The sequence below is a fragment of the Camelus bactrianus genome, chromosome 4, assembly GCF_048773025.1.
Source record: "Camelus bactrianus isolate YW-2024 breed Bactrian camel chromosome 4, ASM4877302v1, whole genome shotgun sequence".
Classification (NCBI taxonomy): Eukaryota; Metazoa; Chordata; class Mammalia; order Artiodactyla; family Camelidae; genus Camelus; species Camelus bactrianus.
In genome coordinates this window covers 63,925,181-64,213,538 of record NC_133542.1, presented here as the reverse complement: position 1 = coordinate 64,213,538, position 288,358 = coordinate 63,925,181, and the positions used below count along the sequence as shown (strand labels likewise).

Below are 288,358 nucleotides of genomic sequence, written 5' to 3'. Positions count from 1 at the left end.
GGTACCACCAAGGGTGGTAAAGCAGGCTGGGAATAGCCACAAAGGGAGGTTGTTACCACCCCAGCCCCAGGCCTGATGAAACCGGGAGTGGAGTGGGAACCAGATAAAGTCTTAGCTCTAGGAAAGGGCCACCTAACAGAGATGTGGCTTTAACAGAACAACGTAGCCTCTGCAGAAGCGCACAGGGAGTTTAAATACCTGGATTTCTCTCTCTTCCATTGCTGGTCTCCTGCCAGGCCTCACCGCTGGATGAACCTGTTAGAAGTTAAAAAAACAAGCGGGTTGTAGTAGGCAGAATACTACTCCTTCAAAATGTCTATGTCCCAATCCCCAAATTGGTGCATATGTTAGGTTGCATGGTGAAGATTGTGCATGGAATTCAGTCGCCCATCAGCTCACCTTATGGTAGGGAGATTATTCCTATCTTATTATCTGGGTGAGCCCAATGTAATCAGAAGTTTCCATAAAAATGGAAGAGGAGGCAGAGAAAGGAAACTAGAAAGATGGTACCAGGAAAAGGATTCCTCTAAAATTTAAGGCTTTGAAGGGAGCCAAGAAATGCAGAGAGAAGCTGGAGGAAACAAGGAAATGGGTTCTCCCTTAGAGCCTCCAGGAGGGTCAGAGCCCTGATTTTATTAGCCCAGTGAGACCCATTTCAGAATTCTGTCCTCCAGAACTTTAAGATAATACATTTTTGTTGACGTTAGCTACCAAGTTTGTGGTAATTGTTACAGCCAGCGTAGAAAACTCACACTAGAGCCTAGATGATGCATTACATGAAAGGACAGAGCAGGGTGAGAGAGGGTAGAAAGAGTGCCTGAGGGTATAGTGGAGAAGATTCTGCACACCTGGGTTCAAGTCTTGGCTCTACCTTCGCTCTATGGCTTTGGTCAAGACACTCCACTTGCCTGGAATCTAATTTCTTCACCTCTGAAGTAAAGGCCCACCTACCTACTTCACTGGGCAGCTGTGGAGTCAAGTGGCATAACGGATGTGAAAATGTTTGATAAACAAAGGTCACCTGGAAGTTAGCCATCTGAAATCTAATGACCACACCAAAAATGACTGAATGCAAAATCTCCACTTGAGACATTCCTGAGTTTAAAGCTTTCTACCTCTTGCTTACATGATTTTCCCATTATGCCTCTTTTCAATGTGAAAAATTAAGGCAAGTCTCTAAAGCATACTTCCCCATGGGGCCTGGAGCCATCCTGGCTGGGTTATAAATCTTTTCTTTCAATGTAAAGATTTATGGCTCTTTTTGGAAAAGATAGGTTACAACATGCATTCACATAATCATGCATCTAGACACACGTTGCAAATTCTAGAAAATGAGGCTGCCCAGGAGAGACATAAATAGGGAGCTCATAGCTTTTTAATCACACATCCCATAAGCAAACAGAACACCCCCTTATGCATACAGACATGACACGTGTTTGTATTAATTTATACTTTTACATAAAGTGTCCCCAAATAACTGAACTGGCCAACTCCCTCTGAAGCACACGGATGTCAAGACCATGAATGAATGAATCCCCTATACTTCCCTTGCCAACACTGGACCCACAATGAGTTTCAGGGCCAAATAAATGCTTAACACCAGCAGAAATGTGTCTCCTGTATGACAGTCATAAGGAAAAGTCAAATTACTTTTCATGGCTTTCAAAATGGCTTGAGGAAGACAAGTTGGTTTATGTATTAAATTTATCTGGAATTTACATTTTGATTGGCCAACAGTCTGGGCAAATTCCACAGTAACCTATCGATCTGACAGAGACTTTTGACAGCTCTGAACAATTGCTGAAATGGCTTTTAAAACCCAGACAGTGAGAGCTGGGTATATTTTCCTAGTGAGCCATCGCATTCATCTTCCATCAGCCCCCGCCCTCCACCAGCCTTGGGGTGGCTTTCAATAAAGCAAATGGAGACATATTTTCAGAGATGCAAGATGAAAATTCTCCCGGAGTCTCCCTCCACTGCTTCTCCTTCTCCTGGCTCCTCACTTGCTCCCTCGTGCCCTTGATCACACGTGCTGGCTCTCTTTCCCTCCTTGTGAAACCCACAGTCGGTCAGGGCCTGCTTGCTTGAGACTGATGGAGATAATGTGTGTCTCCAGGTTACCAGTCTGGCATCTTTCTAAAATATGCCCTCGTCTCTTGACCCCAGCTTCAGACGCTGAGCCAGGAATCATTCTGATTTCTCTCCTCCTGTCTGAAACCGAATCTCTCTCATCTAAGAATTTTTTTATCCTTCCAAATCCATGTGACTTGTTACAGGGTGTGTCTGTACCAATCATTTCTCACTTATCATATCTGTCTTGGATTGCTGAAGTCTAATTCAATGAAAAGTTAAGTACCTACTGTGTTCGGGTTATTGGCTAAAAGGAATGCCCAGGTAAAGATGAAGTTGAGACAAGCCTTCTAGGAGATTGTAATGTAAAAAAGCAGTGGATCTCAAATGTGGCACCCAAACCAGCAGCCATCGGCGTCACCTGGGAATCTGTTAGATATGCAGCTTCTCAAGCTATACCCCAGATCTGAATCAAAAATTCTACATTTGTGTTTTAGCGAGACTCCCATGTGGGTCTAATGCAAGCTAAAGTTTGAGAATATAAGTCATACATTAGCTGAGACATAAATACAAAAGCTGGTATTGATTTCTGTAAATATAATAAAAATAACATCATAACGCTAAATGGGGATTCAAGAAGGAAAGCTTGATAAACTCCATGAAGCAGGGTAGGGAGAATCTGGAGAACAGCAGGAGGGTTTCAAGAGGAGAGACCCCTATGTTGTGCTTTGAAGGAGAGTCTAGAGGACATTTCAGACCAAGGGCAGAGTAGGGAGCAAAGGAATGATACCAGCATGGCAAATGCCCAGCCCTGGAAATGTTCTTTTCCATTCCCTGCCCATAGCAGACATTACTAATAGATCACGGTACTTTGTCCTGTTGAGGGCTGTAATGGTCTCAAGATCTTTCTAAGCACATTTCTCCAGGTCGCCAATAGCAGTCAATTCGAGTTGGCAGAGATTAGTTTATTTCCTGTATCTGGAAAGAGTCAGCACATTAAAGGAAAGCTCAGCCAATAGACCTTCCCTTGGGGGCACCTCAGGGGATTCAAGTTCAATAAGAAACAGATTACATACAGCCTTGAATGCCAACTAAGGGTTTGAGCTTGTTACCCCGAGCAATACGGAAACCATTAAGGATTTGATCTAGAAAAATGACATGATCAGGACTATTTAATCATTAGGCATTTTGCCTTCTACTGCCTTTAGATAGTGGTTTCCCAATTTGGTTCCCCATTAGAATCACCTGGGGAGTTTTTAAAACTCTGCTCAGACTACACCCAGGACCAATTAAATTAGAATCTCTGGGGATGTGATCTGAGCATCAGCGTTTTTTAAATCTCCACTGGCAATTACAGTGGGCAGCCAAGTCAAGGACTTGTAAATGTATTGAAGTGAGGATCCTTTGTTATCCATCTATTTCCATATCTTGCATCAATCTACTTCAATGTCTAGTACAACAATAGGGAAGTGGCTTAGAACCCAGTTGCTAGAGCTGATGGGGTGCTCAGTTTCCTTCTGTGTACATCACCTTCCCTTCTCAGGTGGGAAGCTTTGGAAACAGGCACAAGCCAAACATCTTGAAATCATCCTAAACTTAAGCAGTTGCATACCCTGCGAAGAAAACCAATGGCCCCAGAATCTGCCAGAGTTGAATAGATCCGGCTCCTCTTTCTGTCCGTGCTGGAATGGCTCGTGGAGAGTGTGAAATACAGCAGAGTTGGATGCAGGGTCAGACAGGTGAGTGTATATTAATACGTGGAAAAGAGTAGGTTAGCAGACTGGGAGGGAGCTCTCAACTGGAAGCTCAGTGTTATTTACTCTGAGTTCAACTTTTTTGCTTTGTTTTTCCCAAACCCCAAATCTCATGGTTTACTATTGAATTACTCACATCTTCCTTATAGCTTCTTTTAATGCTCTTCTCCCCAAGCAGATTAATTCCACCTTTGCAACTCTCACAGTAACGTTTAACTCTAAATTCGTATTCCTCTTCGGGAAGTTGGCCCTGCACAGAATGCCCTTTCATGCCTTCTCCCAGCGCCTATTTCTGGAAGTCCCGACTGAAATGTTTCCTCCTTGACTCCCCAAGGCAGATTTGGGGCTTCCAAAACTTTGACCTTTATCAAAACACTTATTTATTGTAGTGAGATGATTTTCCGGTTTTTCTTTCCTTCTCTCACTCCTGATATCATGTGAAAGCAATATGTGTTCCTTTACATATATATATATATATATATATTTTTTTTTTTTTTAAGTAGGAAGTTTTAAAAGTTTGAAAATCTTTTGTAATTCTGTCTTCCAGACAAATTACTGACAATGGCTTAGTGTTCGAAGTGTTTTTGGTGTATATGTGTTAATTTCTTTGAGATCATAACTTTTGTAGAAAGTAGTAATAGAGATATCGTAATGACACTGTAAATGAGGCTTGCGTAGGATTTTTAATTTAAAATGACTCCATCAATTTCCATCACATGGATGTACCACTACTTTAATGAATCAGTCCTCTCTTCTGGAGTATATTTTTACTTCTGATTATGCTACTATTAAAATTAGGTGCACAGATACACACAGACAAGTCTCTGCTATACGTATTTTCGTCTATCTTATTGTCTGCACTACAAATTAATTTCTTTGGATCTTATAAATGGGAAATTGCTTCAAAATATTTGAGTATATTTGGCTCTTGATACAGTAGGCAAATTGCTTTCTCAAAAGACACACAAACTTATATTCCCAGCAGCAGAGAAGAGTGCTTATCTCATAGGTCCCTCTTTGGAAGAGAATTTTGTTTCCCAGTTTTGCTAATTTGAGAGGTGAGGATAATAGCTCATTGTTTTGATTTGCATTTATCGAATTGCCAGTGAGGTTGCTTTTTTAAAACATATGTTTATTTTATTTAGCATATTCATTTTCTCTTTTATGAATTGCCTCTTTCTGACATTTTATGGCCAGTTATCAATGGAAATCTGAATATTTTGTGTCTCATGTTAAGGATAAACCCTCATTGTGTTACATTAGTTTTGAATTTTTCCAGTTTTCCTCCCCAGTATTTCAATTTTGTCTGTGATGTTTAAGTAGAGATTATTTTATATTTTTATATAGCAGCATCTAGCTTTTCTTTTTGTAATTTCTTCCTTTTAAATAGAAATATCCTCTTTCTCCTTGTCCCTCAATTTGATCAATATCACTATTACTTTTTTTTGTTTTTAAAATTTTTAAAGCATTCAATTCAACTGTTTTATAATTCTGTAATCCATTAAAGTAAATGGTGTTGGTGAGTCCTGCCCTGCCCTCTGAAGCTTTTAACCTCCTGTAAAAAGGGCTCATGACCATGCATTAAAAGTAATATTTTCCTCACCAACACGTGATACCATTTTAACGATATATTAAATTTCTGTGCATGTGTGGGTGTAAAACCCAATCTTATTTTCCAGTACCTATTTTGTCCATTGACATGTCTATTTTTTTTTTTACCAGAAACATAATGCTTTTATGATTTTTGATGTATAATATTGGAAGGTAAATCTTTCCAATAATTCTTATTTTTCAAAAATGAGCTACTTTTTCCTATCATTATTGTAGATGAATTTCAGAATCATCTTGTCAAGTTTCCAGAGATCTTGTCAAGATTTTGATTGGGAAATATGATAAACCTGTAAGTTAATTTAGGAAAAGCTGACGTCTTTATATTATGAGTCTCCTGACTAGGAACACTGTTTATCATCCTGTTTGGTCAAGTAATTTTTGCATCTCACAGTAAAGTTTTGTGCTTTTCTTCATAAGCATCTTACATATTTCTTGTTAAAGCTATTTAAAGGCATTTTATATTTTATGTTGTTACTGTGAATAAGACATTTAAAAATCCTATTTCCCAACTAGTTACTACCAGTAAAGAAGAATGCTGTTATTTTGGCATATTTACCCTGTAACCAGTCTCTTTGCTAGGCATTCTTGTTAATTCTAATAGTTTTTTAGTTGATTCTCTTGAGCGTTATTTATACCAAAATTTATCTTTTGCAAATAATGATAATCTGCCCCTTCGTTTTAAGCCATTATTATTCTAGCAAAGCTATCTCTATTGCAAAAAAATAGAAACCTATCTAACACAGCATAAGAGAAGTGAGCGTGTCTGGTGGGGGTTGTGAAGGGGCTGTTATGATGGACACAACCAGCCAGTGCCAGGGAAACAGGAGCCTGGTACAGCCCAGTCTCATGGGAACCGGAGCCAGGGAACTTACAGGAAACGAAAAGTCATTCTGTCTGTCTCTTTGAAGCTACATTGATATTTCACTTCCCTCCACATCTTAAGCCTGTAATATCTCCCTGTCTCTACCCAAACATTCTCTGCTGGCACAGGCAGCTAAACGTATTCTTGTCCTCTTTGTGCTGACATCCAACGTGCCCTCTGACTCTGTGTCCAACACCCACCAGGGTCCGATTAGCCACTGGCCAGCTAATGGATTAGCTGATGATGGTTCAGAGGTCCACACCTGGTCCATGCAACACTGCCCAGGTTGGGACTAGGTCATATGCTAGAAACACAGCCTCTGAAATCTGAAATCTGTTTCTCCTCGGGGTCTGTGAACCCCTTTTTGGGCAAGTTTTGTTGGTTTCATACCATGAATGAAATAGCTGTACAATTTCTTTTCTGCTCTTGGAGCAGTTTATAAAGTATGAAAATTATCTGTTTCTTGAAAGTGTGAAAGAAATTACCCGGAAAAAAAAAAATCTGTTTGGGACCAGTACCTTTCAAGGAAGTAATTCTTGGGTAACTCTTTCCATTTCTGTCATAGCTATTGCTCCAGTGAGGTTATGAGTATTTCTGTTTGTTTCTTTACTAGACCATGACCTCCTGGACAGCCAGAACTGTGTTTCATTTATCTGTTTGAGCCCAGTTCCAGCCCAGGGGCTAGCCCTGAGCAGACCCTAGATTTGTACTGAGTTGGAGTAATTTGAATCAGAGGAGGCATAGATAATAAAAAGAGGGCTAGATGTGAGTCAGAGGACTAGAGTTTCCATGTTAACTGTTTTTTACTAATTGGGAAGATTCAGGTCATTTGCTTCACTCTGAGTCTCACTTCTCAAACGTGTACGTAATGAGATTTCCTCCAAAATCTCTACCCTGTTTTCACATTCTCACTTAAGCTTAGATGTAAAAACTAAATTTCTCCCAGGGAAATTAAAGAAAAAAAAAAATGACAGCTCAGAATTTTGTGTTAATCCTTGTGGAACCAGAGGGGTATTAATAAAAGTAAATAAAGTATACATGAATTTGGTCTTATTTACCCTCTTACAGTGGAAGATAATCATTTGTTAGCTCAAGCCCCAAGGCATTGCCTTCTTGACAGCTTAGAAGGTATGTGTATGAAATTTAAACTTTTTTTTGGTGAAAAAAAACCCCAACATAGTACCATTGTATGTGCCTACTGTTTTAATGTGGGTTAAAAATCCTTTCCTGACAACTTACCACATTTGAAAATGCAAGCTGGACTCTGAATTTGTGCATTTTCTGAAGATGCTGGCTTGGTGTCAACGTTTCCTGGTCCTCGTGTCCATATTGATAGGAGTGTGTGTGCACATTCATAATCTCTTCTAATTTCGATCAGTTAGAGGCCAGAAGGCCTGATTCACATTTATGAATCGTTCATGTGCCCTTTGTTTTCTTAATCACACATGGTATTTGGATTGATTGATTGCTGTCTGACTGTGGGAGAGGAGGACAATGACCTTCACACGCTGGGGCAATTGGGTGTCTTCCTTGCCCTCTGGTGATGATCAAGGGCAGCTCCCATCAAGAACACCTAAATTCAAAGAAGTCAGCATTCTGCTCAATGGAGTCCTCAGGTCAGGTCACACCAAACTCCAGTTTCTCATGTGCATTTCAAATATGAAACACAAGCACTGATTGCAAATCTGAAGACATTTTCATTTTGCCCAAGGCTCGGATTTTTAATTAAAAAAAAATAAATAAACCTGTCAAGGTCTAAAAGAAAGGGGCTTAGGTATTCCGGCCAATGGTTTATTCTAAAATCCAATAATTGCAATTTCTTCAGCAGCAGGAGGCAAGAGACCTTCTCTAAGGCTGAATGTCCCATAAATGGATGGTAGCCAGATTCCCAGCCTGTGAGACAGAAGGAACTTTACAAGAGGAATTCTACTTTGTGGGCCCAGGACAGGATACCCTGAATGCATCTTTGCACGAAATAACTATGTATATTAGGAGCAAGAAGACCTGGTTTTTCAGTTTCACTTACTATCCAGTGAACTTGGCCATTCAGATAAATAGTTTAAATACAAAATTTAAATTTTAAACACAATATTGAAATTTATAACAGACATGCCATTGTCCCCTCAACTCCCGATATTTCTAGCCCCAAAGCAGAGAAAAGGCCTGTCTGTGGATGATATGACCCCAGCCTGTTGGTTATAACTAATTGACCCAGAGAAGTACCACTGACACACTCAGCCATTTGAACTCCGTCTCTCTGGGATTTGAAGTCACTAGCTACAAAAGGGACTCGGTTAATTCTGGGTACTGGAGCTGTAAGAGCCAGTGATCTCCAGGGCTAAAACAATTGTCTTGACATATCCTTGATGAACTGTGGTTAATCCTGGTCCTTAGACAGGAAACTAGTGTGTGTGGGTAGATAGAAGGAGGGGGAGAAGGCCAAGTAGCCCTAAAGAGAGACAGAGACAGAGACGGAGACAGAGAGTCAGAATGAGAAAACAGACACCTGATAGTGGCCTGGAAGTTGGGTTCCAAGAGAGTTTCTCACTTCCTTTCTCTTGGATTTCTTTGAGCCAATTTTTACTACTAAAAAAAAACCCAAAAAACACAAGAGAATTCCATAACTTTGTATCTGAGGAGACTTTAGGAACCTCTTGTCTTACCAACTCATCCAATTAACAAACATTTATTGAATGCATTTTGTAAACAAGGATCTCTAATGGAAGCTGAGAAATCACAATGAGAAAGACAGGCATACCCTGTGACTTGGTGAAGCTTGCGTTTTAATGAGAAAAAAAGAACAAAAGCAAGATAGAGAAATAAAACTCATAAGTAAACACATAAATGGAAGCACATTAACGAATGTACCAGATGAAGGAAAGAAACAAATAGAATTCTGAGAAATAGAATAGGCCTCTTTTAAGAAGAGTGGCCAGAGAAAGTCTCATAAAAAGTGATGCAGAGTCTAAAACCCAAAGAATGAGAAGGTAATGACTCTAAGAAGAATTGGGGAAACTGAGTTTCAGACCTGATCCATGTTGGTGCATTTACTGGGAATGAACTCAGGTGTAATGGCCCAATTTCATGTTCTTTCTCTGTGTGAGGCAGAAACAGCACCAATTTTGAGCCACACAGAACTGGATATAATTATTCATTCTGCTATGTAGTCTTGGGCAATTCAATTTGTTCCTCTGAATCCCAATTTTCTTATTTGTAAAGTGAGGATAAGGGCGCTTGACCTGCAGATTTGTTGTGAAGTCTAGCAATAATGCATACACATGCCTAGCCCAGTATACACTCAACAAATAGTAGCTATTCCTATAATGGCTGTTTTTATCTCTGAGCGTACACTTCATCAAAGTGCATGGGCAAGAAATAACAGCTTCACACCTTAGGTCACTGGAAAAAGAAGAGCAAATTAAATCCAATTTGAGCACAAACTAGAAAATATGAAAGATTAGAGAGGAAAAAACAGTAACATAAACAATAGAAAATAGAAAAGTAAGCAAAAGCAAATTTTTGTTCTTTGAAAAGATTGACAAAATTGACAAATCTTTAGCTAGACAGGCCAAGAAAAAAGAGAGAAGACCCAAATTACTAAAATCAGAATGAAAGAAAGGGCGTGATTACTGAGATTACAGAAATTTTAAAAAGGATTATAAGGGAATGCTATAGAGAGCTGTATGCCACAAATTAGAAAACCTAGAATAAATGACCAAATTCTTAGAAAGACACAAACTACCACAACTGACTGAAAAAGAAACAGGAAATCTAATAACAAATAAAGAGATCAAATTAATAATAATTTTTAATCCCACAAAGTAAAGCTTGGGACCTGATTCACTGTTGAGTATTATCGAACTTTTAAGGAAGAATTGACATCAATTCTTTATGTAGTTTTCCAAAAAATATCAGGGGAGGAAATAGTTTCCAATTTATTCTATAAGGCCAGTATTATTCTGATACCAAAATCAGACAAAGACACTACAAGAAAAAAATAAATTAAATATCAATACTTCTTATGACTATAGATGAAAAAATACTTTAAAAAATACTAGCAAAGTCCAGCAAAATATATAAATGATTATTCATCATGACCAAGTGGGTTTCACCCCAGGAATGCAAGGTTAGTTCAACATAAGAAAATCAGTCAGTGTAATATACCATAGTAATAAAATAAAAGACAAAAACTACCTGATAACTTCAAAAGACACAGAAAAAGCATTTGACAAAAAAAAAAAAAAATCCAACATTCTTTCATGATAAAAGCAGTCAAAAACTAGAAATAATTCCTCATCTTGATAAGAGGCACCTACAGAAAACCCACAGCTAATAGCATTCTTAAAGTTGAAAGACTGAAAGCTTTCTCTCTGAGATCAGGAATAAGACAGGAATGTCTGCTTTTCCCTTTTCTATTCAATGTGTACTGGAAGTTGTACAGAGCATTTTGGCAAGAAAACAATATAAAAGTCATTCTAATTGGAGAGAAAGAAGTAAACTATCTCCATTTGCAGATGACATGGTCTTGTATATAGAAAATCCTAAGGAATGCATGAAAAACTGTTAGAGTTAATAAGGGACTTCAGCAAGTTTTTAGGACACAAGTTTGATATACAAAAATCAACTGTATTTCTGTTCACTGGTAATGAACGATCTGAAAATGAAATTAAGAAAATGATGCCATTTATATGAGCACTGAAAATAAAATATGAATAAATATAACAAAAGAAGGTCAAGACTTGTGTTCTGGAAAATATAAAATGTCATTGAAAAACATTAAATAACATACAGATAAGTGAAAATGGATCAGAAGACTTAATATTGTTAAGATTTATCTGTAGATTCAAGGCTAACCCTATCAAAATCCTATCTGACATTTTTTCAGAAACTGACAAACTGGTCCTAAAACTCATATGAAAATACAAGGAACTCAGCGTAGAAAAAAAGTCTTGGGGGGAGAAAAGATACATCCACATCTTGGGAATTCACAGTCCTGCTTTCAAAACTTACCATAAAACAACAGTTAACCAAGGTAGTATGGTACTGCCATAAAGATAAAAATATAGATACATAGAACAGAATTGAAAGCCCAGAAACCTCACATTTATGGTCAATATATTTTCAACAAAGATGCCAAGACAATTAATTCAGTAGGGGAAAATTGCTTTGTGTGTGTGTGTGTGTGTGTGTGTTTTTTTTTAATGATGCTGAGACAACTGAATATCTACATTGAAAAGAATAAAGTTGGGCCCCTTCTATACATCATACATAAAACTTAACCAAAATAGATCAGAGAATTAAACATGAGAATTAAAACTATAAAACTCTTAGCAAAAAATATAGGAGTAAATCTTTGTGACCTTGGGTCACATTGGTTTCTTAGCTATGATATCAAACTCACAAGTGACAGAAAAACAAAGAGATAAATGGGACTTCATTTAAAAATAAACTTTTTATCCTTCAAAGCACACCATGGAGAATATGAAAAGACAACTCACAGAATGGAGAAAATTCTTGCTGATAATGTATTTGTTAAGAGATTTGTATCCAGAATATAGAAAGAACCCTTACAACTCAATAGTGAAAAGACAACCCAATTACAAACAGGTAAATAATCTGAATAGATATTTCTCTTAAGAAGATACACAGATGGCCAATGAGCATAAGAAAAAATGCTCCACATCATTAGTTCTTAAATAAATGTGAATCAAAACCACAATGAGATACCACTTCATATACTATATATATATAGTGGAATATTACTCACCTATAAAAAGGAATCTTGTCATTTGTGACAATATGGATGGACCTTGAGTGTATTATGCTAAGCAAAATAAATCAGACAAAGGAAGACAAATACCATATAATTTCACTTATATGTGGAATCTGAAAAGCAAACAAACAAAACAAAACCAAAATTCATAGATTCAGAGAACAGATTGGTGGTTGCCAGAGGGAAAGGGGTTTGGGGGAGTGGTGCAAAATGGGTGTAGGGAATCAAGGGGCACAAACTTTCAGTTATAAAATAAATTTCATGAGGATGTAATGTACAGCATGGGGAATACAGCCAATAATACTGTATTAACTTTGTATGGTGGCAGATAGTAAGTAAACTTGCTATGGTGATTATTTTGCATTGTACAGATATACCTCAGAGATATTGCAGATTTGTTTCCAGACCACTGCAGTAAAGCGAATATCACAATAAATCAGGTCACATGAATTTTTTGGTTTCCCAAAACATATAGAAGTTATGTTTACACTCTATGCCCTGTAGTCTCTTAAGTGTGCAATGGCATTATGTCTAAAAAATATACAAAAATATACATACCTTAACTAATAAATACTCTATTGTTAAAAGATCATCGGAGCCTTCAATAAATCATAATCTTTTTGCTGGTGGAGGCTCTTGCTTTCATGCTGATGGCTGCTGGCTGACTGATCAGGGTGGTAGTTGCTGAAGGTTGGGATGGTAATTTCTTGAAATAAGACAACAATAAAGTTTGCTGCATTGATTGACTCTTCCTTTCATAAATGATTTCTCTGTAGCATGTAGTGCTGTTTAGTAGCATTTTACCCAGAGAAGAACTTCTTTCAAAACTGGAGTCAGTCCTCTTAAAATCTGCCACTGCTTTATCAAGCAAGCTTATGTAATAGGCTTTGGTGTCATTTCAACAGTCTTCACAGCATCTTCACCAGATGTAGATTCCATCTCAAGAGACCACTTTCTCTGCTCATCCATAAGAAGCAACTCCTCTCCACTGAAGTTTTATCATGAGATTGCAGCAATTCAGTCACATCTTCAGGCTCCACTTTGAATTCTAGTTCTCTTGCTATTTCCACCATGTTCTACAGTTACTTCATCCACTAAAGACTTGAACCTCTCAAAAACATCCATGAGGGTTGGAATCAGTTTCTTCCAAACTCCTGTTAATGTTGATATTTTGACCTCCTTTCATGAATTATGAATGTTCTTAATGGCATCTAGAATGGTGAATCCTTTTCAGAAGGTTTTCAATTGACTTTGCTCAGATCCATCAAAGGAGTCATTACTACAGCCTTGAGAAATGTAATTCTTAAATAACAATGCTTGAAAGCCAAAATTAGTCCTTGATCCATGGGTTTCAGGATGGATGTGTGTTAGCAAGCATGAAAACATTAATCTCACTCTACGTCTCCAGCAGATCTCTTGGGTGACCAGGTGTCTTGTCAATGAGTAGTAATATTTTGAAAGGAATCTTTTTTTCTGAGCAGTAATTCTCAACAGTGAGCTTAAAGTATTCAGTAAACCATGTTGTAAACAGATGTGCTATCATCCAGGCTTTGTTGTTCCATCTCTAGAGCACAGGCAGAGTAGATTTCACACAATTCTTAGGGGCCCTAGGATTTTTGAAATGGTAAATAAGCATTGGTTTCAATTTCAAGTCACCAGCTGCATTAACGCCTTACAAGAGAGTCAGCCTGTCGTTTGAAGCTTTGAAGCCAGGCATTGACTTCTCCTCTCTAGCTACGAAAGTCCTAGATGGCATCTTCTTCCAATGCAAGGTTGCTTTGTCAGCACTAAAAATCTGCTCCACAGTGTAGCGTCCTTCACTAATTATCTTAGCTAGAGCTTTTGAATAACTTGCTGCAGGTTCTTCATTAGCACTTGGGGCCTCATCTTGCACTTTGATGCCATAGAGACGGCGTGTTTCCTTAAGCCTCATGAACCAGCCTCTGCTAGCTTCGGACTTTTCTACTGCAGCTTCCTCATCTTTCTCAGCCTTTACAGATTTGAAGAGAGTTAGGACCTTGCTCTGGATTAGTCTTTGGCTTAATGGAATGTTGTGGCTGGTCTGACCTTCTATCCAGACCACTAAAACTTTCTCCACATCAGCAGTAAGGCTGTTTTGCTTTCTAATCACCTGTGTGTTCACTGGAGGAGCACTTTTAATTTCTTTCAAGAACTTTTCCTTTGCATTCGCATGTTGGCTAACTGGTGCACGAGGCCTCGCTTTCAGCCCATCTTGGCTTTCAACAGGCCTTCCTCACTTTAAAACTTAACCATTTCTAGCTCTTGATTTAAACTGAGAGATGTCCTCCTCATCCTTCCACTTGAGCACTTAAAGGCCATTGTAAGGTTATTAATTGGTCTAATTTGAATATTGTTGTGTTTCAGGGAACAGGGAGGCCTGAGGGGAGGGAGAGAGATGGGGGAATGGCCAGTTGGTAGAGCAATCAGAACACACGCAACGTATATCAAGTTTGCTGTCTTATATGGGTGCAATCTGTGAAGCCCCAACACAATTCCAATAGTAACATCAAAGATCACCATAGCAAACAGAATTATAATGAAAAGTTTGAGATACTGTGAGAATTATCAAAACACGACACAGACGCACCAAGCGAGCAAAAGCTGTTGGAAAAATGGTGCCAACAGACTTGCTTGATACAGGGTTGCAACAAACTTACAATTTGTTAAAAAAAATTTTTTTTAATGTAGTACTTATCTGAGAAGTACAATAAAATGAGGTATGCCTGTATACACATGTCAAATCACTATGTTGTACACATGAAACCAGTATAATACTGTATGCTGAATATACCTTAATTAAAATAAAAGAAAATGGGATATTCCCACAGATGACCTCCAAAATGGAGGAGGGTGTAGCTCAGGGGTAGAGTAGTTGACTACAAATTGTAGGAGCATTCTTGGGTATTGATATGTGGAAGTGCTGAATATAAAGTGGAATTTTTCTCATTTTTTTCCACGTTGACATATATTTTTTTTAAAATCAGATAAAGCATTGATGATGATATTGAATGATGATAATTACCATTTGCGAGCTATTTATTGTATGCCAAATCTACGCAACGCTCTTCACAGACATTGGTTTCTTTAATTCTTGCAACAACCCTATATGATTTGTTTCATGTCCCCCATTTTTAGTTGGAATACATAGTTCCAACTATTGATTTTAGTTGAAGCTCAGATATGTTAAGTAACTTACCCAAAGTCACACAGTTCATGGAGACAGATCCAAAATTTGAAAGCCAGGTATGTTTGATTCCAAAATCCACACTGTTAAGCTCTAATTATAATGCTTTGATTGCATTTTTTTTCTATTTTTCACATTTTTAAGTCCATAATTAAAGCATGCTCATTGTAGAAAACCTGAAAAATGTACAAGTGTGTCTTAGTTAGCAGTTGAGGGCAACTGAGTATTTGAAATGTAGAAATAAAATTGCTAACAAAATTATGATATGGATTAATATTTACTGCTGTTAATGGATGCTTATGACATATTAATAAGTGAAATATGGGTTATTAATTGAATCATGTGATCTCTTTACATATATATCTTTATTATTTACATATCTTATATATGTAAATTACATGTTGAAAATATTTGTGATGAGAAAGATCTAGAAGTGCTTATATCAAAATGCTAACTGTTTCTGAGTGGATCTGGACAATTATCTTTCTTTTTGCTTTTCTATATTTTCTAATTGTTTTAATATGATCATCCTTGACTTCTGAACTAATCAAGCCTTTGGATTAACCACTGTTTTCCATTTCCTTTGAGAATGATGTCTAATGCCCACTGCAAGTTAGACCCTTCTAGCCAGCAGATTGCTCTTTGATACTTCAGCACACTTCTGCTTTCACTGACTTTCCATTAACCTATAATTACAGGTCCTGATCTCAGCAGATAAGAGTAACTTTACTGTTACAAGAGCAGGAGGCGTACCCAACATCAGACAATTAGTAAATGGTCTCTAGTCACACAGTTGAGTTTCTTTTTGAAGTGAAAGTACCTCACAATGAACTTCAGAATGACTGTTCTACACATTCCCAGGCGTTGTTTTTTGTTGTTGTTAATCTTTGAGATGCTCCTCTTTCCTTGTCATTGTCTTCATATGTTTCACTGTCAGTCTCTATCAGAGAATGACAGCAGCAACAGCCAACAGATCAACCTTTGGTCGTTTAAATCAATTCAGTTAAAAAAGAAGGGGGTGGGTGCATTAGCTATTTTGAGGGCAAATCCTACAAAGTATTTATCTCAATAGAAGACATTGGTGATTTGGGGCTATTTTTGTCTCATTTTAATTATTCAGAATAACTTGGGGAAAAGCAAAAAGACTGGTGGCAGATTCATCAGCTTTTATTAATGATTACAAATTACATTTCTTAGAAAAGACAACAAACACAGCCACCCCTCTCCAGGGAGTTCAGAGAAAGACATTGCTTTTCCAAAGAAGGTCATTTGAGTGAATTTCTGTTCATGATAATAGATCTCAGAACACTAGTACAGAAAAAACCCTTAGATACTAAGTCCAGTACCCTGTATCTCACAGATACTAAGACACTGAAGCTGAGACAGGGGACGTTGGTGGCCAAAGGGAACAAGAGCAAATCACTGGCAGATAAACGAGCAGAATGAGTCTCTTGCCTTGGTCCAGGGTTCTTCCCACACAGCATCAAGTTGTTAAAGTATATGGGTAAAATTTACAGGGAAGGCAATAGGGAATGGTGTAGACTGTGGAGAACTAGATGAACACATCTACAGAATGGATTTGGCTTCTGACTCTTGGTATACATACCCTACTATATCAGATATCTCATTTAGAAACTCCAACACGTTTATAAGTGGCTTGCTTCATTTACATGGAGTGGATGACTTCCTGGTTTCAAAGAAAGGGCCCTAGAGCTGATTAAACTCAGTCTCCAGTTAAAATATCTTCTGCTGCCATTAATCTCAAATCAAATCCTTTCAGTGATGGGGAGCTTGCTGCTATACAATTTAGCACATTTGATCAGCAACCAGCCTCGGTCATTGGAATTCTCTTTATCAAAACAAAATAAACTTCTTCTTAATTTCCACTTCCTGGTGAAACTTTTACCTTTGAAGCCGAACAAGAATACATCTTATCCATTTTGAAACTGATAACTTTTGAAACACACGAGGATGGGTTGCATGTCCTTCCAGACTTTCTCATCTCCCTTAACCATTCTTCATATGATATATGGTATTCAGCTGGGTGGTGTGTTCAGAAAGGTGAGGGGAAGTCCCTCCAAACCAAAATAGCTCTTCTGATAGTCCATCATCATGCCTAAAAATTAATCCAAGGTACTAAAGTATTCAAAGAGATGTCAAAAGAAGTGGAAGAAAGGTTCAGAAAGGAAACATGGGGAGGGTATTTGAAGTTAATATTAATAACAATGACATCTAACATTTATCAAGCTCTTACAATACGCTAAGAGTCTGATGAAATCCTTATGTATATTATTACATTCAATTCTCACTGTTACCCCAATAGATAGGCATTTTAACCCCATTCTGTAGATAAAGAAATTGAACCTCAGGAAGGTAAATTGACGCGTTCAGTTTCACTTAGCCCCGAAGTGCAGGGTCAGCATTTAAACCCCATCTACATAATTCCAAAATCAGTGCTTGTACCTGCCACCCTGGTAGGAAGTATTGGAAAGTGGACTGGAATTTGAGATAAAACTCTTGGGTATAAGATCTACCGTTGCCTGCTGACCCGAGCCATTTACTTTATCTCTTTGAGCCTCTGTCTTTATCTCATTCGTTGTGCATAATCCCTTCACTTCTGTCTCATCTTTCCTACTTACAGTGATGCAATTTCCAGATGAGAGCTGAACATTCTCTTATTAAGAACATTTTATGGTTCCCATTGGCTAAGGGATGGAAAAAGAAAATGTGTAAATTTCTTTGCATAAATGAGGTCCTTTCTTCTTTAAACTCCAGCTCACCTGTCCAGCCTTTTTTTGGTAATTCTTCATTGGAGCCCCTGAAAGCCAAGGCACTCTAGAATGCTTGCACCCAGCAACCTGAGGTACACTCTCTTACCTTTGTGCTTTTCTCTCTGTCTTGAATGGCTTTTTCTACCTGGAGAAACTGTGTCTAATTTTCACATTGGAACCAAAATTACCCTCCATTCCCTTCACTCCCTGGGCCCACTAGAACTAACCCATCTTTCCTCTGGCTCCTTAAGCCCTTGGTTCATATCTTCATCACCCAGAATCCCCTGTGCTGTGGTCTGAATGTTTGTGTCCCCCCTAAATTCCACATGTTGGAGTCCTAACACTCAATGTGCTGGTGTTAGAATACGGAGCCTTTGGGAAATCATGAGGATGGACCCCCGCCCTCCATGAGTGGGATTAGTGCTCTTATAAAAAACAATTCAATGATGCCATTTGTAGCAACGTGGATGGACCTGGAGATCGTCATTCTAAGCAAAGTAAGCCAGAAAGAGAAAGAAAAATGCCATATAGTATCACTTATATGTGGAATCTAAAGACAGACGAACTTATTTCCAAAACAGAAACAGACTCATAGACAGAAAACAAATTTGTGATTACCAGGGTGGGAAAAGGATGGGAAGGGATAAGCTGGGAGTTTGAGATTTGCAGATAATAACTGCTATACCTAAAATAGATAAACAACAAGTTTCTGCTGTATTGACAGGGAACTATATTCAATATCTTGTAGTAACCTATAATGAAAAAGAATATGAAAACGAATATGTGTATGTATATGTATGACAACAATGTTATACACCAGAAATTGACACAACACTGTAAACTGACTATATTTCAACTTAAAAAAAAGAAGGGGGAAGAAAAAAAAGAGGCCCCACAGAGCCCCCTAGCCCCTGCCACCTTGTAAGGGCACAAAAAGTCTGCAACTTGAAAGAGGACCCTCACCCGACCTTGCTAGCACCCTGATTACAGACTTCCTGTCTCCAGAACTGTGAGAAATAAATCAGTTTTGGTTGTTTGTAAACTGCCCAGTCTCTGGTATTTTGAAACATCAGCCCAAATGGACTAACTCACTCTGTTTACATGCTACTTTTAGAATGTGGATTCTCTGAAAGCAACTGGCATAATTTATTCATTGAATTTTATTCACAATATATAACACAGTGCCATGTCTGTTAAAAAAAATGAAGTTAGCACCTACTATGTACACGATGCAACGCATGCTGGGTGCTACATCATCCTAGCGCTTGACAATTTCTTTAATAAAGGGACAAATGTATAAAACCAGAAAGACTAGGCTTCCTTCCGCCACAACAATTAACATTTTATTAAATGTGATGAATTCCATTTGCCACAAAACAACGACCCACAAATGACTTTCATTTGGGTATAGAGATGTGTTTCTGCGTTCAGACAGCAGAAGATAAAATCAGGTGCCCTGTCATTATCACCGCCACTGTCATTATGGTTATGATGATGAATATGAGATTATTATTATTTTTATTATCTTTAGCAAATGAGTTTTCTTTCTTTCCCCCAGAGCTTCCAGGAACGTTTCTCATGTGTTTGCAGCTGTTCCATCTTGTTTTGACACTTCTTGCCGGGGGGCGGGGGGGGGGGGTGGGGGAAGAGGATCCAGAGGCTGACCTCGCACTTGGGCTGGCCTGCTGGCTGCAGACTGCCCTGCGGCTGCCGCCACCGCTTTGTCTCTCCCTCCGCTGCTCTCAAGGCCACCACCGATCAGCTCGCTGAGGGCTTTACAGCTGCAGCCTTGGACAGGCCTTGGAGAAATTGATTGCAGTCAATTCCCAGCAGACTGAGCCCCATCGGCTTGTCTTCTGGTCCCACCAATGAACACCTTGGCCCCTCTTTTTAGTTACTCCGGTAAGCCTTCTGCATGTCCTCCAGGGCACAGGTTGGAGAAGAAGACAGAGAAGCGGGGGGCTGACGTAAAACAGAGTGGGGTGATTTCTTCACTCATGCCGGGAAACTGGGTCACAAGTGCTCGTTGTGAGTTTAGAATGTGGATTTGATATCGGAGAGTTTGATTAGAGACTCAAGGATCAAGTTGAGTTCAAGACCCAGCACAGCCAACTAATTTGGTAAACTTGCCAAGTTAGTTCACATAGCTGGCACTCATTCCTAAAATAGAAAAAATTAAAAAATAGTAAGACAACCTTAATAACTATAAACACAGGCAGATATAGATAAAAACCATCACCTGTACTACAAATATGATGAAGACAAAGATGGTGAGGACTACTGGTGTTTACTGAGCACTTACAGGAGATAAGCACCGTGGCAAACACTTTCTGTAGGTGATTTCTTTCTTAATAGATTTTTTTAATCACCCTATGATATGATATAGGAAGTATTTTTTTTCCTCATTTCATATAAGTGGACACTGAAGCTAAAAAGTTTAGTTTATTGTCCACATTTATAAATTGGGGCTCAATCCCAGGTTTCTCTGAACAGAGAGCTCTTCTATGTTGTCTTCGTAAGACACCAGGTAGCTTACAAACCACGTTCACATAAATTCCCCTGATTTTATGTTCAGCCTTGCAGCTCTATGTATGTGTAGTAAGAGATACATTTGATACAGGCATCTTGGCTTGATACGCAGGTAATTAAAAAGTCTCAATTCTATTTCTTTCTCAGAGCAAAGGAAGCTCTATGCCCCCAGTATTTACATATTCGCATCTGAGCTTTTAAGACAAACCAGAAGTGTGGAATGACAGTGGTCTCTACCTCGTCTGACCACCACTCTCTTTACGGCTTCAAAATCACGTAGGGATTGATTGTCATGGTGTGCACAGCAGACAACCTGCATCAAAATCTCCCAGGGGACTTGTTCAAAAACAAATTCCCCGTCCCCTTCCAGCACTATATAATCAGAATCCCTAGGGCAGGGACCCAGGACATCGCATCTTAACAGGGACCCCTGCTGATTCTTGTTCTCAAACTAAAGTTTGAGAACCACTGTGACTGAACACTGTTCAGCCAGAACTTGAATTCAAGACAGTACATCACCCTCACTGTACCCCCGCAGGTCCCGCGTCCTGCCACCTTCACAGAGGGTCTAGTACCTCTCTATATTCTTTGTGAACTGAAGTCTTGCTTGTCTGCCCATCAGCCATCTGCACATCCCCTCCTCCCTCCAACCCCCGCTTTCTTTCACACAATTGTCAGTTTCATTGAGGGGATGTACTTGGACATAGAGGATGAACCATGAACTTATTAATGGCAGTCCCCATTCCTCTATGCTGGTGATCGACGATGGATGAGAATGTGATCTAATTCTGGTTAATTTGAGGCAAAATCTTTTGGGGAGACTCCTGGGAAACATTTTCATTTCCTATAAAAGAAATCTCTGTAAGGCGAAGGTCCTTTGCACAATCTCCTTCATACTTTGGACGCAGATCTGTGAGGACATGATGTCTGGGGATACCACCTTCCTCTTGCCGTTCTGAGCTGACCACCATAAGAATGAGAAGCCTGTGTGGTGAGGGTGACAGGACAGAAAAACACAAAGGGTCTGCATGCTTGAAGACAAGCTTAGAGCCACTCAGTCAACCCTGAGATCAATTGATCTGGTCTAACTCTATGAATCATGAACGTCCTTTGGGCTAAGCCATCATTAGTCCATGGTTAAGTCTTTGTTAGATTCTTCATGGCAGCCACCAACATCTTAACTTTCTCCTTGCAAAGCCTCGAACTTTAGCACTTTTTCCCTTCAAAATCTATGGAGAAAAATTGTTTTGAGGCTTTATCAACCCAGTATGCTACTTTTCCAGTGAGAGAGTTAGAGGAAGAGAAGTTAACATGGTCATTTAACTCTGCTGTCAAATATTGGATGTCATAACTTGTCTTTGGCAGATTCTAGATGGCAGCCAGAGCTGGTTCTATAGATCTGGGGTCAGCGAACGATGGCCCACGGGTCACGTCAGGCCCGCTGCCTGTTTTGTAAATTAAGTTTTATTGGAATACAGCCACACGCTGTTATTTACCTATTGTATATAGTTGCCTTTTATGCTACAATGGCAGGGCTGAGTAGTTGCCACAAACACCCATAGCTTAAGAGCTGGAAATACTCTCTAGCCCTTTCCAAAATCATTGGCTGGTCCCTGATAGAGATAAACAAGTTGCTGGTCAAAGAAGCTGTCCCGTGTTTTAGATACCAGATGGGAAGGGGACCATTGGAAAACTTTAAGCATCAGACTTTTACTCCCATCCAAACAGAAGGGCAACCCACTTCACCACAGGTGTAGACAGGAGGGGCGTCTCTGTAAGCAGAACCAGTATGTCCTCACCTAAAAGAACCTCAAATCTTCCCCAGCCTTGGGACAGGCAGAGGGTAGAGAGTAGCAAGACTCAAACCTGGTTGCATGTCAGGCAAGTGGCAAAACCCAAAGGAGCCGTGAACACAACCAAAAGTCAAGCTGGGTCAGTCACTGAGATTCAAAAGAGGCTAATGTCTTAAGCTGAGCTGTGTGCTTTCTGGAACTAAAAACCAGAAGTAATAGGCTTGGGGAATCAGGGATGGAGGGTCAGGTGGTCCAGCCTAACTCTGCTGGACTACAGTTTATAGGTTTGGAGCTGGCTCTTAACTTGCTATTGAAGGGCTTCCTAGCACCATCCAGCTATTTAGCTGCTGAGAGTTCATTGAATAGCTGATGGAGAACCCACATTTCTGTGTACTGTGAGAGAGCCTACTTGAGCCCCAGATTTTTTTACTTTAAGGTATGAATTACCAGATAAGCTCCTTCCCTATGGAGGAATTCTGTAGGCACCCAAACAAACATCACATTTTAGGCACAAAGGCAGGATGCCTTTAAGAGGGCATTTAAGAGCCACACGTGGGGCCTGGCTCACCTGTGCCAGCTTGGATGCCAGCGCACCTCTGGTCCTGTTCTCCTATCGTTAAAATACAGCAGAAGGGGTAGCAGTAAAAATACACATGGGGGGTGCGCGTGACATTCAGAAGCATGTGAAAAAGAGCCTTCTAAATTATAAAATGCTGCAGCAATGTGAATATTATCGAATATGGCTACGCCTCACGGGCACTGTGACTGCCTGCAGAGTGACTTGGCCATGGAAGTGCAGCTAAAATAGCTGTCTAAATCAACCTACTGAATGGCGAGAATTCAGGACTCTCTTTTAAGACGCTGGAGAAATCCTGCCAAGTGGGTTCTTTCTACCGAGTGTAATTGACACAGAGGAGATCCTTGTGACAGTAACTAGCCACCAGATTCAGTCTCTTCCAAATACCGCTCCTTGTCAGAGATAATAAAGCAGTAGTACCTGCATGAGTGTGAATGCCCATTTTTCTGCTCGTTAGCAGGGAAATACTCACGCAGCCTGGTTACCTAAGAGCTCCAGCATACAAGTCTAATTAACTGGGATACAGGGATCTAAAACAGGATCAGGCCAGGTACTAGGATGTGCATGGCAGCACGATCTGGGAAACCGAAAACTGGGTTAATACCCCAAACAGTTGAAGGGATGAGTAACTTGTAGGGCAGCTGAACAGGACGTCCCAGACAGAGGCTACAAGTTCAGGCAGATCATGGTATCGTGTCCAGGGAGGTCAGCTCAGCTCGAGGGAAAAAGACAGCGTTCAGACATGGAGGTCGGAGAAGAGTGAACAGGATTGGGGCTGTTTGACCCTCGAGCAGAAAGAATTCACTCTCTTCTCTGTTTGGTGTTTATCTCTTTCTAAAGAAACTCTGAACTAGTTCCAAATTCTTAATCATGGGTGTAAGACAGTGTGCTCTGAATTAGACACAATCTTTAAAATAATACACGAATCCGGCATTGAACTTGAAGGGTGACTGCTCATCCTGTCTCCTGGACTTTCCAACACACGTACAGCCCGCTTACATGCATAGAATCAATCCTGTCTTTCCAGTTTGTTAAGTGCCGTGATGTTTACCCAGATTCATAGACTTCCCTCTGTTGAAGCTTTGGACATGGCCCGGCCCATCCAGCACTGAATTTGTAGGTAATTTTATATGAAATACTTACAGCAATGAGAATGAATGATCTACAACTGTAGGCAACAGTCAGGATGAATCTCACACATATATTTTGAGCTAAAGAATATAGGCACAAATGATTCCATTTTTATGAAGTACAGAAATGGCAAAATAACTCATGTTGTTGAACACATGATTCATGTGTCTTCAAACACATTGAATCAGAATAGTGGTTACTCTCAGGGGGGTAGTGAGACAGGAGGGAAGGGGGCAGGACACAACCACTAAAAGAATGACACAGTAACTAACACCAAGATGGTGGAAGATTCAGCTCCCAGGAGACCTTGAGCTTCATTATACGCTCATTATAATACATTAGCATGCTAAATGGCACTCCCACAGGTGTCACGACAGTTTCAAGGCTGACCTTAAAAGATTAAAAAGTGGGTGATGGCCCAGTTCCTGGGAATCCCAGCCCCTTCCCCAAAGTAGTTGGAATCATCCTCCCACTTGTTAGCATAGGAAGTTACTGAGCCCATAAAAACCAGCCTCCCTGCACGTTGTGGTCGCTCTCTCGCGCCCTCTGAGACAGCCCACGCTCTGGCTATGGAGAGTGCACCCACTTCTACTCTAATCACCCACACACCTCCTGGCTGATCTCATTTTTCTAGACGACCCCATGCCCCTCCCGAATTCTGCCTATAGAACGTGTTTCTCCTAAGCCTCTCTTGCTCTCTCCCGCCTTCGGAGACGGCCCACACTCTTCTGCGGAGCGTGTACCTACTTTAAACTAAACACCCCCCACGCCTTGTGTCCTCTCTGGCCTTCTGAGACAGCCTCCACTCTGTCTGTGGAATGTGCATCTCTCTGAATAACTCGACTTTTACTCAACTGTGACTCTCTCTTGAACTCTGTCCTGGGCAAAGCCAAGGACCCTCACTTGGTGGAGTGCGTCCCAGGGACCCGCCCGAGACCTGGGGCACAACCATCGTCTTGCGCCCCATTTTCCTGTATCAGTATTACTAGGAGGGAACATCAGAGGGGTCTGGTGGACACTGATTATGTTCTCCTTCTTAATTTTATTTCATGGGTGCATTCAGTTCATAAAAAATCATCAAGCCACGCATTTATGATATTTTTACTTTTCTATGCATGTCATACTGACATAAAAGTTTTTTTTTAATGAATAAAGAGCCAGGGATGTAAGACAATGAAGCCCATGAGCGACTCAGCCAAGAACTAACTGTGGCACGTTGACAAGTCATTTTACCTGGCTGAGCCTCCGATGTCCCATTTCTCAAAGGGAAGTAGTGATTCCTGCCTCACAAGGTGGCTGTGAATATGAAATTGAAAGGAAAGACTGCATGTCAAGTAGTTCACACAGTGCCTGGCCCGCGGCAGGGCATCCAATGTCTGGCTGCTTTTATGATCGTGTGGTCTTTACATCGTCTAGGCTGACACCCCTTCAGACTGAATGTTAAGTTAATGTTAGTCATCGTCTTGGCTTCATCGAGTGACAAACTTACTGTGTGCTGAGGGGGCACCCAGGCTGTGCAATGAATGCAGGGGAGAGAGGAGGAATGGTGTGAGACAAGGAAATACAGCAGATTCCCCCTTATCTGCGGTTTCACTTTCCGTGGTCTCAGGTACCCCCGGTCCCAAAATAGTAAATGGAAAATTCCAGAAATAAACAATTCACAGACGTTGAACTGTGTGCCATTCTGAGCCATGTGATAAAATCTTGCACAGTCCTGCTTCTCCTGGGATGTGACTCGTCCCTGTGTGCAACATTTCCACACTGTATATATACGCTACCTGCCTCTTAGTTTAGAAATAAATGTAGCTTCTATGGGATTCTGTACCATCTCAGTTTCAGGCATCCACTGAGGATCTTGAAACGTACGCTCACGGACAAAGGGGTGCGGCTACAAAGCTGGAAAGCTCGTTAAGGGGACAGATCATGGAGGCAAAAGAAGTCCAGAGGTTGGATTTTATTCTGCAAGGAAAAGTTACTGAAGTTACCCCTTTAAGAGAGACATCATATGGAGCTGAGCTTCAGCCAGATTCACTGTCTAGCAAATTTAACAGGATTAAAACAATGGAGACCTGAAGACAAGCGTTCCCTTATAGAAAGTGTATCAGGTCTCCAGAAGTCAGACTGTGATGAAGCGATTCATGTTACTATTATTAATACCATGAGCAATAACGGCGACCACAGTCCCTGGTATTTTATTGTGCACCTGCTAGGTACCAGATATTTTAAAAGCATTATCTCATTTAATCCTTACTCGGAGCACGATGAGAATTGGCGTCATTTATCAGGTTCTCACTAAGTCCTAGGCACTGTTCCAAGCCCCTGATACATATTAATACATTCAATCCCGACAAGAGCCTTTGGGAGACAGGTACCGTTGTTGTTTTCAGTTTATAAATGAGGAGACTGCAGCAAAGAGAGATTAAATAACTTGTCTAAGGCCACCCTGCTGTCAAGCGACAGAGCTGGGACTCGAACCCTGGCAGCCGGACTCTGTGACCCAGCCTCAGACCCACGACATCATGTCGCCCTCCTGGGTGCGATTGTGCCCAGATTCATAAGAGCTGAGACAGCAGTCAGACCACTTGCTCAGAGTCACAGAGAAAGAGGGAGAGACCCTGGTTTGCATGATGATGCGGTTTACGAGCTTTGTCACCATCCGGTCTGCTAAGGGCAGTAGTTTCCAGTCATGCTTGAAAACAAAGGACACCTCCATCACGTGTTTTAGGGAAGAAAAGCTTAGCAGTAACAATAGCGAAGTTTACTGAGTCCTTACAGGGCTGGGGCAATGGTAGGTGATACAGTGTTACAGGTGCTAATTAACCCTTATAGGGACTCTTTACGGAAGTACTGTTTTCATACCTGATTTACAGATGAGGAAACTGAGTCCCAGAGAAGTCACAAACTAGTAAGTGGGAAATCCAAAATTAGGCATTCAGCAGCTCAACCCAGAAGCATGCTCTTATCATTTAATCCAACTGTCTCTCAGCCCTAAGGATGTTGATCCGAGCAGCCGAACCCCCCTCCCTAACCCCATCCTCAGCTAATTCTGTGCTCAGCGTTGTCCTGGGGCAGTTTTAAAAGCATTCCAAGTCTTAACCACTGCACGGAGTTCTCAGCTAACCTTCCCAGAGTGAGCTACAGCAGCAAATTCCTTCCCAGGTTAGTAGAAAGCCTCAGGCCTCAGAAGAGCAGGTGCTTGCCTAACCCAGGTGTCACCTGCATCTGATGTATCTCATTAGCCTCCGGGAGAAACACGGTCTGGTCTGCTCCTTCTCCCAGATGCAGCCTGTGCCGCAGAAGGAAGAGCCAAGGGCCTGCTTGTGAAGGAGCCAGAGTCAGCGCCTCTTGTGAGCGCACAGGAAAGGCGGCTCCCCCTCCCCACCACCCCTCAGGAGTGGACAGGGCTCTGTGATGATCTAGGGAGGCCATCGGCCCAGAAATGTGGCCACAGCCAGCGCTCAACTTCCAGAGCATCCGGTGAGAGGAGTTCAGAGGCTTCCTTCCCATAAATGTCCCCACTGTCTAATCTTGTCTTGGGGGTCCAGCATCCTCCCCCATATAATCAAGTCTTGGAGTAAATCTCCTTGTATCCACCAGGGTTCAAGCAGAGAAGTAAAAGCAGAAACTCACCAGAAGCAGAGCCAGTGGGACATGCACACACATACGCACACATACATACATGTGTATGTAATATACATGCGTGTGTGTGTGTGTGTGTCTGTCTGTCTGTCTGTGGAGCGGGCCGGAAATCCTAGGGCAGGAGCTACATACAGTATGTTGGCAGAATTTCTAATTCCTCAGGAAAATCTCAGTCTTGATCTAAAAACCTTTCAACTGATATGAGGTGCATCCAGATTATTGAGGATAATCTCCCTTGAAATTAATGAATTACGGATGTTAACCACATCTACGAAATATCTTCCTAGAAACACCTACATTCGGGTTTAATCGCCTAACTGAGTACTGGCCTCGTACCCGGTTATACGCATAACTTAGTCCAGCCAAGTTGGCACGTGAAGCGCACCATCACGCTTCTCGTGGGACAATGGAAAACGCCCCAGGATAGTGGTTATGGCTCTTCCTGTTATCTTGGCCAAGCCCTTTTTTTTTGTCTGAAACTCAGTGCTAAATTTGGCAAAATGGATGGGGTGAAGAAAGTGGAAAATGTGGAAAACGGTAGTTTGTATCTGTTAATCCCACACTCCTAGTTTATTCCTCCTCCTTCCCCCACCCTTTCCCCTTTGGTAACCAGAAGTTTGTTTTCTACATCTGTGAGTCTGTTCCTCTTTTATATATAGATTTATTTGTTATTATTTTTTAGATTCCACATATAGGTGATATATAGTATTTGTCAAACTACTCTGCATAAAACAGATAAGCAACAAGGATTTACTACATAGAACAGGACTATTCAATATCTTGGAATAACCTATAATGGAAATTAACTTGAAATATATATATACGTATTTATAACTGGATCACTTTGCTGTACAGCTGAAACTAGCACAATATTGTAAATCAACTATACTTCAATTTAAAAAAATGAGGAAGGCGTGAAAGTTGTCTAGAGATATTTGAAAGTGTGTGTCATGGAAGGAACAGGAAAGGAGCACGACCCTTGAAAGTCATGAACACATCAGCTAGTGGCAGAGAAGTAACGAGAGGGCTTCTTGCTGCTATTACCGCTAAATAAATAAATAAGAAAATTCCTAAAAATGAAGACTTGGAACGCCCTTTTACTAAACTTGACAAAGATTCAGTAAATTCTTACCATCAAACCGATGGGTTATTGTTTATAAATCAAGTTTGATGAAGTAATCACTGTCTGTAGTGGTTTAACGATGAAGTTAAGGGAAAAACTTCTACTTTGCAGATAATATAAAATAAAAACTTTTAAAAAATTAAAGAATTTTAAAAAGTTTTACAAACAAGCAAACAAACAAAAAAAAGGTTTGTATTACAGAGTGCCAGGGGGCAGGGCCAGGGCCATTGCCTAGAGGAAGTAATGCAAATTTCAGCTTGACCAAGGAAGTTTGTCTCACAGTGAGATTGTGCCTTGTAAGACAATGACCTGCTTGCGTCAGGAGGAGTTCAAACAATGGAAGGAGCATTTATTTTGGGGAGAACGATATAGGAGACATTAAATTTGACCTTTCAGCGTGATCCTTCTTTGCTGCTAGTGAGGCTTGACTTCTCTCCTTTCCTCTTCCTGGACCCTCCCCTGCTTCCAAAATTGGTCAACTGACTATGCTAGGCAACATAAGATGTAAACCATTCCCAGAAGAACTATTACTCATTATCACCCATCAAAGGCATTCTCTAGGTTTATTCATGAGATTAACTCTCTATCACCGGGGTAATCTCCTAAACCCATTTAGATAACTCTCACCCAGCCTGGCACCGTGAGATAAAGCACAGGAACAGTTTTTGATTTGGTGGATGAAATGGATTTACCAAAGCATACATTATGAATGTTGTACCCCAAACGTTGCTTTGCATAAAGATCCAATGAGACATAGGCGTGGTCCCCGGCCTCAGGCAGCAGGATGACCGAGGGAAAGACTCAACAGCCTATTCCAGATGTATTGTGAGAACTCCATGTGGACGGGACCATGGCGGACAGGCAGGTTAATTCTGTTGAGGACGAGGAACGACAGTGTTATACATGGGGAATTTTGGCCAACTTTGAAGACCAAAAAGATATGGACAGACAGGTGTTCCGGAGAAAAGCCTGTTGGATGAAGAGCAGCGCCTGGTAGAGTTAGGGCAGAAGGAAGGTAGGTACTGAGCTGAACCTGGAGATAGTTTAAGAGAAAGATTTTACAAGGGCTATGGGAATAATGATGATATGCTTCTTAATTGGAAGAGAAGATGGGGTCTAGAATAAAGGAGGAGATTGAAAAAGGGGGGAAATGTGACGATTTCCACTTAAAATAAACTACCAAAGGACAGGCTTTTATGAGGTTTTTCCTTGCTACCTCTTATCTGAAGGTGTGGTGGGGAGTTGCCCTGTGGCTAAAAGGCAGCTGTCTTGGTGGAGAATGTGCCAAGCTCATTGGGTGGCCTCGGATACCAATCAGAGCCCTGGCTTTCCAACCTGCAAGATGTGTCTAATATCCCCCGCTCTGCAGGCTTACACCAGTGCTGCTCTGTAAGCTGTAAACCTCTGTGCAAACACTCATGTACTCAGGGACAGATCCTGTTGGTCCTGGGGGATTTCACAGTAGCTTGAGACCAAGTCCAAAATCAGTTAAATGGTGCCATCCAAACGAAGGTGGTGGAGTTGACAGGGAGGCCGGTGACAGAGACGTTCACCTTGTGGCCATCAAAGCCACGCGCTGGGTGTCGGTGGAGTATGTGAGCTGCTCGGATTGTTCGGTGTGAAATTTAATTTAGGCTCCTGGGTGAGCAGGGAGGAGGGCGTGAAAGCTATGACACTGGTTAATTTTATGTTCTACAGGCCCAGCAACCCCAAAAGTATATTTCTCGGCAAAAACTGAGAACCTGCAGGCCACTGCCTGCTAAGATATGCAGTCCAGAGGGAAAATAAAGATAGTGAGAGGAAAAAAAAATAAAGAATGTATCATTTCCTGAAATCAAATAAACTTACAAGCTTCCATCTCATTGGGTTGGATTGACAGGCAGAGAGAGAAAGGCAAAAGAGTTTCTTTTAACTCTTGCCAATACATTTTCACGTCACTGCAAACACACCTTAGGGGGTGGCATTCGAAGCCCTTAGCCTCTGCCCTGATCCATCTTTCCGTGGGCAGATCTGGTCATATTTTGCTCTGGCTCAAAATCTTTCTTGCCTCCTGGTGCGCTACAGCATAAAACGTCAACTTCAGTTGTAGCAGGAACGGACTCATGACCGTACCTCCCCTCACCTCCTGCGTCGTGTCCTTCAGCTCACATCCCCACCCAGTGCTGGCTCCACCAGCAGCGTGGACGGATGGGTTCCCACGTCGGCTGCCTCTTCCACATCTGTCTGCCTTCGTACGTGCAGGTTCCGTCTCCCTGGAATTTCTCCTGCTTTGGATCTTTCCCAGGTTTCAGGAAAACTCAGGCTGTACAGGGAACAGCTATGAGCCGAGGCCTGGGTACCCAGTAGGCCTGATGCTGGCTATTTGCTCTGCTGAATCCTGGCTTCCACCACACCTGCCCTTTCCTGATTGTTACGGAGATTCAGTTGGTTAACGTATATATGAGGTACGGAGCACAACGCTTGGCACATGGAAAATCATTGGTAAGTGGCTTATTTTCATTATTAATTTGGCTCCAGTTTTATTTCCTCTGTGAAACTTTCTTTGATCCTCACATGCAGATGTAGGCGCTGTTCCCACCACTCTGTGAATGATTCCATTGTGCCTTGAATGTGCATCAATTACTGCAAACATTGTGCTTAATATTGTACTTAATAGTCATTTGCGTGTCCCCCCACCCCCATTACACTGTGTGTGTGGGTGCGTGAATCAAAACTGGCCCTTTTTATATGCCCAGGGCTTAGCCAAATGCCCAACCAGCACCAAGTAGATTCTTGATAGACGTTGGCGGAATTTGTGAAACACAGAATGGGTGAATGATTACCTGCATGGATCACCCTGCAAGGGCTGAGTCGAGTGCCCGTTCTCCAGTAAGGTCTTCTCTGTCCCAATCAATAGAAGAAAAGGTCCGTTTCTGTGACATATCTCTTGGCCAGAATCCTCACCCCTGCCACCATCATGTTGTGAGTGCCACACAGGAGGGTCTGTGTCTTATTCAACCCCATCGAGCCATTCGCACAGGACCTGGCACATGGTAAGAACTCAGGATATGCTTTTTCACCATCATTCTCTTCCTCTCGTGCATCGTCACTATTCCCAGGGCAGACAACATTTGTGCTTTCATCGGGGTTAGCGTGGGGGAAGGGTATGCAAGAGGCAGAGATAGCCATGGGGCTGGGTTTGGTGCTCAAACCACATGTATAAATGCAACCTGTGGCAGAAGCCTCTGGAAAACTGTCCATAATAGCTGCGGAAAATCAATATTCAGGAGAAGCTGTGAAAAAAAAAGATAAGAAAACACGAAGTGCCTTACCTAGATGGATACTTGTTGTAGGCAAGAGGGTCTGTGTCAGCTCGTGAGAACAGTATCACGGGCCATTTTGGGTCTGTTTAGGAAGCTATCAATGGAGAGTTTCTGAACAAGGAAAAGCTTTGAAACCATTCCAGATAAACACAGCAGGAGGTAAAAATAATTATTGGATTAGTGCATGTATATTTGGAACTATTTGTAGAGTGTGCTTGTATGTGAAGGCAAATCATCATAATGCAATTTAGGAAGGGTGTATTATGAGTCAGTCACTGTTCTAAACCCTTTACACATATTAACTAACTCATTTAAAACACACAACAACCCTATAAGGCAGGTATTGTTATTCTCATTGTGAAAAGAGATGCAGGTACAGTGAGACACTTGCCCAACGTCTAATGGCTGGTAAGTGTGAACCTGGATGGGTACCTGAGCAACTGACTTCCGAACTGATGCTCTCAGTGTGTGTAGAAAGGGTCTGTGGGTATTGGGAGTAACTGAGGGGCACGTGAATGCAGTGTGATTTTTTAAAAAAACATATTCAACAGGTGTTTACTGAGCACCTACTTTTTGTCAGGTCCTCTGCCAAGTTCACTGGATGATACCAGAATGAAGAGGATGACACAGTCCTGCTTTCAAGGAGCTTACAAGCTGGAGGGAGAACAGTGGACTTAAGTAGATATTAAGGAGTTCAGTTCAGTTGAATAAATCCCTTTTACCATTGATTCTGTGTTAGATACTATGCCCAGCCCAGAGAAATAGAAATGAGTAGGGTGTGATCCAGAGATAGTCAGACCACGGCGGGTTTTGCAATTAACACAGCAAACGTCACAGGCGCGTTCGACACCAACTTCCTCGCAGTATAAACCCCAAACCATTGGACCACAAGCACATAGACCGGCTTGTAGGTGATGCTCGTGAAGTATCTGTGGATTGTTTTACACACACGCACACGCACACACACCCTTGGCTCAAATCTTGTGAACAAACTGATGCTCATCCACGCCTCCCTGCCGATGGCCACTCCTATTCTTCCCTAGACAGGATCCCCACGCCCTTAGATTGTGATTCTTAGGTAAAGCTACACCTTGTATGGACACGCCTCGTTCCACCTGATGTGTAATTCACCCCTTCCTTAGCACATAAGTCCTCTTGGCAGCTTCTCCCCAGCCCCACGTGCATCCAGCACCCACACCCACATGGGTACACGTGTGTGCGCACCTGCTCAGAGACCTGGCACGCTCCCCCCTGCCCACCTGCACCTGGTCTCATGAGACACGTCAGCTCCGCAGAAGAGGATTTATCTTTTCTTCCCCGCAACGTAAAACAGGCTCAAGCCAACGGCCCGCACAGACACACATGAACACACACTAGCACTGCAGACCAGAAGACAGGATGGAGCGGGGTGGGAAGGGGGTACCCAGTGCTTTAACAAAACCTCCTCATGGCCCCATCCAAGCCATGGGACTGCGAAATGCATGCTGTTAAAATTAGATCTGAAACCAGACTTCAAGCAGAGGTATCAAATCCAACTCCCATTAAGGCCTCTGTCTCTCTGTCCTTGTCTCTCGGTCTCTCTGTGTGTCTCTCTAACCCATGTACCCACAGACACAGACACACATACATATACCCCTTCACACATTTTCTTTGGAAAAAAAAAAACAGTTGACTGCAGAAAATAATTTTAATCAACGTCATGCCAGTGTGGGCTGAGGGTGAAATAGGATATTAATGCTTTTATCTCTGCTGGGGACATGCCTGAATTCACCATTGATTCCGTTCCAAGTCGCACCCCAGGTGTGTTCCCATAGCATTTCTGCATTAAGCAGCTGCGAGACCAGATCTAACATCTTTTATTATCTCGGCAAAGCTGCACACACTGAGTGGTGGGGCCGTAATAAAAAGATCCAATACCCCATTAGCACAGCTAAATATTTGACTTCGAAACTCAAGTGGAAAATGAAACGCAGTGCCTGGAGAGGAGCAGGGAAGGGGCCGCGACGCCAGGGAACTGAACCACAGTTCCCTCCTGTTCTGTGGCACTTTACAGTTTGCGATGCCTCGCTGGTGCATCTTGTCACCAAATTGTCACCACGGCCCCCTGGAGTGGGCATTATCAGCCTCAAAAGTGAGGGAGCTGAGGCTTGGGGAGGCGAAGCCCCGTATGGCCCGACTCTGGGCATCTGTGGTCTGGAAAGTTCAAGCCACAGTAGCATTTACTCCAGGTTTTTTTCTTTTTTTATTTTTCTTCTCCACCCTCTGAGAATTTTCTAAACAGAAGATATGATTTCAGCGTCACATGAGGGAGAACTGACCCTCCTGCCTTCCTTCTTTCTCTCCCAACAGACATGTCTTAAGTCCCCACTATGTGCCTACTACGTGCCAATCCTGTGCTGGATACCTGGGACGGAGAATCCAAGTTGGGGACTGATGTGGTCCCTAGCATCGTGAAACTTCCCATGTGTCTAGGACGAGGGATAGAATGATGCTTCTATGGAGGAACAGAGAAATGCCAGGAGTTAGAAGAATTAAGGGGATGGGATAGGGAAGTCTTCCCAACGAAAGGACATCAAAGCTGAAATTAAAGTGGGGACCAGGGGAGGAGATGGAGCGTTTCCTAGAAGAAATATCACGTACAGATGCTCAGAAGCGTAAGAGGACATGCTAACTTGAGTCTCTGAGAGCAGTTCATTGCAGCCAGGAGGGGAAACTGGTAGTAAATTGACCAGCAAAGTAGGCAATGACTAGACCACAGAGGGGTTAAGGGACTGAGTTAAGAGGCCTTTGTGCCGACACAGGTGAGAACAGCTGGTGGTCATGGGAAAGGAGAGGACTTTCTCTAGCTTTAATGGGTAAGTACATCACGTGAGGAATGCAGATTCTGATTGAGTAGATCTGAGATCGAGGCTGCAGTTCTGCCTTTCTAACAAGCTCTCAGGTGAGGCTTAAGGTGTGGTCCACAGACCACGCTTGAAGAAGAAGGCTTAGACCTCTGCTTATTGAACTTGGTGGCTACTAGCCACACGTGGCCACAGAGCCACTGAAACGTGGCTGGTTCAAACAAAGGTGTAACCAGAGGGTAAATTATGCCCTGAATCTGAAGACTTCAGTTTAAATAAAACAATGACTAAATTTGATCCTGTCTTTCTTTTTACTTCTCTAAATGTGGCACTAGGAGAGGTTAGGTTACCTGTGTGGCTCACAGTGTGTTTCTACTGGACTGCACTGCTCTGAACCATCCCTCTGCCATGGTTAATTTTCTTACAGTTTCTTTTCTGTGCAGGGCAACTTCCTTCCCTGAGACTTACGTCCACTGTTCCTCCTCCGTAGAAGGACCTTCTAGCTATTAATATCTGCCAACTCGTTCATCAGATAGTGTTGGCTCACATCAAGCAGAGGGTCCTAATTCTAGAATCACCAGAGGAATTGATAACCTAACACTGACTGGTTCTGATTTAAGTTCTTCTCCCCAGGTGAGTCTCATGTGTTTCAAAGGTTGAATGCACTAAGGGAATATTAACACTCGAAGGAAATCTAGACTTAATCCAACTCTTACTTTACATATGGCTAGACCAAAGCTCAGAGATAGGTATTTAGCTAAGGTCACACCCACTGGTAACCTAAATTTCTTGGTTCCCATCGCTTATCCATCTCTCCTTTGTAGCCTAGTGTGAGTATTATTCACACTGGCCCATTCTTGGCTTCTTTTTTCAATGGTAATTATATTTGAATTCCTTTATCACACCTAGAAGGAAACTGCAGAGGATCGGGGGCCTGGAGAGACAGAAAAAGACCCCCTTCTAGGACCACCACCTCTGAGGGCTAGTGAGGGGCCGAGGCCAGACACCAAGTGGATAAATGCCCAAGGTTCAAACAAAACGGTGGCCTAGTTTAGTGCATAGAAACACTGGCAAAGGTAAAGGTTCACCCACACACACACACACACACACAGGGATGGCTTTATGTATGACTTCATTGTAGGTTATGTCAGAAGCCCAGGGCCCTTCATAAACAGGCTGCTGTGCGGGTGGCCCTTTGGGGTCCCAGGGGTAGCCCCACCCAGGGCTCCTGACCCTACCGTGCCTCACGCCTGGTTTGCCAAAGCCCAGTTTTGGTGACGGTTCCCATACAAAGAATCCTCCTCTGCTCCCTTCTGTGGCCTCTGACCGATGACCCTAATTGTAGTGTCCTGAGGGGTTTCGGTAGGTCTCCAGACAGTTTCAGGGGCAGCTTGGCAACTCAGGCCTTCTCTTGGAGGATGTCCCTTTCCCCTTCTCTGGGCTCATATTTTACAGTTTGACACAGAATATTTAGAAGATTCTCCATTCGTTCTAATTTCCCCTAAACACGCACTCTGGGCAGGAGAACGGGTTTGTAGAAACATTGCCTAGTGACTCCTACTGAACAGGGAGGTAGTTCAAGGCTGGCGTTTGTGCCTGGACACCATCAGTCCGGTTTCACACACTTTCAGACCCGGGAAGGGCCCTAGAGGCCACCGTGTTTAATCGCCTTCTCGTATGGCCATTGGCCCCGAGGTGGGGAGACCTAGTCGAGGCTGCAACAGCAGAAGGTGGCAGAGCAGGAAGGAGATCTCAGGGTCTAGACTCCCAGCTGTCTTCATGGCCCTCAGTGCGACGGTGTTGCCCTAAGGCCCAGCCAAAGTCAACTTCAGTGTTTCTCAACTGACCAGCAAGACCAAAATGAGCAAAGCTCTATTCTTGCCCTCAACAGGCTTTAAATTCAGTATGAATTTATACGTGCAATTGGGGCTGTGATTCCCAGCGCTTTGGTTTCTCATCTGGTTATATGGGCTTTCGTCCTTGGAAAGTTTTTGTCTTTTAATAATTTATATATTTTTTTAATTTTTGGAGGCGAGAGGGAGGTTATTAGTTTTATTTATTTTTACTTATATTTTATGTTTTTAATGGAGGTACTGGGGATTGAACCCAGGACCCTGTGCATGCTAAGCACGCATTCTACCACTGAGCTACACCCTCCCCCTTGATTTTTGTCTTTTACTGCTGTATCTCTATAGCACCTCCATCCAATAGAAAGATAATGCTAGCCACATTTGTATTTTAAAATTTCCTAGTAGTCATGTTAGAGTAAAAAGAAAGTGGCGAATACGGTTTTAATGTCTTCGATGTGAACAAATATATCTAAAATGTTATCTTTTCAACATGCAACAACATTAATGAGATATCTTATATTCTTTTTTTCATACTAAGTTTTGAAAAAAAAACTAGAAAGAAGGGTCAAAAGAAGTAAAATTAATTTTAAGAACTAGTTCAGTGTGTATTTTCTACTTGCAGCACAATTCTGTAGCCCCATTTTGGTGCACCAGAGCCACGTGGGGCCAGCGGCTGCCATATTGGATAGCTCAGCTCTAGGGCTTAGAAAAGTGCTTGGCACATAGTAGGGACTCAAAAATATATATATTTATGAATGAATGAATGGACTGGAAAAGCCCACCTCATAGATCACTTAGTATTGGCCAAGTAGTACCAGAGAAGGCGAAACCAGGCAAGAGGATGGCAGTGACTCATTCTGTAGTAGTTCACTTAATTGCCTTCCTCCAGGACTAAAATTAAGTGTGGCACCCAGCCAGGGAGCAGCCCCGGCTTACCCTTGGCCACGGTTCCCCCAGTGCTCAGCACAGCCCCTGACATATAACAGGTGGCCAGTAAACGTGTGTTGAGGGAAAGGTCACCTCACTAATTGGTAAGAGAGCAGAGCAAAGCAGAGGCTTCTGCCTCCTGCCCAGGGCTCTTTTCATTCTACCCTGCTGTCATGGAAATTGATTTATGTTCAGGACCTGGGAGAGCGCATAACAATTGCATCAAGAACGTGCTGGTGGGGTGCAGATGCCGAGGCACAGATTACTGTTCAAATTTCTTCGTGAATAGGTGTCCAGTGGGCACAGTTGGAACACGTTGTGTCGGGACCTGAAACCGCCTGCAGTCGGGATGCTGGATGTCATTTATATGGAAGACGGGAGCCTGCTTCCTCCCGTTCCTTTCAAACAAACATATGCTTTTGGGATGTGCCTGGGGCTCACAGGACGCCAAGCCACAGAGTGTCAGAGCTGGGAGAGCCTACCTCAGATGTCCCCTGTCCTTTCGTCATCATGTATCTCCATCTCCCCATCCTTCAGGGACCAGATGAGGGTAACACCTGTGACCCCTTCTCAGATCTGTCCTGTGCAGGGAGGAACATCTTTCTTCTCTGGCAGAGACAGATCAGAGTTCCTGTCCCTCTGACTGCACTTACTGGTTTCCACTGTGTCTCCCAGCGAGACCGCATTCCAAGGAAGCTGTGTCTTAGAATCAAATCATTCATCACTATAAAATGTCAGGGTTCAAGGGGGCCTTGCCTGTCTTCTAAAGCCGTTTCCCAAACTTCAGGTATTTGCATATCACCTCATGATCTTTGTTGTTGCCATCCTCACATTCCTAGTGATTCATTTCCTTTAAAGCGCTTTGCTTTCTAACGTTAAATAAATTTATTTTTGAAGGAAAACAATAATAGCTTTGAAAACACAAGCATGCACATTACAGATATACTCCATCTAAACATAAATATATAGCTATTTTACTATAATCAAAATGTATTTAATATTTATACATGGCTGTAGAGTCTCTCCGCATCTCCTAAAACCAACCATGCCTCTACCAGTGACACACATCTCACTCTTAGAACATTTTTCTCTAAGGCATCACCCTCATCAGACAGAAGATTGAGGCTCAGGGAGAGGCAGGCTCGGTCCCCCGGCGGGCCTTAACAGAGATTTGGTAGCAAAGCTGGCTTGGCACTCAGACTCCTTGGTTCTAAGACCAAAACTCTTATCAGCACATCCTCCTGCAGGCTGAGCAGCCAGTGGTGAATTCTATGCCTCAGTCTGAGGTTCTAAGGAAACAGAGGCTTTCAAGTTATAGATTCGAATCCCAGCTGCACATCTGTGGCTGCACGAGTTCATGCCAAGGGCTTACTCCTCCCTCATCTGTGCCTTTCAGGAAATGGAGATGATGCACAACTTGGAGTTGTAGAAACAATTGCATTTTTAACCTGGCTCACGAAAACCTCTGCCCCTCACATTATCCAATAAAAATATAAAGCAAGGTCCTCTTAAATTTTATAGTAGTCACATTAAAAAAAAAGTAAAAAGAAACAGGTGAAGTTAATTTTAATCATATAGGTCATTTAACTCATCATCTCCAAAATATTCTCATTTCAATATGTAATCAATTTAAAAATTTTAATGAAATAGTTCCCTTTGTTATAGTACATTTTCGAAAATCCAGTGTGTATTTTCTATTTTAAAGCGTATCTCAGTACAAGCTACAGATTTGCCTCGAAAAACATGATCCAAATTCAGATTTCCTCAAATCTATGCATTGAAAAAGTAAACTCACATGGCTGAGCTTCTCAAACGCACTTAAAATTGTTCCAGGAACTCAACTGAATCAGCCTTTAAATTTAAATTGAAACGATATAAAATTAAAAATTTTAATTCCTCACCACACTAGCCGTATTTCTCAATAACCAGATGGGGTTACCGTAGTGGACAGCACAGCTAACGTTTTATGTTGTTTGTATATTTCTTTCCTTGTAAAAGAGTCATTGCACGTATGCTGAACTTGAACATCCTCAGGATACTGGCACCTGCAGTGGTTTATTGGCTCATACATCACAGACGCTGATGAGGCCGACTGGAGAGATACGGACACCCCCATTGTAAAGACGGCAGAACTAACACTCAGGAAGGTGAAATGACTAATTTAGTGCCACACGAGTAGTAAATGGCAGAGCAAGATCTAGAATTCGGGGCTGCCAATTTCCCAAACAGGACCTTGCTCAGAATCCTTTGGGAAAATTCCAAGTTCACCTACTATTTGAAAAATCTGATTTGAAGACCAGCCTACCAAGCTCATTCCTTTAAAATACCTGTTTTATCACATAGTTGGTGTTATGTGTTAACAGTTTGAGCCCATCTTTCCTCCTTTCTTTTCTTTTTAAGCGGAAGGGGAGATGAGATTATTGTCAAGATGCTGAACTAATTAGCTCTGCTGTAGGTTTACTTAGAAGGCTCATTTTAGCAGGTGTATTATTTAAGCATCAGATAACTGATTTGTTAATAACTCCTTTTCTTCCTCTGGTGAGTATAATTTTCTTCTCTGGGGTTCAAAGAGGTAAAACTTTCCCCACCCAGAGACCTGATTGTAATGTTCAATCTTTGATAAGGTTTATTCTTACACCAGGTTTTCTGGTTTTCTTTTTCTTTTTCTTTTTCTTTTTTTCCCTCCCCCTAGGTTGCAAGGTGTGTGGGAGTGCTAATCTGCATAGAATCTTTTTTCCTTCTCCTCTGTTTGTCTTCCTTTGACCGTTTTCCCTTGCAAAGGCAAATACAATAATGACATCCTACTTTCTAAAACCCTTTTCATCCTGATCGAGTTCCGAGCGCCACAGAACACATCGCATTTCAAACCTTATGGAAATGCAGTCTTACAGGTTACAAATTTAGACAACATGAAAAGTCAGACACGCAGGGCCCTTGAAACACATTAATTCATTCAACGTCCCCCGTCCTCTGAGCAGCTACAATTAATCGTCTCTGAGCTAAGCTGAGACTTTTGCTAAAGGTAGCACAGACCTTGTTAAGAGAAAGGGGATGATGTTTATTTATGCGTCTGCATTTCCATGTGATTATTGGGAGCCCACGCCAATCTTCTGGGTTCAAACCAGCAATGTTGGAAGAGAAGCTTGTAATCTCACTGCCATTTTGAGGACAAACCAAGCATTTGTGTCTTTTTTTTTTTTTTTTTTAATAGCTCACTTCTCCTGTTCCTTCTCCCCAGGGCTGAGGAGTCCGTGTTTCTTGTATAAACTGTGCAAAGGCTGCCTGTAATAATTTAGAAGAATACATCCCGAATGCCTACCATCTTGCGTGAGTCCTCCTTTAACAATAGCCTGCCTCATCTCAAACGATGGGTGTCCCTCACCCGCACTGCCCAACCTCAGTTTCCCGGGCTCTCTGCCCTCAGCCATGTTGGGATTCTTGTCTGGACCAAGTTCCTTCCTGCCTCCAGACCTTCTTATTATAATGTTCTTCTATCAGCACTTCTGCTGCTGGCTCTTTGTAATGTCTCAGGTCTTGGCTCAAACAGCATTGTCTCCAACTGACCTGGTCTGTTAACCTGCCAATTTGTATCATGTTTTCCTAGATTATTGTTTCTCTTGCAACTCATCTCAGTGTGTTGTCTATTGTTAATTTGTGTAATTGTTGTCTAGTCCTCCCCATAAGTAGCCATAAAATTGAGTGTAGTAGAACTCCCAGGAGACTGTTCTCCTTAGATACATCGCTCTTGCTAAAGAGAGAGTTTGGGGTTACCCAGAGTGGTTTTACTGCAAATGTCAGCGTTTAAGGTCCAAGAGTAATTTCTAAGTCTATCATCCATGCTGGAAAGTCCTTTAAAAAGTAGCAGCTGTTTCTGCAGTTCCCCCATTTTGTGGCTGGAGAAAATCATTGCTCAGTTGGTCAGACTGATAAACAATATGGCAGGAAGATTTCGAATCCCTAACTTCTCCATCCAACTACTTGACATTGTTTTTGCCATTGGTACTCTCTCTGGGGCCTTCTTACTCAGCTCTGATATTTGTAGTTAATTTCTTTTAGCTGTCTATAAAGCAAAGGGAACCCTAAAAAAAAAGAATCAACAGAAATCCTTTTCACCGTAACTTCAGCCTAAATCAAGATGCAAGTAGATTTTCGGGTGAAGAAATAAGCTTGTTTTACACTCCAGCCACATAAACTAGACTTTGTGGGAGAGAGGGAGATGGCGGTCAGGGAATAGAGATTGTACCATTGTTGAACGTCAGAACTTCCAAGTCTTCTCACATATATTGTCTCATCTAATCTTCCAATCAAACTAGAATAGTGGTTACCATTTGCATTTTCCAGATGAAGACTTTGGGACACAAAAAGGAAAGTAAAGACTTTTTGGGGAAGACTCTTGGATTGCCATATGTACCATAAGGAATATGTGTGTGTATTTCAAATGGATTTCAACTCAAGTGTTTACTTAATCTATTGGTAGTTAACAATGGAGAGAACAGAACTGTGAGGAAGGATTCTGAGGTTGTATGAGTTTAGCCAGAATAGGGGATGATTGATTAACAGTGTCTGTCAGGGACATGGCTGTGTTGGCGGTAAAAAGGCAGATAGAACACATGTCATATAATTTAAAAACTTTGGGAAATCCCAAGTTCCAAAGTACTAGACATCTGTGTAATCTGGAGTTTGAGTCATGGAGACACCAGGATTCTATTTCTGACTCCCCCAGTAATGAGCAGTGTGGTCTTCAAAAGGTCATTTCCTTCTCAAAGGTCATTATAAGTCTGTAAAATTTGAATATTGTAATAGATAATTGATAAGCTTTTATCCAGCTAAAATCGTCTTTGATTTTACAGGAAGTTTATAAAGACTGTGTTCTTAGAACATGCATGCTCGTATTTAATAGCATAGTCCATCCTGACACACCAGTGTATTTTTTCTCCTCTTTTTCACTCATACAGGTTACTTGAATAGAATATTTACTTTTATAAACAATGTAACTATTTAAAACGCCAATACTGACTCATTTTGTGTAAGATTTGAAATACGTCATGTGCTTTCTCTAACTTGTATTGAGAAGCAGTCAGATTCTCATCTCTTCTTATTTTTCATGGTGACTGTAGTTGACCTGCACAATTCATTCTGTAGACTGAACATATGCTCATGAAAGCAACACAGTAGAAAATCGTAGAAGCAAAGATGTGAAAAGAGGATCAAAAGACTCTAATTCTTAACATTATAAGGAATTTATCGCCTTCCTATGACAAAAATAATACATGTTCAACACAGAAAGATTAAGGCAGAGGAGAAAGAAGAAACAGTGGGCTTGCATGCATCGTCCCTGCTAGCAGAAATTATGTCTAGCTTGCCAACCGTTGTCTCTCCAGTGATTTGTAGAATGTCTGGGACTAATTAATAAACAGATTCTGAATATATGAATAAGTAAATGAATGCCAGAAAGAAGAAAAAATAAATAAACGCACCTAATCCTGAACCACAGAGATAAACACTGTTGAGATGACTTGTACCTCCAGCTGGACTTCTCGCTGACAAATATAAACATATTCTTTTGTGAAAATCAGCTCTGCGGAGGTATAATTTACATACAGTAATGGGCATCAAGTTTAGGAACACAGTTCAATGAGTTTTGACAAATGTATACAGTCATGCAACCATTACCGCAGTCAAGATTAGAATATTTTCTTCATCCCCAGTAAATCTCGTAATATTATGTAGTCAGTCTTTTCTCCCTCCTCCTGGCCCCTGACAGCCACTGATCGGATCGCAAAACGAAACAGAATCTGGAGTCAAACAGTTATGTAGTCTTCCTTGTCTGGCTTCTTTCGCACAGCAGAAAGCTTTCGAGATTCATCCACATTGTTGTGTATCATTAATTTGGTCCCGATCCCCTTTCTGCTTATACAAATTTATTTATCCCATCACCAGTTGATGGACATAGAGCTGTCCAGTTCTGTCTGTTGTTACGAAGTGCTTAGCATTTCCTGAACAATCCTTCGTATGGACACGTGTTTGCCTTTCTGTTGGGCAAATAGCTAGGAATGGAAATGCAGAGTCAAATTTTAACTTGATAAGAAATTGCTGATTGTCTTCCAAAGTGTTTGTGTTATTTTGCATTCCCACCAGCAATGTGCGAGAGCAAAGCTTGCTGTTGTCTTTCTTAATTTTAGTCATTCTAAATGGGCACGTAGGAGCACTTCATTGTGGTTTTGATTTGTATTCACCTTATGACTCGGATGCTAAGTATCTCTTCCTGTGCATCTTTTGCCATCTGTATATTATTTCTTAGTGAGGTGTCTGCTCAGATGCTTTTTTTCCTTTCTTTTTTAATCTAGTTGTTTATCTTTTGGTAATGGAGTTGAATGGGTTATTTATATATACTGGTTACAAGTCCTTTATCGGATATACACTTGTCACATATTTTTCCCAGAGAGAAATTTGCCTGCCTTTTCATTTTCATTACAGTGTCTCTGGAGGAGCAAAGAATTTTTAATTTTGGTGAAGCCCTATTTGAAAATTCTTTATGGTTTCTCTTTTGGATATCTTACGGATGAAATCTTTTCCTCATCCAAGGTCACACGGATTTCCTTCTATGTTATCGTCCAGAATTATTTTTTAGCTCTTACATTTAATTTTATGATCCATTTTGAGTTAATTTTTGTAACTGGTATGCAGTAAGGGTTGAGGTTCATTTTTTAATACTTACATATCCAATTGTGCCAGCACCATTTGTTCGAAAGGATAATACCTTTCCCCATTGAGTTACCTTGGCTCCTTTGTCAAAAATCAATTAACCAATTATGCCTAAATCCATTTCTGATGTTCTGTTCTGTTCCATCGATTTATATGTTATCCTTACGCCAAAACATCCCCATCTTAAGAGTGCATTTTTATAAGTCTTCCAAACAAGTAGTTTAAGTCTTTCAATGTTTCTCTTTTTCAAAATTGTTTTGTTTATTCTAGATTGTCTGCATTCATTTTGATTTCCACCAAAAAAAAAAAAATGCTTATTGGGATTTAGATGAATCTATTTACTAATGTGGGGAGAACTGACGCTTAAAAATACTGTCTTTTGATTCATGAACATGATACACATTTCCACTTATTCACATCTTTTAAAAATTTTCTTTCAGTAATATTTTCTAATATTCAGTGTATAGACATTTTTCATAGTTTGTTAAATTTACCTCTGAGCACTCATGCTTTTTGATGTAATTATAAATTATACTTGTACATACACATATATGTTTTTAAAATTTCACTTTCTAATTGTACATTATTGGTTCATAGGGAAACTATGAAAAACTATTTTGGACATTTATCTGATCTTTTGCAATCTGCTAAACTCACTGATTTCTAGTAGCTTTGAGATAGCTTTTGGGGGCTCTTGTACATAAATAATAATCATGTTATCTGCAAATAAATAAATAAAGACATTTTTACTTACTATTTTCTGATCTGTATTTCCTTTTGTTTGTCTTGTGTTATTGCACACTCTAAGACCTCCAATACAGGAATGATTAGAAGGAATGTGAACAAACATTCTTGCCTTATTTTTGGCCTTATGGGGAATATGTTGTCTTTCACTATTACGTAAACTGAGAGCCATAGGATTTTTGTAATCCCTCTACCAGATTGAGAAATTTATTTTTCTTTCCTAGTTTGCTGAAAGATTTTTTTTAGCACTAATAAATATTGGATTTTTTCAAGTACTTGTTCTACATTGATCGAGATAATCACAAAGATCCTTTGGTTATTCTATTGCTATATTAGATAACATTGATAGGTTTTGGAAAGTTGTTACACTAAAAAGAATTTGTCTGATCTTTGTCACGTCTACACCTTTGCAATTTCCTGATTGATAGAAATGTCCTGTTATTCATGGTTGGTCCCTGGGAATGTGCCTGAATGTTTGCTAATGAGGCAATTCATGATGAATTCTTAGTTTCAAGATGGAAGAGGGCCTTGCAGGAAAGACCAGCCACGTTGTTAAGAGGCTTGAGGTTTTGAGCCAGATGATAGCAGCCTGATTTCTGGGGAGAGAACAGGAGCTGGAGATTGAGTTCAGTCCCACGCCTAATGCTTCTATCAGCCACGCCTACTTAATGAAACCCCAGTACTAATTCTGGACACCAAAGTTCAGTTGAGTTTCCTGCTTAATTAACACAGCAGTGTGCCGGGAGGGTGACATGCCCTGATTCAACTGAAAGAGGACACGAAACCTCCACGTTCAGCATCCTTCCAGTCTTCATCCTCTAAGTCTCTTCTTTCGATTGGTCTGGATTTGTATCCTTTATGATAAAACTGATACGATAAAAAAAAAAAAAAAAGCACTTTCCAAAGCGAGTCATTCTACTGAACTACTGAACCCAAGGGGATGGTGAAAACTCTTGAATTTGCAGCCAGCTGGTGAAACGAATGAGCGGCCTGAGGTCCCTGCAATTTATAACCATTGTCTGAGTCATGGCAGTCTTCTTAGGGACTGTGCCCTTAGCCTGTGGAGCATGTGCCAACCCTGGGTAGTTAGTGTCAGAACAGCATTGCAACATCGCAAACGTTAAACCAACGTTTTATTCTTGAAAAAACATGCCACCTACTCTGAAAGATTTATCCGTCCAAAATATCACTGAATTCATTTTGTTAATATTTTGTTAAGGAAATTGTTGCCTACATTCGTGAAAAATATTGTTCTATATTTTTCTTTTCCTTTCGTGTCTTTTAATGGTTCTGATGTCAGAGTCAGGCTGTATTCATAAAACACATTAGGAAGTGTTTTATTTTTATCCGAAATGTTGGCGTAGGATCGGTAATATTACTTCCTTAAAGACTCGGGTGAATTCATCATCGAAGTGACATGGGCCTGGACTTTTATTTGTGGGAAAGTTTCTAAGTGTGGACTCAATCACTTTAATAGATGCCATGTTCTAGTTATATTTAATTTTTCTTCCGTGAGCCTGTAATTACAGTCATTCTGGTACGTACTACATTTCATCTGAGTGGTCAACATTTTTGTCGCAAAATTTGTGGTGTGGTGTTTGTGATGTGATAGTCTCTTCCTGTTCATTTGATGCCTGTGGGTCTATAATAATGTTCCCTTTTGCATTGCTGATATTGCTCATTTGTGTCCTTCATTCCTATTAAATCCGGCTAGAGTTCTGTCAAATTTTGCTCTTTTCCCAAAATCGGAGTTTTGGTTTATTAATTTTCTCAACTATTTGCTTGCTTTCTATTTCTTTGATCTTCATTCTTATCCTGAGTGTTTCCTGGTTTTTTTCTACTTACATTAGATTTCCTTTGATCTTCCTTTTCTGGTTTTTATGTATTGTTTTTTGTGTATTTTCTAGTTTTTATGTATTATGCATTAACTTGAGACTTTTCTTCTTTTCTGAAATAAGTGTATAATGCTGCAAATTTCTGTCTCAGCACTGGCTTACCTGCATCCCACAATTCTGTCATGTCATTTATTTATTTTTTTTTATCTTCACTCAGTTCAGAATGTTTTTTAACCTCCTCTGTGATTTCTTCTTGGACTCATGGATTATTCAGATGTGTGTTGTTTAAATTCAAATATTTGAGGATTTTTTTTTTATAAAAGCACTTCTGTTTTCTGGTCTCTAGTTTAATTCTATTTTGGTCAGAGAATGTACTCCGTAAATTTTTGATCATTTTAAGTTTATTTAGATTTTTGGGGTGCCTAGAATGTTATGTAGCGCGGCATTTTCTCTTGAAAGAATAGGGGTCCTGTTCTCATCCTGTGCTGGTGTTCCTTTGAAGCCTACTTTATTTGATGTTTAATATAGACACTCCAGATTTCTTCTGTTTAGTGTGAGCATGGCATTTTTCCATCCTTTTGTTTTAACCTTATCTTTGGCTTTCTAGTTAAGTGGTTGTAAGCCCCATACTCTTCAGTCTTGCTGTTTGTTACACAGTTGGTTATGCCTTTTATTTGGAGTTTGACTGTGTATATTTAATTATTGATATGGGTCGGTTTATAGCTAGGGTGATGCTATTTGCTTTGCATTTGTACCACCTGTTCTTTGCTCTCTTTTTTGGTTTACTTTTCCACCTTCTTAAATTAAGCATTTTCTATGATTTTTACTTAATCTCTGCTATTTGTTTACCCGTTAATCCTCTTTTCCTATTTTTTTAGTGATTAGTTGCTCTAGGGTTTGTGGTATACATTCAACTTATTACAGTCTATCTTCAAGTCTTATTATATCAGATTACATATTATATAAGAGCTCTGCAGCAGCATGCTTCCACTTCCCTTATTCTGGCCTCCATGCTGTTGTTTTCATAAATTTCCACTTTCACATATGTTATAAACGCCACAGAAAACTGCTAACATGTTTGTTCTAAACAGACAACTATCCTTGAACGATATTTAACATTATGAGAAAAAAGAGACACACGTGAAAACTATATGAACTGTTAATTTTAAAATTTATCTCCTAAAGCATGACCTTGCATTACAGTGAACGTGGTTCATTCAGTGACCTTCACCTTCCTCATCTTCAACTTTGATGACTTAGAAAAATGTCAAGGGGCCCTTTGAAAACAGTGGTCTCAATATTACTTTTCATGGTGCATCTCTAGCAGGAAAAATGTCATAGATAGATATTTCTATATGTAATATATTTATTCATGATTGTTACACATTGCCGTACCTCTACAGTATATTTGTCACAGGACATGCATAAGAAAAACACCTTAACACCAAAGGGTAAAAAATACAGAGAAACAGAATTCTAACATCTTCTCAAAACTTACAATGGACTGTCTTCCCATCTCTAAGATGTATGTTTACGCACGTTGGAGAACACTCCTCTCAAATGTAAAGCAGTATAAAATACGGCATGGACAGGCAAGGTAATGGACCTGCCGAGCTGACACATGGCAACTCAAAAAGGCACAGAGTTGTTATTCACATGTTGTAGGTAGGGAAACTGAGGCTTAGCTAGGTAAGAGACTCACCTAAGTTCACACAGTAGGTAAAGAGAGGAGTCCAGTCTAAATGCAAGTTTCCTCGTTCTGAATCTAACTAACTTTTCTTTCCACCTTTGCAAAATGATATTTCGTGCTTTATACATATGGACATCATCAAACAGCCTAACAACTGTCATTAAATCAAAGATCCTTCATAACGTAATTAAAGCGTTAGATTCCAAAACAAATCGCGTAAGATGTTTTTTTTAAATGAAGACAATTTAATAATGAAATAGTAACCATGTTAGCATGTGTCGATGACATTTAGTTCTATGTTTCCATATCATTTGCTCTTAATTCTTTCATTTCAGGTATGACAGGAGGTGTGGTCAGTGGGAATTAACTTTACTTTTCCAATTAATAAGGGGGGGTTTTTGGAGAAAAGTAGGCCTAAAAGAATGGCATGGAATTGGGCTAGAAGGAGGGAGGGGGAGCATTTGGAGACTGGAAGCATCTTTGAGGGAAGTCCCAAGTCCCAGCTTCTTTCCACCAAGTATCACATGGAGCAGACAGTGAAAGACTGGACCAGATTCAGTCACCGACCTGGCGATGAAATTCTCCATTTTCCATTATCAACTCAGCCAGAAATCCACTCCCCCTGGAGCCATACTTAGCCAACTTGCTCTGTCCCTCTACCCTGCTTGGTTCATAAACACAGATAGAGGCTTGGGGGTGCATGGACCCACCCTCTCTTCCCCAAAGGGCAGACTGGTTTTGTACAGCATCAAGCAGAGTGCAGGGACCAGAAATGGTTGTAGTAAATAAAATAACAATATTAAATCCTGTTCGAAATTCTGTGAGTGGTGGGTGAAAGGAGATAAGAAGAGAAGATGCAGGATCACAACAGAAAATCTTCCGCCCACCGGCAGTAGTAAAGTAAATACATTTGAGAGAGCTGCAGTTTGGTATGGGAGACGGAGCGTAGGCTCGACAGTGGGGAGACCTGTGTTCATGCATTCAGTTCCGCCACTCCCTGTGGCTAGATTTTGAGCATACCTCAACCTTATTTTCCTCCGTCATGAGATATTTCAAATGAGCATATGATCATTGATGTCGGAGGGGAGGGTATAGCTCAGTGGTAGAGAGTGTGCTTAGCACGCATGAGGTCCTGGGTTCAATTCCCAGTGCCTCTGTTAAATAAACAAACAAACCTAATTACCTCGTCCCCAATTAAAAAAAAATTTAAAAAACCAATTATTGATGTCACTATAGTGTTATTCTGGATATAAATGTGAGAATAAATATGAGAGTGTTTAGTTAGCATTTATTGTTTACCTTCTACGCGTTCTCCAGAGTCATGATGAAGTCACTCTTCCCTCCCAAGTTCTGATCATTATATGACCTTCATCTAATGTGACCACTTCCTCTTCCTAAATCCTTTGGAGCCATTAGTTGCCACATTACAAAGAGTAGGATGAAATGGATGGAATTCATTATGACATTCCATTAAACGCCACATATCAAAAATATCAGCACTTCAACATGTAACTAATAGAAACAATATTGTGGATATTTCACATTCCTTTTCCATACTGTCTCAGTATACAGTGGGTGCTCTACACTTACAGCAGATATGCGTTCACACTAGCCATATTTCAGTTTCACACGTGGCTAGCTGCTGCCCCATCCAAGAACAAAACAACTTTCCTTCTTTCTGTGGACTGCACATTTCTTCAGGGGCACCCTTGAGTAGCACCAAGCACCCAGGAACCTGGAGAGCCGTCCATTGTACCAACTTGGTTTTGGAGTTTTAATCGTTTGAACTCTCTTTCCTAATAACTGAGATTTAAACATCAGATTGAAAATGGGAGTTGATCTTTCAAGGTCATTTTAGCCCAATTCAGTGCCACATGGATACTTCTAAAGGTCTCCCCCCAGTCGTTCAGGCAGGCAAAGCTGGGAAGAGAGATGAGAACCCCAGGGATCTCCTTTAACTATCCAACAATATTTGAGAGCTGCAACGTTATTGGATTCCAAGGGTTCTGTTTGTACAGCCTGAATGCAGATGTGCCCAAGTGTATAAGACCCTTGCTCAGTCTACCATATCCTAAATTTGGCAGGCTCACCAAGGCATGAAGGCTTATGCAGCTTACATTGGATGAGAATGGTGATGGTTGTTAAAAAATATCATCATCAACAACAACAAAAATTAAAAACACAAAGATAAAATAAAGATTCCCACATCCACCAACGTAATGTTTTATCTCAAGTCTCTAGACCCAAGATCTAGGGCCAGACAAACGCAATGGAATCTGTTAGTCCTGAAATTTCATAGCTACTAATGTGTGGGGAAAGCAGCCATGGATTTCTAAAAGGGCAGAAACCCTGGGAGGGGTCTGAATTCCTCTATGTTTCTGCAGAAGCCTGTGGGAAGCATCCAGATACGATGATTTAGAAGGCAGTGGACGCACACTGATCCTATCTAAGGTAGATGGCAACTTCCCAGGAGACAGATGTTTGTGCGATGAATTCTGGGCACAGTCAAATAGGAGCAGCACTTGGAGGGGTATCTGTTTGCAGAGGAGGAATGCAGTTCGCATTTCACTAGAGACCTGGAGAGCCGCGGAATATCAACGCAGCTCTCCAGGAGCGCATGCAACCTTGTTTGAGCTTGTGATGAACAGGCGTAACTATTCCGACTTGAAAAATAACACATGCTGCAAGCGCTTGAAAATGGCTTGGAAAAACACCTCCCTGCTTTCCTCCCAGCTCACAAGCTGCGTTTTGTGAAAATAGGAAGAGGAACAGGGAACGGGGTCTGATTCTAGCTTATTGATTGAAGGACTTTGCAGCAGTCTTGTCTGTGAAATATCAAAGGGAAACCAAGGGGCCCCTGCTCAGGGAACCCCTTGGCTGCCATCAAAGGAGATTTGCAGGGCAGACGGGACATATCGTGGCCCACCCGGGGTGGCCTGTCAGGGATTTGCGGAACCTGCCAGAGCTGGCGTACTTACTGGGTCTTTTTCCAGGTCCCAGGTTCATTTCAACCTACAGATAATTTTTTTTTTTAATAGTAGAGTGAATGTAAAAAAAAAAAATTGCCTCCTCTCACTCACATGCTTTACCTTTGCTATTGTACATGGTGGGAAATGGTAACATTGTACACACTAGGGGAATATTTTCCATTGTTTATTTAGCCCATAATCTAGGTTAATGCACCAAGCAGAAAACATTCTGCTTGCTCGTTATGTGTTAGAACTTTTCATTCTTATATATGGAAAAAAAAAAAAGAGAGAGAGAAAAACTGATGATTGGATTGGATTAGGTATTGGTGAATCTGGCATATTGATTATTAATTTATTCATTCATTCAACAGCCATTTGCTGAAGGCATGTTCTGTGCCAGATGACACTCTAGGTTCTGGGTTTTAATCCTGAAACTACCATGAGGTCTAGGCCACTTTCTGAACCTTAATTCCCTTGACAATGAGATAATTCACAATCTGAATTCATCATACACTGAATTGAGAATTACGTAATATTTTTATTACTAAATTCTCGGAGTTAAAAAAAATCATTTGGCCTAATTTTACCTATGAGTAAAGTGAGACTCAGATGGGAGAAACAACCTGGCCAATTGAACAAAGAGCAGAGGTGGGATTTGAACCCAAGTTTGCCTGGCTCCAAAGACTCTGCTTCTTACCACCATGTGAAAGTCTTGGCCACCCAGAACTCTTCTTCTCTAACGTTTTACTATGATATAGCCAATTTCACATATTAACCCTTATTGTTTCCATGGGAGAGTAGGAGCTTTGTGACTGTTTTTACCAGCCAGCTTTTGGAGACAGAGATGATCTCTTGGTTGGAGATGATCTGGTCAGATAGAAAGTGGATCATTGTCATCCTCAGGCCCAGTTCCTTAGAGTAATGTGTCAGCTGAGATTCTGTTGCCATAGAGCTAAGTCCTGGGCAGCAGAGTTTGTGCTGCACCTGGTCCTGGATGTATAGCTCCTGGATGTAATACAGCAGGCTGCCACATAGCAGTTAGGTTCCAAGTACACCCCAGAGCTCATGGCAGGCAGAGATGGAAGGTGCTTTTGAGATGCTTTCATGCAGTCTTCTCAGAACTGAGGACCACAGGGGTTAAATCATTTCCTTAGGGTCTTGTATTAGTAGGAGTCTCCATGGTAACAGAACTTATGATCTATATCTACCTATCTATCTAACTTAAATAGAATTTACAAATATAATCTTATATTTTAAACATACAGTAACACATATAATACATATAATAATATATAATATGTAAATTATATCAGCAAGCAAAAGCTGATGTCCCAGTCAGAAAGCAGTAAGGCAGGAGAAGTGTTCTCTTATTTAGAAGGTGTGGGGTTCAGCTGTTTTGTTCTATTCATGTCTTCAACTGATTGGCTGTGGCCCACCCACATTAGGGAGGGCAATCTGCTTTACTAAGTCCATTCATCTAAATGTTAATCTCATCCCAAAGCACCTTCGCAGAAACACTCTGAATAATATTGGACCAAATATCTGGGCACCCTGTGGCCCAGTCAAGATGACACATCAAATTAACCATCACAGGGTCACACAAGGAGAACCTGGTTCTTGGGTTCTTTCTTTTCACATGCTGATTTTGCAGATCTCTCAATAGATTGATCAGACATGGCCATTCCATGTACTTCAAAGAAACCAATATATGAAAGCTACTGATACAGATCCAGGAGTGGGAAAATGCCCTATGCAGGTTATTACTAATTGTTTTATTGGTATTTTCAATACATAGATATCTGAATTATGCTCTGTAGTCTACTTAAGTCAGGAAAAAGAGGCAGTTAAAACAAAACATTTCTAGCTTCCACCTCCTAATCACATGTGCTTTCTCCTGTTCTTTGTGATGCTTGTGCGTTTGGGCATATAAAGTTAAAAAAAAAATGAAATCAATTTTTACTATCTTTGGTGATGTTAAATAACATCATGAAAATATTTCCAAATTATCTGTGATCACTGAATTGTAAAATGTGTAAGGTTCAGCAGTATTTAAGACTGTCTCTGATGAAGTATTCTGGGATTCTGAAATAAACCTGAGAAATTTGGATGAAAAATACCATCTCCGTGTTGAAGATGAAGATCAGGTTTTGAGAGGTTGTTGAGAGAGATACAACAAATTATGAAGGTGAACATCCTGAGTGTTACCCATTGCTTTTTGGGTGAAAGTTTTTTAAAAAATTATTTAAAATTTAGAATTATTTGTGTCTTTTCCTAGAAGAGACTAATGGCTAGATTTGATTAGGGTGAAGTGGGTTGGTGATGTGCACATTTGTTGGACCACTTATCTCTTTTTCACATTTTTGGTAATAACACCCCAGCTTTCTTTGGAGGAGTCACCATTTTCTCTGAATCCATATGAAGAGGTGATATTGGGTCATTCTCTGAATTTGGAGCTTAAAAGGACCATGATGGAGAGTCAGCAATGAGAACACACCATATCACAGCCAACTGGACAGAGTCTTAGGACTTTGATTGGGACGTTGGGGAGCATTAAACATTTGTCTTCCAGCTATGTATAGAGAAATCTGTCTGAGCACTTAGCCAACCCAGAGAAAGAACTGAGAGAGGCAGGATGGATCCTGATGACATAGAGCCAAACCCGAAGCAAGTTCTATGTCTGTTTCTTTCAGTTACATGATCCAACAGATTTCTTTTTTTTGCTTCAACTAGTTTCATATGAGTCTCTTGTCATTTATAAGCAAGAAAGTGCTAATTGATACAGCAACTTTGATTAACTACTCCCATTCAAAGCCTGTCTGAAGTTGTTCTTGCCCCCTGGAGTGTGTAGCAATCCTGCAAAATGATTAGCATAGAAAAGTATACGGCTTGGTTGTATGATGGTCTGATTATTCAAGAGTGTTATTATGAGCAAGATCTAACACAGGCAAATGTCCTAGCAGTGAAGAACAACGACGAAATTCATTAACCATGGCTTTGTTTACCCTCTGATTGTTTAATCAAACAGACATTAATTTGTTTCTTGGGATCCCTGTCCCTAGTAAAGCCTGCAGTGCCCACCTATCGATGACAGAGAGTTTGATATCTACAAGTGTGTCTGGATTTTAATAAATTATGCATTTCGCACAAGCAGCAACTCAGCAACTCAGGGACTCAGGCTCCGTAAACAATTTTCTGTGCTGACATTTGTAATGAAACATAGAGAATGAGAAAAGCTGTGCAGTGTTTGACCTTCAGAGTAGAAAGGTAAAGACATCCTTAACTCACATTTAGATAATTCTTTCCATTTGATCTTGCCGTCAGAGAGGCATGCTTTTGTCTCACACGTTCACAGAGGAACGTCACCTGTCTCCGGGAGAGAACACACAGGGCTGACACTTAGGTTTCATCTGCAGTGACAAATCTAATTGACTGGTAGTTGTTGCCTGGAGCGTTGTGCTAAGAAGAGTTTTGGCGTATTGTGGGAGAGGGCTCCATGATCAATTAGCAACAGCTGCCCCAGGCAAGCGACGGACAAGAGGTAACACCGAGGAGACACCAAGACATATTGAAAATCTAAGAATATCTGGTGGTTTGAAACCAAATAAAGATTAGCCAGCTAAACTCAAGCTAATTGCGGTAGAGGTCAATGATAAACAGTGACCAAAGGATACTTTTGTTATAAAATAACAAGCTAACCATACCTTCTCAAGGACAGTAACCCTGAACCAAGAAAGAAAGTGTTTATGTGTCAGTTTAATATCACCGTGGACTCAAGTAGATGAGGCTTGCGGTCTTGTGTCACAGTTTGCGAAAGCGCGACGCAGGCTGGCTGAGCATAGCAATTAAAAACACAGACTTACAGGACTGGGTTTCAAGCCAAACTTCAGCTCTTCCTAGCTGTGTGTTTGTAAGAAAAATCATTCTACCTCTCAGAGCCTCAGTTTCTTCGTCTATGAGAATAGAGATCACCTGTGACTCGTGGCTCTTTGGGGAAGAATTTTAAGTTAATTTATTCAATAAAATAATATTTGTGAAGCTCTTAGCAAACTTTCTGGCACATTATAAGCATGGGACAAGTGGCAAAGAGAACAGCAGTGCTGGTGATATTACATCAGTGATGGCAATGTGGTCAGAATTTGTCATGAATGGGGTACTTACAGTATGGAAGTAGCATATACAATTGGGGTGTAAGGAAGTTTTCGCCATTCAAAAAACAAACATACAAACAAAACCTCTCTGCCCTGTGTCATCCGTTTTGCTCTAATGGCATCTAATTAGAGGTGGCAGGAAATCATGGCTAAGTGCACTGAATTGTCAGCTCAACTGTATGCTTTTAATTTTAATTTGATACTTACTAATTCTTTTTTCGTGGGGGATGATAATCATAGCATCTACCTATTGGGATTTTTGAGAAGATTACATGAGTTAATACACAGAAAATAGTTGGAGGCATGCCTGGCCCAGAGTAAGTGCTAAATAAAGGCTGTTATTAATAATTACTAATCCCTAATCAGAGGTGTAACACCTCTAAGCATGCCTCCAATTGATTGAGGCTCACTGCATGTCTGGCTTCATGCTAAACTCTTGTCTCCTTTAATCATTACAGTGACCTTATGGGGATAAATGACACTTCCTAAGATGACTATATGTTCCCAAGGACTGCTATAGACTAGATGACTGACTCAGAGAAATAGGTACTGGATTAATTATTGGATCCCCATTTGCCGAATGAGGACATTGAGACCTGAAAGGGTTAATGTGTGTACAAGGTTTCCGATAAGGTTTATTTTGTGCCTTCCTGGCATGTGGTAATGCCAGGTGCGGCCCCAAATCTGTTTGACTCCAAAGTCTGTTTCTCATATCCACTATGCTCACTGAGTTGAAAATAACTAGTGTTTATTTACACCTCAGAAAAAATGATGTCACCCAAATGGAAGACCATCTTACTGGGAGCAAGCTGGTGGGCAAATACGAATTCATCTTCACACACCCCCAGCCCCAGTGATCATGCTTATCCGGATGGAATTAACTTCAAAATTATACATCAACAGGGCAAGGCTTTGTATAGAAAATAAGTCACTGGATGACGTAGCTTTTCAAGCTGAGTGAGAGGGATTTCTCATTCTCTAGCTTTGGAGGCATTTATGGGTGGACATGAGGAAGGCCATCAAGGATTGAGATGTAGTATAGGAACCCCCAGATATTTAGCACAAGCAGCTATTGCCACCTGGTCATGCGATGTCAGAGATGAAAGAGAAAACCGTAGAGATGGCTCCATCCAAAGACCTAATTTATAGACTATTAACTTTCCATTGCTGGGCAATAAATTTAGTGTCTTAAAAAACACATATTTCTTCTCTTACTGTTTCTGTAGGTCACAGTTCCAGTCATAGAGAGAGTGACTTGAATCTTTACTCGGGGTCTCATCAGAGTGAAATCAAGGGGTCAGCAGAAGCTGTGACTGTCATGTGGGGCTCGTGTCCTCTTCTAAGTTCGGAGGGTACAGGCAGAATCCATCTTCCTGTGGTTGTAGGACTGAGGTTCCCGTTTTCCTGATAGCTGTCAATCAGGGACTTCTTTCAGCTCCTAGACACCACCTCTGCTGTTTGCTTTATAATATAATTTAATCATAGGAGTGATATTCCATTGTATTCACGGGTTATAGCCACACTCAAAGGAGACAGGATTATACAAGGGCCAGCGTCCCTGGGGGTCAACTATAGAATTCTGCCCATCAAATAAGGTGAAAACAGAGGACAAACAGACTCAATTTGTCTGAGGAACAGGGCTTACTAGAGACAGACCTGGATTAATGGCCATTCACCTTGCTCCAAGTTCACCTCACTACTCCTATTTCTGCTCTCTGTAAATCAAATGCTTCAAAGTTGTGTATCTACAAGTCAATCATTCTGATTTATAATGCTGTATTATTCAGGATACATTTGGTAGCAAGTGACACAAAACCCACGTCAAACTGGCTTAAGTAGAAAGGAAAGCTGTTGGCTCGGGGGTTAAGTGCCTGTCCGGGACTTCAGGCACCTCTGGATCTATTTTGTAGGTTAGAGTTCCTCCAGGTTGCCTTCATTCTCAGCCAGGCCTCCTCACTGGGGTGGCAAAAATAATTTCCAGATCTCCAGATCTTAGCTTGGATTCTGCCAGCTAAGCATATCCATTATTATTATTTTGGCTTTAGGAGCACTTTTTAATAATGGTTCCAGTAAATGTTCTGGGACTGACTCTAATGGTACCTATCTGTGTCAGTACCCATCTCTAAACCAAGCACAGTGACCGTGGGAATAGAACACCTTGACTGGCCAGCCTTGGTTATGTACCCTAGAGCCAGAGGGTAGAGTCAGCACCTGTAGAATCAAATGAACGGAGAAAGGCTGGTTTCCCAAAAGAAAATAAAGGCCCTTTAGCCGAAGAGGAAAATGGACACTAGGCAGTTGAATGCTACCAATAGCCTATGTAGGGCTCCCCCTAGTGGAATGTGGCAGAGAGTGAAAGCTGGGGTAGAGCAGAGCAGGTGAGAACAGAGAATAGAGGGAAACAGATTGAACCAAAACAGTGTTTCACAGACAGCTAAAGAGAGAAGTGGTACACCAGCCTTGATGAGTTTGAATGTCTGGGTTCAAGTTGTGGGCCCATCATTACGAAATATTATCTTTATGCGAGTCATACTAAGTCCTTGAGTCTGTTTCCTTTTCTGCAAAGTGGGGCCATCTGCTATGCCTACGTCATCCCTCAGTCATTGCAAAATATAAGGTTCCGAAAAAACAAAGCAAAACAAGGGAGAGACTTTCTGAGATTCCAAAAGGGCTTACATGTGCTGAATTATTAATTCAAGGAGAATATTGAAATTTGCAATAAGGTTATCCTTTGAGCCTGAGCCAACAGGATAGTATGTTTCTGAATAACTTTTCCAAAACCCATTTTAGTAATCATATTTCACCAGGGCAATGGCCTGGGAAAGCTCAGACCTAAGGGAGCTGAAACTTTGGCAACACGGAAGAAATAGAGAGGAGAGAGAGAGAGAGAGAGAAAGCTGAGCATGTCTACCAAAAGCAATCTGCATGTGCTCATGTCCAAAGACGTCCACTCTCATGGCTGGGGGAGCCAGGTGGTAGATCAGGAAGGGTGCAACTCCTGGTCAAGGTGTTTGTAGGTGATGGTATGTTTCCAGAATTTCAGTATGTTTGCTGAAAGGACGCAGCCATAGCTGAGGATACCAAGGGCAAGAATCACGTATGCAAATAAGCTTCATAAAAGGTAGAAAGGGGAGAGTACCAGTAGCCTTAAAGACTGAAGGGCTTAGTCGGGGAGGATGGAGCTCAGTGGTACAGCGCGTGCTTGCATGCTTGCGCGGGTTCAATCCCCAGTACCTCTGTATAAACAAACAAACAAACAAACAAACAAACTCCTAATTATCTACCCCCTCCCCCGCCAAAAAAAAAAAAAAAAAAAGGTTGAAGGGCTTAGGAAGAACCCCTGTTTTTTCAGTAAATGTATACTGGACATCTCCCATGCAGAGGGCTAGGTAGCAAGGTGACTATGGGCTTGGTTGGCTTCTGTAGCAGGGAGACTGGGTTTGAATCTGGCACTGGTAGGCAATATTGAGCAATTTGTTTAACCTCCTCCATTTTCCTCATCTTAAAACAGGGGTTATAATCATAATAATAGTACTGATGGCACAGGACTGTTTGAAGGATTAAATGAAATATTATTAGTGAAGCACACAGAGTAGCTCCTAGGACATAGGGTGTGGCTAATACACATTCACTGCACTTGCGTGTACCAAGGTCTTATGCAAAGGTATCTTTTGTGCCTTTGGGTCTTAGTTCTAGCTTAGGAAACGTAAATTAAACAAATAATATCACCAATAATTGTTTAATTACAATGATGATACATATCATGAAGGTGACATAAAGGGTTGTGAGAGAATTGATATCAGGGGACCGGCCTTGGTCTGGATGTCAGAGAAGTGACATTTACCCTGATACCTACGGGGTGAGCAGAGCTTTGACTAGTAATGGAAAGTGGCTTCTGACAGAGGGAACAGCTAAACACAAAGACCTAGGGGCATAAAGGAACTTTGTAAACTCTAGTAACTGGGAGGGGGTCAGAGTGGTTGGAGTGAAGGGGGACACATGATAAGGGGAGAGAGATCATGGGAAGCCTTGCACATTTCGTGTTAAAGTGCTTTATGCAGATTGAAGTGGCAGAGGCTATAGCATGTGAACTAAATATTTAAGGAGGGATCAGACCTGGTTATGAAGAAGTTAAGGGCTGCTGGGAGAAAAAGACATTGCAGTGGAGGAACAAGTCTAATTTAAGGGCACAGAGAGGGGGTACACTGGGAACCAGGATCCAGTGAGCAGTTAATTGTTGCTAACAGAGAAGGTAGAGGGGTGGTAATTAGGTATAAATAAGATAATAAAGAATATGGGACCCAGATGATGGAGGGCACTGAATTCTGGGCAGAAAGTTTCTGACTCTGATATTTTGGTATGTAATTAAACATCCTCCAGGCTCTGGGTAAGTAGAATGGTAGATAAGTTTTGTGCTTGAAGTGTCCTGGCCCAACAGGTTTGGGAGAGAGAAAGTGGGGGGGGGGGGTGTGGTGTGTGAATTTTTATTTTTATTCAATTAGAAGATGCTCATAAAAACCTAAATGGAAGACATGGAAGGTTTGAATGTTGCTCGTATATAGTAATCACTCACTAAATATCAGTTCTTATTAATTCAACTGCTTTTAAAACAAAATGGAAATGACCCTTAACAGGTGCAAAGTGTTATACCTCATATAGAGGCAAAATTTTCCTTCTCTTAGCTCTTGTAGCATCTCCTATAAACCCTGTACATGCCAACTACATTCTATAGGGCATTGCGATTGTTTAGGGGTAAGTATGGCTCTGCAATGGATTTTCAGACTCCCAGAAGACAGAGACCAGGGAAGATATTTATTTTGGAATCTTTCACATCATCTCACGTTCAGTAGGCACTTAACAAGTGTAGACTTTTTTCTGCCTTTGTTCAGTCTATTCTGAACCCAAAGCATTCTAGATTAAGGGATTTTTTAACTCCTTTGAGATTTGACAGGAGTAGTAAACTTAAGCTTCTGATGCAGCAGCAGGTCGTTCAGACCCTGACAAATAGGACCAAATCGTATCTTTATTTAAGGTGGGGAAAGTGAAACTTCCATTTCAACCCTGAACATTTATCTATATTTCTTATGTATTTCTAAGGGAAAAAAAGCTGTTACCTGTTTTTCATTTTCCCTCTTGGCTTCCCTTTTCCAATTTCTTAAACTCAAATCTAAATGAAGCAATCTGTAAAATCCAAGATCAGGCTGGAGACCATAAAAGTCATCTACTGTATAGGTCCTGAAGCTGGAGTCTGGGTATAGACATCCATGAATGAGATTGGCAAAGAGGAATTCAATGAAATCCATGCAAAATTTTGTGGGCGTTTTTGTAAATATATTTTTCACAAGAGATAGGTTCCATAGAAATTGTGGGATTCTCAAATATGTATGTATGTGACTCTAAAAATACAACCCAAGGCTTATCAAATCATCACGTTGTGAAGACTAAAAAGAACTGTCCCATTGTCTCATTAAATGTCCTTGGAAAAAGGTCCCATTCTAGTATCACCCAAGCTCTAGCGACAGGAAGTTCTTTCTTAAGTCTACCCTAAATCCCTTGGCACCTCCTCCCCATGCAAGCCCTTGGTAAAATTCAGTGGAAATAGCAAACAGCTGCTCACCAACACCCACCCCAAAGAAAGAACAAGACATTTCTCACATATCTCAAGCTGCCTTAAATGTTCTTTCTTTGGCAAAGAAGAAAAAAAAGAAATATATTTTTGGCCTCTAAACCTTTTCCCACCCGTGTGTATTTCTGCAGAAATGTTATCCATATGGTTCTGATTGCTTCCTCCATAAGTCATTAGGAATGCTTTGCACTGAGAACTTTCCTGATGACCGAAGAGTCTTGGGAGACTTTCAAAAATGGCCCTCTTAGCCTTTCTTCATAGAAACAGGGAAGCTAAACAGAGACAAATGCAAATGAACTAAGACCTGGAAAGGATGAAGTTTTATTCAAAACCCAAAAACCATAAGGCTTGGGTGAGTCTTAAATCTGCCCATGAGAAGCTTTCATATCCTCTTCATGGATAAGAGCTGAAAAATTCTCTGTTGGCGCAGAGGGTGTCATGGTTTCAGCCATTTCAGTTGATATTTAGAGTTTGGTGTGGTGACCCCATTAAATCCTAAGCTCTTTCAATCACCCCAAAGCTTCCCCATTATTCCCAGAGAACACAGTAAAGATTTTGGACTTAGACTTGGGTGTCGAATTCCTGACTCCATCACTGCTAAGTGTACCGTTGCATGCTACTACCAATCTCATACCTCACAGCATTAAACATTATAAAACATAACATAGGGAAACCCCAAATGAAATGCCTGATGCATGGTAACAGTTCAAAATTCTCTCTCTCCTTTTCCTCTTTCCCTCTGTCAGAGTAATTGGAACTGGAAAATGTTCTATGTTTCCTGAGGGAAATACTGACTGTGTGAGGTGCAGGAGAGGAAAATAGGAAAATGTTCCATAGTGTTAAAAGTCCCCTCTTTCTAAGGTATCAGGACCACAGCCCATCTTGGGAGACTGATCAGGAGAGAAGAGCTAAGAGGAGTCAGTCTGTACGTTGGTCCTCTTCTGAAGCTGCCTAACTAGGTGTTTCAGACGGATTTCAGAACTGCATTCCCGGCAGGACTGCTGTAGCCTAATATCACTCGAAGAGGAGTATTTGAGCTGGAAGATGATGGAGAAACAGAGAAGGAGAGAGGGAAAAATAAAAGGAAGAGATGGGGTAGAAAGAGACAGAGAAAAAGGCAGAAGAAAGAAAGAAAGAAAGAAAGAAAGAAAGAAAGAAAGAAAGAAAGAAAGAAAGAAAGAAAGAAAGAAAGAAAGAAAGAAAGAAAGAAAGGAAGGAAGGAAGGAAGGAAGGAAGGAAGGAAGGAAGGAAGGAAGGAAGGAAGGAAGGAAGGAAGGAAGAATAGGAGATAGAGACCTGGAGTTGCGTGCTGAGATGGATGGGAGAAGCAATGTGTGTTGTGAGTGCCTTTCTTCGTGGTTGGAATCAAAGACAATGGTTCCTGCCCAGAATCTGAGCCTGGGCCAGAAGCCCAGGGAAGGAGAAATTTGTCCACGCTAAAATGGAGAAGTTTCTACCAGGCGGAGAGAAAGCCCTCCGTTGGTCAGTGGCTGGAGAGCTGTCCGTGGTGCTGACTACCCGTCCTTAGGAGCAGAGTTGAGGACAGCAGAGAGCGGCTTTGAAATGGCTCCTGCTCCCCTCTTTTCCACCCTCCCCTCCTCAGCCATGCGCTGCTCCGACCAGGCTCATTTGGTTATCTTCTCTCTCCTCCTCTCTTTTCCCTTCCCTCCTTGTCAACTAAATAATTTTTCTCAAGTTTTCAATTCTTCACTCAAGAATGTCTCTTCCATTTTGTTTCAAGACTCATCTTCCTCTAACTCACTAGCCCCTAGATCCTTCTGGGTCTCCATAGTTATCACATCTCTCTCCTATCACCCTTCGGATAATAATAACATTAATAACAATACCAATCATAATTACACATAACATGATTTGAGCATTCAGCAGGTGCCTGGGAGTATTCTAAATTACTTTACATACAATGCTTATTTAAATATTACACCAACTATGTTAGACAAGTGTATTGTCCTATTACACATGTTAGATAGTTACATTATCCTATTATACCAGTGAAGAATTGAGGCTTAAGAGGTAAGCTATTCCGCCAAGATTACATAGTTACAGGATTCTTAACAGTGTGGAGTCTGCGCTTTTACAGAATCTGGGCTCCTTTAAATTTATCATCACTTTTTTCTTGTTTTGTTCCCTGCCCCTTTATCTGCCACCTTCACTGATGCTACCTACCCTTGCCTAAGCTTCCAGGAACTAAGAACCTTCGTTGCTGATTTGGCTTTAATTAAAAAAAGAAAGAAAACAAAGTAAGCAAACATAGAGAAAATGCACTGTGAGACTTCAGACTGTGTTCTGGCCTTCTTTTCTGCTTTAGGGAGAGGCCCCGTGTCAGCAACCCCAGCCTGCATCTGAGTCTAAATTCAGTGTATTCGGTTCTCTGTGTTAATGCCTTAGCCCCCGTACCCTCGCCCCTTTCCTGCCTCTGGCGGTACCGAGAGAACTTTGCGTCCCCTCAGCTTCTCACTCCTACATCCTGCCCACGTAGAGAAGCTGTTGCTTAATTCTGGGAGATTACGTGGGCTCATGCCTACACATACAGAGAAACAAACAGTGTTAAGTACTCACGGGGAGACAAGCAGATACAAACGGACCGACAGGGGCACCTCCCCAGACAAAACCGTACTCGGATAGACACGCAGAGACATACAAGCACCCTCATACCCAGAAACACTGATACTCGCGACGCACACAGCTACAGACACGCTTAAGAGCATCACGATGCAGGGGTCCGCGCACACAAGCCACACTCAGTCCCTTTGGGCGCTCGGACTCGGAGACACGCCACCCTATTCCCAGACCCACAAGACTCCCCTGTGGCTCAGCCTCGGGCCACCCAGGCCGCCCCTCCCTCGGAGGAGGCCTCCCTTCTCTCTCTGGTCCTCTCTTCTCTCCTCCTCCGCCTAAAGATGTACAAAACACTCCTCAGAATAGACCCCGGCTCCTGGCTCCTCCCTGCCCGCCCCCCGGCAGCCGCTCCCCCATTCATTTTCGCCCGTCTCCGGGTAAGTCCCTCCCCCCGCGTAGCCCGGCCTCCGCTGCTCCCCGCCCGGAGACCGCGGCGCACTTGGACTTCCCTCTCCATTCGCCAGCCGCCTCGCTCCCGGGCCCCACGGCTGCGAACTGATCTGGCGCGGGGGGAGGAGGAAAGCGCAGGCGAGCGGACGAGCGAGAGGGGGAGAGAGCGAGCGAGCCAGAGCGAGAGAGCCGGGAGGCAGAGGGAGTAGTGACCGCCTTCCGGAGCCGGGATTCATGCCTGTCCTCGGGACCAGCGAAGGGGACTTTACGGCTGAGTATGAGCCAGGCTGCTAGGAGCCAGGTACCCCCACGCCTGCAGTCCCCGCGCCGTTCCCGGTATGCGAGCTGGACGCAGGGCTCTCCCAAGTTCCCTCCGAGCCGAATAAAAAGCGTCCGCCCTCAGCTCTCCGCCAAAGACGGACATTGACTCCAGGTAAGGCGGCGCCGGGCGCAGCGCCGGCAGCCCCTCTGCCCTTGGAGACCGCCCCGGACCGCATTCGGGGCGCCCCCGCCCGCGCCGCCCCTCCCCCTCCCGGCTCCCTTCCGCGCTTCCTTCGGCCGCCCCGCCGCCAGCGAGTCCTCCCAGGTTCCCGGGAGGAAGGGTCGGGGGGGGGGGTGTCTCTCTGTTCTGGGGCGCAAAGGGTTAAGTGAGGGTCTTAGTAAGTGGCGTGTGCGCTCCCCGCGCGCTCCCGACGTGTGTACCATGGTGGGAACTTGATGTGGTGGTGTGTGTGTTTGCGTGTGCGGCGTCGTTTGCGTTCGATGCGTGTGTTTGTGGTGTGTGTGTGGGTGTGTGGGTGTGTGTGTAGGCAAGGGGGTGAAGAGAGGTCCTATAACCTACTTAAGGCACGGTTTGTGTGTGTGTGCGTGTGTGTGCGCGTGCATGTTTGTACGTATGTGTTTGTATGTGTGCGCTTGTGTGTCTTTTTAATTAGATCTCTCCAGCTTCCACAGAATGGGATCCTTATTATAGGATCACGTAGCCATCGGGAAACCCGCTGTGGGCTCCTCTTGGGGCTCTGGGCTTGGGATTTGGGGAGGATTATGGGGCTCGGGATGGTACCTTATTTAGCCCAATACTGGAACCCTTGAAGGAAAATTTTTCCAAATGATGGAGATCTGCTACACTTGGACTCATCGTTTAATATGAAGGAGAAATGGCCAAACCCTGAGGCAATGAGACACTGTCACTTTAAATCCCACACTGGGCAGACTCCAGGATTCTGATGGGAATTTGGAGTCACTGGGTAGTGGGTGACAAAAAGAGAGAAGTCAGCAGTGGACTCATCTGGGGCTTGGCAAGTCTAGGATAGAGTCTACCCTGCCTCTCTCGGCTCGTAATCACAACAGCATAACAGTACCTCCTGCTTCTGGAGCTCTTGGGGTGGATCTGGGCAAGTTTGCACGCAACCCCCTCAAGGGAGGGGAGAAAGAGTCCTCGGGGACTTGCTCATCCATCATAGTTACACAGAATTGCAGAGGAAATTTCATTTGGGGGCAGCTCGGGGTAACATGGAAGGAGATGGATGGGGTACTTTCCTAAGGCAGATTCCTCCTTCCCTTCCCCATTTCAGGCAGGCTTGGGGGGCCCCAAGAGAATGTCCTCCTAAACTGTGCCTCCTCATGGCTCCACTGGACTTAGGAGGATACTGGGAGAAGGCGGAGCGGCGGGATGTGTGTGTATGTGTGTGTATGTGTGTGTGTGTGTGTGTGTGTGTGTGTGTGTGTGTTTCAATGCCGAGGGAGACCTACAATTTGGGAACCGATTGTGGGTGGGGAACTCATGGTAGAATGTGGCAGTAACTGACTTAAACTGCTGTTAATTTGCACCTCACATCTCTTGCTTGGTTCTAATATACTGCCAAGGGCACGGGGGTGGAGGGAAGAATCCCCATAAGGAAGACAGTTCGGGTCATGTCCCTCTTTCCTCTTTCCTCCACCCCTTCAGAGGTTCTTGAGGTAAGTCCCCTTGGCCACCCTGGCTAGGTCCTGCTAGGCTTGGACTCTGGGGTCAGCCATTGATTTGATTCCCGGATGCCTCTTAGAGGCTTGCCCTACTCAGCAAAAATGCTGAGTTTTACTGCTGTTAGCATGGCTTCCAGACTCGGCAGCTGTTACTTTCCCAAGGTAGGAGGCAGCCGTTCTGCTCTTAGGCAGCGAGGCTCGGGAGGACAAGGGCTGAGACACTGGGATACAGACGCTTGTCTACCTTGGCAGGAAGGGGCCACTGAAAAAGCCTTTTAGGGAAAAAAAGTAGAAAAATACTTGTCTTAAAAAAATACATATATGTATATATATATATGTATATATTTATCTTCTGGGAGAGATAAAAGCAAACATGTGTTTGCAGGAATCTGCCCTGGCTGGTGGGTGACGGTGCTACCTGCAAGCACTTGCAGACACACCATTCTCTGGCCAGAGGCTGATACCTCACAGACTGAAGCTGTCACAGGGCCACAAGGAATCTGCTTCGGGAAACTCATGTCAGAGCAGAGGTCCCTAGTTCATCTTGGGTGGGGTGTGTGAAGGCAGAGGATGAGACCCCATGTTAGGAACTGCTCTCGTTTTCTCTCTTTTTCAATTCATAGACAGTCGAAGCTGGAAGGCGTATTAAAGAGCAGACAGGCAGGGCTCTGTAGCCCAAGAGGACATGAGAACTCCCCAACGTTCTCTAGTGAGGCGGTGGGATGCCCGGGGCTAGAACTGTGATGCCTGACACCCAGAGCAGTGTCCTTTCTGCTCTGCCACACTGCCCAGGGGGCTACAGATTGCTCTCCACCCCTGCCCTACCACCGTTCCCATCCAAGATCATCGTTTGTCTCCCCTCCACAAACTTCTCATTTCAGAGATGCATTTCAAAGCTTCTCCATTTGGAAAAGTGACCTGGAGAGAAAGGGTCCAATGTCTTAATCATGCCCCCCATTAGACAGACAGAGACAGACAGACACACACACACACACATAGAACACACATTCTTTCTCCAGTGCCTTCAGAGAATTACATACGGGCAGGGACCCAATACTGACCGTGACTGGCAGACAGAAGCCAGCAGAGCATCTGGACTGTACCTGAGCTCTTTATTAAAAAACACTTTGCTTTCCAGAGAGCCAAGTGTACACCCATCTATCCATGTAAATACTTCAGGCAAACTCATTTCTTTCTATTCATGAGACTCTTACCCCTATCCAGCCATATGTATTCCCGTCACAGGAGCTCGCACGTGCACACACGCAGACTTGCACTTATGTATGCACATGCAGATTCAGAACTCCTGTCTACTTGCTATAGTCCCCCAGAAGGGAATTGCCCTCTCTGCACCACATCGCGTTGCCCTTTAGAAAAGCATCACCCACACGAAGACTGGGCCTCATAGCTCCAAGGAGGGGGAAACATAATGCCTTGAAAGATGCGCTCTTGAGAAGTCAGAACCAGGCCCACGCGAAAGTCTGCTCCCGGACTCCTAGATGCTCGTTTAGGGGTGCGGGCGAGCATGGAGAAAAAACGTGGGAGTTTCAGGCCCATGTGCAATAGAGCCTTTCCACGCAGGCTTTTCTGGGGCTGGTTGGCCCTTTAGCTCCCAGAAGGGGGAGCTGTGACTCCACTCCAACCAAGGAGAAACAGCTCAGAGATTCCAGATCAGCTGTTGGGCCCCTGTTGAGTTTAGACAGTCCAGCTCAGGCTGCAAGGGATGTATTTGAAATTGTACAGGCGGGGACCGTAAAAACAGTCCCCCCGACCCTGGTCAGTCCAAATGAAACATCTCCTTCGTAGTGCTTACAAGAGTTTATGCTTCTGACCCCAAAGCCTCTATTTCCCTAGAAAGGTCTCTGCCCAAGGGGCCTTCAGTTGTGTGAGGAGACGTCTTCTGATTTGTGTCCTGTAGCTTGTCCCCTCCCACTTCCTTAGAAGAAACCCCAGGTACCTGAACAGGTCACTGGGTAGGCATCTCCTACCCTTCTTCCTCTCCCCGCTCTCCCCTTGCTGAAATCCAAAGGTTAACAGACTGGCCTCCGAACTCCTGGTAATTACACGAGAGCCAAGGCGGGGGTCATGTGAAGGGGACAGGCCTTCACACGTCACTCTCCAAATAATTCCCCTCACTGTTTTCCCATTCGAGCCCTTTCTGCAAGGAACCCCTGTAGGACTTTCTCTCCTCCCTCTCCCAATGTCCGCCTCACCTTTTGAAAATTCTAAAAATTCTATCTCAGCATCCAGCTCAAAGGACCCTTCCAAGAAGCTATCTCCAAATCTTATTTTGTAATTAATCTCCTTCTACCCTTTCCTTTCGTATAATTTTGTCTGAAACTCGATTTTAGCTTGTGTCTCTCTTCGCCCTGTTTTATAACTCTGCAGGCATACGTCTCGCTTGCCCTGTTCAATGCCCTGTTCAATTGCCTAAGATCTTAAGAGTATCCCTTTATCCCCAGGGACTGGCACAAAGTAGTTGCTCTAGAAACCTTTGCTGTTACGACTGAATTTGAGTCTCATCAGCAACCGCAATTTCTCTCTCTCTTTCACTCTTTCTCCTTCTGGCAATTATTTCATATTCACTGAAAGCAATGAAATCATGGCTTCAAAATTACACCACCTATACCAACAATGTCGGGGTACCAGTGATGATACAGCCAGGTCAACTTATACCCTGCTTGGAAGGAACGTTACCCTACTGTGTTCCAGGATCTTTAAGTTTGTACCCATTTCATCTTCCTTCCAACCAGTGAAGCAGATACAGACTCCTTTATGGAAGAGGAAAGTGCAGCTCAGGATGGCTAGATCCCTTGCCCAAGGTCACATAACCAACAGAGCTAGAATTTGAACCTCAGTCCTCCTTGCTTCAGCATCTCTACTCTTTCCATTGAACCACTGATGGTTAATGATAACCATTGTGGATGGCCAACAGGATTGGGTTTTTCAGGAGATGCTAGAAATAGCTGTGGGCATATTATTAACTCTTTGAAATTCATGTTTCCTAACATTCATCAAAGAATCTCAGTGTTTTAAGGTTTCACTATAACCAACCCTTTCTCCTTATTCAAGAATCAAGAATCCTTTTTGGAATATCCATAAAACATGGCCATTCAGTCTCATTTTTGGTACTTTTAGCAACAGTCAACTCTTGGCCACAAAAACCAGCCTATGTTGCCGAGGGAGCATTTTGTTGAAATGTTTTCTTACCTTGATGCTAAATCTGCCTTCTGTCCATAAGTCTCTAAAATCATACAACATTGTAATTCTTTTCCAGTCTTGCAACCACAAGTATTGTCTTCCAGACTCAATAGGCCTGTTTTCACAGCCCTATCTCCTGTAACATCCGTTCACACCCTTCACCAAGTTCAGCATTGCCCTTTGGGCATTGTCCAGTTCATCTCGCTTATGGAGTAAGCCACAAAAGGGAGAGGGTGTCCTGAAGCTGAGTGAGGATTAAAAGCGCCATTCATTCCTTTCTTGATTCAACAAATATTTATTGGCTGCCTACTGTTTTTCGAGCATTGCTATGGACCAGTGCTGCCACGAAGAACATTCTGTGACGCTGGATGTGGTAGCCTCTAACCACAGGTGGTGGCTGAACACTTGAAACATGGCTAGGGTTACTGATAAATGGGCTTTTCATCATATTTAATTTTTATTTTAAATTAAATAGTGTATGTGGATAGCGTCTCCTGTATTGAACAGCACAGATCTGGATGTTAGAAAATTAGCCTGAACATGGTCCTGTTTCTCATGCAGCTCATTGTCTAGTAGGGGGAGATTGCTGATAAGTGAGTGAACAAATAGATATGCCAAATAATTTCATGGAATAGTAAATGTCAGGCAAATAATAATTGGGGGTAATAGGCTAGAAAGGAATGCAGGCCACGTTACTTTGCATAGAGTCATCAGGGAAAGACATGTCTAAGGGGGTGGCATTAGTGCTAGGATTTAAGTGAGAAGGGGCCAGCCATGTGGTTCTGTGGGGAAGGAGTATTGGAGGCAGAGAGAAAAACAATGAGGAGGTCAGTAAGCAGAATCAGACTTAGGAATCTAAGGGAGAGCGTGGCTGAAGCTTTTGAATGAGAAGGAGCATGTCACGGGGTGAAAATAAGAAAAGGAAGCAGAGGCCAGATCACAGAGGCTTTGCGCAAGATGAGGGATGAAAAGTCTAGACAGCTCTCCTTGGAAATCTCCCTGCTTAGGAAGTAGGATTCCGAGCAGCGAGCAGAGGAGAATCTGGAGATTGATGGAAGCTCATCATCAAGGACTCCTGCTAGGTTTTCATCGTGTCCGCTTTTAATCAGTCATGTCAAGGAATTTTTCTAATCTTAATTTCTAGTCCTGCTCTGAGGGCTACACACTCTGGGAATACCCCAAGTTAAAGAGAAGGAGAGAAACCTGGAGGGTGGAAGTGGAGAGAAAGGGAGGAGAAGAATGAATGAATACCTGGGGAGAAGGTAATTGAAATGAATTCTGGGGAAATAGGATGAAAGCTCAAATTCATCACTTTGGATCAGCACATATTTATTGCATATCTTGTCTGGGAAAGGCCTTGAAGAAACTGACTTAAGGGGTGTGGTGATGAATCCTAACAGGAGGAGAGGAGGTCTACAAATCCATAAATAATTCTCATTTGTGGTGGACGGCTAATTGCCCTCTCAGAAGTTCTGTGAGAGTTTGGGGAGGGGGAAGATTAGAGGAAGACACAGAGATGGAGATAGTGGGCGCTGAGGGGGTGGGGGGGTGGCCATGATTCTAAGGTGTTGGAGATCAGAGACCACATCTTTTCACTTCATATCCTCATTAATTCCAAGTTTCATGTACTAAGAGCACAGGGACTCAGGGCACCTGGCTCTAGTCCTGGCTCCTACCACTGTATATCTGGACCACCTTAAGAACATACCTGCCCCTCTCTGGGCTTGCTTTCTGCAAATTGAGAAGGGCCCAACAGTGGCCTGCCTTCCTGAAGGGATGTGCCCGGCTCTATGGAAATGACGCATGACCATGATGAAGTTTTTGTAAAAGCAGAGAGAGACCCACGCATTATGGCCACGCGTCATCATAAGGTTTAGACGTCTTCTCGAAAATGAGCACATCAAAAAGATGTCGGACCGCAGGGCACAGACTGTGACTCAAGACAGGGTAGTTGCGTGGGACAGGTGTGCCATTCTTGTAACTCTTATTATCGATGTGATTATGGGGTTATGTCAAACCCACTGTCCTCCTGGAGCGTAGAAGCCTAAAAAGGCTGCTTAGAAATCCATAGACAGTCCTTGCTACTGAGGGGGCAGAGAAGACAATTAAGAAGATAATGAGGCTGAGGGAAAGTGAAATTAATTTCTTTTTTGCCTATGAAGGTGAGGGGGATCTAAGTCTCTCAAAGGAACGATCTTTTGGAGATTGCAGGTGGCCTTCAGGAGAACAGACTGAACAAGACTGGGTGTGAGAAAATTAAAAGCGATAAATTACCAGTCCTGCCTGCTATCCCCTGGAGGACACTCATAGGAATAGAAAGCCTGGTGCAGACTCTGAATATATCTTTCTGAACAAATCTTGATTTCCATTTGTGAGATTTTCGCACAGGAGGCAGAGCTGCCTACAACAAAGTCAGGGCCATCTTGGGAACAGCTAAGAGACTGTATTCCCCCCCACAAGGGTGAGGAGGTATATTCAAAAGGCAATTTAAAAAAGTAAGATGCAATCGTTTTTATGTAAACTGCAAAGGTCAGAGCAGCAGGGCTCCAAGTAAATGGCCCATCTGAACAGCTAGAACCCTTTGTAAGGGTTAACCCAATACTGGCCCCGAGGGGTTTCTGAGATGTAATTTATCTAGCCTTTCAACGGTCCTGCAAATGAACTAGTGGGAACCTCTCTGAGAAATAATGGACCCTGGGGGTAATGTGGAGCAGCTAAGTTATGGATTACAAGTGGATTCGGATGGAGGAAGGGCAAACATCTAGGATACAGTTGCTTTTTAGAGGACCCAGACTTCCAAGGGGTTAGTTCATACATGGATGAATTACTAGTGGGCTCTGGTATCCCTTGGGACTCCAGAAACCCCAAGATCGATCTGGAAGAGCTTTCTGAGAATTGTGGCAGAGACATCTGCTTTAAGTAGGTACATTTTGGTTTCCATGGTGGTGGATAAGCTAAATTCCTCATGGAATTTGATGGGCTCTGAGTTTACAGACACACGATGCGGGAAGGATCTCCAAGGAGGCTTAGCTGGAACTATAAAAGTGTGTGCAAAGCATAGGAGTCATTAAGAAAAGAAAATCAGCACTTCGGGTATGTTTGGGAGTGTAGGGAAAGACTGGAATGTGGATTACCTGGAGGGGGTGGTAATATGGTTTCCCTGTTGGGATAAATTCTGGAGGCACGATTCTTTGAGATGAAGTGGTCCTCGTCCAAGCCAACACCAGAGATGGCCAAGGGAAGGGAGAATTGAGAGGGGTCATAAAGAATTTTATTCTGAATGCATATCAACAGGACAGCGTCATTTAAATTCCAATGAAGCCTCACAAGTGATACTGGAAAATATTCCTAGATCAGCCACGGTTTTACCTGCCCTCTCCTCTCATTCCTGACAGTGGGAATCACACATTTAGGCAGAGCATAGGATAGAACTTGAGATCTGGAAGGGTCTTCACCCACAATATTTGGAAATGGCTGAAGTATCACAGTTATAAAACAATTCTTGAAGCGGGGCAGTATCTGTGCCAAGCATGTGACATATTCTTTGTGTGGTCGTGGGTATGTGATGTGGATATCTTGTCCAGTGTTCTCAGCAAGCTCATGCAGAGGTGGTATCATCCCCCATTCTAGAGATGAGGAGACCAGGATGCAGTGCCGTGGTGACGCTTGTCCAAGGTCACACACTGAGTCTATAATGTGTTGAGGATTTGTACTATCTCTGTCCCACTTGAAAGTGTGGTGGTTGGAAGTGTGAACACCGGAGTTTGAACAGCTCTGCCACTGGCTAGCTCTGAGACCTTGGCTGGATTACCTAATGCCCCTGTGCCGGTTTCCTCATCTGTAAAATGAGGATAACTGTGGTCCCTCCTCATGGAGATATTGTGGGGTTTTAATGGGTTTATATGATAGGTGCTTTGAACCATGCCCAGCAGATCATCCACATTATATAAATTTAACCATTACTAATTTTTTTTATTACTACTCTATCCTGTTGCATTTGATGAAATATTGCCCACGCCCCAGGTACGTTCCCCAACTGAGAATGTCTGTTAGGAAAGAGATTATTACTAGTTCATGGCACTGCTTTGCAAACGAGCTTTCTCAGTCATTTTTACCAATCCCCTGTCGCCTAATGTGGCAATGTGATACCAGCCACGAGGGAAGACACTGAGAGAATGGGAAAGGCATTGAAAGATGCAAAATGATTGAGGCAGTTTTTTTTTTTTTTTTTTTTTTTTTTATTCTTTATATTACCATGTGTCACGATCATCGACCATCAGAGCTGAAAGTCATCTTCAGTATAGTCCGGGTCGCTTTCTCATTTTTTTACATAGACACTTTTTTCGCTTTAGGATCAAACTGTGTCCGAGTTGGTTGTGGTCCCCCCTGCCCGCTGCAGCCCATGTCATTGTACCTCTTGACTTGATTTTCTAATCTAGAAGACCAGGGTGTTCGGCAGGTGCCTATGGGAGAGCGACTGATTGACAGCAGACTGCATGCTCTCGTGTGAACCGTGTTTATCATCCTCTTCCTCACGACTCCCGTCTTCCTCACTTTATTTCATTTATCTTACCATCTGCTTGCACATCTTAACATATTTTTATCTTATTCAACATAGTCGTACTCTGAAGTTGGAATTTGTCTCTCCGTTTTCCAGATGAGGACCTTGTGGCTTGGAGGTGAATGGATTTCCCACAGATTTACAATAACATAGGTCTCAAACCCGCGTTAGCAGACACTAAACATAACATCCTTCCACTGAACTGCCCTCCCTCCGTCCACCTTCTAAGGCATCGTCCAGCCCTTAGCAGCTTGGTGGCTTCCTAAAATCAAAGTAGATTATCGCCGCTTGGTCTCCATTGTCTTAGGCCAGGTCCATTGCTGCAAATCTCTAAGCCTTCTGTCACACAGGCCCTGCCCTCAATCCAGTCCTGTAGACGCCTAAATGAGAAAGGCATCTATCTTACGTGTGTTCCGGGAGATGTTATAAATGGTGCCACTGTTTGGGAGCTTCTTAAATCTCCTTAATAACCTGCATTTTGCTTTCGCTCCTTCTTTATCTGTCAGCATCATGAATATCTTCCACACTTCCAGTGCTTTCTGGCTGCCAACTTCACAGCCTCTTAAAATAGTAATTTAACTTCACAATGCCTCGGCAGGAAACCTTAGCTTAGCATTGTTTATTTCCACCCTTAAGTAGTGGAAGCTCAAATGTTGCTGAGATCAGGGCCAGGAGTCTTAGAATAAGCTACTTTCTAACTCTGGGCTGGAGCCAAGAGCCAAGATCTTACTTTCCTTGGGAATAGAATCACCAATGGCACCTCTGGTAACAGTAGCACTTTTAAAAGTAGCTCAGGAAATAGGGTGGAGGTGGCATGAATTGTGACAGCCAGATGTTGTAAGAGAAAAAAAAAATACATGATATATATAGATAGATAGATATAGATATAGATAAAGAGAGAGAGAGAGATCTGTATTTAGTCCCTCCCTCTACACACACATACACGCAAACACACAATATATATATAAATGAAAAGAATGTTGAATGTACTTGAGAAGAGATAGCAAGGAAAAGAGCAGTGGATAAAGGGGAAGATGACCACTTCCATCTCTATTAATGGGACACAAGCACAGATATAGTCATAAGATCATGTGATCAGAATGTGATCTGGGGATGGGACTTCCAGCCAAAAATGGGATGGGGAACACACTCGGTCAATAAATCTATACAAAAGCCCCCACATATTCAGCTTCACCAGTAATCAAATAGATGGAAATAGCAATGTGATACCACAGAGCATCATCAAATTGTGTATGTGTGTGTGTGTGTGTGTGTGTGTGTGTGTGTGTGTGTGTTTAATGTGAGCATCTAGTCTTGGCAAGAATGAAGAGAAAAAGACACTCTCCTGTGGCTTCGGCGGAAATCTTTATGGAATGCAACCTTTTATGAAATGCGACTTTCATTCTTTCCTGTAAAACATTGTTTATGGAGCACCGGTTCGGTGGAAGGCGTCGTTCTAGGAGCTATAACTACAGCAGGGAACCAAACTGAATCAGCCCTCACCTGCTTGGAGATGATGTGCTAGTGCGGGAGAAGATAAGTCAGTAAACAAGGGAACATCTAGTGTGTCAGATGGAGATGAGTGCAATTGACAGGCGGGGGGCACGGCGGGAGAGGGCGTGCTGTTCTGTAGAGACAAGCGATGGAGAACCTCCCTGAGATGCTAACGTTGGGCAGAGACCTGTAGGTAGCCTGGGGAGAGCCTCCCAGCAAGAAGAAAGTCGTGGCGGTGGGACTGTGCGTGGTGTGTTAGGGCCAGGGAGGGGACTCGGGTGGCTGCAGGGTTGTTGCAGTGAGGGGATCAAAGGGAGGGAGGGGAGAAGCCGGGGTTGCCTTGGAGCAGGGTCAGCTCTTATTTCAGTCACTCTCTCTCTCGTTATCTCTGTCCCCGTTTTTTAAAGAAGGTGCAAATCTTTCTATTTTTAGAAATTCCCCATTCTAAGAAGTAAATTAATTATGTATGTGAGAAGAAGGAACTTTATTAGAGCGTTTGGGGGGGAAAAACACAACAGAACGAAGCATATAATGGAATATCTAGAGTCATTCAGGATGATAGCGGAGGGCTACCTTTATAGGTTAGAAGCTGGGATGAAGATATGGAGCATCATCTGTAAAATGGGGCTAATGACAGCCCTGAGCGTTCTGCTGTGAGAATGAAGACGATCATATGTATAAAGCACTTAGCAATGTGCCTTGTATACAGTAAGTGCTCAATCAGTGGCATTCATGATGACATTTATCGACACGGATGTATTTTTTGGTAAACTATTGCATTAAAAAAGACAACATAAAGTGCCGAATGTTGTATATTTTAAAAGACGGACCCAATAGCTGAGTGGTTATCTTCAGTGAGAGGCTGTGAGTGGGTTTCAGTCTCTCTTTTACACTTAACCTGTATTACCTAATATTTCTTGAATGAACATGCATTACTTGGATAATGAGCATTTTGAGTAGTTGGATGTGGTGGATCAGTTAACAACTGTGGGTAGAAAAAAAGACCCAAAGCAGAGACTCGTGCTTTAATGCAGAGTTTCCTAAATTTCTGAGTCACCTGTCTTAAATCAAATTTAAATGGACTCATATTTTTTTCTTTTTTTCCTTTGACCTTGGCCTGAGCAATAATAGTCATAAAAAAACTAATATTTGATAAGTCGTTTAGACGTTGCAGTACACACTAAAACAGCTATCACACCCTCAGAAGACGAGCTGTCTCACATGTGCATCATCTGGAATCATTTTACCTGCTGGTCGTATTTTGTGTGCCACGATTTGGAAAACACAGATTTAGTGGTGACCGCCCGAGAATTAGAGGACTTTAGCTTTGAATTTTAGGTAAATCACATCTGTTCTCTGAACCTCTGGTTTCCTGGATTGTGAAGTGAGGGCTTGAGACTTAACCAAAGTTGTAAGAAACCCTCAGAGGGGCCCCTGCAGGAGGAGGAGGGGAGTCCATCCTCACCTCGTCATCCGTATCAGAGCATCTCTAATTTATCTGCTTCGCTTTATTACTCTTGGATAAGGGTTGAATAAGGGGTTCCAAGGCTTTAAAAACTGACTTGAGATCATGGGTTTAAACATTAAATGATCACTATAGGGGACTCCCTAATGACAGATTTTCGCCCTAGATTAAGTCATTATCTTGGGTTCTTTGGGAGGCTATATACGACCATGACATATTCCCAAGGGTTTAGTGGGAAGAGGAGGCGTATGTAAGACGATGCCCTAGCCACCCTTGTCATCACAATGCGTGGCGTATCATTGCCATCGACCAATTAAATGAATTCAAGAAGGCGGGAGCCATATTCAGGGCAGCCTCCTATGGAAATGAAGTATTTCTGCAGTAAACCTCAGAAGTGGAAGCGTACTAATCCAAGTTGCCCAGGGGAAGCTCGGGACAGGCAACGGCATTGGAGAGACGGATCTGTCCTCCTGGAAGTGGAAAGGGGGCTTTCCATGTAGAGGAAATAGGGGGCACAAAGACGCAGCTCCAAGCTTGTGTGTGTTTCTCATCATAGAACCACAGAGTGTTAGAACCGAGCCTTCTAGCTCAGTCCTTTCTAGGACTTTAGGATCCATCATATCCGACCCTCCTTCCCCCCACCCCCACCAGATAAAGAAATTAAAGCTCTGGCAGAGGGAATGTCATGGCAAAGGCCACAGTCTATTACTGGAATTGTTCAACCTAAAACCCCAGACTCCTGACTCCCAGACAACAATTATGCTTCTGGCAGAACATTGTCATGTCGTTTTGCAGGGCACACTGGTTCTTTTGAAGCTCTGAGAAAATGGCGTTGTGTAGTCAGATACATTTGGGAGCTGTTTCAATGAACTACCCTCTTCCTGGAATTCAGGTTGTGTACAAGCACATTTAACGTTCTGACAAAGTCCTGTAAGAGAGATTTTTAAATCTTATTTAAGCTTTCCCAAAATTTGACCACATAATTTCAACTTTCTATATTTTTCATTTAATTTTTAACAATGTTCTACATAACTTATTTTCGAAAACTGCGCTAGACATAGCTATCTTCCACAGAAAAATAAAAAATATTATGCCTGTAGAAAAGTTTTATATAAGAAGATCTGATGGTCTGGATTATTTCTGAAATGATGGTCATATTAAGAAAATTATTATCAAAGAAGAGTGAGAAGGGAAGTTTCCCAAATTTAATGTAAGTTTCCCCTTCCTTCCTCCCTCGCTTCCTCTCTGTTTCCTTTCCATCTGCCTTTACCATTCACTTTCCTGCCTTTTTTCTCTCCTTCCTTATTCCTTTCCTCTGTCCCTCTTTCAGTTCATTTCTGCTTCCCGCCCCCTCCTCCCCTTTTGTTGGGGAGTTACTGTGTTCCGGATTCTGGACAGGCTTCAAAGAATAGGACATTTTCCTGATCTGAAGCTCTGCTGGTCTGATAAGGAGACCGATGTGTAACCTGGGGTAACACAGAGTAGCTGGTGCTGAAACTGGAGCATGCACAGCATGTTAGGGAGAAGAGAGGTCTGTCTGTGTGAGCCTTAAAGTTTGACTAGCCAGTTGGGTAGATGGAGGAAGGGCATTCCAAGTGGAGAGTGGAAGATGACATAGTTCAGTCTGACTGGGGAGCGTGCTCAGGGGTCAAGTAAAGACATAATTGAAGGATGGGACGTATAAAACCTTAGAACTCATGTTAAGTAATCTGTGTTTAGAAAATTAGAAGACAATTGACTTGATCAGATCTGGGATTAAAAATGACAAGGAGGAGGGTGGGAGGAGGGGAGGGAGGATCTGATGGCCTTGGAGCAGGTAGTCAAAACCGTTCTGATGACCAACGGAAGATGTCCTTCTAGGCTAGAGCAGTGGCCAAAGAGTGGATAGATTGGAGAAACAGTGACGATGAGACAAGGGACAGGGAGGGGTTAAGGATGACTTCCGCCAAGGTTGTGCCAGATCTAGGCCTGCTCTCTCTAAATAGTGCTTCCAGAAACAGCAGGGTCTCAATTATCTCACCGTGGGCTGTGAAATTCTAAAAAAAAAAAAAGTTCTCAAAACAAGATTAAGTTTAATTTGCTTTAATTGAAAAATAAACACATGCCATGTACAGCCCTCTCAAGAGGAGAAGGAAAAGCTAGAAAATGAAATGAACAGTTGGGTGCGGTAGGCCGTCGTCAATTATCAGAAATTCTGAAACGGGAATTGGTATTAGTTGAGGATGTTAATTTGGGGTTAAATTCAAGGGGATGGAAAGTTTAGGTCTTCTCTCTAGGCATCGGTTTTCTTCATCTCTCACCAGGTTGTTATTTTTATTACTATTAAGGACATTATCATGGAATAGAATCTGCAAAAATACTGAATCACTGTGCTGTACACCTGAAACTAACATATATTGTAAATCAACTATACTTCAATTAAAAAAAAAAAGAACGTTATAAGGCAGTTGTGGAATAAAGGAAGGAGTGTTGAACATGGAATCAGACAATTTGGATTTGATTCTTTCTCTGTCATGTTCATTATGTGACCTTCGGTGAGCTGCTTCATTTCTTAGACTCAGTCTCCTCATCTGTAAAATGGGGATACTGATCCCTACATTGTTGGATTCCTATGAGGATTCTGTAATTAACATACATGGAAGGTCTAACATACTGTTAAGAGATGATGGAGAAAGGAGGAAGAAGTTTAGAAGGAGCAACCTGAAAAGAAGGAAGTGGAATAATACTGCAGTAAGTCCAATTGACTCATTCAATCACACAAGATTTATTGAGAGCCTTCTGTGTTCTGATGCTGGAGGATACAATGGCGGGAGACAGCTGAGCCCTGTCTCTATGCCACCTCTCTTCTGTTAATCAGTACTCCCAATCTTTTGGCGGTAGCATGGGGTCAAGGAGGAAGATTAGGCTAAGGGAGGTGTCTGGAAACCCTTTGGATGTGTTTTAGGGGCCCTTACATCAACTGGGCATCCTTCTCTCTTTTCACAACCACCTCTCCTTCCCCGGTCAAATACAGGTGCTTTGACCCTGACGTAGGTTCCATTAGTCTCATGGGGAACACAGTCTAACAACCACATTCATACCCAGGTGATGGTGGCTTGGAATGGTAAACTATGTGTCTGATTCTTGTAATATTGGCATCTTGGAATCATAGTTGTAGAATCTGAGGATAATAAAAACTGAGAGTCAGCATCTCATGGACACACAGAATGTAATATTTATGGAATGTAAAAATGACTCCTAGTACCACCAAATCTTACAAATCCATAGAATCATGAAATTAGAGTCTCTTATAAGGGAATGACATTTTATGATTATCTGGGCCACCTTCCTTCCTAGTTCGTGGAAAATACTAATATAGCATTAAAAATGCAAACATTCTTGAGAATCATTATACAAGAAAAAGGTGGCCATGAAGGAAATACAATGCTTAATAACACTAGTGGTAAATATATTGGCCAAGTGCACTCATGATGCACTGATGGTGGTTTCTGAACATGACAAAATTTCTTGGTGGTGATGGTGGGAAAGTGTCAATGATTGTTGACCTCACTGATACCTGGACAAGCACTTAAATCACAGAAAGCTTGAAGCAAAATAGGATTCAATGACTTTGCTCACTGACCAGCCCTGCTGTAATTATTCATGTCGTCTTTTTATAAAACAGTCCCCTAAGTATTGGTCTCCTTTCTTAGGACTGTGAGCTCCACAAGGTTGAAACAATATATGGTTCAAGGTTTCTAAAAAATGGCTTCACATAGCTGGACCCTTCAGGCCTCCAGTCTTACTATCTTCTCCCTCCTAACTTCCTCTGGTATACATGCGGTCAGCTCCTGTTGATCTGAGTCCTTACTTATGTTTCCTCTGAAGTACTGGCTTGTATGGCCAAGATTTTTCTTTTTAAAAAACACCTGGCATCCGTCTCGCGTGTGGTGGTTTCCTCCACATCCTCTCACAGGACCTCAGATCCATGGCTTATTTTGACTCGTACAGAAAGAACCTGGCTTAAGGAAGTGTGTAGAGTGTGTAGACCTCTTTGCTGTATACCATGGAAGCTCTGTGTGTGTGTGTGTGTGTGTGTGTGTGTGTGTGTGTGTGTGTACTGCTTACATAAAATGTGAATTTGGATGTTTTTCACATGACCGTGCAATTCGAATGTGCTCATGGATTCCTACGCGCATCACTATGTGGGTGAACTTGTGTGGGAACGGATGTGCTTATGAATCGCTAAGATGCGTACATGATTATGTGATTCTTGACACCCATTTGTTGAGTGCTGCATAACTGATAATGAAGTCAGTGCTTTCATAGACGCTAATATATTGGATTTTACAACTACGAAGTAGGTTTTACAGTTTCTGTTTTGGAGACATGTCAACTAAGGCTCTTAGAACTGAAGTGATCAGGGCTGGTACTTGAGATAGAATCTCTACATTGAAGACTTTTGTTTATATGTTTTTTGTGTCCGAGTGTGCTTGGTGTGTGAGGACAGGAGTGTGTGTGCTGTGTGTATGTGCACACTTGCTCACGGGTGTATGGGTACGCTAACATTCCTTTTTTTTTAACATGCATTTCTTAACACCTGTGGATGTCTATATATGTATGAATGTATTTGTAGTAAATACGTATGCACCAGCTGAAACCATAACCATCCAACAAAGCAAATCTGTGACTTTGGTTTTGGGGGTCCGGGGAGTGGACTGTGTGAGCTGTAGGGGAAAAACAACCAAGAGACAAAGGATGGACAGCTTGGTGTCAATTCATCCGCAGTGCCGACTTGACTATGTGCTTTGCAGGGATTTTTTTTACTACAAGTTATTAATCCTTGAGATCTTTTTTCAAAATAAGTATATCCAGGCCAACCCTGACCCACTGAATCAGATTTTTCTTGGTAGTACTCTGATTTCAGTGATTTGAAAAACATCCCCCAGCGGTTCTGAAGAGCATCCTTGACTACCAGCCTTGCTCTCCGGCAGCCTTCATTCAACAGCAGTTCCCGAAGGCTCATGTGTGCCCCATCTTTGGGAGCGGGGGAGGGTTGATTGACAGGCGGGATTCCAGCCTCCACCGTTCTGGAGCCTCACCCAGAAGTCTGTGATCTGGACCCAAGATCTTTTGAAAAGCATCAGGTGTGTCCATTTCAGGTGAACCCAAGACCTCAGTGAGTGAAATATTAACTTTAAAGATAGAAGAAGAAGAGGGAACCAAAGGAAGCAAATATCGGAGGGCATTCATGATACAGAAGCTTAAGGAGGGGAAAGAGAGAAAGAAATGGAAGGAAGGGGATGAAGAAGTTGAGGAAGCTGTCAGGATGCCCTGGTGTGGTCACTCTGGAAGGAGCAGGAAAAGTAGAAACCTAGAGTACAGAGATTTTTTTTCCTCTGTGCTTCACTTCTGTCATTTCACCAAGCGCCTACAGGAACTCTCTGAGGCAGGCCCTGGTTTTCTGCTTTGCAGATGATGTGACTGAGATTCAGGCTTCAATGATTTTTTTTTGAAGTCACACAGGAACAGAGCTGGGACTCGAACCCAGGTTTTCCTGCCATGTGCTGCCTCCCTCCATTCCCACACCTCCCTGCGCTGTTCCTATGGGGAGGGTTTCTCAGAGTCTGACCTGAACCCACATAAATCTCAAGAAATCTGACACCCCGCCAAGCCACATAAACATTCCAAATTCACAGCACTGATGCTCCGAGGGGCTGAAATAGAACTTTGAAATTCTCCTTCACTTTTAATTAAAAAAAGATTTAGGCCAACCCTGGGTTCCCAGTTCTGTTTAACTGCGACTGCTTTTAACCGTTGCTGTATTTTTATTGTTGCAAACGCGACGCACCGATCCATCTTCCTCGTAATGCTTCTCGGTTTCTGCTCCATCTGTTGAAGAGAAAACATTTGCAGAAATCTCTCGGCTTCTCTCCAAGGGCTGCAACTTTGGTTGTAGCAAGGAATGCAGTGCAGGAAATGGAGCTGGCAGTCGGTGAAATCAGGAAATTGGCAAAATCTATTTGCAGCATCTTTTCGATCATTATTTCCCCAAATGAACAGTTCTCCCAGGTGTCCAGTCGGTGCCATTACATTCCCCTGTGCGCACTGCATCAAGGGTTGTGCTGGGCACCCCTCATTTAGGTTTTTCCACTCGTGTTTATAATGGAACCATTAATTCTGTTCTCATTTTTGTCTGTCCCCTATTCCAAGCTAGATCCTCCATTGGGGTTTTTCTAATTAAACTATCATTAGTTCCTAATAACAAGGACTGTATGTGGTGTAGAAAAGCTTTTGGACTTGCGTTGGAAGACTGAGTTCAAGTCCCTACTTTGCCGTGTTTTAACCTGGCAAATCACTCAAACTCTCTGACCCTGGATTTCCTGAGAAAGCCTGGGGATGCGGTAAGGCTCAAATGGCTGAATTAAAGCCCGAATGCTCTGCAGGTTTGTGAAGTGCCACACTCACGCTATATATACCCAGTCATGCTATTAATCTGTCAGTTCATTCTGTTTGTTCATTCCTTCATTTACTTGTTTATTTATGGGATGTTTGCTGAGTGAATGCTGTGCACCAGGTGCTTCTTCGGTGTGGGTGATGCTGACCTGAATAAGGCGAAATCCACACCCTCCGAAAGCCCACATGTGTGGAAACAGAGTGAATAGGCTGTGGTTTTTCTCTTCCTGAGGGATCAGGGGATTCTTCAAAGAGGGGATGACCTTGAACTGAATATTAAAGAATAAGAGAGCATTTTTGGCAGAGGGATTGGATTGGGGAAAAAGTAACAGAGGGGTGAAACAGGTTGGGATGTGCCGGAAGTACCGGCAGGGAATCTAGAAAGTCAAGGCAGAGATTCCGGGAAGAGACGTGGAGGGTAAGGCGTGGGAAATTTTGAGGTAAAGTGACCGTGACCGTAGCTGCTAGTTGACATGTAGAGGTGGGAGGGAGCCACTGATAGACGTAATCAAGGAAGTAGCCCCATGTGATATTGTGACTTATAATAAAAAAACATCTGTTTGGTCTTCATTTCCCCTTTCTGGCACAGAGCTTTGAAAACGCTTGGAATTTCCTAAGTGAGCAGAGCTATAAAGGTGTCTTTTGTTATGTTAATGAGGTCGCTTTTGAAAAGCACCCAAGCGCTGGAGCTGGATGCCAGTGGAGCCAATCAAGTGATTAGAAGGTTGGAACTTTGAGTCCTACCCTCCATCCTCTGGGGAAGGGAGAGAGGGTAGAGGTCGCATCAGTCACCAATGGCCAGTGATTTCATCAGTAATATCTCTGTAATGAAGCCTCTCTAAAAACCCTGAAAAGAGGGTTTGGTGAGATTTGGGGTTGGTGAACACGTGGAAATTTGGGGAAATTTCCTCTTCCTTGTCCTTTGATTCTCTTCCACCTGGCGGTTCCTGAGTTATATTTTCTTATAATAAACTGATGATCTAGTGAGTAAACAGACTTCCTGAGTTCTGTGAGCCGCTCTAAGCAGATTCATCAGGAGGGGGTTGTGGGGACCTCTGATCTGTAGCCAGTCAATCAGAAGTATAGGTAAGAACTTAGACTTGTGATTGGCAACCTGAGTTAGACAGGTCATTGAAACCTTTAATCTATAGCCAGTTGGTCAGAAGCACAAGTAACAACCCGGGCTTTTGATTGGCATCTGAATTGTGGGGTGGGGGACGGTCTCTGGGTAGATAGTGACAGAATTGAGTTGAACTGTGGGACACACCAGCTGGTGTCTGAGCATTGCTTCATGTTGGCGTGGGATCCACTCACCCCTCTACCCCAGTCACAGTGAAAATGGTTCTCAGAATACCAGAAGACCCAGCATTCATGAGAGATGCCTTTTACTGAACACCTGTTATGCATATGCCAGACGCTGTGTTCATGGTTTGCATTCATCATTTCATCGAATGCCGTGGAAGAGGTACAATTCGACTGGTGTAGGAACTGAGGTTAAAAGAGATGACATGATGTGCCCACATAGACGGTGGGCCCCACGCTTGAGGCAAAGCCAGATCTGTCTGCCTGTCGTCTCTGCTCTTAGTCGTCTCACTAGCCTGATGGGCATTTTAGAGCTATCTGGTTGGCTCTGAGAAGGAGCTGGTAAAGAGGAAGACGCTGAACAAGTAACAATTGTGGTTACTCCTGAGGATAAGACAATCCCTTAGAACTCTAAAAAGACATGCTGGTGGTGGAATTCCCGACTTTTCAAGGAGGCGTTTTGGAGCAAGGAGGACAGTAGATGTGGGCAACTTCCTGGTGCACGGAGGGGTGGGGATGGGAGTGGGAACATGAGAGGAAGCCGGGCCCTCTGGCTTCTGTTAATTAACATCCTTGACATCGACTCCAGTGGGTTCTTAGGAAATACCTAACATTTCTGGATAATGTCATGGAAGCTGCCTTTGTTGGCAGTCTACCAGGGACAGAACCCCAAAGTGAAAAGGCCATAAAACAACTCATAAACTTTATTTTTTTTCTCCTTCTATAATTATATTTTTATAGCATTTTAAAATTCCTTGGAGGAAGAGCCATAGAATCAGACGCTCTGTGGTCTGAAATGTCTCTGAGGTTTTTAGCCTCTTTCGCAGTCTGTGAGTGCCAATGCCCACACTTACCTGGCCCCCCTCATTCTGTTGCTGGAATTTCTGTGGGGCTTTTCTTTCATGTATGTGACTTTCTGTGCCATTCTTCTTTGGTCAAGACTTACAGATTGACGGCTTTCAAATGCTGGTCTAAAGTTTGGTGTCTAAATATGAAGAGCCATCTTTTCTTTTGAGTCTATACCCTCCCTATTTCGTTGCTGGTTAAAATGTACTTTCTTTTATAAAATGTGGGTAATAGTACCTGCAATTTCTGTTTAGCTGAATGTTCTTTCCGAGAACAAGAACATGCTGGTAACTTTGTGTTGGTCCCCAAAAGTGGTTTTATAGACTGGACTTGGCCATGGAATCTGAAAGGTTGCTGCTATAGGTCACACAGAATAAGGCTGTTTCTCATTCCACCTTTGAATAGTGGTCCCATCTTCATATATTTCATCATCTCCTGTAATACCTTGGTAATGTCTTGCCCATAGTAGGTCATCATTACATGTGTGATGAGTGAGTCTCCATGTAATCAAAAATGGATTGAGTATCTTTTCTATGTCAGGGCTGCTTAATGTAGTGAAGGCTGCACAATAGAATAGATAAATTTCAGTCTCATGAAAGCTTACCATTAAGGCTTCAGAGCTGAGTAAGCTTAGTGGTTAAGGGTTCAAGTTCTGGAACCAGACTGCCTGGATGTGAGCCCATTAACCAGCTATACAACCTCAGGCAGTGTACTTAACGAGGTACTGCCTCACTTACCCTATCTGTGAAGTGGGTATAATAAAAGCCTGATAGAGTTGTTGTGAAGATAACATGGGTTTACCCAGGTGAAGCTTTTAGAGCAGTGTCTGATACATAAGAAACGCTCAGTAGATATTAACTCCCATCATTAAGGCGTACATTGTCAGAAACGGAGTAGGAAGCCCAGGTTGACTTGATACTGAAGACTGGGGTTGCAGGTATAGCTCAGTGGTAGAATGCGTGCTTAGCATGAAGAAGGTCCCGGGTTTAATCCCCAGTAACTGCATTAAAAAATAATCAAAATTAAAACAATTAAGTTAAAAAATTCAATATTAAAAAAAAAAAAGAAAAGGCCAGGGTACATAGTCCTGCTGCACAGCTAATTAGTGGAGTAAACTTGGAAACGTCACTTAACCTCTTTGTATAAAACCAGATTCAGAACAGTCAGTAAGACTAATGAGCCTAGGATGAAGAAGTTGAAAAATCTCCAAGAAGAGGGACCTTAAAGAATGAGAAGGGTATTGCTATGAAGAAGACAGTGAGATGGGTGTCCGTATATGGAAAAGATTTGGAATTACCTAGTTTCCTCTTTCTGGGAAGTTCTTTGAAGAATTCATAAGATTATTCTTTTTCCTTCCAGGGTGGGGGATATTGAAACTATTGCAGCTGATGGAACATTCTTTTTCGCGGAGACACTGAGAAATAGAATTTCCATTCTCCCCCAAAATTCATTCCTGTGATGCAGAACTTTCTGATTATAAGGGAGTTGATGAAAAGATGAAACTGAAGTTGAAAAATGGAATTAAGGGCAGTCAAGTTGTTAGAATGTGGTTCAGGGACTGGAATTGTTATGAAGTATATTTAAGATGAGATCAGTCTGGAAGGGTTTTCTGTATGACGAGAGTGGAATCAAAATGTGTTTGTGAATATCCAATGAGGCACCGGTTGTAGGTGCTTCTGGCTCTCTGGGTTTTGCTTGTTGCCAGAGATTAGGCTGCTGTCTGGCTAATACCTGCATCCAAGATGTTGCATAAATTCTTGCTGATTTTCAGAAGTTTGTTAACAATGTCTTTTGCTTATTTTCATGCAGAGAAAAAATAAATGTAGAACAGTAAGCTTATGAGAAGAGACTGGCCATGTCGGGTGGGGCCAGGAAGTCTGAGGCTCTGTTTCTTCTGTGCTTGAGGCATCTTGGTAAGCCCACAGCAGGGGTGTTTGAGAGTCCCTCTTAGTAAAACAAAGGTGTTTGCACAGTTGGATGGGAGCTGTGGCAGTTGAGGTTCACTGCCTGGCCAGAAACTGGGAGGCGAAAGTAGGTGCATAATTCAGCACTGGGTAAGCATTTTAACTAGAGCATCTTGGAAATCCGTCTATCCCCTTACGCATTCATCTATTCACGCCATGAGCATGCGTGGAAAGACTCCTCTTTGTACTAAAGGCTATGGTTAAAATGATAAATAGATACATCTGTGCTCTTTAAGAAGGAGTTTAATCAAATGATAAATATGTTCTACACCTACTGTGTGCTAAATACTGACATAAAAGTAAACTAGACAGTATGGCCTTTACTCTTAAGGGGCTTACAATTTAGGAGGAAGATTGATGTTAAGCAAATATTATATATGAGAGAGCTAGAATATGTCTATCTATCCTAATAATAATAGTAGTAATAAAAATATGTATTTATTGAGCATGTACTATGTGCGAGGCACAGTTCTAAAACATTTTATTATATGTACTCTCTGAAATGATTCTCCCCGCCACCCTCTGAAGTAGGTAGAATACAGTTACTGTCCACATCTCACCAATAGGAAAATGGACTCGGAGATATTAAATAAGTTGCCCAAGGAAACAAAAAAAAGCCGCATAGTGGGAAACAAACTGAGGTCTTCTGACTCCAGTGCCCTTCCTCTTATTTTCTTTCCACCTGTCCCATCTCTCCAGCACACATGGTAGGGGCTCTGGAGGAAAGAGGAACTAACACAGTTGGGTTGGAGTGATGGGGTGCAAGCAGGAAAAACACCCAAGCTGGGGGCGGTGGGTCTAGTAAGGGTTCCTTAGGAGGACACGTCCAGGAAGAGCATCTCAGGGTGTGAGAACAACGTGGTCTGGACCATCACAGACTGTTGAGGAAGAATAATTAGCTCTGAGTAGAGGGGTCGGGAGCAGCCAGAGAGTCGAGGCAGGAGAAGGGCGTTCTGATTCTTCCACATGGCACAGCCTTGGGCGGGGAGCAGGGTCTCAGAGTTTTGAACAGACGGCCCTCGGTATCTGCGGATGTGGAACCTGCACATAGGGAGGGCTGCCTGTACTATGGCATCTTATATAAGGGGCTTGAGCATCCGTGGATTTTGGTGGCTTTGGGATACCAAGGGATGAGTGTAACCACTAAGGATCACTTCCTTTGCAGGGACTGAGTGAGGGAGGAAGAATTCACTGACCTGATTAGAAAGTACCCTACAGAGATAAAGAGGGAGGAGGCAGGTATTAAATGTCAAAAGATGGGCTTCCAGGTTTAAGAACTCCTTTGAGGGGCATGGATGGCTTTCAGACAGGGTGCTGTGCAGGTGGAGTAAATATTTTGAAAAAGCCAGACCCATCAAGTTAAATGTAAATGCAGGGAATGTGGAAAATGAGAGTGGATGAATAGGGAGAAGGGCTGCCTGGTGCCAGGTGGGGAGTGGAGCGGTTGTTAAGTTCGGGGTTTATGACTTGGAGAATGTGACCCATATAGGCAGCTTTCTCTTACTGATGTGTTTTTAATCGGATGTTCTTCCAAATTCCACCCTTCACTGACTCCATATCTCATTCCCCGGAGGCAGTGTGAAGCAATCTGTTTGCATCTACCCTTTATACAGCTGTGGGTCCGTCTCCCGTCACACCTGGTGGGTCACATCTTGGACACAGCACAGCAGCCAAAGTACTGCTGTGCTGAATGACCTGGAGGAAGCTCAGCTTGACACTGTGCCCTAATAATAGTAGGAAGCATTTAGTACACACTTCCCATGTTCCAGACAGACACGCTGTGCTAAGTGCTTTACATGCCTTAATTGGTTTGATCCAGGCGACAGCCCACTGCATTACATTAATCTCTATTTTATAGATATGTAAACTGAGGCAAAAAGAAGTAAAGCAACCTGCCAATGTCGTGTAGGTAACTAATGGCAAACCGAAGACTGGAACTGTGGGTGTGTCAGTTCCAGACCCTTGTACTTAAGCTCTCTAGTGTATTGTTTGCTTGCTGCCGTGCATAGATTTTCCAGCACAAGTGTAGGGGCAGTTTGGGGGCACTGCTATAATAATAGTTGTCTTAGGAATAGGAATGAAAGTAATATCAGGTCACCGCTAATATCGCTGAGTTAGTTTTGCTCACAAATCACCAGTCACACATGGAGGATTCTTATTGGTCGCATCTCTGGAGCTCTCCCAGGTGCTGAACATACTGATTCTGGGTCTAGTTCCAGGCCATGGTGCAAATACAAGTAAGGGCCCCATTTTGTGGGTACATAAATGGAGGCTTAGATGGGTAATGTGATGTTCCCAAGTTAATTGTGGTAGTTGGCAGATTTGGGGCTCAGATTGAGGCTGGTCTGGGGCCAAAGTGCTTGGTCTTACAGGAGATTCTGTGAGGGCCATTTGCCTTCTCTTTGTTTCTTTGTCCTAAAACAAAGGAATTGGATTCGATCAATGTTTCTGAAATGTCAGTCTTTCAGGTACCACCTTAACAACTTGTGCTCTATTTTCATTCCATCTATGTGACTTACACTATCTTTCCTTAAATGAATCCACTTCTCATGTGAATGCATAATTTACAAAGGAAACTTCCTATCACTACCACTAATTTCTTTCTTAAAAAGCATTATTTCCACTAAATAGATGGTAACTGTACAAGTACAATGAAAACAAAAACAGTGGGATGGTATTCTAGTTTATAGTCTAGCTTACACATTCAGCTATGTTCTTGCCTGCCCACATCTCCAATCTCTAGACCTTCCTTCTTTGTGCTAAAAAGGAATATTTTAAAATGTTAGAGAGAAGCTAAAGGCTTTCCAGTTCTTGCATTCTTGACTTCTAAGAAGCTTTAAAGGCTCCTCCAATAGTTGGAGATTCAGTTTGAGAGAAGTAGATTTGACTGGATGGTTCACTCATTCCAATGGAAGGTATGACTCTAGACTGAGCTATGGAAGAAGGAAGTAAAAAGAGAGCTGTTGATATGCTATAGCTGTCCTGATACATCCAGAAAGGAGGCAGGGCCTGGAGCATACAAAATACCCAGTGCTGGAAATTCATTCCTAGAGCTGCATCTCTCCATTCTAACCTTTTCACTCTTTTATCAGTTTTGCCTTGATACTCCTTAGCTCCCTACTCTGTGGCCTTTCCCATGATTCTTAACTACTTGTCTCTCTCGTGTTCTCCAGAGAACAGAAAGGACTGATTTCCATGTAAAGAGCTCTGTCTAATGAGGATCTGCCTTTTAACTGTTCTGTAAGAGGAATTAACAAGAACCATGAGTGTACTGTGTCCTCATCCTGAGTGGAGCATTTGGCATATGTGATTTCACTTCCCCCAACAACTCAATGAATGAAGTAAGAGAGAGTTAGTGTCTCATCTGACACATCAGAGAATGAGATGTGGAGGGTATCCATAACTCAGTTAAGTTTCTCAGCTTCTGAGGCCTGTCAAGTCCAACTGTTTCAGATCCCACGCTTTCTTCCTGTTGTGGTGAGATGCTGAAGGTTTGCCTGGTTTGAGGAAGAGGAGGTGCTTGGGTTGGGGGCCGTCCCTGGACTGTCCCTGCACCCTGGGGCTGGGGCACACTGTCACACCTCTCTGCTCAGCCTTTCTTTGTTCGCTGGTAGACCGATAATGCTAATGAGACTCTACTCATGGATCTGAGCCCCTTGGGGGCCAATTAACTTCACTCTACCTCAGCTTCCAGGAACCTCAGAACTAAATCCAGATCATTTAACTCTTCCCAGGTGCCTGGTAACATCTCTTCCTTCACTCATTTTAACTATTCTTTGTTCCATTTTTATTTTTAATTGTCCTGATTTGTACCTTATTTAACTTTGTAATATTCCTTTAGCTGTGTCTGGTGGTAGGTGGGGTATGAATTGTAGATAAATAAGTAAAATCACTTTAGTGTTATCTCTATAGAGGGAGAATGGTTCACGGGGCCTCTTCTGGTTGGAAAAGCTGAGGCTGTTCCTGAGAATGTGACTTGGAGAGATGAATCCTTTCTGGAGCACAAGGGCACTTGGGGAGGGTCCAAATCTGGCCCAAGACCTGTTTTTGCCAATAAAGTTTTACTGGCACATAGCCATGCCCCCAACTCTTTTTTTTAATTTATTGTCTATGACTGCTTTCATGCCACAATGGCGGAGTTGAGTCATTGAAACATGGACAATATGGCCCATAAACTAAAATGTTTACTATCTGGCCCTTTAAAGAAAAAGTTTTGTATTCCTGAGCTAGAGGAAAACAAGGTTAGTAGGAGCTTCTGTTCAGATAGAAAAAGAAATTTAAGTTTTCTTTATCTGTCCCGTTCATTTAGTGCCTCATTTTCCCTTTCCTTCCTAATTTTTTCTTCCTTCCCTTCCCTTCCTCTTTCTCCCTTCCTCTCTCTTTCTCTTTCCTTCCCTTCCTTCCTTCCTGCCTGCCTTCTTTCCTCCCTCTCCTCCTATTTTAAGGTGAAAGATTCCTTCTTTCTAGTCCAATCGTTTCCATTTATGAGGAGGACATTGAACTCCGGAAACAGGAAGTGACTGCCAGATAAGGTGGCCCAGCCAGTGGCGGCGTGAAGGGACAGTCACTTCTCAGCTGGTGTTTTTTTCCTGGCGTCTTCCACTGTGTACACAGAACATAGTTAGGAACTAACAGGAGATGAGAGAGAAAAATATAAGAAATGCATTTAGCACAGTGCCTGGCACATAATAAATGATCAGCGAAGCTTAGCTGATTTCAAGAGAAGCCCCATCTAATTGCAGAGGCAAAAAAAAAAAAAAAAAAAAAAAAATGTACCTACAACCCGAATGCCAGAAACGAGTCAGAGCCTTAGAAGTTGGTATTTTCAAGTCAGCAACAAGATCATCCCGGAGAGCCTCCTGAACCCCAACATCCCCCCCTGCATCATGGCCACCTCTGAGCCCACTTTCAAAACTCCTACCTGAAGCCAGTATCCTCATTTCAAAAGTGGTGGAAGTTGAGTCTCAGCAAGAGGAGTTAGCTTGCCCAAGGCCACTTAGTAAGGTGGGGTGACAGCCAGGACTAGAACCCAGGTCTCCTAGGTTCCCAACACTCTTTCCACTGCAGGATTCTGTTAAGTAACCAAGGTTAGCAGCATATATTTTAAAGGCCAGAGATTAATTATATCCCCTTCAAGCTTTAGGATTTGAGAAGGGGCTGATGCAGTCAGGAAAGACTTCCTGGAGGAGGCAGGGCTTAGGTGGGACAGTATAGACAGAGAAAATGTTCTCCACTGATAAAGAAGCAGTACACTTCCCAAAGTGTTAGGAAATCAGACTTACCGTGATTACAGGATCTATACTGTTATATAGAAAGCAAAAGCAAGGTTAGGGAATTAGATTAGATCTAGTTAAGGGAGAGGCTTGCTTGTTTAATTATGCTAATAGGCTTGATCCTGTAGCCTAAGGTCACAAACAAACACGCCTGTTGGCACTTGGATGCCTTGTATTTGACCCTCCCAGTTCAGGGCTGGGGGAAGGGTCATTTGTCAGTGCTTAAAAATGGAGAGATTTCATATACAAATCTAGATTTCCTTCTGACTTCTGGGAAATCAGGTGACCTGGCAGCCCAGAGACATCATTTCTACACAGAAGCAGTCTGCTGTCCTTGACTGGGTCATGTGCCTACGATTTGTCACTATGCTCCCTTCTTAAACTTATCTGGGCAGTTACTTCTTGTTTCTCTAGTTCAGTATCTCTGTACTGACCACTCCTTTCCCTCACGTGTGTGCCTGGACTCTGTAGGCATTTGAATTCACATTCCCTGAAGAAGTAAAAATTCATCATCATTGTTATGAAGAAATCAATGTTAGAGGGTGTTTATTTGCTCGGCACACATTTATTGAGCATCTATTTCCTGCAAGGCTTTAGAAGAGAAGGCTTGTGTTCAGGAGATGAATTAGGAGGCTGGTCCAGTGGTTCAGATGAGAGAGGATGGAAACTGCTTAGGAACAGATCCATCCATCGTGATGAGGAAGAGGTTGGACCCTTCTCTTTCAATCCTCATAGTCCTTCTTCTAAAGAGAAAGCTGCCCTGTTCCATTTCCACAGAATCAGGGACCTATCCTTTTAGACTTTTTCACCTGGTTTCTTTTATACTACCTTCATCTGAGAAGAAGGATCCATCTTTTTCCTTCTCGTATTCTCTCTCCCTCTCTCTTCCTCATCTTGTCAAAGGAACACATCCCATCTGGTCCTGACTCCCTGCAATTCGCTCCCTGCATACAGAGTAGATGGTTCTGAACCTCCGAGGGTGGGCGTGTACCTTCACAGACCTGCCTGGAGGAAGGCAGACCAGGAAGAGCCAGGCTGGCAGCGTCAACCTCGGTGAGCTGCCTTTTCAAATCAATACAACTGCTTTGTTTCCACCTCTGCATTTGACTGCGGCATTCTCCTTCCCTCTGCTTCCCGGCACAGCACGCGCGCCCTCTCCTGTGTTTTGCTCCCACACCTCAGAGCCCACCCTCTCCATCACCTACCTCTCTGGTGTGTTCCCTGGAGGCTCAAATGTCTCCATCCCTCGCACACATTACAGGATGATTGCTCTCAGAGTAATGAGGAGCTGGATTGGGGAAGTTCACTGGTCCTTATTCTAAAACAAAACAAAACAAAACCTTACCAAAACCATCGCTGCCTGTAGGAATAGGAGAGGATGTCTGGAGTAGTAAAAAGTGTTTCTAGAAGGAGACATGAAGGCTTCATCTTTATTCTTGGTTTCTGCCATTAACCAGCCCTGGGACCTTGGGCAAGCCTTGGTTTCCTTGTTTATAAAATGAAGCAGCTGGACTTGATTCTCTTTAAGGACCATTCAACCTAAAATAGTTCAGAGCATCAGGAGGACATTTCTGATGTTTTATTTTCAACCTATACGTGACGTGTGATGCCAGGGAGACATGCTGACCTGCCAGCCAGGAGACTTTTACCCATGTGTCAGCCTTAGTAAGAGCCGCCTCCCTGGAGATCAGGCAGTGCCCAGGTGAGACTCCGTGAAGAGCTTTCTGATTGCGTGAGATCTTAGCGGTTCTTAAGGAAGGCCCTTTCTCTTCCCTGTGGATTGTCAGGAATAAGATGCACATCAAACCACGCAGTGTCAAGGTTCTGCACTTTCTGGAACCAGAAGGCTGGCTCGGAAGGCACAGTTGGGTCCCTGCCCACCTTAGGAGAGTGCTGATAATCCCACAGAAAGCTGATTTTAGGTGTAAGTGTGTCAGTGACCTCTCTCTCTAGCCCGTCGCTGGCACACGGAAAGTGCCCAGGAAGGACCTGTGGAATGAGTGAAAGTCACTGATATTCGATCCTAGTGTGTCTCAGAATGTCTGCGTGGGAAAGGCCCTGAGGGATCATTTAAAACCCCCATCTGTTTTCCACACGGGCAAACTGAGGTCCATGGTCAGGATGAGACTTGACCTAGGTCACAGGATGTATGAGGCCAGGTCAGGATGGGAGCCCAGACATCCTGACTCCCAAACCAGTGCTTCTGCCCCGGCCAGCCCTCACGGCATCCCGCAGTGTGACATGGCTCCAACAGCCTTAGGTTAACCATTCCCAGAAGCCCTTCTGGGTTTTGTGGAAATTATCTGAGCCTTCTCGGGGCTGCCCAGCTGGAGGCTTCTCTCCTCCTCCTGGGCTGGCTGTTTCTGGGGGGCTCTGTCAGGAGAAGGTTATCATTTTCTCCCTGTTCCCCGGCAGCTCACGTCACCCCATCACTCACTCTAACAGACCCTGCTGAGCACCCACAGTGTATCTGGAAGCCATTTTCTGTTTGGAAGTCGGTGGCGGTCAGCCAACGTTTCAGTAATATTTGCTTTCCTAAGGCTTAGACAAATCAAATCCATTCACTTCCTCAGACTCCATCCCTCTTGCTTGGCATAATTTCCCCTCATCCAAGGCAAACCAGAGTTGAACATGGTTTCTCTTTCTCTTTCTCTTTTTCCTTCCTTCCCTCCCTCTCTCCCTCTTTCCCTCTTTTCCTTCCTTTTCTCCCTCATTTCTTCCCCGCTTCCATCCCTCTCTTCCCCGCTCCCTTCCCCTCTTTTTCTTCTTCTTTCTCTCTCTCTCTGTGTAAGTTTCTTTTTCATTTCACCAGTGCAAAAATCATAGCCCAAGATAATGTTAAATTTGGAAGAAATCTAAGAAAACACCTAAGCCAGTTGTCCTGATTCTGCAGGTGCAGAGACCAGATTGCAGAGACGTGAGGGTGTCAGTTACCCCGCCTTGCCCCTGGAGTGGTGGTAGGAATGGGGCTAGAATTGAGGCATCCTGACTCAGCCTAGTCCAGTGTCAGTCGAACCTCACAGCATCCTCTAATTTATCCTCCATAAATAAGCCTGCTTCCGGCTTTATCTGTGCTGATTGTTCTGGGACTGGGGTTGGACCTAGGAGGGAACAGGGCATCAGGTTTGGGTAACCTTAGGACCATTGCTTCAACTCTCTGGAACTCAGTTTTCTTGCCTGTGAAGCGAGGGTTCTGCTCCCCATCCTGCAGAGGACAGTGTTGCTGGGGGGCTCGGATGAGGTCATGTGCCCCCCTCGGTTCTCCAGTGCTCGATATAGACCCACTTGCGCTGCCTGCTATTACTAGCCTTCTTCCTTGAACAAGAGCTTTCAACATTTCAAAGTCCTGTTTATTCTATAATGAACATGTGGGGCACCCCGACAAGGAAACAGGTAGATATTTTGGGGCAAAAGATCTCTTTTAGGATCTCTCTTCTTCATCCATCTGCCTACTGTGTGCTTGGCCCCAGACCCAGCAGGGGAGCATCCTTCTTCTGGGACTGCATTTAAAGCCGCCTCTGCCAGGGGGGTGTGCCAGCTAGAAATAGACCAGGCGTCTCCTTTAGAGTTTCACAAAAATGGATCCTTTGGGTCAAAGGCTCCTTAATCTGCAAAACACAAGCTGGTTGCCTGACTTGAGGCCTCAGCAGACTTCCTACGCTGGAAGGGGCTTTGGTATGGAAAAATAGTTTGTGTTTTGAAGATTAAGGATCCTTTCATCCAAAAGATGCATTTTTTTTCTTCCCCTTCTTTCCTCAAGCTCCCAATGAAACACCTTGTTCCTTTCTGGCTTAAAACCTGCAAGCCTCCTTCCTTATGCACAGATGGATCAGGCTACTCTGCACATTCACAGCCTGTGAGAAGGAAGGCACCTCACTGAATGCCCGGTGCCCCCTCTTTTAGGACCTCCCTCCTCTCTTCTGCCCGATATGGGCCAATCATCCATATAAACACATTCAAATCTTCTGGTTTTTTTTTTTGTTTGTTTGTTTTTTTTTGTTTGTTTGTTTTTTAAGACTCCAGCTTCTGGAATTCCACCTTCAGAATTTATGAGGAAGTCTGGAAGGGAAAGTGCATTTTAAAAGCCAAGGTTGCTTGCTCTTCACAGACTACAGGAGCTTCAAGACATCTGGCCTGGGGACCAGATTCCCCAGCGCAGTAGCTGACAGTGCAGTGTGGGGCTAAGGGCCCAGACCTTTAAGACACCTAGGATCACGCCTCAGCTCTGACATCCGTGATGTGACTTTGAGCAAGCCACAGCTCTTTCCTGACCCTTAGTTTCCTTATCTACAAAATGGGAATGAATAGTAATGTTACCTAGTGTGTCTGTTAGCTACCGTCCCCCATCTCCCTCCCCCCAACATTACCAATTCAGTGGCTTTGAACCAGTGGCAGTTATTACTAAGCTCATGCATCTGCGGGTCAGCTAGGGGCCCCCGGATCTATCCACCCTCACTGATCGAGGCTGGGCTTGTCTTCTTCCCGCGGTTCAGCTGGGGCTCTGCTCTAAGCTTGGCTTGGCTGAGGCACATTAGCTGGACGGTCTGTTACCCCGTGTCTTGCATCCTCCTTCTGAACCCCCGTCACATCCATTTTGTGGCAACAGCAGAAGCACAGGAGGTTAAGCGGAAACCTACAGGGTCTCTTGAGATACAGGCTTAGAGCTAGCAAAGCATCACTTCTGCCTCATGCTAATGACCAAAGGAACTTTGAAGATGAGCCCAAATTCAAGGAAGGAGGGACGGACTCCATTCCTTAAGTAGAAGAGCTGGAAAGCTCCACGAGGAAGTACCTGATTAGAGGGCGGGGTGACTTGGGGCCATCGAAGTAAGCTACCCATTGGTATTGTGGATGTCAACCGAACTAATGTTTGCAAAGTTCTTGACACATCTCCTGTCATACACTAGTTGTTTATAAATCAGTTTCATCACAATCATCATTATAGGAAGGACTCAAAAATGGTGGCTAGAATGATTAAATCCAGATTTCCTAAATATAGAAACGCAGAGAGGAAAACAGATGCTCAGAAAGGTAATGAAGCTTTCTGGAAATCACACGGATGGGACTAGTTGAGCCCTTAAAAATCAGGTAGTGCAATATATTTTTTTTTAATTTGGGATTTGAAGGTCAATAGGAAGGATCCTGATTCTATCCCAAGGTGAGCCTTGACATTCCAACAGCAGGGAGGCATTTCCCAGAGTCAAGCAGTGGCCTCAGAGGACCTAACCCATCTCCCTGCCCTGCCAGGATGGTGGATCTTACAGTTCAACGTGCATGATATTCACCTGGAGCATTTATTAAAAACGTATCTTGGGTTGAGACATTGCTATTATCTGGTAGGACTCTGTACGCTGGTAGCAGGAGAGAACCAAACTCACAGTGGATTAGGGTTAAAAAAAATAAAAAAGGAAACATTAAAAAAAATTTTTTTAAATGACGCACTAGCTTTGAAACCCTGGGTAAATGACTGAACCTTCCTGGCCTCTGTTTCCTCTCCCCTTAGATGGGAGTAATAATCATACTTTATCAGAGGTTTGTTTTGAGGGCTAAGTGAATTATGTACGTTTTATTAAAATGATGTCCTGGTGTTAACCTTGCTGAGTGTCCATTTCTCATTTCTGGAACGGGAGGTATAAGCATCTGCCCTGTGGATGTTAAAAGTGGCTCTGAGATCAAACGGGACCTCCATCCCTTTGCCGCATGACGTCCTGCTGGAATGCAAGGTTGGAATGAGGAGTGCCTTAAGGGAGCGGGAGTGAGAGGGGGTAGTTACAGTCACCAAACTGACCATGCTTTTTAAAATCTGTGATTGTCAAGCCAGTTACCTGCTTAAACCCTCGCACGTGTGTCCCCTACCTCCTTCTTTGGGTTCCAGGATCGTCATGGACGAACAACAGTTGTGACAGTCCTTTTAGTTCACGCTTTTAAAAGCACTGTGTAAAGGAATAGAGCCATCGCACAAGACCTAGCAGAGCTCCCGGGGCTTCTATCCAAATGGATCTACCAGGAACCTTTCATCTGCTTTCATTAGTGACCTGTTGGAAACATTAAGCCAAGGGTCAGAGCTTTTGATGAGTAAATGCTGAAATTTAGGTTCAGGTGGAAACTTAAGTGTTTTATTTATTTGCTTCACTGAGTATGAAGAATAGATCAGCCACAGGGAAGAATTCAGAGCCATTAACTCAGCAGAACACTGTTTATTTATTGAACAATTATATTTTGAACACCTGTGTGGGGCCAGTTCCCATCTTTGGCATTTCTTTCTAACTCCAGGATCTGCAGTATATCTCTGTAGGGAGAGCAGCCTTTTCTTGCTCATCTCTGTATCCCATGCAGCATCTAGTTTAGTGATTTGCACACAATAGGCGGGTCTGGATGATTCCATGCCTTTTGCTTACCAAGGTCCCACTATCTGAAATGCCTTCTTCTATTAAGTTTTTTTTTCCTCCCTTCAGCTGGAAAATCTTGAACCATTGGAACCCAAGCAAAGTCTCAGCACCCCTGAGAAATCTTCTTGAACTGACTGTGTTTGAGTCACTTTTCCCCTCCCTTTGTTCCAACAACACTTTGTGTTGGTGTCTGATTAAACTCAATCCACTGATCTGCAATTTGGGGTATACACATTTATCTCCCTCACCAACATATGGCTTCCTGAAGCTGTGGACACTTTTTTTCTATTTTGATTCCCAGCAGCAGGTGCAGAGTTTAGCATTCCACCCCAGTCCCAGACCCCATGCTGTTCTTTCAGTCAATTTCCTTTCTCTCCCATATCTTTCTTTTCTTCTTTAATTCTGTATCTGTCCTTTGAGTTTATTAATATCCTTATCCTTCCATTGACTGTTTGCTTCCCTCCTTGGCGGAGTGAAAGGAGAAGCGTTGACGACTGCTTTTTTGATCTTTCCTTCTTTGCCAAATACTCTGCAGTTTATGTCTCCGTTTATTCATGTCCCGTTCAGGCTTTAATCTCCTTCAGTGAATCTGCGGTCTCCATCAAGGCAATGGAAACTGTCAACCACCTTTGCATTATCAAGTCCGATAGGCATTTTAAGTCCTTATGTTGGACCTCTCTGTGGCTTTTGAAACTTGGGACTTTTCATGATTTCTGCTCCTCTGGCTTTGACACTGTTCTCTCATGATTCTCCTCCTCTCCGTCTTACAATCCCTTCTCACTCAACTTCATGGGCTTCTTCCCTCTTCAGTCTGCCTAGATATGAGCCTGGCTGCATATTTGTTTCAATTGCTCTTATCTCACCCGTGTTCGTTGGCTGTTCCCATCCACTGCCAGAGCTCTAACTACCGCTAGTTCATATTGATTCACAGATCTCCACCTTTAGTCCTGGCCTCTCTTTGATTTGTACTGAAGGGTTCTATAACCTACTGAGAATTCTGATTTAAAGGTTCAACAGACGCCTCAAACTCTACATGTCCAAGAAGAAACTTGTCATTATTCATTTGAAATCCATTAATTTTTCAGTATTGTTTATTACCATGAATGACATCATCAACCCAATCATCAAACCCGACTTAGGAGTCACCATGGGTAGGTACCTTTCTTCACTCCACACAGCCAGATAGTCACTGAATCTTGCAAATTTTGCCTCTCTCTTTTTTTTTTTTTTAACTATCTCTCTGATACCTTGTTGAGACCATATCTAGCCTAGACTATTATAATAGCCTCCTCAGTGTTACCCTTGTCCCTTCTTAAATCTACCGACTACCCCACTGAACATGAAACTCTAACATAGAACTCCTCTGTTTAAAAGCCTTTATTGGCTCACTGTCGTCCCACAGGACCAATCCTAGCTCTTAATTTGTTCACTCACTCAAAAAATACTGAATTTTGTGCCTATCACATGATTGGTTCCAGTTCCCGGGCATACATGGGGGCGGAGGGGCTCCACACTCCACAGAACACTGAGCGTATCCTGTTTTTGTCCTGTTACATTCTATTTAAATTTCCTGTTTCTGCGTCCACCTCTGACTCTGGACTGTGAGAGCTAATTAAAATATTCGAGACTCAAGATATGTTTGTTGAGTTTTTACCCAACTGGCTTAGAAAAGACATTCCAAAATGTTAATTTCACTTTCCTTTTTGAAAGAGCTCCTGCAGAGACTGCTGACAACTTTGAAGGAACGCTTAAAAGTCAGCCTCCCTGAATTTAGATCTCCCCATTTCCAAATGCGGCTCCAGATGAAATATTTATGAAGAAAAGCATGCTCTACGTAACTTACATTGTTAATTACCCCCCCAAATTGCAGTATTTAGGATCCCCCCAAATCACAAAACAAGTATTCCACACATTTCCCTTTTCTTTCAGCTTGTCATGGTCTTCCTGAGGTTCAGAATTTCCCGAAGTTTCCTACCGCAATTTGACTTAGCCATAGTCCTCGTTAACATATTTACAGTAAACTTGTGATTGTTCGTGATTGTCTAAACAGGAAAACTACGACAGGACAATGTGAGTTTTTAGCTTAGTACATGAAAGCACTGAGTCACAGAACTTAGAATTGCCTTAGGTTGTAAATCAACTATTCTTCAATAAAAAATAAAGTCTATGCAAACTTCAAAAAAAAAGAATTACCTTAGGTTGAAATTCAGTTCTGCCATTTTTAAATAATTCGACATCACAAAAATAACGTTATTTTTTAGAAGAATCTCCATTTTATCATCTCCAAAATAGAAATAATACTGTTTATCTCATAGGATGGTTCTGTGGATTTAATGCCATTGAGCATGTGAAATAGTCCAGCATAGTGTCCAGCATCTAGCAGGTGCACAGTATTCTTGTACTCACCCTTACTAATGCATTTAAAATTGAGCATGAAGCATGAATAGCCTAGTGTAAAGGTGGGCGACGGGAATGGACGTTGTAAGAAGAGCAAACAGAATAAGCAAAGACAGTGAAACATGACTTTTATTGTGTCTCCCCATCAGTGCAGTTGGGGAGAGAATTTAGTGAACAGGGAGACTTCAGGGTGGGATGTGGAACTGTTAAGTAGAAAAACCGAACACACAAGTGATCCAGCTCAGAGATGTTGAATGCGAGACTAAAAGGCGGGGCAATTGAATCTGTTTAATTAGGGGTGTGTCATGGTCATATGTGTACCTAGAAAAATCACTCTAGCAACTAGAATGGTGCTTAGGATGGAGGTGCCAGAGATACATGGACCAGTAAGACCCATAGGAAGATGACTGTGATAGTCCACGTGAGAGAGCCATGTTTAAGTGACAGGTACCAGAGGAGGATGGGTTTCTGGAGTAAAGTATATAAGGGGAAAGGGAGGAGAATTACAGGGTCACACTGAGGCTTACAGGGAAGACAGGAGTAGGATAAAGTTGTCAGAAGACATGGACGAATCTGAAAACAAAGTCAACTGACAGGATGTGGAGTCGGTGGTGGTGAGGGAGATGGCTGAATAGGGTGGAGGAGGAATTTAGGAGAAATCTCAGTCTTCTTACGGGCATGATTCGGGAGACTGTGCTTCACTTGAATGTGGAAGGCCTTGAGAAGAGGAAATTTGAGAGAGTGATGATGGCTCTCTTCTGGGATACTTTGATTCTGAAAAGCCCATGGGATTTCCTAGAGATATTATTATGTGGTTGAAAATAATAAAATATACACGTTATAATGAACACTCATTCCAGTGGTTTCCAGGCTTTTTTTGTGACCACACACATGATACCCAGTGCAATTTTTTGACTACGTTTCTCCCTATGAATGTATGTATCTAGATTATTTATGCATATTCCCTTCACTAGTTCATATCACAGCTCCCCAGGGGCTCACTGTTCACATCGAGCGAGGATCAGCATTGACCATTGTATATGCAAATCCATATTTTGATGAAGCAGAAGAGCTTGATCATGTTGAATTGTTTTGGCCAATCCTTGAAAGATACGATTAGATCCTTACTGTTTTGGTTTGGCATTGCAATGGGGTTGGTCCTCCACCATTTTCTTGTTCATACTGGTCTGAATTATTATCAATAGTGTCATGCACAGGTTCTTTCTGGGCCACTGGCTTATTTTGTGAAAGTTGGTTTACTTAAAATCAGATGCCATAATTCGAAACTCCACATCTCTAAGGTCATATATACAGACGAGGAAGGAAAGATGGAAGCCGGCTTCTTTGTGCTGTGGAGGGCTTCCACTCTTCACTCTAGTATCATTGCTGACTTGTGACGGATACTCGGGCTGAGTGTTGAAAGTGGGTAATAAATACATCACTGTAAACTCTGATACTCTTTCCTGCTTGTGTGTCCCGATTAGTAAATTCTAATTGGAGTTCATTGGACTCTTACATTGAGCTGAGGAAGGGAGTAAAGTGTTTTAATACATGAAATCTGTCGACTGAAATAAACGCACAACCTAAAAATTGAGAGTTATGTTTTATTTGGTGGACATTTCTGAGGACTCAAACCCCTTCAAGCCCAGGATGTCAGCCTCCCAGAGCGCTCTGGGGGACTGCTCCGAAGAGGTAGGGGAGGACCCAGGATGTATAGGAGTTTTACAACAAAGACCAGGTAGTTGGAACCTTAAAAGATTACTTGTTAACTGAAGAAAACCAGACATCTCAAGTTAAAGAATTTAGCGCTTTTCTATATATGGGAGGAAGCAAACATTTGGGCTCATTGAATTCAGTCCTTTGACAAGCACCTCGCTATCTAGGGCCAGCATCCTGTCCTTTCTTACTCTGAGTCCCCTCAGAGGGCACATTGTGAGTGGCTGCAGAGGCCGGGCTGCAGGTTTGTCTTGACTGGGGGGTGGCGGCAGCCGCTGATGACTTGATGGCTTCATGGCTTCAGCTTTCTTTGTTTACTAATGTGGTTTGCAGTATTTTTTGCTCACAAATCTTTTCTCTGTCTAAACAGGATTCAGAGTAAAGTCAGGGGAAAAAACACAAACAAAAAAACTTAATTCTTGTCTCACTCTGTTTAAATTTACTTTTATGAGTTTTCCCTTGACAGTTGGATGAAAGTGAAGGCAAGAGTCCATGATTTTTCCCAATTACGTTCAACATTTTCTCTGTTCACCTTTCCATCTCATATGTAGTCTCAGTTCCATAATTAAAGTGTCCAGCGTGTTACAGCAAATAAAGCAAAAAAATATTTAAAGTGGAAACTTCACTTTTCCTCCAGCTTCTCCTGTGTTTCCCCAGCTTACGATTTTGTCCTGTTGCCTCCATCTTCCTGACCTTGACCTTGACTTCTTTGGGGGTTGCGTTTGGTCAAGGATGCAGAGATAGGAAAGTAAAAGAGTCTTCCTTGGCTTCCACTTTTTTGACAACTTAGCCTCAGTTCTCTGTGGGCTTGGCAGGCATTTGGCGCTAACTTTTCAAAATTTGCAACATTTTTGGAGGGGGGCATCTTTGGGGCTTCCCTTCATCCCTGAGATCTCTCCCTTGTGATTCCTTTGATGAAGGAAGATGCATGTCTTTTCGGCTGCTGGCTGACCACTCATTCCCTGGACCAGTGATCCATGTCAGGACAGTTCCAGATCCTCTTTCTGGCGTCCCCTTTCCCCCCAGTTTGGGATCTAGGGCAACCTTTCTCTTGGGTGTGGCCCGCCTCCAACCCACAGGGGGAGCATTCCTTTTGCACATGCGCTTAGCATTTACTTTCCAGTCTGCAGCTTCTACTCTGCCGCCAGGTTTCAGCCCCCTTTAGAATTCCCTCTTTAGAATTCTTTTTTTAGATTTCTGCAGTGTGAGTCAGACACCCAATCTGCCATATCCCCCCAAGCTCCTGGGGACATTTAGCTCGTTCTTTGTGTGGTCTTGTGGAAGCTTGAGATGCAGGGCTTCTATCCTGACTCCCGCCTTGAGTTGTGTGGGAGTGGACAGGACGATTCACAGCACGCTGTCATCTCTCCCTCGAACTCCATGGGGATCCCAACGGCTCACTCTTTCTGTCATCCTGTGGGTGAGAGGCTAAGAATCTCAAAAAGTGCCTTGTGGCTACCTTTTTTGTTAAGTCTTGTTCAGCGGTCATGCACCCCTCTTTTGAATAGAATAGCTATTGTCTTGGTCTTTGACTTAAAGCGAGACTAAAATAATTGTGTTTAAAGTAAAATAATTGTGTTTAAAGTCCCGTTTGATCCCTATCTGAATTTAAGAGGGACTTTTAAATGGAGACTAAAATAATTGTATTTAAACGCCTGTGTACCCTTATCTGAACCCCTGAGTACTGGAAGAGGTACTCAGCCTCCTGTTACTGCCCGATTTACAAGTGAGGAACCCGAGGTAAAGGCGTTTATTCACGCGCTCAAAGTCACCCGGCTGTGCAGCTTGGTATCTCCTGTCTTGTCTGGATGATGTGTTACCTGGGGATCCAGGCTGAGGAGTTGAAGCCTGGATGAGCTCATCAGGCGGGTCCAGACCCAGGAGGCAGGCACTGTGGGTGACCTCAGAAGCGGTGAGCAGCCTCAGGGCCCCTGAGGGTGGGGGATGGAGGAAGCATTCCCTTCCACCCTCTGGCCCCAGAGGAGGAGCTTGGTGACAACTGCTGCCGGAAGGCCAGTCTCTCTCCTCTCTTTTGCCTTCTTGTGCTCCTTGGATGTAAATAATTTACAATGGCAACAATTAGAGAATGTGTGGGCTGAACCCTTTCCCTGAATGACACTGCAGGCTTATCTATAGCGCAGTTAGCTGCGGGCCCCTCGTGCTATCTGTGCGTGCTCCTCCACGCTGACCAGGGCATCTCAGTGTAGCCGTGAGCCCGTGACTCATGGGAGGTCACAGTGGGGTCAAGGACAGGGCTAGGAAATAGAACTAGCCTCTCTTTCATGGACTCTAAAACCCAGTGGCAGGAAGGTCCCTTTGTGACCCCTGAAAAAACAGCAGCTCTGAAATGCATGGTGGTGGATCTCCAGGGCTGTCTCTGGGCTGTGAGGTTGGAGAGGCGTGGCCATGAGCATGGGAACTTTCATTTGTAAGATATTTATTGTCTGTTTGTTCGTTGATTTTGAAGGGAGGAGGCGAGCGCTCAACCAGTTGTCGGGGGAGTGGATTGGGTTCTCCAAATGTTAGTAAGAACAAAGAGATGGATGAGTGACCTTCCCGGGAGGTGTCACAGAGCAGAAAAGGCTCATTCCAGCCCTGCGCTGTCCAGTGAAGCAGGCTACCATCCACATGTGTGATCGCAGAGGTTTAGCAGCCACAGTAAAACAATTAAAAAGAAAGAGGTGAAATGAATTTTAATGATATAGTTTATTTACTCCAGTACATCCCAAATAGTAATATTTCTATATATGACCAATATAAAATATCAGTGAGATGACATTCTGTTACTCTGAGTCTTTGAGATCTCGGGTAGTTTATGCTTACAGCACGTCTTCACTTGGACGAGCCACATTCTGAGCTCTTGGTAACTGCCCGTAGTCAGTGGCTCCTAACTTGGGCAGCGTAACCTCCAGTTCCAGCTCTGACGTTTACTAGCTTTGTGGTGTTGGACTAGTTACTTATCCCTTCTGGACCTCGGTTTCCCCTCCCCTCCACGTATAAAATGGGGACTGTCACCTCTCACGGGATTGTGACGAGGTCACATGTGTAAAGCCACACGTGCAGTTTCTGGCACGTAGTAAATGCTCAATTAATGAGGGTTTCCTTCCTCAGACTGACCTGCATCCTAACCAAACTGTAAGCTCTCTACAGGAGATTGAAGTCCAGCTCGGGCTCTGACTACATCCAAATGCAATCCGGTCTCACTCTTCCCTTCCCTTCCACTGATGTTTCTTTTTCCCTGAGGCTCTGCAATGCTCAGTCTTTCACTCTCTTCTGGTCTCTGCTCAAAGACGACTTCACCAGAGAAGCTCTTCCTGAACCCCTTGTGTGTGAAGCGGCAGCCTCACCCTCAATCCCCTCTTACCGGCTTTGCTTTTATTTAGAGAAATCCTCACCATCACACATAGAGTCAGTCACTGCTCGTGTGTTTATGCCTCCCAACCCAATAGCTAATCGCCCTGTTCACTATATAATTTCCAGCTAACGGGGTAGATGGATGAAAGTATTGAACATCCGCAATGCTCTGCCCTTAGCGTATGGCCCTTAGTACGGAAATGAAACACACAGCTCTTGTTTGATGAGTTCAGAGAGAGGTAACGGGCGATGGATGGTCCTTTGTGGGTCCTAAATTCTCACTCAAGTCCCTGCCACATTTGTGCTACCCTGGGCATACCCCCCCATCACTCTGCCCTCTCCCACCCCGAGACTTGTTTGATGCTACCTGCTCTTCCGGAATTCCCATTTCCTCACCTCTGTGTACTAAGACCTCACGAGCTATTTAAAGCCCTGCTCCAGTACCACCTGTTTCATAGGATCGTTTCCGGATCTCTCGGTTGAAAAACATTATCTCTGGCCTCTCTACTTCCACTGGCCTCTTCTCTTTGGCTCTAGTATTTACAACGGCATATTTCGTATTAGAATTACTCATGCCTGGGTGTACTCCCCCACCATATTTTGAATCTCTAGAGGGCAGGATGTAATTTAAGCTGGATGGGGTGAGGGTGTGGATGTAGTGCAAACCATACGCACCTTGTAATGAGATATTATGTGGGTTGGATTCCTGAATCTAATATTTAGGCCTTGTGAGCTTGGGAAAGTTATTTAGTGTCTCCAAGTCCCAAGGGGCTCACGTATTAAATAAGAGAGCTGTGTCCACCTCAAGGAAGAAACCTGTTAACATCTGGTCTGTGCTGAGTGTCTTGGCTGCTACCAAGAAAACAGACACTTTTAGATCCAAGTACACAATAGATGCTCCGTAAATATCAATCATGTGACCCTTCTGTTAACCTGAACCTCTAGTACAGTTGGTGCTAAATATGAGCTTGTTTACAGAATGGGAGCCACAGTGTCGGTCACAATAGGACAACGTTTAGGTAACATACATACGAGTCCTTGGTTTTGCCCAACAAAATATCCACTTCTGTTAAAATACACCCCTTGGAAACTTTCACTTTCATTTTCAGCCTTCTGTGGATTATTATGATTTTCTAAGGTTTCTTCCACGAAGCACTCATCTGAGATGCAGGCTGTGTCTTAGGCCTCAACTACAAAGACGGCTCAGACGCAGGGACATACACTCACTGCCCCGTGGAGGCAACATGGCGGCATGAAAACCAGGAGCCAGAAGACAGGGGTCTGACCCAGTCGGCCACTCAGTTCATGATCTTGTAAAAAAAAAGAGTTAGATTAGAGCAGAATTTAACTTCTGCATCACTGACATTTTGAGTCCAGTAGACTTTGTTGTGCGGGAGGGGCTGTCCTGTGCACTGGATGCGGTACCCACCGGATGCCAGGGGCGCCCCCTCAGTTGTGATAATCAGAGATGTCCCTTAGGGAGCAAGATGGCTGCCAGTGGGGGAGCCTTGGGTTACATCTTTCAAATTTCAGCTAATTCTCAGACTCTGGCTGAGGTCTCACGCTCTTACACACACACACACACACACACACACACACACACACACACACACACACGCTGCTGTTCCATGTATGGCCTCATTTCACTTTTGAAAGCGGTAGTGTTGTGAATTCTGCTCCCTTGCAAACAGTCTTACAGCCACGCACTTTCGCAAAGGCTCCCACCCTGCACCCACTTACAGCAGAAGCTGTGCGGAAGGGCTGTGCGGGTGACACGCTGTGACTTCCGTGCGTTGTCGCTCCCCACCGGGATCTCTGAACAATCGCCTCCGCCCCCCCGCTGGCCACTCAGGTGGGCTCCGGCAGACAGTTTTGGCAGCTGGAGCTGTTGCAGTTCCGCACTCAACATGTTCGGCTTTGTTTTAGGCTCTGAACAAAACTTCAGGCCCCAGCTCTGCCAGCCCACTCTTGTGCTCCCGGGCCTCTCTCCTTTGCCCCCGACAGCTGGGGCTTGCATTGCCAAGTAGATTTCTGGAGCTACTCGGCATAAAATGATGCAATTGGACCGCAGAGGGAAATAGCCCATTGGGTTGGAAATTCCTATCTCTCTCTTTTTGATTTTCTCTTGCTTAGCTTTACTTTCTTCCCATTTTCAGCTGGAAAAGTAGACAAAGAAAGTGTCTTGTTTCTTCATGTTTCTATATGGTTTTTACATTTGATAGAATAGTTTTGTCCTCACCATGTTTTAAAATGGTGGCCATAAAAATCTGAGATCTAGAGAGACGATATGACTGCCCCGAGTCACACAGCCACAGCCACGAGTAGAAACTGTCTTTTAAAGGTTCTTGCCACTTAAGGGCTCACAGCCCAGTGAACGAGGCGGACACGGAAACAAACAAGTGTAATAGAAGATAGTGAGCGCTAACACGCAGTTCTGTGAGGGAGCGATTAGAGCCCAGACAAGGAAGCAACCAACACTTCTTGAGAGGAAGAGAGAAAGGAAATGACCTTTGAGGACCTGACTTCAACTTGCTACTGAAGGATAAACAGGACTTGGCGGGGCAGTGGGGGCAGTATGAGCAAAGACACCCCCAGCAGGGAGTAGGTGGCCGTCATCTGTATCAGCGTTTGCCACGGTCTGTATCCCCGTCATCATGGATGCCGACTATTGAGCACTTCCTGAAAATGTTAGGCACCGCGTGGGACCCTTTACATAAACGGGGTGAAATACATCGTTTCATTCGCACACTAGTTCTGGGTGTAGGTGCTGCTGATGACCACGTGTTAGGGACCAGGAAGCTGAGACTCAGAGAAGTGAAATCCTTTGCCTGAAATGCTACTGTTTATAAGGGATGGAACCTGTATTCCAACCTGCCTTTCAGTGCAGAGTAAGATCAGCTCTTCAGGAATAAGGGGGTGGGGGGAGGCTCAGACAGCACAGTGTTAATCCAGTCAGGAGGAGGAGGATGTGATAATAAAAAGGAACTTATCCATTTTCCAAAGGCTAGGCGTGGCCTGTGGTTCCTCTTCCTTCCTTCCTTCCCACGAGAGCCCCTACCTAAGCTCTCCCTTCATCTTAAGCATTTCTCCAACATGGCAGCCCTGTACTGTGCTGCCACTCAAAAAAGAGGTGGGCAAGACCCCATCTGGTTCCTTGGCCTTTCGTTCCCCTTCTGGACACAAGGGAACCTTGAGGTTCAGAGGCACTGAGAGGTGGATCCTCCAGTTATGTTTTCCTTGGGGTAAAGGGGGCATCCCACTTACCACTGCAGAAAGGGACGCTGAAGAGTTCCACAAACTCTTCATCTGTAAGGTGGCCAACCAGAGAGTCATGATCATGGTGATTAGGTTCCTGTCTCATCGCAGAAAGAATTCAGAGGCGAGAAAGAGAGGTTAAGAAAGTGAAGTGAGGATTTATTAAGGGATGGACAGTACACTCTCAAGGGGAGAGCGGGAAGGCTCAGGTGAGCGGCTGCCCTGAGTTTCTCTGGCAAGTTAGTTACACAGAGTGTAAAAATAAATGGTGGAATATTCACCAGAGAGGGAGGGGTTTGGGGTCCTGTTCCCTGATTTCCATCCCATCTCCACCTTCCCAAAGGGAGGAGGGATTTTTGTCCTTATTTAGTCTGGATGGGAAGTGTCATGGCCTCGATGCATGGTGGGTACTTCTAATCTGCAAGGCTAATTTTATTGAAATGAGGGCATTATGAGCAAAAGGTTACATTCAGACACTGGAGAGTCCTGCCTTTTCCCACCTTTCTTTGTTGGCCTCCAGGCTGCTTGTCACTCCAAAATGTGTGGCTGCTTATCAGCCCAGAGGTTCCTGCTTGTCTTTGTTTGCCCAGGGAGCCCAGGTGTTTACATGATGTGTGGTCTCCTGTATTTGGCCTGTGCCCTCTTTTTTGCCCAATTCCTGCTGTTTGGCTGCGTCCCCATTTCTCTGCTTGTATCTAGCGATCTGCTTGCCCTGAGACTTTGTGCAGCCACCTGATAGTGCAAACACAATGCGTGTGCTCAGTGGGTCCGTGTCTGTGTGAGAAGAGGAGAGAAAGGAATTCTCATTAACTGAGTCCCTGTTACGAGATTCGGGTTGTTTGCGAAGATAGCAGAGGGCGGACACTGGAGTTCTGTCTCCAGGTTCCTTCCTGGCTGTATGACACTGTTTCTGCATACGTTCATTTCACTCATTCTTTCAACACGGATGCCTTGAATATCTACGATGTGCCAAGTGCCAAGATAAAGGCACTTACGACCGTCCTCTATTTTGCATCCCTAAGAGGTGAAACAGTCTGTACACGTTCACGCATGTTCACACAACACGTGGACAACGAAGGAGCCTGGGGATCCATAGGTGCCCTGCTCTTAACCAGAAACCGCGCTGACTGTTGTAAACCCTGCCCCACCCTACTGATGTAAGGTGTTATGATGAAGGCTTGTGTTAGCAGCATTTTAAAAATTTCCCTTTGTCTTTCTCTCTCTTCCTTTTATTTTGCTTCCCCTCCCCTTTTTTCTCCCTCTTTTGCTTCCTGTTTCTTTCTCTCGCTCTTTTTTTTTTTTTTTTTTTTTTTTAATTCTTTTCTCCCCAGGACTCCACAGAATGGAGCAAGAATGAGAGGAAAAAGGCCGGCAGAAAAGCATGAACTGGAGGTTTGTTGAGCTCCTCTACTTCCTGTTTGTATGGGGCCGTATCTCAGTGCAGCCCTCCCACCAGGAACCAGTTGGGACAGACCAACATGTCTCCAAGGAATTTGATTGGCTTATTTCAGACAGGGGGCCTTTCCACCACTCCAGGAGCTACCTTTCCTTTGTGGAAAGACACCGTCAGGGATTTACAACCCGATATAAAATATACAGGTAAGATCTGGGCTCAGCTAACCCTTGCCTTTCATTCCTTGAGTGCTTTTTGCGGGGTCCTGCATTGGCATGGACCTTGCTGGATGGAAGAGTGCCTGGGCCAAGGGTGTTATGCATGCTTTCATTTGTAATTAATTGATCAACTAATGAATTTATTAATTTGCATTACATCGCACAAGAGAGTAGCAATGACAAGGAGAGCGTGAATAGCTAATTTTTTTTTGAGTACTTACTGTGCGCTGGGAGTGGTGCTTAGTTCTCTGTGTGCAGGATCTCATTTAAGCCTTATAAGAACCATCAGAGCTAGGTCCTATTTGTCTTCTCTACTTTATAAATGAGGTAACTGAGCTTCAGCTAAGCGAAATCACTTGTCTAAAGTCATAGTCAGTGAGTGGTGGGACTGGGAGTCAAACCCTGTTCATTGGGATTCACAGGCACAGTGTTTTCAGTCCCTTACGTCAGGTGTAGGCAGTGTTGTTTTGCGATGCTATTGATAAACCAATCCTACACAAACATATCCACACATTTGGCAACAAGCAGGGACATTCAAGGAGCAACTCTTTCTTGAGGAAGTCTGAGCAGTTTTGGGCCGATTGGAATCCTACTCGTCCAAAAAGGACTTAGCCCAAAATTTGGCCAAGTCCCTTTTTGAAACCTTCTTAGCCTCTCCCCACTCCACGCCATCACCCTCTCTTTGATGTTTCCACAGCTCTGTACACTTATCCCTCTTTAGTTGTCAACCATTTGGAATTAGAGTGCATTCTTGTACATCCTTCTCACCTAACTGGAAGCTCCATGAGGCCAGGACTTCCATAAGATTCATTTCTGGATCCCCAGAGCGATTTTTTATTCTGCTTTATAAGCACGCAAACAATATTGTGGACTTCAGTTGGAGAATGCAGAAATCTCTAGAGCTGTAGTCGTGGTCTTGAGGTCAGAGAAGAAAGTCAAACTCTAGTACTTCTGAGCCAATTAGAATAGGAGAGCGAGGAAGCATGGTGGAGGAAAGAATCCTAACCTGCAGCCAGGAAGCCATGAATTCAGGCCGTAAGTCTTCTACGTATTCAACATGAACATGGGCATGTCTCCTTTGCACATTGTGTGACATTGTGCACTGGGGGTGGATGATTCACGAAATCACAATCAGTTGCAAATGCCTGTGATGCTGGGTGAAATATTCAAACCCTAGTTTGAAAGTTGGCCCTCTAGTGATTGTGGTCTTGGCAATGGTTCCATCTGTGCAAGATGAACTTTCTGTGAACCTTGAAGACTGGTAAATAATCAGAGAGTGATGCGGGAAATGTGCTCCGGGCATGATGACCAGCAGGAAGACAGGGGGAAATGAATATGGGGTGTGTAGGAAAAAGAGAAAAAGCCCAAGGATGAGAAATATAAGACATTTTTTTCTTTCACAAGAGAAGAATCTCGGAATTCCAAAGATACGATTATTGACTTAATGGGTTACCCCTTGGCAGAGCTATTCCTAAGCCCACCCAAGAACCATAGTTACCTACTTAGCTTAAAATTTAGATCCTTGACATTGTTTCTGGCCATTGCTGTGTGTGAACAGGCCTAAACCAAGTCTGGGTGCTCACTGATTACTCCACAGAACACGCACATACCTGAAGTCCCTGGGCCTCGGAAAGATGCAGGCTTGAGATGCTGGATTTAGGGGAACAGAAGAATAAAGGTCTAGATTTCTTACTCTGTTGGTGTTTTGTCAGCTAATAACATCCTCTTGGCTTTATATGTGGCTTCCTCTGACACTTGAGCCTCCTGAGGACACTTTAAGGTTGGGAGGACGAGGGCCCATATTCCCATTTTCAAGATCAGGAGAGAAGTGACTGGGATAGTTCCGTAGCCAAGGAAAGGTGGAGCCTGGACTGGAAACAGAGTCTGATGATGAGTTTGCCAGCACTACAGGCATCCATTCATTGTTTACAAACGTATCTTAGCAACTATTGTGTGCCTGGCCCTGGGGTTGGCACTGGAAAAAAGTTGGCTTGAAGACAAGCAGTCATAATAGGACATGGTGAGGGCCCTACCGGGGTGTTATAAGGGAGCCCTTGTGCACGTTAGATGATTGCTGTGTCCTCGTGATTGCTGTTGAAGCGACGTATACTTAAATGGATACCCAGGGTTGAACTGCAGATGCAGAATTCTCCACACTGGTAGCCTTTTTTGAACACTTTGGATGCGCCATGAAGGGAGGGCATTCGATTCTCACGACATCCTCTCTGAGGCTGAGCAATGCTAGAAAACCAGGACACGGGGAGGTCGACTGCATGGCCCTCGCTCATCCATCGCTAAGGAGTGGAGCTGGGGCCCAAACACTGATGCATCTGACCCCAGAGTCCTCCTTTCAACCACTGAGCTACGTGTCCCCGCTCCCCCACCCCCGCCCCAGCATGGCTTCCAAATGTAGAGCGTTTCGGGGCTCTGAAAGGGCTCGTACGAAGGTTTTCCCTCCCAACCTCTCTGTAAACATTTTGGGGGGAGGTTTAGAAAAGATGAGAAGTAAAAAGTTGCTAATGAGTTTGGGGTCAGGACATCTGGGTCCTCGGTCCAGCTCTCCAGGCTCTGGTCTTGTGACGGTAGGCCAGCTTCCTCCCCCCCACCAGATGCCACGTTCCTCATCTATCAAATGACAGGCTTGATGTGGATCAGTGCTTTGCTTTTTGAAATCTTGAGGATGGATGAAAGAAGACATAGAAGTCACAGTAGTACAGGGAGGCGGGGGTGATCCGGCAGGACCCCAGGCCTCACACAGCCCTTCTGCCGAAGAAGGTTTGCACCTGCTTTTGTGTTCAGATTTCACCCATGCTTTTCTCTGGAAGCCACTGCTAACACAAAGTTTACAATCATCCACCAAGCGGATTTCTAAGGTCCTTTCTAGCTCTAAAATTAAGTGTAAGATTAAACCAAGGTCACATGGTTAATTAAATAGTGGAGTTTAACCCAGAAGTCAGGCCCCTGGTCATCTAGTTATTCCTTCCTTCCTTTATTTAATCCTCAAATAATTATTAAGCACCAGTTCCAGGCCCAGCGCTGTGTTCAAGGCAGATGACACAATGGTGAGTAAAACAAACACGGTCCTTGCTCCCACAGGATCGCATTAATTAAACACACACACAAGTGCTCTAAAAGAAAAAGTGCAGGACAGACATCACTGGGGGATCATAAGCATTGATTTGGAACCTATTATGTGCAAAGGTTAGGTGGGGCGCCTCTTTACCTGGACACACATACAAATAGAAGCTCAGAGAGGTGTACTCATCTGGACCAGGTTCAGACCAGAGCAAAAGCCAGCCAGAAAGTGTTCACTGGGGCAGCTGTCAACTGACATTTTGTCTTCACCGCTTTGCTGACACACTAAGGCATGTCCACACGTGATTTCTCGTGTGTCTTCCTGTGTACTGGCCTGGATGGAGCACATTAGAAACTTGACATTTGCATCACAAAAGAAAGGCTTTACTACCAGAACGTGCCAGATTGTCTGATGCCTTTCTGAAATGTCTTAGAACTCCAGCTTCGGCCAGGTCCCCTGACCTTAAGACCCAGGCTGGGACCCAGAGTGATCTGGGAGGAAGTCTTCCCCTCCTCACTTAAGTGGGTTCGGGCCATCTCTGTCCTCAGGCATAAGCAGGCAGTCTGGCTTCGGCTCATGGAGTCTTGGTAGGGAGCCAGTGCCCCTGGCCATGACGAGAACCTTTCAAATTAAATCCCAGCATAAGTCTTCTCCTGTGTGGCTTCACAAACTGAGCAATAATGTGTGCACAAACAGTAGTGTGGGTGCCCGAGGTTCATGCTCTGTCGCTCATAAGTCTGAGCAGACGCACAGAGGCTGGGGGAGTTCTCGGCTCTGGAATCCAATCCACTAGGGGGCAGCGGCAGCCTCACTGATCTTGGAGGCTGAGAATCTGGGTGCTGGCTCAGCTCGCCTGCCTCCCAGATGTGTGATTTTGGCCAAGTCATGGTACTTCTTTGAGTTCTTGTTTTCTCATCTGTAAAATGGGAATATTTGCTAAGATAGTCTCCAAGTTCCTTTCCTTCCCTGAAATTCTGTGATTCCGTGAAATGTTGTCATTTGAAATTACAGCATGGAGTACTGGAGAGGACTCTGGACTTGGAGTCTGGAGGCTCAAGTTATTCTTTTTTTTAATTAAAAATTTTTTTTTATTCTGGAACCACTTTCTAAATTTCTCATCCCTGGGCAGATTTATTCGTGCATCATTCACTCATTCATCCATCCATTGCTTTAGAACTTAACGCCAATCATATTCTGTAAACTGCTGTGATTTGGTAATACAGAGATGACCAAAGGAAAACAGTAAAACTCATATACATACACACCCCCCGACACACACACCCACGACCTGCAGTGTCCATCTCCTCCTTCACCAAGCTCAGAGATGGGGGTGGAAGACTCAGGGAAAAAAGAGAGAGAAAGCCAACAATTGTCATTCTGCAGATAGGTATGGATAATAACTGCTCAGATATTCTGCATTCTTCTCCGTAGACAGGGCTGATGGCATCTGTCCTACCTACCTGTTTAGATGAGGTCAGCTTGATGTGATGCTTTGTAAAACTTAAATGTTCTTAGATCTGGAGATTTTTTTCCATTAAGGTTCTAAATCATTATTCCGATAAAATTTTCACTTTCTGTTAAGCCCATACATATATTAATTGCTAAATACTCACCTCCATTCTGTGAGGGAAATACTAGTCTTGTCCATATTCCCAGTGAGGAAACTAAGGTACCTAGTGATGAAGGAGATGGTTCACATCACATGTCTGGGAAGCAGCCGAGTTAGGAAGCAAAAGCAGGGCTCGGAGACTTCACAGCCTGAGCCCTGAACTCTGTTTGGTCATAACCCTCTCTCAGTTCTTACTTACTTAGTTTATGACCAAATATGGAGAGGTTTCCCAAATATGGAGAGGTTTCCGTTGACCATGAGCAAGGTGTAACCTCTCTGAGACTTAGTTTCCTCATCTGTGAAATGGAAACAATATTAAACGCCTTGAGTCATTGTGGCCAGAAGTAACTTAGCTATCAAGCAAACAGAGCTTGGAATTTTGCACAAATGCCGTTCCCTCCATGACCTCAGAGAGCTGGTTGTGTTACCAGAAATGATTCCTTTTCTTCTCATGATAATTTGAAAGTCACTTTGGTCCAAAGAGTGTTTCCTGTGTTCCCACCGCCTTTTGGGGTTTTACTTTTCTGTTTATCTTTTCCTGACTTGGGGACCATCAGTAGTTGCTGTCAATTTGGCAGTTATTCCAGAGGTGAATTTAAAAGGAGAATTGCGGTACCCTTTGTAAGCTTTGGTTTCGGAGAGTCGGGGAAGGGGAGGCGGGACCCCGATGATGACGGTCACTGTGCCACAAAAGGTGGTTTCCTATTGAGTGATTTCCCCTCCAGGTTTCAGAGCAAGTGGTTTGTGGCTTATGGTGTACCTTCCTTTGAGCCTTGAATAAGTACCTGAAAGTTGAGTGTAAATCAAATATTGGTAAACCAAGTCTGATTGCCTAACTGGCATATTTATTTCAGAGTTGCGTGAATCTTAGTTCTAATCCACTACCTTGGTGGTTCCTTCACGTGTTTCACAAAAATAGATGTAGTAGGTTTTGTGGTAAAGCTGCTTCACTAAATGCATGGGGCTGGGTGGATGGTTCTACTGACATGAATGAGATGTGGTCCTGGTCCAGAGATCATTCAAGGGTATATCTTGGGCACCTAGGTTTGCTGGTTGCTGTACACAGGATAGTTGATGCTGTATCTGTATCAGGTAGACAGGTCTCTGCTTTTGAGGAGCTTACAGACATGAGGTGGTGAGAGAGAAGTCCACCACGCCACCGTTAGGATGCTTGTGGTTGAACTTGAAAGAAAACCGCCAAGCTCTGGATTCCAGATAGAACCTTGATATCACATGGTATCTCTTAGTGTGGCAAAAATTAGTTGAAATCAGTATTTCTTGAAGTATATGACATGGAACTCTGGTTCAGTGCAATGTTAAAAAATGTTTTCCAGATAAAACTTAAGGTGGTGATTATCAATCAGGGGTGGTTTTGCTTCCAAATGGGACATTTGGAAATGTCAGGGGTGGGGGCAGGTGTTATTGGCATCTGATGGTTAGAGCCAGGGATGAGGGAGACTGCTGAACATCCTAGGATGAGGAGACAGCCTTCTGCAGCAAAGAATTAGCTGGCTCACAATGCCAGTAGCATAGAGGTTGAGAAACCTTGCTCTGGAGCAAGTATTTTGGGGGAAAAAAAAAACACGGAAAAGGGATGATGGGAATGATATTAGGATAAATGGTCTTAGATTTTGGTCATCGTGAGTTTGAGTTGGAATGGCGGAAATACAGGCCCCAACCAGTGCAACGGCTGGGTTCCCAAAAAGTCTGGCTGCAGGACCAAAGGGGAAGGGATTTTCCATGTTTTTAGGCATGATCTCAGACCAGGGGGGCAGTTGATGCATTAAGGAAGGTGAATCAGTTTTTGTGTCCTGCTGCAGAAAAGTAGCATTTAAAGCAAACTAGTGCTCTACTCCGGAAATAAAAAGCCTCCATCCCTCCAGGAGTTCTGGGAGATTTGGTGACCTTGTCCGCTGACTGCAGTATGCCTACCTTGGGAGCTGAGACGTTGAGACATCACTGTTAAAACCAGCCTGGACAAAGTGCCTTTACCTACTTTCTCTTCCTTTAAGAGCATGCCAAGTGGGCTCAAAAGAAGACGAGACTCGGACGCTGTCCCATGTTTGCCCTTGTCAATTTCAGCCACTTAGAGCCTTTGCCCCGACCTTTTCCTTCATTTAGCCCAAATTTCCGGTCAAGCTCTCCCTGAATAGAGACGGACGAGGAGGGATAGCCAGCAAACATCCTCCAGGCCACTTGGTGTCAATTCAGAGATAATCTTCGATTATTTAAAATTGATCTTCCACTTCCAAGACCAATAGCTTTATTGCTACCAAATTGCTGCCTTTGCTGCACTTTACCTCTTTGCTCCCACGTTATTACTGAACTGACTTTTGTGAGCTGCAGACCTTTCTTTGCTGCAGTCTCTGTAGAGCAATTGTCCAGCTTTAGTCAGGAGCAGTGTCTGAAAATGGACTGGCTTTTGCACACCTCCCTCAAAAGGACAGACTGACACAGGGTCTTTAAACTGACGTCAAATATGGCGATTGTTAAGACTGCGGGAATTAGGCGGATAATGAAGACAAGCCCTTGGGGCTTCAGACTCTGTGCCCCAAATCTTGGCCAGGGAAGAAAGAAAGGGATGGGATCCATGGTCTGGAGCACCTGCCACTCATTCATTCCTTGAAGTATGTTTACCGATCTCCAGATTCCCACTGACCAGGTTCAGCAACAGCTCCCTGGAGACATGGAGAGAAAAGACTTGATCCCTGACCTCAAGGAACTCAACGTCTCTTGGGGAAAATAGATTGACAGGCAAATCACCCCACTGCCATTTGCTAAGTTCCCTGATTGATCAATAACCTGGGTGCTGTGTTTGGGAGTGGGGAGAGGAACTGCCCTTGGCATTGGGATCATGAATCTGGGGAAGGATACGTGAAAAAGACAAGTCTAGGCAGGCACCCTAGAGGGAGGGGTACCAGAGTCAGTCTCCAAGGAGGCTTAGGATGTTATAGGAAGGTGGTGGAGAGAAAAGCACCCAGGCAGGTGGAACAGCGCCTGCAAAGGCAGGGAGGCAGAAGAAAGCCTGGACCTCCAAGTCTTTGTGTGTGAGTGTGTTTTGAGTAACGCAACGGTCTCCTCTTACCCAAAGTTTCACGTTCAGTGGTTTCAGTTACTCACAGTCAACCACAGTCCAAAAACATTAAATGGAAAACTGCCAGAAATAATTCAAAAATTTTAAATTGCACGCCGCTCTGAGGAGCACGGTGAAATCTCGCACTGTCCAGCTCTGTCCCTCCCGAGACCTGAATTGTCCCTTTGTCCAGTGGAATCCCCTCCTGTTAGTCAGTAGCCATCTTGGTTATCAGATCAGCTGTCTTGGAATCTCAGTGCTGTGTTCAAGGAACCCTTATTTGACTTAATAATGGCCCCCAGGTGCAAGTGTGGTGATGCTGGCAATTCAAATATGTCATAGAGACACGGTGAAGTGCTTCCTTTCAGTGAAAAGGTGAAAGTTCTCAACTTAATACAGAAAGAAGAAGAATCATATGCCGAGGTTGCTAAGATTTATGGTAAGAAAGAATCTTCCATCCATGAAATTGTGAGGAAGGAAAAAAAAGAGGTTCGTGCTAGCTTTGCTGTTGAAATTTAAACTGCAAAAGTGATGGCCAGAGTGCATGACAAATGCTTAGTTAAGTTGGAAAAGGCATTACTTTTGGATCATAAGATATTGATAGAGAAAGAAAGGGGGAGGGACCATATTCATATAACTTTATTATAATATATTATTATAATTGTTCTATTTTATTATTAGTTATTATTGTTACTCTCTTACTGTAGTTTATATATCAAACTTTATCAAAGGTATATAAGCATAGGAAAAAAGGCATAGTATATAATATATAGTGTTGCATACTGTCCATGGTTTCAGGGGGTACTCCTGCAGTGATGGTAGGAAATAAGGCTGGATGGGAGCTGAGAGCCAAAAACGAAAGGAATTTAGGATGGCAAATTGATTTCAAGCAACCTTCAAACTCTCGTTAATTGTCAGAGTGTTAGTACGTATCTCTTTAGAGCAGTGGTTTTTGTTCGTTTTGTTTTTACACTTCTTGACCTAACTCATGCTAAAAAATACATTTTACATGGACACTTAATAAACCTAGAGATATCAAGATATGTCATTGAAATGGAAACTCATGGAAAAAAAAAGAAAATCTTAAACCTTCCTCCCTGCAATGCATCTTGATATTTCTGCTCTATTCTCTTCTAATATAATCTATTCCCTTCTGATTTGTTTATTTTTAAAAAATGCTGGTGCCTACCAGCAAAATTGATTTCCACCTCCACGAATGGGGCGGGCCTTGCAGTTTGAAAAACACTGACGTTGAGTCTCTGTTGTGGCTACATTTTGGCTCAGAGGAAAGTTGTGCTATGCTGGATGAGCAGAGTTTGCCGTGGGTTCAGGTTAAGCAGGTTAGAACCTGGTGCCTTATCTGAGGGGCAACAGAAAAACAAGAACAGTTTGCAACCTGAGATTGACACGGTCTGCTTTTACATTTAGAAACACTGCTCTGGCTGCAGCGTGAGGAATGCGTGGAAGGGAGTAAGAGAGAAGGATTGGAAAGCTGTGGAAGGGATTCAGGGAAGAGGGAGGGCACTGGAGCCAAGACAAAGTTGATAAAGATGAAGTTCACTAACCAAGTGCCACTCAGGTCCACCAACAGAGATGCTTCAGACCAACCCGGGCTGCATCCGGGCATACCTGCCCCAGTTCCGTTCCCGGCACCCTGTGGCAGGATGCATTCTTTACTGGAGAGTTCTCCAGCTGCTGGATGCCTTTGTGTCTCTTAGGACAGGAACCAGAACTCCGAGGTTTCTGCCTCCGGGCTATTTCTTTATTTCTCAAGTCCTTCCTTCTGGGCATGAGAATGACTGGGTCTCATTAGCAGTGGATTCCCAGACTGGCTGGAGGAAGGCTTTGCATCTGGCCCTATATCTGCACCTGACTTGTCTTCTATGGAAACTTCCAGCCACAAGTCAGCATCTCAGCCGATGCGAACCCTAAAACAGCCGCTAAAGCTTCGTGGTGCAGAGCGAGTCTTTAGGCTCAGGCAGACCTTGGTGGAAATCTTGGCTCTGTTGCTTCTTACCCATGAGATCCTGGTGTGTTACTTAAACTTTCTGAACCTCAGTTTCTCCACTTGTAAAACAGGGATACATTCTAAGATTGTTGTGAAGATTTAAAAAGATAACAAACGGTCCCATTTAGCAGAGAGCAAGTGTTTGAGGACTGGTCACTGAAACAAATTACCCTTTTGTGTTTGAAGCACTCATACCTGGAAATTCAACCGTAAAACTCTGAGAAGGCTTGCAGGAGACCTCCAACCATCAGAGGGGTGCTTGACTTCTGTGCACTGTGGCCTAGGTGCTCAAGAAGGCAGCATAGCCCCATTCTGATACTAAGAAGACACTTGGTAGGAGGGAAATATGGAAAGAGAACCACAGAGAGAAAGATTTCTGACACCGCGGCACACGTGGCAGGAATCTACTGCCTATGCACTGGCAAAGTATTCTTAAGTGATCAGCATGAGTTGATTCATGGAAACAGTCCACGTCCCATGATTTGCAAGCATCTAATTTATTAATCAGCTCAGGTGATGGGAGCAGTCTGGGACATCTCATCTTCCAGGTCCCGCTGCGCCGTGCCTGCCAGGTTGTCTTCCATGTGGATGGCTCAGGAGACATTGGTCCCCCAGGGATGGCTTCTCACCCAAACACCTTCACCGCAATCACCAGCTACAGGAGGCGCTGGGTGTGTGCCCGTGGTGGGGGTAAGTCTGCTTTGCCTCAAACCACAGCCTTGTTGACAGAAGGCCAGCGACCTCCAGCCCTGAGCACTTGTGACAGCCTCTCTGTGACTCTAGTGTGACACCTGGCTTTCTACCACATTGATGGGGGAGTGTGGCTCGTGTGAGAAAAAGAGGTTGCGTATAAATGATATGGAGGTCCGCACTACTGAATGGTTTGGGACTGTCTGATTTGGAAAGGAACTGCTCACCTGGGCGTTAATTCAGCCTATATTTGTTGAGTCCCTATCATGTGCAGGGACTGCGTTAGCCTCTAATGACACCAAAGCCTTACTGATCTGTGCCCTCAAGGGCGCTAAACGTAGCTGGGGAGAGACAGACAGTAAACAACGCAATTGCTACCTCTGATGGGGAGTGCAGGGAAAGAAGCAAGAAATGAAGTCTTAGGGCAAAGAAAGGGCACTGAAGTTAGTCTTGCAAGATTAAGAGAGGCTTTAAAGGAGAAAAAAAAAAGCTTTTTTTTTTTTTTTTTTAATTAAGATCTGGATGAAGGAGTTAGGCAAAGGAAGGTAGAGAGCACTGTGTGTGTGTGTGTGTGTGTGTGTGTGTGTGTGTGTGTGTGTGTGTGTGTTTTGAGGGGCAGACTTGTTCTGGGACCTGCAGGTGAATCGGTGTGAGTGAGTGATAGGCAGAGAAATGTTAGCATGCAGGCCAGAGAAATCAGACGGGGGTCAGGTCGCGAACCTCTGTGGCTGTTGTGTAAAAAGACTTTGAACTTTTATACCCTAAAGTGGTGATCCTGTGCTTTTTTATTTCAAGATGCTCTTAAAGCCTCAGTGATTTTTATCTCCCTAGGTCAGAGAAATCTAATAATTCTGTTTATTAAGTAGTTATAGCCAAATAACTAAATTGAAGTACCTGCATCCGCAAAGGTTTAGTGGCCGTGTGGAAAATAATACATGCAACTCTAAGGAAAAAGCGGTATTTTTATTTTATCCTGAAATAACCACAGGTACCACTTCTCAAATCTTGCAGCCACCCTCCTTTCCTGTCCCTCATTAATCTTTCTGCAGTTTGTAATTGGACCAACTGCCAACAACGCACCTTGACAAAGATGTGCCATTATTGAAGGGAAAGGAATGTAGTGTGTCTTCACATTGAAGCTGTGAACTACCTCAAGGTAGTGGTTTTTCTGATGCTCAATAAATATCAAGTATCCCTTATTTCCCTTGAATATTAAAAGTATCCCGCTGTGCTCCTGTGAGTTTGCTTTGGTTCTCTGCAGGGTCTCCATCACACAATCTAGGAACCAGGTTCTAAGGACAGTAGAGAGCTCTTTAGAGGATTGTTCCCAGAAGCGAAGCATGCTAAGGTCGTCATCTTAGAAAGAGCACTCCTGCTAAAATGGAGAGAATGGGTGGATAGGGGAAGTTGGGAGAGGGTGCAGAACGTATGGCAGGAAAACAGAGTGCTGTGGCCCCCAGCCACGTGAGAAAGGGGAGTGTCTCGGACAGAAGTAGCATCGATGGAGATTCGAGATATATTTTATATTTTAAAATAATTATAGATTGGCAAGAAGTTGCAAAGACAGTATAGAGCGATCCCACGTGCCCTTTGTTGTGGGATTCCTCACAAAAAAGAATTTACCAAAGAGAAAGATGAAGATAGAAAAGGAGTTTATTAGATACGCTGCTGTAGGCAACAGTGGGCCACAGAACAGAGGTGTCTGTGCACCCCGGGGGTCGGGTCGGTTGCTGGGTTCTTTTATAAAGGAGGGTACCCCTTAACTTCTTGTGCTTACATGACACTGGGCACAAAGAGGGTCGCGAGGTGCATGATCAGCTCGTGCACAATTCTCTGATTTGATGTTGAGGTGACAGGGAAGGGAGGGGGTCTTGAAAGCGTAGGACTAGTGATTTTGGTAGGGGGTTGTGACCCGTCGTGGTGACAGGCATCCGGGCATTGTAAGGTTGATCATTAGTTAGTTCAGCTAAGGCAGGTAGGCAGTAAGAAAGGAATGTTCTTTATTATCTGTAAAAGGCAGCAACCTGACACCTGAGGGGCCTTGGAGCAAGAATCTGCCAGCTGTCTGTGGACCCCACACCCTTCACCTGTTTCCCCCAGTGGTTGCATCTTATATAACCATAACATTATCAAAACCAGAAGATTGACATTGGTACCTGGTGTGCGTGTGGTCTGTGCCATTTTATCGCGTGTGTAAATTCACGCAGCCACCACCACCATCAAGATACAGAACGGCTTCATCACCTCAAAGAGTTCCCTTGTGCCCTCTCCTTGGAGTCACACACACCTCCTTGTTCCCATCATTCCTAACCCTTGTTCCCATCGTTCCCATCGTTCCGAGCAGCCACTAATTTGTTTCCTTTCTCTGTAATTGCGTCATTGCAAGAACGACATGTAAGAGACATCTCAACCTGAGATACTTTAAGGAGACAGAATTATCAGGGTTTGAACATGAAGGTTGAGAGGGAAGACTCAAGAAACAAAGTACTTAGTAAGATCATACCTTAAGTGATGGATCATTGGATGTAGGTTAGGCTGGGTGGGTGGTGGTACTTGTCATCAAGGTAGAGAGCCTTGGAAGGCATGGAGACTTTTGGGGGATCAGGTGTATTTGAATATGATGAGTCAGCTTTGGAAAAGTGGAATTTAAACTACCTGGAACATTCAAATAGAGATTCGGTAGGCAGTTGTTTTATAAATGGTTGTGATCCTCAAAAGAGAGTGCTTGGTTAAAAAAAATACAGTGTTCAGAGTCATCAGGTTACCAAAGAAGACATCTACCAGTGGCCTGGGAGGAGAATCAGGAACAGTCGATACCCTGGAAGCTAAAATAAATGACTGTTTAAGAGGGCAGGTATGGGTCACCAGAGGCTGTGGTTTCTGATACAATGTATGAGGTAAGAACTGAAAATCGCCTTTTATACTTAAAATCTTGACCTTGGCAAGAACTATTTAAATAGAATGCTGGGGACAGAAGCCAGATTGCAGTACATTGAAAAATAAGTGAGAAGCAAGAGAATAGATTTTTTTTTTAAGAAGCGTAGCTATGAAAGGCAGCAGGGATATGAAATAAAAAGGTTTTTTTGGTTGTTTTTCTTTGGTTCCTGAGAGGGAAGGGACAGTTAAGAGAGGGAGAGACGGATGCTGAGGGGCAGAGTGGAGTTGTTTTTGAGGAAGTCATTCCTGGGGGGGCCGGGAGGGAAAGGATGAGAGCACAGATGGAGGTAAAAGGAGGGAAGCCTTTCAGTTGAAAGAGGAAGAAAGACGGGAAAGAGAGGTGTGGGTGCAGATGGATCTGTTGATTTTACTCACGGGGATTTGAAGGGACTTCCAGTGGCTTCTGTTCCCTTTGTAAGGCAGGATATGAAGCCAGTTGCTGAGGAAGGGGGTCCTGGGGAGCGCCAACAATGTTGGTAATGTTGTAAAATAGTTATTCTGAAGAATGGCAGAAGGATCTGATGCAGGAAATAGAAAAGGATCACCAGGAAGAAGATTTGGGGCTTGAACCATGCTTGCAAATATCAATTGTGGGTTACAGGCTGGGATAGTTGTGGGCTGTGAGGCTGGGATATTATTCTCCAAAAGAACTGAACATGGGAGGTAAGGTCATGGATAGTGGATGTGGGTTCAAACAGGGTGGGGCTTTGCCAAGTGAATGAGATGGAAGGACAGCTGGGTAAGGGTTAAAGGTATGGGGCAAAAGTCAATGTAGGGGTGGATCACTGGATCTCAGTCAACCCAAAAGGAAGTGAACAGAGTAGGCAGTGGATAAAGGGAAAGGAGGCTGCCGTGGGTCTAGTGTCTTAAAGAGCTGGGGACAGCTATTGTGACAGACAAGTCAGACTGGAATACAGTGTGTCTAGAGCTAGAGGGACTTTGGGAGGTGAGACACTGAGGGGGTGAAGATCACTGAGATGCAGTAGCTGAAGGGGCTGAGAGGCTGAGGGTATTGGACGTGAGGCACATGGAGTGAAGACAGGACCTGGGGCGAAGACGCAGTCTCTAAATCAGGGCTGACGTGTTCAAGGAACAGGAGAGAAAGCCTCGGAGGCTGGTCACTGGACCTGAGAAGGAAGATGCGAAGGAAGGGGATGGGGTGTGGGAGGAAATACAACGGAAGATTTGCATCCAAGTCTTTGTACTTTTCTCTATTCGATCTTCGAATAATGATCTGTCCTCTCTGAACCTCAATTCCTCCTCCTTAAAGAGGAACTTATAATTTCTACCTCCTCCCCTCACCCTAAGATAGAGAGAATGATGCTTAAAAGAGGGAGTGGAGGTAAATGTGCTTGGTAAACCCAGCACATTCATGTAAATATTGGCCCCATGGTTCCTGTTTACTGGCTCCCAGGCGCTGACTTTGGATTCCTTCCACTGCTCTGATAAAAGATAGTGCTTTGGTACTTAATTGCATCTGAATAGCCTGATTTCAGAATATCATTTTTGGATAACAAAGTGAATGGCAGCTGGAATATTGGAGGCGGACTGTTAGATGTCCTATCTTTTAGATGTCCAGAATAAATGCGCGGGAACAGTTGACCCAGACAAATTGACCGATAAAAGGATAACTTGTGCTTCGACATAATACGTTCAGTATTCTTTTGATTTACGAAAAAGCACTGGGGCACCCAGGCCCGGGATGCTTGTCAGCAAAAGGGAAGTGTAGGTTGTATTGCATTTCCCTTTAGACAGCACGGAGTCCCTAACAGCTTCTGCTCAGCCTGCTCTGAGATTTAGTAGCAGTAGTCCTGGTGGTGGCGGGGGGAAGGGAAGGCACGACCAGAGAGGGGGCCTTCCGAAGAGAGAATGTTCAGGAATCGGAGCCTCCTTACGAGGTGACCCTCCCACCTTTGATGCTGCAAGTTGAGCTGAAGTGAATAAGCTAATGGGAGGAATTCCAAAACAGGATCCAGTTGCAATTCATTCCAGAACCAAGAACAATGTTGAGAAATAAAACAAAGCCCAGGCAGAATGGAGGGAATAAATTAGCTCAGTAATGATACTGAATATATTGATAGCTACATAACCCGACAGCCTTATTGAGTCATTTGCTCCCCACATCAGCCCTAGGTGCCAGCTACTGCCTTTAAACTGGTTTTACAGGTGAGGAAATGGAGACTCACAGAAGTATTTGACCCAGGGTCACGCAGCTGGGAAGTCACATAACTGTGATTCAAACCCAGGCGAGTCCGGTTCCAGGCTCGGTGCTTGTAACCACTGGTTCTGCAGAGCGCCAGGGAGGTGAAGGGACAGGAGCCCCGCCCGGGACTCCAGGAGCCTGGCTCTTCATCCTTGGCACTGAATCACCTTGTGACCAGAGCAAATTTTCCTTTCCTGATACTCCACGATTTTAATCCCCCCCGCCTTGTGCTCTCCCTTTTTCTTTCCCTTTTCCCTTCTCCTTTTTCTTGCCCTTCTTCCTGTTCAGATATGCCTTTCCCGTGTAACGCTTTAAAATTCACAAACCGCTTTCCCAGATGAGGGAGGTAATACTATCTTATTTTAAAGATGAGGCAGCCAGAGCTTTGAGCAGCTGAGCAGTTTGTCTAGTGCGAGATACCTGGTAAGTGGCGGAACATTACCTTGCACGCGAGCCTCCTGACACATCCCTCAAGGCTCGTTTAAACTGTCCCACAGTTGCCTTTTTGTTGGATGAGCCCCTGCTTATCACTGGGACTCAGTCTGGGGCCATCATTCATGTTGATGGCAACACTCTTTAAGAGAGGATGGAGAAGAGTTTTGCAAACATGCGGCACTCCATCTGGTACACTCATAAGGATTCCAGAGGTGATATTTGAAAGAAGGAGAAATAAAGTCTATGCAATTCTTACACAGTGTGGTTCCGTGCGTCCCTTGGCGTCTCAGAGATTTCAGAAGATTAGCTCTCATTGAGTGTCATCCCCTGACTCTGGGAACAAAGTTGTTTTTTTTTTTTTAAAGACTGTTTTCTTAAAATTAGCAGATCCATGTGGCATCATTAAAAAACAACCAACTCCCCACACTTGAGTGGAGAGATTCTTTTGTCTCTGGCCAATGGAGGATGATAGAGGGAAGACGCAGAGCTGCCCCATTGTGCCACTCTATTTATTTCAGTCTACTCTGTCATTCACTTCTTTTTTTTTTTGGATCTTATTCTTTGGCTAAGTACCACCCACCTACTCCTGGGAGACAGAGCCAGGTGAGAGACATCTTCGAATGTCTCAACTTCCTCACCTGCTTGTTACCAGGTGCTGGATTTTTTCGGTACTAACTTGGAAACGTGTCTCTCAAAGAAAACTAGAGAAAGTAGCCCCTGACACTGGACGGGTATCTATCGTGTGCAGGAGGCTTGTGAACTTATATATACAGACAATGTATGTACTGCATTGGGAATCAGAAGTTCTTCATAGGCTAGAGCCAGAGAGAGAATTAGTGGTTCCTAGAAGACAGTCTTCCAGGTGAGAAGTTTTTCAGAGTTGCTGGAAGATGAGAGGGAGCACGCTGATAGAACCGAGGAGGTGGTCACCCTCCTGTCACCAGAGCAATTCTCCTTAACATAGTCTGACCCAAAGAGAATGTAAGCACAGGTGGAAAATTGGCTTCAGGGACCTTTGATATGCTTGGCAACTCAAGGTTGCACGGCTTCACCTGCAAGGGATACTGTCCTGTCATTTATGACTGGATAGAGCACCTTTTTTCTAATTTTCATATGAAGTCTATGAATGGAGGTCCTGAGACTCTGCTCAACCATCTAGGGGACTGTCTTCTATCCCAAGGCTATGAGGTTGAGGAAGAAGTCTTTTCCTACCCCTTACCAAAGATACCCCAACCAAAGGTGCAGTCCTAGTTAAGATGTGCCAATGTCCTCCTCCAAAGTCTACCACTCCCAGCCTTTGTTTTGCCTTTGATGATTAACACATGGTAGGCACTCACTAGTTGTTTCTCGACAAAATGACTGATGAAAAACATTGCTTTCTGTATTATATTTTGGCCCCTTTTTCCCACTTCTCATCGCAAGGAGTCTACTGGTTGATGAGATCAAGGCCCGTGTTCTTTCTCCAGAGCATTTAGAATTAGATTTTGCATGCGTCAGGCCACCAGTTTGTGTCTGACATATGGAAAAGTTATCCCCAAAAAGAGGGAGAAATAAGTACCGAGTGGTGACCTTTACCTCTTACATAGCTGGCCTCCAAGAGTCACACACTGATGACGTCATTCACAGTGAATTATTTTCAGAAAGTGACTGTGAGGTTGAAGTTATTTGTCGTCCTGAAACGGATCTCTTCAGGTGAGATGAGAAGAAAAAAGGCTAGTAGGAAAGAGTCCTCGCATGCAGATAGACTAGACGTTTAGCAACCGCCCCCACCATCTGTTCTGGTCCAGATATGTCATATACAAACCTTGGTCCAAAGACAAGGCATGTTTTCACGTGGCCTTTAGTGAGTTTTTAAAAGGAATGGTGGGCCTCTGTCTTAATAAATAAACAAATAAGTAAATAAGTAAGTAAGAAAATAAGGAAGATTTCAGAAAAAAAATTCAAATGTCTTTTTTTGTTTTCCTTGAAAACGTGGTAAGTCTGGTCAACCTTTGCCATCATGTGTGCAGATGAACAATGGACTGGAACTGTGTCACCGCTGCTGCCCTCAGATGTGGGTGGCGCCCAGACATTACGACTAAGACACTGTGGTAGTTACATACGTACTCGGGTATCATTTTCAGGATCCTGGGAGCCTTTGAGATTCTGATTTCCTAGGTCATTTACATTACCTTGTTTATGTGCCTATTTCTCTGATCTTCAGGGGGAAAGGTCAGTGTAGCAGGCTTAGTGTTCCTGTGTGTATGTCACTAGTCAAGTTCTTGTAACTGCTCCACCACAGAAATGTGGCTCTCCCATGTCTACTGATGAGGTGCCTGTGTGGTTCAGAGGAGTTAATGAGCTTGTCCCAGGTAGCATAGACCATGACGAAAAGAGCTAGGAATCCAGTCTAGAGCTGTGTGCTCCCAGAAGAGTGTATGCAATAAACATAAAAGCTGAGGCACCTCTGAGTAGGGATAATGAGGGATAATGTCATCATATATTAAGGATGTTATTCAAGAACTGGTCCTTGGAACCAGGTCTTTCCTAGGCTGGATCACTCTCAAGAGGGAGAGCTTAAAGCACCATGTGAATTATTTTAAAATAAGGTGCTCAGTACCCTGTAAACTGAGCATTTCGAATAACCCGAGATGGGGTCCTCAGAGAGGAGAGAGAAATCAGATGAGATTCGCAAGGTGGGCTTTTGTCCCCCATCCCAGCGTTCTCACTGCCTTTGATTTCCTCAAGATGAAATCAACCAGACTATTGGGCTATTTGGGGGGGGGGAATGCAGATAAACCACATGATAGTGCAATTCAAGGGTTCAAAGGGTCTTGGGGCCTGGAAAAGGGTTTAAAAATCTATCTAGCACTTAACTTCTCATTTTCTATTGACTAAACTGATGTAGGAATGTTGAGGTGACTTGGTCAAAATTAGTCATGCTTTAATGACAGACAGAAGGCTAGAATTCCCTGCCCAGTGAGTTCCCCTTGTCCTCTTGTGGGTGGCCTCTTATAGCATGTCTGACTGTCTCTGATCCTTCAAAACACCAAACAGCACTCTTTGGGCCTTTGAAATCAGAGCTTGGTATTGTCAGTTATCTTGTCTACCCAGCGACAGCGAAATTTCGTACGTGCGAAGGCTGTACCCGTAACTCTCCATATTTCCGGCACATAGTAGGCAAGCGTTAACATTTGTTGCTCTTGGTTAAAAGCGATGATGGTGATGACGCTCTTGATGCCTTCGGCTCTGCAGAGGGTACATCCTTTATAGTGAAAAAAAGTTGCCGATACGAGTGATGTTGGCTGCGGCGAAGATCAATGATGACAATTTTGCTGGTCGTAACAACAGTAATATCTCTGATTGGTTCCAACGCTGCTGTTTTAATGGCGATGGAGATAGAGGGATGACTGTGAGTAATGATGACGGTTTTGAAGGTGCTGCTAATTGGAAGAGGAGGAGGAGAAGTATCACTCTGTTTCCAGGTTGCTCATCTTTTCGTCCAGGCAAGTTGGTGGCTTAGTTTGAGCTCAGTTGGTCCTCCTTCCTTGTACAATCTGGACCCCAGTTCTCCTAAAAGCAGCATGAGTTAGCAGCATGCTGCAACCAAAAATCAAAAGCTTAAGTAAGTGTTTCTTTCTTAATGATAGCAGACACCACCAATGAGGCACCACAAATCCATTGGGGAATCAAGAAAGCCTGATGGATAGTCAGCGGGGGGAGAAACGTACAGAGGGAGAGAAAGGATAAATAGTCAGAATGGCAAGATATAACGAGTCTTGGAGTCAAAGGCCTGAACTTGAAGTTCCCTCGGTGGCATTAATCCCGATGTGCAAAACTTGGGCAATCAGATGAATAATTAGATTAAGGTTTCTGAGGATGGCCTCTGGGGTCAGAAAGATCTAAGTCGAAATTGTCCCTCTGCCACTTAGCTGTGTGGGCTTGGGTAGCCCAGTTAACTTCTCTGAACTTCAGCGCCACCCTAGCGATAAAATAGGGACACTGTTACTTACTTTTCTGGCTGGCGAGAGTTAAAAGTAGATAAGTGCTTGAACTCAGTCCCTCAGTGCCTGCCATACGCATGCTGGATTCCCACTGTGGTCCCCGTTCTATTTTGAACGTGCAGATCCATTCGGCACCAGCCCCATGAGAACCAAGACGGTCTTTTTCACTGGTTTGTGCCATGTCCTGATTTCAGTGATTCTCTAGCACTTTAGGGTTGTTTTTTTTTTTTTTTTTCCATGCCGGCAAGAACTGAATTAGTATGCGGAGGAGTGGCTGGTCCACTCCACACTGCAGCAGGAGCCCGGTGCAGAGCAGGCGGCCTCGGGAGCCGTGCGATGCATTGCTCAATGGCAGGCGGAATGAACCGGGGCCGAGCTAAGCGTTGCTTGTTTCAAAAACCCTGTCATAAATTAACGTAAAGATGCTCTTTTTTTCCTCGCCAGCCAGAGGACGGGCGCGTTTCACTAGGCAATTAATCTTGGCTGATCTATATTAAATATTTATCTGCTGAAATGAGCCCAGTATTGTAGTGGTATTTTTCATTAGAGGACTTTATCATTTCCAAAGAGATTTCCATGTGCCGGCTCCCTTGTACATATTAAACCCAAATTTCCTGTCGAATGACACATCTTTCTTGGCGGCGACCTTTCCTCTCTGTAACAAGATACTGATATGTTAGAATTTACAGGGTGATAAACACTTTTATTGAGAAGGAGGGGGCGGGGCAATCCAGTATTTGCTTTCCTAATAAAAACCCGGAGACCAGGGATGTGGAAATTGGTGCTTGTTTTTCAGCAGCATCTGGTGAGGAGGCAAGAGTTTAGGAACTGCTCTTGAAAAAGCTCGGAGGAATGGGGGAGCAAAGAGTGGCTTTGCTAATTGTCTTTACAATTCCTTGTATTTGAATTGAGTCTTTTACGTTCATTTCCATGGTCTCATTTGACCCTCACAAACAACCTAGGAAAAAAGGTATGAATATCTCCATTTTAGAAACGAAGGTTGAATGTTTTGTCAAACACAGAGATGGGGGCAGAGCTGGGACTGGAACGCTGATCTGATGATGGCTGAGTTCAGGACTCTCGCCTGTACCACACTGCCTCCCACAGGGAGAAGCAAGAAGTGCAGCTTCATTAGCTGTTGGCTCTGAATATGAAATCCTGGACACTTTGTTAAACATGATGGTCAGCCTCGGTCTAAGCTGTGCCTCTAGAAAGTGCACAGGCATTTCCAAGGCTAACTGAAAGAAAAATAGAAGAATGATGCAAAATGAGCTAGCAGAAGAATCAAGAGAGGGGAGGGAAGGAGGGGGAGAGAAGAGATCTGGTGGCAGGCTTCGCAAATGTTAATGTGCATTCAGATCAGCTCAGGATCTTATTTAAAATGCAGATTTGGATTCAGCAGGTCGGGAGTGGGACCTGAAATTGTGAATTTCTAGCAAGCTCCCAGATGACCGTGATGCTGTTGGTCCAAGGACTACAATTTAAGCAGCAAGGCGGTGAGAACAGCCTAAGGAGGAAATAGGAGGGAGGCTGGCATCACTTGTCCGTGTAGCCCTTCGCCTGGAGAATCTGAGACGAGGAAAGGGTTGTTTCATTTCACTTCCCTTTTTCAAAATCCTTAGGATTAAGCTTGTGTCCCCTGAAAGTAGTGGGTACCTTTGTGATCTTGCGGTTCAGCAATTCTCAAACTTAAACCTGCATCATATTCAGCTGGCGGGCTTGTTGAAACAGATGGCCGGACCCCACTGACAGTTTCTGAGTCTGGAGGTCTGGGGCAGGGTTAAGGGTTTTGCATTTCTAGCAGTTTCCCAGCTAATACTGCTGCTGTTGCTGGTCTATCCAGGGACTTGGAGGGACCGCTGTTTTGTTGCAACCCCTTCACTTTAGAAAACATCACAGGAGGTCCTGAGAGAGAGAAAATGACTTCGTTTACAGTTATAGAACCAGCGAGGGGCAGATTTCCGCCTCAAACCCTGTTAACTCCTAGTCCAGTTCTTTTTCTTCTTCTCTATAGCTGTGTGCCATAGGTCAGGTCCTACCATCAGTTTCTGTCCTGAAAAAGGTTTAAGAGGAATCTAAGAAGTGGTGGTCAGCGAGGATGATGACTTAGGCAGTTGTGATTAATATAACATTGAAGAGAAAAGAACCCACTTTCTTCCCAGGGGTGGAGAGCATTTGTGTCCGCGGTGCACATGGAAACATGCAACCGGAGAGGTAATCTGTCACCTCCCTCCCTCCCCTGTGACCAGCCATTACTCCACACTTGGTTTCACTCAACGTGAAAAAAAAAAAAAAAATTCTGGGCAAAATTAAATTGGATGGGAGTTGAAAATAAAACAACATTCTTGCCCCTCACTTCTCTTTCGTGATACCTTCCTCTTTTTTCCAAAGGTCATGGCGTTGCTCTTGGCCTTGCTACGTGTTGAATTTTTACAAGGCTTTTCTGGAACAAGTGGAGATGGGCTTATTCTTCATTGCATCCTTTCTTTGATTTCTCTCTTTTCCTTTGGTTACCTATTTTTCTTCTTCCTCCTCCTTCCTCTTCTCTTTTATGTTCTTCCCTCCCTCCCTCCCTCCCCTTCACTTCTCCTTCCCTGGAATCACTGGATGGCAAAAGAGATCCTCAATCATCAAGGCCGACTTACTCGTCTCCCAAGTGGGAAAGCGAGGTCCAGAGCCCCTCAGTCTTGTATTGCTGGGTCTTGTGGAAGGGCCGTGACCAGGGTCTCGGCACTGCTGACAGCATGGCTGGGGCTGGACCCAAGGGTCATGTGCCTCCTGACCATGACCTCCACCCTTTTCCAGCTCAGCCCCGTCCCCAAGGCTAGCACGCTCCTCGGCCGTGATGTCTCCTCTACACTGATTCTCAGGCATTGCATAGGGGAGGGGATGAACCAGGAGAGTGAAGGTCTTGATAAAATTGTCCAAACCCTCCAAGGATGTGGAGAAGCCAACACTTTCAGAATTTTCTGGATTTTTTTTTTCAAGAATTCAGTCTGTATCCTCCCATGACTCTGTAATTCCACTTTAGCAATCACCTTCAAGAAATACTCACCACATGTGCCGAAGTTCACTTACAATGGCATGTTCCACAGCCCTGTTTGTACTAGCCAAAAAAGAACCAAAAAAAGGGAAACAAGCTTAATATCTATCAATAAGACTATTCAAATAAATTAGAGGGCACCCTTACAATATCATAAAGCCACTAAAAAGTGTGTACTTCTGTGTGTCCCGATCTAGAAAAAGAAAACAAAAAATGATATTTGTCCTATGAAAAATAAAGCAAGTTACACATGCACACATGACCCAATTTTTGCTTGAAAAAATGTGTCTATAGGCATAGATGCTAGATTGCTCTAAACATCAGTAAAAGAAATAAAAGTACAAAGCTATATTGTAAACTAGGAGAACAATGAGTGATTCCAATATTTTTTCAAAAAAAAAACTGCTCTCCGTCTTCATATTTGCCCTCCATGGTGATTTATTCCCACCCACAGAAAGTTCCATTCAGCCTTAATCAGTCTGTCCCCATCTCTCTCTCTCTTCCTCGCGCTCTCTCTCCCCCTGCCTATAACTTTCTGTCCCTCCGCCCCCTCCCCTCCCTCTTTTTCTCCTAGTGCACACCCTGAGTCCTGAGTGAGTCCTGAATGCTTACATCAATGCTAAAAGACCCGCAGAGGAAGAACACTCCTTTCCTGGTAGCTCTTCCGCAAAGGCAGGCTGATTGATTGCAGATTGCAACCAGCTCCAACTTTCTGTCCCCAGTGACAAATGAAGAGCTCTTAAAAACAGAATAAAACATCCCAGAAGTATCTCTGCCGGGCCCAGCGTGGACGGCAGTGAGCAATGAGAACTGTGTGTGATTCCTGACCTGTCGGTAGCCTGTCTCATTTCTACACTCAGGGAACCAGTGTACGCGGTGCTGGCCGGACTCCTGGGCTTGGCACTCACGTCCCGCCGTCATCCACCCCCAAACCACAATTATCCCCATCATCTCCCTTGCCTGTACCTTCGTGCTGGTGGCTTTGAGCGTGTCCCTGTTTCCTAGATGCACATTCTGTGGCTTTACTGACATCCTTGCCGCATGTTCCACTCCTAAGCTGTCTTCAGGACCCGTCTGAATGCGTCCTCCTCCGAAAAGTCTTCTTTCATACACCATCCACTCTTTCAGAATTAGTCAGTCTTCGCTCGCTCTGTTACTAGAACAGTTACTCGATGCTGCATTTTACTACGCTCAGCAGGGGCCACACTGCCCTTGAGGACAGGAATTGTGTCTTTCTCTTTGGCTACGAAGTTCTTTCTCTTACATAGTAGATGTTCAATGAATGAAATAAAGGATGACGGAGGAGGGGAATGATTACGTAATAAACTTAGTAGTGGATTCCTGATTCAGTTGGGCTTCCTAAATAATTACTATTAAATCTCAGTTGGGCTTAATTCAACTGCATTTCAAATACTAGACATTGCACTCATGTTCTCACTCTTTAAGCCACAGCAGCCTTCCTCTCTCTTTATATGTTTCCATATATCCATAACTCTAACATTAATTTTCTAAACACTTGTCTGGGCTCCCAAAAGTCTCTCTTGAGATCACCTACCATTTTCCTTATGTTGGACATTTTATTTTATTGCTGTCTTTTCAAAATTATATCCAAGGCTGTTACAATCCTCTTTGTGCACATAACATTTTTCTTCTTTTGAATTATTTCCTTAGGATGGAGTCCCAGGAGAAGGATTATTAGGTCAAAGCAGATGAACATTCTTCGAAGCCTCATTAATTTTGACCCCACTAATTCAGAATTTCTGCTGATTTGGGCAGGTAGTGAGGTTTCTTTTATTCACTCTTTGAAGGGAAAATTACTAAATAAGACATGGGCACAGACACCATTTCCAGGGCGCTTTTTGACAGTCTTTCATGCAAACATTTTGAGCGTTTTTTGCAGGCATCCTTCTCTTGTATACAGAATTGATATGTTAATTATAATTTATTCTCGTCAGTTCGTGAGTGCAGGCTTCAATGATCAACACTTGTTTAACTAATTTCCACCTTCCTCTGCACAATGGATGTGAATGAGGTTTTGGCTCCCTCTGAAGAGTCCCCCACTGGTTTCATCTGATGCAAAAGTGTTAATCACCTTTTACTTGCTGGATGCTAGTTTGGGTGCCAAGGAAGCTGGTGTATAAGAGACAGCCCCCTCTTTCTAGGACCTCATATCTCAAAAGGGAGACTGACAAGTACACAAATGCAGCAGGTGGGTCAGGGAAACGGGTGGTGCAGGGACCAGAGGCTCTCACAGCCCCTCAGAGGGGCTCCCCACCCAGCCCGGGGCCAGGGCAGAATTCCAGTGGTTAATCATGTAACTGAATTCAATTCCAAAGGAGTGGCAGTTTACCAACCCAAGACCTTACAATAAGGACGGGTGATTTATTTACTACAGGTATTTGATGGTGTTGGTTTGTTTTCAGATATTAAATTACTCAGCCTTTTCGTTAATTCAGATTGCGCTTCCCCCAAGCAGCCTCCAGGGGTGTGGCTTTATTTCTCTTCTCTATAAAGAACATTGGGGAGCGCCTGAGAAGATCAGCTTTCTAAGCTTGGCTCTGTTATTGATGCGTTCTGAGCCCTAGCCAATCAGTGTGCGTGTCTGAACCTCAGTTTTCTCATCAGTAAAATGGAAATAAGGGTTCTGCTTCCCTATTTGGGGTATTATGAGTGGAAAAAAGTCAATTGACAGACAAATGCTTTTAACGTAAAACAAAGATGGCAGGTGAGTGAATTTGTCTTATTTACTTAGTTCATACAAGACCTCGCTTAGCTTTTCAGGAGTCCTTCATCCATCTCTTCGTTTGAAACCCCGCATTGGAGAGGAGTCACGGATATAATTTATGGAATGTGAAAAGGGTTCCCTAATCAGCTCTATATGAGGCCAGAAAAAAAAAAAAAAGCCAAACAAAATCAGCAATCAGTCAGGGAGGCAGCACGGCCTCTAACTGTGGGGAATGGTTTACTGCTCAGAAGATGAGGCTCTAAATACAGCCAGTGCCCTCTGTGCAGCCCGGCTGCCTGAAAGGATGCAGGTGGGGGGGTGGCCTGAGACGGGTGAGAGTGGGGGCTCGGGGGAGTCAGGGATCCTGGAAGACACACGGGATGTCATCCAGAGCAAACCCTGAATCGTAAATATGGAAGAGAGTCCCAGAGAAGGCGGGGAACCAGAGACCAGGTTTGTCTACTTCGCCCAGGCACTGGGGAGGGAGCAGTGGGCAAAGGACCCAGGGGCGCAGCTGGAATTACCAGAGATGAAGGCCAGTCCTGAGAAGGATGCGAGTGGCCAGCTACTGGGAAGTTCTCCCCCTACTATTCTCCCCCCCACCAGCTTCACTGAGATAAAATTGACAACAAAAATTATATTTACTTAAGGTATACACGTGATGTTTTGATGTCTGTCTACGTTATGAAATGATTATATGATCAAGGTAATTAACATATCTGTCATCTCATATGGTTACCATTTTTTTCCTTTGGCAATTAAGATTTACTGACCTACTCACAGACACAGAAAACAAACTTATGGTTACCAAAGGGAAAAGGGGAGGGAAGGGTACATTGGGAGTTTGAGATTAGCAAATACAAACTACTATATACAGAATAGATAAACAGTATGGTCCTACTGTAGAAACTATACAGGAAACTATATTCAATAACCTGTAATAACCCATCATGAAAAAGTATATATATGTGTGTGTGTGTGTGTGTGTGTGTGTGTATATATATATATATATATATATATATATATATATATATATATATAAAATGTATATATATATACACACACACACACACACACATATATGTATAACTGAGTCACTGTGCTGTACGCCAGAAACTAATGCAGCATTGTAAGTCTACTATACTTCACTTAAGAAAAATAAAAATATTTACTGTCCTAGCAAATTTCAAGTATACAACACAGTATTATTAACTCTAGTCACCAGGCTGTGCATTGGGTCTACAGAATTGATTTGTCATAAATCACTGAAAATCATTGAAAAATTCATACCCTTTGGCCGCCATCTCCCCACATCCCCCACCTCCCAGCCTCTGACAACAACTACCCTGCTCCCTGCTTCTCTGAGAGTTCTTTAAGCAGAAGCTGGTGACCTCTTTTTCACATACATCCAACAAGGCGGGTGGGGAGTAATCGGGAGGAGTGGGGCGGGGAGGGGGGGCAGTCCTCACAATGATCTTCAAGGCTTTTGTTTCTGACACCGTACTTCCTGCCTCGAGGGATTACTAGTATGCTTAAATTTCTGGGAACCTTTCTTGTTTTCTGGTAAGTTATCATCTTCTTGTCTTAGCTCAAGATGAAAGATACCTAGTTCTGACCATCAGAAACTCATCATTCATCTGTTTCACTCTGTAGCCTCAGTCGGGACCCTTTAAGTGGCTTTGGGTTTTTCCTCTAGTTCGGTCCCGGCAGGCTCTTCTCTTGGCATCGGTGGTGTGGTGGTATATATTTAACAACTGTTCCCGATGTTTAACAACCATCAGCAATGTGTATCCTTCCCGCACTACAAAAGCTCTGATGATTAGGATTTTCCTGTTTCCATGGTGGAAATATTCTCCCAATCAGCTGGGTACCATTAAACACTGTGTTAGGAAGAGGACCACATGACCAGCTTTCACGAGCCAGGAGGAGCTGACTTCTGCAAATCAGTGCCTAGAACTGAGTTCTCGGTTTCCTTTATGGAAATTTCATCGCATCTGGTTTGTTGCAGAAGTTAATGTATTGGAAGAAGGAAGAATGTAGTTGTTCTAAAAAGGTGGGAAAAGTAAAGACAGGGAGCAATTCACATGTCCTTCCACAGGGGAATGGATAAACACATTGGATGCATCCGCAGATAATTATAAAGGAAATTAAGAAGGAAAAATATATGTTAGCACAGCTGCTTTGAAAGCAACTGGGTAGTATCTTTATCAATTAAAATGTGCAAATCCTCTGATCCAGCAATGCCTTCTCTTCATATCTTCCCTAGAGGAAACGTGCCTCCCTATACCAGGAAGCATGGACCAGGGTGTTCATTGCCAGATGACTTGTGAAATAAGAGTGGAAATATTAGAATTGGCCCAGATACCCACTAGGAGGTTAATGCATAAATGCATTGCAGTTTACTGATGGTGCAGAACACTCTGAAGCAATTAAAAAGAATAAAGCACAACTATTTTCACTGATGTAAAAAGTTCTACAGGGGATTTGCTGGGACAAAAATGCAAGTAACAGAACAATTCACAGGGTAGTGTTCCCCACATACTAAAGACACAGACACACTCGCACACGCATGCACACACACAAAACAATACTTTCCAAGAGCATATTTATACACATATAAACCCAAAAATAAAAATCAGGAAGGTTTTATCATGATAACAGTGATTATCTATAATTAAAACCTCTTTAAAAAAAAGAAAGCAAAGAAACTGCATTCACGTATTGCTTGGATAATTAAACATAAATGAACTGTCATTAGGAAATATTATGATGGAAACTTCTGGACCTTGTTTTGGATGTGTTTAGGAAAGTACCCAATTAAGATGACTGTTAGAGATATTTCAGGAAAATGAGTCCTCAAGCAAAGACGTTTTGTCTGGTTGCCACCAGAGGGGAAAATGTAAAAGAGAAAGGAAGAAGACAGTGAGGAAGAAAAGATAAGGAACTAAAGGAGATAAGCAACAGAGGAAAAGTGAAAGACAGGGAATTGGGAGGCAAGGGGAAGGGGTGAGGAGGACGAGAGAAAAGGGCAGAAGTCTGCGGCATCCGATGGGCAGGACAGGAAAGAGGGCGTGGCTCTGCCCTGCTGTGTGTGGATTCTCTTCTAGGGAAGCTGGTGTGACAGCACACCCTTCCCAGCTAATAGGCTCCATTTTGAAATACGTTAACGCCTGTACCACACAGAACGGGGGCCATTACGGTGAAATGTGCGCCATCAGGGTACTGGGTTCCCAGAGACTCACGGTTCTTTTCTTGGGATTAGTGTATCCTGCAAAAACTAGTGAGAATAGCACTGTGGGTGTGCCTGGGTCTTGCTCCTTACAGAGGAGTAGAAGGTCTCCTGGTGCGGCCTGGACCTGGCTACAAGCATCCGATGTTGTTGCATTGGACCTACCCAGTAGTGGGGTTCACTTCAGGATTAGTCTTGCAAGGTCCATCATATTAAGGCTATGCGTGAAACCTCCCCACCTCTCTCCTTAGCACCTGAGTCATGTAAATTCATCAATCAGAACAGAGGACCTCTATGGTCCTGTTGGACTCAACACATGTTTCATGAGCAGCTGCTATGTGCCGGGTGCTGTGTGAACAGAGAAAGAGGGGACAGAGATCAACAGAATGAGTTAGAACCCTAAAGGATCAAGCTCATGGTTTGGGGGGTCATGAATATACACGTAACTCAAGGGGGGACCAAATGGCACAAAAGAAAGGGGCGATTTGATGTTAACAGTCTCTAACGCTGCCTCACAGATTGGAAAGTGTCCTATTTATTTGAACTGGGACTTTTATAAAGCGTTTATTAAAAGAAAAAATGTTTTTTTTTTAAATTATGCATTAGAACTCTGGTCATCCATTATCAGGAGTCAAGAAATGAAACTAATTGAGGTACACAAGTCCGCAAGGTCCAAGGTTCAAATTCAGCTCTGGGTTTACTTATGAGTGACATTGGGCACGTAAGTTTCCTGTCTAAGCCTTCATTTTCTTGTTTATAAATGGAGATATGATTTAACCCACGGGGTTATTATGAGCATCAAACAATGTAATTACATAACATACATAGCATAGCATATGTCTGCATGTGTGTACATATACGCTATATATATTATATATACACATACACATGTTTGTTTATATGCTACATATATAATGTATATACAGATATGTGTACTGTATACACATAAAATTTAATTAGGAGATCTTCCAAGATAAGGGCTGAGTGTATTCTCTGTGGCTTGGAGTCACCCTTTGGTGCTTTATGATTCTGACAACATCACTCACCTCTCTGAGCCCCGGTTGCCTAATTTGTAGAATGAGTATCAGTTGATTCTGTGCATGTTTTCTCATCTGGGCTCTGGGGCTGACCTGTGAAGTTGGCAGGGCTGGAACTACCCCTCCCATTTTATAGAAAAGGACCCTGGTGCACAGCAAGTCAGAAGGACTTTGTCAGAGTCGCCTAGAAAAAGAATGTGTGTCCCTCGGGCTCTGTGCTTGGTCTCTTCCACATCGCGGCCAGTGGGGTCCAAGCCAGTGAGATGAATGCAGACCCATCCAGCTTTCTTCATTGCAGGAGCACATGAGCTCACAAAGGCTCTCTGGCATCTCCACCCAATCCATCCCTCCGCCGCCAGGGTGGAGCCATTTAATTCTGTTCACACTTCATTTTGCTTTTCCTACTAGAGTTTGCATCTCTCTCCTGTGCCTTCACACCCTTGTGTCCTGCTTTGCAGGAATGGGTCACTTAAGGCCAAAAGAGGGAAGCTGGCTTCTCCCTTCATCCTCATTGCCTGTGATGTATGTGCTGTTTCTCTGAGCTGGGAAACACCTGCCATTTAGAGAACACAGCCTGTGGGCGGGAGGAGAGAGGAGGGCAGAGGTTTCCTTGGCTGGGCCATCTGGGGAATGACTCAGGATAAATAGAATGTGATTGACTCAGTAGAGTAAGGTCACCTGTCCCCTTCACTCTTTGCTTTTTGAGCATCCTAGCCTGCTACAATCTGTATCTAAGTCCAGACATTTGAGTTTACATTCTGATCGTCAGTTTCGGCTCCGTGTCAGGACCTGAGAATACAGAGGTAAAGGTGATCTGTCCTTGGGAAGCCCTTCAGCCAGTAGGAATATAAGCAATGGACAAAGAGAATACAGTAGTTGCAAAAAGATTTGGTCTAGCTGGGCACCTGTGGGCAAGTAACATAACCTCTCTGAGCCTGAGATTTCCGCATCTGTGTCTTGGCTTTTGTTTAAAACAGCTGAGTGAGATAATATGTCGAACACAAAGCTCAGAGGAGGTGGTCAGTAGTTGGTATCTATTAATGAGCACTGAGGGATCATTATAAAGGGCCAACCAATTCAGGCTGGAGAGGCAGGGTGGATATTAGTGATCTGGAAGGTTCCTGGAGGAAGTGATGCTGGCCGTGCTGGGCCTTGTGGGGTGAGTTGGACTCCGTGGGCCGATCCTTGCATGACTTTTTCACCCCCTTCCATCCCGCCTCCGTGCTGTTTTCAGTCCAGTCTCCATCCTTTGCTTACAGGGCTCCCGACCCCTGGAATTCCTTTATACCTTTTGTTTCTCACTCAAATCCTCACCACCTTCCAAAATCCAGCAAAGTCCTGCCCTTACATTTACCTAGCTTCTCTGAACTCATTTTTTTGTTTGTTTGTTTGTTTTCTTTGGGAGGGTGTAATTAGGTTTGTTTATTGATTTTTAACGGAGGTCCTGGGGACTGAACCCAGGACTTAATGCATGCAAAGCATGCGCTCTACCACTGAGCTGTACCTTCCCCGACTCCCTATCTGGGATTCAGATGAAGAATCAGCCAGGGTTCACACTCCTTTGCCCTCTGATTGTTCCAAAGAATCATAGTAGGTATTGACAAGGACTTCAGGGAAATCCTATTCAAACCTTCGATTTTATGGACCGGGAATCTAAGGCCAAGAGCGGAGAAAATTTACCCAAGTTCATGGAACTCTTTGATGATCGAGCCAGGAGTGGGCTTCTAGACTTACCCTGTTTTACCAGAATTCTCTGAATTTTATCTCCTTGGGTAAATGGATCTGTGTCTAGAGTAGCTGCTACTGTCTACTCCCCGCCCCCCTCCCGCGCAGTGGGTGCTGACGGCTCCTAGACCCGAGCTCGGGAAACCGCCCAGCCCTGCGGCCCCGCCGCCGGCGCGACTCCCAGCCCTGCTCGGTGGAGGGGACCAGGGCTGTTCCTGCACGGCTCCCCCAGGTCCACATTCCCTGACCTAACAGCCGCCTCCAACGGCAGAGAGCCTACCCAGCGAGGCTTGGCTCAGATTGCTCTCATTTTGACTTACAAACACGAGTAAATGGAACATAAATGCAGACGACCCTGAGTTACCCAGTGAGGAAGGGAGGGAGGAAGCACAGAAACTGCTGTTGCGGAGCGAGGTCTGCCTCCGCGAGTTTGGCCACGAGGGATGCTGGTCTCTTATGTTTGTTTCTAGAGCAGGAAATGGTGTGGACAGGAAATGCCCGGAAGTAGCGCGTTCAGCACGCACAGGGCCTGTGTCCCCTCTGGGCTGCCCCCGACACCCGTGGCTCTCCGCCTCCTTGGAGCTGGCTCGGCGGGGCTGGCAGGCGGTGTCCTTGAGGCATTTTCCACAGTGTTCTGGGCAAGAGCGGTTTCGTCTGCTCCTGGGGATTCATTATGGAAGCGCTCGCTTCAGCAAGGATGCCCAAGAAAATGCCACTTTTAAATACTGCATTGTCTGTCTATCCATGGATCCATCCATCCATCCATCTATACACACATGCCTACATACATATATATATACATATACGTTCAATATGTGGCAAAGTGCAATAGTATATATAATTATCTTTTAAAAATAACTTACCTCAACTTTTAATTTTAAAATGTTTTTGAAATACTTCCAAAAAGTAAATTTTAAAAAATGTAAAGAATGAAAAGGGAAATCAGCAATTATATACTCTTTTTAAAAATGATTTACTTAAAAAAATCTTTTTACTGAACGTATAGTTGGCTTACAATAGCGTGTTTGTTTCAGGTGCACAGCAAAGGGGTTCAGTTATACACATACGTATCCTTTTTCATATTCTTTTCCATTAGGGTTCCTTATAGGATACTGACTAAGCTTCATGGGCTATATATCCAGTAAATCATTGTTTTTCATCTATTTCATATATAGTAGTGTCTATCTTGCCATCTATGTATCTGTCTATAATAGTGTGGGTGTTAATCCTACACTCCAAATTTATCCCTCCCCACTGCTTCCCCTTTAGTAACCATAAATCCGTTTTCTATGTCTGTGAGTCAGTTTCTGTTTTGCATATACTCTTTACCTACATTTGAAGATCATACGGGTTTTGCTACATCTGCTTTCTCTCCCTGAATCTCTTTCTCTCTCCTCTGAGATATCCGAAATGTAGACATCACACCACTCCCCCTTTTGGCACGCTTCTTCTAGAAATACGGGTGTGCATAAATAATAAATAAATAAATTTACTAATATAAATAATACATCCTCCTATAAATAATAAATACCTACATTTCATGGTAAATAAACAATTATACTATTAAACCCCCCCCCTAGGAAATTAACAATAGTTCCATAATACAATCTAATAAGTAGTATATGTTTATTCATACATCCCCAATATTCACCAAGGTTCCTTCATTGCTGTTTTTCCCTTTCCAAGATCCAATCAAAGTTCACACAGTGCCCTTTTTTTCTTTTTTGTCTCTCCAACCTCTTTTAATATAAAATTAGCCACCAGAGGCTTTATTTATTATTATTATTTTTTTAATGGAGGTACTGGGGACTGAACCCAGGGCCTCATGAATGCTAAGCATGCGCTCTGCCACCAAGCTATACCCTCCTACCTTGTTGATTATTTTTAATGACATTGACTTTGTGAAGAATCCAGAGCAATCAAGTGCTTCCATCCTGGATCTGTCTGTTTCTTGGTAGTGGTGTTTAACCTGCCCCTCTGTCCCTGTATTTCCTGTGAACTGGAGGTTAAGATATACCGTTTTGGCCAGAATACGTCATGGGTGATGCTGTGAATGTCCAGCGCACATGGCCAGGGCTCTTGCTTTCCCATGTCATCTCATGCCATCACTTCTGTCACTGTGTGTGGACTACTGAACATAAATGGCTGAGCCGTCCCTCAGGCAGCTCTCAACGAGCGAACTGAGTGATATATACCCCAGAACAGGAGACACTTGCGTTCCCAGGTTGTAAGTAATTCAGGCATCTCTGTAACCCTGACCACCTGCCCATCCTTTGCTCACCCACCAGTGGAACACATATATATTGAACATACAATCTCAATTGTCTCTGCCTCCAGCAGGGCATGTTTGCACCAGCAGTGTGAACCCCCAATTACCTTTCTCCTCAATTTAGGATGCACCATTTTCCATAAATGTTTATCCTGAGGGTCTGCACAGGCTAGGCTCTGGGGATGATGCATTAAATGGAGAACTCCCGGTGGTACCTGACATTACAGAGCTTAGAGTTTAGTTTTCTCTACTGGATCAAATTCCTTGAGAGGGAGGAGTCATCTTGTTAACCATTACTTCCCCAGAATCCAGCAAAGGACTTGCTGGGCAAGTCATGTTGGGCACCAGCTGGACCAGCCTGAGAAGGTCCCACCTTCTCCATTCCCCTCTCCCAGGATTGGTCAAAGTCATAGACTTTGAATGGACCATGTGTTCCAGGGTGGGGCCTCGGAGGGGAGGTATTGATCAGCCTGTGCTGGGAAGTGATCTCTTGGTCTCCCTTCTGCTTTGCACTGACATGTGTACCCTGTCCTTGAAATGCAGTGGGAAACTCAAGACTGGGAAATGAAGCTGCGGAGGAGAGGTGGGGAAAGCTTGCCCTCAGATCAGCTTCAGTTCAAGGCTGTTCATGATGATCTGGCTCAAGAAGCAACCTTCCTCCCAGGGACCAGCTGAATTCACTTGCGTTGAGAATAGAAGCACCACTGGTGACAAAGGTTTTCTCTGGGAAGGGCTCCGAGTCTAAGGAGGGGTTTGTAGACCCCAGCGCCCCCTCGCCAAATACTATCTCAGTACCACCCCCTTCATACCACCCTCAGTAGCTGGCGTCCGCAGGTTGAATGAATGGTCAAACATCCACGAGTCTCCCCTCGTGATCATGTGGTCAGACCCCTCTTCTGACATTACCTGCTGCTACTCCCTGCCCCACACTCACCATCCTGCATTCCCCACATCTCCAGGTGTCTCCTCTGCTTGGGAACATGCATAGCTCACTCCCCACCTCCTGCAGGTCTTTTCTCAGCAGCACTGGCCCTGACCGTCCTATTTGAAACTTCACTCCCTTCTGCCAGCACTTCCAGTTGCCTTTCCCCTGCCCCCACCCTTCCTTTTTTCCCATGGTATATATCATTTTCTATTTTACTTACTTAAAACATTAAAATTATTTTTGTCCATCCCCTCCTACTAGAAAAGAAGTTTCCAAAGGGAAAGCGCTGTGAAGGTTTTCAGTGATAGATCTCACGTGCTTAGAATAGTGTCAGAGGCTTAATATACCTTTGCTACATGGATGCATGAATGGGATGAATGAATGGGTGAAAAATCGAATGGATGAATGAAGAGTGGGACAAAGTGGTAAGAGCTGGGTGTATCTGGAGTCCCGCCACCTATGGAGCAAATAAAAATCTCTACACATAGGGCAGCCTTGAGGATTAAACACAGGTATTTGCAATGTGCTTTGCAAACTGGAAGGCACTGTATAAATGTTAACTTTAAAAGGGGAGGGGGAGGAAGGATTAAAAAAAAGGGAAAGAAATTGTGCAGTAAGGGTGACCAGCAAGGGATTATCTGAGCAAACTCCCACAATCCCAACGCAAGGGTGGACGGGATAAAACACTAGTAATAAGAAGCAGAAGAAACTCAGGCTAAAAAAACGCGTCATACTCCTGAGGAAGGGGAGGGTGAGTTCCAGGAACATTGACAAGCAATCTACAAGATGGCAAGTCACTGCACTCAGAGTTGGACTGGTATTAATAATCTCACAGGGTCTGATGGGGACAAACCCCATGTGCAAATTAATTGTAATCTAGGGTCATGAGATGTTCAGCTACCTGCACTGGGAACGCAGGGTTGGAAGAACAATGATTATAAGATAATACTCACCCTTCATGAGCCCTCTATATGGCCAGCCCTCCCCATCCATTATCTCTAATGGGAAACTCATGGAGGAAGAGCCATTATAATCCCCCTTGAGCAGGAGACAAGCCCAGAGAACTGACATGATTGGTATAAAACCACTGTCTGATTAGAAGCAGAATTGGGAGGAACTCGAACCCCATTCTGACTTGATTTCCAGGCCTGCCTTCGTTCTGCTTCATGCTAGTGTCACTCATGTTTTGCTTTGAGATGGAGGCGTTCAGGAAGTTTCCCTAAATGAAGTAGGATTTTATTTTGGTCTTGATGGATCGGATTTGGACGGGTGGATTCTCTGTGTTTCACAAATATTTCCTAAGCACCTAGTAAGTGCTGGGCAGGGGTAAGAGGCTCATGCAATGAACCATCTCATGAGTAAGACAATGTTCCTGTCCTCTTGGAGTTTTCGTTGTAGCTGAGGCCTGGAGAGTATGTAGAGAAAGATAATACGGTGTAAACAAATGGGTAAAATAATTGCAGATAGTGACACAGTTGTCCTAAATAAATGAACGTCGGGTATTGGGATGGGGGCTAGTGTAGCTTTGGTGGTCAGAGATTGCCTCTCTGAGCCAGTGGCATTGAGCTTTGAATGAAGCGGGGGGTGGCATGGGGAGATCTGAGAGGAGTGCGCCCCCTGCAGGCCATAAAAGTACTGAGGGCCAAAGCATGCAGGCCTGTTGAGGACAGAAGGAAACAGAGGGTAGTGGCGGAGTTCATGGGAGAAGAATGGGAGAAGATGAGGTTGGAGGGGTGAGCAGAGGCTGGTTCACGTGACCAGAGGTAGAACGGTCTCATCTGAAGTTAATTACATCAAAGTGTTTACTCAGCTTCTATCTCATGCATCCTCCTGGCTCCCTTGCTCACCTTCTCAGTGCCTTTGCTGGACCTTTCTCTTTCCGATCTCTAGATATTGGAGCACTCGGGGTCTCAGTCCTTGGCCCATGTTTTGATGACCTCATCTGTTCTTATTCGTTCACCCGGCTTTATAGAATCTGTCCTGACAATTCACATTTAAAGTCCCAGCCCAGACCGCTCCCTGAACGCAGACTCATGTACCCAGCCAGTAAATAGCCGCCTTGAATGTGCCACAGCAAAGTCAGAATTCTTGGTTTCTCTTTTCCAGTGTGCTCCTCTACCAATGTTTCTATTTTTTTGTAATTACTTTGTTGTAGGGGAAGCAATTAGGTCTATTTATTTATTCATTTAAATGGAGGCACTGGAGATAGAACCCAGGATCCTGTGCATGCTAAGCACGTGCTCTACCACTGAGCTGTACCCTCCCCCCTCCAATGTTTCCATTTTTGTCTAATGACATCACTGTTGACCCAGTTATTGGTTCTCCGAACCCAAAGCATCCATGGGTCTTCTCTTCTTTTCACATCCCATACCAGCACATGCAGATTTTACTTACAGAATACATCTCCAGGGTTTGTACTATCTTGACTCTCATCCAGGCCTCCATCAGTTTCCTCCTGGACCATTGCCACCTGGTGATACCCCTGCTTCCACCTGGGTCCTCTCCCCAGCTTCAGCTCCTCTCCACAAAGCAGCCAGAGTGACATTTCTGAAACCTAACTCAAATCCTGTCATCCTCCCGAGACTCCTCCAGTGGCTTTTTGTTACACGTAAAACGAAATCCAAAGTCATCATCGTGGTCCACTAAGACCTACGACACGCGGCCCCTGCCACCACTCCCTCCTTCTCCAAACTGGCCTTCTTGTCATTTTTCAAATACTCTGAGCTCACCCTCAGCCTTGAACATGTGGCAGTTGCTTTTCCCTTTGCCTGAAACAAATCCAAGTCTCCTTTACCTCCTTTAGGTCTCTGGTCCTATTTCCTTTCATTAGGGAAGTTTCCACCACCCCCGTGTAAAAATGACCCCTCTCTACCCATGTCGTTTTCTGTCTTCTGACCTCGTCTCATTCTCCCGCAAGACTTACCACTGTCTGGCATGTCACTGCACACGCCCTGCTTGGCTTATTGCCTGGCTCTCACCAGAAGATGAGCTTGACAGTTTGCCTGTCCTTTTCACTGCTCGTTCTCCTCTGTTGAGAACTGCCTTGAACATAGCAGATGCTCAAAAAAGTAATGGTTGAGCGAATGAAGAGGTGAGAGTTCGTGGAGTCACCTCACGTGGTGGTCACTGCTTCTCGGCTGTTTCAGGGCCCACTAGTGCCAAGCCTTGAGCTAAGTGCTAAGAGTCCCCTGGAGAAGCTGTGTTGTTGTCATTCTCAGGCAGAATGCATCACGTAGCAGGGACAGAAAGACGTAAACGGGCAGCTGCAGTACAGAGTAGTAGCGACTCTGATTGGGAAATGCAAAGGGCCAGCTACTGGTAACGAGGAATCCAGTAAAAAAAAAAAAAAAAAGGAAATCATTTTTCCAGCAGCACCCAGTACATGAAGGTAGGAGAACCTGGAGGTAAGAGCGGGTTTTACACTTGATGGGGTTTAATGAAAAATAAAACTCTGTACCTGGTGGGGCCAGGGGGCACATTAGGCATCCGAGGAAACGTGAATAAAGTAGGCAGGGCTGGTCATGGAAGGCATTCTGCTCAGAATGAAGAGGTCTGGGCTATGTTTTAGGTCGTGGCTGGTCTCTGGAATGTTCTTAAGAATGTAAGGAAAAGGTGAAGGTGTGTGATGTGAGTTCTGAATGGGTCCACAGAGCAGTTCCATTTGACTAGAGCAAGGATAAGGTAATAGAGGAAGGGGATGGGAATTTGGGGACTGACTCTGGTCATGAGGAATCTTGAATAAGAATTCACAGAGTTTCCTCTTTATTTTATAGACAGTGAGGGCTCATCGATGCCTTCCCGACACTGTGGAGGCGGTGGCATGAGCTAACCCACACTTTGAGAAGATAATTCCGGCTGTGATCTTGAGCAAGAATTGTAGGGTTGTCAAGGTGGAAGCTGGGGAGTCAGGTGGGCGGCATCTGCACCTCCACGTGTCTTGGCTGAGAACCTCATTTTATTTAATCCCATAAGAGCCCTTTCCTGCAGATCTCTGGACTTATTAGATGCACGACTGCTCGGAAAAGGGAAAAATGGAAAGCACGAAGGTGTTAAGGGTTAATTCCAAAATTCCTCACTTCTGAGGCTTAAATTGCCACCTCTGCCTACGCGTGGAACAGGGTGCAGTCATAAATAGAAACAGGAAGTCACTGAAGACTTGGGCAATTTGGAAACAGAGTCCTGAGGTAACTTGCCAGACTCCAGCGGCTGAGCATTGGCAGTGAAACAATCTGATTGTGGAGGGTGCCTAAAACACGAGACTCTTAAATGCTGGAAAGGAGAGAAAATCTATTCATAAACTTGTACTGCCCTGATTTATTGAAGAATTATTTATTGGGCACTTTATAACTTCCAGGATTGTAATAAAGCAAAATAAATAGAATCCCCACCCCATGTAGGTTTCTGCCCAGCAGAGGGGAGTGACAATAGTCATCACACAGGTCCATGGTTGCCATGTGGGTTCAGGGGTGGGGGGATCAGAGCTGGCTGGGGGAGAGGGGGAATGTTTCCTGTAGGAGTGACCTTCCTGCTGAGGTCTCCTTGTAACAAACTTATCCATTTTGCACCATATTTATTGGAAAATTATCATTTGTGATTTCCCCAGAACAACGCAAGTTCTTGGTCTATGTTGTTCAGGTCTGGAGTCCTAGCACCTGAAGGAGAGACAGAACCCCGGTCAGTGCCCTAAAGCAAACAAACAAACACTTATTCAAAAAATGAATTAATGAATCCGATGTTTCCTGTCTAAACAAAAGTCCAAAGGCTACTAATTCCATCCAGCTGTCCATTTTACAGAAAGGGCAAGGGAAACCCAAAGAGGAATCATTGCTCATCAAAGGTAGTCCGGCTTTGTAGGGTAGAACAGACAGTAGATTTTGGTGCCTTTGCTCGAAGGCCAGTGCTCATTCTTCTAGACCCAATGTTAGCCTTTGTGGGGACCAGAATGGTGGCAGCGTCTCGCTGAAAATGCAAGAGGTAAGTTAGAACTCTCAGATAGTTTAAGAACAGTTCATATAAACGCATGGATTTGAGGTTCATAACAAGCAATTCGCTTGCTAGACAGAATCTTGGATTGGTTGTAATCTTAAGTCACATCTGGTGTGCACATAGTGTGATGGAGAGAGAGTTAAACCTGGGTGTGTTTTTGAACCTGAGTTTCTCCATCTGTGAGATGGGGGTGATTATAACCACCGTCCAGGGAACTTGTGCTTAATGAAAATCACCTGGCCCGTATCAGGTGGTCAATATATATTTATACTTAGGCATATGGATTTGAAAAATCAAGCATGTCCAGTGTTGGAAAAGGGATATCACTCGTGGCTGAGTCCACGGGTTTAGGTGGATAGGCGTCTTTGTAGGAGAGAAAGGGGCGGGGCTCTCCTGGAGAGTCCCGAGTGAGCTTGCAGAAGGACGGTTGCTAGGCAGTGACGCTGGTAGGATGTGGCCATTCAAATGCCTCATGCCCAGGAAAATAACGTGCTAGTTGTTTGCGGGGACACCAAGAAAGAGGGACTGAGGGATCATGTGATGGAGAGGAACCATTTTTATGTACTTTAGAAGAAAAAAAATTGAATGAAAATTCAGAGTCTGGGGGTAGCCACGGGATAAAGCAGGGGGCTGACATCTCTCAGTGTGTTTCAGAGTAGTTTCTGAGTAACTCAGAGCTAGAAAAATGTGAGTAGGTAATGTCTTCAGTAACTTTCACTCGTCCATGCGCCTATGTGAGACCAGCATCCCTGGCAGTGGTTACAGTGAGACGTTTCCGGCTCACCTGGAAACTCAGAAGACAGTTCCTTGTGTTCTTCCCTGAAACGCACAGGGTCTCCTCATCGGTAAAGACAGCACAGCATCACTTTCTGTGTGGGTCCTGAATCCCTTCTCTCAGCATCTCTGTCAATCAGTTATTCAAACTCTGCTGCAATACTTTCAGATAGGGGTCTCCTTGCGATCCCCCGGCAGCCTGTTCTACCCTGATTGGTTCTGACAGCCAGAAAGAGCTTGCTTTATTGAGTGAGACGTCACCTTGCTGTCATGTCTTCCTGACCATTGTAGTTCTAGCCAAGAAGCCAGGTTTTTATGGCATGACAGCTTATCCCAGTCCACCAACTAGGAAAACTGGTGGTATCTTCCTTCTTTGTACGGCGTTTAGGCGATCACACACCTGAGAATGCCCGAGACCCCCAGGTGGTATTTTTCATCATTGTATATATTAAGTCAATTACCTTGTTTAATCATCATATCATAAATTCCACTTGAAACGTGTTTATTTTCTTAATTCAGGTGTGATCTGGGCTTTTTTTAAAAAAAATCATTTCCTTCTAATTTGCATTTAAATAATGACTTTGTTATTTCGGCTTCAAGCTGCTTCAAGCAGGCTGCATAGAAAATATCCTTGTTTTCTAATTTTCTTTGGTCCAGTAGTTTTAAAATACTTTTAGGGCATAGGAATCTTAAAAAAACAAACAAACAGAATTTACTGATCTATCTCTAAGTAGCTCAATGTATAAATCTTTGATCTGACATTTTCTATTATTTCCTAAAAATACATTATTGGACTGGCTGGCTCAATGGATTAAATCGGAATCAGCAAACTTTTTCTGTGCAGGACCAGATAGTACATATTTTATACTTTGTGGCCCCTATGGTTTCTGTTGCAACTACTACACTCTGACATTATAGAGCAGAAGCAGCCATGGATAATGTGTAAACAAACGAGTGTGATTGCATTCTGATAAAACTTTATTTACAAAATAGGCAGAGGGACAAAATTGGTCTGTGGGCCATAGTTTGCCGGCCCCTGAGTTAAATCATTCTCAAGGACTTTGGTGCATTTAAGTTAAGCAAAGGATGGTTTTAGATCCCCTATTCCCGGTAGGAGACCAGAAAGTCAGTGAATGTGTGTTGAACGGATTGAAGAAAAAGATGTTTCTTACCTAGTTTTTAAGTAGGGATAGGGAAGATTTCTACAAAAGGAAACAAAAGAAGAACCTTTCTGGGAGTGTGGATTTGGGGGAGGCTCTGAGATGGGAGCATGCTTACTAATCCTAAAATGTTTTAACAAGAAAAAAACATTGGCAATTAAATGCAATATTACTTGCTGGAGAAGATGCGTTGTGGCAGGGGGAAATTAACAGAGGTCTGGGTGTCCAAGACCTGGATTTTTAAAACCAGCTCTGCTGCTGACAGCTGTGTGTCCCTGGGAAAATTATCTCCCGTCTCAGAGTTTCCGTGTTCCCACTGAAAGACTGAAGGCAGTACAAAGACGTTCTCTGTAGTCCCTTGGAGCTCTCGGATTTTGTGATCTGAAAAAGAAAATTCATATAATTGCAATGTTTAATGGGATTTATGATAATTGGAAAATAATTGCTGCTCCAAACTTTTATTAATCTATATTTAGTTCTGAGTCATGCTTTCACAATAGATGCTTTGGAAATAAGCAGAGAGACAAATGGAGTAAACAGAATTTTAAATATTTTATTTATATGCAGTTTGTGTAATCCCTGGAGCCCATGGGCACATTAAGATCATTTAAAATACCCATTAAAAGTTATGTGTTATGCGACAAACTCCCCTTTTAGAATGCCTTGCCAAAGGATAAATAGCTAACATTTACTGAGTAGCTACTACTGCCAGATTAATTGCATTCATTATGCTTAATCCTTCCAGCAACCCTACAAGATAGGTACCAGGATTCCTGCTGCACTAATGAAGAAGCTCAGAGAGGCTGAGCAATCCGCAAAGGATCACTCAGCTGATGAGTGGCTTTATGCTGGGATTCAAAGCCAGGTCTTTCTGACTGTAAACTCTGAGCTCCTCTCTCTCGGTGCCACGATGTTTTCAGGAAAGGATCTGTTTTGTGTCCGTTTTCCAAACACTCAGTGGATGATCATTTGCTTTTTCCTCGATATCCCATGTTTTGTTCTTCTGCAGAGCCTCGCAGGTGCTCCTGGCAGGGCACTGTGGGAGAGCTAATGCTGGTCCTCCACTGGCATGGGGATGCCGGAGTAGGCAGAGGAGGAGGGAGCAGGGAGAAGCAGGGAAGAGCCCAGCAGAGAATCATGGAATCTGAGTTTCTGTCCCAGCCCTGGCATGGATTTGCCATGTTAACTTCACCGCCCTGGACCTCAGTTTCCCCCACTTGCGATGGGCATGGCAGTATCCCCTGCCTCTTCCAAGTTGTCAGGAGGATGATATAGAGGATGACAGAGCTTTGTAAAGGACCAAGTGCTCTCCAGATCCCACAGAACTGAGATAATCGGATGGGGCAGTAGATCGGGATAGAGGACGCTGAACCTGAGATCAGGAACCCAGATTTCAGTCCCTCTGACCATCCACGGTGCTGAAGTCTTGGGCAAGTGCCTTTGTCTCTGGGTCTCAGTTTCTTCATTTGTGAAATGACAGTAAGTCTTGGACGGTTGTTCCAAAAGCTCTTCCATCTCCTGATGTTTTGGATTCTGAAAGGCACCGAGGTAGCTCAGGTGACTGAGGGCGTCTCAGGAAACTGTGGCTATGCAGAATAAAATAAAGCAACCCCGTTCTGCGCTGCTTTCCCCAGGATGAATTCCTGTAAGCTCCCTGGTGGCCCCTGCCCACAGGAGCAGTGCTCCCGGAAGAATCCCAGTAGCTTTTCTGGAGATGGTGCATTTCTACAAAAGCTGGACCATTCCAAGCTTGTTGTGTTTTTGTTTTTAGCCCAATTTCAAGACACTTCCCCTGGATTAGCTGCCCCCATTTCTCTGAACTTCATTTCCATAATAGCCTTCAGAACCGCTACTGAGATTGGCAGGAGAAAAAAAAAATGCCATCACTTAAGTGAACATATGCAGGAAAACAGAAAAACTCACATACAGATTGTGAGCAAGGATTATTTTCTCTACAGTTAAGTCCACATCTTTACTTGTAATTAAAGTAACACTATTCTCCGTCACGTTTTCAGGGACAGCTTTGTTTGTCGGTTTGTTTGTTTTCTGCTTTTCCTCTCCTCACCCTTCCGGAGCTAAAATACCCTGGAGATCCACGTGGCCGCTGCGAGTCCTCAGCCGCCTTCTCACTTATGTGCTGGGACATGGCGGCAGGCAGGGGATTTGTCGAGGACACCAGACTTGTTAAGATGCATCATTTCCACTTCGCATGTGCCCTTGGGTTCACCTTTCCCCGAGCTGGCTGGGGGTCATGCGGGGAGAGGCTGGGAACAGCAGGCAACAGATCTGTTCTCTCTCCTCTTTCTCTTTCTCTCTGTCAGCTCAGTGATTTCATGTCCTCACTCCCTTCCTCTATGATTCACCTCATTCATCTCTGGGAATAATTTTCTGCTAACAGTCATGGAAGGGGTCCCAGACCTCCCCCTCGCCCCTCCCCAGAGACTCAAAGGCTTATTTTTATTTCACTTCCAAATAAATGCAACCAATGGAATAAGCCACCCAGGAATAAACACATGCAAACATCCTGTAACCGGAATCAGTTATGCTTTCGGCAAACATTTATTGGGGATACAATGTCTATAAAATATTCGAAAATGCATCCTTGGATTAAGTCAGATCACTAGAGAGCTTCTTGTTTAGATAGTAATGTTTGACTCTCATGGTGTTGCTTTACCAAATGGTGTTTCATCATATTTATTAGGCAACAATGAGCCAATGAAACATTGGTGGATTGTTGAGGACATAACCCACCAGGATCAACTACACCCATCTCGTTATGAAGAATTATGAGAGATAGATGTTTGTATCTTGTCATAGCATCCAGGAAATCTGTGTCTGCAACAACTTTGAACAAAAACTGCTGTATTGTCTTTCTGACTGTATGGCTCTTTTGTCTGTCTGATTCCCTTTTTCCTTTGGCTGCAAGGAAGCTCAGTGACATTTGCTGTCCACTTCTATCAAGTGTTCAGGACTTTATAGAATTCATTTTGCATGCTAATTTTAACCCCACTTTTACTTTATTTTCCTCTTTTTATTTTTTTCCCATTGTTCTGTATAAGTCTATACAGTAGGTGTATTTTGAAGACCACCTCCAACCATTTCTGCCATGAGATCATATTCAAGGGGAAAAAAAGAACATGCTTTGTAAAGAGTACAATGACCCTTCACTTCTTTAGAGGTCACTAGTAATTTCAATTACCTGTATAACAGTGGAGGAAACTGATATTTATCCAGCACTTACTAAGGACCCAGCGCTGCTGGAGGTGTTCTCCTCGCAACCCTGAGAAGTAGAAATTGTCATCTCCCATTTTACACGTGAGGAAACAAAAGGGAGATTTTTTTTTAAGGACTAGAAATATTATAACTGTGTCCTGTGCAGATAATAATAACAATAAAAATACCAATAGCAGCTTACAATTGTCCATGCCCTGTTGCAGTTTACAAAGAGGTTTTCCAACCATTATTTCATTTAACTCTCAGCACAATTGGGGGTGATGCTTTTTTTTTTTTTTTTTTGTCTTCATCACATATATGAGGAAATAGACTTGGTGGGACTTTATAAATGATCCATCCATTTGTTCAATTCACACTCGCTATTTTTAACGTATTTCACAGGAATCGAATCCCACCCCCAAAATTCTACCTACTGATAACTTTAAAAAGAACAGGATGGTCTTCCTCTCCTGTCCCACCTCCCCCTCCCAACCATCGTCCACTACCCCCCAACTTCCCATTGGAACCTCTCCTGTCACCATGACAACAATGATAATAGTGATAATAACTGTAACACTAACATTTCACTGAGGGTTATTATGGTCTAGAGACTGTGCTCCATGATTTAATATAATCCTAACCCCATCTGTCTAGTGTAGATACACTTCCCCTAGATGGCTTCTCCACTGTATGGCGTGTAAGCAAACTCGTCATGATTTTGTAGCTAACTGCCGGCAGAGTCAGGCTTTAACCCAAGATTTCTATCTTCCCCTGCCCAGGCTGGGAGATACAGAGCTGAAGATTGTCTAATACAATCATCTCGTTTCCCAAGAGAGGAAACACACACCTTCCCAAGGGCACAGAGCCAGAGCGCCTGCCTGACTCGCTCTTTTCTCCTTCAGTGCAGCCTCATTCTCAGTGTGTCATTGAGTGTGTGCGTGTGTGTCTAGGAAAGCAGAGGGCTAGCAAAGAGGACAAGGGAAGGTTACTATAAACGTAGTGTTTAACTCTGAAATGAGAGCCTTGGGCTCATGCTTTTTTCTCTATCCTTATCTTCAATTCTGCGACCCTGGTTCCAGCCTCATGCATCCTCTGCCTCCGTCATCACTCACCCTCCCACCTTCCGCTCCCCCAGTGGGGTGGGCCTTGCTGCAGCCACCCCATGCCTTCCATCCAGGATCTTTTTTGAATCTCAGTCTAATTGGTTCACCCGCCCCACTGGGATGCTTAATTGGGCATGAGCGTATCCTGTACCATTGTGAGCGCTGCCTTCTCCTCCCAGGGGAATTTGCTTGCTCTGTGGGCTCAGGAGGCAAGATATATTTTACATTGTGCTCAATTCACTGAGAACCCATATGAAAGTGTTCCGGGGCCAGCAGAGCAGTTCGACAACATGACAAGGCTTTTTCTCTCTTTTATTTTCTTTTACTTTTTTTTTTTAAGGAGGCATGTTGCAGTGGAAAGGACACTGCACATGGAGTCACGAGCCCCAGGCTCTGATTTCAGCCCTGCCAGTCATTTGCTGTGTGATCTTGGGTAAATCAATTAATGTCTTTGAAATTTGGTTCTCCCATCCATGAATGGAGTGGGTAGATTTGATGACTTCTATGAAAGGAGTTGCAGTGATGCTTTTAGAACAGGGCTCACACTCACTGTGGGCCAAATCGGGCCTGAAACCTGCTTGTGTAAATAAAGTTTTATTGGAACACAGCCATGCCCATTCATTTATTTATTGTTCCTGGCTGCTCACACTGTAAGAACAGAGTACCTAATGGCTACGAAACCTAAAATATTTATTATCTGGCCCTTTACAGAAAAAGCTTGCCTACTCTTTTTTTAGAACATAAATTAGATTGTCTTGTTGCTCAAAACCTTCTTTTGACTTTCCATATTACTTAGAATTTAAAAATAAAAAGTCTTTACTAAATCTAGAGTGGCCTTTTGAGGTCAGTGCCAATTGCATCCCATGTTTTGATGTTATTTTTTCCTATTATGCTTCCTTTCATGTCATCTCTTCTGCTCATCTGCTTCTCTAGGCCTGTGTCCTTGATCCTCACCAAACCTGGCAAACATGTTCCTACCTCAGGACCTTTGCACCTGCTATTCCTTCTTCCTAGATTATTCTTTCTCCACGTAGCCACATGGTCTCTTCCTTATTTCCTTCAAGTCTCTCCTTAAACCTCATTAAACTAGGAAGGCCTTTCTTGACCACCTATATACAACCACCCCTTCACTCTATCCCTAGTCATTCCAACCTCCTTTCTCTGCTTTATTTGTCTTCACAGCACTTCTCTCCTTCTGACATGTTACACATTTGTCACTTTATTGTCTGTCCACTCTCACCAAAAATGTAAGTTCCCTGATAGCAGGACTTTATCTAATTTGTTTTCTGCTGTATAGTCAGATCTAGAAAAATGGTAAGTGCTCAGATTTTGAAAGCATAAACCAACTGTTTTCAGGTCTAATGTTGTTTGAATCTACTTCTGAATAGTTCTCCGTGCTGTGAAGACCTTTTTCTTAAGTGCATTTTGGTAAAGAGTATAAAATTGTGGACTCCTGTGCCAATTACAACATCCCTATGATAGTCACAGAGTCACATCAACTCATTCTTAGAACATTTTTGTCTGGATTGTTGACCGTTAAAAACAGAGTTTATTGAGAGTTCGAAATTTACACCTCTTGGGGAGTGATGGAAATGTTAGCTATCTTGATTGTGGTGGTGGTTTCATTGATGTACACATCTTTCAGAATTCATCAAATTGTACATCTGAAATATGTGTAGTTTATGTACAGAAATTATACTGCAATAGAGTTGTTAGAAAAAAGAACAGAGTTTATAGACAGAAATCTAATAACACAGTTTGATGCACAAGACCCCTCATTGTGTGGTCCCTAACAACCTGTCTGTCTTTACCTCTTATCATTTATGTATCACAGGCACATACATACACATGAATGCTTCACACACATGCATCTTTCTTATTCTCTCTCCTTTCCCTCCATTTTTGCACATGGAGCTCATTCTTCCTGAAATATCCTTCCCTTATCTTTGGCCAGATGCTATGCTCTCTTCAAGATTCAACTTGTACAGGAGAATTTTTTGACACCACCCACCCCCTTCCCACCCCAGCCCGTCCTCCATACTGGGTCAGCGATTCTCCTGTCTGATCCCTCTATGATGAAAATGACTGCTGCAAATAGCACATCATAGTTTAATAGCTTTCCACTCTTTTTCAGTAAGATGGAACCATTCCTTAGGATTAGGAACTGTCTGTGGTGCTGAACAAGCGGTGCCCGCAGAGTCAGCCCTTCATAATAACACCCCCCAATTACTGAGCTTTCCCCAGGCTCCTGCAGGTCACATGCACCCCTCACTTAGGCCTCGCATCCGCCCTGTGGAGGAGGGGCCAGAAACCCAGCATCGGCTTCCTCCTTAGTTTTTTCAAGGAAGCAACACAGAAGGCAGGCCCTGGGTGTATAGCTCGCGAACATCAGAAAGAATGTGGAGGCTGTTGAAAGAGAGAGAGAGAGAGAGAAAAGGAGGAAAGAAAAGGAAATAAAAAGGAATTAAGTCATGGGCTTATAACTGGATGGCAGGGGTGGCGTTAGTCCTTTGTAACAGTACTTGTTTTACTGTGGTTTTTATATTCGCCTTCTTGAGATCTACTTTAAGAGAGTGACTTAAGAATCAGGATTTCCTACTCCCAGCTCTACCACTGAGCTGGGTGACTTTTGACTTGTTATTTAACCTTCTCTGTGTGTAAATGCATGTTAGTTCTGAGGAATGTAGACATATTCCCATGAAAAAGAATAGTAACTCAAGGTAAAAGTCATATATATATATATATATATCCCTGTATATACTGTATCATAATATATAACAATAATATACTTGTCTGTTATACTGAAATGTGTATGTTTCCATGCATATAGATACATATATATAATTTCATAATTACATGTGTATATAGTTTTATAAGTTTCAGGACTAAGCTGATGAGGAAGCACTCTTTTCTTAGCAGTATCTGATGGATCTCATTGCCTTTTATGGGTCCGCTAATGCTAAATAACAAATTACCCCACAAGTTAGTGGCTTAATACAATAATATTTATTATCTCAAAGTTTCTGTGGGTAGAGAACCGGGCTGTGGCTCTTGCCATGCTGCAGTCATTTCAAGGCTCCACGGGTAAGGGGCTGCATCCCATCCCAGCTCACGCACATGGTTACTGTTAGAATCCAGTCCCTTGGGAGGTCTCAGGTGGATCTCTTTTTTTTCCCCCTGTGATCTGATGTTTGTTCTTTTCTTAACTGAAGTACAGTCAGTTACAATGTGTCAATATATGGTGTACAGCACAATGTCCTAGTCATGCATATACATACATATATTCATTTTCATGTTCTTTTTCATTAAAGGTTATTATATATTGATATTGAACAGAGTTCACTGTGCTATTCAGAAGAAACTTTTTAAAAATCTATCTTTATATATAATGTCTAACATTTGTAAATCTCAAACTCCCAAATTCATCCCTTCCCACCCTCTTTCTCCAGTAACCATAAGATTGTTTACTATGTCTGCAAGTCTGTTTCTGTTTTGTAGATGAGTTCATAGTGTCCTTTGTTTTCTTTTTTTTTAATTCCACGTATGAGTGATTGCATTTGGTAATCTTTCTTTTTCTGGCTTACTTCACTTAGAATGACGATCTCTAGGTTCATCAATGTTGCTGCAAATGGCTTTATTTTACCTTTTTTATGGCCATATAGTATTCCATTGTATAAATGTACTACAACTTCTTTATCCAGTTATCTGTCAGGTGGATCTCTTAATAGAGCATCTTGCAACATGACAGCAAGAGAGAGAGAGACAGAGGCAAAGAGAGACAGAGAGAGAGAGAAACTGGGGGGAGAGGACAAAACGAAGTTGCCATATTTTGTAACCTAATCACAAACTAACATTCTATCACATTCACATTCTATGGATTAGAAGCAAGTCATGGTGTCCTGTCCAGTCCCCACTCAAGGGGAGGAGATTACCCAGGGGCATGAACCAGGGAGCAGTAATCTTTAGGAGCCGTGTCACCCACCACCTACCACAACTATAAAATTCCCCTCAGCTGGCTCTCACATCCCCAACTCTCTCCCCATGTCCGGTCCCCCAACTTGCTCCATTCTGCCGCCCTTGCATTCTCTTCTTCACGCACTTCCCCTCCTGTTCAGCTCTCCCCCTAACGTACCGTGTATCCCACTCTTGCTCACTCTCCTCCTGCCCTTGCATCCATGTGGATTTTTTTTAATATTTCTGTTTATCTAAATCCCATGTGAACTTCAAAACTATGCTTAAGGTATGACCTCCTCACTCAAGCTTCCCGAGAGAGACCTGAGAAGTCTGTGTTCCTTCTGTGCACTGGCGTTTTGGGTTTACAATGAGCTAGAAATGTCTTGTCTGTCCAGCCAGACTTTGAGCTTCTTAAGGACATGAGACTCTGACGTGTCCACTCCCCGCCGTACACGTGGTATTTTGCAGGTAGTTGGTGCCCTGCCCGGGTTCACTGAGTGCAATTGATTGACTTCATACATACCTATGACGTGCCAGGTACTAGGCGGACTTTATTTAGAATCCGAACTAGATTATGAATTATGGACAGAGATTTCTAAAGGAGACACAGACCGTGAAGCTTGAAGATGTACTCCAATTCGAAAGCCTTTTTTCTCAGGCACAGTTTTCTCTGCACCAGGGGTCAGACTCCACCACCGGCTTACTGGGACGTATTCCAGCATGATTCCCACCCTGTCCTGCTGCTTCTTGCTCTGTGCCCTTTCCTTCATCCGTCTCTCCCATCTTGTGGCAGGAGGGAGAGACCTCTTCATTAAACTCTCATTCCCATCATTTATCTGGGCTGACCTTAAGTCCTCTCGGCTGGTCTGTTTTTCTCAAGGGACTTGGAGCTTGTAACTCAGGCAGGTCGGAGAGCTGCTTGTTCCAGGGGGGCGGTCCATCTTTGGTAGGAAAAGAAGTCATTACTAAAGCAAAAACCACCTGAACGCAAGCCCTATAAATGTCTACTTACATTTGGTTTGCATGCCCCTCGTTCATCACCCGTGAACCTTTAATGATTTACATGTCTATGAATGTGTGAGGAAATAAAAGTTATAAAACTTTCACATCGGATTAGTGCCTGGCATGGCTCAATGGTATTTTCACACCCCATGTTTCATGTCATCTTTGCATCAGCAACGGGAAATCAATAATATTAATTGGATTCTAGAAATAAGGAAATGTAGCTCCAGAGAAGTGACATCCTTTGCCCAAGATCACACCACACAGTTTACAAGAGGCAGAGTAAAACCATGAGTTTGGAATTCCAAGTTCAGTGTTCTTCAGTGTTGATTTTCTCTGCCATTAATGAAGGGAAGAGTGGGAATTTCCTCACATGGTCTTCAGAACACAGCTTGATTTCTTCCAAACACTACTTGCTCAATGAATGCATGTGGACAGTTTGAATTAAACTGAGCTCTGGGCTAATTACTGGATTGTGAAATTGTCTTAGAGCAGGGTTCAAGTTGCTTTGTGCCTTACTTCTTATGCATTGCTACACAGCCTTCCTTCTTTTTATTCTTTCGTGTATTTATTCATCCAGCTAGCATTCTTACGAATTCTACCATGAAACACGTACCATGTCCCTAAGAAAATCCCATCCCTATGGTATCACTCACGGTCTAGTGCGGGAGATGAATAAGCAACTAGACAGCAATGAACTTTGCATCCCTGATGCTCTGTGAGCATCATGAGAACATGACTGTGTCTCTGGTTCACTGCAGCAGCCCAGTGACGAGAGCAGTACTCAATAAACCTTTGTTGGGCTGATCGAAGTATCAGTTAACGCACATTGAAAACAGTTGTGGGCACTCTCTCACCTAAGGAGAGACGCCTGGATGGGATGGTTGGATGGACTTTGGCTTGTGGGTAGAGGTGGTAAGCTGAGAGTCTCGCTCATCTCTCCTGCCCAGGGAGTTTGCCCGTTGGAAGGTGAGGAACACAGCCATCGAGAGGAGAGACCTGGTCCGTCATCCAGTGCCCCTCATGCCAGAGTTTCAAAGGAGCATCCGCCTGCTTGGCAGGAGACCCACCACTCAGCAGTTCATTGACACCATCATCAAAAAGTACGGCACCCACCTGCTCATCTCTGCTACCTTGGGAGGTAGGTCGACAGCTGCTGGGCCACAGCCTTGTCATGACTTTGAGTCTGGGATGGAGGGGAGCGCGGGATGCCCGAGGGTCAAAGCCATCTTAACACCTTTGCCATCGTCCATCACTCAACAGCATTTATTGCCAGATAAGCCACGTTGTCTTGGTTGACTCCATCTCCTGGGAGAGTCTAACCTGAGAATTTACTCAGTTTTGTGGAAACACAGCTTCACCCTGGAATTAGCTCAATTTGTTGGAAATGTTTAATCTTATTATTGTATTAGTTCCTTTGGAATGTAGTCTAGTCTGGGGAAATAATTAAACTTCAGATATTATTTAGAGAAGTGGCTTTATTTAAGTCTGCTTTAGGAACTGATAACTTGAGGTTATTTTATAAACGGTGTATCCTTTGTATCTTCTGTGGGTTTGGAGTAGGTTAATAGGAAAGCAGACTAATTGCTCCACTTTTCTTGGCTTTCCCCGCCCCTCCCCATCATGTCCAATTGATCTTTAGAGGAGTGAGGATAAGAGCGGAGGATAAAAGGGAGGAAAGAAATGCAAAGAAGATGGGAAATGGTAGAGACTGGTGCATTTAGGTGCTTTTCAGTGTTGCCCACAGGCACCCTTTTTATATTATGAGCTACACTCCTTTGGACATCAGTTTTCTGCCACAATCACTGGGTCCACTGAATTTTGAGAAAGCCCCTTTGGTAGTGGAGCACCGTGCCACGTGCTCAGAGAGCTGCAGAGCTGCATTTAGATACAGCCTCAGCCAGCTAAACAAGATTGGTGCTTTGATGCGGGCAGGGCGGGGTAGACTGAGGCAGAATGACAAGAGTCGCTCTCCTTCAGAGGAGGGCTGAGCACTGTAGGCTGGAGTGGTCAGAGCAAACTTTGTGGAGGAAGTGGCAGTTTGGTTCAACAGGAGTTAGCTGGGTAGAAAGAAGATGGTGACGCTTTCTAGGCTGAGCACACAGTACATAATTCAAGAGAAGATGAGATTAAAATTTTGATGATGTGGAGAGATTTGTTGGACAAATTCACTCATTCCTATCCACTACTTAGCTACTCATATTAGCCACTCCTTATTGAGTATTTGCCCATGGTAGGCTCTGCACATTGTCTTTAGTCCTCCGAAATGGTAAGTTAAGTTATATTAACCCCGTTGTATAGATAAGGAAGCAGAGTCTTATAAGAGATATAGCTAGTAAGGGACAAAACTAAGTTTTTAGCTTAGAATTTTCAGTGCACAAATCCCGCATTACTTTTTTGACCCCACACCTGTCATCTCTTTAACCATCTCATTCACCTGCCAACCCACCCAATCCAACAACACGTATTCATTGCCTGTTGCTAGTCAGGTATTAAGTGAGACTTTGTTAAATCGTGTAGTAAAAATTCTATTCTATTATAAAGCAGAAATGAAATCACTTCGTCAGAGTGTGGCATTAACCAGTACCCTCCTCTTTAAACTTCCCCTACCTCCCCTTTCCCTTGGAAAAAAAAAAAAAAAAAACAATTATTGGGGCCGATGGAGATCTTCCATTAGAAACTGTGTTCTGTCTGAGTCCCTGCAAATCCCAAGTAACAAAGACTTTTTCTTTTGCGGTGAAATATATTTTTAATTCCTCCAAGGCGAGGTGGTGAATTATTCACAGAGTCTTGTTCCTCTCCTGTTTTTACAACACAATATTTTAAAATATGCAAAGCTTTGGGCGGAGTTCCAGTATTGGACAGCAAGCCCTAAGTGCTCCCTCCATCCTCAGCATGGAGGAGTGGGGGCAGGGGAGGGGGAAGGATGTACTGTTGACGGAACACAGTGTACCAGCAACCCTGTTGAGGTCCTTGTCACAGCATCACTACATTCACTCATTCCTGGAAAAATGTTTAAGAGCCTCCTTATGCAATGGGAGAAAAGGGAGGGGGTAGGCTGCGGGGCATGAAAGGATGGCCAGGCGCTGGAGTTAGATTGCCTGGGTTTCAGTCCTGCCTCCTGCCTCTCACCAGTTTTGTGTCGCCTTGAAGGTCTACTCAATACTGTCAGCCTTGGCTTCCTCTTTTATGAATAGAAATAATAATAGTACTTCATGCTTACTGTAAAGATTAGACAAAACAATGCAGCGAAAGGGCTTGGTGTGGTGTTCGGCACCTAACATATTGTTACTAGTATTATTGCTACTATTATTGTTGTTATTATTTAGTGAGGATAAAAAAATGGGGGACTCAGGATTAAAGCCCTTTTCTACCGCTCACTCGATGAATGGAGGACCTGGAGAAATTCACTTTCCTGTCTGGCTGTCAGTTTTTCCATCTACATACAAGGAGGGACAGAGGATTGGATTCACTCTAATTTTTCCCAAGGAGAACACCGTATTCATTTAGAAGAAATGCTTTGATAAGCTGTTTGAGGTGTCGTGTGAGTTCCTAAGGGCACAGTCAGACAACAAAAGATGATCCTTAATCTGTCACGTATTGGGAGTTCCTTTGACTCCCGAGGGAGAGGGAAGAAGTGAGAAAGAGGAAGTGGAGCCGGTGGGAGGGCTGACATCTGAGACTTTTCCACCGGGATCCTCACATTTTGGGTGAAATCTATTAAACTGATGAAGTACTTGGTATGAGTGATTTTATATGGATGGTGGTGAAGGGAAAAAGTATGGATCTGGGATGACACACATAAATACAGGGAGAGTAATTTCCCTTAGTCCCTCTGAAGGTCATATGTTGGACCAAAGGAGACACCTTGGATGCGGGGCATCTGTGTGATCTCTGTGATGAAGCTTGGACGCACACATGAGGGTGCCTGCCTACCTGCGTAGATGGATGTGCACAGACGCGTGCCTGTGCTTGGATGAAAGTTAATCTATGTGCAGACACATACAAATGTGATGCACACATGCATACGCCTTGGACTCATGCATATGGATGCAATGTATGCATGTGTGTGTATAGGAGCTTGCACACGTATGTGAATGTATGTCTGTTGCACGAGTGTCTTTTTATGTGCGAGAGCTCATGGTTTTGTACTTGTGGATGTGTTTGTGTGTGTGCTCATGATTCCCCACCCTGTACTTTGGGAGATCTCCTTTTGGTTGAAAGGAAGGCTGAGAATAAAGTCACAGGGGCTCAGAAGGAAAGGAGAGATGCCCCAGGGGCCTGACATCCAGACATCCCCATGCCCCACCTGGGAACAGTGCCCCCTGTTGACTCAAAAGGTAAAATGATTGGCTCCCACCTCCTCCCCCATCCCGTGTGTCTGAGTCCCACTATGTTCCCCTCCAGAAGCAGAGCTGCAGAGAGTAAGGCAAACAGCCCCCAGAGGACTGAGAGATTGAGCAAAGGCCTGTGTGGGGTGAAGAGGCAATTTACGGGAATGCCCAAATGGGAAGGCAACTCTAAACAGAACATTCTCTTAATAAACAAGAAATTAAGTCTTAATAATGTAGCAAGAAGCCCATTAACCCCTCTTGATCTAAGGTTTCCTTCTGCCGGTTCTCAGCCCAGAGGGACCTGGGCTTTTTCACCTTCTTTTGCACGGGCCCCTTGGAGAGCCCGAGCTGACACTTGTACTATTTATTTCCTCTGCCTCCTGGCTCTAACTTCTAACACAGATTCATTTATTTAATCACTTGCCTCTCTACCTAGCTCTCTGTTCATCTGTCCATTTAATCATCTCTCTCCCCATCCATCCATCTATCCATCAAATGATCGCTGGATATTCACTCTTCATTGGACCTCAGAGAAGCATCGGGAACATCATACAGAAGAATCAGACAGAGTCCTTGCTCCCCCAGGCCACCACTCACCTCGCCTGGAACTCAGTCTTATTGTATAGAAAGTCATTTTTAATCCAAATCTATTCCAGTCACTGTGGACTCCAAAGGGTGGACGATCACATTCTCCTGCATAACCCGTGAAGGCACCATGGGAAGCCTGAGTTTCCTATTCTGCACCCAAGTCTAGGCTTGTGGAACCCAGAGACCAATTCTGATTACTAGAAGATTCCAGTCTAGTCGTTGCGGCAGAGAGGTCACGCAGTAAACACTGTAGAGCTGGACCACTCCATATTTTATCTGTTCACGCACAAACATCCTGATCATTTGTTGTTGTTGTTTTTGGCAGGGGAGGCAATTAGGTTTATTTAGTTAATTATTATCATTGCTTTTTTAAATGAGGGTTCTGGGGGTTGAACCTAGGACCTTGTTCATGCTAAGCACATGCTTTACCTCTTGAGCTACACCCTCCCCTCTTTGATCATTGGTTAAGCACATAATACATGCCCATGCTGTGCTAGGCAGTGACAGGGAAATGACGAAAGACTTGTACATACTCACTGACTGCACAGAGCTCCTCCTGAAGACCAGCTATTAAACAAGCCACCACTAGGAAATGTGACAGGTAGCGTAGCAGAGAAATAAGAGACCATGACAGCGTGTGGTTAGAGTTCTTAGTTTAAGTAAGCAGTGGGGGATTCAGGGAAGGCTTCCCAGGGGAGGCGTTATCTTAGGTGGCACCTGAGGGATGCGTAGAGGTCAGCCAGGAGGAAAACAGAAAAGTAGAGTCCCAACAATGAGGGAAAACAGGGCACACGTGTGCAGGATAGACCATCCCTAGAGATGGGCAACGGATGCAGCTGGAGAGACAGGATCATCAGTGTCTTGTGTCCCAGATTATCAACAGGGAGGCAGGCGCCCTTCTTCCAGACTACATCCACTCTATGTATCGCTCTGCCTTCTCTGTTCATCTGGTACATAGACTGAAATGATCCCCCTATGTCTCTGTCTCCCTAGACCAGTCTTGGCTGATAGAAATATAACATGAGTCACAAGTGTGAGTCACTTGTCACTTACGCCATTCTAAATGTTCTCTAACCACATTTTAAAAGTGAAAAGAAAAAGGGGGGGAAATCCATTTAACAATATGTTTTATTTAAGATAATATATCCCAGAAACTATCCACACATAGTGAATAAACTATTAATGAGATACTTTACTTAAAAAAATACTTTCCAGATCTTGGAAATCCACTGGGCAATTCTCACATCTATTGCGTCTCCATTTGGGCTGGACACATTTCAAGAGCTCAGTAGCCACACTTGGCCAGTGGTTCCTGTATCGGACAGCATCCATGTCATTAGCCAGGGACTCCAGAATGGGGACAAGGTCTTATTCATTTGTCCCCCGTGCCTGCCAAAGTGCTCCGAACGCACAGAGCGCCCAGCGCGTGCCTGCTGAGCTAAACCGAATGGGCGCGCTAGAGAGGGGTAGACAGAGGTGACCATATCTCTCTCGGGGTTGGGGAGTGGCTGGGAAAACCCACCAGGAAGGGGACAGCTGGGCAGGTTCTGAAGCGTGCACAGGGGATGTGGGGGTCAAGGATGGAGGAGGGGTAGTGAGAGGAGGTGACATTTGAATTGGACTCAGAAATCTGGATAGGATTTCAACAGTGAGACATTTTGGGGAGGGACAGAATGGCATTCCAACAGGGAAAAAAAGAAAGTCTGAGAAAAGCCTGGGAAGAAAATTGGCAAGACTAAATGACTGAGGCAGAAGGGAGGGTGTGGCTGGGACACACGGAGGGAGCCGGTGCTGGAAAGACAGGCTGGGGGCTGCCTGTGAGGAACCCTGAATGACAATGAACTGGTGTGCTCCGGCCATCGTGGAGGGGTCCGAGGCAGAGGAGTTCGCCTGTGGGTCAGGACAGGGCCCGCTTCCAAGGATTACCACTAATCTTTCAAAAGTAAATTGTTGTTTGTTTTTCTCTCTTCAACTCAAAAAATCATCGGCATTCTAAAGAAATTCCAGTTGTCTTAGGTCTCAGCTTTTGTCCTTAGAAAGTATCGCCAGTGTTTGTTCTCTGACTGTCCTAGTGCACTGGGTTGATTCGATGTAAGGATAAATCTCATATGATTGGCATTTTTGTGGTAATTGGACAGTGGGAGCGAGCACTTCCGCTGTGCTTACCGTGCGCTGGGCAGGGCTCGGGTCCTTTGTGTGATTAACTGACCTAATCCTGTCACACCCTCGGTAGGTACAGTTAGTGTCCCCACTTTTACCCATGAAGAAACTGAAGTGTATAAAGGATAAGTCGCTTGCTCCTACTGTGAGCTCAAGGCCAGGGGGTGTAGTTCTAGAAACTTCTTTTTACTACCACTGCCAGCCATCGTTGATTGCCACCACGAATAGACACTGGCCTCAGGGCTTCACATGGATTCATTAGTGTATTCTTCTTAATGACTCTACGCGGTAGGTGCTAGTCTTCTGACTTTGCTCATGAATACACTGAGGAATAGAGAGGTTAAGCAATGTCCCCGAGTTCACAGTTGAGAGAGCAACCAGAGGCACAAGGATCAGACCATTGAGGCGGTGTAGTGGGCGCTTCCTGTCTGAAGTTCTGGTGGAGCATCTTGTTATCCAAAATAAAAGGCACCGTAAGTCAGTACATTTAGTAATCCATGCATGCGTTTCTAAGGAAAACGTCATGGAATAAATTATGTAACACTTTATATTTCTCTCTCTCACTCTATGCCTAACTTTGTTGTCATCTTCCCTCTCTCCCCAGATATAACAAGAAATATTTACTGAATGAATGAAAAAAATTGACATATTAACTATTTACTCTCTACTATATGCAAAACACTGGACTCTGTACAGGGATGAAGCAGTGGCTAATATAGAGTGTCTGACTTCACAGAGCTGACAGTTTAGTTTTTCCTCTATGTAGACACACTCATTATTCTTATCTGTCTATCTGTATCTGTGTCTAAACTATATCTTATCTATCCATTCGTCCATTCATCCATCCATCCATCCATCCATCCATTTGTCTAGGAAGGGGTAGCAGAAGGAGAAAGAGAAAAAGGAAAGGAGGAAAGAGGGAGGGGAGAGAAGAGGAGAGAAATGAGAAGGAAAAGGAGGAACAGGATGATGAGGAGGAAGCAAAAGAGGAGGAGGAAGGAATGGGAAGGGACCATCTATGGCAAATCCATCATTTGACAGAAGAGATTGAGCCGCAAAGAGAGGAAGTGAGTTGTGTTGTGAGCTGATGCTGGTGAGAGCTGTGAAGTGGACTGGTAGGCGTTGGACTTGATGACTGAGTTTTTTCAGGATTCTCGTCCTCATGGAGCTTGGTGCTTACAGCCACCTCAGGACTGGCTCTCTTTCACTGCGCTCTTGATTTTCAAAGGCAGAAGGAAAATCTGGGTGAAATTAGTGGGAGCTTTGAAGCTCTTTTCAGCATCCAAGCCCTGGAGTCTCTTCTCCCATCCCAAAGCTCGATAGGTGGCCTGAGCTCCTTTCCTTTTCCGTGCAGGGGAGGAGGCCTTGACCATGTACATGGACAAAAGTCACCTGGACAGGAAGTCAGGGAATGCCACTCAAAGTGTTGAAGCTCTGCACCAGCTGGCCTCGTCCTACTTTGTCGACCGTGATGGCACCATGAGGAGGCTCCACGAGATCCAGATATCAACTGGAGCAATCAAGGTACGGCTTGAGGGTGGCTTCAGGGGACAGGTTCTTAAGACAGCAGCACGCAGCAGGGGTAGTCTGGGAGTCGGTGGGCAGAGGGAACCCCTGGCTGCATGCCCATGGAGCTGACAGTGCCCCCTGCCAACTGCTCTGAACAAGGTGGTCAAGTGCCGGGTGGTATCCTGAGCATCATCACTAGGGGACCACTTGTACTAAATGAGTAAATCACTGGGCGTCCTGGCCCTGTGGTCATGGCATAATTATCAACAGTATATTATCAACTCCCTCACGCCTAGAGCTCTGTGTGGGTGATTTCCAGGCTCTCTCTCTAGGTGAAGAAACTGAGGCCACAATGGGTAAATCATTTTCACAAGGTCACAGAGCTCGCAAGAGTCAGATTGTGCAACTAACCTAGGATTACTAAGCTAGTAATTACTAACCTAGGTTAGTAATCCATTAACCCCTGTGTCTTTTATTCCTCCCCCCCCTCCATTTTACAGATGGAAAAACTGAGGTCCAGCAGTTAAAGACTTTTGCTCAGGGTTACACACCTAGACAGTATGTTAACAGGGACCAGAACTCTATTCTCTAGACCAGGGGTCAGCGAGTATTTTTTTGTAAAGGGCCAATAAAATGTATTTTAGGCTTTGTAGTTTATATGATCTCTGCTTCTGCAACTTAGCTGGGCTGCTGGAGCACAAAATCAGCCATAGACAATGTGGGAAAAAATGGACATGGCTGTGTTTCAATAAACTTTATTTATAAAACAGGCAGTCTGTCATGTGTGGACACATGCTCTTCTCCACCAATAGACCCTTCCAAGACAGTGGGAATGCTCTGCTAGCCAAGACAGTGGGAATGCTCTGCTAGCCAAGACAGTGGCTACCAGTCACATGGGGTGACGGAGCACTTCACATGTGGCTACTGAGAAACTACACGTACAAGAGTACTTTTTTTTTCATTTTAATTTATTTAAATTTAAATAGCCACATTGGAAAGAGCAGCTGTAGACTTTCAGTTCAGTGCCTTAGGGCATAGGTCCTTAAACAAACCAAAAAACTGCACTTTAAATGCAGTAAATTCAGGGATTACCTTTATAAAGAGAATGAGAAAGGACATTTTTGATATAAAGGATTCGTTCTTCAGAAGGTTTCAATGAAGATTTTTATTTTTTGCATCTCCTATTTTCTTAAACCAGATTATACCTGCATTTTACTCCTCAATCTTCAGTCTAATTTCTTCTGAAAAAGATGCAGACCTAGCCTGAGATGAAGACTTGAAAAGCTCTCTCTAGGGCAAAAGCGTGCGCGTGCGCGTGTGTGTGTGTCTGTGAAGGGGTGGGGGTTGCAGAGCAGCGTTAGCGAAGATTCAGGCAGATGAGTCAGAAATTGACCAGGAGAGGAGAAAAATGTGGGAGGTAAGAAGGAGAGAAATAAATCAGCTCGACAAACAAAGAGCCAGCTTATCTGAGAAGAATCACCCATATTGGGGGGATTATGTTGTTCGGGAACTCAGCACAGAGAGACAGATCTTTATGAAGCTATTGGAGTCCGAGTGAAGCAAAGGCCTGGTTTTCATTAGCACCAAATGGTTCTCTCCCCGCTGGATGGGATGCGGAACGGCGATATTGAAGCTCTGTCAGAAGATAATCCTCTTTTGTGCATCCTGGAAGTACAGTCTGCCTCCTTACAAGGAATTTCCCAGAGAAACCGCACAGAGGCCACTCAAGAAACCATTCTTGCAGTAGTACTGTCCTCAACACTCAATCTGGGACTTGGATTTTTCTAGCCATTTCTTTTTAATTGAAGTATAGTTGATTTACAATGTTGTGTTAGTTTCTGGAGTACAGCATAGTGATTCAGTTATACATTTTTATATATATTCTTTTTTATATTCTTTTTCATTATAGGCTATTACAAGGTATTGAATATAGTTCCCCGTGCTCTACAGGAGGTCCTTGTCATTTATCTGTTTTATATACAGTAGTGTGTATCTGCTAATCCCCAACTCCTAATTTATCCCTCCCAGTTCCCCCTTTGATAACTGTTTCTTTTCCATGGCTTTGAGTCTGTTTCTAGCCATTTCTTCGCCCTACCTCGAAACCCTGTTGGCTAGAATTACTCTCCCTGCCAGCTTTAAGATGAGCAGCTGACCCAGGGGGGAAGTTTTGCCCGTGGTTTTCCTTTCCTGAGTGTCTTTAGCAAAATGAATCAGTAGTTTTGACTCTAATTGAACAACAACTATGTTATTATTCTATACAAAAAAGAATAAACTATTTTTTTAAAGCAAAGCCTAATAGCCATCTATTTACATACTGTTCCCTAAGTGCTCAACTCTTCAAAAATGCGATCCCTTTACAATGAGGGTGGGTAACAGTATTACATTTTACAGATAGGAAAGTTGAGGCTTCAGAAGGGTAGTTACTGACCTAAGGATTCGCAGCTGGAAAAAGGCACAGCTGGTGTTTGGGGATGAGTGTGACTCTGTCCCAAGGCATCACTCCCTTAAGCAATCAGCGCTGTGTCTTTAGAGCTGGACGCAAACCACAGAACAGTCCTACAAGTGATTGTGTTAAATCATGGGACGTGAAGACTACGGAGATGAAGAATCCTCTTTACATACTAAAGCATTCAGATTTCCACGTTCCTCTGTTGTCCACCACCTCAATTACTCTAAGACCATGTTTTAGAAACACACCATCATACGATTGAGGTGTTTCTGTCTGCAGTGGAGTGGACTGTGCTCTTTGCTAATTTTTTTGGCCTTTTTTGGAAAATGGGAATCGTTTTATGGCTCTTGTCTAACAATAGTGCATATGCACTCGCTGATAATGCATATTACAGTTTATGGAGACTTTTGGTAATAAGATGCCCGCCATTGAACACATGCCACGTGTCAGGCACTGAAACCTTTCAGGTTTAGTCTCACAACCTTCCTGGAAAGGATTTACTAGCTTCAGGTTGCAGAAGCGTAGAGAAGTGACTGCCTCAGGTCACACAGCAAATGAATGGCCCAGCCAGGATTTAACACTGATTCTTCCTAATTCCAAAGCCCAGGCTTTGGAAATACACTCTAGTGCTTCTACTTAATATTCCTTCAAGTGACTCTGTGACGTGAGAAGCAAAGGTGGAACCTGGGTGCCCTGGCTCCAGTCTGTGTGCTAGATTGCCCTGCTATCCTGTTGTCCGCTTGGTGACAGGCATGGTCCTTGGCACAGGCCAGGGGCTCAAGGAGCAGCCGTTGGCTCAGGCCAGGAGACCTTCTCTGCTGCCTTTGCTCTTCTGGGGGCTGACTCTACAGGATCTGTCCCAGACAAGGGCACCTGTCTCACATCTGTCACCTTGTCACCGCTCCAGGTCACAGAGACACGCACTGGGCCTCTGGGCTGCAACAGCTATGACAATCTGGACTCTGTGAGTTCCGTCCTTCTGCAAAGCACGGAGAGCAAACTGCACCTTCAAGGTAGGATGTCAGCGGAAATGGTGGGACCAGAGGCGGGGGTAGGGGCAGCCTGGAGGAGGAGGGACGGTGGGCATCAGGAGGCATGATGTGGAGGGAGAATGAAGAAGAAGATGAAAGGCAGAGAAACCAATGAAAACTGAAAATATGGAAATTAAGACAGTTATGATATGATGTCTTTTTTAAAGTTTTAACATACAGGACATTAAATTCATGGTTATTAATTAGTTTTCAGATATAAAGTATGGAAATGTGAGCTTTATCTGATTATTTTGATGAAAATGTCTAAACAGTGTTATTTATAGATGCTCTAGATCTAACATATATTAAAGTTTCATATCGTAGCGTCTGAATTTCCCACATTATTGTGTTTGATTCTCAATGTATTTTGGCAGATGTTATTTGAATTCCAAGAAGTATAGGAAATTTTATAGAATTTTTGGTTCTGTGTAATCTTTCTCCTTATTTGTTAATCGTCTGTGGTCATCAATATATTCACACACACACATGTGTGCTTTTAGCAGAATTTACAAATAAGAACATTCCAATGCTGGCTTGAATATATACAAAGACAAATCATCTTAGGCATTGCTAGTGAAACTGTAATAATTATAAGGATTGATTTGTTGATATATATAAATATTTGTATTTGTTTAATATCTATTATATGTCAGGTCCATGTTATTTGCTCCATATATACTCATGACCTTAAAGAAAATATACTCTTTAAAAATTGTAATTTTATCCTGATTAATTAATTCATCGTAAAGAGGAGAGGAGATTGTAGGGGGAAAAATGGCAAGACTTTAACTATTGATAGTGCTGTTTTAAAAAGCATAATTCATAATAGCAAAAAAACACAAAACAATGTAAATATTTCAATTTCTCCACATGAAGAGACTAAATGAATTATGTAGCACCCATGCAACATAATATTAGGTTGTTTATAAAGAATTTCCAAGATATGTGAAAATTATTTGATGTAATGTTAATTTTAAAATCGATGGTTTCTGATTGAACGTGTGGCATGATCTTAATGTAACAGGATAAGAAAAAAATAACATTGCGAGGAAATATATGGAGATGTTAAAAAAGGTTACCTCTGCGTGATTAGATTATAGATGATTTATTTTAGGCTTCCAGTTTCTTTTCTAACTTTTCTACCACGATCGTGCATTAACTTTATAGTCAGGAAAAAAAATGACACGCTTTAACTTTGAGCAAACTGAAAATGTGACCTTCTGGAGAGGGATATGCTAAAGGGGATTCTGAATGTCAGTGGGAGGAAAGTCGCGCTGAGATTGGCAGGTCGAGCTAAGCAAAGCCTAATATGACTTTTATATTCTGGTTCCTTGGCAACTCTTTGATTCACGCTCCTGATATAGAAGATGGTTGGGAAGTGGTGCAGGGCGGGCTTGGTAGTGTCACTTGGGAGCAGTGAATGAAAACCCATCAGGGGAGTTCAGGCCAAGAAATTGGTTAAGTGTTAAAACAAAAGCCAACAAAATGAAACCTCAAATACATGAAGAATAGCCCTACCCCGTTTAGTGGAGAAAAGAGTAGACATGGGTTTGGTAATGCCTGAAAAGACAGGAGTAAGAAAGACAGACCTACCTGGGGGGCGCCAGGATTTTCAGCGTTAGTTCCTGTGATGCCCACAGTGACCTTGTGGACTGAGAGCAGCGTGGGAGTCCAGGACGAATAGCTCCGCTCTGCATCTGGTCAGCCTGCTGTGCGAGTAGGAGGTGGAGAGACTTGTGAGTTGTAATTGGAGCAAATTTAGACGGATTAACAGGATGTCACTAGGAAGTTATTAAGATCTTAGGGACATTTAGAAGCTGATTTACTGGGAAGCTAATGAAACTTAATATTCTAGGGCTCCCTCACCTTCCAAGTCCCCAACTTTTCTCATTCTAAATATTCACGTTCTCATCTAATTTGGGATTCCTTTTCTCAATAAGCACCTATCGTATAAGCCTAAATCTTCAATCCTCCAAAATCCAGGTCTGCCATTAATTATATTATTAGAAGTATGCTAGTCACACAAAAAAAGGAAATGCCAGCTTTGTTCTAGTCTAGATTGATCAGAGCACACCTGGAGGATTGGGTCCAAGTCCGAGACACACATTTCAGGAGGGTCGTAAAGAAACTGAAGGAGAATGTCTTACAAGATGAATAGCTGAAGAAGGTTGACTTGGAGCAAAAGGACTTGTGTGCAGATACCCAAAGGGCTGTCTTACAGAAAAGATAGTCAGATTCAATAATATGGATAAAATGGGCCAAATCTGATCTACTTGCAAGATACTACAAAGATCCCAGCTTTTAACTGGAATAAAACTCAGTATAATTTCAAACTCAGTATAAAATAGATCTTCTAATGCCCAACCCTGGAATGGCCTGCTGATGTATATGGTGACTCTTTGTTATGAGTTATAAGTTGGTGACATTTGCTAGGGATGTGACAGAAATTATTTAACCACCATTCTGTTGGGTTGGTGATTGAAGTAGGTGATCTTTAAATCCTTCTCAATACTGACTCTCGAGTTTTGTGACGATGCTGAATCACCGAACGTTTATTGAGATTGACTATGTGCCAAATCTAGTGCTAGATGCTGGACATATGAGCACAAATCAGGTCAATTCAATTCACCAAATGTTTTTCAAGAACTCATGTTGCATCAAGCAAGGCACCAGAACACAGTGGTGAACAAGACAGACATACTTTTTGCCCCACAGAAGTATACACTTTATCTGAGACCATGGGCTTAAACAAATAATAATGTGTAATGGGTTTGAAGGGAGAAAAGCTATGAGGGTTCTTTGATACCCCATAGTATGGGGACCTAACCTACTAGAGAATCAGGAAAGTTTTCTTGTTAAAAAGATGCACAGGATTAGCCCTTAAGAGTGAAGAGAGGGCAGGGGCATAGATACGGAGAAGAGTCCTTATGAAGGGGCATTCAAGGAAATGAAGCGACCTTAAGAGATTAAAGCAGAGACTTCATTGGTCAGAAAGGCAAAATAATCTTTCCAATCCCGGAAGGCAGCACACTAATGAGTTGAACATGAATTTGAGAGGAATGGGAACCATGGAAGAATTTTTAAAAACAAAGTAGCAGGAAGAGATTGATGCTTTGGAAGATTGCTCTGGTGACTGTGTGGTCAATTAATTAGATAGGAGTAGATCTGAGGTTGGTGATCTGTTAATTAAGGGTGACTGCAGTAATTCAAGATGAGATGTCATATATTTAGACAGTGGAGGTAGCAGGTGGGATGGAGAGAAATAGACCAATCATGGAGTGACTTGGGAGGCATCATGACCGAGATTTAGTGAAAATATCATAAAAGATTTAGATATTTGGGTGCATGGAATGCAAGGATAAGATAGAGAGGATGGACAGGAAAAGACATGCGATTCAAGGTGGTACGTAATATAGTAAAAGTAAGGCTTATTATTACGGCGATTCAGAGAAGGAGGTAATTTATTCTGTTTGTTTAAGTAGAGGAATCATAGAAAAGAGGAAAAAAGCTTTTTAGAAACAAAAGAAACAAAAAAGCTTCTAAAATAGTAAGAAGAATATCTCATGACTTTTGGGTAGACTGATATTTATTCAATAACATACATAAAGCACAAAGTATAAAGAAAATGACAAATTGGCCCATATTAAAATTAAGAATTTTGGTTCATCAGAAGATGCTATTCATAGAATAAAAATTCAAGCTACAGAATAGAAGGCAATATTTGTGATATATGTACTTGACAAAGAACTCTCATGTAAAATATAAATAACCTCTAAAACCAATAAGGAAAAGGCAGACAATCCAGTGAGAAAAGAAAATGGGTGAAAGACATGAACGGGCACTTCACAAACAAGAATATCAAAATGGCAAATCAACATTTGATTTGCCTAGAATTCAGAAAATGTAAATTAAAACAACTTAATGTCATAACCCAGCAATCAGTTTGACTCAAATGAAAGAAACACTGACAATATCAAGGAGTGACAACGTGGAACAGTGGGAACTCACGTGCACTGATTCTGGGAGAATAAATTAATACAGTCACTTTGGAAAACTCAATATGGCCCCACCCCACGACCCAGCAATTACAACTCCTAGGAATATGCCCACCAGAAATGCTACCTATGTTCACTAAAAACACAAATGTTCATAGAATTTTTTTTATAAATAGACCCCCAAATGGAAATAGCCTCAAATGCCCATCAGCAAGAAAATGGATAAATAACTTGTCACACAGTCATACGATGGGCACAGCACAGAAATGAGAAAGGATAAACTACCTTTTTATGCAACAATATTGGAGAATCTCATGAGTGTAACCCTGAATAAAAGAAGCTGGATGCAAAAGAGGACATGCTGTGGGATTTCATTCTTGTATTCCATTCTTACCCAGTTCTTATACAGATCAGAAACAGTAAAGCAAGTATATTGTTTTAGAGCTCCAGAACCTCTGGGGAGGAGGGATGGGGAGGGAAGTGATGGAAGAGAGATGAGGGAGGTTTCTGGAGGTCTTGATGGTGTTCTGTTTCTTGATCATGTGTGTTTACTTTGCGCAAATTCATACAGCTGTACACACGATTTCTATGTATGCGTTTCTGGGTACATAATATGCAGCTATTAAAAATGTATTTAATAATGTGCTCTATCTTGACGTCCTCTACAAAGAGAGATCATGAATAAAGCAGAGGCAGAAAAGAGCAGGAGATGGTCCAGCCCAGCTAGAAGGGAAGCTGTGTGGACTGAGGGTAGAGGAACCAGAAATAATAGATCCTGCTTATTAAGCACTTCCTTGTGTGCCAGGGACTGTGTTAATTTATTTTTATTATATGTACATTCACATATTTGTTTCTTGTTTATTTTAACTTACACTTATTTGTATTATGTAATTGCATTTACTGCACTTTTAATTCTCACGGCATTCCTATGGGGAAGGTATAAATAACATCCCCATTTTGCAGATGAGGAAACCGGGGCTGAGAGAAGTTACTTAATAAGTGATTGAGTCAGAATTTTAACCTCAACAGCTTGACTGCAGAGTTTCTCCTTCTCAAAATGGGTTGTTCTCCATTCCTCTGTTCCCCTCCTGATGCCTCTGAATGAGGCTGAGAGGGGAGATTCTGCAGAGGTTTCTTTTGATAAATTGAGGATGATATGAATGGTGCTCTAATGACACTCCCTTCGTGGTATTTCATAAAATGTTCACAAAACAGGGCAAAGGTGGAAGGAAATAGGAAAAAGAAAGAGGAGGATTGGAGAAAGAGACTAGAAATGAGAAAGAACAGACCGTGGAAATGCACAGAGGCTATTTGTAGTCAAAGCAGCAACAGCCGAACTGGTTGTAATAACGCTAATGGCATAATGATAACTTTTTATAAAAATAAACTTCTTTATACTTCTCTCTCCACAAAGCCCATTGGGTGTTTTACTGACATTGTCATGTAATTTAATCTCGTATCCATCTGGTAAGATGAACATCCGGAGAGCAGACCTCTGCCTCGGTAACTCACTGATGCGGAAAGGGATGTAGAGAAAATGTTTTGCTGAAATCTAGGGATAATCCAGAAATGTATCCATTCATACGTTCACTTATTCATTTGGTAATATTTGTTGACCATCAACGTCAGGCGTTTTAAGAGCTGCATGTAGAGCAGTGGATAAGCTAAGCCTCAATCATTTTGGAGTTTGTATTTAATGTGTGGGTGTTGGGGGAGCAGACAATAAACATGTAAACAAAGAAATGTATTTCCTTTAACAATCAGAGAGATAGTGAGGGAATAGGTCAAGTAGAAATTTGTAGACCATGGAACAGACTTTAGATTTTACTCTGAATGAAATGAGAAGCCATTGCCAATTCGGGCAGTGAAGTAACTGAACCTGGCTCACATTTTAAATGAATGACTATGACTGCTGTGTAGAAAAGACTTAGGGGGCAAGGTCATATACAAGGAACTCAGTTAGAAGGCTATAGCGTTTAGCAAGGTGAGAGAAAATGGTGGCCATGACCATGATAGCAGCAGTGAGGGTTGTGAGATGTGATTGGGGTATGGGTATATTTTTAAGTAGAGCTGACATTATTTGGCAATGGACTGAGAAAATGCTTGTGAGAGAAAGACAGAAGCAGAGGATGACCCCAAAGCTTTGCCTACGGTGATTACGGTGGGAGGGACTCATTTTGATGGGACAGAAGGGATTAGGTTTGAACCTAACTGGGTTTGAACCTAGGTTGGAGAAGTCTATTATATATACAAACGTATATGTTGAGTGGACTTTTGGAAAGTCAAGGGAAACTAGAGAGATGCTATTGAATGATATGAGTTTGGATGAGATTGCCTTGGGAGAGAGTGTAGACAGAGAAAAGAAGGAATGCAATCCTTAAATCCTATTGTGCTGTGGGGAATTGAATGTCAAAGAGTTGGGATAATGGGAAAATAGTGAGGAACAAGGAAAGAAAGCTAAGGAGTCACCAGGGAGGTGAGAAGAGAGCCTAGAGAGTGTGTGGGATCCTGGAAACCAAGTAAAGAAGGTTTTTCAAAACAGAGGTCTTTGTCAACCATGTCAGATGCTGCTGATAGGACGAGTCAGATGACCACTGAGACCGGGGTAGTGGATTTCACAACATGGAGGTCGTGTGTGACCCTGACAATGATGCTTCAATGAAATTATGGGAGTGGATGCCTGAGTAGAATGAGCCCAAGAGAAAACAAGAAGAGAGGAAGCGAAGGCAGGGGACATAGCAAACTCTACAGAGGAATCTCACAGTAAATGGCACAGTGGCAGAAGGTGACGTGGAGTCTGTGAGTTTTTCTTCTTTTTTAATGTAGAAGCAACAAAACTTTAATATGCTGATGGAAGTCATCTTCAGAGAGGGAAACATTGATTCTGTGAGCAAGAGGGATTCTTTTAGAGCCAGAGTTGAGCAGGGAAGCGTGAATAGGATCTGGTACAGGACTGAGATGATTTGCCTTAGGGAAGAGCTCCTGCAAGTTCATACCTACTGAAGGGATGGAGAATTTATGAGCCCACAGATGGGTGAAATTCATAGTTGTGGTCATGGGACCATTTTCTTGAACTTCTGATAACTTTTTGTAGATTTGTTATAAGATTCTTCAGATTTTAATATCTCTGAAATTAGAATGTTTCTTATAACTGCTGGCATGTCATAGTTTAATTGGCAGGGTATTTTTTTTTCCCTTGATGTACACAAAACAGTGGTATGTTTTACAATAAATGGCATCTTAGATTCAATGATATATGATATTTTTCTCAGTGAAAAAGAAGTGAGGTCACCAGCCCACCCTCAGTTTCCAAAAGAGAAAGATGGCCCAGAGTGCAGTAAAAAATCTTTAAAAGATGGGAGGCTGGTCAGTGAGGGGATGTGGGATGGAAGACTGACAACTTCAGGCATCATCTACACTCTGCACCTCAGGGAGGATGCCTGAGACTCTGCTGTGTTTTGAGCACCTCCTCCTAGCAGTCATGTTCAAACGGCTCATTTCACTTATTGGTCTGAAATCATTTCTCTTCCTCCTTCTCTTTCTTCCTTCTTTCTCTTCCTCCTCCCCCTTTCTTTTTTTCTTTTCCAGTATCTCTTCTTAGAAACCTCAGCTCCTTCCAGACTAGGCTCTAACTCCTATCAATCACACACTCAGAACCTCTATATGACCTAAATGACCTCCCTTCTCTCTTTGAGTTCAGTCCATCTTTCAGTGCCCAACACAAACACCTGTTCCCTCATCATAAATCCTTCCTTCTTTACCCCTGTCTTGGTTCACCTTCTCCCATCATCATTTCTCTCCTCCCTGGATCATTGCAATTATCGTCAAACCAGCCTTCTTTTCTTTAAAATTGAAGTGTACTTGATTTACAATGTTGTGTTAGTTTCCGGTGTACAGCACCGTTTTCTCTTGGGCATATAACTGGAGAAAACTCTAATTCAAATTAAAGATCCATGCACCCCAGTGTTCATAGCAGCACCATTTACAATCACCAAGAGATGAAAACAGCCTAAATCGCCATCGACAGATGATTGGATAAAAGAGTACTCAGCTATTAAAAAAAAAAATGAAATAATGCCATTTACAGTAACATGGATGGGCCAAGAGATTATCAGACCTGCCTTCCTGATTCTGATCACTCCTGCCAATCCATCCCCATTGAAGCAACCAGTCTGCTCTTCTTAAAATCAAATCAAATACTGTCACTGCTCTGCTGAAAACCCTTGACAGTCTCTGATTTTGGTACAAGGTGTAGACCTAACCAAACCCTTGCCTATCTTCTTGACTTTGCCATCTTCCCCATCCTGTTCATACCTGCATCCCTACTCCAGGCCTATGTTATTTCTTATGTTTTGCTATGTGCATCTTTTGTTGTTTGTTTTTTATTACTTTGCACCTTTCTCCAACTCTTGGACTTCCACCTCTCTCAGAAGAAATTCTCCGACCACTCCTGCCCTAGGATTTTAGGTTATTAGGTACCCTGCCCCCCTCCTTTACTAGGATTTGTCACACAATAGTGTAATTGTCCTATTATTAATCTGACTCCCTAGCTGGAGTATATATTCCTCATTGGCAGGGGCCATCTCTGTCTCTAGCATGATGTACAGAACCTAGTGCACAGTGATCAGAAGATATTTGTTAAATGAGTTTATAAGTGAATGGGTAAGTGATGAAATGAATACATCACCCAGCCCCTAGAGAGCTCCAGGTTCTCTGAATTCTTACGATTCTCATTCTACACCACACTGGACTGGCTCAACCTAATGACAATTTCCTGAGGGCTTCCTCTATGCCAGGAGCCTTCTTGCATGGCTAACAGTCTTCACAGCTCATGTGGCTTCTCTGTTGCATTGGATTCCCATCTTTCAGGCAAGCCCCTTACTCCTCCAAACGCCACCTCTTCTGAGAAGCCTCTTTCAGGACATTTTAAGCCTCTTCTACGGCATTTTTTTTTTTTAACTTCATCTTGCAACCTGTCCATTTGCGTCTGGGTTTTCCCTCTTCTATTAAATTTGATTATAAGCTTCTTTAAGGGATTCTGCCATGTCAGCTTTGTGTTTCATTGTCTTCAGTGCCACGCTGTGGATGTTGAGATTCAATATGGACTGAATTTTTGCAGAAGATTGATGTCGCAGAGACAAGAGAAGGAGGGGGAGAGCAGTTTTAATTGTGCACACCAACTATGATCTAGTACAGTGCGTGATATTGTAGAAAGATACAAAGAAATATAAAAGGCGGGTATAGTCCTCAAGAATCATAACTTACAGCAATGGATCCCAAAGAAAAGATGTGCTGAGATTAGTGGTCAAGTCCTTTGAGCATCATTGTTCTCTTAGGATGTGTTTTTGATTTGTGTATTTCTGTCACTCAGATGTTTCTGAGCCCCTGTCTCCTGCTATTGAGCTGAAGTTAAAATAAATCCAGGTTTCCGGCTATGATGGGAGGAACGATGATACAGGTTGTGCTCAGGAGGGATGCATCTGGAGGTGGGGGTGTGCTAAGCACAGAACAGAGACCCACCGTCCTCTATGAATGAAGCCCGTTCTCTCTAAATTCACATTCCTGCAAACTCATTTACTGGGGACCCACGAGTGTGCTAGGAGACAAGGAAACAGGAAGTGAATGAGGTGACTGCTGCTTGCATTCAAGGAGCTCACAGACCAGGAGGAACAAGACCATAAACACACATGATGTGATGCGGCACGTGGTCTATTAGAACTTAAGATACGTGCAAGGCGTGTTTGGTTGCCCACACAGGGGGTGCCTGAGATTGCCGAAGGCTTCCAGGGAAGGCAGTAGAAAACAGGGTGAGGACGTGAAATGACGTGAGTTGATCAGCTGTCATGTACTAAAAGCTTCACGTGTTATAGAACTGATTCTATTTTCCAATTCATTGAGGTATAATTTACATACAGAAAAATCCACCCTTTTGAGCAGAACAGTTCTAGGAATGTGACAAACATATCCAATCATGTAATCAAGAGACCACTACAATCAAGATATAAAACTGTTCTTTTAGCTTTTACACCGGCCCCGCAAAGGAAGCTTTAATGAGGAAAGTGAGCATCAGAGAAGTTGAGCCTTCAGTCTTAACTTCCCAAGGCCGTGGCGTTAATAACAGCTGGAGCTGGAGTCACAATCTGAACAGAGAGAACTGAGCACCTTTGGGAGACAGAGGTAGTGGCGGTGCAGAATGCAGCAAGCAAAGGGAGACAGGTTAGAAAAGACGCTGCAGACGTCAGCTGATCTAGGGATCAGGGAACACAGTCTTACAGGTGTCATTTCGTTTTTATCACGAATTCTATGAAGACGCTTAGATTTAAATTAAATTAACCTCTGCTTAAAGCTTCAAGGGTATCTTCATGTTGAAATTTTATTAAATTTTTAAAGTATGCTGGGAAAAAAGTATGTTGGCTTCCTTATCCTTACTGATTTCATAGTTTAGACCATAATGTCTCTTTTTAATATTTTTTTTAACTGAGGTATAGTCAGTTTACAATGTTGTGTCAGTTTCTGGTGTACAGCATAATGTGTCAGTCATACATATACATACATATATTCCTTTTCATATTCTTTTTCACTACAGGTTATTACAAGATATTGACTATGTTTCCTGTGCTGTTGAAATTGTTATTTAGAAGTCTCTCTGCCCTGATCCCTTTTGCCAGTTTAAATCCTTCTCTGACTCTGTCTTCCTCACTGAAACTTAAGTTCCATGAATGCAAGGATTTTGCTTCTAATTTTTTGCTTTTTCTCTAGGCCTAAAAGAGTGCCTGGCACATAATAGATGCTTAACTGATCTTTGCTTAATAATTGAAATAAGAACAGCACCGAATAGACTCATAGAAAATCAAGGTTGAATGACTCTTAATGATCAACCAGCACAGAGGCTGGCAAACTTTTTCTGCAAAGAGCCCGATGGCAAATATGTTAGGCTTCGCAGGTCACACACAGTCTCAGTTGCCACTGCTCGATTTTAATGTGAAAGCAGCTGTCAACAATACTTAAATCTGTGTGGCTGATTTCCAATAAAATCAGTTTGTGAAAATAGGCTGTAGGGCAGTTTGGCTTATGGGCCCCAGTTTATCACCTCTTGTAGCTGTCAGTATAGGCTGGGTTATGTTGTGCTAACAAACAATCCCTGAATCCCAGTGGTGGGCAAATGTGAATATTCATTTCTTACTGATACTACATCATGGTCACAAGTCAGCAGTGACTCTGCTTCATGGAATGAAGAAAGACAGCTATCTGGAGAAAAGTGGCGGCCTCCAAATTGAGCGTGGCTCTTCTTGTGGAGATGGGGAAAGAGAAACTGGTGGATGCATATGTTCGTTCTCACACCTCCATTTTGGAGGTTGCATGTATCACTTACACTCACATTTCATTGACCAAAACATGTCACATGAACCCATCTGAGTTCAGAGGGTGGGGATGTGTAATTGTTTCAAAGGGAGAATCCTCATTGATGGGTTCTCTGGAACATTCCTACAGTGTCAGCTTTCAAATTCTGCTTCTACACTTCCAATGGTGGGGAGTCTTCTATCTACAAAGGCACCTTGTGTTATCCCTCCAAACTTCTGATCGTTAAAAAGGAGTTCCCATTCTATGGTGCTGAACTTTGTTTACCTGTATCTTTCATGCAAGGATTCCAAGTTGGCTCCTTAAGGTCCTGCATTATAGATGACGATTCTTGGGAAAGTGAAAGGTTACTCTATCCAGCAGGGGGAGTCAGAACCCACCCACCTTCCCCGCCCCCAGGTAGCTGCCTTTGTTCATTTCCCAGAGCGCAAATGACCCGTCGTGGAGACAGGGCTGAACTTCTGAATGAGATCATAGCCTTTTCGCCCTTTCTGCACAGTTTCACCCGGTGAATTATCGTCTTATTTTCATTCCACTCCAATGAGCTGTCAGCAATGGATACTGTAATTCACGGCAATAGAAACACAAACAGATGGGTAATTGACCTGCATGCCTTCATTATACTGGAGTTCAGAATGGCTGCTGGAGCCATGAAGTCCTTTAGCTGCCAGTCTGAAGTCCCTGAGCTTTCACAGGAAGGGGGGTCAGGCTGACTTTTTGCAAAAGGTGCAGTCCTTGTTGTTGCTCTCCCCACCTCATGCTTTTCAGAAATGGACAGAATTTGACAAGCAGAACTTAGCAGGTACAAGACAACAGCTGGGACTCCTAGAGGGCTCAGCGATACCCACGGGGGGCCACATTCTGATGCAAGAACAGGACAGAAAAATATTTATAGTCAACCAAAATAGAACCTGTATATTTTTCCCCCTTCCTCTTAGCACTGTAAGAGATCATGCATTTAATATTTAATGAAATAGGTCAGAAAAGAGCAAATCCATCAAAAATATTACTATGTTAGGTAATTAGGATAGAGAATAAAAATAAAACAAAGCTGAGGGGGAGAAAAACAGGAAGATATAGGGTCCTTGCCTTGAACAAGACTTAGATTGATCCAAGGTGTGTACACGGACTGATCTGTTCTCAAGGGACACTCTCCGCATGGAACACAGGGGTTGCCCTCCTTCATCTCCTAAGACCTTACTCATGTTTCAAGACTCTCCCCGCATCCTATACACATCACAAAGTGTCCCATAATTATTGTCTCCAGACTTATTTCCTTTTCATCTTCATGAGAGATCACTGATGTATTCAATATTTGAAATATATTTGTTAAACACTTACCACTTACCTGATATGATGCTACTTTTTATGTTTCGATCATCCGTTAAGGCTTTTTTCTCTTGTACTTGGATTCTGTGCTCTGGTTTTGAATCTCCAGGCAGCCCCTCTGTGTCCTTAGAAGCTAGGAAACGTCTCCTCCAGCCATTCCTCAGGTACTGCTTGTTGAAGGAAGGAGAAAGGCGAAGAGTTCCTCTCAGCAAAAGAGCAGGATCAGGGTCAGAGATGAGTGTCGGACTATAATCTCCAGATCTTTGGACCCTCAGTGTTAGTTGATAGTGTCCTCTTTCCAGACATGAAATGCTCCCTAGCTCCCTGAGCACTGTCGCCTGAACCAGGTGTCAGCTCTAAATGGTAATATAGACATTGCCCTGGAAAGTTTTCAGGGATCCGATACAGGGTTGCCCTGAAATTTCTTCTGTTACTTTAGCGCCCTCTGATGGGTGAAACCCAACAGCACAGTGAGCCGCCTTGTCTTTTTCTGAATCTCAGGTTTCCTCCTTGCCTGTCAGAGACCGGTATCCTTGACCTTTGTTGTTGTAAGAGATGCTGCCCCTCTAATGAGCTGACAGATCTCTGCTCCAGGTCATTCTGCCCTTCAGAGCTGTGATCTTCTCTGAAGCACTGGGACTCTTTCTTTCCTTCTCTGGGGAACTTGGAAGTAAACAAACAAATAAAAAAAAAAAAAAGATGAACCTTAATCAGAAAGGAAGGCGATTGCCAAGTTGGTTCTTAGTTGGAAGGAGTGATATTGCCTGAGGCCTTTGCACATGCTGTTCCACTTTCCAGACTCCTCTTCCAGTGGATCTCTCATCCCCAACTCCGGTTAATCCACTGGATCTCAGCCTCAATGCCAATCCTCTAGGACACTGTCTGTGACCACCCCCATTCCATGGGCTAGGTGTTCTGCCTCTGTGTTTCCTGAGCAACACTATGCTTCTGGTAAAGCACTGGTCTCACTGCATCCGAGCAGCTTGTACACAGGTCTGCCTCCTTCCTAAATGGTGAGGTCGGTGAGGGCAGGGGGTTGCCTGCCTTACTCACTCTGGTACCCACGGCACGGCGCCAGGCACACAGTAGGGCTTAAGCAGTTGTGTGGAAAGTAGACTAGAGAGAAGGAGAGAAGAAAAGAAGGAAAGATGGAAGGGAGAAGGGGAGGAAGGAAGGAAAATTCACTGAAATACAAACAATGTAATGATAATTATGAAGACCTACAATAATCACTATAATGCAATTAAGACAAGAGGCACTCTTAGCATATTTCCTACTGGCCCAAATGTGGCTACTCAAGAAGTATTTTTCCAAGAAGGGTCCAGGTAATGGATTATGTTCTAATAGGGTGTAAATGGAGGAACCTAACATTTATTGAACACTTAATTACATCAATGTCTTAGCTCAGGTATAACAAAACAGCACAGATGGAGTGACTTGGAGGAGGCATTTCTTTTGTTTTGCTTTTACTATTTTTTATCAGATATAGCTGATTTATAGCATGTTAGTTTCAATTGTACGGCAAAGTGATTCAGTTACACACACACACACATATTCTTTTTCAGATTCTTTCCCATTATAAGTTATTATAAAACATTCAGTATAGTTCCCTGCACTATAGAGTAGGTCCTTGTCTGTTACCCATTTTAAATGTAGTACTGTGTATATGTTAATCCCAAACTCCTAATTTATCCCTCACCCCACCACTCTTTCCCCTTTGTAACCACAAATTTGTTTTCTATGACATTTATTTCTTACTGTTCTGCAGGCTGAGAGGTCTAAGATCAAGATGCCAGCAGATTCTGTGTCTGGGAAAGACACACTCCTGGCGTGTAGACAGCTGCTTCCTCGCTGTGTGCTCACATGGCCCTTCCTCAGTGTGTGCTCGTGGAGGGAGGCGGGGCGTGGGGGGGCGCCTTCCTGTCTCTTCCTCTTCCTGGAAGGGCACTAATCCCATCTTGGATGCCCCACCTTCCTGACCTCATCTAAACCTAATCACCTCCCAAAGGCCCCACTCCTAATACCATCGCATGGTCAGGGTCGGGGGTCAGCAGGAATTCTGGGTGTGGGGGAGGGCACAAACATTTATCCCGTACAGCCAGGTGTTTGCTGAGATTCCAGTTACGCCTTTGCTCCCTTTATTTACTCTTCACAACAGCCCTGGGAGGTGGTTATTGGAATTTTAACTCTGCAGGCAAGAAAAGTGAATTTCCAAAGGCCAAGATTTTCCCATAGGCCACTCTGTGCCAGAGCTCCCACAGGGACCCCAAGCCGGGTGTTTGTCTCAGTTCCCGCCCCTCCCCAGTGGGGAGGCAGGCAGAAGGGCCCTCGGGTGCTGCAGAACAAGGGCGGAATTCCTGGATTTGAGTCCCGAGTCTGTCACTGTAGTTGTGGCGCTGTGGACATGTCCGCAACGTTTTTACGGACAACTTCCTTTTCAGTTGGGATAAGAAAGAGGACGGTTCTTTCATTCAACAAATGAGGGCCTGAAGCCCCCACGGGGCTTGGCCCCGTCGTACACTGTGGGGGTCTGTCATGGACAGACAAGGCCTCCGCCCTGCCGAAGCCCGCTCTCTCGTGGGGGAGAGGGAAGAAAACAAAGACGAGTGAATAAGATCACGTCCTTCAGAAACTAATTCTACCAAGAGATGAGAAGAGGCACTTGAACTTGGGTAGTCTGTGTACGTCCCAGTGGCAGGACAAGGGAGCCGTGCAGAGATCCGGGAAAGGAATATTCTAGGCGCAGGGAAGGACCAGGATAAAGACTAAGGAAAGAACAAGTTGCCCCAAAGAGGGAACTGAAAAAGGGCAGGATGCCTGGTGTGTTCTAAAAAAAAAGGAAGAGAATGTTAGGAGGTGGGAGGGAGGCGAGGGACTGTGACAGAGGGAGGACATCAGACCTCAGCACCAAAGCCTGTACGTGAGACTCAAAAAGTCGTGTGCAAAGTGTGTGTTGAAGGCAGAGTGGGAGAAGGACTGAGGGAGACGAGGCAAAAATCAGGGAAAGAGACGGCAGACGCCACCACCACATTGGCCATTGCTGTGCACAACGGTGACATGTTCCGTTTTAAAGTATCGTAAGGTTTTGTTTTTTTTTTTAATAAGAAGATTGTTTTAAGTGTAATGAGTTGGGGGAAAATACTCCATTTGTGTAGCATGGGTGAGCCGGTGTGCCAGTGGAACTTTCAACTCTGGCCTTCCTGGGTTTTGTGAAGCAAAATTTATATGCTTGGCACTCGTGGCGGCCTTTCTCGCTCATTCTCCGAGTTTTCCTTTCCTTTCCGTGTGTGTGTGTGTGTGTGTGTGTGTTTGTGTGTGTGTGTGTGTGTCTGGGAACGATGGGGACAGAAGATTCCACCCCAGCCGGCAGCTGTATATCTTTCAAACAGTGCTTCCCCAGGCCAAATCCCCCTCCGAATTATTTACAGCTTACATTGAGGCCGGCAGGACTCAGGCGCCATCCAGGGGATGCTTAGCAATGGGTCTCTTTGTTGGACCCAGGTCATCGGGAGACGATGCGGGCGGTGACTGCTACGTGAACCCCCCACTGCCACAGGAAGGCTTATGTAACGTTCAACAGTAATGACATTTTGCAGAAAAGTGCTTTTTAATTGCGATGTCTTCATTATTCTCTTTCAAATTCGCCCAGGAGATTCCGCCTCAGAGACAGCTTGGCATGTTCTGGGTTTCCATTTTTAAAGAGCAGCCAGTTTTGTGTCTCAGCTGCTCCCGGAAAGCCCCCCACCCTCCACATCACCTGTTTTCAGTTGCATGAGATGGGGTAGGTAAAACTGCCTTTTGTATCCTTGCCAGACGGAGAAACGATTGGACGTCATTTTCTAAAAATGCCCTCCCCAAACTCCTTTTGGGCTGGGACGGAGAAGAGAACATTTTATCCCCTACAAAAGGAAGAAAGAAAATGATGAACCAGCTAGAAAAACAGGACCAAGAGTCAGGTCTATAGAGTTTCTTTAAGCAAGAGAAACGCAACCCCAATCCATAGACTCAGATGCCTATAGGGGATTGGGATCTGCTAAAAATAAATCTTGCTTGGGAAGCGAAAATGGTGATCCAGATAAAATGACTCAAGAATGCCTACTCGGAAAGACCTGTAGGCTTGGTTTAGGACTTTCACTGCTCGATTTGGTTTGCCTCACCCTTTGGTAGTTGCATCGCAGCCCTCTGTGCAGGAGGACTTCCGAGCCGTGACTCAAACTCATCTGGACCCTTTGCTCACTGGGTGGACCGTCGCCCCTGCTGCACGGCTCCGTCTGTTAGAACACCTTCCATGCGTGTTGCCAGAGGACCCTCTTTCCCAAATAGCCCTCCCACCGGCACGAGTCCAGCAGGCATAAAATTCTAACCCCTACAGCTCGTGGAAGCGCCCCAGATATCTGAGCACCGCCTTCTGCGTATCTCCTCCCTCTGCTCACATACTCACAGCCATTGTTCCTTCATTTGTCCTGACGTTTCCGGGGAAACTTCAGAAAACTTGAATCAGTGGGATGGCATCACGATCATCCTCCTCAAAAACAGGAATGAATCACATCGATTGTCTACCTGCCATGTGCCAGGAACTGCTTTAGACACTGCAGGAGCCCTCTCACGTCGTCCTCTCGCCAAGTCTCGGATGTAGGGACTAAAAGTATCTCCGTTTTAGAGAAGAGAATGGGGGGGGCCTTCGAGAGGGTGAATGCCTCTCTTGAGAGGACGCGGGCGGCGAGTGGAGGGGCCTGACCCTAGCCGGGCCCGGCTCTCGGCTCCTGGGCCGTGGGGCCCTGCCGCAGGCCATGCTGGGAGCACGAGCTTCTTTTCCACATGGCCTGTCTGAAAATAGTCTTTTTTAGTGGCGATATGAAGACAGGTTGAAATGATGAGGGTTTCATTTTTTTTTTTTAAATCATTTGAAAGCAAGAGAAAGAAAGATAAAAATCTAGAAACACAACTGCCAAGTAGAGAGTGAGAGAAATGCTGGGTTTATCCACCAGATCCCTGGGGAGCAGGATTAGGGATGTCTTTGAAACATGATTGAGAAAAAAAATTCATCCAAATAACACGGTTCTTGTTTACACTGTGGGGAGGAAAACCGTTCCCCTGATGCACGTTGGTGGCTACGACCGTCAGTGGCTCCCAGTGGGGAGGAGAGAAATGTCCTGGGTGAGAGTGCTGGAGTGAACTGATTTAGCCCAGAGTTGGCCTTTTTGTTTTTCTGGGCACTACAGGCAATAAATCACCTGCTGTGCTGACATTTCACGGGGCCGGAGCAGTGCTCGTGCCCAGATAAGTCCTTCTCCATCACTGGCTCTCAGGATCAGCATTTTGATTAGCCAAGTACAGAGAGAAGATCAGGAGATGTGGTCAAGGGTGCTCAGCCTCCAGCCATGAGCTACTTATTTCCTCTTGGTGGGCTTTGCCTTCTTCGTTTTCCAGCAAAGAAGAGAAAATTAATTTTCTCTGATGCCATTCTCCACTGATGCGTGTGTGTGTGTGAGAGAGAGGGATACATTCGTCCTATGAAATTATATAACTCTACTTATATCATTCTTATCCTCGAAAACTACCAAAGAACGCCTCCCCATTATTCACAGGCTAAAGTCCAAATTCCTTAGCTTATAATAATGACCTTTGCACTCTGGCATCTGCCCTTTTCTAAGCCCTGTTCTCCTTCAGCACTGCACCCCCAGCCATCCAAATTTACTTCATTCACCAGCAACCCGCAGACATGTTAAGTTTTAGTTCTTACTACCCCTCTCTTTAGGATGTTTCCAGTTCTTCTTTTTTATATCACGATCGCTTTTCCACGTTCAGCCAGCCCGAATCTCATCTCCTCTACAAAGCTTTCCCTGCTACCCAGGCAACGTTGTTTGCAGCCTTCTGCCATCCAGTGCCACATATGGCCAGCTCTCCTGTGCGTCTATAAAACTGTGTTATGATGATGTGTGTCCAGGTCCTCCTCTGCTGATTATATTGTAAACTCCCCAAGGACAAAAAGCGTGTGTTTTGTTGTTGTTTTTTTAATCTCTATAGCCCTAGTGCCTAGCTCGGGACGTGTGCTGTGTAAATAGGGTTCATAAATATTAGAAGAAAAGAAAAAGAAAGAAATCAAGGAAGTGAGGAAAAACAAACAATAACCTTGTGCTTCCAATAAGGGTTTTCTCCCCAAATGGAGAAGGTCTATTAACAGGTCTGGCTCTAGCCTCATCCTAACACAGTGGACTCGAGTGTGCAGCTCAGAGATGCCGAGGTCATGACCTGAGATGCTGAAGCAGAAGCAACGTAACTGGAGGCCTCGCAGATTATGATCTCGGCGGACCCGGGAATGGTTTGGTTACAACACACAAGGAGCAAGCTAGCAGCTCCGGAGTCCTCTGCATCACCTCTCGAAACTGCTAATGAAACACCTTTTCTAACCTTTCTCTTCCCCCTTCTTGCGATTCTCAAACAGGTCTTCAGATCATCTTCCCTCAGTATCTGCAAGAGAAGTTTGTCCAGTCGGCCTTGAGCTACATCATGTGCAACGGGGAGGGGGAGTACGTGTGCCAGAACAGCCAGTGCAGGTGTCAGTGTGCCGAGGAGTTCCCGCAGTGCAACTGCCCCATCACCGACATCCAGGTCATGGAGTACACACTGGCCAACATGGCCAAGGCTTGGGCCGAAGCCTATAAGGACCTGGAGAATTCAGGTAGGGGCCCTCGGGGTATTTGCATGCATGGCCCCGCGCCAAGTCTAGACAAGGAGACTAGCTGGGGGGGAGCCTGGACGGGGGTGTATTCAGGGACCCCCAGTGCTTTCACTTTGGAGGGTCTGGAGCCATTTTAGTAGCTGTCAAAGAGTAGGCACTCAATAAATCTCCACCCAATGGAATAATGAATAGCATAATCGAGTTTGCGGTCCTACAATGTATTGCTTCTGCTGTCCCCAGAGGACAGAGAATCAGAGAATCAGGCCACGTAGCACACAGGAAGGCTCTGGAGAGAGGAGGCAGAGGGAGCTGCACTGATTCCTGAGTCTGTGTGCGTGTGTTTCTCTCTCTCTAAGTGAATGAACACACATTTATGCCTAAAAATGTGTGTGATATACGTACACATATGTGTAGATACTGATCCAGAGATCCAAAGAATTCACGGACTTCCATCCCTGGATGTCACTTTCCAGGTAACTTGGTGATTTCTTGTTTTTCACGGTTAAGAAAAATGAATATCAGGGGAGGAGAGGCAGTCGTCACTCAAGGCCATAAAGGAGGTGGGGTGCAAAGCTGGATCTCTGCCTCTCGGAGCTTCTGGTTCATGGGAAGTCTAGGCATTAATCATACAGCTATGCAGATAACTGGGACAGGTTAACCATATGTGTGTAAAGAATGAGGAACAACCCACGTGCAGATCGCACAGAGGTGGAGGTCAGTGCGGCCAGGAGAGTCAGAAGAGGCCGCCTTGAGGAAGAGCAGAAGTCTAGGTATCTCGGGGTGGCACCCACATCCGAGGGTGAGTCCAGGTCGACCAGCAGGAGGCACCTGGGAGCGAGATGCCTGCGATGTGGGTTAGGGCGATGGTACAGGGAGTGAGCATGGGAAATGGGCAGAGATGCTGAGATACTTAGAAGGGAAACTGAGCGGGCTTGACGTTAGGCTGGCTGTGAAAGTGGAAGAGAAGGGTGCTGAGATGAGACCCAAGGCTTCTTTTAGCTATGTTTGTTGGACAGTCTGACGGATGCTGGTACCATTCACCGAGCTAGAGCACCCTGGAAGGTTTGGAAAGAAGACTGTGTAACCAGGTTTGGACATGAAAAGCTTGGGAACACTTGGGATTTCCAAGAAGAGATGCCAAGTAGATATTCAGCATTTAATACGTGCTCGGATATCTGTTAAATAAATGGACGCATGTAGAGAGCATTTCTGTTTGTAACACAACTTTAAATTCCTTTAATCGCCTACAACAACTGCATTAAAGTAAGGAGTGATATTCCTGTGTTACAGAGGAGGGAGGGTGCCAAGACCCTGGTGTCTTCCCCAGGGTTCCACGGTTAATAAGTGACAGGGCTGGTAATGGAGTCCCTGATTCCACATCCAGTGCTCACAGCAGCTTTGGTAACTTATTAATTCTACTTTACCTCCCCGAGGCCTCCGTTCCCTCATCTGATAAATGAGAGGACATGTTTGTGTTTTCAGTATTTGAATTTATTTAAATCTTTAGCCAAGGAACCCTTTGATCAAACAAAATCATACCTTGGAGCCACTGTGTAGCACAGATAAAAGCTGAGTTTTATAGCGCTGTGTTTGAAAAACCACTGGCTTCCATGGACTCTAAGCCCCGAGCCAGCTCTGGAGCTGGAGCACACATTGCATCCGTGACTCTGCTCCCCCAGAGTCCCTGAGTGGAGCTGCGGATGCCTTATGAACCTGGACCTGCCAGTGCATTTAAAGTCCCAGGAATTCCTGAAAGAGGAGAGGTTCAGGATGGAAATGTTATCTGACGATTATTTGGCCTCAAACAAAAGAAGCATTTGATAAAATGCTTCGGCAAAGAGAGTCCACCGCTTGCTAAAAGGTAGAGAGGGAGGTAGTCTGCGTGCACAAGCCGTAGGGACCTCTGGCGTATAATCCTTATTCCCAAGGAAGAGAAACCACTTGGTGTGGGTGGGCAGGTGGGAGAGGAAACACAAAAGCTGAGATGCTGCAGAGTGAGCTGAAGAGGCCACGGCGATGATTTCTGTGCCACAGTGTCTCCCCACAAGAGCACACTTTCCCTCTCGACATCCTGCACTCAGCCATTTAACATGTTTGTACCGATTAAGACCATCCGTCCCCACACGCGTATGTGGCTTGTACGTCTGTATTCTCCTTCTGTTCATCTGTAGCTCGTAACCTTCATGACTCAGCACCAGGTAATCTGGAGGAATCAATGACTGGCCAAAGGTAAAAGCCATTGATTCCTTCATGGCTCGAGCGTTGGTGATCAAACAGGACCTACTTTACACCCATGAGTGGGGGTCTACACCTCCCTGAGGGGGAGGGGACCCTTCTACTTTTGGCCAAGAAAACTAAATCATTTTAACTTTTAAATTAGATGTTCCTATCTGACCCAGATTGAAAGGACTCTTAGCTCCTTCAAGGTCAACAGAGCCGTCTACAAGATGAGCTGCGTTGGGGGAGAGCTGGATTGGCCAAAGCAGCGCAGAGACATTAGGGCCGGTCCCCTGCCTCCAGCTGGCTCACTGAATAAATCCATCAGTGCGGATGGGTGTCATCCTTTCAATCTCTCACTACCATCCCCTGAGCACTTTCTAGATGTTGAAAACTACTTAGGCAGACACTGCCCTATGTCATCCCTCTCAAGATTTGGATTAGATGCTATTAGCCCCATTTGAGAGATGGGGAAACTGAGGCATTAAGAGACTAGCAGTTAGACAGCTGCTCAGAAGTCAAGACTTACTCTGAACTCATGCATGTCTGACTGTCTATAAGGAGATGTCTGAAGTCTAATATGAGTCAGAGACTCCTGGTTCAGCACCTTAATATAAAATATATTAGGATTTTCAAAATAGTTTTTTTTCTCCCAATTCACTGATCGTCTTTATGTCTTGAGAGTAAGTGTGATATGCTAAGTAAGAGCATAGAATTCGGAGCCAGTGTGTAGAGTTCTAATTCCGCCACTTACTGGCTGTGTGACCTTAGCAAGTTAATTAACTTCTCTGTGTCCTGGTTTCTACAGAAGGGGGCGCTAAAAGCACCTGCCTCGTACATTCGCAATAAAATCACTTATATGTGTTAGGTGTTTAAGACTGAGCCTGGTGCTTGTTGAGAGCTATGTAGGCATTTTTTTTTTAAATAAAATGAATGCCTGTGGTACCTGAAATTTCCTTGTAGGTTTTATAACATGAAGTGAAAGTATTAAACTGCAGATAGATAGATAGATCGATATTCCAACTATTTAGCCCTTTTTTCTTGCAAAATAATCTCCCCCTTAATTCTTTAATTTTCCTAATAGTTGAAGGAGGGAGTGGAGGGGAGGTGATACTGGATCGGGAAACAACAGCTCAGGTTTTAGTCCTGCCTCTTGTTTCTCATGGGCTGTTCTACCCCCAGAAAATCATTTTCTCGCTTGAGGCTTCAGTTTCTCCAAATGTAGAACAAGGAAGCCGACCTAGATCATTTCTAAGGCGGTGTCAACTTGGCGCACATGTGGACACACTGAAACTCAGCCTCACAGACTGAGGCAGAAACCTTCACAAACACGAGACTCGAGCGCTTGTCCTCATCTCTTAAGCTGGAGTCTCCCCAAATGTGACGTGACGTGAGCTGGTCCACACCTGCAGCTTCCAATGAGAGTGGGTCACCCCGTGGGGCGCTTGATTCATTTCATTCCTCTGTCAGACTTGCAGATGCCATCAAAGAGGATGTTTCAGTTGCTGCTAATATCCTCTCACACGTGTCCCTCTCACTTGCTACCTTCCTAAACTGCGAAGTGAGAGCAGGTCCGGGGGTTTAGTCACTTAGCAGGCAACAGCATTTGGCTAGAATGTGTTAATGGTGTCTTCATCATATTTATGTTTCCACTTCATTGTGATGACCCCCATTGTACTGAAGGCACATGACGGTGATTTTCTATGTAATCGGATAATCGACTCAAAATAATCAACTCAAATAAAATATTAACTACAGACAGGACAAGTGATATGTGAAGGGCATTCTAAAGGTGGCATTCGAATGGCAGAAGCTTGGAAAGCCCTGTCTTAAGCAAGGAGGCAGGACACGGGTTCACACCTGCAGTGGGAATGGTAAAGAGCCATGGTTGAAAGCATGGTGGCCTCTTCACTGCCTTCCGGGAGCAGAGCAGGCCGGTGCCGTGTCCGTAGGCCCCCAGCAAGCTGGCTCCATCGCCGGCCTCCTTCCTGGTCGGTGGGGCTGAGCCCTGGAGGCAGCCTCAGACGGGGCCAGCCAGGCTCAGCCCTCCTCCCTCGGCCTCTGTCTCTTGCTAGATGAGTTTAAGTCGTTTATGAAGCGTCTGCCCAGCAACCACTTCCTGACCATCGGGAGCATCCATCAGCACTGGGGCAACGACTGGGACCTGCAGAACCGCTACAAGCTCCTGCAGAGCGCCACGGAGGCCCAGAGACAGAAGATCCAGCGCACCGCCCGCAAGCTCTTCGGCCTCAGTGTCCGCTGCCGCCACAATCCCAACCACCAGCTGCCTCGAGAGAGGTAAGTGCCACCCAGCCACCGCCCCTGCAGGCCCAGACCTGGCGCTCGCGGCCATTCGCGTGTCGCAGAGGAACATGCCATGCGGAAGATGCGCTTGGAGCCTTGCGTGGGCCAGACCCGACAGGTTCCTGGATCATCTCTGGCTTCTCCCCTGCTGGCCTCTGGCTGCCCTGGATTTCTCTCTGTTTCCTATAAACACCCTGAACGTTCAGCCTCCGTGGTCTGTCTGAGCCGTCTGGCCGAGGAAAGAAATTAAGAATAGCCCTGACTGCTACGTGACGTCATTCTGGTTGCTTAAAATGTATTATCTAATTTTAAAATTACTTGGCAAAGCAGATTTGTAGCATCCCCATTTTAACGGTTAAGAAACTGGGTTAATTAATCAAATAACTTATTTATTGAGGGCCTTTGATCAGGGAGTAGAGTGAAGCAAAGGATGCAGCGAGCGTGAAAACGTTAAGGAGGCACCTCTGGTCGTGCAAGCGCAGGATCCTCGCTGGAGAGCGAGTGCCCCCTTAAATGCCTCCACGCCTTGTTTCCCTCACCCTAGTCCCAGCCCTGCTCTTGCTGGACCGAGTCTTCTGATCAGTGGTGGAGAACACAGCGGTGAACGGGACAGATGGGGTACGTGCCTTCATAGCTCTTAGGGTTCACCCACTCTCTCAGGGACCCACAGGGAAGGAGCTAGGAGTCTCTCAGACACCATCCTCCCAGGGCACGTGTGAGCTGCACCTGGGGGTTTTCTGTGGGGGTGCCTTCAGGGTTTCCATGAAGGCATCACGAGAGGGCGAGAAGGCAGCTCGGGCCCCTCCTGTTTCTTTCCGCCAGAGCAGCGATGCTTTGATCTGTTTCATAGTCAGAGGTCCCACGTTCAACTTAATTCAACAAAAAGAGGTCCCCTCTTTAAAAGACTGAGGCTAAGTCACCTTCACTTAACAGAGTCTAACATAAAATACAAAACATATATTTTATGTGTGATTGTTACCCCCATTGTACAGATCAGGAAACTGAAGCTCAGAAGGTTAAGGAATTGGTCCAAAACAACCATGTAAGTCAGTAGTTCTTGATGGAGGTGATACTGTCCTTAGGAAACATTTAGGAAGGTCTGAAGACAGTTTGGAATGCCATAACACATGTCAGGGTGCAACTGCAGTCCCCACAACAAGGAATTATCTGGTCCCGAAATTCAGTGGTGCTGAGGCTTGGAAACCCTGATGTAAGAGGAAGAGACAGGATGTCCCCTGACTCTTAATACCATGTTCTTAATCTCCCTGCTCTATGGGCACTCAAAATTTAAAAACCACTGTATTCTTCTAAATAGTCTCCCTTCATCCCAACCACCCCTACCCAAGCACTTATTTTCATTTTTTCTAGACTCAGATTAAATGCCGCCTCTTTCAGGAAGTCTTTCCTGATTGCACCAGCCACTACGGAAGGCCCCTTATTTTCAGTTCCCATTAACCTAAAACCCCCACATTAGTGAGCATATTTTCTCCTATTTTCCCATAATGAAACCTTCCCTCTGTACACTCAGCCATGCTCATCTCTGTTCTCCCCATTCCCACCAACTCGGAGCTCTTGGCTTTGCCTCCAGTTTGCTGGCACTGGCTTACTTGTTGCAACACTGACGAAGCTGGAACTAGAAAAGGGGTGGAGTCACACATGGCTTCCTTGTCATCTGCAGCAGGTGCCCCAACTGCCACCGTGAGTGGGTGTCTCGAGTGGACTCCATTTAGACCCCTTGGGCACCTGTCACGTGACCTGCGTCAGGCACTGCAGGACATTCAGAAATGACCACAGTACCAGTGCCCTGAAAGATGGCCCTTAGAGGAGGGGTGAGGAGGGGTTCTGTGGGCAGTCAGGAAGAACTCCCCTACAGCTTGCCTCCTGCCGTAGCAAAGTACCACAGACGGAGTGGTTTAAAGAACAGAAACCTATTTTCTCACAGTTCTGGTGGCTCGAAGTCTGAGACTGAGGTGTCGGCAGTGGGTTTCTCCTGAGTCCTCTCTCCTTGGCTTGTAGATGGACTTCTTCTCCCTGTGTCTTCACATGGTCTCTCTCTGTGTGTCTGGGTCCTAATCTCTTCTCATGAGGACACTGGTCCTCTTGGGTTCCGACTCATCTCAATGACCTCATTTTAACTTCATTACTTCTTTAAAGATCTTGTCTCCAAATAGAGTCATAATGGAAGGTACTAGGGATGAGAACTTGAACATATGAATTTGGGGGGATGGAATTCGGTCTAGACCACCATAAGGGGAGGGTGGCTTTGGGTCGGATCTTTAAGTGAAGAACCTGTGCATCCCCAGAGCTGACCACACGGGATGCAGCTGTGGGGAGGAGGGTAACACTTAACCATTGCCAGACTTGAAACAAATGTACCTGTCAGTTTCGCTGGTTGTCCCCCCAGAGAATGAAGTGGAAAGTCCAAAAGCCCCAAGACATGGGGAAGACACATTTGTTAAAGGTGAGGAGAGTGTGCGGGGCGCAGAGCACAGAGCACCATCAGGCACGCCGGGTCCAGGGAAGGCTCAGGAGCACTCCAGGTGAGAGAGGAGCTGGACAGACATTAGAAGGGAGGAAGGAGGGACAAAACTGGATAATGGGAAGAACACGGAATAGAATCGGGGGGACTGGACGAGATCACACCTTACCATTAGCAAGTTGCGTGACCTTGAGCAAGTCGCTTCGCTATTCCATCCACACGTGTCCACATCTGCGAGTAAGTTGCTCTCCCTCCACAAGCCATCAGGTGTAAACAGCTAGGAACGTCCGGCCACCACTGGGACCCGCAAAGAAGGAACTGACAGTGTTGCCTTCCCTCCTCCTGAGATGAGAAAAGTTGCTCTAATCACTGCATCTTTCCTCCACTCACCTGGAGAGGAAGCCTCACGTCCCATCTTGGCAAGTGATTCAGTTGTGTCCATTTGATGTGTCTTGGACGCTGGCTCCTGGGAGGGCGGGGTCGCAGAAATGAGGATCTGTGCTGAGTCCTCTGAAGCTTTCCTGGGAGAGCTGAGCCTCCTTGCTGGCAGTGGGCTGCTCCCGGCCCTTTGAACCTGAGGCTTTAATGAGCATTTCTCACACCAGCAGACAGGGCACCTCCCTGCCACAAAGCAGCGTCAGACAGAGGTGCTAATGCTGGGGACCCTGGGCCACTGGAGCTGGGCAAGCTGGAATTTGCAAATGAACCGCTTGCTCTTCTACAGATTTGTTTGTGTCCTGGGCCCCGTGGGAGCTGAGTGCACCAAGCAGATGCCATCACTGGTGTCAGGAAGGATGGCGACGTTGAGGCGGGGTGGGGGAGGAAAGGGCACGGGCTTTAGCAGCACACAAACCGGGTCTCAATCCTGGCTCCATCCCTTACTAACCACGAGGCTCTGCGTAAGTCCCTGCGCCTTGTTTGCAACATGGGATAATACTGGCCTTCAGGCTAAATATGAGGATTAAGATTTAAAAATTCAAAAAGCCTAGCAAAGTGCCTGACTCGGTTAAGAGAGAGAGAGAGAGAGAGAGAGGTGTCACTTCGTACAGGTTTCACCTGCTATTCGAACATAGAGCATTTCTATGAAACCTTTCATAAGCTGAAATGACATAAAGTGTAGAAGCAATTATCTTTTTTCTTCTGACTTCTTTTCATTAGGAAAAACATGTCTTTTGTTGGTCTTTGGTAAAAGCGAAGTGGCATAAGGCAAACTTTCGAAATGTGGGGGATCCTTGTATGTGCATCTTAAAGGTCAGACACTGTTCTAAGCGTCTTACAGGAATTAACCCATTTCCCCTCTCTCTACAATGTTATGATCTAGGTCCTCCTACTATCTTACCATGTCTATTTTACAGATAAGGGAACTGAGGCTCAGAGTTTAATAAAATACCTAAGGATAACAAATGCTCTTTATGTTACTAAATGTTACGTCAGAGAGGTGTTTATCTATAAAATTTAGCGAGAAGTCAAATACAGATCATTGCAGCCTGGTTTCAAGGCATGCTGGCACTGTGATATTGGGCTGGAAGACAAAAGGGATGTTCTGGTGGTCAGTTTCTGCCTAACAACTCACCCCAAGATCCAGTGGCTCAAAGCGACATTTTACTATTATTACCAGCGCTCGGGATTCTATTGGTTAACTGGACACAGCTGGGTTGGCTGGGGCTAGGGGTCAGTCACCAGGGCACTTGGCTGGACAGAGCTGGCAGCTGATGCTGGCTCTGCACGTGCCCGCTCCACGGGGCCTGGGCTTCTTGCAACAGGGCAGCATCCTGAGACTAAGAGGAAGTGATAAGACTTCTTAGAACTTAGCGTTGGCAGTCAGAGAGCATCACTTCCGCCATATCCTATTGGCCAAAAGCCCAGCCCAGATTCAAGGGTGTGAATACCGGGAGGCGTGGGTCACTGGGGGAGGAAGGAATCTTTGCTGGAGATTAAGGATAAATTGAGTATAATTGGAGCGAGTGGTGACCCTCCCCTATGTGGGGCAAATAAGATGAATGACAATAATGATAATAATCATCACAGTATAGTAACTACCCCTTATTGAGCAGCTATTGTAACAGGCAATGGAGGATCAAGGATAAAGATTCTGGGGTCTGGCTGCCTGGATTCAAATCCCAGCTTTATCACCTGCTTGCCTTGTAACCCTGGGGAAGTCACTACCCTCCTTGAGTCTCGATTTTCTCATCTGCTGAAGATTATACAGCAAATAAAAGGCAGGATTCAAACCCAGGCAGAGTCCTTTCCTGTAACCTCTACGGGATTCTGCCAGCCCCTCAGGCAAGATGATCCCAGGTATTCGGGTCACCTGCCTAGACCACAAACTGCATTGTGATGGAGATCACCTCTTGTTGCAAAGGAGGGAAGGAGGGAGGGAGGAGGAAGGAAGGAAAAGAGAAGGGAGAAAGGAAAAAGAAAGGAAGAGAGCAAGGGAGAAAAACAAAGCTTGAGCAATGAATTCTGCTGGCTTTGTGCAATTGCATAAATGTTTACTGACTACCTGGTCTCGCAGCCCCGTGCCAGCCACTGGAAGGCACTTAAAGATACAAGCAAAGGGGTCTCTGTCCTCAAAACATCATTATCTAGCCTCAGGATGTGCTTTTGAAAAGGACACTCTTGAAGCAGAAGACCTGAGTTCAAGTCCTGGCTGGGTCCTGTGTCAGCTGGCCGAAATCCTGAGCCCCAGCTAAATCCAGGCTGGGTCTGCAGCAAGGAGTCCAGAATGAGAACGCTGGGCGCAAAAGGGAGGCTTGGAGGGGGCGGGGTGCAGGCTGAGTAGGGAACAGTGTCTCCTGTCTCCTCACCTCTGACCAGAGCAGCTCTGTATCCATCTTCTTTACGGGAATTCTGAATGAAAACTCGTTTGGGAAAATAAGGCTTTTTTTTTTTTTTTTTTTTTTGGCTAAAACAATTTGAAAACAATTGGGCTCAGTTCTCTCTGAGTTCTGAGGTCCTTCCCAACTCCTAGGAGAAATATCGTTCACAGAGAATGAGAGGGAAACAGTTCCACTCCAAAATATTGGTAGAAGAACGGTAATTGAATCTTTGAACCGTGTTGCTTTCTGATGATGCTAATTGGTCCACTCTAATGAGTAGTTTCGAGTGCAAATGGAGATCTTCTGCCCCAAATTACAGCGGCCTTTGAGCTAAGTCTCCCAGAACCCACCCTCATCACTTTGCAATCTATGTTCCACGAGGCAGTCAGAATTACTCCTTAAGAAGCAAATTTGATCTCATCACATCCTTGCTTACAACCTTTGGTGATGAATCCCTGCTCTTAGGAGAAGAAGCAACATCTTAAGATGGCCTGTAGGTCTGCCATGATCCGGCCCCTTCCGGCCTCTTTCGCCGTGCTTCACGCCTCTCCTGGGCTCTCTCAGCTACAGTCCCATGAACTTTCGGCTCACAAAGTGCACGCGCTCCCTCCCACATTCACACATGCTGTTCCCTCTGCCTGGAAGGTGCCCCCTTTCCTTTTTTTCCTGCAGTGGCTCCCATGTACCCTTCAGATCTCAGCTCAAAAGGCTTGCACTGAAAGGCTACCCTGGGACTTGTGTTACATGCTTTCCTGGCAGTCTGCCTTCCCAAAGGAAGCCCCAGTCTCAGTTTACCACGTCACCTTTGTCTGTCTCTTTATTAACACCTGTCTCTCTAGTGAGACCATCAACTCCATGCGTGTATCCAGATCCATGCTTTTCACCACTTTTCGTAGCATAATTTCCTAGCACGGTAACTGGCCCACAGGAGCTACTCAAACAACTTTGCTCAATGAATAGACAAATAAATTATTTTCTCCTTGAAATGGAGTCCCAAAGGCATGTTGACATAATATTTTTAAATTTAAATTATGTCTCATGGCCTTACAATAATCTACGGATTTTTTCACATATTATATTGTATATATTGTATATTTTTTGAAATTCTAAATGACATTCTTTATAAATTAGGAAAATTATTCCATAAGGACAATCTAAGATACAAGAAGGAATAATGAAGAAAAAAAAATCGTATGCATGTAAGTCTAAGCAAATACTGTGTCATAAAACAATAATTATAGCATTTTTAAGTGTCTGGGACAACAGCATGTAAGTCAGAAATGGGGTAATCAATCAACAAAGTATTCAAGAGATACGGTAAGATACTGTCTTCCTCATTCATAAATAAAGATATTTAGGGCAAAGCAACTTATCCAAGGTCACTCAGGGAATCATGGCTAAAATCCAGGCCCTCAGGCAGTGACCATCCAGGCGGCACGATAAAATGGAAATTGCAAATAGAAATTGTCCTTAATTGACCTGTATCCAAATCCTGTTGCTAAGTCCACTACTTTGGGAAATGCACCCCAGTGGGGGGGGGGGGGGAGACAGAAGCAGACACTTCCCAGAGTCTATTAAATTCAATGAGATGAAGAAGAATTCCTAGCACCGATAAATGTCAGCGCGACCTGCTGTTCTGCCCCACGTCCCATCCTGATTTCTGTAGAGGCCAGAGACCCGTGGACTTTCACTTGAAGGCAAGTGGTATGATTATTGGCATTTTCCGATGACTCCAGGTCTTTGGTTTATTTTTCCGTCTCGTATTCACATGGCCTTGACCCAGCCGCCCCGGCTTTAGCCAAGCACAATGCAATTATGCATGGCGGAGAAGAAAACCTCTCGGGGGCATACTCCTCAGGCTCCAGTCCTCGGGCCACGTCAGCCTTTAACGAACATCCGCACCAGACAGTGTTTAATTGGTGTCTACGGAAAGTTGCTGGCTACCGAGACAGTCATTATCTCTATGACGAGGAGCCTCCATCCCCACGCAGGTTTTGATTCTTCTCTCTGAACCCTATGCTTACTTGCCTGTGGATTTAATCTCCATAGACTCCTGCAGTGGGGCAGACGGGTGCGACTTCTTAAATTTTATTGAACTGAAGTCAGTTTCAGTTTATTAGACTGACAGTCCCTGCTCTCCCACTTATTAGATGTGTGACCTTAAAGAATTTCCGAACTTACCTGAGCCCTGTGTTTCCTCACCTGTGTGATCAGGATAATAAGAAGAGCTACCCCACAGAGTCGAGGTCTCAGTCAGTTTATATAATATATGTGATAACCTACACGGAAATGCACAGATCCAATGTAAACATGATCCAGAACACAGTAGTAAGTAGCAGATGCTAGATGTGGGGTGAGACACTGTTTCTGCTTTTACTCAACAGATGTTTCCATCCAAGGAGAGAAAGCATGAGCCCAGCAGGATGTAATAATGCAGGAGGGAGGCCACAGGGTTTCAGATACTTAAGACTTCAGACTCTGGGGTCTGACAGGCTAAGGTGTGCACCGCCACTTACTAACAATGTAACCTGGGTACCATATTACGGGATCAGAGCTTCATTTTTCCAGTTGATATGATGGAGATAAGAATAATATCTACCATCATAAAACCAATAAAAGAACGTATATTTGCCACTTTTAGCATATAATAAGAAATCAAGCACAAGGCTCTCTATCAGGAAAATTTAGAGATCAATGATGGTCTCAATGAACTGAAAAAGTTAAGTTAAAATAGGGAATTCTGAGCTGTATACAATGCTGCACATATACAAACACCATTTATTTTAACTTAAAAACATATAGATATATATTTCTTGGCCAGCCTTTTGAAGTAAGGCCAACACTTCTTTTTTTTTTTAAACAGTGTTGGTATATTCTGTTTGACGTTTTCCTGGCTGGCTTTGCATAAACCACACTGGTAATTGTACAATATTTCCAACTTTGGTTTATTCAAAGTGGAGCAATGGTTTAAAGACTCTTAAGAAGCAATCTAAATGTTTGTAGATTTTTACGAGCTCTTCCAAGCTTTTTCAGGTACTTCCCCTTTATTTAAATTGATGTTCAATTGAGTTCGAATGAGTTCCCACAGAATAAGACAGCTCACATTCCATTGATTTATCTGACTTTTTAAAAAATTGATTTGACTTTTAATTCCATGATCTCATAATAGCACATACAACTGGCACAAGCAGGTTTGGGAGCAAATGAAACTAACTCTCGGGGAGTGGACTTGTTCCTTGCAGGGACCAGAAGCATGCAGGCTTCAAAGGACTGTGATCAGCCTGATGGAAGGGAGGGTGACAGTTGTGTGCTAAGTCACTTACATGCAGGTCAGTTACATGAGCTTGTCCTGAGACAGAAACTCTTATTCCTGCTAACTCACCACTACAATAATAAATAATGATAATAACAGTTAACATATAATGACTTATCTATTATGTACCAGGCACAGCTTTAAATGCCTTACATAATTTACCCATTGAATCCTTACAACAACCCTATAAAACAGATTCTAGTATGCTTCCCACTGCATACACACAGAATTTGAATAGCAGTAAAGGTACGAGGAGAGAGAAATAAATTTCTGTCAGGGAGACTGCAAGGATCCCCTTTTCACTTTGCCTGGATGATAACATTCATCCTTTAAATTTCAGATCCAGCCCTCATGCCTCAGTGATGCTTGTCTCGACACAAAGGACAGGGTTGCACTGCCAACAGTACATCTTTACTGCCTCCCGCATGGAATTTTTTTCCAACGCTTGGCACATTTGCAATTGAGTGTTTAATCCCACACTTCCCGACCACAAATTCTGTGAGGGCAGGGATTCTGTTTTCCTTGTTCACCAGTGTGTCCCCCCCCCCAGTGACAGGCAGAGTGCCTGGCATGTAACGACGCAGCACTGGCTGAACTGAAGTGAGAGAGCATTTGAGATGGAAGTTGAGGGATGAACTGGGGGTGGAGAGAATGGCTGTCCATTCAAGAAAACAGCATATGCTCGTGAAGAATTGACCGTGAGACTAGTTTCACCCAGAAATAGGAAATCAGAAATCAGAGAGAGCACATAAATCAAGACTGAGTACATCCAGACAACATGGTATGAAATCCTGGGGAGCTGTATGTTCAGAGCTTCTGGCCCTCAGTCTCCTCATCTATAAAATGAAGACAGTAACCATACTTTCTCCACTAAGCTATTATGAGGATCACCCAGGATATAAACACAGAGTCTTTAGCATCTGGTAAATGGTCAACAAATATTAGCTCTTGGTAGCAATTGTCCTTGTTGCTATAGAATAAGATTAGACCAGTATTTGGAGATGAAATTACAGAGTGATTGAAGACCTCGCAGTGGAGTTTGTGTATTATCATTTAAGTGATGAGTATTCATTGGAAGAAATATATATAAGGAATGAACTCCAAAGTGTGAACTAGAAAATCAATGGAATCTCTCTCCCAGGTGTAAAAAGATTCAGTGTTTCCTTCTGTGCTGACATGAGCCTTACCACAGACCTACGGAGTAGAGCGGTGGTTCTCATTCACAGTCACCGGGAGGGCTTTTTGAACAGCAGGTGGCTGGACCCCCCTCCCCCACCAGGGTTTCTGGTTCAGTAGGTCTGGGATGGTTCCTGGGTGATACTGCTGTTGCTGGTCCGGGGACCAGACTAACCTTGGATGGATTAGAAGCCTCTCTTTGCTGCCATAAATATGGTCTCACCTCACTATACGTGCACTTGTTCAAAACCAAGCAAAACTGAGGGTGAACTGACAGGATGCTGTGAAGGGGTGACGGGGCTGAGGGGACAGGAGGAAGTGGGTCATTGAAAAAGTTTAGGAAATGTTGAATTAATTAAAAAAAAACTAAACAGAGAAAGGGTCATGCGCATATTTTTGTCAAATGTATTTGGCTGTAGAACCCTTCTTTTTGAAGTTTTTTTCCTGAGTTTGGGTTCCTCAGTACACAATCTTAGAAAAGAATGATTTACTCCCGGTTAGGAGGCAACGTCCCAGTTTCCTTGGTTTGGTACCACAAGTTGTGATTTCCCGTCCTGTCAGCAGACACCCTCAGCCTCCAGCCAGGCTTCTTTGAGTGGAGTTTCTAACACCGACACCGTCTGCTTAAGGAGATGTTAATAGCGCTGCACCCCAGCGGGTACGGCTTCTGCTGCAAGGTGGCGCGGCTGCTCACCGGCAGGGGCAGCATGACGGCAGGAAGGCACTCGGATTCTGGTATAACCAGGGAATACATTTACCCCATCTGGCTTAGCGACATTCCTAACTTTAGAAAGTAAATGATAAGCAAGACAAATACGTGGTGTGTAAGACCGATACCTCATGTACAGGTTGTTTTATTTTCAGAGGGCTGTCATAGCACTGGTCTGATCTGACCCTTACGATGACCTGGTAGAGGAGCGAGAATCAGGACTAGACTCAGATTTACAGGAGAGAAAACTAAGGCTTCCAGAGATGAATGACTGGCCCGACATTATGAAATGATGCTCCTTCTTCTCTGCCATCCAACATGGGCGTCCTCATTTGTTCTTGGCAAACAATATATACATGAATATTTACACTGAATCTTCATCTATCCATTCCTTCCTTCATTCAGCATCTATTTAATGATCACCTACTAGGTTCCAGGCATTATGGAAGGGGTCGTGGTAGAGTCGCTGACAAGACGGGGGCACCTCTGTTCACAGAGATCTGGGAGCGAGCACGTAAAATAAAATAAAAACTGGACTTGTACTCATGTGTTACCTTAAGAATCTGAGGCCTCGAGATGGTGAAATGGCCTAATATTACAAAATCAGAAAATGTCACAGCTGTCAGGGCACCTAGAAGATCATCTAATCTATTCCTATCCTTTTATTAAAGAGTGAAATGAAACAGAGTGGAGAGTGGCTTGGCCAGAGTAAGCATATTGGATTCGTACTGCTTTGTAACACAATACTGCACGTGTAGAGGCGGAAGGCAACACACATTACTATCTCACAGCTTCCACGGGTCAGGAGGCTGGGCGTGGTACGGCTGGATCTCCTGCTGATGCCTCACAGGCAGAAATCAAGATGTTGAGCTTCTGGGGAAGAACCTGCCTCCAAGCTCTGTCCATTGTTAGCAGAATTCAGTTCTTTGTGGTTGTCGGACTGAGGCTACTTGTTCCTCCCTGGGCATTGGCTGGAGTTCACCGTTAGCTCCTGGAGACCATCCTCCAGTCCTTGCGCATGGACCATACCATCTTCAAGGGGACAGAGGTGCAGCAAGTTCTTCCGGTGCTTCAGGTATCTCTGAATTCTCGTTCTGCCCACAGCCAGAGAAAAATCTCTGCTTTTAAAGGGGCACCTCTGATTGGATTAGGTCCACCTAGATAGTCTCCCTGTCTGTACGTCAACTGTGCCAATAACAGAAGGCAGTCTTGGGAGAAGTATCGTACCATAGTCACAGGTCCTGGGGGTCAGAGCCTGGAGGCTTGGGGAGGGAGGGGCATTTTTACTAGCTAATACAGCTGCATGGCTTGGTAGTACCTGAATGGGGACAGATGCCCTGAATTCTCTTTGGGGGCTTCTGGTATACAGAAGTTTGAGTACGTATTGCTGTATAACAAATTGATCCAAATTTAGGACCTTAAAGCCCCAATCATTTTATCATGCTCATGATCCATGAGTCAGGAATTTGTGCCAGAATTGGCTCGACAATCCTTCAGTTGCACAGGGAGTTACTTTAAGTCACTCTTTGGTATTCAGCTGACAGCTGGGCTGGGCTGGAGGGTCTGAGAAAGCTCACATGTCTGGTGCCTTAGCCGAGACAGCCAGAAAGTTGGGCTTTCTGTCTCCAGGGTCTCTTCATGTGGTGTCTCCAGCAGCATGGCCAGATTGCTCATCAGTGTCCTCAGAGCTCCAGGAAGGAATCTGCCAAGAGACAGGAAGTAGTCTCTTGAGATCTGAGTCCCATAAACTGTGTGACTCACTACTGCCGTATTACACTGGTCAAAGGAGTGGTAGAATCTGCCGGGATTCATGGGGGAGGGAACAGAGATCTGCTGCCTGTGGGAGGAGTGGCCACCTGTCATACCTCACACATCACTGGGTTTTCATCTGTTTCTTTTTCCAGTGCAATAGAGTTTAGTGCAGAGGGAGGTGCACTCTTCAGAGACCTTGTGAAGAAACGTTTTGTGATACAAAATTGCCCTTTAGAACCTTTGTCAATCAAGATTGTTGTTTGGTCGATTTATATTAAGGTTTACGCCCCTTGTTACATGCTTCAGCCTAGGTCCATATTTTGTTGGTTGTTCTTGGAGGCTAGTTAAAGGGAGAAAATGTTCCATAATATTATTTTATCATATGGTGATTATATATATATTATATGGTGATTATATATATATGTACTTTATATATATATAATATACATGGGTACCAGAAATGGGAAAGAAGAGTATTGTGCCAGTTGCTCGGTATTCCAATTACGGAATAATCCCAAGTATTTGTTCTGGATCCTGGGAAATAACCACAGGAATTAGCCACTGGACCTACTGTGAGAGGCACCTGAGCTCAAACTCCATTGATCGCCTGACCCTCATAAACACTTAGTCTGACTAGTGGACCTCAGTGACATTGTGTGTCCCCTAGCATTAGTACCAGTTCTGAGCCAGTGTCCAGTGCACAGTGCACAGTCCCCAGGGAAAATGCTGTCGGTCCCTTTGGGAGAAGCTAGGAAAAGATGAACAGGACACATTTGTGGCAGTGTATGGGGTCCTTTCTCAAGAGGAAGATTCTGGTTCTAGGCTTTAGGTACTGCTTGAGTGACCTCGGGCAAGTCACACAACTTCTCTGGGCTCTGTTTCCCATGGACCAAACTTTGTCCAAGCATCGTTCCCCTCTGGAATGCTGAGAATCCGCCGCACTAAACCCACAGATAGCTCCCTCTACTGGAGTACATTGCTACTTTAATAGTCCCTGACCTACTGGGGTGTGTGTGTGTGTCTGTGTGTGTCTGTGTGTGTGTGTTGCAGGGGGTGGCAAAGTCGTGACAAATACCTATTCTATGCACAGAATTGTCCTCCTGAGGAAGAGGCACAAGCCCATAAGTAACCCTAGGCTGGCTCCGGGCAGCCTGCTGCTAATCACAGAAGCCAAGACACCCTCCCAATCATGGGACAGTGAAGCTTTTAACTAAGAATATCTTTTGCACTTTTCCCTATGTAAGGGGATGAGGAAGGCTGTGAGGCCAAGTCCTGCAGCAACCCAAGGGTGCACAATCCGGGTGAGGGGCTTGGAGATGCGTGCCAGCAGCTGGGCTTAGCCACGAGTGATGTGCAGGGTTTGTTCAAGCCAACAGTGCCAGGGAGGTCTCCATCCCCATCCCTGTTTACCATTGTGCATTTGTTTCACGTAGGGCAACTGACTCACTCGGCTGACGTAAGGCAGAAAAATAAGCATCTCCAGACCCATTTTGTTGTTTCTAGTTTTTCCGTTTTTTGTGTCTTCCCTGGGGCTCAGAAGTAGCTTCCTGTTCAGAATAGAATCTAGAGGCTCAGAGGATCGAGTCAGAAATAGAACCAAATTCTCATAATTTCCATGGGGAGCTCTTTCTTAGCCTCCTTCAGAGCCACGTTCGCACCTCCATCCCCCAAGTCAGCCAACAAACTCACACCTGGGGTCAGTTGTAACCCTGGTGACGGGACAACTCACTGGTGACCTTGAGGAAGTCAGACATCACCTTTCTGAGCCTAGTTTTTCTTATCCTTAAAAATTCTTTATACCCCTCTCAACCCAACCTATGCCACAGAAAAGTTGTGAAGATCAAAATTAGAGAACCAAACAGAAGAGCTTTAGATAGTTTAAAAGTGCTATAAAAATGTCACGTACTGCTTGCTGCCTTAATAGTATTATCCTGGTTGTGATAAAGGACGATTTTTTTTGGTCAATGTTTTATGGAAGTGATAGAGACATATAACAAAGGAAAATATCGTTAGGTGCACAGCAAGATGACTTTTCACAAAATGAATTCACACATGTAACCAGCACCAAGATGAAAAAACAGGGCATCACCTGCACTGCAGAAACCCCCCGTGTCGTCTTCTGGGCGCCATCAGCCTTCTCTCCAAGGGAGTTACTCCTCTTGTGGCTCCACTCACCGCAGCTCGGTTTTGCCTCTTTTTATGTATATATAGCGTGGACGCTTTTGTGTCTGGCAGCTTCCACCTCGCGTGCTTCTCTGCGACGCCGCCACACTGTCTTGCGTGGGTTTTGAGACATTCATTCTCAAGAGTATTCCACTGTGTTGGTACAAGTCTGTTCCACGGTGGATGGTCACTTGCACGGTCTCCCGCTTGGGGCTGTGACAGATAGTGCTCTGCCTCACATACGTCTTTGGGTGAACGTCCGTGTGCATTTCTGTTGGATATGTACTAGGGATGGATTTGCTCAGCTTTACGGCTACTTCAGTAGACCCTGCCACTTCTCCACCCTTGCTGAACCAATTCTCTCTGTTGTAGGTAGCATAGGAGAGTTTCCATCGTTCCACATCCTTGCCCATACTTAGTGTTTCTCATCTTTTTAAAAATTTTCTATTTATGTATTTATTTTTCCGCTGAGGTATAGTCAGTTTACAATGTTGTGTCAATTTCTGGTGTACAGCATAATGTTTCAGTCACACATATGCATATATACATACATATATTCCTTTTAATATTCTTTTTCACTATAGGTTACTACAAGATACTGAATATAGTTCCCTGTGCTATACAGTAGAAACTTGTTGTTTACCTATTTTATATACAGTAGTTAGCGTCTGCAAATCTCAAAGTCCCAGTACCCTGGTAAGCATAAGTTTGTTTCCTATGTCTGTGAGTCTGTTTCTGTTTTGTAAATAAGTTCATTTGTGTGTGTGTGTGTGTGTGTGTGTGTGTGTGTGTGTGTGTGTGTGTGTGTGTGTGTGTATCTCACATATAAATGATATCATATGGTATTTTTCTTTCTCTTTCTGGCTTACTTCACTTAAAATGATGATCTCCAGGTCCATCCATGTTGCTGCAAATGGCTTTATTTTATTCTTTTTTATGGCTGGGTACTATTCCATTGTACAAATACACCACAGCTTCTTTATCCAGTCATCTGTCAATGGACATTCAGGTTGTTTCCATGTCTTGGCTATTGTAAATAGTGCTGCTATGAACATTGGGGTGCATGTATCTTTTTGAATTAGAGTTCCCTCCAGATATATGCCCAGGAGTGGGATTGCTGGACCATATGGTTAAGTCTGTTTTCAGTTTTTTGAGGAATCTCCGTACTGTTTTCCATAATGGCTGCACCAAACTACATTCCCACCAACAGTGCAGGAGGGTTCCCTTTACTCCACTGTGTTTCTCATCTTTTTTTTTTTTTTTTTTTTTTTTTTTTGATTTGTAGCCATCCCGCTGCAGCAGTGCCTCACTGCAGGTTAACTGGCATTGTGCTGGTGACTAATGAAGAGGAGTTTCACGTGCCTGTGGCCTTTTGAATATCCTCTTTCATGAAGTGCCTTTTCCTACCCGTCATATCATTTGCCTACTTCCCCTTCTGGCTACTTTTTTTTCCTGGGACAAATCACATTTATTTAACAGTTGAGTAAGAACCGTCTCAAGAAAAATAAAAATTGTGATAATTGCATCTACTCTGGTTTAAAGACATCTAGGAAGGAGAGGCAAGCCTCAGGGAGCATAAAATGCCTTTGACTGGCCCAGCATCCAGCCCGTGTCGGAGTTATTTATGTATTATAAATACAAGCTTTGATTGGGTAGTGGTATTGCAAATATATTCCCTAACTGAGGGTTGTCTTTGCACTCTTTACGGTATCTTTTGATGGATATGTTTTCATCTTAATATAGCCCTATTAAGCAGCGTTTTATTTTTTTTCCTTTATGGTGAGCTGTGTTAAAGAAATCGTTGCCGACTCCAGTCTCTTAATAATGCTCCTGTATGTTTTCTTTCTTTCTTTCTTTCTTTTTTTTTTTGGTTAATCATTTCATGTTTTATTCTTATAATATTTGTGCTTTTTTGATTCATATGTTTTTTAAATTGAAGTACAGATGGTTTATGTTGTGTCAATTTCTGGTGTATGGCATAGTGATTGGTTATATATATATTACTTTTCATGTTATTTTTCATTATAGGCTATTACAAGGTATGTTTTCTTCTAAGAGGTGCTTTGTTGACATTATTATCATTTCACTTTTCACATTCAAATCTGTCATCCATCTGTTAGTGACTTGGGGACATAGAAGAGATTAAGTGTCAGGAAGAGGTTTTATTGTCATTGCTGTTTTAATATCAATATTCAACTGACCCAATGACATTTACTGAATTCTTTCCCTGGGTTTTTAAATCTATACTTAATTCAAAGGGACCATTTTCTTTGTGAGCTCAAGAGGAACATGGTAGTTTGTGTCCACGAGGGAGCGTGTGTACCTATTATATGTCAGAAGCTTCACATACATTATCTGATCTGAGTTTCAAAACAATCCTGCCAGTAATGTATTGTCATTCCATTCTGTAGTTGAGAAAACTGAAGCTTAGACCAGCCATTAGCCCAAGGCTCAGTAAGGAGCAGCAGAGCTGTGATTCAGTCCCCAGCCTTTTCTGACTCCAAAGCCCGCACCGACCTCTTTCTCCGAACATCATGGTGACAGCATTTATTAGCGCTGTGGAGGGTGAGTGACCAGTGAGACTAGGATATTAAGTTATAATCAGCTGGGCTGTTCTAGTAACCAAGAGGACTGTTTTTACCTGGAACATTTATAAAACACAGTTATGCTTTGCCCTCGGTGATAATAATGGTTAATGGTCAGTCATAGCTCTCCTTTCCCTGCAAACCTCCCAGGAGCTGGGCGTACCTGATTCCAGTGCTGGAGACAAAGGGTGAGGTGGGTCTCACCTTCCCTATTTGACAGATGAAGAAACTGAGGATCAAAGAGGTGAAGTAATATGTCCAAGGTCAAACAGCAAGGTCAAATATCCAAGGCAAAATGGCAGTAGAGCAGGTCCAGCATTTACGTAACTGACCCCCACACCGTCAGCTGGCTCGCCCACCGCACTGCCCAGATCACCGATCTAGGTGACCGTTATTGTACCGCAGGGCGAAGTCCCTTGGCCCTGATTAGCCCCGGCTCCCCTTCTCCCCTCTGGGCTGCATCTGTCATTCTCCTGCCTGATGACTGCCCAGGAAGAACAAACCACTCTTGCAGCCCTCCACCCGGGAGCTCCCTGCAGCTTTTAGCCTTTCTGTCAGCCCTAAGGAGGCTTCTGGATCCTTCCTTCATTTGCCTCCAGCACATTCAGGCCCCTAAGCAAAATGCTGAGTTTGAAAATGTAGCTGATGCTGCCTGTCACCTCTCTCCAGACACAGAACTATATAATTGCAAAACACTGTTTCATTACCCTCCCCAATTAAGCTCCTGACAACCTATTTTTAAAGACTCCACTGGATTTTCATCTTGCTGCTCTCCCGGCTACCTCTACCTTCCGAAAAATAGACCTATTGCCTCCATGCCACAATTCCAAGCCAGAAAGCATCTTCATCGTGGCAAGGGACCACAAAACTCTTCTTCTGGCCTTTTCTTCCATTGCTATGGGCTGTTCAACATCGTGTGTAGAACGGAAGAGAAGAAGGGAAAACAGGCTATTAAGGCAATGATAGAAACTCAGACAGGGGAATGATTAAAAGCTAAACATGAATCCGAGGAAAATCATGAACACAGAGTGAGTCTGATGGCCAGTTATAATCCACACTAGCACATCCATAAACCAAGGCTTCTTTCAGCAGAGCCCCAAGCATTCTGACACCACTGATGTATTTATCTTTTATCAGCACTATTCCACACACACACACGGAGTCATGCACAGCACCACCAGAAAACAGTGCATCATCAGAAACCTAAAAACAACGGTTTGTCTTCCCAGTCTAGTCTATGGTCTACAGAGTATACATGTTGTGGAGTCTCACGGAATTATTCAGACACCCATTACAATGTCAAAGAAGTGCCAGGAAGCAAGTACAGGGCATAAATAAAAGAGTGATTCAGAACTCCAATTTCATTTTTTTTTTCATTTCCTCTCCAGTTTTAAATAAACCCTTCTGGTAGGCAAATGGGAGTTATGGATTACAGTTTTCTATTTTAGCCTATATCTATCCCCTGCCTGCTCCTTGGTGCTTGATTTGTATGATCTTCCCTAAAATGCCACTGGCCTGGCACTGCCTTCCTGTCTTAGGCAAAACCTCCAATTAAAATCAGCAGGAAGTTTGCTTGAATTAGGAATCCCAGCCTGGGCTCCCCACCCGGGGGGTTCTAAAAGGGAGACGTGTGCCTTTGAAAGCACTGATGGGAAGCCCTGGGTGGCATAGCCTTTGTCCTCCAAATGATGGGCCACTCCAGCTGTGTCACTGGGAGACCTGTCAGGTCGCCAGAAAATCCTGGCTGAGGCCAAGACAGAGCCTGCAGGGGAGCAGCGGTGGTGTCTCGGTGGCCCGGGGCTTAGCTTCTCCTCCAGTCTGAAGTTTGAGAGGGTAGGAAAAGTACATTGGGGAATGGAGGGACCTCTGGATTTGGATCCAGAAATTCTGAGCTCTGGTCTTCTACGTCCATGCTGTGTGACTATGGGAATGTCACAGCCCTTCTCTGGTCTTCCGTGCCCTCTCAGTAGAATGGAAATCACAAAGGAGTCCTATAGCATGGGGTTGATGTGAGGATAAAGGGTAACTGTCATGATATGGAAAGCACTCAAGAAATGTTGATCCTCAACTGAAGCAACTGAGTCTCAATGTTCAGGTCTAAACCTGAGGAAGATGGGCTGAATATTATCCAAGGCTGCTTCTCCACGGTTTTCTGCTTCTATGGTCCAAGCTGCCTCATGTGTAGCCTCTGTGAGAGCCTACCAATCAGGTGCCAGGGTTTTCCAGCTTTAGGAATAAAAATGCAGCCTCCTGCCCTCCCCTCCTCCCACTTTTCTCCCCTCCCCTCAGCAACACCCCCCCCAACCCCCATCAGAGTGAACTGAAATCTCATCCAACTGAAAGATGTCAGTTTGGATGTATTGGAGTTGAGCTCTGGTTGCAAACAGAAGATGTTTTGGATCCCTAAGGATGGAGAAGAGCATCTTAGAACCTGGTCCTCACTGCCATACACTGACTGCCTTGCAGTGGGGCTGTGTCCGCCCTTTTTGAGACCCCTCGCCCCACTTCTCTGGGGCTGGCCTATTAAGCCGCTCCTCCGTTGCCAGGGTTGAGGCAGGCTGTCACCAGCCAGCCTGGGAAATGGTATTTATAGATCTCAGTCCCTCCTACCCCCGGTCCCCGGCCTCTCCCCGAGCACTTGTCGGTGAGCTCCAATTATCTGTGAATGGAGGAGAGGGACCCTGGCAGGTCCAGGGGAAGCAAGGAATGTGGTAATAGGCCCTTCGCACGCTCAGACTTTCTGTGTTTTTCCATTATTCCAATTGAGCTCTCTTCTTGCGGCCTGCTTCCTCCTCCTTGCTGGCCTCGTCTTTGTACTTTCACATTGCAGTGCACAGCGACAAGGCACTGATGTGAGATGCGCCCTGATGCTCGAGAGCTGGGTATTTGCCTGTGGAGTAACTCTGTGACGTCAGACGAGTTATCCCACTTCTCAAGGTGTCGCTCTCTTCTTCTGTGATGAGGTTGGTTATCCACGTGGCTCCAGGAGAGCCTCCAGCACAGCGCCTGGTACACAGTGAGTGCTCAGTAGTTGTAAGCCGTTGATTCCCTGCGCTGGTTTAAGGTGCTGCCTGCCATTGAGCAGGGCAGGGTTTCTCAATATCAGTGATTACTACTCCGAGCACTGGCTGGAGATGGAGAAGGTGTGGGAGGTTGAGCTGATCCAGATCAATTGCTCATCATTAGAAGTCACTTGTGCTAAGAATAAGCATGCAAAAAACTGGAAGGAGCTTGTTTTCTGGTTTTGCTCTTCTTTTCCAAATGAAGTCCTGAAATCTATGGACAATTCACTGACCTTGAGAATCAGGGCTCACTAGTCACACCTCCACCCACCCCCACTTCAGAAGAGGACAGCCTGCCCTCAAAATGGCCCATGCACGGTTATGACACATGAAGGTGCGGCTGAGTGTCTTCGTGCCTAGTCTGCCCGCTGTAATTTCACTCCATCACATTCTCCGCTCCAGGTCCCTCCTCCTCATCTGGGTCAGGCTCCCTTGTGTCCCCCGCCATCTCCAACACCGAGGCCGTCTCTGCTCTCATCACGCTTCCCCGTGCTCCCCTTCCCTCCCCGTTCCCTCTCTCCTTCCCTGGGCCTGGCGCCCCTGCTGCCCCCTCCCTGCGCTCCGCCTCGTTCTGAGCCCTCTTGCTGTGTCGTTAATGCCTTCTTTGATACAGCCCACGACCTCATGATTATTCTGAGGTCAGGAGATGCAGGTGCCACGCAGCTCTCCAGAGCGCCTCAGAGGGCCTCTGTCCCCAAGCCCTCCTGCTCGACGGGCCTGGAATCCTAATTTGCCACTAGTCCCTTTGCTTGTGGCAACCTCACCGGGAACTTTCGTCTCCGTCTCCCTACCATTGAGGATGCTGAGAGTTCAGGCACAATGTGGCATTGATTCGAGGAGTGGGGGCTCCGGCTCTGACAAAGGGTCCCAATGATGAGACACGGGAAAGGGGGTGCTCTGCGGGGTTATAGAATGCCTCGCAGATGGGGACAGAGGAGCTCCAAAGGGGGTACTGTCCTGTCACTTGGAGAGGGAGTGACGGGGCAAGTGTGGGCCATTTGAAAGAGGCATTTTGAAAATGACACTCTCGTCAGATGGAACCACGCAATCAGGGACGTGTGGCGGGCCCCTGCAGCTCCCAAAATATCAGATGACTCATAGCCAATATTCAGTCAGTGTTCTGGCTGGGGAGGTGGGAGCCGCGTGGCTCATTATCATTCCAGCTCCGTCTCCTGAGGGCCGGGCCTGCTGCTGGTCTCCAGGCTGTAATAGGATTGGTCTCACGGAGCAGAGACCGGGGAGGCCTGGAGCCCTGTGGGTGGAAGGTCTTGAAAACTAATATGCAGTTCAGGAGGGAGAAGAGAAGGTTTTTTTTGTTTTTTTTTTTTCTTTAAATGAAAAATAAGAAACAGTATTACTTTTGTCTGTTCATTCCTTCAGCAAACTTACTTAGAGCCAGGCTGTAGGCTAGATGCTCAGGAAAGGAGTCACCCCCCCCCCCTCCGGCTCAAGCTGGAGAGCCTGGAGGGGAAACTGACCGAAAAACCAGAAGTTTCAATGCAGTGTTTTGAATGGCACGAGGGAGGTTTCCCTGGCAGGGCCAGGACGGTTCTGTGGATTTCAAAGGCAGAGCAGTTTCTAGGAGCATTCTAATTATTCCCCCGTTTTCTCTCCACTGATAAGCAACTCACTTGAAGCAAAGCACTCCGGGAAGCCGTTTCAACAGTATCCACTTTCAAATGTCCCGTGTACCCAAACGGTTTCCCTCCAACCCCAGAGAGATAGCGAAATCCCCGAGCCTGTCTCAGTGCCTTCAAAGGAAGCGCTTACTCTCTGGGATGAGAGTACTTACTATTATTACCTATTTAATAATTGGTCTTTGGCAGGTTCTGTGCTAGTTACTTTGAATACATCGTCTCATTCAGTCCTCTCTCTCGCTGCATAAGCTGGGCTTTGTTATTCTCGTTTTAGATACGGATACTGAGGTTTGAAGGCACGAAGCGACGTGTTTCTGGTTACCGATCTGAGCACTGAACTCAGTTCTGCTTGGGCCGATGTATGTCCTTTTCAATATGAGGCTCTACTGCCTACCGCCACCTGGTTCTTGGGCTTGGGGACTGTGGCTCAGCAGTGGAAATGATAGAATAGATGGATTGCTAACACGTCCCACCACAGGCAATGCAAAAGGGCTTCTGTGTCCAGTTTTCTAAAGTGGGGATCAGGAACCACGCCACCACCATCGTCAGCACCATCAGCATTACCACCGCACAGCACAGCCTTCAGAAGGGCTTCCTTGGTGGACTCTTGCTTGAAAAAAGCCACGGCCATGAGCCAGGAGATCTCTGTATTCACTCACTGTATGATTTCACCTCCGAGCTCCTCTTGCTGTGTCTAGAAGCTGGAGCTGAGAGTCCCTGCACGGGAATAACAAGAACTAACTTTTATCGAGTCCTTAATACCCACCAAGTTCAGGGCTAAGACTTCCCATAAAAATTCATGAAGTTCTCACTGCAGCCCTGTGTGGTAGGAATGATTAGGAAGGGAAGGAAACTGCCCAGCGTTCCCTCAGCTCAGAAGTGGAGGAACTGGGATTTTAAGCAATCTCTGTCGGACCTCAAGCCCCAAGCTATTTTCAGGGTGTTGTTGTGAAGCTCAAGTGAGAAAATGGGAGTGAGTGTGCCCTGTGGGGGGGGGGGGGGCAGTGCTATACACGTGTAAGGGATTATTTGTAGCATGGAAGACAGCCAAGAGGTGATTCGCACAGAAATGAGGAAAGATGAGAGGCCACTAAGCTGACTGTCTCACATATTTTTACCTGTTCTCCTGTTGCCTCTTATCTGAGTGAGTATCTATCTTCATTGGAATGTCTCAGTGACTGGAATCTGGGGACAGGCTTGGGTTCGTTTATAAGCATGTTGAGGGGCTGTGGGGAGGGGGACCTAGAGACACACGCTGGGATGGAAATTTCACTGACTGGAGGGTTTGGAGCTCTGAAGAAGGGCAGAAATCACGTCCTTCTTAGATGTCTTGAAAAGCCACTGTGAGGATCACACGAGATCACCAATATAGAATCACTATGTGATCTCCAGAGTAATACAAAACATAATTTGTTTCTGTTGAAGTTGTTGGCTGTTATGTAACCTCATGGCAAGAATCCTTAAAGAGGGCAGAAACTTCTGACACAGGTTAAAAGAACTAACCCCTAAATTCTTCTTTATTGAAGATTTTTTACAACCTGCTGTCATCCGGCAGGGGGTTTTGAGTTGATAGACTTTCATTTTCTGAATCCTACTTCTTTGGGGCTAATGAATAATAGAGCCATGGAGCTGGAAGGACCTCAAAGAATAATTACTCCAACCTCTGCACTTTACAGATGAGGACATTGACCATTGGAAGGATAAAGTGTGCCGTCGCAGAGCTGGTCTGTTCCATCACAAGGAGTTACAATGTCGCTCTTGTAGTTTATAACCAGTGCCTTTCCCATCGTCACTGAGCTGCCCAGTCCTTTCACTCTTCCCGCAGCTCCACTCTGCATGAGTAGTTGGATTAGCCCAGCTCCACTTTGCGTTGGCGGTTGCATAACTGTAAGTCCACCCGTGATGGTTAACATTTTCCATTTCTCCTCCATTCCCCCAGGACAATTCAGCAGTGGCTTGCAAGGGTCCAGTCGCTTCTCTACTGCAATGAGAACGGGTTTTGGGGAACGTTCCTGGAGAGCCAGAGGAGCTGCGTGTGCCACGGCAGCACCACGCTGTGCCAGCGCCCCATCCCCTGCATCATAGGCGGGAACAACAGCTGCGCCATGTGCAGCCTGGCCAACATCTCGCTCTGCGGCTCCTGCAACAAGGGCTACAAGCTGTACCGAGGCCGCTGCGAGCCACAGAACGTGGACTCGGAGCGCAGCGAGCAGTTCATCAGCTTCGAGACCGACCTGGACTTCCAGGACCTAGAGCTGAAGTACCTGCTGCAGAAGATGGACTCGCGCCTCTACGTCCACACCACCTTCATCAGCAACGAGATCCGCCTCGACACCTTCTTTGACCCCCGGTGGCGCAAGCGCATGTCCCTCACTCTCAAGAGCAACAAGAACCGCATGGACTTCATCCACATGGTGATCGGCATGTCCATGCGCATCTGCCAGATGCGCAACAGCAGCCTGGACCCCATGTTCTTTGTCTACGTCAACCCCTTCAGCGGGAGCCACTCGGAGGGCTGGAACATGCCCTTCGGGGAATTCGGCTACCCGCGCTGGGAGAAGATCCGCCTCCAGAACAGCCAGTGCTACAACTGGACTCTCTTGCTGGGCAATCGGTGGAAAACGTTTTTCGAGACGGTCCACATCTACCTACGTAGTCGGACTCGGCTCCCCACCCTCCTGCGTAACGAGACTGGCCAGGGCCCCGTGGACCTCTCCGATCCTTCCAAGAGGCAGTTCTACATCAAGATCTCGGATGTGCAGGTGTTCGGGTACAGCCTGAGGTTCAACGCTGACCTCCTTCGCAGCGCGGTGCAGCAGGTCAACCAGTCCTACACGCAAGGCGGCCAGTTCTACTCCTCGTCGTCCGTGATGCTCCTGCTGTTGGATATTCGGGACCGAATCAACCGCCTGGCCCCTCCCGCGGCCCCGGGGAAACCCCAGCTGGACCTGTTCTCGTGTATGTTGAAGCACCGGCTGAAGCTGACCAACAGCGAGATCATCAGGGTGAACCACGCCCTGGACCTCTACAACACCGAGATCCTCAAACAGTCGGACCAGCTGACGGCCAAGCTCTGCTAACCCGGGACTCAGCCGCGGACCTTCCCTTTTGTTGTACAAAGCAAAGCAAAAGAGAACAAACGAGAATTTGTAAAATGTAATTACTGTTCAAAGGAAAGGAGGAAAATCTTCATTCGCTGGAAACTGAAACGTTCTAGAGACGGTCTGAAACCGTTGGGCATGTCTGTTACTTCTATACTCTGTCACGAAGAAGGGTCTCAGCCTTGTGAGGAGTTTGGAGGGGGTTGCTTCTTAGGCCTCAGGTGCTGCAGGGAGGGGTGGGGAGAGGGGAGAGAGCATATGCAATGAATTGTAAAGGTCTCTGCTGTGCAGGTGCTAAGATTAAACACTAAAAGGAAAGAGAGATATATGTAATGTACAACCGACACTGCCATTTTTCCTCGTGGGAGGAAATGGACATAGATAAAGAAGATATTTCTTCGGTTACGATTTCTTCCCTCTCTATGTTGAATTCCTTGTGGTTCTTTGACTCATTCGCACACAAGGGTGGGGATGCAATGACAGCGCCATCTTACCGGGGGAGCTTCTCTCATGCCGAATAAACGGAAGCTGATTGAAGCTGGACGATAGGTGGGATCGGAGGGGGCGCGGCAGGTGGAGAAGCATTCACATAATCACAGGGTGTTAAAAACAATAAGGAACCTTAGATACGAGCTGGCTGAACTCCTTGATTCAGTTTGGGAAATAGAATCAGAGAGAGAGAGTGTGCCTGTGTCTACACGTGCGCAGATACGGATTTGAGCCCTGCCTTCTGACTCCCCGGGCAGCTCCTGTCCCAACTCACGCGGGCCACTTCTATGAGTTTCCTCCTCCAACCCAACTGCCAAGGGCCGAAGTAGTTTTCAGTCTCAGGTGGTTTTGATAGCTTTTTCCTTCAATCCAGAAAACCCTTTCACCTACCGTCTCCAGAAAGAAATGGTGTCCAACTTCCTAAAAATGCTTTGCATAGTAAGTAAATCTCAGTTTGAATAAAAATCAATAACAAAAATAAACTAGGGTAGGTTTTAATATTGCATTGATCTGCCAGACTGACTTGCCCAAGTAGGTATCTAAAAAGCGATGCTTTGATAAACGCCAAATACACACACAGATACACACACGCACACACACAAGTACAAATAAACTAACACTGCGACGACTTTGGCATTTGTGAAAGCAGAGAATCCTAGTGTGCGACTTGGGGTCTAAACTGAAAGGAGAGATGCAAGAAGGAAAACTTGTTTCAAAACACTCCTGTAGAGGATTTGGGCAGATAGCATTTCTTCCTCTCCAGGAACTCTGTGTTGCTCTTTTTGCTAAGGTGGTACTTACCAGAGGTATCTAGATACTAGAGGTATCAAGTATCTGAATCTTCAATTCCATGTTAGCAGAGAGACAGGATCACAGACTTCAGGGTCGGAAGAGAAAATAGAACTCCTTTGGTCTCAACAGTCTGCCCTGTGCACATCTTTTCTTTACCATCTCCAGGCGATCACCCGTTTGCTAACTGGGCCATTCCAGGGGCATGAAGCTAATTAGCTCTATCAGCAACATTCTTTGGATTCCTCTTTTACTGAAGGGGAGCAATAGTGCTCATTCCAGCTTGTCTTATAAAACGGATCTAATTATTATCCATCAGATTCTTCTACACTTTACCAGCTTGTGTGTGTGCAGTTTTTTCTCATGTCAATGTTTTTGTAGATAAAATACAAAAACGATCTCAGGAGTTACTGGAGTCTGAGATAATATGACTCAAAGAGAATACCCCCCCCCACACACACACACAGAGTTTATTTTACGATGAAAGGAAAGGGCTTCAGTGCATAAGAGGTAAAGAGCTATCTAGTTGATTTACGTGGGTGTGGGTTGGCGGGAGGCAAATGGATTCTTTTTTTTTTTTTCCTCCATAATAGTAAATTCCAAATTTAATGCCCTAGTTTTTAGTACGAAGTAGCATATATTTTGATGCCAACTTTAATATTTAACATGCACTTCACATCAACGTAGTTGTTTGGACCTCAGATTTTGAGAGGGTTCCAAAACCCTCTCAAAATTTAGGTTGGAAATTCTTCATGCCAGAGGTCACATAGAAGCTGTTTATCAAGCACAAGACTTTGCAGAAGGTCAGTTAATCATCAAACATCTCTTCAACACTTAGCAGATGAATGGGGCATGCCAGAAAAATGAGATCGTAAGGGAATGGCCCATGCTTTTGTGCCACTCACAAGTTAATGAGAGAGAGAGGAACCAATTAAAATAATACACCATAATTACAGGACGCCATGATGAGTGCTGTTGTGGGGTCAGCCACACAGAAAGGAGCCCTGAAGAAGTTATGGACTCTGTTCGTGGGGTTGATACAGGCTTTATGTGGGCACATTCATTCCGAGTGCTGAAAGTGAATAGGACTTGGATAAATAACAAGGCTCAGAAGGGGCAAAGGAACAGAGAACGGAAAAGCACAACGGAATAAATCTGCAGTTAAAGGGCCAGTTAAAACAAGAGCCTTAAGGAGGTATCATTTTGAATAGTTAGTCCACCAAGGAAAGAGAGGATTTTGACTCTTTATGAGAAACTGAAACAAGCATCTGTAATCCTTATGACCTGAAGAATGGATTTGAGTCTGATTTCCTCTCCACTGTTTCTCTTCCTTTCCCTTTCATCTCTCCCTTCCAAGCAGTTCCAAAGACTCAGAAGGTCATATCCCTTATACTTCCACAGTCCTTCACAGACTGCCGGGCACTCCCCATAGGCAGTGTGCTACCCAATCCTCATCCCAGTGCAATTAGAACCTTCAACCCGAGGTCCTCCCCAGACTTCACCAGCTGTGTGTGTGTGTGTGTGTGTGTGTGTGTGTGTGTGTGTGTGTAGGAAAGACCTTTTCCCTTTACCTTGACAACATTAACTCCATCACTTCATATTACAAAAAGAATACAGCATTGTCTAGTAACTGGAAAGGTCAGGGAAGTAGAGACATTTTCAAGGGAAGAGAAAGATTCAGACATCAAAATATTTATTCAGAAGTGAAGGGAAAGTGCTTTGCTATAAAAGGACACAAATGTTCTGTGGATTTCCACATGTCTCCTGCCTGGGTCCAGCTCTTTGAGCTGACAAGGTTCCCCTCTTATCTGAGGGTGGAGAGAAAAGCCTGAAGACGTCAAGTGAGATTTTAATTCAATTAGTGTCTTACCCATTTAATGCAGTGGCCAAGGACCTGTGGTGTCTGATTAATATGCTTATGCTAAGGCAAAAGAGTGAACAGAATGCCCATTTGGATAAGCCTGGCAGCAAAGCGTGGCATTGCTATGGAAACCACAGAAGGCCATTAATTAGCTATCAGATAAAATCATGGGGAAATTCTGGACCCTGGCATATCTGCCCCCTTCAAAGAGGAGAGCATGAAAGAGGTCACACTAACAGCAAGGCTCCCCGCGTTGATTAAAATCAGAGTCGCGCCGAGACTGTACGTCACAAGTGGAAGAAAGACTGGGAAGTAAAACAAATTGACACAATAGAAAAAAAGATGCTTTGGGATTATCCAGCCCCAAGGATATATTTTTAAATGTTGAGTATCTTGTTGTTGTCTCTGTTGATAAAATTATCTCAATGACAATTATCTGCTATTCGCTGTTCTGTGGAAAGAAAGGGAAAAGAATAATATGGACCCGTAGATGGTGATAAATAATTGGGGGAAAATATCATAGAGTCAAATGGTGAGGAGCGATTAACCGCTAAAATAGTAGATGAGGACCGGATAACTTTCAAATTATAGCGGTAAATTTTTTTTAATTAAAAAGAAGGTAAAAAGGAGAACAAAAGAATAATTAAAATAGCTGGATACATAAACAGGCATAATAGCAAAACTTATAACACAAATAATCACAATAAATGTCCTTGGACAAAACTGGTCAGTAAAAAGACAGGTGGTCAGACTACAAGTTATAAATTTAAAAAGTAAGGGGGAAGACAGTCTGACAATTAAAAGATGGATAAAGGTAGCCTAGACAAATATTAACTAAAAGGAAACTGATGTAGTGCTGTTAATAGCAGTCAAAACAGACTTTAAAGCAAAATACATTATTAGAGTTAAAGATGGTCAAGTCTTCAGGGAAAGTGGAGAGAAGAGTGGACACATAGGACCATAGACTCTTTGGAATAAAGGGATCATTAAAGGTCAGTAAAACTTCAGCCTTCACAGACGAGGAGTTATACCCAAAGTTATACAAGTTACTATACTGAATACTGACCATGATTGCAGTTCCTTTTTCACTGTCTCAAAGTATATGATTGTCCAGTCCAACCTCCTAGCCAAGACAAGAATCAGCCCCATGACATTAAAACTAATAAGGTACAGAAACTCACATGTATTATGTCCCCCTCTCTCCCTCTCTCTTTTCTATGTCACCAAAATCTTATAGTTAGGCATTTCTTCCAGCTGAATATCAGTGCAAATGTTTGGTCGGTTATAGTGAGCTCAGACTGAGCAGAGATCATTCTCGTCCTGAAAACTGAGTCATTACCATTGGCTCCAGGTCTGCCAACCCAAGAACCTGGACAGAGGAGGTTACTGAAAGAACTCTCTCCTTTTGCAATATTCCTGTCCCTCCAAATCACTGTCAGGGAAGGAAGTTACAAGTGTAAGGTCATTCCTTACTTCTCAGGATCAGATCCAGTGGTAAGCATTCTATGTCAAGGCACACAGTACATTCTCTGACTGCTTTGGTTTGGAACCTTCTTTCCTTCCAACAACTCAAGTCAAGGTGGATACAGGCAATGGAATGGGATAGTTTTGGACCAATGAGCAGGAAGTCACCTCTCATACAATTACTTTGGGGGGAATTACAGATCTTTTTGAGAAATGTGAAACCTCTAGACTCTTTCCCAATAAAAATACCCACATATACTTGTGAATAATATTTCATATATCCCTCAATGATCTTTCTTGAACACTCTAGGATGCCACAATCCTTCAGTAAGTACCTCTGATCTAGTCTAGACCCTTGATTTTATGAAATGTAAAACTTCAGCTTTCAGAGACGAGGAGTGGTACCCAAAGTTATCCTACAGGTTTTGAACACTGAGCATGAGTTTAGTTCTCTTTTCACTATCCCAATGTTACTTTAGCCAAGGATTGCATGTCAATTACTGTAGTTCATATAGCTGAATCCCGCCTTCAGGAAAGGCAGTTTTTAACATTCAGATAAGCACCCTGAAGGAAATGTCAATTATGGTCACGTTAATAAAACCCAACGTATATTAAATCCCAAATATATTAAGTAGATACATTCTGTGTAAGTAATGACTAGAAGACAGAGGTCTCCAAACCAGAAAGTAATGAGCCAGGTTAAAAGCTGCGCAGGCGTGTGTTGGTAAGTATCGCATCATCAGTGGCGAGAGAGAGTAATTCACTGAATCGGGTACAATAACTAGTACATGAAGTTGGAAGGAGAGGGTGTGTGTTCCAGTCAGTTCTGTCTGCTCTAACAAAAATACCAGAGACTGGGTGGCTTAGAGAATAACCAGTTACCTCTCACAGTTCTGGAGGCTGGAGATTCCATGATCAAGGCACCAAAAGGTTTAGTGTCTAGTGAGAATCTGCTTCCTGGTTCACAGAGGGCTCTCTCCCCACTGTGTCCAAACATGGCAGAAGAGACAAGAGAGCTCCTGGGAGTCTCTTCTATATGGGTCATGATGTTCCTGCCCTGATCTGATCACCCCCGAATCTCCTAATACCATCCCCTTGGGGGTTAAAATTTCAATGTGTCCTTTTGGGGAGGGCACAAACATTCAGTCTGTGACAGCGTGTGTGCATTGGTGGTATAGGGGTGAGCACAGCTGCCTTCCAGTCTATGACAGCATTAAATCAATTTAAAAAAAAAAAAACCCTCCATTAAATAGCTTGGAATAAACAAATGAGCTTCATGAGTCACAAACTGAGTTTCTCTCATTTGAGTATCTGACCTCTACGCCCCAAATTCCTTGCTTGCTAGGTGTCCACCAAAATTGCACTGGCTCCACCCAAGGGCCAGTATTTCCCTAGGAACCTGAAGTATGAACAAGGAGTCTCTCCACAGTCAAGATTTCACAGTCTCGATAAAACTTCTAAATGGAGCCATTGATGCCAAGAAGAAAATGGCTCTGATAAAAAATTTAAATGGAGTCTTCAGAGCTGATTGATAAGGAGAGAGAAGGGACAGGCAAGCCACGGGTCTGCGTTTCTGTGTCGTTGTCACCAGGGATGGCCGGGCTCTCCCTGCCCGGTGATCCCCGTGAGCCCTAACCGGGACCGAGGTGGGCCTGGCTCTGCCACAGGCTTGCGCCAGGGAGGAAACTGTAGTGTGCTTATAAATTAGAGGATGATTATAAACACTGCCAAGGGGTCGTTAATTACATGTGATTAATTGTGTAACATATCATTATAAATTAATAAGAACGTCACCTAGCATTTGGTTAGTGAGTGCACAGAAGGATGCTGTGCTTAAAGCCTAGACCCAGGAGCTGGGCTTCCCCGAATTATGAGGCACCTACACAGCTCGGATTAGAACTCAGATTCCCCCAGTTTCCAGGTGAGCGATTTAACTGTTACGGTCAACATCATTCCTGACTTAAAATCATGGCAGCAGAGAGCTGTGGCTCTGAGCGCAGCCTAGAGACAGGAGAAAATAATTGGAGCTCATCCATTTAACTAACTCTGCGACTTGACTGAGACATTTAACCTCTCTGTGTTTCAATTCCTTCTTCTGTAGAAATGAGGTTCTTAATAGGTTCCTCTCTCACATGATTGTTGTGAGAATTAAATACTTTTAAGAGCCTAGAATAGTGATTGGCATAGAAGAAGCCTATCTGTTTGTTAAACAAGTGACATAAATAAAATTATACCTTAGATAGACAGATATGCAAATTAATGCGCTGAGTAAGAATAGCTAACATCGGCTGGGCTCATTGCAAAGGCCAAACATGACAGTAAGAATTCGATGTGAGCTACTCACTTAATTTCACGGCAGCTCAGTGAGGTGGGTCCAATTATCACTTCAGTTTACACATGAAGAAACCGAGTCTTAGAAAGTGAAGTAACTTGTCTGCGGCCACGCAGCTAGTGATGGAATTATGATTTGTCAGTCTCCAGAAACAGGTCTTCTAACTGTACTACACAGTCTCCCCACCAAGTGCAAATAAATGGCCTGACAAAGTTATTTATAAGAATAATCCAGACCTTGGAAGTCACCTGGCACCACTATTTTATTCCAGAACCGTTCCATTCCTCTGTGAGCCACAGTCAAATGTACCCAGATAGCTTTAAACCTACTGACTCCTGGAGTCACAGAGCTTCAGCAGGGACCCAGGAGGAATGGGCTTTCTAGGACAGATTTTCCACCTGGAAGAGCAGGATCTGGCTCAGAGCCCATACACATTTCATACTCCTGCTCAAAGCCTGTTGGCTCCAGGTAGGGCCACCATCTCTCTGGGCAAAGCACTACTGATTTGTGCATTACAGGAAAGACCAGTGCTGAGGGAGTGAAACGTGCAGGTGGCAAGGCCCAGATAAAAGCCATCGTCTGTTCTCCACACCTGTCTTACAAAGAGGAGGCCTTTGATCTCAAGCTGGGCCAGCTCCTGCATTTTAACATGGTCGGTCAAGCTGGAACCAGTCTGATCCAAGGCTCCTGAAGTCCACCCCTGGCCCAGCCAGTGTAGACCCACACAGCTGGAGGGGGTCTTCAGGATGACTGGGGAGGATGGACAGTGACTTCTGTAGACAGTGGGAGGGGTTCTGTGAAGACGTCTTCCTTGTTCTTTGTTCAGCTTCCTGCTGTGACCCCATTTCTCAAACTATTTGCACCTCTCCCCATCCCAGAAGTCCCAGAATTGTCATTCTTGGCCATACATAACATGCAAGCCAATTTTCTTTCTCTTAACAGTGACACAAAGACTTCACTGACAGAAAGACAGAATGAATAAATTACACTGTGATGAAAGAATTTTAAATGTTTACCAAAAAATCACTTCTACATGTATTTTTTTTTCAAGCAACGTCTATGGAAAGGGAAATGTAAGTGCCTATTTCATCTTCTAACCTTGTAAGGTCAATCAGGTCTTAGGAAATGGGATTCACCACACGTTTACAGAAGAGGAAGGGAGGCGCACAATGTTTACTGCTCCTCTGTGATGTCCCAGGTACTCAACGTGTATTTAATTCAAGCCTCATAAATCCGGAAGAGAAGAGTTATTATTATTTACATCACACAGATGAGGAAATTACAGCACTCGAAAGGTTGGTCACAAGTTCAGTTTCACAATTTACTTTGTTAGCACAAAATTCAATGTTAAGATGGAGTGGTCAGCAGCATGGGACCTGGGGCCTGAAGAGATTCGACTCTTGGTCCCCTTTACAAACTCTGTGACCTTTGGAAAGCTACTTAACCTCTGTGGAGTTTCTCCATCTGTCACCTGGGGAGAATAAAGCTCTCAGTCCATCCAGTTGCCATGAGGATATTTCTTTTGCCAGATTTGCACCCTTGACGTGAGTTAGTGCAGGTAAGGGGCTGCCTGAACCCCCTAGGTACATGGTAAGCACGCAGTAAAAGTTAGCTTTCACGATTCCTTTGGGCAAGGCATGGATAAAGACTGGCGCTTGAAATCACGGCCCTGTTATGCCCTTTGGCTTCCCCTGTTGAGCATGCATCGCCTCTGCTGTCATCTACAGCACAGGGGCAGAGTGGAAGACTTAGACGAATTCCTAGCTTCCAGAAGTTCACGGGCAACTAATGGCAAAACACTCAGGGGGAGGACAGACTCAAAGAAGATATCATTTTTAAATGATAAAAATGGAATCAGGGAAAAGGAGAAAGAAGGAACGAGTTCATAAGAGAAGTCATGAAGAGAACCAGCTCAGAGTGCCCGTTCCCAGCACGCTTTCTGACAGCCCCGTACGGCCTCACCTCATTTCCAGGGAAGCAGGGATGTTGCTTAGCAACCCAGCCAGGAACAGCAGAGTGAGCTCTGTGCTGGTCCATTAAGGGCTGCTACTGCAGTCCTGAAAAGGACCAAACTTTTGCTTAAAACCCCACCTACAGCACAAGGGGCACCTGCAAAATTGGAAGCAACTGTGTGGAGAGTTTTCTGGGAGGTTCAGCTAAGCAGAAGGCTGGCTAAGAGGGGAATGGTATAAATTAGTGCAAAAATACAGACAGAATTTTTTTTTTCACTTCTTTCAAATACTGCACAAACTTGATGTGCTAAGAAAGATCTGCCAAGCCAAGAACTTGGTGGGTCCGCTTCATGGAATGCTGATGTAGCAACTGAGGCCAGCAGGACACGCCCAGTTTCCAGCTCATGTGGGCCACCCTTCCCTACAACTGCAGCCACTCCATTGCCACCTACAAGTTCAGTCTTCACGTAAGATCTGTATAAAATATTGTTCTTAGTCAGTAGAGATTGAAGGTGTCAGGGTTCAACTCTATATTCATGGATTCAACAGATGTTTTTTGAAGTTTGCAGTTTAGAGAGGAAGACAGACATTCACGTCAAAGCGTGATACATGGTAAGGAGTGGGAAGTATGAGATGCTATGGGGGTATACAGCATGGACCCCTCACTTTGATTGGATGGGGAAGGGGGAAAGTCATGGAAGGCACTAGAAGATCTGATGTTTCATGAGTCTTGAGTGATAAACAAGAGTTGAACAAAGAGTAAGGGAAATGTGTTCCATGTGGTGTAACAGTTCACACAATGGTCAAGTTTGGCTGGAGATGAAAGAGAGAAAGGGGAGTGTGAGAGGGAGGCAGAGAAGGGAGAAGAGAGAGGAATGAGTTGGGGATGGGAGTGAGGAGGAGTAGAAAGAGGAGAGAGGAGACAGGAACGAACTAGGGATGGGGATGGGGAGGAGCAGTTACAGAAGGTAAGAGTACCATGTGATCATATGATGCAGGGTCTCGAAACTCATATGAGGATTCCAGACTTTATCCTAAGAGCAACTGGCAGCCACTGCAGAATTTCAAGCATGACAACAAGTGATCACATCTACTAGCATCCAGTCAGCCCTCTGCTACCCCACGCTAGGCTTTAACCCCGTGCTTGGGTCCCTGGTCTCGTCTCTTGAACTCCCAGCTTGATCTTCTGACTTGTTTCCCCTGTCCCTGAAGAAAGGAGAGCCTGCATACTTTGGGAGGTGGTGGGGGTGCTGGGGGACCTGTCACCACCTTTTCCCTCATGCATGGAGTCTGGCTCTTGAACCTGAATTCGGGTGTCACCCACTTCCCTGCCTCCCCTTCTGACTTCATGTGTTTTAAGACTCAGCCGCGGGGCTTGCCCTCCTGCCCCTCCTCGTGTGTCGTGGCTGCCCCTGATGCTGTTAGATTGGACTGTCTCTCAATCACCCACTATTGTTCTCTTCATCCAGCTGATACGAGGTGAAGTTCAACTAAATGGTCATCTTCCCTTAGCCTGCAGAAGCTGTGTCTGAACCAACTACTCACCCAGGAGTGGATCCACTCCCAAGAACTTGTCTCATATGAAGTCCTGCTCAGACTAGTGATGACGCAAGAAATCCATCTGGTCCACCTGCCCCTTTAGAATAGTGGTTAAGGGCACACATTTTGGAATCAACGTCCCTTGAGGGTGAATCCTGGTTCACAGCAAGACTTAGCTGTGTGGCAAGTTAGTGCATCATTCTGAGGCTGGTTTCACCATCCTTACATGAAGATATTAACACCCAACTTTGGGGCTGTCATGAAGATTAAGAGAGACTGTGGAGATAAAATACATGGAATAGCACCTTGCACATAGTAGGAGCAAAATAAATATCTATGCTTCTCTCTTCTTCCTCTGAAAGTGCATTATCTGCTTACATTTCTGTCTTTGATCCTTCCAGCGACTTTCTAAGATTGGAGGATTAAAGGAGATTATGTGCATAAAGTACCAGGCATACAGTAAACACTAGATAAATATTAGCTAGTGTTATTAATTACTATCATTAATGAAGCAGAATATCCTGATTAAGAGATTAACTGTGTCTTGCTTTCTTAAATACAGGCTCATCACAAATGAACAGAAGGAAGCATCCATCGTGACTGTCCTTTGGCGAATTCACACGTACCACCCACAAAATACAGCATTTGTCCTTCAGGACTCTACTGAACCCTGGAGAAAGGCCAGCAGCTCCTTCATTTTCAGAGACTGTCCTGCAGAAGACTCCATCTGGGGAGGTCAGCAGAATGGCTGCATTGCATAACTGCGTGGGGACCAGTCTCAACCATCCCAGGCTAGAGGAATGGTGTCTTGTGCAGTAGTTGAGAGTCACGATGGCTGTTATGTGCTGAATCACGTCCCCTCAAGTTCATATGTTGAAGTTCTCACCCCCAACACCTCAGAATATGACTATCTGGAGATAAAAGAGGTGATTAAGTTAAAATGAGGCTGTTATAGTGGGCCCTAATCAAATCTGACTGGTGTCTCTACAAGAAGAAAAAATTTGGACACACAAAGGGACACCAGTGACGAGTGTATACAGAGTAAAGACCTTGTGAGAACACAGAGAGAAGTGGCCTCCTTCAGGCTGGAGAGAGGGGCCTCAGAAGAAACCAGATCTGCCGACTCCTTGATCTGAAACTTCTTCTAGCCTCCAGAACTGTGAGAAAATAAACTTCTGTGGTCTAAGCCGCCTAGTCTGTGACATTTAGTTATGGCTGCCCAAGCAGACTATTTTGGTGGCCCATCGAAGAACGAGGCTGCAGTCACTGCGGAGGCAGGTGGAGACAGACAGGCACTTGGATCGGAAGGGAGAACTGGTTCTTTGGGGGATGACACGGTAGGTTGGATTTTCTAAGAATGAGACTGCCCTCTGCTCCCCATGGGGACGAGAATCTTTGATGCAACCGCTGGGCTGGATGCTTCGGAGAACTCACACCTGGTGTGTGGCCGTGAGGGAAGCATCCATGCTGCCTGGCGAAGATCCTGGGGCACGAGACAATACTATGAGTGACCTCCGTGTGACTCTGAGGAAGACGTGCGCAGGGTTCCTCCACACATCTCCACATGATAGCTGCAAGGGAGGGGTCAGCAGAGATCCAGGACGGGGCCACTGCCTCAGTCCCCTGGGACCATGTATGTGCGAGGCTAAAGCAGCATGCAAGAGGGGGCTGGCGGGAATTTCATTAATGAGTGTGACAGTCATCCTCCTAATCAGGTAAGTAACAGCTCAGAAACATACCATTTACACAGAAAAAAAAAAGTAACATTTCTCACACCTGTGTGTGATGGAATAAACTAGTCTCTGTCACATGTAAGTAGGCAGGAGAGCTACGAAGGCGCTGTGGTAGCACAAGAGGCGTATTTTCCTTGATCTCTTTGGCATCCCTCGCACTAGCACAGCACCTGGCACCAGGTATGTGTTCAGGAAGCAGTTGTGGAGCGAAAAAACCAGACCACACATACGCTATTTTCTTTATTTCAGACAGAGGCCCGCAGTGGTAAGAGAGGCCTCGCCGAGGTCACACGGTGAATCATTAACAGACACAAGATGTCTTAGTGGGTTTGAGCCTCCATAACAACATCTTAAGCTGGGCAGCTTACATAGCAAGCACTCATTTCCCATAGTTCTGGAGCTGAGACGTCCAAGATCAAGGTGCCAGAGACCCACTGCCTGGTGAGAGCCTTCTTGGTTTACAGGTGGCTGTCTTCTTGTGTCTTCACATGAAGGCAAATGAGAGCCCCAGACTCTTCTTTTTATAAGGACACTAATCCCATCTGGGGCCTCCATCTCATGACCTCATCTAAACTTAATTATCTCCCAATGGCCTTGCCTTTCCATAGCATGACATTGAGTTATAGGGTTTCAAGATATGAACTGAGGTCAGGGGTGGGGAGTATAAACATTTAGTCCATAATACAAGGCAGAACTGAAAACATTTGACTTTCATTCCAGTGCTCTGCTCAAAGACTATGTAGATATTTAACCTCCTTTCTCCAGAAGCATCTGGTTCAGGATTCTGCCTGGGACAGGCCAATGGATGGGTAGAATGATCTGGTGTGACAAATCCTCTTTCCCTCTGTCCCCTTGCGAAGGGAATTTGCCATCTTCTGTGATCATCAAGCTGGCAACATCAATCTGGATGTTTATTAATGACACTGACCTAAATCTGTCACATTGCAAGGAACCCTTCGTGGCAGCTGGGATTTGCCGCCAGAGAACAGCTTTATTGCACATGGAACTCTCTAATAAGCTGATTAAATAATCAAAAAATTTTTGAAGCCGTAATACATACTTTTCAGACATCTGATAAGAAGCAGAGTGAATGGAAAGATGCCGCGTGTAGAAAGCAGAAATCCTGTTGGGTTAGAAGATGCTCACACTTTGATTGGGGCACGTTTCTCCTGGCCGCCAGAGCAAAGGTCTGCTGTGGTGATGTTCTCATTTAAACCTTTCCTTGGTTTGTTTTGATGCCCGTTCAGCATATGAGGGATAGTCACAGGTAAGCCGTGGATTTGGTTGAGTAGGATGGGTTGACATCTGCCTTGGCCTCACGAAGCAGGACCCTTTTATGACTTATGCACCTGGAATCGAGCTGAAGGCTCAAATCTCTTACTTCTCCAAAAGACTCTGAAAGAAATCTAGGTATAGCCACCCTCATTTTAAAGAAGAGGAAGTGGAGTCTCAGAAAACTCTTTGACTTTGGGACTTTGGAAGAGTTGGAGTCACATGAGCTCTGTCTCATACCCCAGCTCATGTTACTGAAATCATTCATTCCTTCTCTCATCTTGCCAGCCTTGCACACCTGCTACGTACTTGGTCCTGTACTTAGCTGCCTCGAAGGGAAAGGCAGGTCCTCCCCAGTCAGAAAGTTCTCACAGTATTCTGTAGTGTAGTGATCTTCTAATTGAAACATAGACCTCATTCTTATCAGTACTTTTCCTTTTTACTAAGAAACCTAACCTTACAGATGAGGATAGTACGTTACGATTAACCTTTACGCGAGAAAGGATTAACTTAGCTACTTGGGCTGTTCAAACCTTGCAGATTTCCAAGGCCTGTCTCCGGGACTGGCTCTCGGCCAACTGCTGAGCAATGAGCTCTAAGTCCTTGGAATATTCTGCCTGATAAGAGCGTTTCTGTATGCCTGGGGCCTCGAGCCAGGCCGCCAGTTTGACCAGATAGTTCACACTAACAAATGTGATTTAGGGCGAAAGTCTACTTTCGCTCCGAGGACCTGGAGTCAGAGTGGCTGGGGTCGGTCACACACGCAGACACTGCACGCCTACATAACTGACCCCAGTAAAACCTTGGACACCAAGGCCTAGGTGAGCTTTCCCGGGTGGCAGCACTTCACCCATATTGTCACACGTCATTGCTGGGAGTGTTAAAAGTGTCCGTGCAGGTCCACAGGGAGCGGACAGCCGGAGGTTTGTCTTGTTTCTCCTGGACTTCATCCCATGCATCTTTTCCTTTGCCGATTTCAGTCCGCATCCCTTGGCTGGAACATACTCTAAAGTGAATATAACAAGTCCTGAGTACTGTGAGTTCTAGCGAAGCACTCGGCCTCGGGGTCATCTTGGGCAACCTCAACACAACCATCCACTTCCCCATCGATCGTCTTGTTTCCTCGTCACACTTTGGAGAGCGCCTGCATTGGCATATCCATCGTGTGAAGGAGAAATCTCAGGCTCCCTGAGGTCAAGTGCTTTCCTGGATGGTGTTCGGGGACCCAGTGTCACCCGCATTCTAAACCACTGGAGATGGGGAGTGATGAAGCAGCTAAAAATGTAAGCATCCCCAGTCACACTGGTAAAGGAGAAACTGGGAGAGGTGGTTTAGGTGTACGCCACAATCAGCCCCCAGTGCTAAACCTCAGAGTTACAGATATGCCCACCCTTTTTTATAGACAGCACCAGACAACCACAGACCTCTCTCCTTGAAGATAAAGCATCCGTCCCTAATGTATGGCATGTCAGTGTTGAGGAGAAAACATTTTTTCTTCTACCTTTCTAGGTTCTCTCTGCTGGTCTAAGAATTAAATCAACATGGGGCAGATTAACAAGAGAAAAACAAATCTAATTACATATGTTTAAGGATCCCATAAGAATCTAAAACCTCAGACAGACAGGCAAGTGAGATTTATATGCCATCCTGAGCTAAGGAGGATGAGATAGGGGTCCAGGACTTCAAAGGGAGGAAGACAATTCACAGGGAGACGGGATGAGAAAATGTTTGGAAAACAAATGTTTTCCATCTCCTGCAGAGTAGTCTCTCTGATGTAAAAATAAGTTCTCTTTGGTAATAGCTCTCTTTCTGGTACAAACTCCCTGTCTAAATTATTTTAGGCAGTTAAGGGGGAGGTGAAACAAAAATTTCCTAAGTCTTTTGTGTCTCAAAAATAACCAGCCCCAAACGATCGTCCTGCCAAGGACACATTTTGGGGTGGCAAATTTTGCTCCCCTACATCGGAGAGAAGACTTGACAGGTAGGCAGACCCCAGAGGGGAAAGGTCAGTCACTTTTCCAAACACCGCTGTGTGAGGAAGGAGCGAGGAGGTGGAGAGTGGTCTGGAACAGGCTTCTAGTCAATGCACGTCCGTCTGCTGGAATCAGGGAGCCAGGGAAAGAAAGTGCCTTGCAAGTTGCAGGAAGTAACTGGTGTTGCCAGGACTAGAATCCCCAGCAGTCCTGCCGCCCAGGGCACACTCTCCTGACACCATCCTACATTGACTTCACAGCAAACACTGTGCTTTTGATTGTTGACTTCCAACTCTCAGGGTCTCAGTGGCGCAGGGCACTGCAGATGTTTAAAATGCAAAAGGCCCTAAGTAACCTTCACTGAACTTAATTAACACCACCTATTTAAGGAAAACAACTCCCCTCCCTTCCGACCCAGGACTGTTTCCCAAAGCCTGATACTTAAGATAAGCAGAAGCCTTTTATTGTGCTCAAATTGCTCCACATCTTATCGGAATGCAGCCAGGCCCTCAAACCCGGCTCTGTCAACCACTTTTCTAGGCCTGTTTCATCTCCCTCCCTTTTTTATGAACTAAAAAACCTTTCCTGAGACGTAGGGGTCTGTGTCTCAGTTTCACTCCTCCATTTGTTCATCAAATGAACATCCATTAAGCGTTAGCTATGTGTCTGCTGCTATTCTCTGGGGACCCAACAACTCAGTATTTGCCTCAAAGGGTTTATTCTCAGTTTTAGGAAGTGAGGCATGTTCGCAAAGAACACAAACGTGGATCCTAAGAACTGTGATGCAACATCTGCAGGACAAAGTCAGGCGGAAATGAGGGAGTGGTCTCTTTCGGGGTCAGTCATCCTTATTTGCATGCAAAAACATCTCCTCTCCTTCTGCCTTCCCATCGATGCCTCTTTCCCTCTGCAACTTCCATTTGCCTCTTTTTGGCTGCACTTCCCAACTATTCCTAACATCCACTCGTGACTTGGCCTCTATGCTCAGTTTCTAGCTCCCTCACCAACCGTGATGGTTCGAACCAGATGCTCCACGGAGGACCAGCCTGGTGCTCAGTCTGTATCAAACCCAAGTGCCACGCAGATTTGGGCTGGACATGACTTGCAGCCTGCTTTAGCATCTTTTGCTGCAAGGCTCTTGCTAACAGAACCCGAATTGTACCTCCAGAGACCTCGAGCCTGCAGGGTACTTTCTCTGGCAAGCTCCTGTCCGGGAACTGCTTATCCAAGCTGAAACACGACCCACTCACCTCCTGGTTGCGGGGCAAGATTTAAAGCCCTAATGGTGTCTCATCGATTTCTTCAGGTACGCTCAGAGTTGGCGCTCTGCCCTTGCATATTTTAATTGTTACTCTTCTTGCATCCGGAGGAGATTTTATCAGAAGGAACACATGTTTGAAGAAGCTGAATTAAATACAGGCAAACCTCATTAATTCAGACTCCACTAATTCAGGCTGGACTGAAACATAACTTTGTGTTATCTAGAAGGAAAAAGATTTTCTAAATAAATTAATGGTGCGGATAAGACTGCAGGGGGAGGAAAAGGTTTCACCTGTTTAAAAGGCAGTCTTTCCAAACACCTTCTGGGATTCCAGAAGAGCCATCAACATATAAACAATTTCTTTCGTGTTTGTTCATTAAAGCTAAAGACTTTTTCTTTGAAGAACAGTTTTCTACTTGGAAAATGTTTCCTTTAGTTTGTTCTGTCGAGTTGGGAAATAAAGAGGCTGAACATCTTTTAAAATATATACCAATCCACTCCCCTCCATAATGCTAAATATATTATAGACATATTGTACCTAAACATAAATACCTGTGTGTATGCATTAAAAATACAATGGAAACATCTTAAAATAAAGTGGTGTATTTATGGTGGGTAGGACTAAAGGTGATTTTTATTTCCTACTTCATATTTATAAGTATTTTCTGTAATGAACTCATTTTTACCATCAACATCAAATGTTAAAAATATCATTAACATTTTCTAATATTTAACAGATCTTTTCCCCAGATGATTTATAGAGAATAAAGTGAAATCACATCCGGCATTTAAGGATGAAAAGGCTTGGTGAGAAGAATGTAAGCTCACTTACCCCAGCATTTACCTCTTGCCGCCCTTGTTGGAGGCAGCTCAGTTCTGAAATCAGGTTTAGAATATGAAGTGAGCGAGGACTACTTTTCATTTTGTATCAGCAGCCATTTATTATTCTGCGGACAGGGCTGTGTGGGTGAGGAGGACAAGGGGATGCTGTCTTTGTGTGTGGTTTCCAGGAGCACAAAGACGTCATGGTCAGACAGGCAGCTCACATACAGCACAGCTGATGATGTGACCAATGCCTTACAAGCCACAACAGGCGTGAACTGCCTCCAGTAAAACCCCACCAGCTACTGTCGGTCACCACTGCGATCACTGCAGCCATATTGAATACTTCATTTACACCAGGTAATTTTCCACGTGTTTTCCAGACAGACTTGACTTCCTTTGCTACAAATAATCATGGGTGGATGCTCAAGGATATGAAAGAAGTTGCCCAGGCTCCCACAGCTGATACGTGATAGAGGTAATATTCAAGCTCGGTCAAAACCAACACATCAAGGGGCCAAGATGGCGGAGCAGAAGGACGCTCTTAGCTTGCCGTCTCGCACGAATACACCGAGTGACATCCGCCAACCCCCCCATCCACTCAGAACACCTGCTGAACTTTGACAGAACATCGCCTTCTTCAAAAGACACACTCGCCACAAATCTGATAAACAGGTTTATACTGTAGAGCACAGGGAACTATATCCGATACCTTGTAGTAGCTTGTGGTGACAAAGGATATGAAAATGAATATATGTATGTTCATGTATGACTGAAGCATTGTACACTGAAGCACTGTACACCAGAAATTGACACAACATTGTCAACTGACTATATTTCAATTAAAAAAAGTAAAAAAAGACAACACAAAGCTCCCGCCCTGAATGCCACAGCCTCAAAGCCAGACTGCGTTCCGATTATCTCAAATATCTTTCCAAGAAGAGCAGTCGGAACTCTAAAGGGCCCTTTAGATGTCTGATGTTCATTCTTGAATTTCAATGTTCGATGCTTGAGATAAGCATGGGTTTGGGTTGACCAGGCAACTCCCTTTGAGACTGGTATATGTTTTTGGGCTCAGAGAAGGTACATTGTATAGAAAGAACACTGGACGGAGGGTCAGACATTTCAAATTTCAAGCCCTGCTTCTGCAACTAATGAAATGCGCAGACTTGAGCTTTGTGGTTAATCTCTCAAAACCTCAATTCTCTGTAAAACTGTCAAGCGTTTCATGGCACCTCAGAAAGTTTTATTTTTATTAATCTACTTTATAATTAATAGCATCCTCATCTTCATGATTTCCTGTTCCTCCCACGTCTAAACATAAAATGCAGAATTCTCTGTCCTAGCCGGTGTAGAAAAGCTTTTTTGACCTCCCTCCACATCCACAGGGGATTGGCTCCAGAACCCGCCGGGTATACCAAAATCCACAGATGCTCGAGTCTCATAGCTGGCCCTCTGTAGCCACAATTTCACATCTCCAGATTCAGCCAGTCACAGATCATGTATAGTACTATGTTTATTTTTTAAAAATTGTGCATAAGTGAACCCATGCAGTTCAAACCGATGTTCTTCAAGGGTCAGTTGTATTTAACATGGGTTTCAGTGGGCCTTTCGGGAAGTAAGAGCACCCTTTTAAACAAAAGCAGCCCTACTCAAGTCCAGTCCGCCACCAGGCAGGTGTTTATAATCTTTCTCCTGCCCTAACTTTTTAAAGCCCAGATCTGAGCTCAGATATTTTCATACTGATAGGATAACGTGTGAGTGAACAACCACTAAGGAAGGCTGCTCTCACTGAAATAGTCTCAAAATCTCGGGGTCATCATGTACGAGTTTATTTCTCTCATACCTTAATCCAGTACGGATCGGGTGGTCCTTCACGAAGGCTTCCCTTTAAGTAGTAACTTGAAAATCCAGACTTCCTTCTTCTTGTCATGTTTCTGGCTTAAAAATGTGTCATCTGATGATCTCTGGGAAAGAAAAGAGGGAGGGTTTTACTGAAGATTTCAGGGGCTGGCACTGCACACGCATGGTGTATCCCTTAGGTCACATTACATTGCCCAGAATGAGTCACGTGGTTTTAGCCGACTGCAAGTCTTATCGCGTGCTGCCCAGGAAGAGGAAATGGAACTCGTGGATATTGTGGCTTCTTTTCTGTAAGCAGAGCTGAAACAGTGCCTCTGTGCATCAGTGTGTCCAGCGTTTATCCTCACTGTTTTGCAGTTTCAGAACTGTTAACCCATACCCGCCATGGGAAACAAGTTTATCAACCTGACTACAGTGTTTACGTGCAGTTTCTTTGTCTTTGGTCTCCTGGGTTCTATTCACTTTCAAAGTTACTTAGGTTGGCATTGCCCTCCCCACCGCCACCCTCACTGGGGCTGTTCCATACATTTGTAATATAGTTGGATTCTCTTGTCACAGTCACAGTGAGCATGCCTTCCTCCTAAATTATTTTTTTTTTACTTGCATGTATTGAGGTTTGCTCTTTGTGTGAAGAACTCTGTGAAGTTCCAACTGTTTGACAGTGCATAAAGTCATGTATTCAGCACTACAGCAGCGTGCAGAACGGACTCGCCTCTCTAAAAAATCCCGTGCTTCACCTAGTCAGTCTCCCGCTTCCACCCTCCTCTTGGCAACTACTAATCTTCTTATTGTCTCCATAGTTTGACCTTTTCCTGAATTTCATGTAATTGAAATTATACAGTACACAGCCTTCTGAGACTGGATTTTTCACTTAGCAGTATGTGTTTGAAGTTAATCCATGTCTTTCACGGCTTAATCGCGTATTTCTTCTAATTACTCCATTTTGTGGCTTCACTGCAATTTGTTTATCCATTTACCTATTGAAGGACATCTGAAAACTTCCCAGTTTTTGGTGATGATAATACAGCTGTTATAAACATTCACATACAGATTTTATATGGACATCAATTTTCAAATCTGCTGAGAAGAAACCTAGGGGCACAAATGGGGGACTGCATGGTAAGACTATAGCTGGCTTTGTAAGAAACTGCCAAACTGTCTTCCAAAGTGGCTTTACCACTTGCCTTCATAGCAGCACAAGAGAGAGAGTTCCTGTTGCTCTGTATTCTTACCAGCACTTGGTATTGTCAGCTTTTATATCAGCCATTCTAATGGGTATGCAGTGGGTAAGCATCCTTTGAAAACTGCAACTATTCTGAGGTCACAGTGGACGTAGCCAGGTAGTGACTCAGCAGTGCCTCATGACATAGGCATCCTTTGCTCCATGCAGGGGTGTAGGGGCTACCTGGCAAGGTGGGGACGGGAGGGAAGAGATAATTTTGCCCATGATGATTGGATAAACATCTGCTCAGAGTTAGGCTATATAAAACCCTCACTCTTTAGAAGTCTGAGAGATTACCTAGTGAAAACTCTGACCTGACCTGTCTCCTAGGCACTGCAACCCTGACCATTTGCAGTGGTCTTTTCTGAATCCACCTCCTGCCAACCTCTTTAGAACACAGGTTTGCTGCTGGACCGTCTCTGTGATCTTTTCCACATGGCATTATCAGCCAAATAAAGATAAACAGGTCTAGATCATCACCAAGAAAACCATGACCTTATAGGGTTCCCAGGGAAGCACAAGAGATATATTCTTGTAGAAACAGCAAAATTGATCGCTAAGGAGAAGAATGACCCCAGGGAAGAGGACACAGTAAATAATTAGAGGAGAAAAAACCAAACCATTATAGAAACTAAATCATCATGAGAAGAAGGGAAAAAAACGTAGAATCAAGACTTCACTGAACACCAAAAACAAAGTTATGAAGGACAGGTTTAGAAGAAAAATATAAAATAACATGAAAAAGAATAAAGAGTAAAAGTGATTGGAGAAAAAAATATAGCTGCAAAATACAGAAAATAGCAAACATATGAATGATTAATGTTCCTGAAAAAGAGAACAAATTAGACAAAGAACAATATTCTCTGTAGTGTAACAAAAAATACTAAATTAAAGAAACACCTATACAGACAAAGTGGAAGGGTGCAACAAATCCTGGAAAAGTTGATTTAACAAACAGACAGACAGATAAAACCGTATCAAATGTGACACATAGCTGAGTAGGTTATTCAATTTCAAAGATAAAGAATGCTCTTAAAGGCATTCCAAAGCACACATGATTTCACACAGAGAAGGGAACAGGGAGTAGACGGGCTTCTGTTTTCATCTGGGCAACACTCAGTGCTAGCAGACAGTGAAGCAATGTGTACAAGCAATGGCTACCCTCATCCAAAGGAAAGGAAGTGTGACTCAAGGATTTCCCACCATGCCAAATCAGTGTTCAAGCACAAAGGCAACCGAAAGCCATTTTTATACATGGCAGAACTCAGATGAAACGCAACCATGAGCCCCTCTTGAAAAAAAAGGAAAGAAAAAAAAAAAAAAACCTGGTCATAAAATCCAGTCAACCAAGAAATGAAGCAAAATAAAACGCATGGAAAGGAGGAACTCTGAAAGCGAAGTTCTTCTGCACTGAGTTTATTTTAATGTAGAACTAAGGTTAAGGAATGGTGAGAATGTTGGTTACTATGCAAAATGTAACTGCTGGAGATCATGAAAGTCTATATATATGAAAATGAAACTCACAGAAAGTGGAAGTAGGAACACGGGAGTTGGAAGGAAGTGTGTGTGTGTGTCCACGTGTGCGTGTGTATATGCTATTTTCTTATTTTTCACTGTGGCAGGAGGACTCTACAATTATTACTTATATTATTAAACTGAGAAAAACATATTTAGACAGAATATTACTAACTGTAAATGTAACAAGTAAGTTTTTGTTTTTTGTTTGTTTGTTTGTTTGTTGTCAAAGAGCCTTCCCACTTATCAGGAGGAAATCAGAACAACACAATGACTCAGAGAAGCATGTGTCCGAAAGCAGAACACAGAAAATCCAAAGGGCATAAAACTAAGAAATTCACATAAAATTAATGGAAATCAGACGTATTATTCAATTACGATGGGATAAACCCACAAATTATTCAAAAAAGTCCATCATAACGACTTGGAAGACAACATGAAGTTAGAAGCAATTAGAAGACGTGCCTTCGAAAGATAGCAGAACACTGAATAAAGTCACATGATTAAAACAAAAGCAAACCGGGGATTAGTTATAAGCATAAGAAAAAATTTAAATCAGAGTGAAATAAGATAAAGAAGGGTACTTTCTACCAATACATCAATGGAGATCTCATGGCCATGAATTTTTATATTCTTAATAGCACATTGATATCAAGGAAAAATGTGAAACATGTTTAAAATTAGTGTGTGGAAACAATATTGGTAGGGCTTTTTAACTGAACCCTCAGCATAAAGAAGACATAGAAGAAAATAAAATAGATGAGATATTACCTAAATATCATAACCAATGAGACAGGTAAGATTAGTTCTATACTGAAGGACAGCAAATACTTATTTTTTACAAGTGTCCATGGAACATTTACATATATCAGTCTCGTATTTGTTTATGAGTAAAGCATCAATAATTGATCCAATGTAGACATTAAAAGATCATATTTTCTGATCGCAATAAAATCATAATGAGATTGTGAAGACAGGGACAAAATCAGAAACTGTACCCATCCCACCATCTTCTTTGAATGACCCTGGAACAAAGAGAAAAGTACGGGTAACGTTGCTGAATATCTAGAAAATAACATAATGAAAATGCCACAGACTGGGCTACGTGTAATTATGCTCACAGGACAGTTCACAGCTCTGTACACCTTACTGTATAAAAAAGCATGACTGTAAGTGAATTAATCATCCAGCTAAAAAGATTCGAAAATGAAAAATTAAGTACGAGGAAGGCAAAAGGTAGGGATTAATAAGTAAAAAGCAAAATTAGTGATTTTCAAAATAGAACACAATAAAAGTTAATGAATAAAATGAAAAGTGGTTGCTTCAGGAACAAGAATTGGCTATGAACTACCCATCTACCTTAAGAAAGTATGTATATGCTTGTGTGTGTTGAGGCAGGAGGTGGGGAGGAGGTGACTGGAAAAAGACAATATTGATACCAAAACCAGACAATCAGGACAAAATAGAAAAATGCAGATATATTCCATCTCTGATTGATATAAAAACTTTACAGTCTTAGCAAATAGAATCCATCTTTACATGAATGAATAGATTAACACATTTAATCAAGTGAATTTTTTCCCTCTAGGATGGAAAGGGCTATTCAAGATTAAGTATTAAATTAATATTAATTACTATCTTAATAAATCAAAGAAAAAAAGACTCAGGATGTGGTTATCTTAATCAATGACCAATAGATGAAGATAAAATTTATCTCTACCTGATTTTTTTGGTGCTTAACAAAATATGAAATAGGTATCAAAGATTCTTCCTTAACCTATGTCAGACAATTATAATCCCAACCATCTCTCAACAAATACATTAATATCATGTATCACTTTGGAACTTGAAAATATGACTCCAAAATTCACCTGGAAAATAAGCATGAAGACATTGCCAGAACCATTGTGAACAAGAAGAGAAATGTGAGAAGTCTAGCACCATCCGATATTAAAATACATTACAAAGATACAGTAATTGAAATGATGTGTTAAAAATGAACAAACAAACAAAAAACAACGTGTTACTGTAGCAAGAATAGATCAACACATTAATGGAACCCATAAACATTCTCTACGTAGGTCCAAATGTATATTGAACAAATGGATGATTACAGAGTTTCAAATGTGAGGGAGAAAAATGGTTTACTGAACATATTTTCTTGGACAATAGGCTAGCCATTTGGTATAAGCAAAGGAGTGAAAGCTAAATTACAATCTTATATTTCACACCAAAGTAAATTCTAGGTTGATCAAAGATTTAAGCTGAAGTGTGAAACTGTAAACATAAGGAAAAAAATTATAATTTAAAAAAATCTTGAAGTGGTAAGGCCTGAATATATTTGACCTAAAACCACAAACTACCAAAGTACAGGTGATTAACTATACATAATTTAAATACTTCCATGCAATCTTTAGAATCACAATCAAAACTTTTTTAAAAAGCATGAGAACTTGATATGCAACACACAGGGGAAATAGCAATCCCCTCACGTATAAGAAACTCTCACCAATCAGGAAGAAAAAAATAACTATTGCTTAATGTGAAACTAGAAAGGACGTAAAAGAGCTGTTTATAGCAAAATGTGTCCAGCAATTTAAACTCTAAGAATTTATTCTATACATACGGTTGGTCACATATGTGTAAGAATTTTCTCTGACTGTCCAAAGAGGATGAATCTAATTAATTAAGATATATCCATCCAATGGGATACTTCATAGCTATTCGAAAGATTGAGAATTTTCTTATGTGCCATTACACAAGGATTTTTAATCTAGATTTAAATAAAATAACAAAATTGATGTACAGACCAGTGTATAGTATGGCTTCATCTGTTTTGAACAAATTACATAGAGGATGCACACAGACACTTGCTTCCAGTTTCAACATTTCTGAAAGTTTCACACACACACACACACACACACACACACACACACACAAACAGTCCATGGTAGTGTTCTTTGGGGTGTGGAGTTGAGACTGGTTTTCAGGGAGACTTGTTTTTCCTTATTTTACCATTTAAACTATTAAGGTTTTTACCTTCCGCGTGCATTTCTTTTATAATGAAAGTTTTAAAAGAGACAAAATGGTCGTTTTTTTCTATGAGTAAGTGACAGCTGGGCAATATTATTTGCAAAGAAAAGTTTTATAGCCTATGGTGAATCAATTTACAAATATATTAAATATATTTTATCTTTAATAAAAGGAACCAGTAGATGAATTACATGGTGGCTGAAGGATTAATCCGTGGAGACATGCAGGTGTTAGATGGGGCCCTAGTCTTGCTGCTAAAATACACATGATCTGCGTTCATCCACTCAGCAAAGCAACTGTGTTCTAGGCAGGCAGCTTACTTTCCATGAGCTTCAGTTTCACGTTAGTATGGGGATAATAACAATAATAATCATTGTGATCTCCACGAATACCTATCTCATAAAACTATTATAAAGATTAAACAAGCAAATGGCCATAAAGCTCTTAGCACAGTTCTTGACACAGTAATTACTTAAAATATATTAGCTATAATAAAAAGCAGAAAAAAATGCCAGCCATTCTCTCATTCTGAGATGACCTGTGAAGACATTACAGACAGAGAGACAGAGAGGGGTGTGGGGAGATGAGACAGAGAGAGACCATGCTAAAACACAGATACATCTATCTATCTGCTAAGCACCACATGAGATTCACATTATTTGGAAACCTGTTTTTTTACCCCTTGGCAATACACTGCTTATACCTTCTATATCAATAAATAGACTTTTCTCTCCATGCTACTCTATTTTCTTGCCTGCATCTTTGCAAAGACCCTCAAGCTATCTCCCTCCCTCCATTCTTTCCCCTGTTCATGTTTCTTAACTTCACAATAGTCTTCAAGCCTTCCCCTTCACCCCGAGGGTCTGACTAACCTCAGGCACACTAGGTTTAGGGCAATCTAATCCTTGTTTACTTTTGTGGCTAAGATTTCCCATCACACACCTCCACGAACTTGACGCTCCTGTCACACCTTCCTCAGCAGAGCCAAGTACCCAAGCACGTGCCTTCAGAAGGCCTTTTGGGAGAACACAGGCATGGAAAACACGTCAACTTTGGACCCAGACTGCCCTCCATTGTAATCTGGGTTTCAGTACCCACTGCAGTGTGGCCATAGGGCATCCACTTGCCCTTATTTGCTAATAAAATTTGCTTTGGATGAGACAAAGTTTTCTTGTTTAAACAGCAGAATAATTATTGGGTTTATTAGCCAGAATACAGCAAGGATTAACAGAAAATACAGTGTTCCCCACATAGCAATAATTGACTCAGTGTTTTTCTTTTTTTCCTTTAAAACGGCAGCAGTCTTTCTCACATCTGGACTTTTTGTTAAGCACCTTAGTTCTGTTGCTAATGCTTACCTGGATTATTACAAAAGGTCTCCAACTGACTGGTCTCCAAATCTCCATTTGGTCCCTCCTCCCATCCTTTCTTTCAGAGTCCTCTTTCTAAGCATATCTCTGACCACGTGACCCTGCTGTTCAAAAATCTTCTGTTGAGTGGGGTTAATCTCCTATTACTCCCAGGCTGAACTCCCCTCTCCTGCCAGTACATCTCTCCAGCCCCGTGACATCCCAATTTCCCTACCTACCCCTGTGCTTCAGCAGTCTCCAGACCTTTCCCATCCCTGTGCCTGGACTCAAAAGTGGCACTTGCTTCCAGAATGTCCTTACTCTAAACACTGCCTTACTCTAAACACTTCCTCCTTCATGCTCAAATTGCAAATACTTCCCTGAAAATTTCTTGGATGCAACTGGTTTTCACTTTTTAATATGTGCAGAATACTCTGTGGATCTTTTCCACATGTATATCTTAACATCCTGCCTTTTGAAAAATCTTCTTTCTTCTCGAAGATTGGGAGTGCCTTGCAAACAAGAACTATAACATTCATCTTTGTACTTCTGTCACCTGGAACCACAGTTGGAACATGAAGGTAATTTGAAAGAATGCTCATTTTAAAAAGTGAGTGAGTAAATGACCCACAAGCATGAATTCACCTCTAACTCACTACTAACGTGGTGTGGTTGGAATGCAGTTTAATCATGATTTTAGTGCCATTTTATTGTATGGAGGGCATCATAGTGATCATATATACCAGTTTTTGAAACACTGACTTTATGCTGGGCGATGTACTTGACATTTTATATCTATTATCACATTTCATCTTAACAACCCAGCTAGACCCATTTCGTGATCTCTATTTTACAGATGAGAAAACTGAGATTCAGAGAAGTTAAAAACCTGACCCGCTTGCCTCTGACACTTATATACTTTCCCATTATATTAAATAACCTATGGAAATATAGTTCTTTCTTTATGGCACAGCCATGGTGGGACAGCTACTGTGTCTGGCCTCTTACGTCTGTTTATTCTTATCATTACGCCCATTTTAGGACATGAGATTCCAGAGGTTAAATGATTTTCTCACAGACATTCACTAAGTGAAGAAACAAAAGTGAAAGTTCACATCTGTCTGGTTCTAAAACTTCTCTGCCATAGATGAGACAATCCAGTTGCCCTGAAAGGCATGCCACAAACTGTTTATTCCACTCAATGAGATGTGATGTGATTATTCATTTGTCAGGCTGGTTCAGGGTGTTTATGTGGGAGCGAGTTAAGAGGAAAAGTATCTGAGAACCAGATCACCAGGGGCTTAGCATGCCTGTGGTACCATTTGAACCTACTCCTACAGGCAAGGGAGAGGCAGTAAATAATTACAGCAGGGAGACACACGCATAGGAGCAATACCCATTGGAAGGTGTTTCAGTGGTGCCAACCAAAGGAGTTGATGGCCAAGGCAAAGAGGATGGAGAGAGGATGACTGAGTCAAGAGATATTTGGCAAATTATCTGTTTAACAAGTTTAGCAACAACCTCTTGGAACAGACTGCATGAAACAAGGTGAAGTTCATTACAGCCTCCAATGTAACTGTTAAAACAAAAGTGAAATTTGTGGTTATTGTTGCCCAAGGGACTAAAGTTGACTGTGTTACCATCAGTGGGGACGAGAGGCCCTTCAACAAGAAAAATGATCGTTTTACTTCACCACATTATGTGAGTTCAAAAGATGCCAAGGTACGGCGCTCACGTGGGTGTGTGAGTCAGTCTCCCCTCTGTAAAAGGATCGATAGCTGTTCTAATGGCTATGGCTACAAGGCACTTTTTACAACTAATAATTGTGGAAGGGCTGAATCCTTCATAATAAAATCTTTAAAACCTTTATAAAGTTTCTCTGTAAAGCCATTTTCCTGGGGAGACCTATAATTATCGAAAGGCAAGATGGAAGTATAAGCCCTTTTCTCATAAACACAGATGGTATGAGCCTCAGCTGGGAAAGCTGAGCGTAGATAAATAAAACCCAGATGAGAAAATGAACCAGGATCAATTTTTCTTTCCAGTATATTTTATTGTATACAAACGATAAAGCATAAACAGCTTCTGATTTCCCACCAGACTCTGATAATTTTCTTTTTCTTAAAAAGACTGGCTAACACGGAATCGCAAATTCTGTTATTCAAATATACATGCCACTTCCACCTTCCACGCATTCTGCTGCAGTTAACCCAATTTTGTATGTGATGCTTCTTATTTTTGCTTGAATTTGAAATTCAGGCATTTAGTTGCCATTCAGAATCTTCTTTCTCCTTTGATCTCTTAAAAATCATGGTGGCGGGCGTTATTATACTCCTCCAATCTCTGCTCAATACACCAGAGGATTCTTTATTGCTCAAAAAGCAAAGAAAAGAGAATCTAGTTAAACTCAAGTTCACCCCAACCACTGATCCAAACAATACTCCTGCTTTTAGAACCCTTTTCCAAAGTTATACTTCCAAGCCAGTCCCACTGGGCTGGGACAAGCCTCATTAACTAACACCACAGGGGTAGAAGAAGAAGCAAGAAGCTAGAAGACCAAAACTCCATATGGCCTGGGCACTCCATTTAATCACCTGCTTCTCAGTTTCTATAGATCAAAAAATGACCACAGCTTGGAGACCAAATAATTGTAATCTCTTGTTACAATCTTGTTTAATCAATAGTAGCTATCTCAAGTGCTTCCTGGATTCCGAGGTGGTCTCCAGGTTCAGGAGGAAAGAGTATCATGATTGATTAGTGATGTCTGCCAAGAGTGCAGGATGTGGTAACTACAGCATGAGTGCCAATTTGTTGATATTTCTGGGATATGGTACTTTTAGTTCTTGTATGATTCTTGTTCCCTCTTACAGAAGAGAAGAAAGATTGAATCTTAGACCAAGCATGTAGATTGAAGAGTTATGGGAAGGAGAATTCACTATTACAGAATAAGAGGATTGAACAGGGATTGAAAACAGAAGATAATCTACAGGTAAATTATTGATCATACGACAAGAGAGCCAGGGAGGTGAAAGTAGAGATAAATATTATGTGCAGGCATATAGATGGGCTGAAAATTGAGAGATCTGTTATCTTTAATTGGCATCTCCCTGGTGTGATGCTTGAGGGACCACTGTGAATAAAGGATCAGGAAAAAAACAGACTCCTGATGTCTTTGAATCAAGATTTCTATCATTTTACCACTTTAGTAAATAGGAGATATTTCATGACATTCAGAAAATACTCCATAAAGAACAGTAAGTCAAACTAGGGTCGATCTCCACCCCCTCAGAACATACAGAAATATTTGGAGACGTTTTTGATTGGCATGACTGGAGGGACGGAGTAAATGCTGCTGACATCTAGAAGGTAGAGGCCAGAAATGCTGGCAAGCATTCTACAATGCACAGGATATCCTTGTATAACAAAGAACTGTCCAGCCCGAGATATGAATAGTGCCAAAGTCAAGAAATCCTGTATTAAAAGAATGAATGGAAGAGCAAATGATTAAAAGCTCTGTCCTGTATGTACTCTGTTGTGCTGGAAAAGCCAGTGTTCATCAACATATTTGATCTCCCCTTTTCCTCTAATGTACACCTAAATCATGTTTCCTACTCTTCCTATACAGTCAAGTGCAGCCAAGTGACTAAGTTTGGCTCAGTGGGAGTTTGGTGAATGGAAGTTACATATGGCATTTCTGGTTATAATCCATTAATAAATCTTCCTATCTCTTTTCTTCCTCTTGCAGTAGCTGGATGGCAAGCAGTCCTATGATCTAGAGGAGGAAGAAGACAGAAGACGAAGGGAGTCTAGGTACACTGAGTGGCTGTGCAGAACAGAGCATGAGGGATCACATTGTGAGAGAAAACTAACTTCGAATTTTTATTTCATTAGACCATTGAAAGCGGAGGCTTGTATGTTACAGGAATCAGCCCACTTTGAATAATACATCTAAAATCTGACCACTTGGACTGCGTGTTGTTCCCTAGCAAGAAAAGCCCATCAGACTTTTCCAACCTCTGCTTCTCTGTCTGTCTCTCCATCTCTCTCTTTCCCTCTCAACTGTCTGGCACGAGGATACTTTTTTTTTCTTTCTTTAACTGCTCTCTTATGGCCTCTGTTTCAAGTTTCAGCTTCTCAATTCTAAGAAACTCACTCTTATCTATTTTTTTTCCCCTGTCCAAAGCTGTTGACACTCTACATGAGTAGTTACAATATCACAATAGCAGGAGCAAGGGGATGTGCCTCCCGTTTATATGTAAAACACATTCCCTTTACATATCAGAGTTTATATATCAGAGTTTCTAAGATCCCTGAAGCATCATGACTCCATAACAGATTATAGGATCCTTGAATTATTTTAAGTTCAGGAGATAAAACATACAAACAAAGCATGATGCTAGGCTCTATGGGTCATAAAACGTGTTACGTACAATGCTTGTCTTCAAAAAAATTATATCCTGGAAAAAAAAAAAACAAATGAAAACTACATTCAAGCTAAGATAAGTACATTATTAGCATATAGGCATATCTCGGAGACATTGCACGTTGGTTCCAGACCACCAAAGAAAGTGAATATTGTAATAAAGCAAGTGACGCAATTTCTTAAAAAATACAACCAATTGGTGAGTATAACAAAAAAGAAGCAGACTCACAGATACAGAGAACACACTAGTGGTTACAGTGAGTAGGGGAGGGGCAGCACAGGGGTGAGACTGGGAGGTACAAACGATTGGGTGTAAGATTGGCTCATGGATGTATTGTACAACATGGGAAATATGGCCAATATTTTGTGATAACTGTAAATAGAAAGTAACCTTTAAAATTTGTAAAAAAAAATTTTTTTTATTTTAAAAAGAAAAAATACAGTAAAATGTGTAAAAAAAGGTTATGTTTACACTATACACACTGTAGTCTATTAAGTGTGTGATAGCATTATGTCTAAAAAAGCAATGTATATACCTTAATTAAAAATCCTTTATTGTTTAAAAATGCTAACCATCATCTGAGCCTTCCGTGAGCCATAATCTTTCCCCGGTGGGGGGGTCTTGCTTCAGTGTTGATGGCTGCTGACTGATCAGTGTGGTGGTTGCTGAAGGCTGGGGTGGCAATTTCTTAAAATAAGACAACAGTGAAGGGTGCTCATGGATCGACTCTTCTTTTCAAGAACAATTCCTCTGTAGAATGCGATGTTGTCTGATAGCATTTTATCCACAGTAGAAGTTCTTTCAAAATTGGAGTCAATCCTTTCAATCCTGCCACCGCGTTATCAAGTTTATACCATATTCCAAATCCTTTGGTGTCATTTCAACAATCTTCACAGCATCTTCACCAGAAGTAGGTTCCATCTCAGGAAACCCCCCACTTTCTTTGCTCATGCATAAGAAGCAACTCCTCATCCATTAAAGTCTTATGTTTATAACAAGTATAATAATAATGAAAATGTGTGAAATATTGTGAGAATTACAAAATGTGACACAGAGACACACAGCGAGCAAATATTGTTGGAAAAAGGGCACTGATAGCTTTGCTCAAGCCCAGGTTACCATAAACCTTCTATTTGTAAAAAAAAAAAAAAAAAAAAAGCCAGTATCTGCGAAGTGTAATAAAATGAGGTATGCCTGGAAATAAATTCCTTAGAAGTTCAAGAGTGAATGCAGAAATTCAGAATTCTGAAGAGACCTCAGGAAAGGATGAATTGAAACACTATCTTTTCAGATGGGTTTCAGAAGTGGGTAGGATTTTAAAAATGACTATAAGCTAAGGAATGGAGTCATGAAATGCCAGTTATTTTAGGGGGGGACAGGAAGTCCAGTCCATCAGGGTCTAGAGCTGCCCCATGCAATAGAAATACAGTGAACCACAAATTAAAGCCGGGTGCAAATTTTAGTTTTTCAAGTAGCCCCATTAGAAAAGGGAAAAGAAACTGGTGAAACTGCTTTTAACAAGATATTTTAACTCAATATATCCAAAATACTATTATGTCAACACTTGATAAATATAAACATATCAATGGTACTTTGCATTTTTCATTCGAAGTCTTTGATGTCTGGACTGCCTTTTGCATTGACAGCACATCTCAATTTGTACTAGTCACATTTCAAGAGCTCGCTAGCCCTGTGTGGCTCGTGGTTACCGTGCTGGATGCTACAGGACCAGACACGCGTAGGTTGAAAGGCCTGGCCCTTGCGCTTCTTGACGTCACCCACACCGCCCAGAGGATAATCATTTTGCACAATAGTGCTCAACGCAATCTGTTGGGAAGAACTGTTTCAATTAATGCTTCCATGGGAGATACAGGTTTCTGAAGTTTCGAAGACAGACATTTCAGCTGTGATGTCGAAGAAGCTGATTACCATGGAAGAAAGTCTTAATTGGTTACCCCATCACCTTTTCGGGTGTCAGTCTCTACTATTCGACTTTGACATTTTAATGCTTATTTTTCTGTCTCCTTAACGGCACAAGATGTACTGCGGCAAAATCACCAACATCACCCTGGGATCGGAGGTCTTTTCGTCCTCAAACTCTTGTCAGCCACATCACTAACTTCCGACCCTGAACGGCGTCTGGGTCTTCTGGAGCCAATTCAGTTGCCCCAAGAGTTGCTTTGCATCCCCAAGAGTTGCTTTGCATGACTTTAGAACTTTTGCATTCTGGATTAATTTTTACTAAAACCAATGTCTTCATTTTCTTTTTCTAATTTTCAGTTTCAGTTCTGCCATCATTTTTTTCCCTTTTGACCTCAGGGCTTGTCCCATCACCCTCGTCTTCTGAAATTCTCTGTAACTTCTCTTGTTCAGGTGCTCACTGCTCACTTGATTTCAATAACCTTCAAAATGACTTCCTGATGTACGTCTCAGCCACCTCCATCCACTCTCTAGCTGTTGCTCAACTGACAGTTCCAAAAATAACCTGGGGGTGCTTTTTCTCCAGAGATCACCACTGCTTCCGCAAAAGTCTCACATTAGCTGTCAGAGGGCTGCCTTTGCTTCTTAATGAGGTTTTGTTTTATTTGGTCATGCACTATGTTTAATAATAATCATAAAAATAATAATACTTCGAGATGCCCCACTGAGTTCACCTCAGAACCACAACGCCTAGAATCTCCTGCCTAGAGCACTCAGCCCCCCTTCCGTGATTCTGAGGTCTCTGATGGATCAAAGTCCAAACTTCTCACAGCCATAGCTGTCAGTGAACCGATCTCAGAATGCTTTTTGACAGACTAATATCACACCAGATTTCTTTGGTGATATGCTTCCTAAACTTACTGTTTCTATAACAGAAGGGGTAAGAGGTGAAAAAGTTTTTGATTGCTATGCACCAGGTACGGCGCTTCAGATGTCAGGCTTACCTTACTTCAGTTCTCAACACAATCCAATGAGACAGGTGGCATTTTATAGAATAGGAAATGAGAGCTGTGATCTCGTCCATAGGGTCACAGAGCTGGTATATAGTGGAATGAGATTCCAGCTCTGAGCACTGTCAGATTTTAGAGCCCAGCAGTTAAGCACTCAACTGTGTTTGCCATCCCTGTAGCGTTACTCATGATCTTTGTCAATCTGGAGAGCCTGTCACCCGAGTCTCCGGGTAACAGTGCCTTTCTCCTACCACCGGGCGCCAATGCAATTCTGCCTGCCTCATCTATGACGCCTTCTCTGACTTGCCCTGATAGATCCTGCCTACTCCTTCAGTCCTACAACAGAAGGGTTTGGCAAATATCTCCATAATACTGTCTTTTACATCGGTCGCTGTTTATGAGTATCTCGCCTACTGGCTCTTCGTGAGTCACTCCAGTTCTTTGCATCTCAATTTCCTTTTCTTAAAATGGAGGTTCTAATGGTGCTTAACTCAGAGTGTTGCTGTGAGAAAGGAACGCCAACGGGATAATACATGGACAGACCTTAGGACAGAGCACGGAACACAGGAAATGATCAACACTGGTTAGCAGGTGAGCTGTTACTGTCCTCACGGTTAATCCCATTTAACTGAGGATAAAGGAATTTACACTAGACAGTTCCATATTCTCAGTTCTTAGGGTCACATCTTTTGCCCAGTAAGTTTCTCATAAGTATCTGGGGAGTTGAATTGTGGTGAACTGCTGTTTTTTTTTTTTTTCCCACCTCTCTTGGAACTGCTGCTGCGCTGAGGGTCCTACGTTTATCAGCATTCTGCTTAGCTGACCTCACATGAATCTCTGTTTTAGAATTCTTTGCTTTAGAATGTCTGTCTACTCACTGTGAATCTGCTATTTTAGTCTTTCTTTTTTTTTTTTTTTAAGCTGTCTCTGCTCTGCTTCTATTTGAGGGGCTGAAAATAAAGTAAGAAATAAGAGAGGTTAGTTTCCATTTATACGGAGCGTAATTTCTAGTAGATGCGTAAACAATATACAAGCCTATAATAAATATACACAGTCTGAAAAATTCAAACACTGTAAGCTAATAGCGGATATAGATTAATTGGGGGAGATGCCGCTTTAATAAGGTACAAATTTTCTCTGATGAGACTTGTATGATGGAAGAAATCAATCAAAGAGCCAGGCAAGAGTGTTCCCAGGTAAAATGGATAGCACATAAAAAGTCCTGAATTTGAAATAGGTTTGGAGTTTACCAAGAATATTAAGAAGAGGCTGTTGCAGAGAATGTTAGAAAATGAAGCCCACGAGGGTGGGGGAATGCACCAGTTCATTTATGGTCCTGCTATAGACTGCAATGTGGAATTTTTTCAGGCTTTGGTGTTTCCACTGGAGATTTTAATACACACATGACATGATTTAGTTTACATCTGAAAGCACTCACTTTGGTTCAAGTGTAGTGAACAGAGTGTAGGGGGACAGGAGAGGATGCTGGGAGAACTGTTAGAAGCCCGTGAAGAATTCCAGGTGATGGTGATGGTATGAATTACTGTGGGACATGCCTGCATTTAAGATACATTAAAAATATATATATAAGAGATATAAAAAATACACAGAACTCTCCTATGCTTCCATAAAAGTACAGAGACCAGAAAATAAATTTGTATGAAGCCATCATACAGCTAATCAACATTCTATGGTTTTCTCTTTTTTTCCCTGCCCTTCTTTTCTTCCTTCCTTCCTTTCTTTCTTCCTTTCTCCTCTCTCACTCCTCAGTTCAGGGGTTGGCAAACTTTTTCTGTAAAGGCCAGGTAGTAAGTATTTTCAGCTTTGAAGGCAGAAATTACCATGATAATTATTCAATCCCGCCATTGTGATACAAAAGCATCCCTAGACAATATGCAATGAAATAGGTGTGAGTTCTAATAAAACTTTATTTATAATCCCGGTGGTAATTAGAGTTAACTCATGAGCCATAGTGTTTTTCGCCCCTGCCCAGAGTCCTAAGAGGAAATATCAAGCATCTTACCATGCTGACCAGCAATTAATTCAGTATCTCTACCTCATCAGGACTATCCCTTCCTCTTCTTCCTCCCTCTCCTCATTGTCATTTTTGTTGCTATATTACCATCATCACACATAACGGAATTATGAGCTTATCATTTACCTAATATCTAATCTGTGTTCAGAACCTCCTCATTGTATCAAAAATGTCTCTGTTTACAAGTTTTCTTTTTCCAAATCAGAATCCCTATAAGATTTGCACACTGAATGAGGTTAATGTGTTTCTTAAGTCTACTTTCTAACAGTTTTCTCTCTCTCTTTATGTTAGTTATAATATATGTTTTTGTTTGGGGTATAATTAACACAAAGTCTAAATTGTATAGTTCAATAAATCTCACATACTCATATAAAAATCTCACAGATAATGAGCCAGATAATTTTGAGCTAAATGGCCCTTCCTGGTCAGTACCCTCTAAAAGTAGCCAACATTCTCCCCTGTGAAGTGTAGATTGCTTTTGCCTGATTTTGAATTATTTGTAAAAGGAAACTCTTTCTTCTCTTGTAAAATTAACATTATTTTTTTAACAGGATCTTTTGTCACGTGGACTTGCCCACATTTGTATTTGTTTACTCATAGCGTCATCGTGTATGTTCCTCTATCCCCTGTATGTCCTAAGATCTGAAAGTTATACTAGAGAGCTGATTGCATTCAGGTTCACAGATATTGACTGTGACTTCCCATTGCATCCTGGGGACACATGGTCTGGCAGTCACCTTTTAAATGATCTTATGATTGGTTTTTGCATTCTGATGATATTTTTCTGACTCATTCTTTATGAAGTTCCTCACCAACTTCTCTCCTAATAGACTTAACAGCCTTAGATGTGAGGTGCCTTGATCCGTACTGTTTCACTAGAGTAGAGAATATTTTGGAGAACAGACGGGCTGGATATTAGATGGGAGAGGAAGGCAGGAGCAGAGACATTAGGTGAATGTTGGCACCATTGACTGATTAGGGATGATACGGTTTTGATGGGGAGAAAAAATCAAGATTTTGATTTTGGAGGTGTTACATATGAGATGTCTATTAAATATTCAGATTTATTTATTGAATTTAATAGATGAGTTTCAAACTCAGAAGGGTTTGTGACTGAGTATCTAAATGTGGGAGTCTTCAGTAATCTTTGAAGCCTGTGGATAAGGTGCAGTTCCCAAGGAAGGGATACAAATAGTGAAAAGGCTCCCAAATGAAGACTTCAGTGTGACTGTTACACAGTCCATGAAAATTTTAATATTCAAGGTAGAACATACCTTAGAAAACTCTACGCTAATCCTGTAATTTTCCAACTAGAGAAACTGAGGTCTAAATGGCAAAGAAACATAACACTTGGGTTAGACAGAGAGGACATGGAGTCAGAGAGCCCTGCCTGGCCATGTGTCACCGCAGGACCCTGAATGGCAGGAAGGCGCTCTGAGCCTCACCCCCCTGGTGAAACAGCAACGCTGAAGCCGCGGCAAATAGCAAATGCTCCTTTAGGTCCACCAATTCCCAGTTCTCCTACCTCGAGAGAAGCTTTCTCCAGCTTTCTCCAGCCTGCCTGGCACTGACTTGCGTTCCCCCTGCCCCTCGGTGTGCCTCCATCTCAGTCCTTCTAACCCTTCACGGTAACTCCCCATCATGACTGATTCTCCCCGGAGACTGCGCTCTCCTTCAGGGCTTGGTCAGCGCCTGACACATTCTTGAAAATCAAGGACCTAGTGCTTTGCCTGACACAGAGGAGGCACTCAGGAAATAATGATGGAGGAAAGAAGGGAGGGAAGGGGAGAGGGAGGGAGAGACGGATATGGAAATCTCTCTTACTAGATGGAGTTTCTGCAGACCAGGGACATTTTCTTCATTTCTGCATCTCCAGCCCTTATGACAGAGTAATAATAATCAACATAACCATACTAATAAGAAAAAACCCCACATGATTGTAGGATCATTATCATCGGCCAATATTTTATCTTTATTTTGCACGCTGCCTACAGAAATTTTGAACTTGGGTGCTCTTTCTAAAGGTTTCTTTCAGGCGACTAACATAAGGCCCAAAGAGGGGAAGTCACATGCTCCCGGTCAGGAGTTAAAAGCATCAGAACTAGAACTTCTTTTCTGCAAGTCTCCGAAACGCCTTCTTTGGCTCAAACCTGGAAAATGTTTGTGGAATGAGGGAAAGAAGCGACAACTCAAGCGATTGGAACCTGGTAACTGCTCCATAAATGTTAGCTAATAACATCTTTAATTTCCTATTCATTCTCGAGTAAGGCCGCCCCCATTACCAGCCTACATTGAGGCTGCAGTTGTTCATACTCATACGTTACTCCCTAAATAGCTCCCACATTTCTGTCTTGTCTTTGAGACTCAGCAGTAAGCACCTTGTGTGCTGGGACAGCACCTAGAAACACCGTTATGTCTCTCACTGTTTTAGCTCTAGCACCAGCTGAACAGTAGGTGGTCCATCAATGCTTCTGAATAGATTGCTTGATTTTTAATCTAGAGGCAGCTCTGTGCAGAAGAGGGAACATTAGATTTACTGGCAAAGCCTCTAGTCCTTGGTTTAATTACCAGCTGCACGTGGGAAGGGGGCCACAGGAAAGCCACTTAAAACTCTCCATGCTTTGATTTCCGAAAAACAAAATTGGGATGATAGTCTCTGTCCCCATAACTCTCAGCGGTATGGTGAGGTTCAAACAGGATAATGCAAACCATAAATTGCAGTGCAGGGCCAAGGTTTTTATTATCCCGGTTATGTAATATCCCTCTCTGCCTACTCGCTGCATATTACCGCCTTCTCATTTAGGTGAACACTCAATATTCGCCAAATGATTTTCCCTAAATCAATAATATAAACAAAGAAAACAAGATGATCTAGTAAAAAAAGTCTCAGGAAATTGACTCTCAGGACTGTGCATACAGTATTGTCTTGGAAAGGTAGGCTAATGTAATATACCACTAAATCTCTAAGTCAGAGAAGGATTTACCAAAAAGCTTGCAAGTCAATGCATTTTCTACAATTCACTCTAGCGCAGCAATTCTCAGGAGATAACGCCATTAATACTCCATTTCAAATTAAGAAACATATGCTTTTTCTTCTCTTAAAAAAAAAAAGCAAGGGAACATGGCCCATTTTCTTTCCTTAACAAAAACAAAAGCTTTTAAAATGATAAAAATTGACTCTGCTTGATAAAACAGCCATCTGCATCTGATTTAGTTAAGTGTTATTCTTGTGTATTTTTATATTATTATTGCTGGTGGGAGAAAAATGCAGACATACAAGGAGAGGTCTTTGGAAAGGTCACAGAATTTCTAGTTCAATTACCCCTGAAATTTTGGTTTCGTTCAAGTTGACCCGAAAATTGCATCTTCATCCTGAATGCATGGATTTAAAGTAAGGCTTGAGGAAATATTTCTAATTATTTATGTCTAATATCTAGCCTTCTCCCTCCCCCACTTTTATGATGTTGGTGGAGATGAGATGTTAAGAAACTTTATAATGAAGAATAGCTATTGCATTTGGCATTTATATGACCCTCTAGTATTGTAATCATTTTTATTAGTTATTTCTCATGTCGGTTCTGGGCGAGAGATCGGATCAACTTAGTATTCAGAGTGGGTGAGCTCCCCATATGCTGTTAACTCCAATATGATGGTCATAAACACCAAATGGCATGCCATATGAAACAGGCACAGGGTGGGTTTCCCAAATATGCAATTAAGATAACCGGAGATGGCATCACCTGTACAAGTGTTACAGCAGTTTCTGATCAGTCTCCTGGAGATGGTTCCTTTAAGTTTAGGACAAAGGAAACAGGAGAATAGTTTCCTTAATAACGCTCATACATGGGCTGCGCTGATATTACCAGCTGAAATCTGAAGATAAAATAACCTGCGAGAAAGCGGGCTGGATGTGGTTTTGGCTATACAAAATGCTGCTTGGATTGTGTGGCTTAAAAAAAAACAAAACGATGAATATTACTACGGAAGGCAAAGAATTAGAAGACCAGAAGACCTGGATTTCAGTCCCCTTGTCTACAAACTACATACTTCATGACTTGGATCTTTGCCTTGTACATCTTTGGTTCTCCTTTTGGTCACCTATAAAATGGGTACCGTGACGTCAGCCTCTCAGAGGAACACTGGGAAGAAAGAGGGATGGCTGAAACGGGGCAAGCTGGACTCAGAGAGTTATCAGAGAGCATTCTAAGCAGGAGGAGCATCATGGGCAAAGACAGTGGGGGGCAGTCCTGATGTGTACGATGCAGAGACTCGGTAGGGTGGAATCTGGTAGGTACCGAGGCCAGCAGTGAGATCTAAGCTGGGACCAGATCACAGAAGGATGGGGATGGTAGGCCAAGGGCTTTGCAACGCTGAGATGAGAAGCTATGGCTTGGTTTCCTTTGGTTTTGTTTTGTTTTTTACTGGAGTTCTTTATAGTTTGTTCATTTTGGTTAGCAGAGCAGTGAAATGTTAAGTGGCTTAAGAAAAAAAAAGTAATCCAATTAAGTAAAATGCATTGGAGTGGGAAGAGAAAAAGCAGGGAGACCAGTGGGGAGACTTTTGAAAAATGCAGATCAAATCAGTGCAATTGCAAAAGAAATGGAAGGTAGTGGAGAGCTACGGGGGCTGGAGTTAGAATTCTGCATGCAGCCCTGCTCTGCATGATGGATACATACAGGCGGTATGTGTTATCTGTTATAATTTCCTCTGCTGGGCTGTCCTTTGCAATTTGGAGATGACCCCTCTGATGGTGATTACTGTGTTGTGTGCAGCTGTGGCTGAAGAAAGTGACTGGAAGGCGCAAGATTTATTGTATGAGTCAGAAAGCAGCCTTGTGGAGATGTGTCTGTAAGGCAGATTCAAGCTTTCATTCAATAACCTCCCTTTCCTTTCAGAGCTCCCTCCTGCTTCCTGTGTCCAGTGTCTTTTTTCCCATGAAGGAAAGCATCCTAGAAGCTAAGACCTCTATGGGATGGGCTCATAAAAGAAGAGGGACAAAGATATTGGCAGACGTTGGGACTAGAAAATAGTGAGTTCAGAGTGGTAGAGGATTGGGTTCAAATTGTGTTTTTACGTCATAGCTGTTGCACAAATGCCATAGTTTCCAACCTTAAGCAAGAATAAAAGGTTTTTTGGTTTCAGTTTCCTCACTTGTAAAACAGATGAGCAAATGCATACTTTTCACATATTCTTCTGGAGTAAATATGATGATGTACCTAACGGATTCAGTAAAATGCCTGTTCACAGAATGAAAGACAAGCAAATGCTAACTATTCTAATGAGTGTGGAGAACTTTGCTTGTTACCACACTTCACATTTTTTCCCTCCCATTTCTCTCTCTGTCTTATAATGACATCAACTACCTTAAAACAGGTTGCCGTCCTTAAATATTACCCATCCAGTTTGGACACTACTATGGAGACACAGTTAGTTAGTATGAGGTAAAATTGGGGAGGTAGTCGGGTGACATGTAATTACTGCAGACTCTACCTTCTGACTCTTAAGAAGCAAATATCAGAAAGAATGGGCACAGTATGATAAAGATCTTGCAAGTAAAGCACACATTTTAAAATGAAACAGCTTCAAAGGTTTACTTCTCCAGGGAAAATTCTGTGAAAGGAAGAGTAGGTAATTAAGGTGGACACTGTGATTGATACTCAAATATTCGAGTCCACTGGTCTAAGCCAGTGGTTTTTAACCTGGGGATGACTTTATCTCCAAGGAGACATACGGTAAGGTGTCGAGTTATTTTTGGTTGTCATAACTGGGAAGGGACGCTGCTGATATGCAGGAAGCCAGGGATGCTGTTCCTTCAATGCACAGGGTAGCATTTTCAGGACACAGAATCGTTTGGCTTCAGAATGTCAATAGGGTGATAGTTGAGAAATCTTTGTCCAGGCCAATCGTAGTGACTCTCTCCTTTCAGCCACTGATGGGTCCAGGAATCCAGCCACAAGTCAATGAATGTATCACATTCCACTGGTGCCTATTATGCACCCTGGGGTAAGCACGCATTGTAAATTGGCTAAAGGAAAAATGTACCTCAAGACTGGGAATCTCATTTCCCTACTCAGTGCGAATAAGTAAACAACGCTTCATTTGTTGCTGGCCACCACCTTGTGAGCTGTAGATAAACGAATCTTCTAAAAAACCACATATCCCAAAGACAGCAGAGAAGAAAGATGAAGATAACGTAGCTTCTTAAAGACACTGAGTCTATTTACCTTCAATTCTACCCCAGTTCTGCCAATTTCATGATGTGAAATAATAAATACCATCTTTGTATATGTCAGTTTATATAAGATTTATTCCTTTTTTCTTTGCAAACATAATTATACCAACTAAAACCCTGAACAAGTGATCTCACGATTATCCAGACATTTTACTTTCTTTTATGGGTTCTCTTGCTTAGAATGCAAACATTACCAAGCAATATTCTCCTCCAGTTTAACGCCCTGGCCTACCAGGGGACAGACAGTACTCCTTCCTTCAGCTTTTTATGAACAGAGCTTAGACTGGTTAGGATTAACAACAACCACAAACCAAAAACAAATAAAGGAAATTTAAAAGTACCAAGCAATAATGAAAAGAAAAGAAACTCAGAAGAGAAAAAAAAATATTTTCAAATGAAAGCTGTTATAAAATCTCTAGCCCCAGTGGTTGTCAAAATCCAACTCAGTTAAAAAGTATTTAGCATCTATTAAGAAATATTGAGAACTCTGCTGGGGGCTGAGGGTACAATGACCAAAACAAGCACAATTATTTTTTTCTTAAGGGATGTGAAGGCTTGTGTAGGGGCACGGATGTGTAAGGAGGTAATGAGAGTGTGTGCGGGTGGGGGTCCAGGAACAGTACAGGGAGTGCGGAAGAGAAGCAGCCCAGTGGAAGAGGGATTAAGCTGGTCAGTTCCCTGGTTCCTCCCTCTGCATCTCCTGGTCCATTTCTAAGTGAACCATTCCATCTTATAATCCACCTCTTAGAATTATCTTGCTTGATCCCTCCATAGTCAAGAGAGAAATTCTCATCATTTCACCCATCTATCGCCCATTCCTTTGTTGCTTTGTTTTGAGAGACATAGACAATGACCTGTGAATTCCAGCACCAGCGCCACTCAGGGAAGAACCCCAACACAACACCCCTGGAGGTGAGGAAGGATATCCGGGCAGCCACGCTTTACAGTCATTACAATTCAGTGCAAAACAGCAGAGGATGACACTGTAAGAAACTGTGATTGGAGTAACAAACATCACACACACACACACACACACACACACACACACACACACAGACATGGGAGAGTCACCCCCTCGTAGACCATTCAAGGGATGCACAGTAGAAATGCAAAGAGAGGTGAGCAACATGAGTATCTGGGTAGAGTAAAAGCGAAGACAGCATTTGAATAGCAGAGAACTTGGAGAGGGTGTCACAGAGGAGGATGGGCAGGGGAGAGACGTTAGGAGGAGTTGTTTTAGGAGAGTAATGACAAATTTGTTCCTGGTCACGTTGCCTTCAAAAATCTACTCGGATCACAGCCGACTTTGGAAATGTTGTCACATTCCAGGACTAATTAAAAGAAGGACACATGAGAACAGACATAAGGAGGGAAACAAGAAAAAAGAAAGAAAATACAAGTTTTTCTAAACTCTATCTAAGTGGTCAAAGATACAGGGAGGTAATGCGTCTCTCCTGTTTCCCACCCCTACCATTTTTGTCAAGCATAAAAAATAGACCAATTTGTCATTGTGTCTGCATAATATCAGGATAAGAGTGTACTGTTCTCTTCCTTTAGCAGAGGTCACTGGAAAGAGTGTCTCCAAGATTGTCTGAAGGAAAACAAATGAGCAAGCCCCCAAATTGGAGGCGAGGAGCTCTGCTGTGGCGGGGGAAATGCCGAGATGATGACTGTTGGAAAATTGCATCGGGTTTATCCAACACAGGAACTGTTTTAATCACTGCATCCAGGGACCTGCTTCAAGGACGGATGGATAATGCATGTTTCAGAGAGACTGATGCGGAGATAGTGCGGATGCTCAGACGTCTTGGGCAGGCCATTAAGTGAGTGAGCAAACGTCCTTGCACATCTGCTTGGGGGTGTGGGGCTCGGAGTTTCAAAGGAAATTTCAAGGTTTCCCGGTGGGCTCAAAGGAGCACTGGGGGAGGCAGACTCTAGGAGGGCTCTGGAGAGAAAGAGGAGGAGGTCTGTTCTGCAAAGTCAAGTCCAACCAGGGCTTAACATCTCCTCTCTCCATCCCCCCATCCACTGGGAGTAATTGGAAGACGGATGATTGACAGGCAGTCAAACAGACACTCTGGCAGATACACTGACCTTGCTCTATTCTCATCTCCAAACTTCCAGAACCTTTCTTAGGTTACTGACTCAAGTGCCAAGAATTTAGGGGGGCACAAGGGGGTGGGAAGTAGGGGCTTATATTTATGATCAACCTTGTGAATGTAATGGAAGGAGTGTAAGCTTTGCAGTTGAATTATCCAGGTTCATATCCCAGCTTTGCTGTGAATTACCTGTGCACCCAAGTCACTAACCTCTCCGTGTCTGGCTCTTCTTTTGCAAGGTGAGAATCAGTGTTCCTAAATGATGACCCTTGCCAGCCTAAAACGTTATATACAAACATCAGTTACATACAAATATCAGTGTGACAGTGATTCGTCTTTTATATTTGGTATTCGTTTTTTGTTTTTCGTTTTGTTTTGTTTTGTTTTTAATTGAAGGGGTTGCTCTGTGACCATAGACATGTCATATCACCTCTCTGGGTCTTAGTTTTCATCTATATTAAATGAAATAGCCAGAAAGAGAAAGAAAAATACCATACGACATCACTTATATATAGAATCTTAAAAAAAAAAAAGACCCAAATAAACTTATTTACAAAACAGAAGCAGACTCACAGACATAGAAAACAAACTTATGATTATCTGGGAGAAAAGGGTTGGGAAGAGATAAACTGGGAGTTTGAGATTTGCAGATACACACTACTATGTAGAAAATAAATAAACAGCAAGGTCCTACTGTATAGCACAGGGAATATATATTCAATACCTTGTAATAGACTAAAATGAAAAATAAAAAGAATATGAAAAGGAATATATGTATGTATATATATGACTGAAACATTATGCTGTACACCAGAAATTAGCAAACATTGTAAACTGACCATACTTCAGTTAAAAAAAAGGAAAAGATGCAAAAAAAAAAATGAAGTAGCACTTCGATTAATGATACACATAATAACAGTGATATTTGAGGGGCTCTTACTATTTGCCAAAGCTGTTTTTATTACACGTGCATTAACTGCAAAATTAGCTTTTACAGGTACGGCTGGCAGAGCTGTGATGTGATTTTGGACGTTGCAACTTCCAGGCTACTCCTCTAACTTCTCCAGTATTTAATCCAGTAACACATGACATCAGAATAATACAGGGGCCAGAAACAGGTTATTTGCTGGTCCCTTCTCAGTCCTACGGATGGATCTTACCCTCCAAAAAAGCTTTGTAATTAGCTGGAGGAGAGAAACGCTGGTGCCACTGGCAGCTTCTCTGGGTGTTCATTCCTGCAAGGTTAGAAGGAGAATTGCTTTGGTTGGAGATAAAGGAAACAGTATTTTTACAGACACTTCTCAGGAGGGAGCCACAGAGCCACAGATTGTTTCAAAGATGCAAGAGACAAGAGAGCCCAACCGGATCATTTCAGTTTCAAGGTGGTGAAACTGAAACACAGAGACGGGTAGGGTCTGGCCCAAGCTCACACAGCAAGACAGTAGCAGAATAAGGGTCTGGAACCCTGCTGATTCCTAGGGGAGAGCTCTCTCTCTTACACTCTGTGCTCAGCATTGGGCTCAGACCTCAGCAGTGAGTCCCTGATGAGATCTCTTATGCACATGGAATTAAAGCACAATGATCAAAATACTAATATATTTTCACGCATGGATTAGAAAAAAATGACTTTGAATAGGTTTGAGCACTTCTCTTGAAGCAAACATTTGGCTACTTGCTTAGTACAAGGCTGGGTATGCAGCAGGTATTTAATTGACACTTCTTGAGTTGGACTGAACATCTTGGATAGCAGACACATGACTCTTACTCATCACCTAATTGTCCCTTCCCTCTCAGGTCCTTAGCTGAGTCTATGCTTCGAGGACATAATTTCTTGTCTCTATTACTTGTGAATCAGCCAACAGATCATCTTCTATTTGATGAACAACTTGGAATCAAAAAGACCGTATGGAGCGCCTGTTGCTCCGCTATTGAAAGAATGCTTTAGCATGATTCCTGGCTCATAGCAACCTTCCATAAACATTTGCTATTAGTATTGCTGCTTGAAGGGCTCATAATGGTGTTTGGGGATAAATGCTGACTAATGAAGAATCCCCATTTTCTCCAGGAAGCCTCCAAATGATAGGGAGATTGTCACATTAACAAATAATTATATCATGTTACAGTTATTCAGGGTGAAGTCACAGAGATTTGTAAAAGACATGTAGAGAGTAGGTGGTTAATTATTCAGTGCTGTTGAAGGCAAGCTGAAAGCAGACTTCATAGAGAGGAAATGCTGAATAGGGTTTTGATGGGTGAGTAGGAGTGAGGAAAACTATTCCAGGAAGAGCAAACGGGAAGGGGAAAGCATGGGGCTTGGATTATTCAGAACATTCATGAAACTGCAAATAGGCCATTAGTCACTGAGCAGAAGTATATGAACATGTCTGTGATGGAGAGGTGTTGAGCAGAGATGAGGCTCCAAGCTAGGGAGAGGCTGATTCCTAGAAGTTCACCAAATTCAAGAGCTCGGGTTATAGATTGGAATCAACAGGCAACCCTGATTGGGTTTTAAATGGGAGAATAATATGGCCAAGTTTGTATCTTAGAAAGATGACTTTTTAGCAGCATAGATACCAGAAAGGAGAGGGAAATATCAGGAGGCTACTGAAATAACATAGATATGACCTGGCAATCCCACTTCTGGGTACACATCCAAAGGAAATAAAAACAGGGTATCAAAGAGACAGCCGCACTCCCATGTTCACTGCGACATTATTTCCAATAGCCAAAGTATGGAGAAAAACTAAGTGTCTATGACCAGATGCGTGGATAAAGGAGGTGCGGTTTTTACATAATGGAATATCATTCAGCCGTGAGGAAGAAGGAAAGCCTTTCCATTTGTGACAACATGAATGGCCCTTGAGGGCATTACGCTAAGTGAAAAAATCCAGGCAAGAAAGACAAAAACTGCATGACATCACTAACATATGGAATCTAAAAACTCAAACACATAGAAACAGAAAATAGTGGGAAGTGGTTGTCAGGGGCTGGGGGTGGAGGAAAGGGAGAGAGGTTGGTAAAAGTGCATAAACTTGCAGTTATAAGATGACTAAGGTCTGAGGTTCTGCCGTATAACATGGTGACTACGGTTGTATAACTGAAATTTAAGAGCGTTGAACTTACATGTCCTCACACACACACACATGCAAAGATAAACAGTAAGGAGATGGACGTGTTAATTAACTAGATGGGGGAATCCTTTCACAATGTGTACGTACATCAAATCATCACCTTGCACACCATTTTATTTGTCAACTATACTTCAATAAAGCTGAAACTTAAAGAAATCATCTTTACAACCGAATTAGGAAAAGATCAAGTTTAGGTTTAACAGTTTCTCTTGTGCTCACTTGAATGTGGTGGAAATGTCTTGAGCCTTTAACTACGGGAATCAAAAGATAATAAACAATGGAGAGAGTGGAAAAAAAAAGAAACAGCATAGACGAGAGATAAAAGATACCTGAATAAACTGGCAGAAGAGGGGGAGAAACAGACAGAAATTTAAGAAACCGACGTGACCAGACTTGGTGAGCGTCTGGTGGAGAAGCTGAGGGCCGCGTGGGGGCCCTAGCTCCCCTGGTGCGGGTGTGATGAACCCTGCATCACAGGAGGATCCTCCACCTTCTACTGTGGTCACATCCTTTCCAGCTCGGGTACCCAAGCGCCCCTTGTTCATGCGGGATAAAAAGCTGTAAGAGCAGACTGTTCTATTTCCAGAGCCCGCTCTGAATGGGGATCCTGGCAAAAACCTTCCCCCTGCTCCTCTCTGCCCTGTTGTGTTTATCACTTGAGCTACTTGTCTTTGCTGAGCGAACATGACCATCTGTTACTTTAACCCAACTATGACAAAGAGATGCCTTTCTTTTCCCCCATGTCATTTTGTACTGCTTGGGTGACACCTCAAGGAAGAAAAAAAGGCAGAAAGCAACAACAAACGGCATCCGTGATGAAAAGGGAAAGGCTAGACTTCCATGCCTCACACATTTTTGCAACTAGCCACATAAAAGGACCCGCAAGATGTGTGGTAATACAGTGCAGATACGCATCTACTGTCTGTACACATTGTATCCCTCGCAGAGTCCATTTCTTAGAGTGAGGTTGGTTTTTTTCCTTTTCTTTTTTCTGTTTTTGTAATCTCCTCACCTGGCAACACATGTTTGTAAAAGCAAATGTTCTGAGGTCAGTCACTATTCTCTCTGCAACACATGGTGCCTAAGCCCGGATTATTTAACCTGTCGACTAAACCTGTCTATGACACAAATTCAACCTACTTTCCCCTCAAAAACTCCCACTTGCTCTGCTCAGGTATGGAAAGTCCGTATCACATGCAATTACCTGTAATTCTCAGGACAGGGTCTGCTTTTTTCCATCTCTACTCTCTTAGCCCAGAATATCCTTTTCCTACATCCTCTCCGGACTCCCAGCTCCAGCTTCAACAACCTCGTTTCCACTCTGTAAGGATACCACGCTCCCTCCCTCTTCAGGACCTGTCCTCTGCCTCCTTCCCCCACCTCCCCTTAACCCAGTTACTGCCCCAGCATCACTCCATCAAGGAAGCAGGCTGTCTCTGAACATCCTTCATCACCCTCACTGAATTATATCAAGTCATACTCTACTTTCTTATCGCATAATAGCTACAGTAAATTGTAATGATACACATATGTGATTATTAGATTAATGTCTATCTCCTCCCCAGACTATAACCTCCATAATGATCACCACAGCCTCCTCGATGATCAAGGAGGAACACAGGAGAATCTCAAGAGTCACACACTGACTAAACAAGGCACTAGAGGAATGAACGGATTAACGAACGGACCTGAAAATCCTATTCATTCTTCCAGGACCATCTTTAACGCCACCTCCCCTATAATGTCCTTGTCTTGTTCTCCCTTTAACCCACCACCTTAAAACAAAAGTGCTGAAAGTGATTTCTCCATCATTGGACTGTTTAGAACATAGTTTCTGGGTCTCCCTTGTGAAATTTTTGGAGGCTGGCTTCTACAAGCAATAAGGGAGCCATTTTTTTGAATTCCTGATTAATGGCAGAAACTAAGGGAAAAGCTTCTCTGAAAACGGGGCTTCCCTTTAATATTTAGGGCTTAGACCAAGATTTGGCTTCTGAAAGCTATTCTGGCCTCGTGCATTAAATAGAGCCCTCTAGAGCATCTCTGGGGTAAGCCCAGACTCTGTTTAAGTGCTTTAATTTAAAGAGAAGGGATCTGATCCCGAGAAAGGAAATAAGTTGTCAGCAAGTTAATGGCAGAGTCTGGTTAGGAACCCAGGTCTCCTGCCTGCCAGCTTAATCCCTTCTTCAATATTCTATGTTTACTGTCATATAAAAACAAACAGATATGGCTGAGAGAAAAGAGAAAGCTTATTTTTTTTCCCCTCAGTTAGAACACATTTCCTAAAATGGGACCAGCCTACATATTATTTATCCCGGACGGTAGATTCCAAGTTTAATAAACCAAGTCTTCTTGCCAAAAGCTGGCAGAGTGATTCTCTACAAAGGTGCAAAGAACCACTAGATTAGCCCACATGCATCATACACTGGCACGCTCCTGGGGTGACACCACATTGAGAACAAGAAGGCCCAGATTTAGGTGTCAATAATGACCAAAAATGATTTTATGGAGCAGAACATTAATGGAAAGACTTTCACAATTTTAGAGCTTAAGATTGCTTTGGGTAAGTACACATTTTACTCGAATATATACGTGTAGGAGAGGTGGTAATTGAGGCTGTCTTCAGTTTAATCCATTTTAGCAAGACAGCGTGGTTTGCGGGGAAGAAGAAACTTCTGCTCTACCACGAACTTGCTTTGCAAACTTGGGCAAGTCCACTCTCCTCTCAGCTTCACCAAGTGTAAAACGAAACGCTCGGATTGGCTTAATAGGTAGTTTCTTCATAAATAACCTAGTCTTTGCGGTTCAACTGAGTACACAGTTAGGAAAGACCGAAGCGTGAAAGGCACTGCACTAGGTGTTTCAGACACAGAAGGGAGCAAAGCATGAGCCCCGACTGCAGGGTATTCAGAGCCGAAGAACAGGGCTGATACATACACAGTCAACTTCAGGGACTGTGATAGAAAACAAGAGAAGACTCAAAGAAGCCATGTTAGGAAACAAAAAGAACTTACAACTATGGACAGAGAGGAGTCCTTTTTTTTTAAACTTATTTATTTTAAATTGAAGTACAGTTGATTTACAATACATTAGTTCCAGGTGTACGACACAGCCATTCTGTATTTTTATAGATCATATTCCACTTAAAATGATTATAAAATTGGCGGTATTTTCTCTGCTGGACAATATACCCTTATAGCTTATTTATTTTATACATAGTAGCTTGTCCCTCTTAAGCTCATACTCGTCTCTTGCCCCTCTCCTCATGGGTAACCGCTAGTTTGTTCTCTATCTCTGTGAGTCTGTTTCTGTTGTGTTATATTCATTCGTTTTATTTTTAAGATTCCACATAAGTGAAAATATGCAGGATTCGTCTCTCTCTGACTTATTTCTCTAAGCATAACACCCTCCAGGTCCATCCATGTTGCTGCAAATGGCAAAATTTCATTCCTTTTTAACGGCTGAGCAGTAGTTTTATTTATTTATTTATTTGCTTCTTTGTTTATTTATTCACTTATACACACACGCACACACACACACACACACATCACATTCTCTTTATCCAGTCATCTGTTGATGGACACTTAGGTTGCTTCTGTATCTTGGCAGTTGCAAATAGTGAGGCTATGAACATTGGGGTGCCTGTATTTTTTCAAATTAATGTTTTCCTTTTCTTTGAACATATCCCCAAGACTGGAATTACTGGATCATATGGTAATTCTATTTTATGTTTTTTGAGGACTCTCCAAACTGTTTTCCATAGTGGCTGTACCAGTTTATGTTCTTACCAACAGTGCACAAGGATTTCATTTTGAGAAGAGTCATTTAAATGGATGAAAGAATACAATGTGCAATGTTGCTAATAAACTTTAAAATATCTGGAAAATTACTTTCTAGATAAATATAAATGATCCAAATGATATAAGCATATGTTGAAAATCTAAAATGCACAAGTGATCATGGATGTAATGTGAAAATCATCCAAGTAATGCAGAAACAGTAGATAGCCCAGAGTGTTTAATGGAAAGATTTTAAAATTTCTAAGAATCAAAGTCTCTACGCGATTTTCATAGTTCTTAAGCACATTAAAAAGAAGGGATGCTTTTTAATTTATTTGTCTAATTTGTAATAAACACTATACTTATTCCAAAATGTGAGAAATACAGCATATAATTTTATCTGCACATAAATGGTAACTAGCATGAGGAAAATACTATTAAATTAGGACCATGACTTCTAGTAATGACCACTTTATGAGAGCAGGTGTTTTCCTACACAGATAACAATGATAAAAATTGGACAAAATTATTAAAAAACATTTGAAGACATTGCAAATAAGAAAGAACAAGTGAAAACTGGAGAAGACCTTATACTTCAAAGACTGATGCTATACCAAAACGAACTGTGATGTTGGAACTTTCTTACCAAAGAGTGCTGCCCAACCCTCACGGATCTCCAGTGGCAGAAAAGTGGAAGACTCTTAAGTTATCAGAGGGCAGGGATGAGAGCTGGTAAAAGAACCAGAAGCTTAAGGGATAAATCTTCATTAATGGGAATCACAGAGAGTGTATAATGTCTGCCCCAAACTTTCGCTGACCACTGAATTATGTAGAAATGGGAGACACCGAGAACTCATGTCTAAAAAAACCAACAGGTTGAAGCCAAGAAAACAAACAAAGATATATCAGCTGCTGTATACCGCAGGGAGAAAGAATTTCATTTGGTTACAGCCAAGTTAACTGCCTATTAGAACTGGCACAACAGATTCCAGAATCCCTATAACATATTATCTGCAATGTCCAGTTTTCAACCCCAAATTACCAAACATACAAAGAGCCAGAAAGTCTGACCACTATGCAGGTACACAAACAAATTAGTAAAATCCAGTCAACAGAAGCTGACTCTGAGTGTGTCTGGCTATTGGATTCAGCAGACAAAGACATCCAGACAACTAATGTAAATGTTTTCAAAGATATAAAGGAAAATAAATTTGAAGAATTAAAAGAAAATAAGGTATTCATTAGTGAATGGAAAGGAAATGTTAACAGAAACAGAAACTATGAAAAGGAATTTTTAAAATTCTAGACCTGAAAAGGGTAAAAACTGAGATTAAAAAAGTACTGGATGGATTCAACAATCTATCTGAGACGGTGGAAGAAAAAAAATCAGTGAATTTGGAGAAAGATTTCTAAAAAGTTTCATGTCAAAATAACAGAAAGAAGAAATATTGAAAAAATATAGAAAAGGCTACAGCACCTAAGAGACCCAAGGTCAAGACTGAGCAGTCCAGCTGCTGGGGTCCCAGAATAAGAAGACAGAATGTGGCAGAAAAACATTTAAAAATATAATGGTCAAAATTTTCCTAAATTTCTTGAAAAAAATCATTAATTTACAGATTCCAGAAGCTCAACAACCTCCAAGGATTATACACGTGAAAAACAAAAAAAACAGGTAAACACATCATAGTAAAATAATTGAAAGCCAAAAATAACAGAAACAAATTAAAAGCAAAAAAAATAAATAAATAAAAACAACACATTACAAGCATGGACATAGTAATATAATAAACAGCTGAATTATCATTAGAAACAATGAAAACTGGACATTGGATATAATATTTAAAGTATTAAAAGAAAAAAAAACTAAAGTTGTTATAAGGATATTTTCAGATAAATTAAAACTGATAGAATTCATTGTTATCAGACATAATTTAAAGAAATGCTACAGGAAATCCTTCAGGCCAAAAAGAAATAAAATCAGATAGTGACATATATACAGGAAGGGCTGAAGAACACTGGAAATAGTAAAATACCTATGTATTTTATATATGTTGATATGCACATGTTATAATATACACTGTCATCCCCTGATATTGGCAGGAGATTGGTTCGAGGAGCCCCTGCATATTGCAGAATCCACAGATGCTCAAATCCCATAGTCGGCCCTTTGTATCTCCAGTTCTGCAGGCATAGATTCAGCTAACTCTGGATTCAGCAGCCACTGACCATATAGTACTGTACCTATTTATTGAAAATATATATATATTTTAAATCCGCATATAAATGGACTCAGTTCAAACTCAAGCTGATCAAGGGTCAACTGTATATATTATATATATCTATATGTACATACGTAATTTTTCTTATGTCAGTTAAGTCATCCAGGAATTAGAGGCTTAGATGGGTTTAGATGTGATCGATTATTTTAAGGAAATGTTTGCAAAGAGTTAATAAGGAGAGAACCTGAGTAGGTTGAGAGCCTTCAGACTACAGTGTGGGTGCAACATCTGTGAACAGGAAGAACAAAAGATGGATTGGATAGAAAAGGCCTCAGCCCACAGTACATCTCTGAGAAAGTCTCCGCCAGAAGGCCTGTCAGAACAAGCCCACACTGAGCAGGGAGGCACCAATGCTGGTGTCTCCAGTTTGCTTCGTTGTTGGCTCTGAGCAGCCCAGGGAGAGCATGACCTCAGTGCTTATGGGACCAGCACCTGGAGGTGTCGGTTAACTGTTCTACCCTCAGCATGTGCTCTTGAAGGAGGTCCAACCAATGCATTTCTACAGTCATCATGCTTAATTCCTTTAAAGATAAATGGCTATTTAAAGCAAAAAATATACCATAAGCATTGTTGGGTATAACACATCTGTGTAATATTACAGATAAAGATATGCTTATATATACATATTTATACATAGATGTAGATAGATATTACCTCTGTCTATCTTTCTCTATCAAACGATCTATTTATCTGGTGATAAAAATTCAAAACCAAATAGAGCTAATTGTTGGTGTAGACGTCAGCACAGTGTTTACCTGGGGAGTAGTAATGAGGGACGAAGGTACAATGGAGCCTCTGATGTGCCGATCGATTTCTTGGTGGGTTACACATGTGTTCTCTTATGGTTTATGTGCATACATGTGTTACATCACAATCAAAAGTTTACTTTAAAAATTCAGAGGCTGGATTTATAAAATGAATAAAGATATTTTAGCATTTATCTTCAAGAGTAAACCATCTGAGAACAGACAAAAATATTTGAAAGATTTATTAATTTATTAAAGTATTTCTGTGGGTTTGAGTTTATAGGTTTGGTGTCAGGGCAACTTGAGTTTTAATCTCAGTTCTGCTAGACAATAAGTAACATATATCTCAGTTTTCTTAACTGAAACAGATATATAATAATTGTATCTATTTCACAAAGTCATTTGAAAGGATAAATCAGATATATTTTGTGGGAGTATTAAGCATTGTTGAAATATTATGTGTTGGTCATGATTAGTAAATGGTACTATTAATAGTGTTAATGATAATAATAGCAATAAACTTTATATTTATATGAACCCAAATAATGTAAAAATAGAGTAGTAGTAGAGGAGCAGGCTGATGGATCATTTTTAAATGTTTATAAAGTGATCTGAGTATATATGTGAATCAATATATAATACTGGTAGCACTTCAAATCAATTGGGATTGAATAAATTGTATCATAAATCATTTTCAGATTCAGAGGCAGACAGCAAAAAGAAATAAAATTTTTGTGAGACATACATGACAGACAAAGGGTGCTATAAAAAACCTTTTATGAAACAATGAGAAAAAAAAGAGATAAATACTGAAGTGGAAAGTGAATCAGAGGACCCAATTACTAAAATTACTCTCTCTTATATATATTTATTTATATGAGTTTAATATACAAAGGAAAATATATGTCACAGAGTGATTACGTTAAAACGACAAGATACTTTTTGCTTATTCAATTGCCTATCAAATATCCTATATATTTATATTACCTTGGTGAAGAAATGCACATTTGTGCTTTTGGGAGTGCAAATAAACAGGATCTTTTGAAAAGCTGTTTGGAAATGTGTATCAAAAGGATCAAACTTGTGCATCCTCATTGATCTAGAAATTGCTCCCACTGAAATTCATCAAACAGAAGTAATGGTGATCACACCAGAAGATTTAGCTATTAAGAGAGTAATTGCCCTCTTATTTGCAATGTGAAACTTTCGGACACAACTGTAGTTCAAATAATAGGGAATTGTTTCATTCATCCAAGGAAATACTTTCCAGCATTGGCAATGATATTAGGAAATAATTTTAAAGTCAGGCGATAATTTACAATATACTCTTCCATTTCAAAGAGCCACTTTCAAAATGATATGGATAATATAATTATATTTTTGCAAAATAAACACATATATATTTGGAGAAAAGACTAGAGGTAGAGTCCATCAAAATGTTAACAACAGTTGCATCACAGTGCCAAAATTACGGATAATTAATTTTATTCTGTTTATCGAGATGTTTTCCAAAGGTTTTATGAGGTGTATATATTACTTCACAATCAAAAAGAAAGCTATAATATTTCAATGTAATCTCCATAAAGGTAACAGTATCCATAAGGTGGTCTGGTAGTAAAAAGAAGGGAGTAATAAATGCTCTTTGCAAGGATAAAGGTTATGTTTGAGTTTTGGCAGTTCAAAAAAGACAAAAGGCATACAAAGATTGTGAAAACTCTTAACAGCAGGCAAGGGGAACAGCATGTAAAAAGAAAAAGGAGTTTGAAGGCATTTTGCAGAGAATGGGCAAACGTTAAATGTGGAGAGCTGTTAGATGTCTACCTTTTACTTGGTCTGGGTTGGAGTGAAGTTGGAGACATAAGCAGAAGTCAGATTACGCTAGGTCATCACATCATGCTCCGGAGCTCGGATTTAGTCCTGAGAACCCCTGAATCATCAGAGAGCATGATCAGATCTGGGTGTTAGACATGGCCCTCTGGCAGCATTGCAGGGGATGTTTGGTATTGCTGGAGAGCCAATGGAGATCAGACAGTTAAGAGGCCATCACAATGGTCCATGCATGGGTGAGGGCTTGCAACACTGCAGTAATCAAGGAGAGTCAGAGACACTTAGGGCAAAGAATAAATAGGACTTGGTGACTATCAACATGTGGGAAGTTGAAAGTGAGAAAATTTTCAAGGAACCCCTATTATGTTATTTTGCATGTATGACACATAGATGTACAGATGAAACCATTTTGCCTTATTTTGCCTATATACTTTCTATTTATAAGATATAGAAAAGTATATATATACACACAGTTAATTAAAAACACTGATGAGTTCTTGCTAATTAACCAAACCAAAACAAAACAAATAAAATGACTTAAGGTAAACTGAATGAGGAATGAGAAGAACTAAGAAACACAAAATTAATAAAGAAAATAAAAAACAGTTCAAGCCTGTTTAGGTACCAAGCAAGACCTTTTTATCAAGAGAAAAATATTGATGAATCTATAATTTAGACTGTTAAGAAAGGGCAGTTTGCTTGTGTGATATAGATTCAGGTGTTCATGTAAAACCACATCTTTTCCCTAAAAAAAATATAAATACATACATATATATATATATTTTTTTTTTTAATAAAATGTTTCATATTGGTGAATGCAACTGGATTTCTTTTTTTTTTCAATTTTATTTATTTATTTTTTTGGCAGGGGGAGAGGGAGGTAATAAGGTCTATTTATTTATGTACTTTTTGGAGGAGGTACTGGGGATTGAACCCAGGAATTCGTGCATGCTAAGCATGCGTGCTACCATTTGAGATATACCCTCCCCCCTTGCAACTGGATTTCTTCCATTCTCTGTCCCATTTGTATTTGAAGTTCTTTTCATGATTGTTGCTTCTTGCTAATAGCATAACTATAGCATTATATAAGCTTGCACTGTAATCGTGACTTCTATGCTAGTGTGGAAGAAATAAGTGTGGGCAGGATGGCACCTTGGGTGACACAGGGTGAACAATTTTGCGAGTCATGAGACCTTTTCCTGCTGCCTACAGCACCCACTCCTAACACAACACACAGTAAGTAGCTGCCTTCATCAGTTTCTCCCCTGTTGGAGGGTGCATTACAAAGATGAGGCAGGGGCTCTGTTAGGTAGGTAGATGGATGCGTGGATGGAGAGAGAGAGAGATGAGCAGAAAGGCGTGTGAACTGTGAATTCAAATATTTAGTGAGTACCTACTAAGAGCCAGAGAGAACCAGGGTCAGTTCCTAAAATAACTGAACACACATTTTCCAGTCTCCCATGCCAGTGCCTGACAGGCCCCGGTAATCAGCAGGAGCTCAGAACGCAGTCACCTAAATGGGAGCCGTCTTGACCATTTGTCTCCAGTGTGACCTGTGCACATGCTGCTTTAGCAGCCAAGCCTTCTGTTTTCACGTGCAGAATCTGTCTGCGTTAAGGGCAGAGGAAGGCAGTGGGGTGGTATCCAGGTGGATTTCTTTACAAGGGGTGGGGGAGAGGGAGGCACCTCTTCCTATCTCTAGTCCGAGAGTCCGATCACTGCCTGGCCCGCAGACTCGTCCAGTACGTGTGCATCAGATGGTGAGAGCGGGGAGGGCTTGGGAGCAGAGGTGCTTCTTCATGGGGGACACCAAATGCCTAGTGATTAGGAGCACCGACTGTGCAGTCATTCTAACTCAACATTCTGATGCTAAAAGCTGCTGTCCCAAAGTCATTCAACTTTGGTCAAATTACATAACCTCTCTTTTCCTCAATGATACAGAAATAATGACAACCACCATTTATTGAGTAACTACTATATTCCAGCTACTATAACGTAACCTCTTTTAATCTTCAAATTGTCTCAGTGAGTGAGATAACGCCCTTTTCTCCATTTTATACATAAAAAAGCTGAGACACAGAGAGCCCAAGAAACTTGCCGGGAGTTAATACGCGGTAAGCAGCCTGATTCCCTGAATACCACACTGACTGCTTCTCTCTGTAAGTGATGGGAGGCAGTGATGTCACGCTACTGTGTCAACACGAAGAAGTGCTGGGGGACTGTTTAGGCCAAGCAGCAGTAGAAGTGACCTGCTGGCACCAGGAAGGCATCATTATTATAATAACAACAATCACCATTTCCTGAGTGTATATAATAGAGTCGGCAGTGAGGTGGATGCTTATGTACTTTATTTCATTACATCTTCATACCTCCCTTATCAGGTAGTTCTTCCTACTCCCATTTTATGGGCAAAGAAGGTGACAGGTCAAATAACTTGTCAAATGTCCCACTAGTTAGGAAGTAGCAGATGCAGAATTTGGACCCACGTGACTGAGGCCCCTGCGTTTTTCTTTATTCCAGGGTCTCTGCCCACAGGTGAAGGCATGTTAGGGACTGGCTCTTAGTCCATCGTTATACGAGGTGGGAGTGCTGGAAACTAAAGGCTGAAGCTAGTTCCGGGGCAAAATGCAATCTACAAAACTTGGATTTTATCTTGTGAACAATGGTGAACCGTGAGGAGTTCATCACGAGTATGACCAGAAGTTGTCCCCCGAACACCTCCTGAGAACCTGTCTCTGCCGTGGCTGGCATGCTAGCCACCACAGCCCCCAGGTGCACTCCTTACGCCCTGGCGACAGGTCTTCTCTGAACATGTAGTCCCTAGTTGTTTTGTCTTCCTCTGGTTTCCACACGGTTTACTGACAGTGCTTCTCACTGGACACGGAGCAGTATTTTTATTTTATTGACTAATACTTGCCTTTTCATCTAGGTTGCAATTTCCTAAAAAATAACTGGCATCGTGATTTCTGTGTGTTAAATGCCTTTCCTCAGGTTTGCACCTAGTGGGTACTTTAAAAAATGTTAATTACGGGTGATGTAATAAATATGGCATTATTTTAAAAGGGCTGCCTCATCTCCAAAAGAGTAAGCTAAGGGAGAGAGAAAGTTGCTTCCTAGTCAAGAGTAAGAAGATCCAAACCATCCCAAGGTGACCAACGGTGACCAAACTGGGACAGATTTCTCCCTGTCATGACCCACCCCACAATTTTCTCATCTATCCAAAAGGGCCCAGACTTGTTCTGAGGACTGTACGTAAAAAAAGAAAGGAAAACACCAGGTACTATGCTAAGCATTTAGGAAAGATTTACTCATGGCTTGGAGGTGAAAGTGTGATCCGAACTTGGAATCAGAATGTTCTCTGTTTAAATCCTGGCTCCACCTGGGTGAAGGCTACTTGTTACAGGCTGAATTGGGTTCCCCCCAAAATCCACATTTTGAAATCTGAATCCCAGTACCCTAGAATGTGACTGTATTTGGAGACACGGCTTTTAAAGAGGTAAGGAATGTGAAGTTTGATCTCATAGCTGGGCCATCACCCAATATGCCTGCTGTCCTTATAACAGGAGGTTAGGACACAGACACAGAGGGAAGACGATGTGAAGACACAGGGAGAAGACGGCTGTCGACAAGCGAAGGAGAGAGACCTCAAAAGAAACCAATCTTGCCAACACCTGTTCCAGACTTCTAGTTTCCAGAACTGAGAAAAAAAATAAACGTATGTTGTTTAAACCACCTGGCCTGTGTTCCTTTGTTATTGCAGCCCTAGAAGACTAACGTGTTACTTAACTTCTCTGAGGGAATATTTATTCAATATCTTGTAATTTCCTACAATGGAAAATAATCTGAAAAAATATATAACTGAATTACTTTGCTGTACATGTGAAACTAACACAATGTTGTAAGTCAATTAGACTTTAATTTAAAAAGGGGGTAGCAATACTTAACCTCAGGGTACTCTTAGGAGGCTTAGATATAATTTACGTAAAGCAGTTAACAGGCATTTTATAAATGACACCTGGAAATTATCATGATGGCAGTAATAGTAAGCCAAGATACTGTTGACGCTAGCCCACAGGGCTACTGAAGGGATCGACTGAAGAATGATAATTTTGATGTGAAAAGTAAACTTCAACCTCTGTAATCAAAATGCCTAAATGAGAACCTTGGCTCCACCATTGATCATGCACACGGTATTGATTATTCTCAGTTTCCCAAGGTCTCGCCTTCCAGCCTGGTAAACATGACTCATAGCCTACCTCACCAAGTCGTTAAGAAGCAGCGTGCTTCATACCATGGAATAGTCATTACTGTGGTCAGAACGGTCCTAAGCCCTTGACCTGTATTATCTCATTTAACATGCACAAAAGTCTAATAATCTAAAAGTCTAACATGGTTATCCCCATTTTTATAAGGTAAGGAATTTGTGGCACAGTGTGGGAACTTCCTTCACGTCACAGAGTTGGTAAAAGGTGGAGCCAGGACTCAAACTTGGACAGAAAAGCAGAAATGAAAAGAAAAAGTAGCATATCAGCTCATGAGACACTGTCTTATCTGACGGTATTGTTCCTTCCCATGCTTTGGTATCAGTTTGCTCTTCAGCCCTGAGGAAGAGTGCTCACATTCCCGCCAGGACTAGGATCTTAATCAGAGAGTGCCTGGAGACCTGTCCACTTCTGAAAACAATATACTGGCCTAAGCGCCTCTGAGGAATCTCCTTCTAGTCCCAGGTCCCCTGGGGTGGACATTAGTGCTCTCTGACTGCGTACATGGTTCTAGCACCTCATTGGGGAGTGGGGCCAAGTGACTTGGTCATCCAGTAAAGTACAGACAAAATTACGTGTGTTACTATTGGGTTGAGATCATTTAATTGCTAGTGTGAGATCCTTAACTCAGTTTCCTTTCGACATGGTGGCCAGCAATGTTTGCGAGGCTGCCTGCCCCTCTCCCTGAATCCTAGAGTGGCTGCAATGACCACAATAATCCTTGTGACTTACAATAGACATTCAGCTTAAATGAGAAATAAACTCATGTTGATTTCAGCAACTGAAATTTTAGGGTTATTTGTTACTACAGCATAACTTAGTCCACCCTAACTGATGCACCCATCCTATTAGTCAATTTTAATTGTCTGCCCTGTCCTCCTGGGAGTCTTCCCTGTTTGATCATACCTTCAATCTCCTTATGCTTTCTTTCTCCACCTCTGTTACTTTTGGTCTCTTTCTACCTTCAATTCCTTCTTTGTATTCTATACAATTCCTTTCTGTAGTCCTCCTTATGAGGTGGTTGGGGGGGTGTATCTCCCTGGGGAAGTCTAAGTATAGTTTAAGTTAGGGATAAAAATCACTGTGTCTGCCCTCCTTCTGTTTCAAATTAGGATAGAATGTGGAATGAATCCTCTGTCCTGCTCATGAAATGCAGCTTCTGGAGACTGATCTCTGAAGACTAAGGCACAATCTGGGTCATGGCAGCCAAATCCTGCACTTCAGACCTTAGCTTCCCAGTGATGAGGCTGTGTCCATCCATGACTGCATGGAGCATCACCACTTAACAAGGACAAGAGGGACTGATTTGTCCCTAAAGGGCCTTGAAAATGCACTCCACACATGTGAAATGGGTCAATAAAAACAAGAAATGAAACTGAGGTCAGAAACTTTCTTTAGAGAGGTAGTAAATAACATCTGAGGCATCCTCGGTGCTCTTGTCCCCACAGAGCTGCTGCAGATTCACTGGGAAAGGTACTATTAATACATAGAGGAAACGCCGGTGCTGCGTGGTGCCCCAGGAACCACAGGCCCTGTTCCCAGGAGGAAACAGGGAGCCATGAGGAAATCTTGCCAGCCAGGCTGTGTCCATAACAGGCAAGACTGTTTGCTTCAATTTCTAATTCCTGACATTTCAGGTCAGAATCCCAGGGCTATGCTAGCTGGTTATGACTGGGGCTTTGGGTAGGGTCTAAGTATTTTAAAGACAGGGATTAGATCTTGTTCAAGGTTATATTTTAGTACCTAGCACAGTCCATGGCATGTAATATAGGCTTATGATTTTGCCGAATCATTGGATGGATATACGAGTGTCTTAGTCCGTTTGAGCTGCTATAACAAAAAATACCATAAACTGGGGGAGGGGGAAGTTTATAAACAATATATATTTATTTCTCGCAGTTCTGAAGGCTGGGAAATCCAAGATTATGGCCCCAGCAGATTTGGTGTCTGCTGACAACCCCCTTACTAGACAGCTGTCTTTTCACTGTACCTTCACATGGTGGAAGGAGAAGGGGAGTTCTGTTTTATACTATAAAGGCACTAATCCCACTCCTGCGGGCTCTGCCCTCACGTTCTAACCACCACACAGAGGCCCTGCCTCCTAACATCATCACATTGGGGGTTAGGACCTCAACGCATGAACTGGGGAGGGACACAAATGGATAAACTGCTCTTCATCCCTCTGCCTTTCTCTCTCTCTCCCGATACCCTCCTCTGTTCCCGACCATGGGCTACATCCTCTAGTGAATGGTATATATTCCATCATGTTGACAATTGTATCACCTGCATTTACCACAGCACCCTCCTCGGAACTCCCCAATAAGTGATTGTGTGATTGATGGTCTAGCCAACTTTCATGTAGGGAGAGGAGGTTACTCATATAATTAAACACTTCCTGAGCATTGTCCATGGGACTGTCCCTGTGCCAAGCAATAGGGATAGGACACCAGTAAGGCAAGGCTCTGCTATTCTCCTTCCCACAAAGGATCTCAAGTGTGTTCTGTAAGTGAGGAACGTGTGAGAACACATAGAAAAAGGAGAGGGAATCTTCCCCAGAAAAGAAAGAGAGGGGAAAAAATGGCCTCTTAAAGTGGTGACCCTTGATCTGAGGTTTGGACGGATGAATAGGAGTTCGCCATGTGGATACATCAGAGGAAGAGTGTCCCAGGCAGAGTTTATATCCATGTTAACATCTGCCCTTTCCAATTACTCTGGGCATATAAACGGACAGTGGTTGTGGGCCATCTCCTAAATCTTTAGGAGAGGCACAGTGAGAACTTGGTCTCCCTGAAGCTTAACGTGATGCACCCTTCAATGAGGTTTCCTCCAGCCTTCAAAGCTCAATCAAGTCTCATCACCTCTGGGAAGGCTTCAGATTAATCTAGCAAAGATTTCCACCCTGTGGGCTCAGAGTCTATAGCTCTGTTGCAGAGCAAGCTGTGTGATCTCAGGGAAGTCACCTTCAATTTTTTTCATCTGCTAAATTAAGGTTTTAAGAAAACCCTTCCCTTGAAATCGTAGTATAATTAATGACACAGCACCTGGTAGTTCATCATCCTCTCAGTTCCTTGTTTTTTTTCTCGTCTATAAAATGTTATGATAATAAAGTGAGTCAACAAAGATAAACCCTTAGAATAGTGAGTGGCACACAGCAAGCATATAGCCGTGTTAACTATTATAATTCCTTAATTCCTACAGCTTATTACATCCCTTCTTTAATAGACACTGTTTGGTATTAATAATAATAATAATAATAATGCATGAGAGCTGCTTTTTTCCCCTATTAATCTAAAACTTCTTCTCACCCTGATCTCAGTAGTTAAAGGGACTGGTGGTCTGAGATCAGGGATCTTGTCTGAGAATTCTAACTCCTGGTCCATCCAGCAAGCTCCTTGGTTAAGAATGGAAGCTGGTGAATTATCCAAGCTGCCGGCACTCTGCTCCTCTGAGCCCTCTGTCTTCCTCCTTGGCTGGAGGACACTGTGGGGTTATCTGCCTTTTTCCCAGTGATGCTGGCAATATAGGCTTTTCTGCTGCTAAAAATATGCAGCTCGAGATTCAAGGTGAACCAGATTCATTGATTTTCAACCTGCACAAAGATGAGAGGGAAAATCGTATTCAGGGACTTCTGCTTGGAGTTGAGGGTTGTGAGAGACGTAAGGTTTTATTTAAAATAATAAAACAATTTTAAACCATTCAAGTTTCTAGTCTGACAGATAGTCATTCATAGAGATATACTAGCCATGCCTTCTTGACAGGAGACGGTAGGGAACTTCTCAGTTGGAGAGACAGCCCCTCTGACACCAAGGGGTTAACCATGCTACACCCTGACCTCTATCTCTCTGGGGTTCTTCCCTGGTGGTTCCTGGTCCTTGAAGATTAGAGAGGCCTTAGATCCAGAACCATTCAGAATTCTTTCTTCTAGGGAACTCCGTGAATCATGGCTTCTGAACTAAAATTACATACGTAATATTTCTCCAACAATAACAATGTGTGGTGTGAGCACTTGCTCTAATCTGTGGGTTCTATGGTGAACATACAATGTATTTTTATAGTAAGGACAGCAGAGATGTAAGAAACAGAAATACTGCCAAGAAGATGTTACAGAGCTTGGTATACTCAGTGAATAATAAAAAAATGAATATGCAGCCAGGTATCATGGAAATACTCTCGATAACTTTCCAGTGGTGAGAATCAACATGAATTGAGTATTTTAGCCAGAAAATAGGCTAGATATTATCCATAAATGACTTCATGTAATCCTCACCCACAGGGTGGTGACAAAGAAAACAACAGCCCTACTTTACAGATGAAGATACTGAGGCTGAAAAGGATTCATCAGCTTGCCTAAGACCACATAGCCAGGAAATAAGGAAGGAAGGGTCAGACCGGGTCCCCAAAGCTAGTGCTTGCTATGCTAGGGCAAACTCTCTCTTTCAGCCCAGGGAAAACCAAAGTTTGGATTCAGGGTACGCCAGCAGAGTTGGTCCAGGTGGGGCCCTGA

The 288,358-nt window shown here is 43.4% G+C and overlaps 1 protein-coding gene across 1 annotated transcript; it reads left to right on the top strand.

Moving 5' to 3' along the window:
• The first annotated feature begins 64,574 nt into the window (after positions 1 to 64,574).
• Positions 64,575 to 224,555, top strand: BRINP1 (BMP/retinoic acid inducible neural specific 1). Its single transcript, XM_074362115.1, has 8 exons — positions 64,575 to 64,937; positions 111,453 to 111,720; positions 163,842 to 164,032; positions 171,328 to 171,497; positions 174,839 to 174,944; positions 194,091 to 194,327; positions 198,620 to 198,842; positions 222,483 to 224,555. Exons 2-8 carry the CDS (start codon positions 111,503 to 111,505, stop codon positions 223,621 to 223,623), a joined length of 2,286 nt encoding a protein of 761 aa, XP_074218216.1. The 5' UTR covers positions 64,575 to 64,937; positions 111,453 to 111,502; the 3' UTR covers positions 223,624 to 224,555.
• Positions 224,556 to 288,358: the final 63,803 nt, after the last annotated feature.

Coding starts and splice junctions, on each gene's coding strand:
- BRINP1 (XM_074362115.1), top strand. CDS start 111,503: ATGAACTGGAGGTTTGTTGAGCTCCTCTACTTCCTGTTTGTATGGGGC. Junction 111,721..163,841: donor ACCCGATATAAAATATACAG/GTAAGATCTGGG, acceptor TCTCCTGCCCAG/GGAGTTTGCCCGTTGGAAGG. Junction 164,033..171,327: donor CATCTCTGCTACCTTGGGAG/GTAGGTCGACAG, acceptor TTTTCCGTGCAG/GGGAGGAGGCCTTGACCATG.